We start from the raw sequence: 288,358 nt of genomic DNA on the forward strand, positions 1-288,358 counted from the left end.
CTATTTGTTCTACATTTGCATGGTGCTCAAATTACTTTGGCCAGTGTTACTTTCACACTTACACCAGACTCTATTTCATTAGCTACCGACATGCCTAATATTGGAGAGCCATGGAACAAGAGAAAAAAAGTTGACCGACAACATTATGAGCCATATGTTAAACCTAGTTTCTTGAGGTAGCTTAAGAGGGTGTTTCCCTTCCAATATCTTAAAGATGAATATGCCCCTCTAATGAATTTAATTATGAAGTATTTCAGTTGTGAAGGCCGTTTCTCCCAGTTAAATTCTTATCACATCAAGTTGCTCATGCATTTCACCCGGGTACGCATGATGAACATCCCATATTTCATATGACGAAACATAGAGAGGATGACCACCCTTGGCTACACAAGACCCCTGAGCAGTAGTTAAACAACATTTGTCATTTTGCTCTCATCAAGATTTTGGTGGTGCATCAGCTTGATTTACAGGGTATCACTTGGGATGATTTCATATCTCGTGACTTCTTCCAAGCTTCACAGGGACCTTCAGAGACTAGATTTGAGACAGGGGGACCTTCTCATCAGTATGAGCACCATGAGATTGCTAGTGTGCCGGTATTCGTCACATATCATAGGGGCCATAGACATTTGTTTGCAGCAGCAAAGCGAGTGTTATCTCCACCCAGGGTGGAAGGGGCCTCGCTTCTGACATCAAAATTACAAGTACAGGACAGAGGTAAGGAGTCAATGCATGATGAGGGGCCATCAGGTGAAAGAGAGACCGACTTCATTCTCCTTCATGATGATGATACAGATACGGATCCGCAAAGTGCACAGCTTAAAGAGATCATCCAAGAGTAGCAAACAAATATTCAAGCCTTGTCCCTTGACTTGGAGAGAGCCAAATGGAATATGAAATATCTGGAGCAAAGGAACAAACAATTTGAGGATCGGCAAGCTGAGATAGAGTTGCAACTGATCAAGGAAAACCGGCAACACATCATGGTAGCACAAGGTAGACCTATGGAGCAAAGAGATGAGGACCATGAGTATGTTTTAGAGAAAGTGAACGTTCACTTGGACCAGCTATTGGAGAAGGCTAATAGGGAAAAATCAATGCTGCAGCACATGACTCACCATTACATGGCCCGAAACATGAGCTCCAAAGCAAGAATTAGGAGCCTAAAGGCGAAATTGAGGAAGGTGACAAAAAGACAAAAGAGGCAAAAAGAGCAAGATTGGCTTCGAATCTTGGCCAAGTCTTCTTTGGTCCAACATGACATGTGACAGAGAAGGTACAGCCCAAATCATTTTTGCATTTCGAAATTTTTTGCACAAAAAACAAGTTTTTTCTCCCTGTACGCCGCGCCACCGGTGCACGCTTTCACTAGGGAGCTCCAAATGACAAAAAGTTTATATTTTTGGATTTTCCATGGAAAATTATGACTGTTGGTGCATGGCCAAGAAGTTTGGGCAAGTTTTGAGTCCTCAGGAGGTCAAAAACACCCAAAAAATGACCTCTCTGCCCCTATTTTGACACACAGGAAGCAGTCTTGGGAGATTGCAGTTTTCGAGGGGCAAATGACATCCAAATTCAAAAATTTCACTTGGGTTGGAAAATAGATAGGCAGGGCTTTCCAACAAGGACACTTGGGCTCAATTTGGACTTCAAGAAGTGACTCAAAACCACCTCCAAAGTGTCGCTATGCATACATATTTTGGCGTGGCGCACAGAGATCCAAAGGCCAAAATCACTTTCGCTCTGCAAGAATTCGATTTGTTTCAGTGCGATTTTCTCCAAGTAAGTTTTTCAAAGCCTGTTCAACAATTTTTTGCTATGGTACTGTGGTTTAGAAGCGAAGACAATTGAAAGTGAATATTGGCACTTGGGTGAGTTAAACGGAAATTACAGGTGGGCCCGCTCATTAACAAATATATGTTTTCTCTTCATTAAAGGCACATCTTATTTAAAAGACATGTATTAAAACTGATAGTTGGGATTCAAAAGGAAGGCAAACATTCGCCCCAGAAGATCTACGCTACATTTTTGTTTTTTTTATTGGTCATCAGCAAAATTAAATGTAACATTGCTCCTGTTACTGATGGCTAGCTTTTCATTTCCGCTTGTAATGATTAAACAGTCCCTCCACTTTGGGTCGATCCACTTTCTCATGGCAAAGCTTATTTATTGTATTGAAATTCATTTTGTAAAGGGTTGGAATTTCTGGGAATAGCGTGGAGAAAAACTTAGCATTTTCATTGTACAGTTTTGGCTTGAAGATTAATAGAATGATGCAGCTCTGATTCATGAGATCCCTGTGGTGTGAGTTTAGAAATTTGTTTCTTCTTTGTTTCATATGTATCTTGTTATATTTAGAGTTCATTCATGATCATTTCCAGTTGAATGTTTTTAGTGAGAAAGGTAGAATCCATTTTAATTGCTCTGCCTTAGAAAAGCGTTCATGTGTTGTGTATCTTCCTCTGTTTGAAAAGGATTCATCACATATGCCCTTTTCAGCTCCCCCAACAAAATTCCCACTCCATAATATTTAAATCTAATTGCTAAGCTTCCTGCCTATCTTGCCTCATGAACTATTCTGTGTCTTCAATTTAATTTCCTAGCTCATGTGGTCCTTTGGTCCCATGCAGCCCGAAAAATTCAAACGTTCAGAAATCGCCTTTTTCCATATCTATTTACTAGCCTAAAATCAGTATTCATTTTAAGTCATCTCAGACCATATTTTTTATTCTTCACTGAGCGTGACCCAGAGAGAGCCCTCTCTTATTCTTGTAGGGCTAGCTACCAGTCTGAGCGTGGTTTGTGGTTATCCTGAATTTTTCCTTCTTCAGCCTAAGGCAGATTTAGGCTCTAACATAGTGGCAACTCCACTGGGGACTGAAATTCATTGTTTGCTAGTCTTCTTCATTGCGTAAATGGCAGGCTTAACCTACAAACACCCCATGCTTCGGATAATTCTAAGTTTTTGGATGATAAGTTTAGGATTTGATAGGCTGAGTAAGTTGCTCATGTCCTTTTGATTTTTTTTGAAAATAGCACGATGGCTTCAAGAAGATATACCAGAGCTAATCGAGATCTAGATCCTCCTCATATCTACGAAAACCCCAATTTCATTCCAAGACTTCTTCGTTAAGAGAGCTCTATAACTCCCATGTTCAAATCCCATTCATGTCCTGACATTTTTGAGTATCTTGAAGAGCTTGATTTTGATGAGCAGTTTGAAATATCATTGTTCGAGACCAAATCCGAAAGGGTTGTTGACTCTACTGTCACCAATCCACAGTTTCTTGTAGACCTAGAAACTGAAAGGGCTAACCGGTTAATTGATAATTATATTGTGACATAGCTTCAAACTCCAATTGTTAATTCCCTACAAACTGCACAGTCTCCTCCAACACCTCCAAGACCAAACCCACCAAGAGTGATGGCTGCCCTTTTTACACCTCTTGTGTTGCCTCAAGTTTTAGATGATATGCCCGCAGATTATCAAAGAAAAATCCCTTTGTTTGATGGCGCTCTTAACAACATTACCGCTCAGCAACATGTGGACAGAATGGCAGATTTCTGTGACCTTCATGAGATCGATGCAGAGAATGTGACAATGAGACTCTTTGTACAAACATTTGCAGGTGAAGTTAGGAAATGGTTTAGAGGTTTTCCGGCCGCACATATCGCTACCTTGGCCGACATGCAAAGATAATTTTTAGTCCGCTGGGAAGTGAAAAAGAATCCTCTTCAAATCCTGGCCGAATATGAACAAATCAAATGAAACGCTGGTGAGTTGGTCCAAGAATACTACATTAGATTCAATTCTGTTTATAATGAAATTCCCAATCATCTAAGGCCACCTGTGGGACTAGTCATGATGAAGTTTCCGGATGGTTTTGATGTTGAAATGGCTTATCAACTAAGAGAGAGAGAGAGTCGGCCATAATGGAAGACATGCAGAAAATCACGGTCTACATTGAAGCAAATCTGCTAACCAAGAGGGCTAGAGAAAAAGTGGAAAAGAAGGTCACAGTAAAAGAAGAGTCTTCCTCGATGGATCAATTACTCAGAAAGGTAGAGCAGATGCTTGAAAGGGTGAAACTCGACAAACTTGAGCCACAAGTTAGAAATCCTAACTTCCGTGGCCAGCAGCAGCCACAATATAGAATAAGGCAGAGAGATTAGTGAGCCCAAGATCAGACGGCACAACAGCCAGTACAGCCACCTCTGTGAAAAATTTTGTGCATGGACCGGAGTCTGATGAGGAAGGGAAGGTAATAGGGGAAGAGAACCACTTCTTTACTCTTGATGATTTGCCTATTTACATTATCGAAGATGAGGAGCATGCAGAAAGTTCAGCTGCACACAAAGACGCAGATTTCATTCTAGAAAATGACATAGTTTTGGAAGAAGAACCAGATGAGTATCAAAGAGGCTATATGAATGCTCTATCCGCTCAGCAGTGGCAATATTCACTTAGAAACAGAGATGTGCCAGTTAACCCAATTCAGAAGAGGAAGGAAGTTTCAGCATCAAAGAATGATTCATCAGTTGCACAAAAGAAAGGCAAGGAGGCACTCGATCCTGATAGCAGCAAATCATCATCAGTAGAAAAATCAAATCAACAAACTGTATAGAGAGAAAAGGAAAAGAAAGAAGTCCTAGTCAAAGAGGTAGAAAAGACTTCCACTTTTAGTTTAGAGAATGAAATTTCTAAATTGAAGGTATCCATTCCCTTGACTGAAATAATGAAGAACAACAGTTATAGAGGGCAAGTTTCTAAAATTTTGAATTGTGATCCAATGTCTGATATGGTGAATGTCGAAGATGATCAACCTGAAATGATTTTTGGGCCAGCGTTGAATGGAGAGTCTCTAGATAGTGATGTGCCAACTTCTTATATTAGTTTAAGATTGAATGATTTTGTGTTACATAATGCCATGTTCGGTTCTGAAGCTTCTCATAATCTCATGCCCAAGGCTATCATGGATAAGATGGGTTTGGACGTCAACCGGGAATACCATGATCTCTATTCATTTGATTCCAGCAGAGTCAGATATATCGAACTCATCAAAGACTTGGTTGTGAGTCTGGATCAAATCCCAATGAAGAATGTTTTGATGGATATTGTTGTAGTGAATATTCCTCCCAGGTTCGGCATGCTCCTTTCCAGGTCTTGGGAAGAAAAATTGAAAGGGACACTACAACTAGATTTCTCCTATGCAATGATTCCTGAAAACAGCAAAACACCGTTGAGAAATCAGCTGAAGGTAATGGACAACAAACAGGAAAAACAGAGCCAGCAGAATTTCATCACTTGGAAGAAGAGGAAGAAGGTTTGTGGACCATGGATTTCGACGGTGCAGTGGGAAATGATGGTGCTGGAATTGGTATTTGGGTACGCAGTCCTTTCTCTGCCCTGAACAAGGTGCCTAGTAATGTGCGGGTATGCTCCTACAAATTAGCTTTTGATTGTTCAAACAATGAGGCTGAGTATGAAGCTCTGATTGCTGGCCTAAAAATTCTAAGAAATCTGAATGCTAAGAGGATTGCAGTATATGGTGACTTCGAATTGGTAATTAAGTAGGTTAGAGACGAATATCAAGAAAAACATCCTCAGATGCGGGCTTACCGGAATGGAGTTCTAGACATCCTGAAATTATTTTCAGAATATACCTTGACATGTGTGCCTCGTGTTCAAAATAGCATTTTTGATGCTCTTGCTAAGGCATCTAGTAGTTTGAAGATTCTAATGAACTCCAGTAATAAATTCGAAATCCATGTCAAGCATCGTCCGACTGTCCCCGACAATCAGAGGTATTGGCAAGTTTTCCAAGATGATGAGGACATTGATGATTTTCTGCAAAACAAAGGTAAGTTCAAAGAGACCTCAATCGATGTAGAAAATGATGGTGGTAAAGATGAGGTGCAGATCAATCAAATTGACGTGCTGCAGCTAAAGGATAACATTATTCCTAAAGGCTTGATACCTTTAGAAGAACTCTTTGATCAAGATGACGTAGCCCGCAAACCAACATTGCAGCCAACAGAGAAGGGTGTTGAAGAGGTTAATATCAGAACAACTTCTAATCCTAAAATGGTAAAATTGTCTAAAGCATTGCCACAAAAGATGAAAGCCAAATATATCAGTTTGCTATCTTCATTTGCTGATTTGTTTGCTTGGGATTATTCTGACTTGAAGACATATGATACCAATATAATTCAGCACACTATACCCATTAAGCCTAATCAAAAACATTTCAGACAGAAGTTGAGAAGGCTAAATCCAAAACCGTTGCCATCAATTGAAAAGGAGATAAACAGGTTGTAAAAATCAGGAATCATCATTCCCATCAGATTTTCGGACTGGATCTCTAATTTGGTGCCCATACGGAAGAAGACAGGTGAGATTCGCTTGTGCATTGATTTTAGGAATCTCAATAAAGTTTCATTGAAAGATAACTATCCACTGCCCAAAATGGATCATATACTTCAGCGAGTCGTTGGAGCATCTCGTATGTCACTACTCAATGGTTATTCTGGATATAACCAAATTTTTGTCCATGAAGATGACCGATACAAGACAGCATTCACCACTTCGTGGGGAAATTTTCATTATGCTAAAATGCCTTTCGGTTTGAAGAATGCCGGTGCCACATTTCAGCGGGCAATGGACTTGGCCTTCGCAAATGAGAAGGATGTCTTTTTGGTTGTGTACCTTGATGATCTGACAGTGTTTTCCAAATCAGATGAAGAACACATGTATCATCTGAAAACTATTTTTCAAAAGTGCAGAAAATATGGCCTGTCGCTGAATCCGAAAAAGAGCTTGTTTGCCATGGAGAAAGGAAAATTACTTGGGAATATTATCTCAAAATATGGCATTCATATTGATCCAGCACGTGTACAAGTGATTCAGCAAATCGATCTGCCCCGGAATAAGAAGGAGATTCAATCTTTCAATGGTAAAATTAATTTTTTACGCCGCTTTGTACCTAATCTTGCTGAACACCTAAGAGAGATTACAAACATGCTTAAGAAGGACAGCCAAGTGAAGTGGACGGAAGAGGCTGTAAAATCTTTCAATTTAGTCAAATTGGCTCTTTCTTCAGCTCCAGTTCTAATAAGCCTGGAATACACTCAGGATTTTATATTGTTTTCATTCGCTTCGGAGCATACTATGGCAGCCGTGTTGATGCAGAAAAGAGATGATCACGAGAGACCAATTGCTTTCTTCAGCTGAACTATAAGAGATGTAGCCTTAAAGTACAACATCATTGAGAAGCAAGCCCTCGCACTTGTGAAAGAATTGAAAGATTTTCGGGTATACATTCTTCATTCTCATATTTTGGCTTATGTTCCTAACGCTGCTCTCAAAGATGTTTTAGTGCAGACAGATCTGGAAGGAAGACGAGGAAAGTGGATTGCAGCTTTGTTGGAGTATGATGTGGAAATAAAGCCCACTAAGCTTGTTAAAGGACAGGGATTGGCAAAGTTAATGGCCAAATCAAACTTGCACGCCTTAGACATAAATCTGATCGCTGTTATGTCCGATGAGAATGAGGAAGGTTTGTCAATTCAGGTATCTGAAATGTTTTCTATTTCTACGTGGTATTTATATATCATATATGTGCTTCAAAGTTTGTCACCACGACCTGCAATGACTAGAAACAAAGCTAGAACTCTCAAATTAAAGGCTGCCAAGTTTTGCATTCTAAATTTTGCACTTCATTGGAAAGATCCCAGTGGCATTCTTTTGAATTGTTTGGTGGAAGAAGAAGCAAAGCAGGTCATGGAGGATTTCCACGAAGGATATTGTGGTGGTCACCTTTTTTGGAAAACAACCGCAAATAAAGTTCTGAGAGCGGGATACTATTGGCCGACATTGTTTGCTGATGTATATAAGGTTTTCAAGAGCTGTCATAAATGCCAGATTTTTTAAGGAAGGCAGAAATTAGAGCCTTTTCCGCTTAAGCCCATTGAGGTGAGTGCCCCTTTTCAGCAATGGGGGTTGGATTTCATTGGTGAAATTCATCCCGCTTCTTCCGGTCAGCATCGGTGGATTCTCACGGCAACAGATTACTTCACGAAATGGATCGAAGCAATTCCCACCAGACAAGCTATAGATGTGGTAATCATTTCATTCCTCGAAAATAACATCTTGTCTCGTTTTGGTTGCCTGAATAAGTTAATCACTGATAACGCAGCAGCTTTCAAATCAAAAAGGATGGTAGAGTTTTTTCATAAATATCACATCATTCTGGGTCACTCAACTGCCTATCATCCGCAAGGCAATGGGTTGGTGGAGTCTTATAACAAATATTTGGTCAACATCATTAAGAAGCTGCTGGAAATCAACAAGAAGAGCTGGCATAAGAAGTTGGTCAATGCACTTTGGGCAGATCGGGTCAGTCAGAAGAAATCCATTGGCCCCCTTTGAGCTTGTGTATGGAGTTGATACATTGTTTCCTACCTCTCTCACAGCCCCGGTAGTCAAACTTCTTCAAGAAGCCGGCAGTGAAGATGATCCTATGCAGAGAAGATTGAATCAAATGATTCATTTGCAGCTGACCAGAGAAGAAGTTTTTCAAAATACATCCAAGTTGCAGGAGAAGATTAAGAAAATTTATGACAGAAAAGCAAAGGTCGACAAATTTCAGTTGGATGATGTGGTGCTGAAGTGGGATGCAAAGAATGAGGAAAAGGGTAAGCACGGTAAATTCGAGAATCTCTGGAAAGGTCCCTTCAAGATTGCAGCATATCGGGGGAAGAATGCCTTTCTTCTGAAGGAAATGAATGGGGAGGATTTCCCAGGAGGGCCGATCAATGGTCGGCTGCTCAAGCAATACCATTTCTGAAAAGTCTTCTGCTGTTTCCATTGTCATTGTAAATACCATTTTATTTTTGTGTTGGTTTGAGTTCGTCAAGTCAGTCTTTGAGTCATTTTAAGTTCAAATTTGAGTCAAGTTTCATGTTAATAAATGAGTCAAGAGTTTTGTGTCATTTGTTGAAATAATGACTCCATAGCCCAATGGACGAAGGCAATGTCTAACTCCTCCAGAGATCTGATGTTCTTGGCACCTCTGAGGAGCTACCATCCCCCATTGGAGCCAATTTTAGAGTCGTTCTTATCAGTCCTCCATCAGAGATCAAAAATCTTTCTGCATTTCATTTTAGGTGTCTCACTCCATTCACTCAACTGCATTCTGCTAGGGGCATGCCATAATTTGACAAAAGGGTCTTGCCAGTCATTACCCCTCATGCTTTGTACCTGCTGGCTCAGGTCTGTTCATCAAAGTTCATTAAATGACAGTCAATATTTGGTATTTTTATGGGAAAAAAATCATGTCAGTCATAGGTCTAGGGTTTCATAAGTCGTGCTTTTAGAGTACCCAAATACGCCAGCAGGACAGAGGGAGGTTCAACAAGTTTCATCTCTAGATTTTCATCATCCATAATGCTCAAGGGTGATTCCTCTTCAAAACTCTATTTTGAAGAGGAAATCGTCAAATTAATGTTTATGATAAATATGTAAATTTCTCCAACATGAAGTACTTCAAAAGCTGGTTATGATCGTCCTTTTCCAAATGTCATGTCAGCTACCCCTGCAAAAAATTGCCAAAAATTTCATCATTTTAGTAAAAAACCCAAAAAGGAAATGTGAAATACAAAGTTGCATTAAATTGTGCGAAAAGTGCCAAAACAAAAGATTGCAAAAGTGTGTTTTGAAGAAACAAAAATCAAAACCATGACTCCATGTCTTTATATAGATTTTCTCATAAGGATCTAGGTCATTTCAAAAGCCAAGGTCGGAGAGAAGCATTTCAAAGGAATTCAGTGATCCAACGCGCGTTTTGGGTGAGGTTGAAGGTGTCTTGATAAGCACAGCTCATACAGTAGGTGGCACGTCGCACTGGGCCAGCACGGTGCATTGGGCGCGTTCCTCGAGTGCAAGTCTTGGACAATCATTCCAAGGTATTTGAGGCTCCCAAAGGCCTCCCACCTATTTGTGATCATGATTATGCTATTCATTTGATTCCAGGAAGAGTTCATCCAAACATCAGGCCTTACAGATATCCATTTTCCCAAAAGAGTGAAATTGAATGTATGGTTATAGAAATGCTAGAGGATGGTATAATTCAACCTAGTCAAAGTTCTTTCTCTGCTCTAGTACTATTGGTGCACAAGAAGGATGGATCATGGCATATGTGTCTAGATTATAGGGAGCTCAACAAGCTCACTATTAAAGATATATTTCCCATTCCCGTCATTAATGAATTGTTGGATGAATTACATGGATAAATTTACTTCACTATGTTGGATCTTCATTTAGGATATCATCAAATTAGAATGACGACTAAAGACATTCTGAAAACAGCATTCATAACTCATGAGGGTCATTATGAATTTTTTATCATGCCTTTTAGCCTTATTAATGCACCTTCCACATTTCAAGGTTTCAAGAATTCCATTTTCAAATCCTTCCTTAGAAAATTTTTGTTAGTATTGTTTGATGATATACTAATCTATAAGAAGTCTTGGAAGGATCTTGTTCAACAAGTTGACAGGTTGCTCAAACTATTGGAGGAGAAACAATTATATGTAAACATATCCAAATGTTTCTTTAGAGTATAGGAGGTGGAATATTTGGGTCATATTGTATCTCATGAGGGTGTTAAGGTATGCCCAAACAAAATTAGATCCATTAAGTAATGGAAAATCCCCACAGCTGTTACAGGGAAAAGTGTCTATTTAGAACTGCTCTATCCCACTAAGGTGTGACAGCTGCCTTAGAAACAAACAGAGAAAAACTACTTTTGTATTTCCTTTATGAACTATAGATAGAGAGGAATAGCAAGAACCAACATGTGTCTTGCGCTAATCCTTTGATCCAATCCCTCTCTTCTTTGATAGTCTCCAGCTACCTGCTCCCTTACTTGCCCAGCTTCACAAAGTAACTGTAAGATCAAAGAAGAAGAACACTATACAAAGACATGGATCTATATTCATAAACAACTTAGGATCAGATTTAAGTTAACCATACAAATGTAACAAGAATCAATGATACAAAAGCATGGAGGAAAACTCAAATAGCTTTTATTGATAAACAAGAAAAGATCCAGGAGGAGTTACAACCAGTGGTTCCTGACCCAGCATCAACCTCCCAGCAAAGAAGCCCCTCTTCACCTCAAACAAAGCATAGATCACCCAACAATCTGATGTTTGTCTCAAAAAACCAACAAAAATTCCTTACAATATGCAAAATTCCAGCCTCCGGATCTCTGGGATGAGGGATCCATATATAGATATCTGTAAGGAGGATGAGTCAGCTTGTGATTTGATTAGTTTCTTCTCTCTGTTAGTTCTTGCTTCCACTTGGAGACTGAAGGCCTCTTACTCATCCTTGGTCGAATTTAGTGAGGCAAGTGTCACAGGAGAAGATTTTGGAAGCTTCCATTGTCTCTCCACCTCGCGGAATGACACTGCCATTTGTCATTACTCATCCATCACACCCCACAGAAGGGACTTTTGAAATGCAACGCACCCTCACAGTGTATTTAGGTGCAATGCAACGCACCTAGCCAGTGGAGTAGCTAAAATGATCCTATTTTGACCTATTCTGAGCAGTTTCTGGTGGAGAACTTCTAGGAGAAGCTGTAATCTGCTGACCTTGTTCCTTTAGGGGTTAGAACAACACTTTTAGGGACTTAGGAGCCCTTGATTTATGGACATTTCATGCTTGGAGTTGTAGGGCACAAAAATGTCTATAACAGTTGCCCCCTAAAGTATGAGGCCGTTAACCTTTTGGTGTCGGGTGAAATGCTTTATTATGAGGATCCGAAGTTATTTCAATGTTGGGAGGAGACCTGTAATAAGATACAATACAATACATTATCTTCATACTGTTTTCATGATCTAGCTGAGGCGGGCATTGCCATGCTCAGCTTTATAAATTCATCTTCATGTACATAGGACAGACAATCGTCTGAGTGTAGACTGATGATTCTGGTAGAGCCATCATCCTTTTGAGTGGATGATTATCCGTGCAGCAATGATGTACATTTAACATCTTTATTTTCATGAATATGTATCGTAGCCCAGATGGATGAAACTAGATCCGAGTTCTTCAATCTCGTCCGATCTTCACTCGAAGTACAAGTCGATCCATGTGAGAAATGTTCTGAAGTTGAACATGGAAAGACATTGCTTGATTACCAGTCAATGATGTAAATTGTTAACAAGCGCGAGAGGAATCACCGATAATGATAATGATCCTCAAGGTACTGCAGTACAATTCACGTGGTGTGAATAAAGGACTTGGTGTCGAACACCACGCAAAATCTTTCAGTTGAAGGCCATTGATGTAAACCTATCGCCGGAAGTGAGAAACTTGCCATTGAGGCATGCAAGCTTCAAAGTACTGAATGGGGTGTTCCTAGATCAACTTCTTGGATAATGAGCTGATGTTGACAAGAAGTGATCCGTCACAGGATGGCTTGAATGAATCCCACATCAATGACACGGAACGGAGCAAATGATTTTGATGGAGGTGAAAATGATCTGGTGATATAAGGTTCAGGGTGGCGGTCATGAAAGAATGGAGTATAATGTATGGTAGTGGGTGAGACACAGGTGACTTCTCTGGATGACTTCTCTTGAACATATCGGTGAAACTGATGTGATGGATTGGTAGCATTAACCCCAAATGTGGATGGTATGGCGTGACCATGGTGATGTGACCGGTGAATGAAACAACCCAACCCGACTCAGACACGGAGTGGAAGTGTCATGTTCAAGAGCGACTTGCTACCAACAAAGTTTCTTTGAGTTTTCTTCCCAATTTTTCCCCAGTCATTGCTGACCAGTACCTCTTTATTTTTGTCAAGCTTGAGGAGGATAACATATGCTTGTTCTATAATTTTGCCTTCGGGCAAACCCATCGCTATGTTTTAACGAGCCTAGCGATAGTGAAACTCATTCTCGTCTATAGACAAGTTTGTCGCTATTAATCTTTTTAATGAGTTTAACGACAAAGATAACTCGGTCCTTTTCAATTTTAGAGAGTCTGAAAAGGAACGTAAAGGAAACTCCAAAGTTCCTTTTTCATCATCTAATCCCTTAAGTCCGAAAAAGTATAAAACAATATAGAAGGGATGAATTTTCGATACTTTTAACGAGCCGAATAAAACAAGCGCTCGATCTTTTTGTGTAATAATCCCTCAGGTCCAAAAAGATTAAAATCTAGGGGAGGGATAGCACTTCCTGTCCCTTTAACGAGTTGGAAAGGCCAAGGACTCGACAATATTTTCATATTTTACGAGTCAATTGAAAAGAGCTTAAAGGAGACTCGTCTTTTGAGGAACGAGTGATAACATGGGTAGCAGCTGATTCCAGGTAAGGTTTGGAATTTCCAATCACGGTAGTGTCACAAGGATGGCTAGTGAGATCACTCTTCGCAGCTATTCCTCAAAATGGGTAAACAATCAAATGGAGGTGAATGATCGGCCAATGAAAAAGTGGAGGTGACGGTGCAAACACGACCAAGGCTTTAATGGCTGAAGTACTACATTCACGATGGTTATTTACCGGGGAATAGTTCATTTTTTAACGAGCTTAAACGTGGGTAGAAACATTTGCTCATGTCTTATGTTTATTTTTTAACGAGCTTGAACTATGTGCTAAAACTGCTCGATTAATCCAGTCGTATGATAAGAATGTCTCATATAAAAACGACAACTTTTAGAGTTTTACCCCACATCCTTCCTTTATGCAAGTTAGGAGACGACCAATCCTACGAGTTTAAAGGGTTAGAGGTCCTATAAATTTAAAAAATAAATAGTCGCTCTTCACTTGCACTCCAAAAGGTTTGCATGCCCCCAGGTATAAAACAGAGTTTCAAGGTTACCCCTTCTTTAGTCCGTTAAAACATTCGTTTTACCGAGAGAGGCCTACCTCTTACACGTTACCCAAAGATTGCTCTATTCACAGCGCAAACAAAACACTTCTTTGGTGATGTCTACCGAAATAAACAAAGGTGAGAGGATGGTATGGCGTGACCGTCCCTAACATAACTTTGACAAGAGGATCTTGTTCTAGTCCAACTCCCCCTTCCAATCACGGATGGGAGTACGAATGTCATATTCTCTCGCGGAAACCTACCTTATACCCGAAGTTTTCCTGCCGAAGCAGACCAGGATGCATGCCCCCTGGGTTTCAGTCATGTCCCCCCGAATCACCCGCACTCATCGGGTGGACGGACTGGAGATTGAGACATTTCTTGCATGAAAAGACCATTCAGGGATGGTATATGACTATTTGCTATGCGTGATCCGGGAAATGAAAGCTGGTCTACGAGCTTGACCACTCTTCCTTCGTGCGGAAAACACATTACTCTAAAGAGTGAGGAGACAATTGCTCCCATGCAATAAATATAGTCTAGTCCAAGGAGTAGGTTGTAATCCAGGGGTCCTTGAACTACCATCACGTTCATGTGAACAGTTTTCCCTCTCAATGTTATGGGCACACTAGGAAGGATCCCTAACGGTCCACTGGTTCCTTTGTCAAAGCCTGTCAGATTTCTCATCTCAGGCAGAAGCGATGGTGAACCAAGCACTTTCCAAGCAGTCGAGGAAAGGATACTCACAGAAGCCCCCTCTTCTATGATGGTACCAGCCATAACCATTCTATATATTTGAACAATAATTCGGAATGGTATACTAGCTGGTAAACGGGGTCTGCCTAGTTGATTCCAGTCGAAGGAGACAACTAGGTTGCTTGGAGGTGGGACCGAATAGATGGCCGGGTACGACTTTGAAGAACTTCCTTCCTGCGGTAAAGGAACGGGTAAATTGCCCTCATGTTCGTTGGAGTCTGTGCTTATGAAGAGAATTTGGATGGTGTCATCCTTGTTCTCTTCAGTGAGTGTATCATCTGAAGATGAAACCTCTGAAGGCAAGACCGGGTCAACTACCGCCTATACCTTTTGAATTTCTTTTGGTATGGATTCATATGGTTTATCTTCAATGATAGGTGCTTCAGCCGACCACCTGAGCGGGCCAACCGGATTTTCAACTGGTGACGGACTCGGCAAGAGTTTTTTATATCCAGGAGGAAGTCGTGACGGTGAAACCGGACGATCGTCCCAAACTCTTTTAGCCTCATCTAAGAATGGACAACGGTGGATGACATGATCGCCTTCACACAGTTTACAAGGAAATCTATATTCTCCTTTTTGTCTTGGGGCTTCACTTTCACTAGTTGACGGTGTGTTTTCAACATGATCATCAGAGGTTGACGACATCGGGTTGTGCAAATGGGGAGACCAGTCCCTTAAGATCCGAGGGATGCAAGGACAATCTCTGTGATAGTGGTCTCCCTTCCAAATGACACATGGCGATTTAGGCCTGGTCGGTGCAGTGTGTGGATTTTCGTTAGACGACACTCGTTTTCCCCCATTCACTTTTGGCTCCTTCTTCTTCTTCTCTTTCTTCTTCTTTTCCTTCTTCTCCTCAGGCACTTGAATTTTGGCTTTAGTAGCCCCATCAAGCGAAGAGGAAGGAGGAGAGGAAGAATTAGAGGAAGTAGAAGGTTGGTGGGTAACTCTGGACTCGTCTAATTGCTGATTCGATTGTTCAGGAACAGTGGTGTTCTGAACGACAAAGGTTGAGAAGAGCCATATAGGAAAACCAATTGTCAGTCCTGGAAGCGACAATGTGGCCATATGGGGTGCACCAACATCTCCCCAAGAGGAGAAGGGACTAGGATTTCCTCCAAGGGGAATTCCTTGGTTGGTGGACTCCATTTTCTCAACCCAAGATCAACGTAGGAAAGGGGTAATGAATATTCCGTTTAAAATAAATTTTAGACGCTTTGACAAAACTTGTTTTTTCAGTTTTTAAGAGTCGAGAAAAAAAAAAGATGACTCTAGTCTCCTTCGATTTTTAATGAGCATGAAGTGACAAGTGCTCAGATGGACCTTTTCCGTTAAGGAGTCTGAAAAGGAACGAAAGGGACTGCTCTGGAAGTCTAGGTAGAGGGAGTACCAAACCAATCACAAAACTGCAAAATACTTTTTACGGTACGGCAGTCAATCTTCCCGAATGCTGTGTTCAGTGCATTGCGATCGATAGGGCGGCAGACACGGCTTCCTATGGATAAAGGATTTAAGCCTATAGGGGTCTCCCAAAATATACTCAATGGTACGTGGGAGCACAAGTCCGTACTGGCACTTATCGTCTCAAAGTGGAGGAATCACCCAACCAACAGTGAGAACAACAGTTACCAGGCTTTACGACGCCAGAATACGTCTCTAGCCTAGACCTCTAAATGTTGTGTGTTAAGTTCCAAAGTGTTGTTAGATTCATTGAATTTATTTTAAGTTGATCTTGCTTATGAAGTTTGCCTTTTGGGTTCACCACGAGATGTAGATGTAATTCCTAAAATGCAATCTAAAGATGATAAACAAACTTTTTATCTCTTTTATGCAATGAAAATCCTAGCTACTAGGGAAAAGAAAGACAGAATCTTTTCACAAAGAGCAAAGAGCACACTGTGAATGCACTTTCCTAAATCAAGCCAAACAGACTGTCTATATGCAAATGCACATGCATGTATTTGTTTTCGACTTTCTTAGTATATGGATGCTAAAAAGAAAGTTGATGCACAAATCTGAATTTGTTTTCAAGTGACAAACACAAACAAGCTTCTTTTCAAAATCAAAAGATAGAGACGATTACGACACCTTACGATTTTGAAATGAATACTCGTTTTTGACACTAGAAAATCACAAATTCAAACCAAAAGCAATAGTAACAGGATAATCAACCATCAACAGCAATCAAACTCTTTCCTACGATTGAAATCGACACTTACGACAGATTCAAATCAAAGGACGATAATACGATTACGCTACTTTCGCTAAGGAGAACTGTAAATGACTCAACAAACACACAAAAACATCTACAGTTCTTTTGTACAAAGGAGGCTGAATAACAGCAAGGAAAAGGGGTTTCAAACAGACATATACTGATCACAGGCAGCAAAATTCAGAGATAGAACTGGAAAGAATGAAGCACAAGAACCACAGCTGCACAGGGCTAGTCTGATCAGCGCACCTGTAACACAGATAATCTGAAATGCAGCGCAGGTTGCCCTTTCAGGAAGTGCACTGAAATTCAGGATCTCTTAACAGTACCTGTGCTGGGCCAGAAACGAGACTCTGTCCGGGTTTCGGGTCACAGTTTGCTGTTCAGTCTTTGGTTTTTGGCCGAGTAAAAAGCAATCAGTAATTCAACAATCAAGGGTAGATCTAAGGAGGATCTAAGAGCTATCACAAGGGTAATCAGATAGTTTGTGAATCAATTGTTTAAATCATAAAAAGATCCAGTGAATGGATTTAAGCAGCAGATGTCTACTTTGCATTTGTTATGGCAAATGCAGTTCGAATGCCACTTATAAGTTTATGAAACAAACAAACAAAGAATGATAAACAAACAAACTAATTAGCTCCCCAGCAGAGTCGCCATTTTGTTACAGGGAAAAGTGTCTATTTAGAACTGCTCTATCCCACTAAGGTGTGACAGCTACCTTAGAAACAAACAGAGAAAAACTACTTTTGTATTTCCTTTATGAACTATAAATAGAGAGGAATAGAAAGAACCAACCTGTGTCTTGCGCTAATCCTTTGATCCAATCCCTCTCTTCTTTGATAGTTTCCAGCTACCTGCTCCCTTACTTGCCCAGCTTCACAAAGTACCTGTAAGATCAAAGAAGAAGAACACTATACAAAGACATGGATCTATATTCATAAACAACTTAGGATCAGATTTAAGTTAACCATACAAATGTAACAAGCGTCAATGATACAAAAGCATGGAGGAAAACTCAAATAGCTTTTATTGATAAACAAGAAAAGATCCAGGAGGAGTTACAACCAGTGGTTCCTGACCCAGCATCAACCTCCCAGCAAAGAAGCCCCTCTTCACCTCAAACAAAGCATAGATCACCCAACAATCTGATGTTTGTCTCAAAAAACCAACAACAATTCCTTACAATATGCAAAATTCCAACCTCCGGATCTCTGGGATGAGGGATCCATATATAGATATCTGTAAGGAGGATGAGTCAGCTTGTGATTTGATTAGTGTCTTCTCTCTGTCAGTTCTTGCTTCCACTTGGAGACTGAAGGCCTCTTACTCATCCTTGGTCGAATTCAGTGAGGCAAGTGTCACAGGAGAATATTCTGGAAGCTTCCATTGTCTCTCCACCTCGCGAAATGACACTGCCATTTGTCATTTCTCATCCATCGCACCCCACAGAAGGGACTTTTGAAATGCAATGCACCCTCACATTGTATTTAGGTGCAATGCAACGCACCTAGCTAGTGGAGCAGCTGAAATGATCCTGTTTTGACCTATTCTGAGTAGTTTTTGGTGGAGAACTTCTGGGAGAAGCTGTAATCTGCTAACCTTGTTCCTTTAGGGGTTAGAAAAACACTTTTAGGGACTTAGGAGCCCTTGATTTATGGACATTTCATGCTTGGAGTTGTAGGGCACAAAAATGTCTATAACAACAACCATAAAGCATATTCGAGGATTTGTCAGGTTTACAGGGTATTATCGTAAGTTTGTTAATAATTATGGGAGAATAGAAAAACCTCTAACAACATTACTGAAGGAAGATGCATTTTATTGGAATCCAAAAGCAACTAATGCCTTTGAATATCTTACAGAAGAAATGTGCCAAGAACCGGTCTTAGCTATGCCAAACTTCACAAAAACCTTTATTGTGGAATGTGATGCCTTAGGAAATGGAATTGGTGCTATTTTAATGCAATATGGAAGACCCATTTCTTTTGAAAGTCATCCGATCAAAGGAAAGTATTTACACAAATATTTTTACGAGAAGGAAATGGTGGCAATACTAAATGCACTAAAGCAATGGAAACCTTACCTAATGAGAAAACACTTCAAGGTAAAAAAATATCATGATATTCTTAAATAATTTTGAGAACAAATATTATCTTCAGAGGAGCAGAACAAATGGGTGAAAAATATGTTGGTTTATGACTTTGAAATCATCTACAAAAAAGGGAAGCAAAATGTTGTTGCAGATGCACTCTCGAGAAAGGATTAGGATGTGGAAGCATTGCTCTGTGCCATTTCTATTATCCAACCTAATTGGATTACTAAAGTAAGGGATAAATGGAGAATGATGAAGAAGTGTGGACACTCATTCAAAATCCGTAGGAATATCCCAACACATCTAATACATTTAGCTAGAAAAATGATTCATTATGGTACATAGATCATTTATATCTTTGTAATCATTTATAACTAAAACAAAAGGTTATTTTTGAATTACACGCCTCCCCCTTAGGAGGGAAATTAGGATTTTAAAAATCTTACCAGAGGGTCAAGAATGATTTTTTTGGGGATGGCCTCAAATATGATTAATGAGCCTCATCATTGAGTAACTATATGGGCCCTAATTGACCTTAATTCACCTCCTAGCTTAGTCAAACCAACTATTCTCACAACTTGTTGCATACTTTTGATTATATTTTGTTTATGAGATGGGTAGAGTTGGATATTTTTCTTTGTGGTATAATTTGCATGTATTGCAGGAATAAAGGATAAAAGCAAGTAAAATACAAGGATAAAAGATAAAAGAAAGGAACTATGGTAAATACCTTGGTAAAAACTCGAATGGGACAAGGGAGCGGAATTATAGGAGTTAAATCCTCCTCATTTACTGCCCCTCCATTCGAATATCCCTCCATCAATTGAAAGTACAAACAACCAAGCAAGTGAAGGTACAAATAGTGAAATTAGGAGTACTAGAAGGCAGCCAAGCAAGTGATAGTGCAAATAGCCAAATCATGTGTACTAGAAGGCAACCAAGCAAGTGAAAATATGAGTTTATCTTGAGTTGGGAGCCAAGCCTCCCGACTAGAAGGTAGTTGAGCTAGTGAAAGGGAAAGCATGAGTTTATCATTGAATTGGGAGTTGTGCCTCCATAAGTTTGAGGAAGTCATTGGAGACTTAAGATGTATAAGTAGAGAGGCTTAGGACCTCGGTTTTCTTAGTCAGTTAGTTACGAGTAATCACCAAGAGTTAGCAAAAATTCAGACTTCTCACTATAGAACTCTACTTTGTTTTCAAGGTGCAAGTCTTGTAACAATTTTTGATTTATAATGAAGATGAGTTTTGTTTTGAGCCAACAATGAGTTAACTCAGAGGGCTGAAGATCTTGGGTTAGGGCTCAACCCTAACAACCAAGGCTCCTCTTTATTGTATTGTTAAGTAGCATAGATTCCTCTTTTATTTTAATTTACTTCAGTAGTTCATTTCCATTATAGAGGTTTATTGTTTAACTGTTCATTTTCTTAAATAGTTGCAGTCTCATTACAATAGTGTAGAGTAGATCATTTATGCTTTCCTTCAATTAGCAGGTTAGCAAAAAAAATATCCATAAGGTTGTCCACAGGTGTCTTGGCTTCACCTCCTCCGTCTGTGACCATTATGTGAGGAAGAAACCCTACAACAACCCCAAAAAGCATAGAGTTTCAGTTTTGCATAGAGTTTGTTGTTTAATGCAATTGCGTGGTTCATTACAATTTTACTTGGTTCATTTCATGGTCATTCAGTAATTTCATGGTCACCTGTTCCTCCACCCTCTTTCCCATATCTCACTCATATGCCCATTCATAAATGGATGGTTTAAACAGTTTTTACCTGTAGATTACCTTACACAACAAAACCTAACCAATCACCACCTAAGTAACTTTTAACATTGAATTTTCGCACTTTAAATCCCCATCATCGATCTTCCTCGTCAGATACGACAGCTATCGTGCACCCGCTCACCAACTAGCTCGGTCAAGTCTCCACTGTTGATTTGCCTAGCCAAATCTCATGGCTATCGTGCCATATTGCGTGGATTTCTATTCCATCATTATTCGCCAGAGGGCATGTGATAAGAGTGGTTTCCCCATGCTACGTGTCGCCCAGGGAGGCCAATCATGTAAAATTCTAGAAAACCACTTACATCTTTGAGGGCACGCGATAAACAACTTACCGCCCTCTAAATCCACTCTGTCATTTTCGCATGTTTTCTTCTCCCACTTTAATCTCCACCGTCTATTTGTCCCTTGATCTGACGGTTGTAACTTCACCCAATCGCCAACTAGCTTAGTCAATCACCACCGTTGATCAACCCCGCCTGATTCAATGGCTGTAGTGCCATATCGTGTGGACTTCTGTTCGACCGTTATCCACCCGAGGGCATGCAATAAGAGTGGTTTCCCCGTGTTATGTGTCACCTGGGGAGGCTAATCGTGTGAAATTTCAAAATACAGCTTATATTTTTTAGGGCACGTGAAATACAGCTTACCACCTCTGCCAACCCGCTACCATTTCCACACATTTCTTTTGCCCGAGATCTAATCTCTGACGTCCATCCTATTAGTTAACCCTGTTCACCCATCTACCTACGTACCCTCCTGCGATCCGATCTCAACCATTCGTTTTCCTTTCACCCACCTGATCCAATGGTCCTTATGCGCTATTGCTCCCTTACATCCTCTTTTAATCAATTTTGATCTCCAACTGCTCTTCCGCTTAAACATAGACTTAGCTTAGTTTCCTTTTCTTACCCCCTTAGTCTAGTTTGGATGCTTTTACTTTTGTAACTTAGAGAATTAGCATTATATTAGTGATTGATCTAGTAATTTTGCTAAGCATAGTTGTTTACTTCGTTAGCTAGAGTCTGGTGTGAGTTTAGAATTACATGATTGTGTTCCTCATTACTGCACTAGAGTAGCTCTCCCTTAGAATAGATTTGCTCTTCTTCCATCAAAATCAAGCTTCTTCTGACCCTATAAAAGTCTGGCTTGGAACCCCTGGGGTCTCTTGCCAGATGAGCAGTGACAACATGCAATACCTTCACTTCTACTTGTGCATATAGCACTGTCACCTCCAAGTTTGTATGAACCCCAGGTTGATAAGTAAACTTGGTAGCCCTAGGGGTTGCAGCATTCTTGCTGCAATACCTAGGCTCATCACTTTTTGGCACTGTTGACAGGGAGGAGTTAGAGTAGGATGTGAATTACTGCTCCTTCTTCTATTTCTAGTCCCTAACTCTCTTTTCTCCTACTTATAGTCTTCAATTTTCTTCCATTAGTTTATTTATGCAAAAGTAATCTAGTTTCTTTCTTTAATTTGTCATTTATCTATTTTCCTTTCCATTCTAGAATCATCAATTTCAATTCAGCAAGTAGTTTCCTTTTTGTTAGTAGTTTTTCATTCAATTCAAAAATTTCATTCTGCAATTAGTTTTCTTTCAATCAGAAGTATTTCCATTCAATCAGCAATTTCATTCTGCAAGTAGTTTCCATTCTGTTAGTAGCTTGTCATTTAATCAACAATTTCCTTTCTACAGAGTACTTTCCATATTGAAAGAAAATCTTACAAAAACCAACCCAAAAACATTTCCTTTCATGCCTCGTATGAATAGGGATAATTCAGGAAGATTCTTTCTAAATACCCCCACTACAACCAATAGTCAACCTTCTCTCTTCTTCGATGACTCTGAATTGGAAGAACCTTTAGGTGAGAACCCTGACATATTTGAAGAACCTATAGGAGAAGAAAAAGAGGAATAACCCATTCCTACTGAACCAATGGCTGAAAACCAAGATGACAGAGAAAATCAAAAGAGTATTGAGGGTGCCTTCCCCATTAGGGAAACCAATGGGGACACCAAAATGAAGAATATAAGCCCCTTTGCTCTACCTCATTTCCATGGCTTGACCATAGAGGACCCTGACACTTTCCTATTTGATTTTGTTGTTATATGTTGAACTTATTACTATATAGAGGATGAGCAAAAGTTAAAACTATTTCCATCTACCCTCAAGGATGTAGCATTGGTTGGTTCATGGGTTTACCTGGAGATAGCATCATAACTTGGGCTCAGATGCAACAAGCCTTTAAAAACAAATATATGGACTACTGTAGGTCAAAGGAGACTAAAGAAGTGATGTTTAAGATGACCATAGGCTAGGATGAATCCTTAGAAGACAATGAAGAAAGATTCCAGCTCAATTACAAAAGGGCCAGGTGCACACTTGACCCGAGTCACTAAAGCTGGTCCTACTTAGAGGAGTAAGGGAGGATATCTTAGATACCTTGCATTTGTTAGTAGGAGGAGATATCTACCAACTACCTTATGAGGCTATCAAGACTATCTTTAGAAACCATTCTAGGGCAACCAAGAAAAAGGGTAGCAATAGTCAACCTATGGCCAGTACATCATCTTCCAACTCATCCATCAACGGTGAAATTGGAAATATGCTAGAGGATTTAAAAATTGAGATGTTGCAAACCCTTGCCTTGCAATTGGATACCATGAATATCAAAAGGAAGAAAGAGGAAGCAAAGAGAGACTTGGCCATCTTTTTTCCTAGACGCAGGAGGAGGCATCCTAGGAATGAATGCCCATTGAATTGCATTGGTATTTTCTCAGTCTGTAAAGAAAACCACTCCACAAAAAAGTACCTTCTTTACCTGCACTCAAAGTTGTATATCAAGGAGCTGAAGGGGTCACTGAGAAGCGTTTCTACATCAACCAAAGGAGACCTCCTGGGACTAGACCATACTAGAAGGGTATGCAAGGATCATCCCATGCATATTACAAACCCAACCAAACCACAACTATACCTTCTTTGGGACCCCCTGCTCATCATTCCTTGTCTACACCCCCTCCTTGGTCCTATGCACCTTAGTATCATTCCTAGCCAGCAAGCCAGTCATTTCAACCTTACATTCAACCACAACATTAATGGAATACCCCACCCCAGGGGTGGAGGCCCCAATTCAACAATTTTCCAACCATATTGTCTCCACCACCTACCCAACCACAAATCCTGCAATTTGCTCCACCTAAGCAACCCCAGATGCCTACCCAGCTAAATCAAAACCCAAACAATAGGAAGGATCAACAAGTATAGAGTGGAGGGACATCATACCCAACTTATGTTGTAGAAATCCAGGATATCTACCTAAGATCTGGAATAATCCTCCTAGATAACCAACCTCCCTCTCCACGTAGAGAAGTTGAGGAAGAAAGAGAGGAAAGAAACCTTAAAGAAAATCCACCCTTTCTTGAAATATTAGCCCAACCACTCTAGCCTAGCCCAGAAGAAACTAAACTTCTAGGAGAATTGAAGAATCTATGTGTAAAGATCCCCCTTCTTCAGGAAATCAAAGATGTTCCTATCCACAATAAGTTGATTAAGGAGAAGTGCTTCAAGCATCTAGGAAGAAGAAAAAGGGATGCCCCTACCATTAATGTCATTGGCTAGTTATCTGACTTAATGTTGGGGCAGGTAATATGTCTAAAATACTTTGACCCTGGAAGCCCTGTAGTAGATGTCCACATCAATGGCACCATTGTCTGAAACACTCTGATTGATCTTGGGGCTGCCATTAATGTCATGAACAAGGACACCATGCTCAATATTAACCTACAAGGGTCATTAAGGAAGACCACAATAGTTTTGAAACTTGCAGACCATTCCACAATCACCCCTGAGGGAATTGTGGAGGATGTGATGGTCTCCGTTGACTCCTAGGAGTACCTTGCATATTTCCTAGTTCTCGAACCTAAGGCTAAGCTTACTAGTTGCCCTCTCATCCTTGGGAGGCCATGGTTGGCCACAAATTATGCCTACATTAGTTGCAGAGCTAGGAATGTCATGCAGAAAGAGTCAATTTTGTGGACAAAACCGACCTCCCTAGAAGCTAAGGCTTTCTAGTGACAAACAAGACAATTAAGCACTATCTTTCCCTAAATATGCATTTAGAATACAAGCAATCAGGTGTTTATAACATACCTTTAGTCCAACGCTTTGTAGCAGTCCAGCCTCTCCGATCCAGATGAGCTCCTCCTTCTCTTCGAAACCTGCATTCACTAACAAGAAAACGATTACATAGCACCTGAATAACTCATAAAATAAAACATATTCATCATAAAGACCAAGGAGTATATGAAACAAATTATGTATAACAACTTGTTGAGAAAAATGAACTTAATTGTATTAAGTGGAAACAAAAGAAACCATTACAACCAGTGCCTTGGTGTTGTGCAAGTCACTCCCAGGGTCCAGCAAGAGTTCTCCTTTACTTTGATCAACTCACCCACTTCCAAATGAAGCTAAGAAATGATGGGAATCTCTCCTCTCAAGCTCTATAAGGGAGTCCTAATTTCAGCAGCATCTACCCTTAGGAATGTTCAGCTTTCAACCTCCCCTCCCTCTGGTCCAATGCCTGTATTTATAATGCTTTGGAGGAAGTTAATCAGATCCACCATCAATGGGATAAGCCCCTCTTTGAATGGGATAGCTCCCGTCTTGATGGGATAAGTTCCTCTTTCATAGGGATACATGAACCATCTGGAGGCACTCAATACATGTCAAACCAACTTCTAGAATGCTCTAGAATCGACCACAAGTAACTTTTTTGAAGTAAAACTCGCGCCTTTTGACCTTTACAGGAGTACGCCCACCCCTTTACAGACAGAGCGTACAAGTACGCAGGTATTGTGAACTTGGGGTGCATACACGCAGGTAAGGTTAAGAGAAACTGTGTAACCAGAGTTAATTGACTTTTTAAGGACTTTCTCTCTTTCTTGGAGTTTGACATGAGGAGCAGAGGTATAAGACTTGCCAAGGAGGATAGTATGATAGTTGATGGAGCCATACTAACTGCAAATAGTCACGGTAACAAATTTTAGTGTAACAGATTGCCCCCTAAAGTGCGAAGCCTGTAGTAGATTAGGGTTTCATATCATCTAGGAAGGGTGAAGTACTTTATCATTTCAAGGGTTATCTTGTGGAGAGCCCAGTCGGAACCTGCAAATATTCAACACAAAATACATATGTAAGATCATAACATCACTGAGGTAGGCATTCCCATACTCAGATTGAAAACTTTAACTAACAAACTAACTACTGCTCTGATATAGGAATGATTTTGCAATACATCATAATCATAGACTCTTGTAGACACAGTATGGATGCAGCCATCTGTTTATGATTAGTCTACTATACAATGAATACAAAACTCCTCGCAGCCTGGATGGTTGAAACTAGATCCAAGGTCTTCATTTCTACTTCCCGAAAAGGTACGATTCTATCCATGCGAATAAATGAGTTGATGTCGAACATGGTAGAAACCACTTGATTACCAGTCAATGATGTAAACTGTTAACAAGTGTGAGAGAGACCACCAGTGATGTCAATGGTTCTCAAAGTACCCAGTACAATCCATGAGATGTGAATGAATGTGTTGATGTCGAACATGTCACGGAATCCTTCGATCGAAAGTCAATGATGTAAACTGTCGTCAAAGGCGAGAAACCTACCATTGGTGCATGCAGATTTCAAGGTATTGACGATTTCTAGGTCATCTTTCTAGATAATGTGCTGATGTCGATAGAAAGCGACCCGTTGCAGACAAGCCCACAACACGAAATCATAGATCAAGTTGAAGAAATGTAGCTGTAAGGACTAACTCAGGGATGGTCGAGATGGATGATAGGTATTTTGTAGATGAATGGTTTATTTGCAGTGACCTCTTGAACACATAACGACACGACAGATGGCTTGGTGAAAATTGACCCAAAGTTAATACCCGTAACTGGTTGAAGATTTTCAAAGTGGTTTGATCAACTATTAGGCAAAGGTTTTCCAAACCCAGGTGAATGAAAAGTGTCGTGTTCAAGAGTGGTGATAAGGTTTCTTCTGAGATAAAGGATAATAAATAGGCTCATTTTTCTCTCTTTTCCCCCACCATTTCTGGCAAGTACCTCTTTATTTTTTACAAGCTTGAGGAGGATAACATGTGCTTGATTATAAGCTCATCCTTCGGATGAGTCCAACTTAGTTTAGATTCGAACCCTAAGAAGGAGTGGTCCGTTTCTGTTTGTAATCGAACAGGTCCTTTACTGTGAAATTTTAACGAGTCCAGTATAGGAGAAACTCGGTGTTTTTCAATTTTAGAGAGTCTGAAAAACTTAAGAAGACTCCAGGGTTGACCTTTTTCGTAAATTTGTGTCTCCCAAGCCCGAAAAAGTATAAAATAATACTTGAGAGAACCACTTGATCTTTATGACCAAGGAGTAATTTCATGATTAGTGTCTTTGACCTGAAAAGTAAAAAGCGATCAAGGACACGTCGTTTTATTTCCAGTATCGAATTTGAAACGACAAAAATCCGACAATCTTTTCCTGTTTTTACGGTCAGAAAAGGGCTATAAGAGGACCGTCTTTTAATTCCATTTTAACGAGTGTAAAAGAAACACTCAGAAATATTTTCATGTTTTAGGAGTCAGAAAAGGGCTTAAAAGAGAACTTCAAGGTTTCACTTTTTCATAAGTTTTAACGAGTTCGAAAAAATGATAAAAATGTACTCATATGGCCGACTTTCAATTTAATTTACGAGTAGGAAAAGACGAAAAGAACTCGGCGTTTTCATTTATTTTACAAGAATGAAAGATAGAAAAATAATCTCGGGATTTTCATGAGTTTAACGAGTCTTGAAAATAACTGAAATTGACTCGAGATAGGTTTCATTTTTACAAAAGCTTGAAACAGAGAAAACTATGCTTCAAAGTAGTTTCATTTTTACGCAAGCTTGAAATAGAGAGGAAACTGTGCTTGATGCCCCCTAAGCATTACTGTTAGAGCGCATGCCCCCCAGCTTCATTTCATTCAACCAGTTGGATGAAATGAAGGTTGAGTTACAAGATCATTTGAAAGACTCGACCTAAACTGTAAGAAAATTATGCAAAAAACTGAAATAACTAACCTAAATATACAACTTAACATTTATGAGATATAGTCAAACTCTCGACTCAATTAGAGGAGGATTTGTTTCATTTTTTAACGAGATTGACACAGGAAAAGAACTATGCTCGGATTCGGTTTCATGTTTACGCAAGCTTGAAATGAAAAACTATGCTTGTTATAAGTTCGCATGCCCCCAGCATAATGAGGCAAATCAAGGTACATGCCCCCCAAGCTTCATTGCATTCAACCAGGTGGATGAAATGAAGGTTTACTTTCAAAATCTTGGAAAGACTCGTGGGAGTTGTTTCATTTTTTAGTGAGGTTGACACAGGAAAAGAACTATCCTCAAAACCCTTGTTTCATTTTTTAAACGAGCTTGACACAAGAGAAGGAACTATGCTCATAACTACTCTCTACAATCTACCTAACAAAAAACTATACTCTAAAAACCTTGATTCATTTTTTAACGAGCTTGACACAAGACAAGGAACTATGCTCAAAAATCCTTGATTCATTTTTTAACGAGCTTGACACAAGACAAGGAACTTTGCTCATGACTACTTGTTTCATTTTTTAACGAGGTTGAGACAGGAACAAACTATCCTCGTATCTCATTGATCATGGCTTCCAACTGGAAGAAAGACATGTCAATGGACACACCTTGATCATGGCTTCCAAGAGGTCTTCATCAGAAGGAAGAATAGTTCTCTGGAAGGAACACATGTCAAGGGACTCAAAAGGGATAAGAACATCGTGTTCAAGAAATCCCATAGAGTTTTCCATGTCAATTACCAGATCTAAATCAAAGGAATATGAGCAAACAGTGAGAGGCTCACTTACATCGGTAACTGAAAACATGGGACCAGTTGCTACATAATTAACCCGTGGCAGGGTAGATACCACTTTAGGATCAGGAACATTTAGGGGTGTCATATTATTGGTAGTTGAAACAAGACTAGGGAACGAAAGCTGGTCTACAGTCACAATACTACCATTGTGAGGGAAAGACATCACGCGAAAGAGTGTCGATACGACAACTTTCATTGCATAAACATAGTCTCGCCCAAGGAGTAAATTGAAATCCAAGGGACCTCGAACTACCATAAGATCAATACAGACAATTTTACCTTCCAAGGTAATAGAAAACTTAGGAAGGATCCCTAAAGGTTCACTAATGGTTCTGTTAAAAGCTTTCAGATTCTGCGTAATAGGCGCAAGCTGAGGGGAACCCAAAGCTTTCCAAACAGTTGAGGATAAAATACTAACAGAAGCACCTTCATCTATCTGAGTACGATGTATGTCCCTACCACCAGCCTTGACAATGATTTGGAAAGGGATGGAGGAAGGAAGACGAGGTTCTGTCAGTCTATTCCAATCAAAGGAAAAGACCTCAATACTGGGAGGGGGTTCTATATAAACAGGTGAAATTCCCCCCGACATAGAAGAGTCTGATGTAACCAGAAGAACCTAAGCGGTATGAAGTTCACTCTCTAAAGGGAAAATAGGATCGACCGAATGTGAAATTGAATCGACCACTTGATCAACTAACAGATCATCAACCTGAGTGACATGAGTTTCACTCTCCAATGGAAGAGTGTGATCGACTGTACTTGAAATTAGATCAATCACTCCGTCAGTTGACGGTAGGTTGGGAAAAAGTTTACGGTAACCAGTTGGAAATTCTTGCTGTGGAACAGTAAGGTTTTCCAACAATTTTGAGGTTTCATCCATGTGAGGGCAAATGTGAGTTTGATGACTCCCTTTGCATAACTTACAAGGAAACCTAACTTTACCCTTTTTCCCAGGAACCTGACTATCACTGGTTGATGGATCAATGGAGAGTTGATGAGATTTTTCTGACCATACTTCCAGGACCTTTGGAATACCAGGACAATGGACAAGGAAGTGGTCACCCTTACAAAGCCTGCAAGGGTATTTGGGTTTACGATGCATGTCAGAGTTTTCCTCAACACAACTAACACTTACAGTCGTGGTCGGTTGGTTGACCTCTTTCTTATCTTGCTTCTTCTTCTTCTTCTTCTTCTTCCCTTTCTTCTTCTTCTTAGCCACCTGGTTACTAGCATCGAGGCTTTTACCAAGCGAAGAGGAAGAAATGGAGGAATAAAAATTAGGCGAAGAAGGTAAAGGGCCAACAGAAGGTTGGTGATGTTGAGATGGTGAACTTTGTTGAGGTGAAGCATTCGGTTGAGGTGGAACAATTGGAGTATTTTGGGCCAACGAAGTTGAAAATAACAATATCGGTAAACCTATTGTAAATCCAGGTAATGACAAAGTAGCCATATAAGGAGGACCAACATTTCCAAAGTAAGGAAAAGTACTAGGATTCTCGTTAGGAGGGGTTCCTAGGTTGGTAAATTCTAGAACATTTGCCATTATATTCAACTTCAGTGAATTTTATTAACAATTTCAAACTAAAATTAACATTTCACAGTTCACACCTAACAATTAAAATTCACAATTCACACCTATGGTCTCTAAAAGTAAAAACAAACAAATTAACACGTGCTATCAAATCTAGGAGTGAAACTACACACAAACAGTAGCCTTCCGGACTGAAAACACTAGTTGGTGATGAAATCCAACATCGCAGATTTCAGTACGGAAGTGGCGGGTGGAACAGTCACCCCGGAAACCTGCTTAATGAATAGATTGGACCAAGTTCCTCCACTTTAACCGTCTCGAGTGAAGTGAACCCCCCAGAAAATCCAAGTGAGTGTAGCCGACGTCTGCTCCAGGTATAGTGGGATCTTCCCTCCACCGTCACCTTGGGTAGAATCCTAAAGAAAATAGTCACTAAGGTCACCAACAACAACAAATATACCTTGGGGAACAGTTTACGATCCGATAGCATGCAAGGGCAGAGTAACAAGCTCAATCCCCTTGCCGGCTCCTTGACAACAATCCAAGTTTTATCGACAAGTGACCCCAGGCTCCTTGACAATGGTTAATCCGAGGTTTACCATTTGTAGTACGTGCATATCTGGCGTCGTTCCCAATGAAGGAGGATTGATCCCCTCACTGGTTCGGACACGATCTCGTGCTTCTCCTTTAAGAGGAGCTTTCCCAGAGTACAAATGTAACAGTTGGATTTATCCTACTGCAAGATAAGCTACTTGTTTGGTTTTAGTGTCTTGGAGAGTTAATTACTCTCCTACTCCAAGACACTAGCCTAAGCTATGTTGGTTTATCAGAGCCCTAGAAATGTAAAAATATTACTAGATGAATTATAATTAAGCGCTGTGTTATTAAGGCTGTTATTACTCAAATAGGTAAATGGATATGAAACCAATGGTGTTATGACCCGACTCAGCTGAATGCAATCGAATATGATAATGTAATATTTTCAATTCGATGAATCCTAACTAAAGTAAGGAGAGAGTTTCCATTCACTTCCAACAATGCAAAAAATTGATCACTAAGAGAAAATATAACAAATTCTCTAATGCACTAATTTCATCAAGAAAAACTAATGCAAATCAATTCCAAACCATTTTTATTTTTTTCATTTTGTGTAAATTCAAATCAAAGAAAACTGATCTAAATCTATGATTTATTTTTCAGAATGTAAACTATGCAATTGTAATCTATGCACAATTCACTTGAAAAGTATGCAAATGTAATCTATGCACATTTTTCATTAATATTCTGAAAATGAGAATTCTAATTATGAAAATGTGATATATGCAAGAGAATTCTCAAACACAAGACGATTCTAATGTGATCTAAGAACCAATCAAGTGCAAGTCGAGAAAATTGGGTGAGAGTTCCAAAGATCAAAAAAATAAAAACACTCAAAGGCGATTAACACTCATACACAATTTAGCAAAATTGTGAAAAGACTGAGACAAACCTCCAAGTAATGACCAAAGGAAATCAAATTAAGAATTTCTCAAAAAGAGACTCAAAACACCCAATTGATGAAAGCTTAAAGTAGGAATGCCAATGAAATTAACCAAGGAAAGTGTTTGACAGGGAAAAAGCAGGGCTGTGCAGTGGCTAAAACTTATAAACAAATCCTAAACTGATTAAAAAGAGAAAAATTTAAAATTTCTCAAACTTTTGACAGGGTACGCAGGCAGCCTGTTTACACAGGTGCGTCTACGCTCTGTGCACAAAGCAAAAGTGTGTACAAGTATGCACTGTGCTTAACTCAGAGGGTGCGTACCTCTCTCAAAACTATGAAAAATAAAAACTAATTCAAAATCAATTAAAGCTACCCAATCCCACAATCATCAAGTCAAAAAAAGAAACAAAATCAACGTTTCTCAAATCAAAGTATCAATCAAAAGAGAAATCAATCAAATCCATGGATTCCCCAGTGGAGTCGCCATTTTGTCATGCGGAAAGAGTCAATTTTTCGGACAAAACCGACCTCCCTAGAAGCTAAGGCTTTCTAGTGACAAACAAGACAATTAAGCACTATCTTTCCCTAAATATGCATTTAGCATACAAGCAATCAGGTGTTTATAACATACCTTTAGTCCAACGCTTTGTAGCAGTCCAGCCTCTCTGATCCAGATGAGCTCCTCCTTCTCTTCGAAATCTGCATTCACTAACAAGCAAACGATTACATAGCACCTGAATAACTCATAAAATAAAACATATTCATCATAAAGACCAAGGAGTATATGAAACAAATTATGTATAACACCTTGTTGAGAAAAATGAACTTAATTGTATTAAGTGGAAACAAAAGAAACCATTACAACCAGTGCCTTGGTGTTGTGCAGGTCCCTCCTAGGGTCTAGCAAGAGTTCTCCTTTACTTTGATCAGCTCACCCACTTCCAAATGAAGCTAAGAAAGGATGGGAATCTCTCCTCTCAAGCTCTATAAGGGAGTCCTAATTTCAGCAGCATCTACCCTTAGGAATGTTCAGCTTTCAACCTCCCCTCCCTCTGGCCCAATGCCTGTATTTATAATGCTTTGGAGGAAGTTAATCAGGTCCACCATCAATGGGATAAGCCCCTCTTTGAATGGGATAGCTCCCCTCTTGATGGGATAAGTTCCTCTTTCATAGGGATACATGAACCATCTGGAGGCGCTCAATACACGTCAAACCAACTTCTAGAATGCTCTAGAATCGACCACAAGTAACTTTTTTGAAGTAAAACTCGCGCCTTTTGACCTTTACAGGAGTACGCACCCACCCCTTTACAGACAGAGCGTACAAGTACGCAGGTATTGTGAACTTGGGGTGCGTACACGCAGGTAAGGTTAAGAGAAACTGCGTAACCAGAGTTAATTGACTTTTTAAGGACTTTCTCTCTTTCTTGGAGTTTGACATGAGGAGCAGAGGTATAAGACTTGCCAAGGAGGATAGTATGACAGTTGATGGACCCATACTAACTGCAAATAGTCACGGTGACAAATTTTAGTGTAACAGGGAATATGACCATCAAGGATGGGCATATGTCCAAACAATTAGTATTATAACCTCCTGCTCAACCCTCCCTAGAACATGATTTACCATTATGGTTGGAGGAGGAGGAAGAAGATGAGCTTTATTCTACCCAACTTTATGTTTTGGAAGCAATCATAGGAGGAGGACAACAAGAGCAGGATGACATAATTGAACACCTGCTCCAAATTCCAACACCTAGTTCATTACCATTAGAAGAAGAAGTAAATGGAACATTGAACTATCATCAAATTGACTTATGCTTGGCCAATTCCAACCCACTTCAAGTGAAAACCATAGAATTTGGCCAAGAGAAAACTTTGAAAATGAAACCCATCTCTGTCTGCTCTTGAAGAGGAAAAGCTATGCAATATGTTGAAAGAAAACCTAGAAGCCTTCTCTTGGAGCTACAAGGAAATGAAGGGAGTACACCCCTCAGTGTGTACTCACCACATATACATCAAGGAAGGTTGTAAGCTAGTTAGGCAACCACAACGGAGAATGAATCTAGCCCTTAAAGACATAGTCAAAGAATAATTGCAAAAACTATTTGATGCAGGGTTCATTTACCCTATCTTTGATAGTGAGTGAGTCTTTCCTTTAGTGTTAGTTCCCAAGAAGAATGGTAAGTGGAGGATTTGTGTTAACTATAGGGAGTTGAAAAAATACACAAAGAAGGATCATTTTCCCCTACCCTTCATTGACCAAATGCTAGATGGCCTGGCAGGGAAGAAGTTATTTTCTTTCCTAGATGGATTCAGTGGGTACAACCAAATCCAAATATGCTAAGAAGACCAGGATAAAACCACATTCACTTGTCCTTAGGGTACTTTTTCCTATATGGTCCTTCCTTTTAGCTTATGTAATGCTCCTGCCACTTTCCAGAGAGAAGCTTGAGTGTTTTTGATGAATTAGTACATGATGTTGTAGAGATCTATATGGATGATTTTACACCTTATGGCTGTGATTTTCAAGAAGCCTTAACTAACCTAGGCAAAGTATTATGTAAATGCATTGAAATGAACCTGTCTCTCAATCCAGAAAAATGTGAATTCTTAATGACTAAAGGGACTATGCTAGGTCATTCCATATCTCAGCAAGGACTGCAGGTGGATGCAAACAAAATAGCCATCATCCAAAGGGTCCCACCTCCACAAAAGTAGAGAGATGTGAGGAGTTTCTTAGGGTTAGTTGGATACTACAGAAGGTTCATAAAGGACTTCAACAAATTGGCCTCTCCTTTGTTTGGGTTGTTGGCCAAAGATTATGAATTTATATGGTCAAAGAGTTGTCAAGAGGCTTAGACATTATAAGGGGAAGTTAACCACTACAACAATTCTCAGAGGCCCAAATTGGGCCCTTGCTTTTCATATTCATGTTGATGTCTCACACAAAGCCATAGGAGCAGCCTTAGGTCAGGTAGAGGAGAAATTTCCCTATGCCATCTATTTTACCAGTAAAAACTTGTCAAAGGTTGAGTTAAATTATACTATGACCCAAAAAGAACTCTTGGTTGTTGTGCATTCATTGAACAAGTTTAGGAATTACATTATAGGAAATCAGACATTTGTGCATACTGATCATGCTACAATTAAATATTTAATGAACAAACTAGATGTAAATGCTAGAATCATAAGATGGTTACATTTATTACAGTAGTTTGATCTAACTATTGTTGATAAGCCTGGTAAGGAGAATGTTGTTGCTAAATATCTATCTAGGATGAGTCTTCCTGCAAATGAAGAAGGAATGGTGGATGATCAGTTACCAGATGAACATTTGTTTTCTATTTCAGTGCTCTCCCCATGGTTTGCTGATATAGAAAACTATTTGGTATCATCACAGTTCCCACCAAACCTGCCCTCCAGAGAAAAGAGCAAGATAATTAGGAAAAGTGCCCCCTTCACCTAGGTTGGGGGAAATTTGTTCACACTTGGCCCAGATCAAATCTTGAGAAGGTGTGTTAGGGAAGAGGAATTTTTTGACATCCTTCTAACCTGTCATGATGGGCCTTGTGGAGGTCACTTTGCAAAAAAGAGGCTAACATTCAAAGCATTGCAAGCAAGCTATTATTGGCCTACTCTTCATCAAGAGGTGAAAAATTACATTAGTCAGTGTGATCGGTGCCAGAGGATGGGAAAGCCTACTCCAAGAGATGAAATGCCCCTACAACCTCAAGTGGCTTTTGAGCCATTTGACAAGTGGGGCATGGACTTCATTGGGCCTATCAACCCTCCTTCTAAGAAAAAACAACACACCATTGTGTGCACTGATTATTTGACTAAGTGGGCTGAGACTAAGGCAATTAAGGCAGCAGCAAAAGAGAAGGTGGATGAGTTCCTAAAGGAGAATATATTCTACAAATTTGGGTACCCTAGAGAGTTAGTCACAGACCAAGGCAACCAATTTACCTCTAGTGTGATTGAAGAACTACTCAAGCATCACAAAATCAAGCATAGGACCTCCACTCCTTATCATCCACAAGCTAATGGGAAAGTGGAGGTGACCAACAGAGATCTGGAGAACATCCTAACCAAGGTAGTGAACAATAGCATAAAGGATTGGGCAAAAAGACTAGTTGAGGCCACCTGGGCCTATAATACGACATGGAACACCACCAATGGATTTACACCCTGTGAGTTGGTCTATGGGAAAAAGGATTTTCTTTGCATTGAATTTGAATATAATACATTGAGGATGGTAGACCAATTAGATTTGGATCTCAGTCATGCATAGAAAGAAAGATTGTTCCATTTGAATGGCTTGGATGAATTCAGAATGCAGGCCCTCCTCCATACAGAAATAGTTCAGCTTCAGAGGAAAATCTGGCATGACAAGCATATTAAGGAGAAGCAATTTCAAGGATACTAGGAATTTTTATATGACTCCAAGTATAAAGACTTCAATGGAAAGCTAAGGACAATATGGCTTGGACCTTATGTGGTGGAAAGATGCCATGACAATGGTTCAATGAAGATCAAAACTATATATGAAGAAGCCATTCCATTACTAGTTAATGGACACAGATTGAAAATGTACAAGAGGAATTTATCTAAACAAGAGTTCATTGACATTATCAATAAGACAGTGATGATGGTGGAGTAAGTTTCAGCTCCTCCCTCATCAAGCCACTAAAAAAGAAAGAAACAGAATAAGGATTCAGGTGAAAACCTCCATGAGGCACCTGAGTCCCATCTTTGGGTCGAAAACCTCCATGGGGTGGCCCAAGGATGAGAAAAATGGAAAGGAGAGAAGATCCCTGGGTTGAAACCTTCCTTGAGGTGCCTAGGGAAAATATCTAGGGTGAAAACCTCTTTGAGGCAGCCTAGGTGTTTTTAGTATATATATATATATATATATATATATATATATATATATATATATATATATATATATATATATATATATATATATAAAGCATGATTTTTATTTGCAGGAGGATGAGAAAGACAATCAGGGAGCAAAGAGAAAATCCAAAGAGAACCCTACCTCACATATGTTCATCTCCTCCACTCCTTACAATGCATCCCTCCATAAATTCCATTGTTTTCAACTTCATTGCTCCAATTCAGGTGAAAATTGTGTTTTGTATAGGATCCCCTAACTGGTAGATTGGCTAGATCCCCAAAATTCATTCTAGACATGATCTAACCCCTCACCTCATCCATTACCTCATCCCTACATCCACACATACTCCTACTCCCTCTGTACATTCAGAAACATCATATCTATAGTCAGAGACACCTTTAACAGATATCAGAGGAGGAAGAAAGATGACCATACAACAGCAGTAGCAACATCAGATCTGTAGTCAAGAAACCATCAGCAGATAGCAGAGGGGGAAGAAGAATGACCATCAGCATCACCTTTGATCTTTGAAAACTATAGCATGGAATTAAGGCCACATGTAAGTATCCTACTCACTCACTCATATTCATCATTTGATCAAAAGTCATAAAAGTTAAGAGGTAGTTGGTTTGTGAGTAAAAAGGTGTCTAGTTTCCTCTAAACCGCTAGTGGATTGCATACATAGGAAACTCTGTTTTTTTCAAAGAATTTGCTTATTTCCTCCTTAAGCCTCACAAGAAAGATGCTCATTGAGTATATCTCATGTAAGGGTAGAAACACCAACTCACCAAAGACTCAACCTACACTATTTTCTGATGCAAGCACTCATTGTCTCCAGCAGCAAATAAAAGATAGGAAATTCCCAATAGTTAGTTCACCATGCATTGACAAGAATCCTCATTGAGGATGCCCTCCAAAACCTCAAGATCCCTATAACATGGTCACTCTTCTGAGACTTACCAACATAGGATAACATTAAAACCCTCATCTATGATGTTAGTCCTTCTGTCAGGAAGAAGGAGGCAGAAAAAAAGGATGAAGATACAGAGCTAGATGGGGATGAGATGGATGAAGAAGGAAATAATACAGAGGATGATGCCGAAATGGAGAGGAAGAAGGAATTGAAACAGAAGGGGAAGAACAAAAGGAGGAGTCACCTAGGGTGTCTCCAAAGGTCCCTAAGTAGAAGGTAGTCGCTGCCATCACTACTCTCAGCACACCAGTCAAGAAAACAAAGGAAAAGGAGAAGGCAAACCCCTCTACATTTCATAACAAGAAAGAGCAACAAGAAACAAAAAGAGACAAGTGGCTTCAGGGATAGAGAAGCAACTGAAAAATCAAATTCCATGGCCCTAATCAACACCCATAATATAATTATAAATAATCCTTACACAACACCTCGATATCTTGCTGCTCAAGGGAAAGCAATTTCACATTTTGAGGACATGTTTAGGTTGCCAAGAAATCATAATATACATTCCTACATAAGGATATGGAAAACACTACCACACAACTTGAATATCAGAGAATATCAGTGGGAAGAAGTAGAAATGAAAGCAGGCTTCTATAAATAGGAAGTCGAGACCACAACAGAAGCATGAGATGTCAGAAAGGCTACCAAAGCCACTAAGTTGCTCAGAGGATGAGCAACACTTTCAGTAGGGGGTTGATGATGAGCCTCATCATTGAGTAATTATATATTCCTTAATTGACCTTAATTCACCTCCTAGCTTAGTCAGACCAACTATTCTCACAACTTATTGCATACTTTTGATTATATTTTGTTTATGAGATGAGTAGAGTTGGATACTTTGCTTTGTGGTCTAATGTGCATGTAATGAAGGAATAAAGGATAAAAACAAGGAAAATGCAGGGATAAAAGATAAAAGCAAGGAACTATGGTAAATACCTTGGTAAACACTCGAATGGAACAAGGGAGAGGAATTACAGGAGATAATTCCTCCTCATTTACTGCCCCTCCATTCGAATATCCCTCCATCAGCTGAAAGTACAAACAACCAAGCAAGTGAAGGTCCAAACAACTAAATCAATAGTACTAGAAGGCTACCAAGCAAGTGAGAGTTAAAATAGCCAAATCATGTGTACTAGAAGGCAACCAAGGAAGTGAAAGTATGAGTTTATCTTGAGTTGGGAGCCAAGCCTCCCTACTAGAAGGTAGTCGAGCTAGTGAAAGGGAAAGCACGAGTTTATCATTGAATTGGGAGTTGTGCATCCCTAATTTTGAGGAAGTCATTGGAGACTTAAAATATATAAGTAGAGAGGCTTAGTACCTCAATTATTTTAGTCAGTTAGTTACCGGTAGTCACCAAGAGTTAGCAAGAATTCAGACTTCTCACTGTAGAACACTACTTTGTTTTCAAGCTGCAAACCTTGTAAAAGGTTTTTATTTATAATGAAGATAAGTTTTGTTTTGATCTAGCACTGAGTTAACTTAGAGGGCTAAAGCTCTTGGGTTGGGGCCAAAACCTAAGAGCTAAATATCCTCCTTATTGTATTGTTAAGTAGCATAGCTTCCCGTTTTCTGTTCATTTACTTCAGTAGCTCATTTCCATTACAGAGGTTTATTGTTTAACTGCTCATTTGCTTAAATAGTTGCAGTCTTATTACAGTAGTGCAGAGTAGATCATTTATGCTTTCATTCAATTAGCACATTAGAAAAGAAAATATCCATGAGGTTGTCCATAGGTGTCTTGGCCTCACCTCCTCCCTCTGGGGCCATGACGTGAGGAAGAAACCCTGCAGCAACCCCAAAAACACACAGTTTCATTTTTGCATGGATTTTGTTGTTTAATGTTGTTACGTGGTTCATTACATTTTCCCTTGGTTCATTTCATGGTAATTTAGTCATTTCATGGTCATCTGTTCCTCCACCCTCTTTCCTAGATCTCACTCATACGCTCATTCTCCTTCAGCGTGAAAAACTTAGGCAGAAGTTGTTAATACATGGTTTAAATGGTTTTTACCCCTAGATTACCTTACACAACAAAACTTGACCAATCACCACTCGATTTACTTTTAACGCTGAATTTTTTCAGTTTAAATCCCCATTGTCGATCTGCCTCATCAGATCCAATGGCTATCGTGCACCTGCTCGCCAACTAGCTCGATCAAGTATCAACCGTTGATTTTCCTAGCTAGATCCAATGGCTATTGTGCCATATCGTGTGGATTTATATCCGATCATTATCCACCCGAGGGCATGTGATAAGAGTGGTTTCCCTGTGCTATGTGTCGTTCGGGGAGGCCAATCGCATAAAATTTTAGAAACCCACTTATAGCTTTGATGGCACGCAATAAACAGTTTACCGCCCTCTAAATCCACTCCTTCATTTCTGCACGTTTTCTTCTCCCGATTTAACCTCCACCATCGATCTGTCTTGACCCGACGGTTGTCACTTCACCCAATCGCCAGCTAGCTTGGCCGATCACCAGTGTTGATTAGCCCTGCTTGATCCAACATCTGTCACACCATATCGCGTGGATTTATGTTCAACCATTATCCGCCCGAGGGCGCACGATAAGAGCAGTTTCCCCATGCTACGTGTCTCCCAGGGAGGCTAGTCGCATGAAATTTCAAAATACATCTTATGGTTTTGAGGGCATGTGAAATACAACTTACCACCTCCACCAACCCACTACCATTTCCGCACGTTTCTTTTGCCCGCGATCTAATCTCCGCCATCCATCCTGTTAGTCAGCCCTGTTCACCCATCTACCTACGTACTCTCTTGTGATCTAATCTCATCTGTTTTTTTTCCTTTCACCTGCCTGATCCAACAGTCCTTATGTGCTATTGCTCCCTTACGTCCTCTTTTGACCAATTTTGATCTCCGACTGCTCTTCTGCTTAAACACGTACTTAGCTTAGTTTCCTTTGCTTACCCCCTTAGTCTAGTTTGGATCCTTTTACTTCTGTAACTTAGAGAATTAGCATTAGATTAGTGATTGATCTAGTAATTCTGATTATCATAGTAGTTTAATTGGTTAGCTAGGTTCTAGTGTGATTTTAGAATTACATGATTGTTTTCCTCATTACTACAGTAGAGTAGCTCTCCCTTAGAATATATTTTCTCTTCTTCCATCCAAATCAAGCTTCTTATGACCCTATAGAAGTCTGGTTTGGAACCCCTGGGGTCTCTTTCCAAATGAGAAGTGACAATAGGCAGTCCCTTCACTTCTACTTGTGCATATAGTACTATCACCTCCAAGTTTGTATGAACTTCAGGTTGATAAGTAAAGCTGGTAGCCTTGGGAGTTGCAACATTCTTGCTGCAATACCTAGGCTCATCAATGATATTTATAAGTTTGTGGAAGAATGTCTTGTCAATAAAATAAAGTTGAGATAATTAAGACTCTGGGTCTCTTACAACCTCTAGCCATTCCAAGTCAATGTTGGGAGGAGGTTTCAATAGATTTTATCATAGGTTTACCTATGTATGAAGGAAAGCACGTCATCATGGTGGTAGTTGATATACTTACCAGTTATGCATATTTTTTTGTATTATTTCATCCTTTTAAATCCAATACAGTTGCTACTGGATTTATGGAAACAATTAAAAAGCTACATGGAAACACAAAGATTATTATAAGTGACAGAGATCCCATTTTCAATGGAAAAAATTTGTGCAAAATTATTTTCTTATCTTTGTACTCAATTAGCTCATAGATCATCTTATCATAATCAATTTGAAAGGAAAACTGGGACATTGAACAAATTTTTGGAAGGATATCTTCGTTGCTTTGTATCTCATAAACAAACACAATGAGTCAAGTGGTTACCTCTACCTAAATGATGGTATAACACTTCCTTCCATAATGCAACAAAAATGACCCCATTTATGGCACTTTATGGATATCATCCACCATCCATCACATCATATTTAAGAGAAAATTCTAGGGTTCAAGGAGTGGAAGATCACATTGAGCATTAACAATAAGTTCTCCAACTCTTAAAGGATAACCTCACTATGGTGCAGAATCAAATGAAACAACATGCAAATCAACATCACAGTGAAAGAATTTTTGATGTAAGAATATGGGTATATTTATGGCTACAACCATAGAAAAGAATGTCCCTCTAGCAAGCTAAGAAGGATAATAAATTATCACCCAAGCACTATGGTCCTTACAAGGTGTTTCAAAAGAATGGTACCATGGCATACAAATTGGAGTTGCCTGCATCTTCTGGAGTACACCCAGTTTTCCATTCTTCATGCTTAAAGAAGGTTATCAAGGACAAGCTCCTAGTTCAAACATTGTTGCTAGAACTTGAAGAAGGAAAAATCATATTTGAGCTTGAAGAAATCATGTAAACAAGAAACTAAAAACTACAGAACCAATTAATTTCAGAGTATCTCATTAAGTGGAAGAACTGTTACACAATATTTTGTCACACCTAGTCTTGCACTTCCTTGTGACATACCCCGAGGTGCCCAAAACATGACCATCATGTAGTGTATTCATTCATATATGCAGCTCAGATCCTCTCTAAAACATTGATTGGAAATTTCCTTGAGCTTGCCCTGAAGGAAATAGCTCTAAAACCCTAATTTGAGAATCATCACTCTTATGAGACTGAAAACTGCGATGGTTTCCTGTTGCATTATACTTGACCCATGATGGCATCGCTCTATTTACTTGTATACCCATGATGATCCCAAAAAATAAATATTTCCAAAGAGGATGAGAAGCTTCATGGTCTAGAAGCTTCCAAAGCGACGAGTTGGAGGTTGTTCAGCATAGATGAGGTCGAGTTCTCTTAACTTGGCCTCTTGGCATTGTCCCTATGAGCAACCTCCTTGAGATGACAGCCTACTCCTATATTTGGAGAGATCCTAACTCCCTTTCCATGCCTATATATTCATCCTCTCCCATTCCCAAATGGTTGCTCTTTGTCTATTTGCACCCTTATGCTAAGATTGTTCCTATATTCTACTCATTTGGATTGGAGGAGTGCTTCGAGAGATTAGCTTGGACTTGGACATTCATTCAAGGAGAGCTTATTGACATCAAGGCTTGGTTGTATGACTCCTCCTTTATTCTATTAATATACAACTACTGGTTCATTTTCCCTAATTGTGTATGCTCATGTATCATTTAGCTTAACGCTCCTTAATATGTTAAGTAGGTTATTTTTTAATATGCTATTCGTATTTTCATTCCTTGTTATGTATTGATCTCTTTTGGAGGTTCATAAACATTGCGAGTAGTAGGAATGAGCCCATGATGAAATTGATTCAAGGTCTTCAACAAAGGAGAATGTGATAGCATCAAAACGAGGTAGGCCATCTTCTTCATCTCTCATTTCAATTGTAACTTAGGAAAGTGTGTAGGAGATTGTCACTTAGGTTGCTAGTCTCACTCATTGGGGTAGAGGGATCGCCTCTATCCACAGAGAGGATTTACCTAGACAACAAAATGGTGACTCCACTAGGGAAGCTATAATTCTTTCCATTCGATCCTTCACCTTGAATTTGTGATGAGTTTGACTAACCATCAATTTTCTAGCTTGTTTGCCTTTCTGTAACTATTTTCACTTGTTGGTGATTGCTTGAGGACATTGATTTTTGTCTGGCCTTGAAGATTTTATATGTTTTCTTCATTTTTGTTGCACATCATGGTTTTCCTCTCACAGTCATGATATCATCACAGATCTTTTAATTATGGTCGTGATTATCACGTTTTCATCATTGTTTGCCTTTAACAGGTGCGATGATCCCAGAGTATAAGAGAAAATATAGTTTTTTCTTCTTGTCCTCAGTCTTCTGTCCTTTATCAGTGATTTTCCAGAGTGTTTGTGGTGTCTTTTTCCTGATTATTTGTAAGCACAAGTATTGCAACAAGAATGATGCAACTCCTGGGGCTACTAACTTTACTTTATCAACTTACAGTTCATACAAACTTGGAGGTGACAGTGTTGTATACACAAGTAAATGTGATGGGTCTTCTCTTTGTCACTACTAAGCTAGGGATAGACCACTAAGGTTTTTCAAACCAGACTTCTAAGGATTCAAAAGAAGCTTGATTACCAATGAGGAAAAGAGAAATCTACACTAGGAGAAATCTTGTCTACTACAGTGAAAGGAAAGACTGAAATCAAATCCCAAAACACCATTTTTCTAACTAACTGCTAAGAGGTTTTACTTTGAAAGAATGCTAATTGAACATGCATGCAATCCTACTATCCTAAGCATGAAAATTGAAACAAAAAACATTCTACTGTTGTGCATGTAAATGACCAAAATAAGTCTGTTTTTCTTTTTGTATTTTTTGTGTGAAAGTGTTGGGAGCAGGATCCCCCAAGGGCAGTTTTGAGGCTAAAAGCCCATGTTTCAGAAAGGTTTTTGTAATATTATTGTAAATACTCCACATTTTGTGGTCACGAAGTGCAAAGGTATTGTGTGTCACAAAGGGTAGTCCGCCGTTATTTTTTTAATGTAAATTCAGTTGTAAGAGATCTACCCATGGTCTGCGGACCATGGGATTGTATAAAAAGAGCTAAGCTCTAAGTAGTTAATAGCATAGAACAAGGAAGAGAGTCATAGCTCTATAGAAATAAGTCTAAGTCTTATGTTGTAGCGTAGTTAGAGGCTCTATAGCTGAGTTCATAGAGGCTTATGGTGAAGTCCACAACTAAGTGCATAGACCCCTGCAACTGTGTGCGCAGGGTGAACAGGGTTTGTAACACTTGAAAGATATCAATAAAAGGAGTTATTCTGCAATTTTTGTGTATTTGTTTTGTTAATGGGTTTGGATATCTTATGTATGAATTTATTTTATTATGCTTATAAGATGCGCGAATGAATGCAATTACACTGAATAATTGAACACAATCATGAATATCTTCTTACGTGGTGATAACTTTAAGTATTTAACAGGATAAGAAAATCACGTAGGTAATTGAGGAATTTGCACGACACACTGCAATAGAAATGTGAAAGTACCTAAGCTATAGGTTAGAGCTGCACGAAGGTCAATCATGTCCTTTCGTGAAGGTATTTAAAGCCAGAACAGAGGGTTTGTCTTACAAGCCCTAGAGTGAGATCACCTGTGCGAAGGTAGGAATAGAACAGAGCAAACACAACCATCTCAAGGGTGTGGAAACTTGGTTCCAGTATCCCCCCATACTACTTTGGGTGAGACTTTGGTCCGTTATCTGCGGGCTGATGTAGAAAAGGCCAGTAGTGCAGGGATTTGTTTTTCTAAAAAATGATGAACCTGGGTCAGGCCCCTGCAAGCCAAAAAATGGTTCTGTTGTCGAGACCAGAATCTCCATAAGACATGTGTGATTTCGTATCATTGGAATCCAACTAAGAAGGAGATTGGAGACTGGTTGGATAGAAATATCCACAAATTTGTGGCACAGGAGAATAGAAACTCGTGACTGACAAAGGAATAGTGGTTGGAAAGATACCTATATACATAGATTCACGAGATCTTTTTTTGTTCCTTTCCATTTCAGCTATACGAGTGGATTGTGAAGCTAGTAGATAGCCAAGGAAAGTGGAAACTTGACGGTCCTATTGTGTCGACCTTGGAGCTAGTGCGAAGGTTGGAAGTATCGGAGGATAAGATCACCTATGCTATCAATCATTGGCTCGATCGTGTCATAGGAGGATTTGTGACTGAATTCGCGGTCGACACCTAAGTCAGCTATAGCGAGGCAGAGCAACACTTTTTTAAAGGTCCACGAGGTAAGTACATAAAATCTTTAAATACTTGGATTAAAATGTTGTTGTGTGAAAAATGGGTTATGTAGCTACCTTGATGTTTGGGACTACGTGAAGTGGAAAAACTTATACGAAGGAAGGAAATAAGGGTCCGGAGTATAGCCCCTTGATTTCACCTCCATGAAGAGACGAAGAAGGGATAGCGAAGGTTTCTCCATGAAGTTCTATCCAGTTAATAAGACAAGGATTCCCACGAATACCACCTCCACCCACACCACCTTCGACTTCACCACCATCGCTTTCGAATTCTCCCATACCACCTCCACCTCCACCGCGGTTCAGTATGGAAAACAAAGTGAAGTTTCCTTTGTTCAAAGGGCTTGGAAATGAGGACCTAGACCAATTCTAGTTCATTGTAATGGTTGTATGGGAAGCCCAGGGTGTTACAAATGATCATATAAAGAAGGCAACACTAGTTATTGCTCTGCAAGATCCCGCGCTAACTTGGTATATTAAGCACTCTAATGATAACCTAAATGTTGGAGTAGTGGACATCCAGGAAACACTAAATAGGGAATTTAGTAGGCCTATATCTAAAGTATATTTGATTGTGGGATTCAAAGAGATCGTGATGCAACCAGGCAAGATGCCTTGGGAACTAGATGAGAGGCTAAAATATACAAATCGTAAGGCTAACATGAATTTGACAGATGGACAACATCATGAGTGGTTTTTGGCTTCATTACTACCACACTTAAGGAGTGCGTTGTCACAATAGAAGATAACAACTTAGGCAGAGGCCTTAGAGATTGCCATGAGACTACATGAGACTCCAATGCAAGATCCTAATCTAGGAGTTCAACAAATCTATTAACAACTAAAGAATCCATACCTTGAGATGCAAAGTCTGAAGCAGGATAGGACAATTCAGTCAGAGGTGTGTGAGGAGGTATGGTGCTTGAAATGCAAGAATCAGGGTCATGACAAATACCATTGCTCGGTATTTACAAATTACATTGCAGGAGGAGGACCGATGCCTTTAAGGCTAGAAGCTCAAGTAGGACCTAGCACGAGGCCTACATTATGGTGCGCTATCTGTCAGGTAGCCAAAAAACATGCTATGGATAGTTGTCACTTGCTAAAGAAGTATGTACAAGAACCACAACAACTGTTCTGCAACTTTTGTAGGTGAGTAGGACATGATGAATGTACTTGCAGCAACTATGAATTGATGATGGATAGAACTCCCACCTACAGGTTTTAGGCTGAAACACGACCCCTTGACCAGAATGCAGGGATGGTGTGGACAGGATTTCAAGGGCACGAATGAGGGGGCAGTGAAGGAGGACCTAGTATAGGTTAAGGATAGTTTATTTGCTACAATTGTCAAGGACTAGGACATTATGCCCGTGATTTCACTAATCTAATGCATCCATCGTGAAAATATTGCACGTTTTTTGATCATGAAATGGAAGATTGTCCTATGATGATAGCTAGGATACATGACAAAGGGGCACTACCACCTCTGTCGACTCAGAACCAATAGATGATGATATCTGAGCCACATGAGGAAGATCTAAACGTAAATATAGTGCTGAGAAGTGGAATCATGACGGGAGATGACAAAGGGAAATAGCCAAAAGGCAGTACATGGGTTTGCAAAGCCCCAGTGAAAGAGGTTGAGTTCGATTTGGAGCGCATTTTTGAAGCCTTCATGGAAGCTAAAAAGAGCTTCACTGAGGCCTCTGCCTCAGGAAGCAAGGATAAGCCTGAGCCGGAAATGAATCCCTCTATGTTCACAACATTCCTGAAAACCTGTATGAAGTTACTACGTGACAGTAAGCATGTGAAAGGGTTACAAGAACTCATTAATAGATATGTTGGAACCACGTCAGGGAGCTGCGTGTAGTAAGAAAGATTGGCAAGCATAAAACTGTTAGGACTCAAAATTGACCAATTTTGACCTTATATTTTTGCCATAATATTATCCTTTTTAGTCATAAGTTGTAAGCTTTGATTACATAATGACTTAATCTCCCCAAGGTACGAAGTAACTTTCCGCATATCTATATGTTTAATTGTTCATTGCATATTCGTGAGTATCTTTATATTTATCTTTGAAAAGCTGACTAAGTTGCCAAGTAATTGTCTTAAGCCTGCAGGAATTATAATTTATAGTTGCTGTAACACCAAAAACAGCAACTACGCAGTTGCTGCAACACCAGAAGCAACAACTACGCAGTTGCTACAGTCAGCAACAACAACCATCTAAAGCAAGCCATTTTGCAACAGTTGGGAATAACAACCGGCAACTATCTGAAGAACGCTGACGCGGCACGATTTGCAGCTATCTAAAGCGGGTAGAACACAGTTACCATTGCTTAAATTAGGAAGAGCATGGGGAAACGGAAAAGGAATGCGAAGATCCCAAGAAGACGGTCGAAGACAGTTACCGGCTGTGTAACAGCCAGAACCTAAGAAAGAATATGTTGTTATACTGTTGTAACAGCGTTCTGTAATTCTTATTTTTGATAGAATGGGTTAATTGAATGAACTGTAATAATATATTGTAATAGATGTCTCCTCTATAAAGAGGAGACATCTACATTAGAAGGGGGGTTAATGTGTGATCTGTAAGTGAGATTTTGAAAGACATCAGCAAGTCTGAACTTTATTGTACTTGAATATTTTGGCATATGAATAGAAGATTGTTCTGAGCACTTAATCTAGCCTTTGTGTTCTGGGGAATCTTGTGAGAGGGACTGGGCCCACCTTCCTCACAAGATTCACCCATTTACTTTCCTGTTAAGTGTGTAAGTGTGTGATAGTTTCTTTCTACTGGTACTCTGTTTGGATTCTGTAGCATTACCTCTAGTATTTCCACTTTGCTAGTACTCTGTTTCATTCATTGCTTGAAGTTGTGCAAGGATATTTCACCGGTGAATTAGAGTGCAGTGTGTGTTAGCAATCTGGTTACAGGGGCAGGTGTTGAACGTCCTCACCTGGAGGATAGGGTCTCGATCCTCTGCCAACAGAGCATCCATCATTTTGCTTTTCAGATTTGTAATCTTAATTAATTACTTTGATTTTATCAGTACTGTGATAACTTAGCGTAAGGATTACGTATACTACAGCTTTTTAATGCTTTTAGGATTAAGTACATACAGTACGCAGTAGCCTTTGGAATAAAAAGACTTTCCCAGGTTGACAATTAATGTGGTACTTGATTGTTTAATCAATAAACAATTCAACTAGCCAAAATTTTGGCACCGTTGCCGGGGAAGGCAACTAGAGATTTCTAAAGGCATTAATGATTTCTTTTCGAGAATAACAGATGCATGAGAGGACGCAAGAAACCTAATTTCACAGGCGGCAAAGGAGGAAGAAAAACTTATATTGACGAAATCATCTCAAAGGCTAAAACATCACAGAGGACAAGTTACCGGAGACCTCAGATCTAGTATTCCTCACAAACAGATCGACAAACGGAGGAAGTAATAGGACCTGAAAGGAAGCTGGAAGTACCAGAATACATCGAGGAACCGGTAGAAGAACCTGAAGAAACAGAAGACACAGAAGATAAAGCAAGTGATTCAGGAAAAAGACCAATGGAGGATAACAGAACAGAAGGAAGAGGGGAAAATTCACTCTCTACCCTGGAATTCCCTATTGGGGAGCTCCCGAGAGGAACAACCCCCATGAAAAACATTCCACTCTCAGCATTACCCAACTTTCATGGGTTATCCTCTGAAGACCCGGATGAATTCCTCTTCGAATTCGACATACTATGTAGGAGTTATGATTATGTGAGTGCTAATCAGAAACTAAAACTATTTCCAGCAGCACTGAAAGGGAATGCGTTAAGATGGTTTATGAGCCTAGGAGCTCAGGAAATCACTACCTGGGATCAGATGAAAGAGAGCTTTCTGGCTAAATATCAAGACTACTGCCGGACGAGAGAAAGGAAGGAAGAATTGTTTAAAATGGTTCAGAAAGAGGACGAGAATTTGGAAGATTTTGTGGAAAGATTACAGTATAATCTGCAGCGGTCTGATCATCCTAATATGAGTAAAGATATTCTGAAGACTATATTGCTGAAAGGAGTATGAGATGACTGCCTGGACATGTTAAACATGCTGGGAAAAGGGGACATTTCCAAAGAACCCTTTGATGAAATTATCAATCTCTGCATGAGATGTTCAAGGGGAGCAGTAGGCAAATCAAAAAGCAGAGATAATGTATATTCAAGAGTTCAGAAGTCAGCAAGTGGAGGAGAAACAAGGGTTGAAATAGGTAATTTATTAGAAGAACTTAAAACTGAGATGTTAAGCTCTTTTGCTTCACAAATTGATGCTCTGCAGGTTAAGAAGAAACAGGCAGAAGCAGAAGCTGCTCTAGCTATTTTCTGTTCCAAATGCAGAGAAAAACACCCACTCAGGGAATACCCACTGGATAAGATACCTATCTGCATAATCTGCGAGAAGGACCATGAAACCCAGCAATGCCCCTCTCTGCCTGGAATCAAAGCAGCATTGCAGTCAACTGAAGAAGAGGCTGAAGCAGTGTACCTGATGACACAGAGGAGGCAATGGCCACAAAGACAAGGTATGAACTCTAACACAGCATTCAGTCATTGGAATAATAACTCTCATTTTCAAACAAACTACCCACCCATGAACCAAATGCAGTACCCACCCTTTAATACAATGAATTTTCCACTTATGCAGCAACCAAATCTTCCTTTTCCTGATCCTACTATATGGAATCCTTGGGCTCCCCAGCAACCGTATTTTAATCAATGGAATCCAAACTGGGCAGCCCAACAGATACCATTTCCTCAACAACAACAGTCTCTTTCCTTACCATCCAATACTCCTCCAAATAACCAGGCAATGAGACCACAGCTACCTGTGCAACCTAACCCCAATCCAAATAATAATAAAGCCCTGCAAGTTATTGACATTCAAAATCAGCCTGTCTCTCCCCTGCAATGTAATGATATTCATCTTCGCTCAGGGAGAATTGTTGAACCCATTATAGATGATATTACTGACTCTGACAAAGAAGAAGTTAGAAAAGAGAAACCAACTAACAATAATGCCGAAACAGCAGAATCAGCACCTAATAATAATGATCAAACAATAGATCCGCCATTCCCTGAACGGCTGGCTCTCACTAAAACACCTGAGCAACCTACCTTTAACCTTTTAGGAGAGCTACAGAACTTGTATGTTAAAATCCCATTATTGCAAGCATTAAGGGATGTTCCTATTTATGCTAGAACTATTAGAGACATTTGTATAAAAAAACCAGGAAGGAAGGCTAAGGATCCCCTCACAGTTCATGTGATGGGAGAATTAACTGCTTTAATGACCGAAAAAGATTATCCTGTAAAGTATGGTGACCCTGGTCACCCTACAGTAACAGTCCAGGTTGGAAAAACCTTTATCTCTAAAGTCCTAGTAGATTTAGGAGCTGCAATAAATATTATGACACTCGAAACAACACAATTGCTCCAGTTAAAAAACTTTATCAGGGAAACTCCAACTATCTTGGAGTTGGCTGACCGTTCTACGATTAAACCTGAAGGGGTCATTGAAGATCTTATAATCTCTGTAGAATCCTGGAATTACCCGGTTGACTTTGTGGTGTTACAAACTAAAACAAAGTTGGGGGGTCATCCGTTGATTCTTGGGAGACCTTGGCTGGCTACAGCAGATGCTTTCATCAGCTGTAGATCTGGATCAATGACCATCTCTAATGGGCAGGAAACCAAACAGCTTACCCTCTATCCTCATGCTACACCTATGATTAATAATGACAATTCTGTATGGGTAGACTATGAGGATGAAGAGACCAAACCTGTATTAACTATTAGACAAGCCTTGACTTTTAAGGACTCCACCGAAGATGAATTAATCAGCAGCTTTATTTCTGAACCCTCTTCGGTCAGCCCTGAAACATATAATCACTTCACTGCAATCTTAGAATCTGAATCCCAGCAGAACATGAAAGATGAAAACTTATTTCAGACAGCAGTAGGCAGCCCTTCCAAAAGTACAACAATTGAAATTGAACCTGGCAAAACATTAAATATAAATCCTGACTTGACTGATAATGAAAAACAACAATTAATAAAGTTACTCCAAGAAAATAAAGAGGCATTTGCATGGGACTACACAGACATGAAAGGGATCTCCCCTGAACTATGCACTCACCGTATTTATATTAAGGAGGGATCCCGGCCAGTCTGTCAACCCCAGCGAAGAATGAACCCCAACCTTAGAGAAATTGTGAAGGAGGAACTTCAAAAACTCTTGAATGCAGGATTTATATACCCTATATCTGATAGTGAGTGGGTTTCCCCACTTGTAATTGTACCCAAGAAAAATGGGAAATGGAGAGTATGTGTGGATTACAGAGCATTGAATAAAGCCACCCAAAAAGACCATTTCCCTTTACCATTTATTGATCAGGTATTGGATAATTTAGCAGGTAAGAAATTCTTTTCATTCTTGGATGGGTTTAGTGGATATAATCAGATTAAGATTGCACCCCAGGACCAGGACAAGACCACATTTACTAGCCCATGGGGGACCTTTGCTTACAGAGTACTTCCATTTGGGCTATGTAACGCTCCAGCAACATTCCAAAGAGCAGTGATAGGGATCTTTTCTGATATGTTAAATGATTCATTAGAAATATTTATGGATGACTTTACCCCTTATGGAGTGACTTTTGAGGATGCACTGCAGAATCTTGAAAAAGTACTTAAGCGGTGTATAGAAGCACACCTTGCTTTAAGCACTGAAAAGTGCCATATGATGATGAATCAAGGTATTGTATTGGGTCACTTTGTTTCATTTTTAGGAATTCAAGTCGATCCAGCTAAAATACAGGTAATTCAGAACCTTCCTATCCCCAAAACACAAACTGATGTAAGAAGCTTTTTAGGACATGCCGAATACTATAGAAGATTCATTTAGTATTTTTCCAAAATAGCTTCTCCTCTATTTGTGTTGTTAATGAAAAATGCTGAATTTAAGTGGACTGATGATTGTGAAAATGCATTCAATAAACTTAAACATCAGTTGTCCGCAGCCCCCATTTTGAGAGGACCTGATTGGGAATTACCCTTTCATATCCCCTCTGATGCCTCAGACACGACAATTGGAGCTGTCCTGGGTCAGGAAGAAAACAGTCTCCCCTATTCCATCTATTTTATTAGCAAGAACATGACACCAGCTGAGCTAAATTACACAGTCACTGAGAAGGAATTTCTAGCAGTTATTTATGCTATTAATAAATTTCGACATTATATTACTGGCTACACTACTTTTGTGCATACTGATCACTCAGCCATTAAGTATTTAATGAATAAATCAGTTACAAATGCCCGAGTCACCAGATGGTTATTGCTATTACAAGAATTTGATATCACAATTGTAGATAGGCCAGGAAAATAAAATGTAGTTGCTGATTTCCTTTCTCGTTTAAAAACTGATGAAAATACTCCAGTAGATGATTCTTTTCCTGATGAGTATTTATTTGTAGTCTCTGCTCACTCACCTTGGTATGCAGACATTGCCAATTATCTAGTTGCAGGAAAATTACCATCACACCTATCACACAGGGAAAGAAGAAAGATCATCCAGCAAAGTGCTAGGTACAGCTGGATAAGCGGGTGTCTGTTCCACACAGGAATAGATCAAGAAATCCGTAGATGCATTGGGGAAGACGAGATTTATGATATACTAAAAGCTTGTCACGATGGCCCTTGTGGAGGACATTTTGCAGACAAAAAGAACAACACACAAGGTACTTAGAATGGGTTATTATTGGCCATCACTTTTTAAAGACGCCAGAAAATATGTGAAGGCTTGTGACAGCTGTCAGAGAATGGGCCAGCCTAACCACAGGGATGAAATGCCACTTAATCCCCAAGTAACTCTTGAACCTTTTGAGAAATGGGCATTAGATTTTATAGGTCCCATTAATCCTCCATCTAATCAAAGAGTGTACATATTAGTATGCACGGATTATATGACTAAATGGGTAGAAGCCAAAGAACTCATTAAAGCTAATGAAGAAGCAGTACTAACATTCTTATTTGAAGAAATCTTTGTTATATTTGGACTACCCAGAGAATTAGTCACTGATGGAGGACCTCCCTTTAATTCTCATGGCTTCAAAAATACGCTCCAAAAATATCATATCAAGCACAAAATGACTACACCATACCACCCCCAAGTAAATGGGCAGGTGGAAAGTACCAACAAAGTCATAGAAGCCATCTTAACAAAAACGATAAAGGAGAATAGAAGGGACTAGTTTCAGAGGTTGCCCGAGGCTCTATGGGCCTATAGAACCACTTGGAGGAATACAACAGGCTTTTCACCCTATGAATTAGTTTTTGGAAAGAATGCTATTTTCCCTGTAGAGTTTGAGATTAAAACCTTAAGAACTGCCTTAGCTGTTAACCTTGATTTAACTGATGCACAGACAGTCAGGTTGCAGTAGCTTCAGGAATTGGATGAGAAAAGACTGGATGTCGTCCATCAAACAACTAAGATACAACAACAAAGAAGCAGATGGCATGACAGAACCATCAAGAAAAAACAGTTCCAGAAAGGTAACTAGGCTCTACTTTATGATTCCCGTTTCGGGAATTTCCAAGGGAAGCTAAGAACAAGGCGGTTAGGTCCGTATGAAGTGGATGCTATTTTTCCAAATGGAACAGTTAGACTTTTGACAATTGATGGAAGCAGAACACCACTGTTAGTGAATGGCTACCGACTTCAGTTATATCAGTGGCCGGTTTCCAAAGAAGATTTTAAAGCCACTTGCATGGCAATAAAACAATATTCTTTTCCAGGGGAACTTGTTGTCCCTCAAAGCACTTGAGAGTCTATTATTTATGTAATTTTTTTTTTTTTAAGTTAGATATTCTTTTTTTAAGAAACTAATAAATCCTGCGAAGGATTGCGATATTACATTTCAGTATTTTGCAGATTTTAGCCTGGGAAGTAGCTGAGAACAAAAGTTTCAAAGGAATTACTTTGCGGACTCGGATCTCCTGTTGCTGCAACACCATTTCCTTGTTGCTGCAACACCATTTCCCTGTTGCTGCAACACCATTTCCTGTTGCTGCAACACCATTCCCCGTTGATGCAACACCACTCCCGTTGCTGCAACACCATTTTCTGTTGCTGCAACACCATTCCTATTACTCCAGCACATTTCCCATTTTTACAAATGTCTAACATCATTCCCTGTTGCCGCAACAACAATTTTCCGTTGCTGCAACACCAATCCCGGTGCTACAACATCGCTTCCCGATCACAGAATATCCTTCCCAGCAAATTCCCTCACGTACGAAAACACCAGTCTTACCACTTCAGCCCCAAGGAACAAATTTTGATAAAATATACCACTTCTTGTGATGATTACAGCACCCTACTATCACTTCCCATCATTATCATTACAAATCACCGGTATTCCCATGCTTTTAGATCCGCGGTAATCATTATGATCCAGCACAAGACAAGACAAGACTTTTTGACGCTGCAATCAAAAAGGTAAAATATGAAGGTACGCATGATTATGTATGGACATTAAATAATAGATAATGTGGAGAAGTTGATAGGACTATCAAATAATTGTACTTCCAATCATATCATTTACACGTAGGAGGGGGGGGGATTACCAAAGCAACTCTCATAATGACATACTACGCCAACTACCGCCACCCTTAACTCTCCCGGTAATATGTAAAAGCCACCTTATCACGACATGTTACCATTTGCGACGTTTTACTCTGAACTGAAATTCGAAGCTCGGCTCTGAACAACAAAATTTACTGAAACAACAGCTATGGGAGGAACCCTCATTACACATGAGCCTGGCACGACAGCAGTCCTTGAACTCTTTCCGGAGATTTATCAAATTTTCTTGCAAGCGGGATGGATAGAGTACTTCAGGAGACTTCCGGACTTTGACGAGAAGCAAGTCCTTGAATGTGCATGCAATTTAACAGAAGGATTCTCTGTCATCCAGGGAGTTCAAGTTCCAGTCACGGAGGAAATCATAGCCGAAGTTACCAGGCTACCAGCTAATGGCACACGGTGGTTTAGCAGAAAGCACCTGATTCTTAATGCGCAGCAGGATTTTCTCCGACCAGGCGAGCAGGTAGAGCCCAAAGGCAGAGGCATATCACTTCGGTCGTTACCTCAACCATGGCTGAAAGTCGCTGAATTTGTCAAGCAATATCTGACGTGCGAAGGCCGCTACCAGGTAATTTACCAGCACGACTTCGTCCTATTAAATCATTTGAGAAATGATCAGTTAATAAAAATGCCATATTATCTATTGGGTTGTCTCCAAAATATGTCACGTTATGCTGTTAAAGCGAAGCATCCACTTCTTTCCTGAAAACACCACCGCTTAGCCCAATTGCTGATTAATAGAGCCCTCGCTCTAAATAACCCTCCACCCCCCATTAATCCCCATCAAGAGGCAGAAATTCCACAGCCGGAACATGAGATTCCTCATCAAGAAGAGGAAATTCTTCACCAGGCTGAGGACACACCTCAGCAAGATGAAGGACTTCCTCAGCAAATGGAGGACATGCCTGAAAAAATCCCTCTAGAAAACCCTCAGCAAGCAGAGCACATTCCTGAACAACTCCAGCAAACACCCCCGCAAGTTGCTGAGAATGAACAAGCAACAGAAGAAATAACCACGAGAACAACCCCATCTCCCAAAGGAACCAATCATTCCATTCCCATACTTGGTATTTCTACTGATGACTCCGATGACAATATCCCTATTACCCTGCTTAAACGAAAAAGGCAGCAGGAAAAGAAAATCCCATCGAAAAGAAGAAGAACTAGGGTTTCAGCTAAGGCACCTGCTACTCCGGCTACTGTCCCCATCCTAAAGAAAGCTAGCCTGAAGAGAAAAACACCTGAATTCCCTGCTTCTCTACCAAAACGAAGAACCCGGTCATCGGTAGCAGCTGAATCTCCTAATTCCCCCAGTTCACCGCCCATTACTATAAGGATCCGCACTCCCACCAGTCCTCAAAACTCCTCTCCCTCACCCTCGGAAGCTGAGATGCACAGTGTTCATAGCTTCGTGACATCATATTTTAAGGCAGCTGACACACAAGAACCAGCTGCCGACACCCAAGGCAATAGTGACCAAGTGGCTGAAACACAAGAAACAGCCACTACCCCAGGTGACACACAAGAACCACTTGTGGGGAATACTGATCAAAATGATGAAACACAACCTCTGCCCCCATTGGAATCTACTGCTCCACAGGACCATCCTACCATACCTGCCCTGCAGGAAGAAATTGAATTTCTGAAATCTCAGATTCAGGACTATCAGGAGGAAATAATAAGGGTTAAGGATGCATATCAGAATGAATTCAGCCTGCATTTTTTAGCACGAGTAGCGTCTACAGCAGAGAAAAGTAAGGATAATGAATATGTGTGTACCAATTGTGGTGAAATATATGCTCAAGCAGGATATAAGGTAGTGGCAGAACCAATGAAGGAAGCCTCTGCTATTGTAGATGAAACAAAAGAGCCCGCTGTTACACAGACGGAAATGCCACAATCCTCTGCTGAAATAAAAGAACCTGTTGACACACAAGAACCAACAGGCTCTCCAAAAAAGGTGCAGACAGAAGAACCTGTTCTTACACAAGAACCAACAGGCTCTCCAGAGAAGATGCAGGACCAAACTGAAGAGCTTACTGACACACAAGAACCAGTAAGTTCCCCAGAAACTGCACAGGTCCGTACAAAAGAGCTTACTGACACACAAGAACCAGTAAGTCCTCCAGAGATGGCGCAAGAACAAACCGAAGGGCTTGCTGACACACAAGAACCAGAAAGTTCCCCAGAAACTATGCTGGAAGAAACAAGGAATGAGAAAGAGGAGAATACAGATTCACCCCGGCCTACCCAAACTGTTATGGAGGAAAAAGAAATAGTTTCAGGAGGAAATGAAGAAAAATTGGACTCACCCAGCTCTATTCAAATTGCCAAGGAAGCAGAAGAAGAAGGAAATGAGGAAAAAGGCACAGACTCACCCTGGCCCACCCAAATCACCATGGAACAAAATGAATCAGTACAACAGGAAGAAGAGACACTAGCCACAAATGAAGAAAAAGATGTTGGATCATCCCAGCCTACTCCTACAGAGCAGGTTATCCTTGTGGATGCCTTTACACAAACAGAGCTTCCCTCCGTTAGTGATGTATGCACAGAAACAGATAGTTTTCAAGCATTAAAGGGAGAGTGGTGGAGAGAATATGAGCAGTCACAAGGCAAGGCATTCCAACAGCAAAAAGGGATCTGGTTTAGTCATGCATACAAGAACTGGGAAGCACTTGAGCAGTGCAGAGCCCAGTACAAAGAGATCAAGGAACTAAAAGCCAGATTGACCCAAATGTTTGAGTTGTTCCAAAGAATACTTGCTACAAGGAAACCCTCTTTTAATTATGCAACGTTTTTGAGGGAAAGACTCACATTTTTGCAGATAAAGGCTATCAAAGAAGGTAGACCTCATCAGGTAGTTACATTAGAGCAGTTTATGCAAACCTTTGCAGAGGCACCTAAAAATGATCAAAATTTTTTATGCGAGATCTATCTCCATAATGAATCCATGTCCGAAGAAAGAAATATGAATATGATACCTGTAGTTGGCGACATACAGCTGAGAGCCTTTATCTCCTTTTTAGCTAATCAACTTACATGGCAGAACGCCTTTGCTTCAGCTCAACATAATGAACAGAATTGTCTTCTGTGGATTAGAGCTGAACCGCAGAACGCAGCCACCTTTATTGCACAACACTGAGAATGGTAAGTGATCCTGAAATGAAGGAACATGTTAAGCAACTGCAAGCAATGGTCCTGAAAGACTGTCAGCATTATGTAAAGACTAAGGCATCCTTGGCTATCAAGGCAAACAAATTGTTTTGGGAGAACTGCCCCAAGGAGAGGCAGGAATATCACCCTTATAATCCACCTAATTTGCAGGTGGCACTCTCAAGGGTACCTCATTATGTTAATTGCATGCAGCACTGTGCTGAAAATTGGATGAGTTACAGATTTAGATTTCCACTTTTATGGCTATCTGGTGAACAATACAAAGGACAGTTTGGATTATCCAACAGGGAAGAAGCAGCAGCATGGAGGAAAATACAAATTGCCTGTGGATTCAGGAAGAAGTTTGATGCCACTTCCTATAACTATTGTCTCAGTAATCTACATTGTTCATCCCAGTACTCCGACTCAGACTCATAGTAGGCATTGCATAGGGACATGCAATCTCTTCAGTTGGGGGGGATGTTAGGACTCAGAATTGACCAATTTTGACCTTATATTTTTGCCATAATATTATCCTTTTCAGTCATAAGTTGTAAGCTTTGATTACATAATGACTTAATCTCCCCAAGGTACGAAGTAACTTTCCGCATAACTATATGTTTAATTGTTCATTGCATATTCGTGAGTATCTTTATATTTATCTTTGAAAAGCTGACTAAGTTGCCAAGTAATTGTCTTAAGCCTGCAGGAATTATAATTTATAGTTGTTGTAACACCAAAAACAGCAACTACGCAGTTGCTGCAACACCAGAAGCAACAACTACGCAGTTGCTACAGTCAACAACAGCAACCATCTAAAGCAGGCTATTTTGCAACAGCTGGGAATAACAACCGGCAACTATCTGAAGAACGCTGACGCGACACGATCTGCAGCTATCTAAAGTGGGTAGAACACAGTTACCATTGCTTAAATCAGGAACAGCATGGGGAAACGGCAAAGGAATGCGAAGATCCCAAGAAGACGGTCGAAGACAGTTACCAGCTGTGTAACAGCCAGAACCTAAGAAAGAATATGTTGTTATACTGTTGTAACAGCGGTCTGTAATTCTTATTTTTGATAGAATGGGTTAACTGAATGAACTGTAATAATCTATTGTAATAGATGTCTCCTCTATAAAGAGGAGAAATCTACATTAGAAGGGGGGTTAAAGTGTGATCTGTAAGTGAGATTTTGAAAGACATCAGCAAGTCTGAACTTTATTGTACTTGAATCTTTTGGCAGATGAATAGAAGATTGTTTTGAGCACTTAATCTAGCCTTTGTGTTCTGGGGAATCTTGTGAGAGGGACTGGGCCCACCTTCCTCACAAGATTCACCCATTTACTTTCTTGTTAAGTGTGTAAGTGTGTGATAGTTTCTTTCTGCTGGTACTCTGTTTGGATTCTGTAGCATTACCTCTAGTATTACCGCTTTGCTAGTACTCTGTTTCATTCATTGCTTGAAGTTGTGCAAGGATATTTCACCGGTGAATTAGAGTGCAGTGTGTGTTAGCAATCTGGTTACAGGGGCAGGTGTTGAACGTCCTCACCTGGAGGATAGGGTCCTGATCCTCTGCCAACAGAGCATCCATCATTTGCTTTTCAGATTTGTAATCTTAATTAATTACTTTCATTTTATCAGTACTGTGATAGCTTAGCGTAAGGATTACGTATACTACAGCTTTTTAATGCTTTTAGGATTAAGTACATATAATACGCGGTAGCCTTTGGAATAAAAATACTTTCCCAGGTTGACAATTAATGTGGTACTTGATTGTTTAATCAAAACAATTCAACTAGCCAACAAAAACAAGGACGGGATGGGAGATGAGACTAACCGCACAAATAGGAGAGTATGAAATGGATCAGGTCATTTTGGACCTGGGGTCAGATGTGAATGTCCTACCAAAGTAGACTTGGGAGCGAATGGGGAAACCTACACTGAAATGGTCCCCGATTCATCTATGGATGGAGAATTAGCAAAAAATCATCCCCATGGAGCAGCTGCAGGGGTTGACCATGGATATTGAGGGAGTAAGCGCAGTGGCGGATTTTGAAGTAATAGAGATAGTGGAAGACAACAATCCCTACCTTGCACTCTTGGGAATTGATTGGGCTACTAATATGAATGGGGTAATCAATATGAAGAAGTGAAAGATGATCTTTTAGAAGAAAGCATTGCGCGTAATAATACCCCACGATCCTGCTGAAGGCTCGTGCTATACGGAACCAGTGTGTGATTATGAGAGTGATGACTACATGGATTGTATCTATAAGATAAAAGCGCGAGAAAAAGATTGAATGAATCCCGCCATATATAGACGGATCAATTGGGATCATGAGAGTTCCTTCACTTCAAACTCTGATGAAGAAATATAACACTCACAAAATCAATTACATGAAGTAACTACATTGAATTGCAACATGATGACTCAATCACTGCATTGTGTGTCATCAGAGGTAAGAAATATTCCTACTTATGATGGTCTAAATGAGGTAGATATATTTTTGGATGCATTTGAAAGGGAGGTACCAGAAAAGCAATGCTTCTAGGCCTTGGATTGAGCACTACGCGCTACACCCGCAATATGATGGGGTATGCACAATGGAAGCTTTGATGATTGGCACGAATGTAGGAAGATGATGAGAACACGATTTTGGAAGCCTAAGATGCGACTGAAAATCAAGTACGATGGGCATAATGATTCGTGTGTGCATTTGTCCAAATGGACGTAGGCATATGGAGAAAATACCCAACCTGAGTGGGTGCACCTATTCTGTCATACCCTGGATGTTATCCCAATGAATTGGTATATAGAAATAGAGCTCTGCCATGGGATAGGCAAATGGGATATCCTACGTGAAGGATTCATGATGATATTCAGTTTTGAGGATGGGTTTGATAGTATTGATGAAACGCTACAAGAGGTAAAAGCAGCCATCTTTAGGATACCACAGGATCCTTTAGACTTGATTCAGCCTGAATGGGCTACTAAGCTAAGTCACACGCTTGAATGTTATAATGTAACTGCTGAAGCTAAAGATGAGGATCTGTGGAAGATTAACATTCCAGAAACAGAAGGACATCGCGAGGTTCAAGGACCGCAAATTGAGAACCTTAATATAACCACATTGGTGAAAACAAAACAAGTGAACATTGGTACGGATGCAGAACCCAAATTCACGAAGATTGGAGACTACTGGGACGACGCGATGATGTATAAGGTCATTGAATTTCTCTGCGAATACCAGGACTTACTCCTAACTAAGTTTATGGATCTGAAAAGAATAATCGAAGACCTAGGAGTGATGAAGATCACGTTAAATCTTGACACAAAGCTAGTTAAGCAGAGGTCTTACTACCTCAATCTGAAATACAAGGAGAAGGTCCACAGAACCAGATAAAATTCTAGTGGAAGGCATCATTGAGCCTATGGAAGAATCTGATTGGGTAAGCCTAATGGTGGTGCAAGAGAAGAAGCAGAAGGATGAAATAAGGATATGTGTGGATCTTAGAAAACTGAATGACGCTTGCATGCATGATCCTTTCCCGACTCCATTCACAGATTAAGTGTTGGACAATGTAGGTGGCCAAGAAGCATATTCCTTTACTGATGGGTTCTCTGGGTACCACCAAATCAAAATCACGCAGGAGGATAGGAGCAAGAGAACCTTCACCACTGAGTGGGGTTGCTTTCAATACACTGTAATGCCATTTGGATTGAAGAATGCACCTACAATCTTTTCACGCATGGTTGTTGCGACATTCAAGGAATTTATTCATAATCTCTTGGAGGTATATTTTGATGACTAGATTGTATTAGGGTTGGTTAAGCATGATGTAGTGAGCTTGCGCTTGATGCTAGATACTTGTCGAAGATACCAGATCATGCTCAACCTCAAGAAGTGTCTATTTTGTGTTCCTTTTGGGAACCTATTGGGGCATGTGGTTTGCTGACAAGGACTGATGGTAGACCCCACGAAGATCATGGTGATATTGAACTTGGAAGCATCAAGGAGTGTGAAATAGTTGTGCGCTACTCTGGGACATACAGGATAATACAAAAAGTTTATCAAAAGCTATGCCCAGATCACTACACTGATGGAAAAATTGTTGAAGAAGGATGTCACATTCTACTAGAATGATGACTGTAAGAGAAGCGTGGATATATTGAAAGAAAATATGGTTATCACACCAATTCTAGTCTTCTTGGACTAGAAGAAATAATTTCATGTACATGTCGATGCGTCATGTATAGCGCTAGGTGCAGTACTAATGAACGATGGTGGAGAAGGCTTGGACCATCCTATTGCATTCACAAGCCACATATTATCCAACACAGAGAAGAACTATTCTACCACTGAACGTGAGGGGCTAGCTATGGTGTATGCGCTCTAGAAGTACCAACACTACTTACTAGGAGGCCATTTTAAGATGTATACGGATCACTCCACGTTGAAGTACCTGGTCAATAATCTTGTGTTGGGGGGGGGAATTTGCAGATGTCTCTTATTGTTCTAAGAGTACGATTTTGAAGTTGTTGTGAAGCCTAGATGATTGAACGCAGGACCGAACCATCTGTCGTGCATCGAAACAGGGGAGGAACCAAGTAACTTGGAAGAAGGATTGCTTGACGTGCAAATATTTGCAATGCATGTCGTGAATGGTCATTTTGAGGATATAATACACTTCATATAACAAGAACTGCACTGGAAGGATACTCTGTCGAGCAAAAGAAGGAATTAGTGGTGCGTGCGGTAGATTTCTCTGTCATTGTTGGCAATCTATACAAGATGGGGACTGATGAGATATTATGATAGTATGTACTTGAGTTCGAAAGAAGTAGCATCCTTGCAGATGTTCATGGGGGCACCGCGGGAGGACATTATGCGAGGAGAGAAACCACGCAGAAGATTCTATGTGAAAGGTTGTGGTGGCCAACCCTTCATCAAGATTCAAAATCATATTGTAAGGCATGTGATGTATGTCAAAGAATAGTGAGGCCATCGCGGAGGGATGAAATGTCGTTGAATCCACAAATGACATTGCAACCCTTGGAGAAGTGGGAAATAGATTTTGTAGGACCCATTCAACCATAAGGAAAGATAGGAGAAAGATACATTATCACTGCGATGGAGTATTTGACTCGTTGGGCCGAAGCGCAACTAGTGAAGGATTACATAGGAGTGACGGCCATGAAGTTCTTATTTGAACATGTAATAACGTGATTTGGATGTCCAAGGATCTTGTGAGTAATCGTGGTACACACTTCCTGAATGAGATGATCAGCGCACTAACGGAGGAATTTCAGGTATATCAACAGAAGAGCACACCTTATCACCCACAGGCTAACGAGATAGTGGAGGCATTCAACAAAGTGCTTGAAAATGCATTGACCAAGGTTTGTAATGCTCTACGAAGTGATTGGAACCTACGCATACCTGAAATATTGTGGGCTTATTGAACGACATGAAAGAAGTTAGTGGACAAACCCCTTTTAGGCTTGTCTATAGTGTGGAAGCCATAATGCCTATGGAATACGTCGTGCCTAGTCTACGCATAGCGACACTCACAGGTATGATGGATCACAGAGCCCTGGAAGAGAGGCTCATGCAACTAGATGAGCTTGAATAAGAAAGATTTTTGGTTGGATTTAACCAGCAGGTCCAAAAGTAGCATGAGAAGGCATGGCATGATCGACACATCAAGTTGTGCACATTTAAGGTAAATGATCTAGTTTTGTTGTATGATAGTAAGTTTGATAAATTCCCTGAAAAATTCAGGATGCACTAGTTAGGGCTTTATGTTATTAAGGAGATTACCAATGGAGGAGCAGTAGAACTGGTCAAGTTAAATCGAGAACCCTTCCCAGGAAAGGTGAATAGTAGTCACTTGAAGCCATACGCCGGTGGTCCAGCCAGGTGACTAAATGAAAGTAGCACAGTCTTAGCACTCCAGGCAGCTGAAAGGAGGTGCAGGACTATAAACTACACTGCCCAAGTTGGGGAGTTGTGAAGTTGGAAGATGGTGTGAAGCAAGGACGTGTCATTGGGTCTGCGACAGCGTGGAGGGAGTTGTGGTACCCAGAGAGAAATCACATAGGTCAGCTGGGAAGTGACCATTAAGGCCATTGTTCATGAAAACATGGAAGAAGTGAGGCCAAATGGAGTGGGCGGCCGACATTTAAGATGAAATTTATGGCTTAGATCCTTGAAAATATGTTTTCAATCCAACATTAATGAACCGATTTCAAGGGGAATAGTCTGATTTGAATTCAAATTTCCCTATAAATTACAAGTGGCTATCCAGCAAGAAACACTTGGCATTTTTAGCATTCAGTTGTTGAGCTCTCAGACACCTATGGACCCAAAGTTTTTCGCAGCTCTCAAACAGACCCATGCATTTGTGAACATGCTTGGGACATCACGAGTACTAATATAGAGTGTTATGTCATCACCCCCAGAAGTTATCAATACATAGCAAGTGGTAGAAGACCTGACATAATAGATGGAGAAATAGGCCGAAGTATTTGTCATCGAAGTAGCCAAAGTACTGGTAGAGGTCCCTAAATCTTTGAGAACGTTGAGACCAAAGCCAACCCCAACCAAAGAGACCATGAAAGATAAGAAGGGCAAGCAGCCTGCCATCCCAGTGCGTACGTTTCCGAGACGAAACCAACAAATCCCATTGCCCAGGAGAAAGGCAAGGCTATAAACCTAGAGGTAGAGGAGGAGGACATCAAAGAAATCACCATGGATGATGTAGATGTCAGAGTGGAAATAGAAGAGGTTGAAGCCCACGGTGCAGACCGTATTACATGGTTGTCTGAGTATGTACCTCCCTACAAAACTAAGTCCAAGGTCACCAAGGAAATTAATGAGAGTAACAAGATCATACAGGTCATGGAGGAGACCTGTAGAATGGTCTCAGCATTGGCCATTCTAGAGGAGGAGCCAGTCGAGGTTCACATCTACAAATTGGCCACATGGGTGCATGAAACTCAGACAGAGATGGCGCGGGTTTAGTTGGAGCTAAAGATGCATATTACAAAGTTCCAGTTGAGGGATCAACCTTCAACACCACTAAAAGTAAAGGAACAGTGGATGGCTGCTATCATAGAAGAAGTCACGGCAGTGGAGAGTGCAGTATCAGACTACACACAATTTTTTGAACAATTGTTTGAGGTGCTAACTGGCTTGTAGGAGGACCCAAACATCTAGAGGCTCGAGGCGGAAGTGTGCGAATTCCAACAACGCTATGAAAAAGTTAAAAGCACAGTGTGAAATATCGCACTGACACAGAGGTTAGCCAAGCTGCACGAAGCCAAGTAGCTCCAGGAACAGGTGAATGCAGCGCTGCACAAAGAATCAGTGCTGAAGGCACAACTCAAAACCTAGCTAGAGGAAGATTATGAGGTTACAGGAAACATTGAAGGCAAGCTTGCGACTCTACAAGCGATGCAGCAACAACTTTAGGTGAATAGTGCAGGAGCAGTAACTGAGAAGACCGTCGAAGATGTGAAGCAGGCAACAACTCAATGCACAACCAAAATTGCTGTCATTAGGGTCAAGTTGGACGAGCTTCACACAAAGATCTTCGCGCCTACCGAGTGACTCAAGGATGAGTCATGATGTTTGTGTTGGGGACCTGTCGGGAGCAACATCCCCAAAGGGAAGTTTTGGGGCTAAAATCCCATGTTTTGGACAAGTTTTTGTAATATTATTGTAAAGCCTCCGCATTTTGGGGTCACGGAGCGTGAAGGTATTATGTGTCACAAAGGTTAGTCTTCCCTTAGTTTTATAAAGTAAAGTTGGCTCTAAGAGATCTACCTATGGTCTATAGACCATGGGATTTTATAAAAGGAGTTAAACCCCTGATCGTGTCCTTTCGTGAAGGTATTGAAAGCCGGAACAGAGGGTTTGTCTTACAAGCCCTAGAGTGAGATCACTTGCGCGAAGGCAGGAATAAAGGAGATCAATGGACATCACAACCATCTCAAGGGTGTAGAAACTTGGTTCTAGCATCCCCCCATATTACTTCGAGTGAGACTTTGGTCTACACTCCACGGGCTAATGCCAAAAGGGCGAGTAGTGTAGGGATTTTTTTGGCTAAATAACATTGAACCTAGGTCAGGCCCCTTCAAGCCAATAGAAAGTGTGAAATCTAACTTCTTTTGGTGATGTGGCAGGGGGCTTAAGGATGGTGTGAATGATTAGAAGGCTTGGGAGACAAGTAGGGGTCCTTTTCTAGATTCCTAGGTGATTTTTGCACAATTTGGCCTCAAAATAGGCCACTACAGATTAAGCTACATGATTTTCTAATGTGTTCTACAGGATGTACTGAATTCATACAGGATCCCCTATATTCCTACAGGATACCCTGTATTCTTACAAGATACAATCGAGAGAAAAAGGAGGGATTTTGAAGGTGATGGAAGGCTTAGGGAAGGTGGTTGGTGGATGGAATAAGGCTAGGGAGTGCTTAGGACCACTTCAAAACTCAAAACCAGAGTTGGGATATGGCTGGATTTGCTCAAAAATCTTGGACAAGTATTCTTGTGAAATGATGAAATTGGTGAGGGTTTTAGTGAAAGAAAGGAATGATCATGGATGGATGAATTTGGGAAGAGGTTGATGATCATGAAATATTTATGTACTTTTGAAACTCCTGCATTGCATCAACCATGGACATTTATCCATAAATCATGCAAACAAGAAGGATTTCAATTAAATAAGGAAAACAAAATTTCATGAGGTAGCTGCCTACTTCATGCATGAGGGAAAACTTGTAGAATAAGATGAAAACTTGATGAGATATGAAGTAAAATTGAAGATAGAAGAACTGATAACTAAATCCTATTCTTGAAAACTAATCAAATGCTGGTCGAAGTACAGAAAACCCTAAATTCCATGAGAAACTAGAATTTTGTATTTTTGGGGCTGCATAGGGGTTCTTTCCTCAAACCATGATCCATGAAGGAAGGAGTGAGGCCAACTCCACCTACTGATAGCTTTTTGATATTCCATTATCTATTTTAAGCTATTGCTGAAGTAAAGCACAAATGGAAGAAAACTAATCAAATCCACAACTACTTGCAATGAAATAATGCTAAAGACAATTCAACTATGAAATCAACTAAACATACAAATTCAAGAAGAGGAACCTTTGCTGCTAGGGTTGGGCCCTAACCCAAGAGCTTCAGCCCTCTAAGTCAACTCATTGCTGGATCAAGGAAATGTTCATTCTCATTATCGAAATAGAAAATTACATAACGATGTCTTCCACAAGTCTTGAACTCGAAAATAACTAGTGTTTTTAGAACAAAAATTTGAATCCTAATGAGGCTCTAGGCCTTCTTATTTAAACAACTGAATTCTACAATGACTTTGTTATATCTAGGGAGGCTAGGCTCCCAAACTTGAGATAAACTAGATCTTTGACTCTCACTTGCTCGGTTGCCTTTTGATCTCCATGACTTGGTTTCTTGTACTCCAAGCTAGTGTGATTGATGGAGGAATATTTGAATGAGTGAGGATTAAATGAGGAGGATCTGTTGGAAATAATATTGAGAGGGGGGGTGAATCAGTATTATCAAATTCTTTTAATAAATCTTCCTTATTTGTTCTTTGAATTATTTTTCATGTCAGTACCATAAAATAATGAGCATAAACTAAGAAAACAGATAGTCACACCAAAGAACACAAGATGTAAGGTGGAAACCCAATGTGGGTGAAAACCACCTGCTGCAATATGTCTTTATCTTCTTTCAAATTAGAAACTCCTTTTACAATGGTTTTGTACTGGTGCAGTCCTTTACCAGTATGCAGGCTGCAACCTGCAGATAGCTACAACTCTCTCTCTCGTTTTCCAGTCCCTCCTGGAAGGGAGCTACAACCCCCTACTTCTTTTCATAAAGCATCAAATGATCATCAAGTACATGTAAGTTACACAGTCCACTGCAGTAATTAGATTAGCAATAACAGAACTAACCCATAACACCTTATCAACAGAAAAATTCAATCAACAGAAGATCTTAAGACAGATACCCAATTTTTCCTTTTGTGGCCTGCGTTGCTACGCACTTCACCTTCTGCTTCCATGCGTATACCCGCAGAGATCCTTCTGCCGCACTGCGTGTCCATGCACTGTTTTTTCAACCGCTCTGCGTACTGTTAATGTAGGTACGCATCCATAGACACTATCGCGCCGCGTACTGTTACTGCAGGTACGCACCCAGAGATACTATCGCGTCGCGTACTTTTACTGTGTGTACGCACCTGAACCTTTGTCGCTCTGCGTACCCACGCAGTTCTCCTTCTTCTGCTCTGCGTACCCACGCAACTCTCCTATTTTTGCTCTGCGTACCCACGAAGCTCTCCTGTTTCTGCTCTACATACCCACGCAGCTCTCCTGTTAAACACCTGCGTACTTCTGATTAGGGCCGAATTGGTAGTCCACCAGAGTGGCACAGTTGCTCAGATCTGATCATGCGCTCGAGAGATCACCCTTCACAGATTCGCCTTCAACTTCTCTTACATATAGATCAAGCTTTTAAGACCATAACCCAATATTTCAGATCTTAAGATATTCAATTGCAAAAGATACTTAGCCAAGTGATCTCCTTTGCTTTATATAGGCAAGCTCCTCCTAAAATCATGGATCAATACCACGAGCCAAAACCATAATAACACAAATACCGTCGGCTAAAAACCAAGGGTTAAACACAAGAAACCCCATGTGTCCTTTTCTCTGCCTTGAAATGAGTGCACTGGGGGTACGCACCTCCTGAATAGCTGACCTGCGTGACTGGCCGCGGTCCCTTCACGTGTACCTGCGGGTACGCACCTTCTAAACTAATCTCCTGCGTACTTCTTAATTTTCAACATTTGAGAGCCTTGCCACGGGTGTTGCCATCAAGTACAACATAATGCCAACAATCTCCCCCTTTGGACTTGATGGCAACCTCAAAGACTTCAGCTTCATTCTCCCCCTTTAACATCAAGGGAAAAGGGTTATGCTCCCCCTTAGAACATGCTCCCCCTGAATATGAACCAGATCTGTAGAGAAGAACCATAATCCACCAGAAAGAGATAGAGACATATTGCAGCAGGTGGTTTTCACCCACATTGGGTTTCCACCTTACATCTTGTGTTCTTTGGTGTGACTATCTATTTTCTTAGTTCATGCTCATTATTTTATGGTACTGACATGCAAAATAATTCAAAGAAAATTCTACTTCATTTTCAAGAGCCGAAAAGTTGTTATAGGTCCTTTTTGTAATCCCGGTCATACTTCTTTGTTTTTGAGCTTCTCTAGTCATGATTGTTTTATATGCAACACATTGAGCTGCTTTGTGACCAAAGTTATGTCAAGAGAAACATTGTCCATTGAAGAAACTTCTGCGGTTATCAAATCTACCGGCCAAGTGATTGTAATCTCTATTGTCATTCATTCTTGAACCAAATTGAGAAGATTTTACCTGTGGCTGGTTGTAGCTTTTGTTCACTCTTAAAATGGATTGCCCCTGATAGTCTTTGTTTGCAATTCGTCCCTGCTTTACCTGATAGTCTCCATTGTGCTTTTGCTCATGCCTTTTTGCTGCATCAAGATAACTTTTTGAAGTGGATGCTTGAGAAGTTTCTCCATTATAGCCCAGACCTGTCTTGTTTAGAGGAGAACGCTGCACATTGATAATCTCATCCAGAGTTTCAGATCCTTTGACAAACTTAAGATTAATAGCTTTTGTTTTCTCAATCTCTTTTCTAAGAGCAACAATTTCACCTTCTAATTTTTCAAGATGTTTTTCTTTTTCATCAATTTGAAATTGTAGAGTATCAATGATCATATTCTTTTCTTCTATACATCTCTTCAATCTAGTAATTTCTTCAAAAAGGTTATCCACATCTATAGCATCCATATAATCATCATCTTCAAATGCCATTAACAGTTTATATTCATTACCTTGTTCATCTTCATCACTATTTGATAGACCATCACTATCTTCATGAGTGTAGTAGCTCTTCCTATTTGCACCCTGTTTCTTGTTCCATCTAGCAGGTTCCTTTCCTTTATCCTTATAAGGACATTTTGCAGCATAATGACCTACTCTTCCACAAGCAAAGCATTTAAAAGGCAACTTACCTCTGAACCTTCTAGAACCCCTTTGAAGATTTCTGACAAAATTTGATTCTTCTTCTTCTTCTTCTGGTACGTGACTTGCTTTATAATAATCTCCTTTGCCTGATGCCTTGAAAGCAGCTTCTCTTCTGTCTGATGGACCTCCCTTTCTCATTTCATAAGTGGTTAGAATTCCATGTAGCTGAGACATAGTAAGAATTCGTAGATTTTCCTTTTCTTCTATTGCAGATACTTTAGATTCAAACTTGGGGGACAATGATCTTAGAACCTTTTCAACCACAATAGCCTCTTTTATTTCTTCACCCAAATTTTTCATGCAATTAACAATCTCATCAACTCAAAGAAAATAGTTAGCCACACTTTCATCATTATACATCCTGACATTCTCATATTGAATCCTGAGAGTTTGAAGTTTCGCACGCTTTACCTGTTCATCTCCTTCGTAGCTCAAGACAATCTTGTCCCATATTTCTTTTGTGGATTTATATTGCATAACCTTTACGAATTCTGTTTGAGATAAGCATCCCAGCAAGGTATTGACTGCTTTAGCATTTGTTTCATATTTCTTCTTTTCGGCCACATCTGTAGGTGTAGTTGAAGGAAAAGCATAGCCTGTATCTATGATATCCCAAACTTTTGTACCAAGAGATTGAAGATAGACAGTAACTCTTACCTTCCAATAATTGAAGTTTGTCCCATCAAAAATTGGTGGCCTGATTGATGCTTCCCTCTCGTAGTTGCTCATGATGAATGATCTTCCTTCAAGCAATCAAGCTTCTCCGAAGGACCTGCTCTGATACCAGTTGTTGGAAATAATACTAAGAGGGGGGGGTGAATCAGTATTATCAAATTCTTTTAATAAATCTTCCTTATTTGTTCTTTGAATTATTTTTGCATGTCAGTACCATAAAATAATGAGCATGAACTAAGAAAACAGATAGTCACACCAAAGAACACAAGATGTAAGGTGGAAACCCAATGTGGGTGAAAACCACTTGCTGCAATATGTCTCTATCTTCTTTCAAATTAGAAACTCCTTTTACAATGGTTTTGTACTGGTGCAGTCCTTTACCAGTACGCGGACTGCAACCTGCAGAGAGCTACAACTCTCTCTCGTTTTCCAGTCTTTCCTGGAAGGGAGCTACAACCCCCTACTTCTTTTCATAAAGCATCAAGTGATCATCAAGTACATGTACGTTACACAATCCACTGCAGTAATCCAATCAACAATAACAGAACTAACCCAAAACACCTAATCAACAGAAAAATTCAATCAACAAAAGATCTTAAGACAGATACGCAGTTTTTCCTTCTGTGGCCTGCGTCGCTATGCACTTCACCTTCTGCTTCCCTCCGTATATCCACAGAGATCCTTCTGCCGCACTGCGTGCCCACGCACTGTTTCTTCAACCGCTCTACGTACTGTTACTGCAGGTACACACCCAGAGACACTATCGCGCCGTGTACTTTTACTGTGTGTACGCACCTGAACCTTTGTCGCTCTGCGTACCCACGAAGTTCTCCTTCTTTTGCTCTGCGTACCCACGCAGCTCTCCTGTTAAACACCTGCATACTTCTGATTAGGGCCGAATTGGCAATCCACCAGAGTGGCACAGTTGCTCAGATCTGATCATGCGCTCGAGAGATCACCCTTCACAGATTCGCCTTCAACTTCTCTTACATATAGATCAAGCTTTTAAGACCATAACCCAATATTTCAGATCTTAAGATATTCAATTGCAAAAGATACTTAGCCAAGTGATCTCCTTTGCTTTATATAGGCAAGCTCCTCCTAAAATCATGGATCAATACCACGAGCCAAAACCATAATAACACAAATACCGTCGGCTAAAAACCAAGGGTTAAACACAAGAAACCCCACGTGTGCTTTTCTCTGCCTTGAAATGAGTGCACTGGGGGTATGCACCTCCTGAATGGCTGACCTGCATGACTGGCCGCGGTCCCTTCACGGTGTACCTGCGGGTACGCACCTTCTAAATTGATCTCCTGCGTACTTCTTAATTTTCAACATTTGAGAGCCTTGCCACGGGTGTTGCCATCAAGTACAACATCATACCAGAAACATAATGCCAACAATCTCCCCCTTTGGACTTGATGGCAACCTCAAAGACTTCAGCTTCAGGATCTACCTCCTACAATCTCTACTCCTTGTCTCATTCAAGTTTCAGTACCTAATTAGCCAAAGTTTCCATGATTTTCTCTCAAAAACTGGCAATCAATGGATATTAGTCCACTAGGCATAATATCTCACTTTGACTCATCTCATTAAGCAAAATACAATCAAAATATGTAACAAATTATGAGAAGAGTTGATTTCAATAAGGTAGGAGGTGGATTAAGGTCCATATAGTTACCCAATGATGAGGCTCATCATCACCCCCCTACTAAATGTGTTTCTTATCCTCTGAGCAACTCAATAAATATCCATGTACTTCATTGCTCTAGTGGCCTCCATGACATCCCATGTTTCTCTTGTAGATTCCTCTTCCTGTGCATAGAATCCTACCTTCCTTTTTATCTCCTCCCAATGCTTTCTTTCTTCCTCTTCCTTCCTTACTTCTTCATCCCTTTCACTGGCAGTGGGGCTCTTGTCATATTCAAGGGATTTTATATCTTCCTCTCTCTGCATGTCTCTAAACGTTTCCCATGTGATAGGGAGTCTGAGGTTTTGGAGGGCATATTCCATGATAAGTCTAATTAATCCATGATGGTCTAGCTATTGATGGTTTCCTTCCTGTACCTTCATGCTCATATCTATCATTTATTGAAGAAGGAGGTAGGGTATGCTCAGTCTGTTTTGAGGAGGCGTGTCTGCTCCAAACCTCAACTCTTTGAGAAGCCTAAAATGGTATCCTTATACAACACTGTACCTACCCTCACATGAGATATACTTAATAAGGTTGTAGATAATTTCATTCCAAGGATATGGCAGGCTTGCTCTTCTGACTCCATTTTTGTCTTCCATGGCCTCCTCTCCTTCAAAAAAGAATTTCTTCTTTATAATTTGGCTACTTCCTTTATCCTCCTTTCTTCAAGTCATCCATAAAGGAAGGGTGGTGATTCTTCCTATGATTTCAGGAGTGATATCTATATAGAGGCCTTTCACCACAATAATGGGATGGGTCCTAGTTAGTGGAATGAGGGAGAGAGAAAAATCTTTGGCTCCTTCATCATCATATCCACTCAATTTTTGAAAGAAACGCATCCAACTGTGACTTGTGAATATCTCTAGTACATGACGGTGCTGATGAATCCTCACTATGTTGATGGTTTCCCTCTTATTAGATCCCCCTGTCATTTTCTCTGATGGATGGAGGGTTGTATATGTCTGATACCAAATTTAGAAAATGAGGAGTTTAAAATGAAAATTATCTGTATACAATTCCCCTAAAATGCAATCTTTTTTAACATAATAGAAGGCTTTTCTATATTATTTTCACTTCGAAATTGTGGGAAAGTATAGATACTACCTCCTTATCGCTGCTTGATGAAGCCAACCTCTATTTTTCCCTTGTAGAACTGCTCACTGCCAATCCTGTAGGTTTTATTATGTATCTTGTAGGATCCTGTAGGTGCTCCTTCATAGGGAAAAAATGAGTTATGCCTTTCCTATAGACTGCTTGAGGGCCGAGAGAGACTTTGATAGTTTGTAGCCTTAAATGCGAATGTGAATGCCTCTATGCATGGGGATCAATGTTTGTTTCCTCATATGGGTGATTTTAGTGGGGTCGTGTGCTGGAAGCCAAGGTACGAATATCTATTTTTGGACCGTTGGTCCCACTACGACATCATCATTCTCCTCAACTTGTAATCAACTCCCACTTTGTGCATCCGTAGCTTGACCACTTTCGACCTCATCTCTCTTGCTGCCACGTGTGTAAGGACTAACTATCTTCTCCTTGTTGACTAAGTGAAGGCGGCTAAGTTAACTGGACTCATTTCGCTTATAAACCAACTCTTTCAAACCTTTTCCATATGTTATCATATTATGCTAACGAGAGAGCGAAAGCGAGATACTTACTTCTAGTAATGTTGCCTTGATGATGTTTATTGAAGAATGATCTCCTTGTTGTTTACTAGATGCATGTGTTTTTCTCCTCTCTTTTTTTAATTATTTTCCTCTGATGTTTTTCTTTGATGTGCAAGTACTGGGTGTTCATGCTAATGATCTTGATGTTGTTGTTAAGATGTAGAAGAGCTTCTTTGACCTCTATATCTCCATGCTTGAAGATGATTACAACCTGTGATTTTTGTTTTTTGGGATAGGATGCTATAGGATTTCCTACAGGATGTCCTGTAGTTGCTTCTCCCTAAAAAAATTTAATCACTTTCCACTTCCAGAGCAGGAGGATGATTGGCATGGGTAGAGAAGGGGTCTAGGGATTTGTGAGTGAGGAAAATAGCCTTCAGGTGTTTTCCCCTTATTCTCTGTCTTCATCCTCTTTTCTCTGTTTTTTTCTTTGAAAACTATAATTTTTGAAACTGACTTTTTTGGATGAATGTGTTGGAAATAATACTGAGAGAGGGGGTGAATCAGTATTATCAAGCCAAATATTCCCTTTTTCAAATTCAAATAATATACGCTACTTCAGTTAATTAAACCCGCGTACATACGCAACTATGTCGAAAGAAAACCGCGTATACAATGCAAACTTATAATTTACTTTATCTGTCAGATGTTGATTGTTAATTTGTGTATCAGAGTCAAATAACTAGTAACCAGGAATAGTAAAATAGAGCAGAAGACAATCACACACAAGAACACAAGATATAAGGTGGAAACCCAATGTGGGTGAAAACCACCTGCTGCAATTCGTCTCTATCTTCTTTTAATTAGAAACTTCTTTTTACAATGTACTGGTGCAGTCCTCTACTAGTACGCAGGCTACAACTTGCAGAGAGCTACAACCCTCTCTCATTCTCCAGCTTCTCCTGGAAGGGAGTTGCAACCCCCTTAGCTCTTGCACTAGCCAAGATACTAGTATGTAGGTGCTGGCCTACAGAAGGCTACAACCTTCTCTTTCTTCCAGGGACCACGTTTCATAAATTTTCAGACTGGATCCATGAACATCAATAAATCGTAATCAAACAATCTCCTTTTCACCAATTAGAACTCAATCAAGTAGATACTTCTCTGACAGCTGTACCCAAAACACAGTAACAGTAACCACACACCAAATTCGGAACCCAGAACACTGCAGCAATAAATAGAAGCATCTAGATCCCAACTCAAAACATATATGCTACTTGAATACCCTAAAACATGCGTGCATACGCTTCTGCATTTGGAGAAACCTACGTATACACTGTTTTCATTCATTGAACCAGCATGTATATGCACCTTCGCTTCACTGAACCTGCGTACAGATCTATAAAAGATAATTCACTCTTTCAAATATTCAGACACTGATTAACCCAGATTATCAGATTTATATATCAAGCATGCACCACATATAACAGATCAAAATCATGCAAAGATATTATCATTCAAGCCAAAAGATTATGACCCATCAATAGAACTTATCCTTCTTTGCGCTAAGGTTTCTCCTTCATTCAGATCCAGATCTGTACCACAACCCCAATCACCAATATTTTAGATCTCGCACTTATTAGATATTCAATTAATTTCGATCATACTTTGCCAAATGATCTCCTTCCTCTTTTATAGTCTTAGGCATTTCACGATACCACGGTCCAAAACCATAATAAAAGAATACCTTGGACCCAATACTTGGGGTCAACACTTCTAACGAGATACCATGGTCCAAAACCATAGGTTCAAATACCAAGGACTAACTACCACGGACCAAAAGTAAGTTCTCCAACATATACGCACTTTTCCTTGCATGAAAGTGCGTGTATACGCATACGCGCCTTTGTAACGTCTAACCCGCGTGTATACGCATCTTTGTCTAGGTGAACCTGCATATATATCTTTTTCTTCATTCAGAAAGCCCGAACTGAGATCTGGACCTGAGATCTGTAACCAAAGAGAGTTGCCATCAAGGACAACACCTGTGACATAGCTCCAAACTTGTGCCATAATGCCAACAATCTCCCCCTTTGGACTTGATGGCAACCCCACAATCCTCAAAGTCATTCTCCCCCTTTTTCATCAAGGGAAAAGGGTTGTGCTCCCCCTGAGTAGTTGCTGAAATCTCTGTCCTGCTGTGCTGACCATGCTCCCCCTGACTGTAGGCAAGATCTGCAAAAATATGTTCTACAAGAAGAACATGACTCTATCTTAAATGACCTTTGTATCACCAAAAGACTCAATACATACATCCATCACCCAACCAAGTGGGGATCATCCACCCAACCAAGTGGGGATACATCAGAAATTTACATATGACAACCAAGTTCATTACATGTTCATCCCAGGCATAGAGGGGAAACCAAAATAGGTCGTTACATGACCTTAACACCATAAAAGAGATACCACAAAAGAGATACATAACATAGAGACGAAATATCTAGAACAAGACTTATGAAAGTCACCAATCACTGATAGCAGCAGCATCTGTCAATCACCATTCAGATCAGCAACCAAGATGTCCTTCTGTTCTTCCTCTGCCTTTGTTCCACCTAAACTCAACAACAGTTGTGAACTAGAACCAAAAGCTTCTAAGATAATGCCAACAATGCATCATTAGAAGTTTATCTGCTCCCCCTGAACCTGTGTCGGATGGTCTCTATCAAAACCATATCAGAATATCTTCAACCAAAGCCCGTCCCTACTGATATCCATCAAACCTCCATATACGCAACTATCTCTGCATAAACCGGAGTATGTACGCCAATCCTCCTCAGGCAACTCGCGTACACCTATTTTTCTCTGAAACAGACAATATTTAACAACAAGATGATGCATCAACTACTCCCAGCTTCTGTTTGAGGTATTCAAAAGTTTCCCTAGGCAATGGTTTAGTGAGAATATAAGCAACTTGTTCCTTAGAAGGAACATACTCCAATTTGACCTTTTGTTCCAACACTTGTTCCCGGAGAAAGTGATAATTGATCGGTATGTGCTTGGTATTTGAATGCATGACAGGGTTCTTTGAAATGATGATTTCACTTGTGTTATCACATAAGATGGAGATAGATGGTGTACAAGTGATTTGAAAATCCTGCAAGGTCTGCATCATCCAAAGGAGTTGAGTGCAGCAAGATGCAGCAGCCACATATTCCGCTTCAGCTGTGGATAAAGCAATCGAAATCTGTTTCTTGCTGAACCAAGATACTAATCTGGAACCCATAAAGAATGTGCCACCGCTTGTGCTCTTCCTATCATCCACGCTTCCGGCCCAATCTTCTGTGTATAAGCATGAAGTGTGAGATCTGTATCTCTAGGATACCATAAGCCATAGTTTTGAGTCCTTGAAGGTACTAGAAGATTCTCTTAACTGCCTGAAGATGAGTTTCCTTTGGATTTGCCTGAAATATTCCAACTATTCCTACTGCATGCATGATATCTGGTCGGGTACCTGTCAAATAAGGTAGAATTCCAATCATGGATCTATAGGTTGGTTGATGCACTGCTGCTGATTCATCATTTGCACTAAGGTTGCACCCTGTAACCATGGGGGTACATACTGGTTTTTCATCTTCCATGCCATATTTCTTCAAGATCTACTTGAGATACTTGGTTTGAGACAAAAATATACCACCTTCATTTTGTTGGATTTGTATACCAAGAAAATATGTTAGCTCTCCAAGTAATGACATTTCAAATTCTTTCTGCGTCACCAAGGCAAAGTTTTGACTCATAGTTTCTTCATTTCTGCCAAAGATAATATCATCTACATACACAACAAGTATTAGCAATTTGTCATTTTCAATTTTTATATTAATATTACTATCTGTTGATCCCTTTGAAAATCCTTGTTGATGAAGATATTTTTCCAAACGACAGTACCAAGCCCTTGGAGCCTGTTTAAGACCATAAAGAGCATTTTTTAGTCTGCATACAAGATTTGGATCATTCCCAAGAATGAGACCATCTGGTTGTTCAATGTAAACCTCTTATTCTAAGTCTCCATTTAGAAAGGCTGATTTCACGTCCATTTGAAATACTTTGAACTTCTGAAAGCTTGAGAGAGCAAGAAACATTCGGATGGCCTCAAGTCTAGCAACAGGAGAAAAAGTTTCTTCAAAGTCTATTCCTTCCTGTTGAGCATACCCTTTACAAACAAGTTTGGCCTTGTTTCTAATTACTTCCCCATTTTCATTCATCTTGTTTTTAAAGATCCATTTTGTCCTTATGACATTCTTATCTTTTGGTCTAGTTACTAGCTCCCAAGTGTTATTCTTTTCGATCTGCTCAAGTTCTTCATCCATTGCCTTGACCCATCATTCATCTTTGCATGCCTCTTTTACATTTTGTGGTTCAGTGGAGGAGAGCAATGCCAAACAACTTGATGCTTCTGCAATTGTTTTTCTTGTTTTTATACCTACCTCTTTCTGCCCCAAAATTTGAGATTCTGGATGATTCTTATGAATGTACCTGGATGGAGTCTTTTCTTCTATCCTTATCTATTCCTCTGGTGCCCCTTGAGGTTCTTATTCATCATCAGTTTGATTTGAAGGATGGTCTTCATCCTCTTCAATATTTTCAAAATTTACTTGCCTAGGAATGTTTCCTTTTTCATCAACCACTACATCAATGCTGTGAACTATTCTTCCAAGTCTTTTGTTGTAACACTTATATGCTTTGCTGTGAGGAGAATACCCAAGGAGAATGCCTTCATATGCTCTAGGTTCAAACTTTCCAAGATGTTATTCATTATTCTTAATATATCATTTACTTCCAAAGACTCTGAAATGTTTTACCGAAGGAGTCTCACCATACCAGAGCTCACGAGGAGTTTGAGTGTTTCTCACCTGGACATTTGTTTTGTTGAGAATAACAACCGCAGCAAATGCAGCTTCACCCCAGAAGGTTGCGGGAGTTCCAGACTCATCAAGCATAGCACGAGCCATTTTTTGAACCGTTTTGTTCATCCTTTCCACTACTCCATTTTCCTGAGGAGTCCTAGCTGTAGATAATTCCCTTCTTATTCCATGTTCTTCACAAAAATCGAAAAATTCATTTGAGGTAAACTCTCCACCTCTATCCGACCTGAGGCACTTAATTTTGTGATTTTATTTGTTTTCAACCAAGGCTTTGAAAGATTTGAATTTTTCGAAGGCTTCGTCTTTGTGCTTCATAAGTCCTATCCAAACCATCCTAGAGAAGTCGTCAATGAATAATATAAAGTATTCTTCTCCTCGAGGTGACCTTTTCCTAGATGATCCACATACATCAGTATGGACTAGTTCAAGAGGCCTGCTAGCTGATCCTTCCTTCTCAGGGAAGTTAGTTATGGTTTTCTTACCAAACTGACATGATTTGCATATTGTATTGTCTGCAATTCTAATGTCTAGAAGACCACGAACTGCCTGGTATTTGCATGCTTTCCTTATCTGTGAAAAGCTTAGATGCCCCAACCTCCGGTGCCATAACTAGTGTTCATCATTCTTGCTCAAATAGCATTGTTGTTGTCCTTCTTCAAATATGTATAAATTATTTGGAGTTCTTATGCCTTTGATCATTGTTTTTCCTGTATCAATATCACGAACACTACATCCATTTGATTGAAATATTACCTCAGTTCCTTGATCGCACATCTGACTGACACTCAGTAGATTATGCTTCAAGCCATCAACATACAAAACATTTCCAGCCTTGACTTTTTCTTTCAACTGAACAGTGCCTTTTCCTTTTATGACTGCAGGGGTATCATTTCCAAAAGAAACTTTCTTTCCTTTTTCTAAAGCACTATATGATTGAAGTTTTTCTTTATCACCTGTCATATGCTTCGAACATCCACTGTCGATGTACCATTGATTTTCCTGTCCTTCTGCATATAAAGCTATCCCACATCTTTCTGGTTGTGGTTCCTCATTCTCCATGTTCTGGCATTCAAGGTATGTTCCTTCTGAGTTGTCTTCTGAAACCTACTCCTACATTCAGAATCTTCATGACCGAAGTTATTACAAATAGAACATTCAATTTCACTTTCAAGGGTGGACAAGTTATTATAGGTCCTTTTTGTGATTCCAGTCATACTTCTTTGTTTTTGAGCTTCTCTAGTCATGATTGTCTTATAGGCAACACATTGAGCTGCTTTGTGACCAAATTTATGGCAAGAGAAACATTGGCCATTGAATAAACTCCTGCAATTATCTAATCTATCAACCAACTGATTGTAGTTTCTACTGACATCCATTCTTGAGGCAAATTGGGAATATTTTACCTGTGGCTGGTTGTGGCTTCTGTTTGTCCTTAAGGTAGATTGACCCCAATTTTCTTGATAGTATTTGTTCATTCTTGAGGTAAACTGTCCCTGATTTACCTGATGATTTCTATTAGGCCTTTGCTCGCTCCTCCTTGCTGCATCAAGATAACTTTTGGAGGTGGATGCTTGAGATGCTTCTCCATTATATCCCAGACCTATCTTGATTAGTGGAGAACGCTACACATTGATAATCTCATCTAGAGTTTCAGATCCTTTAACAAATTTAATATTAAGAGCTTTTGTTTTCTCAATCTCTTTTCTAAGACCAACAATTTCACATTCCAATTTTTCATGATGTTTTTCCCTTTCAGCCAGTTGACATTGCAGAGAATCAATAATCACATTTTTCTCTTCTAAACAAATTTTGAGATTAGAAATCTCTTCATAAAGACCTTCTTCATCTATAGCATCCATGTAATCATCATCTTCAAAAGCCATTAAAAGTTTATAATTATTACCTCGTTCACCTTCATCACTATTTGAAAGTCCATCACTATCTTCATGAGTGTAATAGCTTTTCTTATTTGCATTTTGTTTCTTGTTCCATCTAACAGGTTCCTTCCCCTTGTCAATCTTATCCTTATGAGGAAATTTGGTAGCATAGTGACCAACTCTTCCACAAGCAAAGCATTTGAAAGGTAACTTACCTCGGAATCGTTCAGCACCCCGTTGAAGGTTTTTGACAAAATTTGATTCTTCTTCTTCTTCGGACACGTGTCCTGACTCATAGTAATCTCCTTTTCCTGAAGCCTTGAAGGCAACTTCTCTCCTGTCTGATGGTCCTCCTTTCCTCATTTCATAAGCAGTCAGAATTCCGTGCAACTGTGACATGGTAAGGTTTCGTAGATTCTGTTTTTCTTCTATTGAAGAAACTTTAGATTCAAACCTAGGGGACAAAGATCTTAGAACCTTTTGAACCACAACAGCCTCTTTTATTTCTTCACCCAAATTTTTCATATAATTATCAATCTCATCTACATGAAGGAAATAGTTAGCCACACTTTCATCATTGTGCATTCTGAGATTTTCATACTGAATTTTGAGGGTTTGAAGTTTTGCTTGTTTTACTTGATCATCTCCTTAATAGCTCAGAACAATCTTGTCCCATATTTATTTTGCGGATTTATACTGCATAACCTTCACGAATTCTGATTGATATAGACATCCTAATATAGTATTGACAGCCTTTACATTTGTTTCATATTTCTTCTTCTCAGCCGGATCTGTAGGAGTTGCTGATGGAAAAGTGTACCCTGTATCTATGATATCCCAGACTTTTGTACCAAGAGATTGAAGATAGGTAGTAACTCTTACCTTCCAATATACGAAGTTTGTCCCGTTAAAGATTGGTGGCCTGATAGATGCTTCTCTCTCGTAATTTCTCATGATGATGGATCTTCCTTCAAGCAATCAAGCTTCTTCAGAAGGACCTACTCTGATACCAATTGTTGGAAATAATACTGAGAGGGGGGGTGAATCAGTATTATCAAGTCAAATATTCCCTTTTTCAAATTCATATAATATACGCTATTTCAGTTAATTAAACGCGCGTATATATGCAACTATGTCGAAAGAAAACCGCGTATACAATGCAAACTTATAATTTACTTTATTTGTCAGATGTTGATTGTTAATCTATGTATCATAATCAAATAACCAGTAACCAAGAATAGTAAAACATAGCAGAAGACAATCACACACAAGAACACAAGATATAAGGTGGAAACGCAATGTGGGTGAAAACCACCTGTTGTAATTCGTCTCTATCTTCTTTTCATTAGAAACTTCTTTTTACAATATACTGGTGTAGTCCTTTACCAGTACGTAGGCTGTAACCTGCAGAGAGCTACAACCGTCTCTCATTCTCTAGCTTCTCCTGGAAGGGAGCTGCAACCCCCTTAGCTCTTGCACTAGCCAAGATACTAGTATGTAGGTGCTGGCCTACAGAAGGCTACAACCTTCTCTTTCTTCCAGGGACCACGTTTCATAAATTTTCAGACTGGATCCATGAACATCAATAAATCATAATCAAACAATCTCCTTTTCACCAATTAGAACTGAATCAAGTAGATACTTCTCTGACAGGTGTACCCAAAACACAATAACAGTAACCACACACCAAATTCGAAACCCAAAACACTACAGCAATAAACAGAAGCAGCTAGATCACAACTCAAAACATATACACTACTTTAATACCCTGAAACCTGCGTGCATACGCTTCTGTGTTTGGAGAAACCTGTGTATACAGTGTTTTCATTCACTGAACCAGCGTGTATACGCACCTTCGCTTCACTCAACCTGTGCACTGATCTATAAAAGATAATTCACTCTTTCAAATATTCAGACACTGATTAACCCAGATTATCATATTTATAGATCAAGCATGCACCACATATAACAGATCAAAATCATGCAAAGATATTATCATTCAAGCCAAAAGATTATGACCCATCAATAGAACTTATCCTTCTTTGTGCTAAGGTTCCTCCTTCATTCAGATCCAGATCTGCACCACAACCCCAATCACCAATATTTTAGATCTTGCACTTATTAGATATTCAATTAATTCCGATCATACTTTGCCAAATGATCTCCTTCCTCTTTTCTAGTCTTAGGCCTTTCACAATACCACGGTCCAAAACCATAATAAAACAATACCTTGGACCCAATACTTGGGTTCAACACTTCTGACGAGATACCATGGTCCAAAACCATAGGTTCAAATACCAAGGACTAACTACTACGGACAAAAAGTAAGATCTCCAACATATACACGCTTTTCCTTGCATGAAAGTGCATGTATACGCATATGCGCCTTTGTAACATCTAACCCGCGTGTATACGCGTCTTTGTCTAGGTGAACCTGCGTATATATATTTTTCTTCATTCTGAAAGCCTAAACTGAGATCTAGACCTGAGATCTGTCACCAAAGAGAGTTGCCATCAAGGACAACACTTGTGCCATAGCTCCAAACTTGTGCCATAATGCCAATAGAATGCAGGGGTGATCATGGTGGAGATAGGTATGGTGATGAGATGGTGAAGTAGAAATTTATTTTTTGACATGGGTAGGTCATCCCCTTGCTCTACGGTTACTTCCTTTAGAATTCCTAAGTCACTGTAATTCCTACAGGATCATCCTGTAGGTTTTCAGGGAATCCTGTAGGTTTACAGGGAATCCTATAGAAATCATAGAACCCTTACAAACTAAGCTAAATGAGTAGAAAAATGGAGGGAATGATGGAATGATGAAGGATAATGAATGGGTAAATAAAAAAATGAATTGGATTGGTCCCTTTTGATACTCTCTTATTACTTTGATTGCCCTCCTGCTGACCTGCAAAAAATATTTTCACAATTTTTCTTTTCTCTTTTTTGTTGTTGTTGTTGTTGTTCTTTTTTCTTTTTCTTTAAAGAAACTAGTCTCCCTCCAAGATGTTTTCATCCTAGCTACTTGCCCTGGGATCCTCAAAAGAGGTTTTCACCCAGAGATCTCTCTTTTTTTTTTTTTTAACACCATTGGGCTGCACCAAGAGGTTTTCAACCCAACAGTGGGACTCAGGTGCTTGATGGAGGTTTTCACCTGAGTCTCCTTATTTTTTCTCTTTTTTTTCTTTTTTTCAGTGACTTGATGAGGTACAAGCTGAGACTTGATCCACCACCATCACTGTCTTGTTGATGCCATTAATGAACTCTTGATTTGACAATGGCTTCTTGTAAAAATTCAATTTGTACCCATTAACAAGTAAATGAATGGCCTCTTCATCAATGGTTCTAATCTGCACTAAACCATTATCATGAATTTTCTCTATGACATAAGGCCCTAACCTTCTAGTCCTTAATTTTCCCTTCAAATATTTATATCTGGAATCATATAACAAAGCCCAATCACCTCCTTGATATTGTTTGTCCTTGATTTTCATGTCATGCCAGATCTTTCTCTGGATTTGGGTCACCTTTGTGTGTAGGAGGGACTACATTCTCAACTCTTCTAACCCATTCAACTAGAGCAATCTCTCTTTTCATGCACTATTGAGATCTAGATCTAGTTGGGCTACCATCCTCAATGTGTTTTACTCAAATTTAGTCGACAACAAGGCCTTCCTCCCATAGACCAACTCATAGGGTGTGAATCCAGTGGTGGTCTTTGAGGTGGTATTGTAGGCCCACGTGGCCTCAACTAATCTATCTTCCCAATATTTTCTAATGTTGCTAACCACTTTCATTAGGATGCCCTCCATCACTCTGTTGGTCACCTCCACTTGCCCATTAGCTTGTGGCTGATAAGGATTGGGTGTTCTATGCTTGATCTTCTGCTAGCTTAACAAGTCTTCAATCATGTGAGATGTTAAATGGCTACCTTGATCAGTGACCAGTTCTCTAGGGTACACAAACTTATAAAATACATTTCTCCTTAAGAACTCATCCACTTTCTCCTTTGTTTTTGCCTTTATTTACTTTTTTTCTACCTACTTGGTCAAATAGTTAGTGCACACAATGATATACCACTTTTTCCTGTATGGAGGGCCCATAGGTCCAATGAAATCCATGCCCCACTTTTCAAATGGCTTGAAAGTCACTTGAGGTTGCATAGGCATTTCATCCCTTGGAGTAGGCTTTCCCATCCTTTGGCACCAATCACATTGACTAGTATACCTTCTCACATCTTGATGAAGAGTGGGCCAATAGTAACCAGCTCGTAACACCTTGAATGTTGTCCTCTTGGCTGTGAAGTGACCTCCACAAGGCCCATCATGGCGGGTCAGAAGGATGTCAACGACTTCCTCCTCCCTGATACATTTTCTCATAATTTGATCCAGGCCTAGTTTGAAGAGGTTTCCCCAATCCAAGTGAATGGGGCGCTCTTCCTCACAATCTTGCTTTTCTCTTTGGAGGAAAAATTCGGTGGGAGTCGTGCAGACACCAAATATTTTTCTATGTTAGAAAACCATGTAAAGAGAACTGAAATGGTGAATAAGTTTTCATCTGGAAACTGAAAATCAACCATTCCTTCTTCCTTCTCAGGAAAATTTAACTTGGATAAAAAACCTGCCACAAGGTTTTCCTTGCTAGGCTTATCAACAATAGTTATATTAAAATTCTATAATAAAAGTAACCACCTAATAATCCGGGCATTCACATCAAGTTTATTCATCAAGTATTTAATTGCAGTATGGTTATTATGTATAAATGTTTGGTAACATGTAATGTAATTCCTAAATTTGTTCAATGAATGCACAAAAACTAGGAACTCCTTTTCTATCACTGTGTAGTTCAGTTCGGCCTTTGATGGATTCCTACTGATGAAATAAATGGCATAAGGTAAATTGTCATCTATCTGGCCTAGAGCTGCTCCTATGGCTTTGTGTGAGGCATCATCATGTATGTGAAAAGGAAGGGCCCAATTCGGGCCTCAGAGAATAGGTGCAGTGGTCAACTTGTCCTTTAAGGTGTCCAAGGCCTCTTGACAACATTTTGACCATACAAATTCAGAGTCTTTGGCCACTAACCCAAATAAAGGAGAAGCTAACTTTTGAAGTCTTTTATAAACCTCTGATAGTATCCAACTAAACCTAGAAAAATTCTGACATCTCTCTATTTTTGCGGAGGTGGGACCCTTTGGATAATGGCTATTTTGTTTTAATCCACCTGCAGTCCTTGTTGGGATATTGAATGACCTAGAAAAGTCATTGCAGTCATCAAGAGCTCACATTTTTTGGGACTAATGGACAGGTTCATTTCAATGCATTTGTTCAACACCTTATCTAAGTTGGACAGAGCCTCTTGGAAATCACACGCATAGGGTGTAAAATCATCCGGATAAATCTCTACTGCATCACGGACTAGATCAGAAAAGATACTGAGGACTATTCTTTGCAAGGTGGCAGGGGCATTGCATAGGCCAAAAGGAAGGACCCCATAGGCGAAATTTTCCCAATGACAAGTGAAGGTGGTTTTATCCTGGTCTTCTGGGTTGATCTGGATTTGATTGTACCCACTGAACCCATCTAGGAAAGAGAAAAACTTTTTCCTTGCTAATCCATCTAGCACTTGGTCAATGAAAGGTAAATGAAAATGGTCCTTTTTTGTTACTTTGTTCAACACTCTGTAATCGACACCAGTCCTCCACTTCCCATTTTTCTTTGGAACCAACACCAAAGGAGAGACCCACTCATTGTTCAAGATAGGGTAATTGAGTTCTGTATCTAGCAGCTTTTGCAATTCTTCTTTGACTATATCCTTGAGAGTTGGATTAATTCTCCTTTGGGGTTGTCAAACTAGTTTGCAACCTTATTTGATATAAATGTGGTGAGTACACACCGAGGGGTTCACTCCATTCATTTCCTTGTAACTCCAAGTAAAGGCATCCAGATGTTCCTTTAGCATGTCACACAACTTTTCTTCTTAGTGTACAGAAAGAGATGGGTTGATTTTAAAAGTTCTCACAAGGCTAAGTTCTATGGTTTTGACATAGGTGGGGTTTGAATTAGCTAAGAATAGGTCAACCTGATGGTGTTTCTTGGTTTCCTTTACTACTTCCTCTAAGGACAATGTGTTGAGAATTGGACTATAGAGTATGCGTTTAATCAAATCATCTTCATCAGGTTGTCCTCCTCCCATGGTTGTTTCTAAGGTATAGAATTGGGCTGAATAAGATTCATCTTCTTCCTCCTCTTCCAGCCATAAAGGTAAGTCATGTTCTAGAGATGGCTAAGCAAGAGGGTACATGACTAACTGCTTTGAAATATGCCCATTTTTTACAGTCATATTTCCAGCCTTGCAGCTGATGTAGGCATCAACAATGGATAACCAGGGCCTCCCAAGGATGAGAGGGTAACTAGTAAGCTTGGTCTTAGGTTGGAGAACTATAATGTCTGCAGAGTACTACCAAGAGTTAATAGAGACAATCACATCCTCCACAATCCCCTTAGGGGTCAATGTGGAACAGTCGAAAAGTTGTAATATTGTTGTGATCTTTCTCAATGAACCCTATAGGTTGAGCTTGAGCATGGTGTCCTTAGTAATCACATTAATGACATCCATAAGATCAATTAAAGTGAGTGGGAAAATGGTGCCATTGATGTAAACATCTACTACAGGGCTTCCAATGTCCAAATACTTCAGACAAATTACCTACCCCAGCATTAAGTCGGACAGCTGTCCAATGACATTAATGGTAGGGGTGTCTCTTTTTCACCTCCCTGGATGTTTGATGCACTTCTCATTAATCAGCTTTTTGTAAATAGGTACATCCTTTATGGCTTGGAGAAGTGGAATTTTGACACATATTTTTCAATTCACGTAGAATTTCATTCTCTTCTAGGGTAGGCTGGAATTAATGAGTTAATCTCTCATGAAAAGGGTGGAGGATTTACTCTTGGCATGCTTTCCTCTCTTTCTTCCTTACTCTCCCTAGGTGGAGGTAGAGCTTGGTTGTCCAAGATTACTCCTAGATCTCAATTTGAGTTCCTGAATCTCCACAGCATAAGCAAGATAGGATGTCTCTCCATTGTATACTTGTTGCTCCTGTCTGTTGTTCAGGTTCGGATTTGGCTGGGCAAGAATCTGGGTTGTTTAGGTGGAGCAGGGTGTAAAAGTTGTGGTTGAGTAGGTGGTGAAGGCAATAAATCTGGATCATTATTGTATGGGGGCCTCCACCCCTGGGGCAATGCATTCCACTAAGGTTGAGGTGGGGCATATGGCCGAAATGACTAGTTGGTTGGCTAGGAATAGTACTGAGGTGCAAAGGACTAAGGAGGAGGTGTAGACTAGGAAGGATGATTAGGGGGGCCCAAGAGTGAATGGATGTGGTCTGGTTAGGGTTATAATAGGCATGGGATGACCCTTGCATGCCCTGCTGGTGTGGCAAATGCCCATGAGGTCTCCTTTGATTTATGTAGAAGAGTTGTTCAGTCACCCCTTCAGTCCCCTGATACACAACTTTTAGTCCAGGTAGAGAAGGCCACTTGTCTATGGACTAATTTTCTTCATAGACCAAGAAAACTTCAATTAGATTCAATGGAAATTCATTCCTAGGATGCCTCCTTGTGCATATAGGGTAGAAAATGGATAAGGCTATCTTTTCCTCCTCCTACTTTCTCTTGATTTGCATAGTGTCCATCTATAGGGAAAGGGTTTGCGGCATCTCACTCTTAAAATCTTCCAGCATATTTCCAATTTCACCTTTGATGGATGTATTGGAAGAGGATAGACTTACCATAGGTTGACTACCCCTACTCTTTTTCCTAGATTCCCTAGAATGGTTCCTAAAGACAGGCTTGATACCTTCATAGGGAAGTTGGTAGATGTCCCCTATTGCTAACAGTTTTAGGGTATCCAGAAGATCTTCCCTTATCCCTCTAAGCAGGTCTAGCTTTAGTGACTCAAGATCAAGTGTGCACATGGACCTTTTGTAGCTAAGCTGGAATCTTTCTTCATAATCCTCTAGAGACTCATCATGCCCTATGGTCATCCTAAAATTTCTTATTTAGTGTCTTTGGACCTGTAGTAGTATTGATACTTGTTGTTGAAGGCTTGCTGCATTTGAACCCCAATTCTGATGTTATCCCTAGGTAAACCCATAAACCAATGAAAACAGGCATCCTTGAGAGTGGATGGGAATAGTTTCAACTTCTGGTTATCATTGGTGTAATCATAAGTTCTGCATATGACAACAAACTCAAACAAGAAAGTCTTTGGATCTTCCGAGATCATGCCATGGAAATGAGGAAGAGTAGAGGTGCTTATATTCTTCATCTTGGTATACCCATTAGCTTCTCTGATGGGAAAGGTACCCTCAACTCTTTCTCTATTTCCTCTGTCATTTCTATTTTCAGCCATTGGGTCAGTTGGAATGGGTTCTTCTCCTTCTTCTCCACCTGTAGGCTCCTCAAATATCTCTGGTTGTTCACCTAAGGGTCCCTCCAATTCATAGCCACCAAAGAAGAGGGAAGGTTGGTTGTTTTAATCAGTGGGGGTATTTGGCAGAAATTTCCCTAAGTTCCATATTCCTATGAGAAATTAAAGAAGTGTTTTTGTTTTGTTTTTTAAATCTTTGAGAATAGTTGAAAAATTGAAATTGCAAACTAAATGGAAACTAATTAATTCAATGAAAACTAACTGCTTGAATGAAATCTCACATGTGGAATGGAAAAGAAGGCAAACTAAATTACTTTTGAAGAAATGAAACTAATAACAGAATGCTAGAGATAAGATATGCAAGAAAGAAAGCAGTAATCACATATTACTCAGACACCTCATCAACAATAGCACTAGAGAGTGATGAGCACCAGTGTTGCAGCAAGAATGCTGCAACTCTTGGGGCTACCAACTTTACTTTATCCTGGGGCTAGACAAGTAAATTTGATGGGTCTACTTTTTGTCATTGCTAAGCTGGTGATAAACCACTAAGTTTTTTCAAGCCAGACATCTATGGATTTAGAAGAAGCTTGATTACCAATGAGGAAAAGAGAAATCTACACTAAAAGAAATCTTGTCTACTGTAGTGAAGGAAAACATTGAAATCAAATGATAAAACACCATTTTTCTAACTAACTGATAAGAGGAATTTCTTCAAAATAATGCTAAGTTAACATGTATGCAATCCTACTATCCTAAGCATGCAAATTGAAACATCAAACATTCTACTGTTGTGCATGTAAATGACCAAAATAACTCTATTTTTCTTTTTTTCTTTTTTGTGTGAACGTGTGAAATCTAACTTCTTTTGGTGATGTGGTAAGGGGCTTAAGGATAATGATGAATGGTTAGAAGGCTTGGGAGACAAGTAGGGCTCCTTTTCTAGCTTCCTAGGGGATTCTTCCACAATTCGGCCTCAAAATAGGCCACTATAGGTGAACCTACAAGATGTTCTAACGCGTTCTACATGGTGTCCTATATTCCTACATGATCCTCTGTATTCCTATAGGATATAGTGAGAGAAAAAGGAGGGATGTTGAAGGTGATGGAAGGCTTAGGGAAGGTGGTTGGTGGATGGAATGAGTCCAGGGAGTGCCTAGGACCACTTTAGAACTCAAAACTAGAGTTGGGAGATGGCTGGATTTGCTCAACAAGCTTGGAGAACTATTGTTGTGAAATGATGAAATTGGTGAGGGTTTTAGTGAAAGAAAGGAATGATCATGGATGGATGAAGTTGGGAGGAGGTTGTTGATCACGAAATCTCTATGTATTGCTGAAACTCTTGCAGTACATTGACATTTATCCATAAATCATGGAAATAAGAAGGATTTCAATTAACTAAGGAAAATGGAATTTCATGCGGTAGCTACCTACTTCATGCATGAGGGAAAACTTACGGAATAATATGAAACCTTAATGAGATTTGAAGTAAAAATGAAGATAGAAGAACTGATAACTAAATCCTATTCTTGCAAACTAATCAAATGATGGCCTAAGTACAAAAAACCCTAAATTCCATGAAACTAGAATTTTATCTTTTTGGGGTTGCATAGGGGTTCTTTCCTCAAACCATGTTCCCTAAATAAAGGAGTGAGGCAAACTCCACCTACTCACAAATTGTTTATGTTCATTTATCTCTTCTAAGCTACTGCTGAATTAAAGCACAAATGGAAGCAAACTAATCAAATCCACAACTACTTGCAATGAAATAATGCTAAAGACAATTCAACTATGAAATCAACCAAACATAAAAATACAAGAAGAGGATCCTTTGCTTCTAGGGTTGGGCCCTAACCCAAGAGTTTCATCCCTCCAAGTTAACTCAGTGCTAGATCAAGGAAATGCTTATTCTCATTATCAAAACAGAAAATTACATAACAATGTCTTCCACAAGTCTTGAACTCGAAAATTACTAGTGCTTTTACAGCAAAAATTCGAATCCTAATGAGGCTCTAGGCCTTCTTATTTATAAAACAGAAGTCTCCAATGACTTCCATAAATCTATGCAAGCTCAGCTCCCAAACTTGAGATAAACTAGCTCTTTGACTGTTACTTGCTCGACTACCTTTTGATCTCCATGACTTGGCTGCTTGTACTCCGAGCTAGTGTGATTAATGGAGGGATATTTGAATGAGTGAGGAGTAAATGAGGAGGATCTACCTCCTACAATCTCTCCTCCTTGTCTGATTCTTGTTTAAGCCCTCAATTAGCCAAAATGTCCATTATTTTCTCTCAAAAACTGGCAATCAATGCATATTAGTCCACTAGGCATAATATCTCACTTTGACTCATCTCATTAAGCAAAATACAATCACAATATTTAATAAATTATGAGAAGAGTTGATTTGAATAAGCTAGGAGGTGGATTAAGTTCCACATAGTTACCCAATGATGAGGCTCATCATCACCCCCTACTGAAAGTGTTGCTTATCCTCTGAGAAACTCAATCAATATCCATGTTTTTGCCTTATGGGGGCCTAACACAGGTTCAAAGTTATTTAGCCAAACAAATTCCTACACTACTGGCCCTTTCAACATTAGCTCGTGGAGCGCGAACTGAAGTCTCACCCGTAGTAGTATGGGGGGATGCTGGAACCAAGTTTCCGCACCCTTGAGATGGTTGTGATGTTGGTTTATTCCAACTTTACCTGCGTTCATGCAGGCTGCTTCACACTCTGTTCTAACCTTTAGTGCCTTCGCACTCTGTTACAATCAGCTTTCACACAGCCCTAATTAGGGGCTGAAATCCTTTCGCACTGCTAAGGAAGCGAACTGTGATATCTCCTAAACTATGTGAAGTATCTTACTTATCTTATTATCAGATCTTAGTTATCTTCGTGTAAATAGATTTTGTTCCTTGCGTTCACTTAACCAATACAGTTATACACATTTACGCATCATATAAGCAGTAAAAGTGAAATTCATACCGAGATGCATAAATAGGAGATAAATATGCAGAAATGGTAGAAAACTTCTCTTTATTAATACTTCCAAATGATTATAGACTCGACTTTCCCTGCACACTCAACTGCAGGGGTTCGCGCACTCAACTACAGACTACTAGGCTTCTACGCACTCAACTGAAGAGCCCCTAGCTATGGTATGACCCAAAACTTAAACTTACACTTCAGATCTATCTCACATACATCTTCATTATTCCATCTATGAATTATGCTCTTAAACTACTTAGAGCTTAGCTCTATTTATATAATTCCATAGTCTGCATACGATGGGTAGATCTTCTACAACTGACATTACATTATCAAAATAAGGGTGGACAAAACTATGACTCTTTAATAACTATGGGCTCCACACCCACAAAATGCGAAGTCTTTACAATGGAATTACAAAATTGGACCAAAATATGGGCTCTAAGCCCCAGAACTGCCCTTGGGGGATCCCGCCCCCAGTAGGCCCCCATCACAAACATCGTGGCTCGCCCTCGAGTCACTCTGTAGGTGCGAAGATCTTAGTACAAAGACCTCCCAACTCTGATTCGATTGCAGCAAGTTCAGTAGTGCACTGAGCGACTACCTGCTAATCTTCCTCTACATGTTGTTCGGTGATTGTTGTTGCTGAACTGTTGCCTTGAATTCTCTCCTCAGTTTCTTGCAATTACATAAGCTTTACTTCAATGGATGTTGTAATTGTATATGGCTCATCGATCCATGAATATAGGTGCACTTTCAAGGCCGCTTCTTTCGGCTGAGCAGCATCCACCTGCTCCTTGAGCACCTTTGCCTGCTGCATCCTTACAAGCCTCTACGTAAGGGAAACTATCTACACAGTCCCTTTTACCTCATAATATTTTTGTTGTAGCTCACACACCTCTGTCTCTAGGTACTATATGTTTGGGTCCTCCTCTAGGGTGGTTAGGACCTCGAACGATTGTTCAAAAAGCTTCATACAATCTGTCACTGCACTATCAACTGCCATTGTTGTTGTTGTAACCATGGTGGTACACTATTCTCTGACCTTCGGCGGAGTTGAAGGCTGGGACTTCAACTACAGTTATGCTATTTGAAGGTTCAGCTCTAGCTGGACCCTAGCCATTTTTTCTCTCGTGTTGCACACCCATGTGGCTTACTTATATACGTGCACCTCCACTGATTCCTCTACTTGGATGGCCAACTCTAGGACCATTTGGTAGGCTTTGTCCACAACCTTCATGATCTATTTTTCTACTCCATAGCCTCATTGTGCTACAAGCTCAACTGCTCAATGTTGATGTGCTACTCGCTCGTTACCTATATAGAACAACTCTCCTTGGCCCAAAGTTCTGTAGTGACTCCATCCTACAAGAGATAGAGCGTCACTTGAGGGAGCACAGCCCTGTTTAACCCAACCTCTTTCAAGCTACTGACCATAGGCCTATCGTCCTCATTCTCTGTAATGAGTGCTCCATCTAGTAGCACTATTGTGTTGGTCACCCTGGCGCACAACATTTCCTTTTTAGCTAAAGTGTCGAATGCGAGGCTAGTGGACACTGTGCCAACCTATGGAGTGCACACCTAAAACTCCTGTATTTTTGTCTGGAGAGCCCTCAATACCAACTGGTGTTGTTCCTCAAACTACTGGAGGGCCTCCGTGGTGACATTCCTTACCATTTTGTCGACATCATGCAAATATCCTTCAGTAAGGATGATAGGGTTGAAAGATGTCTTTGAGGCCTTTATCTTCTTTCACAACCCTGCCTGCTCTCGTGGTCATAGATGTTTTAGCTAGGTGGACGTCATCTACGGGTCTGCCCCACCTTGTTCTGTATCTGTCTCTGATTCAGGTGAAGGTGACTTCTGTCTTTTGCCCTCTTCTTCTATTTTTTTTGCTGCTCCTCAGCCAACTGCACAGCATCGTGTGCTGCCCATGCCTTAGCTGCTGCTTCTTCTTTCTTGTGCTTTTCCGCTAGCCGTGCCGTCCAAATTTTTGTCTCTTCCTTCTTCTGCTATGCGGAAGACTTCTATGCTTCCACAATGGAGTCAGCTGGAGCATGCCACTCCGACAGCCAAGACTCAAGGACCATGAAAATTACATCGTCAGTCGCCAAGTATGGTAACTCATGCTGCGTCTTCATAGGGTCCTTCCGCACCCTAATGAAGACATGGTGGAAATCGGCTTTGAACTCCGCAAAGCTCTACAAATTATTGTAGATACTGGGCAATAATTGTGGCTTGTGATTTCTCCCCATTTGGATATTCATCTCCATTAGCACCCAAAATATCTCTCTCTCTGATCCGCTGTGTGTCCCTGGTCACCCATAGCGAAGCATACTTCGCTGCCTCTAGAAGGTCCTGCGCGACTGATGGGAACTGGCTATCTTCAGGAAACTCCCATGCCACCAGGACTATTGACAACAAGATCCATGTGTAATTGAATGTTTTGCCTTGCTCCTATGCCTCACAGCAATTCGAAAGGAGCTCACCACATCTCCTTCCCTACCAATATCTATGTCACGACCTTAACTACAGGGTTGTTGATGCTAGAAATGGCATATCCTCGCTTCTTCTTCTCCAACTTAAAGTTCTTTTTCATTACCTCCCAAATTGCTACCTTTTCCCTTTGAAATGTTTTCTAGGTCCTTCCCTATGTAATGTAGTCATGTAATCTAGTGAATTAGATGATCTATGATGGGGATGGGCTCCTCCAGCCACAAGCACCCATTGTGCACCAAGTAGAGCAGCTACTTGATGACAAAAATGGTCACTGAGGTGCGGTGGTAATGCGGCACCTAGAGCAGGTTTAGCAACCCTGCTTTCTCAACACCTCTGAACCATTTTCATGGCTCTAATTCAATCATTCCGGCTAGTGCATCTGTCTTCTAGCACATTAGCTTCACAGTCACTAAATGCGAGAAGTTATCGTGGTTTGTGAAGTCCCAATCTTCAAATTTCCAGATCGGAACCCGTCCCAAGTGCACTCCTTCAAACACAATATCATCTGGGAGCAGTGGAGCTTGCAGAGAGCTGTTGCTCTCATCTATATCCTTGGGCACCTTGGCTTTACCCTTTCATGGAGGAACATATGTAGGTAACCATGTGATAGGGTCCATGGCCTAGGTTTCGACTTCCATCTCTACATCCTCCTCCTCCACCAGGATTTCTTCAAATTCTTCTATCTCATTGGCCTCCAGATTAATGGCCTTCCCCTTTTCCTCCAAAGTGGGCTTCATCCTCAACATATTTTGGGGCGAGACATGCACCAGTATCATGGCCTACTTATCCTTCTTAGGTCTCGGCATGTGCGGTGATTTAGGGACCTTAACCATTATTCGGTGGTGTCTGGAGCTTCTACTTCAACGATTTCCTGTGCGGCTTCCTTGGCTGTCACTACTCCTGTGTCCATGGCTTATTTGGGTGCTAACATAGTGCTATTCCATAGTTCTCTAAGTGTCTTTGGTAATTGCTCAAACAAATATTTTACTTTCAGAGTATCGAATAAGTCTTGGTTCATAAATACCTGAGCGCGCAACAACTTAGTGCTCAAATTTCCAAGTGTTGTTTGTTGGGAAGCCACTTGTAATATATAGTGCCTTTTGAATTTGAATTCAACCATTTCCCCCAACCTCGGTCTGTTAATGCCATATTGGTAGTAGAATTTTAGGAATCTAACCCATAAATTTCATCTTATATTCTTGCCGCCCACTCCATTTGGCCTCAACCCAAGCATCACATTGTGAATAGTGACTTTAACGGTCACTTTCGAGCTGACCTACGTGCTAGCGCAACTATCCTCCCGCAGTCGCAGACCCTGTGACACCTCGCTACTGCATGTAGTCCTGACATTGTGAAATTCTTGGGCATAGTAGTTTATAGTCCAACACCTCCTTTCAGCTACCTGGAGCGATAAGACTGTGCTTCAATTGGCTAGTCAGGTGGCCAGGTCACCTGTGTATGACTTCGAATGACTGTCATTCACTTTTCCTAGGAAGATATCACCATTCAACTTTACCAACTGTACTATGCCACCATTTGTAATCTCCTTAATAATATACGACCCTAACTAGCGCATTCTGAACTTTCTAGGGAATTTATCAAGCTTACTATCATACAACAAAACCAGATCGTTTACCTTGAATGTGTAAAACTTGATGTGTCGGTCATGCCTTACCTTTTCACACTGATTTTGGACATGTTGGTGAAATCCAAACAAAAATAATTCTTCTTCGAGCTCATCCAGCTGTGCGAGTCTCTCCTCTAGGGCTCCGCGATCCATCATACCTATGAGTGTTGCTATGTGCAGACTGGCATGAAGTATTCCATAGGAATTATAGCTTCCACTGCATAGACTAGCCTAAAAGGTGTTTGTCCCGTTAGTTTCTTGCATGTCATTCGATAAGCCCATAACACTGTAGGTACGTGTAGGTCCCAATCACTTCGTTGCGCATTGCATACCTTAGTCGACACATTTTCACGAACTTTGTTGAACACTTCTACACGTAGAATCTTTTACGCATTTTCTCTTCCTACATAATGTCTTCCCAACATTAAGAGCCATCTGCAAGTTCACCCCTTCAACACATTCTTATTTAACATGTATTTTAGCATGGAGTACATGCGCCTCTACGCATGTTGGGGCTCTTCTCCATAGGCCTATGTCCACTTGGCCAGATGCACGCATGGATCATCCTACCCATCATACATTTCTATCAGTCACATCTTAGGCTTCCCAAATTGTGCGCGCATCATTCTCCTACATTTGGGAAAATCATTAAGGCTTCCTTTGTGCGTAGCCCACCATTGTGCGGGTGTAGCGCACAATACCCAGTCCAAGTCCTAGAAACGTTGTTTTTCCAGCACCTCTCTTTCAAATGAATCCAAGAAGGTATCAACCTCATTCAGTCCATCATAAGTAATAATATTTCTATCTTCTGTTGATACGCAGTGTAGCGACCTAGTCATTGTATTGCAATTCAGTGTAGTTACCTCATGTAATCGATTTTGCCATCATTCTATTTCTTCATCAGAATCCAAACTACAGGAGCTCTCACGCTCCCATGTAATCTTCCCATCCGCGGTGGGATTCACCCAGTCTTGGTCTCATGTTGTTATCTTAAAGATACAATCTAGATCATCATCACATTAATATTCGCGGATAGCACGATCCTTAAGCAGGTTCCACAGGTATAATTACGCACAGTGACTTCTTCTCAAAGACCATCTTCTGCTTCTTCAGATTGATTACCCCATTCATATTAGTAGCCCAATCAATTTCCAAGAGTGCAGGGTAGGGATTGTTGTCATCAACAATCTCTATGACTTCAAAGTCTGCCAGCATGCTCGCTCCTTCAATATCCATGGTTATTCCCTGCAATCACCCCTTGGGTATTATTTTCTACTGGTTCGCCATCCTTAGTTGAATTGGAGACCATTGTAGCACATGTCTCCCCATTCGATCCCATGTCTCTTTTGGCAGAACATTCGCATTCGATCCAAAATCTAGGATGAATTGATCCATTTCATATTCTCTGATCTACGCGGTGAGTCTCATTTCATGTCCTGTTCTTGTCTTATGTTTCCCAATATTCCAGACTATGCATGGTTCACCTGGCACAGTCCCAACACATTTGTTGATGAGCTCCTGTAGCCCTTTCATAGCCTTATTGTCACGTAGTAACGTCATACATGTTTCCAAGAAAGTTGTGAGCATGGATGGGTCCATCTCCAGCTCAGGCTTATCTTTACTTCCTGAAGTGCAGGCCTCAACGAAGCTCTTCTTAGCTACCACGAAGGTTACCGAGTGCGCTCCAAATCAAACTCAATTTTTTTTGTTGGGGCTTTGCGGACCCATGTATTGTCTTCCAGCTATTTTCCCTTATCATCTCCCATCGCGATTCCACTTCATAGCACAATGTTTACATTCAGGTCTTCCTCGCGTGGTTCAGACCTCATCATCTGTAAGTTCTGAGTCGAGGGAGATGGTAACACTGCTTTGTCGTGTATCCTATCTATTAGCGTAGGACAATCATCTGTCTCATGATCAAACAATGTGCAATACTTGCACGATGGGTGCGTTGGATTAGTGCAATTATGGGCATAGTGTCATGTTCCTCTGTAACTGTAGCAAATTAGTTGTCTGCGACCTCTACCAGGTCCTCCTCTGCCTCAACCTCGTCTGCGCCCCTAAAATCTTGTCCGCGTTGTCCTTGCATTCTGGTCAAGGGGCCGCATTTTGGCCTAAACCCTATAGGTGGGAGTTTTATCTTTCATCAATTCATAGCTTCTACAAGTATTCTCATCCTAACCCATCGACCTACAAAAGTTTTAGAACAACTGTTGCGAAGTTTGTGTATACTTCTGTAACATGTGGCAATTATCCGTGGCATGTTTTCTAGCTATTTGACAGATAGCGCACCACAAAACAGGCATCCCACTAGGTCCTGCTTCAGTTTCTGGCCTTAGAGGCATAGGTCCTCCTCCTGCAAGGTAATTTGTAAAGACTAGGCAGTAGTCTTTGTCATGATCCTGAATCTTGCATTTCATGCACCATAGTTCTTCGCGCACTTTTGGTTGAACCATTTTGTCCTATTTCAGACTCTGCATCTCAGGGCACAGATTCTTCAGCTACGTGTGGATCTGCTGAACTCCTAGATTAGTAGCTTGCATCAAGGTCTCATGTAGCCTCATGAAAATCTACAAGGCCTCTTTCTGACTTGTTATCTTCTACTGTGACAATGCAGTCCTTAAGTGTGGTAGTAGCGAGGCTAAAAACCACTCACGATGATTTACATATGTCATATTCATATTGGCTTCGCGGATCATACATTTGAACCTCTAATCTAGTTCCCTAGGAGTCTCGCCTGGTAGCGTCATGATCTTTTTGAGTCCCACAATTGACTATGCTTCAGATTTAGGCCTACTAAATTCTCTATTTAGCGTTCTTTGGATATTTGTGACTCACGCATTCAGGTTATCACTGAAGTACTTAATATACCATGTCAGCGCTTGATCCTGCAGGGCGCTAACCAATGTCGCTTTCTTTATAGGTAATTTATAACACCTTGCGCTTCCCATATAACCCTTACAATGAACTAGACCTAGTTCAGATTCTCATTTCCCAAGCCTTTGAACATAGGAAAATTTACTGCGTTTACCATACTGAATCGCAATGGTGGTGGAATTGGTACGGGTGAAGATGGAGGTGATGGCGGTGAATCTAGTGGTGTTCTGGGTGAGGGTGGTATTTGCGGGATTCTTCGTTTATCAGATGAATAACACTTCATGGAGAGACCTTCGTGAGCTATTCCATGTCCCCTCACAGAGGTGAAATCAAGGGGCTATTTTTTGGACCCTTATTTCCTTTGTCCCTGTAAACCTTTCCACCTCACATAGCCCCAAACATCAAGGTAACTACATAACCCGATATTTTCACAACAACATTTTAATCCAAGTATTCAAATATTTTACGTACTTACCTCGTGGTCCTTTGAGAAAGTGTCTCTCTACCTCACTGTAGCTAACTGAGTTGTCTACTGTGAAATCAGTAACAAATCCTCCTATAATGCAATCAAGCCAATGATCGACAACGCGCATGATCTTATCCTCTGATGCTTCAAACCTTCGCACCAGCTCTGAGGTCCACACAATAAGACCACCAAGCTTCCACCTTCCTTGGCTATCTGCTCATTTTGCGATCCACTCATATAGCTTAGTAGGGAAGGATGAAAAAAAGGTTTCGTGGATCTCTGTATATAGGTAGTTGTTTAGCCACTCTTCTTTTCATAGTCGCGGGTTTCTGTTCTCCTACACCGTGAACTCATGAATTCTTCTCTCCAATGAGCCTTCGATTTCTTTCTTAGTAGGGTTCCAGTGATACGACATCACACATCTCTTATGTAGAATCCGGTCCTGGCAACAAAACCATTTGTTGGCTTATGGGGGCTTGACATAGGTTCAAAGTTATTTAGCCAAACAAATCCCTACACTATTGGCCCTTTTGCCTCACCTGAAGCAGTATGGGGGGATCTTGGAACCAAGTTTTCACACCCTTGAGATGGATGTGATGTCGGTTTATTCCAACTATACATGCCTTCGTGCATGTTGCTTCGCGCTCTATTCTAACCTTTAGCACCTTCGCGATCTGTTACAATCGGCTTTCGCGTAGCCCTAACCAGGGGCTGAAGTCCCTTCGCGTTGCTAAGGCAGTGAACTGTGATATCTCCTGAACTACGCAAGTATCTTAATTATCTTATTATTAGATCTTAGTTATCTTTGTGTAAACAAATACTCTTCCTTGCATTCACTTAACCAATATAGTTATACACTTTCACGCACCATATAAGCAGTAAAAGTGAAATTCATACTGAATATAACAGATGCATAAACAAGAGATAAATATGTAGAAATGATAGAAAACTTCTCTTTATTAATACTTCTAAACGATTATAGACTCAACTTGCCCTGCACGCTCAATAGCAGGGGTCCGCACAATTAACTGCAGATTACTAGGCCTCTGCGCACTGAGCTGCAGAGCCTCTACCTACGCTACGACACAAAACTTAGACTTACACTTCAGATATCTCTCACATACATCTTCATTATTCCATCTGTGAATTATGCTCTCAAACTACTTAGAGCTTCGCTCTATTTATACAATCCCATGGTCCACAGACCATGGGTAGATCTTCTACAACTGACATTACATTATCAAAATAAGGGTGGACAACCCTATGACATTTTAATAACTACACGCTCCGCGCCCACAAAATGTCGAGTATTTACATTGGAATTAAAAAATTGGACCAAAATCTGGGCTCTAAGCCCCAAAACTGCGCTTGGGAGATCCCGCGCCCAACACATGTCCTTCATTTCTCTAGTTGGCTCCCTGACATCCCATGCTTCTGATGTAATTTCCTCTTCCTATGCATAGAATCCTACCATCCTTTCTATCTCCTCCCACTTCTTTATTTCTTCATCTTCCTTCCTTCTTCATCCCTTTCACTAGAAGTGGGGCTCTTGTCATATTCAACGGCCTTTATATCTTCCTTTGTCTACATGTCTCTGAAAGTTTCCCATGTGATATGGAGTCTGAGGTTTTGGAGGGAATATTCTATGATAATTCTAATTAACCCATGATGGGCTAGTTATTCATGGTTTCCTTCCTGCACCTTCATGCTCATATCTACCATTGATTGAAGAAGGAAGCAGTTTATGCTCAGTCTTTTTTGGGGAGGTGTGTCTTCTCCAAACCTCAACTCTTGGAGAAGCCCAAAATGGTATCCATACACCATACAGTACCTACCTTCGCATGAGATATACTTAATAAGGTGGTAGCTAATTTCAATCCAAGGATATTTCAGGCTTGCTCTTCTGACTCCATTTTTATCTTCCATGGCCTCCTCTCATACACAAAAGAATTTCTTCTTTGCAATTTGGCTATTTCCCTTATCCTCTTTTCTCCAAGGCATCTCTAAAGGAAGGGTGGTGATTCTTCCTATGATCTTATGCGTGAGTTCTATAGAGAGGCCTTTCACCACAATAGTGTCATGGGTCAAAGTCAGTGGAATGAGGAAGAGAGAAAAATCTCTGGCTATTTCATTATCATATCCCCTCAATTTATCAAAGAAACCCATCCAATTGTTCCTTGTGAATATCTCTAATACAGGAGGGTGTCAATGAATCCTCATTGTGTTGATGGGTTCTCTCTTATTAAATCCCCCTGTCATTTTCTCTTATGGATGGAGAGTTGTATATGTCACATAAAAAATTTAACGAATGAGGAGTTTTAAATGAAAATTATGTGTATAAAATTCCCCTAACTACAATCTTTTTCAACATAATAGAAGGCTTTTCTGTATTCTTTTCACTTGGAAATTGTGGGAAAGTATAGAGCCTACCTCCTTATCACTACTTGATGAAGCCAACCTCTACTTTTACCTTGTAGAACTACTCACTACCAATCTTGTAGGTGTTGTTCTGTATCCTATAGGATCCTGTAGGATTTCCTGTAGGATCTTGTAGGTGCTCCTGTGCAGGGAAAAAATGAATTATGCCTTTCTTGTAGACTGCTTTAGGACCGAGAGTGACTTTGATAATGTTTAGCCTCGAATTCGAATGTGAATGCCTCTATGCATGGGGATCAACATTTATTTCCTCATATGGGTGATTTGAGTGGAGTGGTGTGCTGACAGCCATGGTGCGAATATCTATTTTGGGTCATTGGTCCCACTACCACATCATCATTCTCCTCACCTCGTAATAAACTCCCACTTTGGGCATCTGTACCTTAACCACTTTCAACCTCATCTCTCCTGTTGCCACGTGTGTAAGAACTAACTATCTTCTCCTCGTTCACTGAGCGAAGGCAGCCAAGTTAACTGGCCACATTTCGCTTATAAACCATATCATTTAGAAATTTTACATATTTGATCATATTATGCTAAAGAGAGAGTAGTTGTGAGATAATTACCTGTGGTAATGATTCCTTGATGTTGTTTGTTGACGAATGAAATCCTTGTTGTGTACTAGCTACATGTGTTTTTCTCCTCTCTTTTTTTTCATTATTTTCCTTTGATGTTTTTATTTGATGTGCAGGTACTGGTTGTTGATGTTGATGATCCTAATGTTACTACTAAGATCTAGAGGAGCTTCTTTAACTTCTAAATCTCCATCCTTGAAGATGACTACAAACTATGATTTTTTGTTTTGTGCGATAGGCTGCAACAGGATTTCCTACAGGATGTCATGTAGTTGTTTCTCCCTCAAATTTTTTTAACCATTTTCCACTTTTGGAGCATGAGGATGGTTGGCATGGGCAGAGGAGGGGTCTAGGTATTTGTGAATGAGGAAAATAGCCTTTAGGTTTTGTCTCATTGTTCTCTGTCTTCATCCTCTCTTCTCTATTTTTTTTCTTTGAAAACTATAATTTTTTAAACTCACTTTTTCGATGAATTTAGGGGTGATCATGGTGGAGAGAGGTATGGTGATGAGATGGTGAAGTAGAAGTTTATTTTTTGACATGGGTAGGTCATCCCCTAGCTCTAGGGTTACTTCCTTTAGAATTCACAAGCCACTATAATTCGTATAGGATCATCTTGTAGGTTCTTAGGGAATCCTATAGATTTACAGAGAATCCTGTAGAAAACACAAAACCATTGTAAATTGAGCTAAATGAGTAGAAAAATGGAGAGAATGATGGAATGATGAAGGATAATGAATGGATAAATAAAAACATGAACTAGATAAGTCCCTTTTGATTGTCTCTTGTTGCTCCATTTCCCTCCTGCTAACCTGCAAACAATATTTTCACAAATTTTCTTTTCTCTTTTTTGTTGTTGTTGTCGTTGTTTTTTAAAGCATCTAGTCTGCCTACAAGAGGTTTTCATCCTAGTTGCTTTCCCTGGGTGCCTCAAAAGAGGTTTTCACCCAGATATATTTTTATTCCTCTTTCATTTTTTTTTTTCTAACATCATTCGGCTACCCCAAGAGGTTTTCAACCCAACAGTGGGACTGAGGTGTTTGATGGAGGTTTTCACTTGAGTCTCCTTATTGTTAAACACACATGGGCAGCAAGAACAATATGAAAGATGAGAGTACAATTTTTATTAACAACTGATATACATTTATAGTACATATTGTGACCATTCGGTTGCACATCCCAAGGTCTCTTGGACTCCTTTTGTCCATTCGGCTTCCACACTAACCCATTGAGGATTAGGTGTCCAACACTTATTTTTTCTCCTTTTTTTCTTTTTTCAGTGACTTGATGAGGTAGAAGCTGAGACTTGGTCCACCATGATCACTGTCTTGCTGATGCCATTAATGAACTCTTGTGTTGGCTTGTTGGGGCCTGACCTAGGTTTGGAGTTAATTAGCCAAACAAATCCCTATACTACTGGCCCTTTCAGCAACAGTCCGTGGAGCGCAAACTGAGGTCTCACCCGAAGTAGTATGGGGGGGTGCTAGAACTAGGTTTCCACACCCTTGATATGTTTGAAAGGTTCAACTAGTCGCACTATTTGTCCCTGCGCACACTTCCCTATTCCTCACACCCTGATACACTGCCTTCACACAATGCTAACTAGGGATTGTGGAGCTTTTGCGCTGCTAGAGCCGCGCTCTATGCTATTACCCAAGATGTTACTTATCTTCCTATACCAATTAATTACCTTCGCGTGCTTAGATGTCTTATGTTATAATTAGTTATACAAAACATTCATATAAGTTTGCGCATTAAATAAACAGTATGCTTGCAAATTATATCCAATCATGCATTAAATTAGGAAAAGATTACACACAAATATAGTAAAACTTCTATTTATTGATTCTTTCAATGGTTACAGACTCGACCTTCCCTGTGCACTAAGCTGTAGGGGTCCACACACTCAGTTGTGGCCTGCTAGTCCTCTGCGCACTCCGCTGTAGAGCCTTTCCCTACTCTAAAACCCAAAGACACACTTTACACTTTCACTCAATCACTTAGACTTCTCATCCTCTCTTCTATGACATCTTAGCTATATGTTGTCTTATACACTGAGAGCCTCGCTCTATTATACAATCCCATGGTTTGCAGACCATGGGTAGGTCTATCCAGCTGACATTACATTAAAAAAACTAGGGCGGACAACCCTATGACTCTATTATGATTTCACATCCCGTGCCCGCAATTCACCGAGCTTCTACAAAAATATTTGGTCAAACTTGCGCTTTAAGTCCCAAAACCTGCCTTGGGGGGATTCCATACCCAACATGCCCCCAACACAAACATCGTGACTCACCCATCGTGATTCACCCTCGAGTCACTCTGTAAGAGCGGAAATCTTTGTGCAGAGTCCTTCCAACTCTGCTCGAACTACTGCAAGGTCAACATCCATTGTTTCGAGACCATTGTGTCAGAAGTGCTTCTCTGCATTTGTGCATGTATCCCTTACATGTGTGTGAGCTTGCCTTCAATTTCTGTTGTGATGGTGAAGGCCTTGTCAATACAAGGTTGAACGTGCGCCTTCAGGACTGCTTCCTTGTGTCGTGCCACATCCACCTATTCTTTCAGTGCTTTGGCCTATTGAATCCTTCCGAGCCTCTAACTGAGGGCAACCATCTACATAGTTCCTTTGATGCTATCATACTCTTGTTAGAGTTCTCGTGCATCTATCTCTAAGCGCTGGATGTTGGGGTCCTCCTACAAATTTGTGATGACCACAAATGATTCTTCCAACATGTTGGTGCAGCCTCGCACTGCACTACCAATCTCATCCAATCCTACTATAATAGCACTAGCACATTGTTCTATAATTTCTATAGGGGTGAATGGTTGTGCTTTTAACTACAACTCGACGATCTAGAAGTTCAGCTCCAACTAAACCTTTTTCATTTCCTCCTACACCTCACACACCCCTGCTGCTAACCTGTGGATGTGCACCTCTGCTAGAGTGTATGCTGGGATGGCCAGCTCCGGGATGCTTTAACAAGCTTCATCGATTACCTATACTAGTTGTTGATTCTGCGACACCACTTCGTCGCACTGCAAGATCAACTGTTCCATATTGATTTTCTGCTCACTAAGGACTTGCAAGGTGCGACTCTCCCTAGCTTGCAGCTCTGCAGTTATCCCATCCTGCAGAATGTATAAGGTCTCCCCCAAGAGTGTAGCCATTTTGATACGGAGACCCTTAAGTGTGCTAACTATAGGCATGTCAGCCTCATTTGTTGTCACTAGTGCCCATTCTGGTAGCACTATGGTATTCGTCACCTGAGCATGCAACATATGTTCTGTTGCCATTGTTATGACTGTGAGACTGGTTGAAAGGGTACCAGCCAGAGGAGGGCACACCTACAACTCCTGCAGTTGCTCTTTGAGGGCCCCCAACACTGTCTGGTTCTCCTACATGAAATTTTGGAGGGCCTCGGAGGTGACATCACGCACTGTCTTGCCGATGTCGTGCAGATCACCCTCAGTTAGGGTGATCAGGTCAATGGACAACTTTGATGCCTTGATCTTCTTGCATGGCCCTGTCCACTTGGTTGGGTGTTGGCACTTCAACTGTGTTGACACGGCTTGTGGGTCCATGCCTCCCTCTTCTTCCTCTACTTCCTACACATGCGAAGGTGACATTTGACCCTCTCGAACCTTCGTGGCTGCCTCCTGCACTGCTACTACTACTGTGGCCTTTTCCTGCTTAGCTTTTGTCTATGTAGCATCCCCCGCCACCCATGCTTTTGCTGTTGTTGCCTCCTTCCTTCTATTTTTTTCCAACTGTATGATGCGCAGTTTGGCCTCTTCTTTCTTTCTTTGTGCCACAGACTTTTCTATCTCTGCGATGTCTGGGGCATTCCACTCTGGCGGCCATGTCTCCAGGATGTTAAAAATGATATCGTCTGTGGCTACAAAGGGTATCTTCCTCCATTGCTTGGTCAGGTCCTTGAACGCTATGATGTATATGCTGTGGATGTCTACTTTAAATTCTATAAAAATCTGCAGGCTGTTGAAGACAGTGGGAGACAACCGCAGGTTGCGGTTGATCCCCATTCTGAGGTTCATCTCCATGAACACCAGGAATATTTTATGGTCACAGATCCTATTAGCATCCTTTGTGGCCCAGAGCGAAGCATACTTCGCAGCCTCCAACAAATCCCTATCAATTGTGGGGTATTGACCATCTCCTTGCAATTCCCCTTCCACAAGCACGATGGATAGCAAAATCCATGCATAGTGGAACATTCTTCCCTATTCCTGAGCTTCACCGAAATTATCCAAAAATTCCATGCATAGGAACTCGAACGAGTTAATCTAGACCCCCTCCACACACTATTAAGCCATTGCTACCACCAGCGTGGGTACCTCGTCTACGCGACACTTGCGCATAACCTTACCAACCAGTATTTGGGTCACCACTTTCACTACTTTGTCATTGATGTTGGATATGGCATAGCCCATTTTCTTCTTTTCCAGCTTGTACTTCTTCTTCATGGCCTCTGCGATGGCCAAGTCACTAATCTTCCCCTCTGAGATGTTTGCGGAGTCCTTTGCTTTGTGTAGCAGCTGGATAATGTGGTGAATCAAGTCTTCCTTTATGGGGATGGGCTCCTCCAGCCACAAACACCCATCATGCACTAGGAAGAGCAGCTTCCTAATGACGAAAATGGTTTTTGGGGTGCAATGGAAATGCGGCACCAAGAGCAAGTTAAGTAGCCTAAGCTTTTCCACTCTACGTAACCACTTTCGCGGCTCTAATTCTGTAACCCCCACCATGTTGTTTTGCTTTAGCTTCATGAGGTGCGAGGTCTTAAGGTGAGGGAAATTATCGTGGTCAGTGAAGTCCCAATCTTTAAATTTTAAGCTCGGCACCCATCCAAGGTGTGCGCCCTAAGAAATAATGTTTTCTGGGAGGAGCGGTGTCATGCCCCCAGGCCGATAGTAGTCTTTCAACCGCTCTTGGCGAGGTGCGGCACCACTGAACACTTTCTTTTCACCAATACTTATGTTCATGGACTACAACTAACCATATGTACTACTTAGTTTTTGTTTCTCAACCAAGTAATTATTATCTTTCCTTTACACCAATGAACACCCATACACATTCATTATCATCAGTAATTGCTTTTGAAGAACACAATTGCACAGTATAAAGGGAGGGGAAACTCCTTGAACAATGAGTTTGCCCAAATAATATATTATACAATCTTCAATGTTACAAAGCCTTACAAGTATACTTGGAAACACCAAGTTTCATACTTAGCCAAATTTACAACTTTGTCACACCTCGGTGTGATAACCAAGATCCTTTGCCCAAGTCGGGCAGGTGCACCCTCACACGAGCTACCTTCCATACTTCACAACCGAACCTTGTTTTTCTTGCACGACAGGTGGGGATCCTCACCCGAGTCACCCGTGCATGCCTTCACACAACCCGCAGTGACCTCACCCGAAAACACCTTTGAACGATGGGTGGACGTGCCCTCATATGAGTCGCCACCCATGCCCAACAACCGGTGCCTTCACTTGAGTTTCCACCGCACTGTTTGCTTCTACACGATGGGTGGGCACTCACCCGAGCCACCCGAGATACCCATGCCAACGTTCAGTCCCTTGACCCACAACCTTAACTGATAACTGGAACCCGTGCGAGATCACGTGTAAGCCTACCCAAGAAAGGGCGCATTACAACCTGCACCTTTCCTACGACCTGCTCCACCTTACTTCGCACTTTCGCTTGTCATCTGCTCCTCACTCGCATTACTCTATGAATGCTTGAGTTCAAATGATTCAAATGCCTCCACAACGTGTTCAATATATACTCTCATGGAACGGTCATGCCATCCCTTGGCCAACCCTTGTTTCAAGCTAACCAACGCCCTTTGTATGTCTTTGCGGTTGGTCAACCCATCGACCAATGCTCCAATTCATAACTTTCCACCTTTGGCTCGTCAAGGATGAACACCTACCTTCACCATATAAACCATCTTCTCTCCATCCTCTATGTGCATTAAACTTGTCCCTTCACGCATTCGGTCGTAGAGTTGCCTTCTCTTATGTTTTCCAACTCGCTCCTTTTCCAAACGAGTCGCACCTTGTGCCAGAGGTCATGGTAAGAACCGGAGGTCCTTACATCCTCCCCCAATTTAAATCATTATTGTCCTTGACAATATCTCATCCCGGAAACCATTTGTCACCAAGATCACGATACCAAGGTAAACACCCCATCGGTATGCCATGCATCGGGAATCATCTCAATCCATGATCATCAACCATCTCGTCACAATCTCCACATGCTGCTCCCCATCGTGGAAGGTTGGCCCTTCCATCTCAAGCTACATACTTCCTGCAACATATCGTGTCAACCCCATCATGTGTCGTCCTCATGTGAACTGCTGCCATGATACTCCAACACAATGCTAACACATCTCTGTACACTTCGCGACCCCATGTCTGAACTAGTTGGGTAGCTAATCCAACCGTCACACTCAAACCATGAGCATGAACATCCTCATGCCATCATCAGTTGTTTCTTTGAACATCCCTTCACATCCTCGACTCGATCAAGAATCCATCTCCATATAATTATAAGCCATGCTCAGGTCCATGAAGTAGTCTCCATCTCATCTGCAACATGTTGTCCATGATATTTGGTGTCAATGTGTTGCATGAAATTAGTCGCATCTATCCCAACATCATCATCCATATGTGTACCTCCTCAATATGAAGAAATCATCTCATCAAACTTCGACTCTCGATGTGCCACATCCAGGTCCATGAAGCAACCTCCATCATATATGTATGTGCCATCCCTCAAGTCTGCCATAGAAACAAGTAAACACCTGTCTCATCTCCCATGTACTGCCCATGATCATAGATCAATCAGCTCCCATGTGTCAAAGGTGGTTGAGTCTCAGCTCAACGCATGCCCAAGTGTTGCCACCAAGGCATCATCATCGTTGTAACTCTATTACTCCAAAGTCACAACAATCTCATGTCATCATGAGCTCCATGAGTCATCTCTAACTAGCACTCTAGCAAGCATACAAGTCTCAGCCCAAAGGTCTTTGCAAGATGCCTCAGCTCTCCATGTAGTATGAATGCTCCATAATCCACTCACAATTCCATCCAAGTTCATGGCCTTGTTGTACAAGAGTGCACAACCTCTCCATCGGCTCATAAGTAAAACACCTCCATGTTACAACAACAAATCCACCTGCACAACATCCTTGCCTTGGCACTCCTCATTGGATGCCCATAAGTGACATCTCTACAAGTGCTCCTGCCTAATGTCCCTGCATAAGGCTGCCATGCTCCATGTTTCCAACCTAATGTCCATGACTAAGTTTCCCATGTAGTCCAACTAAGTATACCCATCACAACAATCAGTCATCCTCATCCAAGTCTGCAATATCCAGTCTAGTGAACTCAGTCACCCAACCATATCATCATAACATGAGTCTCTCCATCATAGCTCCCCCACTAAAGGTTCCACCAAGACTATCTCTTGGTCTCCGGCCATGAGAAGTCCACCCAAGCATCATCATACCTCAAGTGTGTTCCCTCCTCCAATCTATCCATGAGTAATGCTGGGCACTTTAGCCAATTCTCCATGTGGCTAAAGCATGACCCATTCATCTGCAATGATCATCATGTTCCTCCCTTGTCATGGGCCTTTGTACCTTCTGCCACAAGGTCACAAACAACCCCAAAAAGTCCTACAACAATCAACAATCCTTGCTTCTCCATACAAGGTTTCATCATAGACATCCATGGTAAGATGCTCCCCTGCATCGACAAACAGGCTTTGCTCTTCTTTGCATATGGTTCATCTACCAAATGCTCAAGTGAAACACAAGTATCAATAGTACTTACATCATTATCATGAGACTCCTCCATGTGAGTATCCTCATCTATCCATGTCTGCAAACTACACGATCCTGGCCCAACTTGATCAACCTCGAGTTCATCCTCCATCGTTGTCATATCTACAACATCCTCAATCATCACGACTTCCTCTTTCTTGTTAGCACAATCTACAACTTCATCCTACTCCATTGTCCAACCAAATTGAAGAAGTTCATCTTCAACATTATTTTCCAAGACTTCAAGTTCCTTTCGAATATGGGGATTCTCTTCTTTCATCCGCTTCAACCTGTATAAGGTAAGCAAGAGCTTCCCTTCGCATTCTTCCAAACCTACCATGCCTTGTCATTCAACCTAGCCCAAGCACTAAGCATCACCTCTTCTAAACCTATGTCACCATTCACCAGCTTCACCAAGTTCCCTGCAATCATGAACCAACCCTTGTTCCACTTGTATGTGAAACTAGCTTCCTTCACTTGCAATTACTTGCTTCCACTGTCATCAACCGTCAAGTGTGTATGCACTTGCTTCACCTAGCTTCTTGCAAGACTTCTCCAAGTCTTCAGACTAGCTCTAATACCACCTGTCATGCCCCCAGGCTAGTGGTAGTCTTTCAACCGCTCTTGGTGAGGTGCGGCACCACTAAACACTTTCTTTTCACCAATACTTATGTTCATGGACTACGCCTAACCATATGTCCTACTTAGTTTGTGTTTCTCAACCAAGTAATTATTATGTTTCCTTTATACCAATGAACACCCATACACATTCATTATCATCAGCAATTACACATGAATAACACAATTGCACAGTATAAAGAGAGGGGCAACTCCCTGAACAATGAGTCTGCCCGAATAATATATTATACAATCTTCAATGTTACAAAGCTTTAAAAGTATACTTGGAAACACCAAGTTTCATACTTAGCCAAATTTACAACTTTGTCACACCTCCATGTGATAACCAAGATCCTTTGCCCAAGTCAGGCGAGCGCGCCCTCACACGAGCTGCCTTCCGCACTTCACAACCGAACCTTGTTTTTCTTGCACGACAGGTGGGAATCCTCACCCGAGTCACCCGTGCAGGGCTTCGCACAACCTGCATGTGACCTCACCCGAAAACACCTTTGAACGATGGGCGGGCATGCCCTCACACGAGTTGCCACCCACGCCCAACAACCGGTGCCTTCACCCGAGTTTCCACCGCACTGTTTGCTTCTACACGATGGGCGGGTGCTCACCCGAGCCACCCGAGATCCCCATGCCAATGTCTAGCGACTTCACCCACGCCTTTAACCGATAACTGGAACCCGTACGAGATCACCATGTAAGCTTGCCCAAGAACGGGCACATTACGACCTGTGCCTTTCCTACGACATGCTCCACCTTACTTCGCACTTTCCCTTGCCATATACTCCTCACTCGCATTACTCTATGAATGCTTGAGTTCGAATGATTCAGATGCCTCCACAACACGTTCAATATATATGCTCATGGAACAGTCATGCCATCCCTTGGCTGACCCTTGTTTCAAGCTAACTGACGCCCTTTGTATGTCTTTGCGGTTGGTCAGCCCATTGACCAACACTCCAATTCATAACTTTCCACTATTGGCTCATTAAGTATGAATGCCTACCTTCGTTCACGATATAAACCATCTTCGCTCCATCCTCTATGCACATTATAACTTGTCTCCTCGTGCATCTGGTCGTAGAGCTGCCTTCGCTTATGTTTTCCAACTCTCTCCTTTGCCAAATGAGTCGCACCTTGTGCCAGAAGTCATGGTAAGAACCGCAGGTCCTTACAAGTGGGGTCTAGAGTGAGCTCTTGGCCTCGTCAAGGTCCTTGGGAACTTTAGCTTTCCCCTTCCGTGGGGGGGCATAGGCGGGCAGCCTTTTCGGGGTGTGCGCAGGCTCAGTTTCCTCCTCCATGCCTTCGTCCTTGTTGTTATGGATCTAACCCAAACATATTATGATAATAGAAATAACCCAAGAATAACAAGATAGAAATAGATAGAAATGCTTCTTTATTGATCAAACCCTTATAGTAGGGCAACACCATACATTCACTCCTTAAGGAAGGAGAATACTTCACAAGCCATATGCCTTTTCATACAATAATCCTTGACTATCTCCATGTAGAGTCTCTAGCCTCTATATAGGCCTCATACATACAATACCATGGATCATTACCATGGTTTCCTCATACCATCGAACTAATGCCATGGGCCCATTACATTATTACTAACTACTTGTGGTCCCTTACATGATATGGGTTAACCACCTTATTTATTACTATGGCCCATCCCATTATTACATTATTACCTTGGGTACCTCCCTTTGTACCCCATATTATCCCCCCTAGGTATATAACATTCCACCCCCCTTAGCATGTTTCATCCCCGAAACATGGGAAGAACACAAATAATAAGATCTACTGAAAAGAGTAGTCCACTGGTACCATGTACGTGCATCTAGCTATCCAAGAGAAAGGTGAACCCTCGATCTCGTTGGTGCCTTGCTCGCTTGAGATGGAAGTTGACCGTGGCAACTCTTCTGTGTTGATGTGTAGTTGGTGGATCATCGCTCCTCGCTATCTGTCATACGGGGGTTGTTGTCCTTGTCGCTAATTGGTTGCCATCTTGTTGGTTGTTTTCTTGTGGGGTGATGTGGGTGATGATATGTTGAAGTTTTAGCCCACGGTGTCTTTTTCTTTAATTCACCCTACTGTGGTGCCTGTTGTGATGTATTCGTTTCCAATATGACTTCAACCACTGAACCCTCATCAGATGTGTCAGGACCTGTTATCTTTTTGGCTTCAGCCTCTGTTTGTGTTTGATTGTCGACCATAATCTACTCATCATCTAATATGTCAGTCCTTGGAACATCTTCTGCATCAACCTCCATGGACTCTACCTGTTTATTGATGGAAATATCCTGTAATGTAATTTTCTTCTTTTTATATCAGAGCTTCAGGAATTTCTTCTGCACATTAATATTTATAGTACCCACTGATTCCATCCAAGGGTATCCCAAAACAACATCCATGTTATCCATATCTGAAGCATAAAAATCACCATGAAACACATACTTATCCATAGAAAGCTTCAAATCCTTATAAATTTTGACATCCTTATCATCAACCTATGTATTTTCAATTTGTTTTGCTGAAACTTGCAATTTTTTTACCAAGTTGACATTTATGAGATTTTGCTTGCAACTCAGATTTATAGACACAATGACTTTCTCCTTCTGAATCAATCCCTGAACCTGCAATACGGAGATACCAACAAAAAATAACCCTTTTGGTTCCTTGGTTTCCTTCTTTCCTGTAAAAATAAAATCTTTTCTAGGCTGTGTGTTTGTTTGTGTGAGCTTATCCACAAGATTAGATTTACGGTCAAATCGCTCTATAAGAGATTTTTTGAAGGCATCTCAAGTCAAAAACCTTCCATTGGAACATTGATGCTCTTGCCACCATTGTCGTCTTTCATTGTCCAAGTACATGCTTCCCACCATAAGCTGAGTCCCATTATCATAGACGTAATCCAAATATTTCTCCATTTATGCTAGCCATCTAGCTCGATGAGAGCCATCAAATTTATACAAGTCCCTCAAATTCCGATCTAGGCTCGCCATCACAAAAAATATTGGCGAAAATTCTAAATGGTCACAATTCCGTCAATATTGCTCAGAATCCCTATTATAACCTATTTTTAGAAATGGAACAATCATTTTGCATCTGCCCATGTGATAGAAATCTTAATACAGGCACTAGAATTTTAGATTTGCGCTGCCACTCTCCCACCGTCACCAAAATTTATGCAAAAAGAGCTGATTTTAAATCAGCGATATCTCCCTCATCCGAACTCTGATTCGATTGATTTTTTTTGAGATTGAGTATTTTTCCACAAAGAATCTATATCTACAATTAGATTTTGCAAATCTTGCACCAAGACGTCCAGATCTGCGCCGCAAACTCGCTGCCCTGAAAAATTGTCTCCAACCCCACTGATTTTTAGATCAGCGATATCTCCTTCATCCAGACTCCGATTCAACCGATTTTTTTTTGAAATAAGCTATTTTCTCACAAAGAATCCTCATATACAATTATATTTTTCATATCTTGCACCAAAACATACAGATCTGATCTGCAAACTCGTCGGCCCCGAAATCCTGCAAAAAATAAATAAAAAAAATTTCTCCACTTTTGTGCCCAAGAAAGTGCTCTGATACCACTTGTTATGGATCTAATCCAAAGATATTATGATAATAGAAGTAACCCAAGAATAACAAGATAGAAATGCTTCTTTATTGATCAAACCCTTATGGTAGGGCAAAACCATCCACTCACTCCTTAAGGAAGGAGAATACTCCACAAGCCATATGCCTGTTCATACAATAATCCTTGACTATCTCCATGTAGAGTCTCTAGCCTCTATATAGGCCTCATACATACAATACCATGGATCATTACCATGGTTTCCTCATACCATTGAACTAATACCATGGGCCCATTACATTATTACTAACTACTTGTGGTCCCTTACATGATATGGGTTAACCACTTTATTTATTACTATGGCCCATCCCATTATTACATTATTACCTTGGGTACCTCCCTTTGTACCCCATATTATCCCCCCTAGGTATATAAAACTTGTCTTCCTCAATAATAAGATCCTCCAGGTCTTCTTACTTTTCATCACTGTCTATGGCGACGACTTTCCCCTTATCCTCCATTGACAACTTGGTGCGCAGCGGGTTTCGCAGGGACACACATATGAAAACCATCGCTTGTTTGTCCTTCTTTGGTCTTGGTGTGCATGGTGATTTCAGGATTTCTGCCACAATCCTGGTGCCTTCCGGAGCATCCCCCACAGTTAGGGCCTGTGCGCCCTCTTCACCATTCAACTCGATTATTTCCATAACTTCCTCTGTTGTTGTCATCGTGTCTGTACAGAAATCTATCACTCGTGAACTCAAGGGCTCAATCGACACTTGGCACAAAACAAACACAGCTCTATTCAATCACTCAATTTGCATGTGACCAAGTTTTTTTTGCTTAGCAGCCCCTTGTAATTTATAATTCTTTTAAAATTTGAATTCGACCGTTGCCCCCAAATCCGGTTCATTAATGCTCCCTTGGCGGTAGATTTTCCCAAATCTTTCCCATAAATCATGTCTTAAATACTTGCCACCCGCTCCATTTGGTCTCAAGTCAAGCATCCCATTATGAATAGTGACTTCAACGGTCACTTTCTGGCCAACCCGTGCAGCAGCACAGTCCCCCATGCATGGTCGCGGACCTTATGACTCTTTTCTTCTGTGCGCAGTCCAACATCGCGCAACTCTCGGGCACAATAGTTTATAGTCTCCCGCTTCCTTTCAACTGCCTAGAGTGCTAAGATTATACTCCCCTCAACTATTCAGGTGGTCATACCACCTGTTTAAAGGTTCATCCTGTCATCCATCACATTTCTTGGGAAATACCCACCTTTTATTGTGATTGGCTACATTGCGCACTTTATCATCAGCAATGTGCTACCCTAGACAACTCGCTTAGTAATGTGCGGTCCAATCGAAGGCATCAAACTGATCAATTCGTAGTGATAGGCCTCAAATTTCTCCTTGTGATCACACACCCCCTACCTTATCACCCTGGTCTTTTTATCGAGAAAATATTCCTTTATCTCATCCTCTAGCTTCTTGACTTTCGCGTCTACCAGAGCGCTTTTCTTCCTTAACCATGCCCTTTCTTCTTCAAGTTATTGGAGCCTAGAGTTTCCCTGTTGGATTTCTTCTTCCAAGGTTTCGTGAACCATCGTATCTACTAGTGCTATCATGCACAATCTAAGGTTTTCATGTACTATATGGCATACAATGTTTGCTTTATACTCCATCCTTGGCAATACCTGCACGGTTAGGTTCTTGCACATGGTCCTATAAGCCCATAGAACCATTGGTACGTGCAAGTCCCAGTCAGTCCACTTCGCATTGCGGACCTTGTTCAACACTTCACATACTTTGTTAAAGGCTTCTACGTGGATATCCTTCTATGCATTTGGTCTTTCCATACTTCGTGGTCCCAACCAGAGGGGTCATTTGTGCCATTGTCTTACCCACACCTATTTATTGATCATGTCTCCTACCGTAATGACTATGTGCATTTGTGTAGGTTTCGCACCATATGCCTATATCCACCCGGATAGGTGGGTGCATAGGTTGTTTTGTATGACCATCTTAACTATTAATCGCATCATTATTCGGCAGTCGCGCCAGTCCTCAAAACTTCTTTGGTGCCTACCCCACCACCTCGCGGGTGTAGCACACAGTACCCACATCAGAGTGTCGAAGCATTACTGTTATGACACTTCTCTCTCAAATCTCTTTAGAAAGTCATCCACCTTGCTTAACCCATCATACATAGGTATATCTCTTACCTCTATTGCTATGCAGTGCAGTGACATTTTCATTATGTTACAGTTGAGCGTGGTTACCTCTTGTAACTGGTAATTCCATCATTCTATCTCCTTGTTAGAATCTGATGTGAAGGAGCTTTCACGCTCCCATGAGATTCGACCATCCATGGTGGGATTTACCCAGTCTTTCTCCCACGTGGTTATCTTGTAAATACAATCCAGATCATCGTCCCTGTCGTAGTCATGCACTGGCTCCATGTAGCACGATCCTTTTGTAGGGTCTAAAGGTACCACTATGCGTAGAGACTTTTTCTCGAAGATCATCTTGTGCTTCTTTAGATTTATCACTCCATTCATGTCAGTGGCCCAATATATTCCCAATAGTACAGGGTAGGGATTGTTGTCATCAAAAATCTTTATCACTTCAAAATCTACTAGTGTACTTTCTCCTTCGATATCTACTGTGATTCCTTGCAATCTTCCCATAGGTAGGATTTTTTGCTAGTTCGTCATTTGTAGTTGGATAGGAGACCATTGCAACGCAAGCCTGCCCACGTGCTCCTATGTCTACTTTGGCAAGATGTTCATGTCCAATCCTAGATCCAGACTCACGTGGTCCATCTCATATTCCCCAATCTACGTGGTCAATTGCATCTCTCTTCCTGTTTGCATCATGTGCTTCTCAAGCTTTTGGTCTACACGCGGTTCTCCTGGCGGTCCTAACGCATCTAGTTATGAGTTTTTGCAGCCACTTTACAACCTTGTTGTCACGCAGCAGCTTCATGCATGTCTCTAAGAACGTAGTGAGCATCGATGGGTCCATTTTCGGCTCTAGTCTGCCTTTACTTCCTGAAGTGGAGGCATGAGCGAAGCTCCTGTTAGCTTCCATGAAAGTCTCCTTAGCGCGCTCCAAATCAAATTTTGGTTCCTTCGTTGGAGCCTTGCGAACCCAGGTACTTTCTTCAGGTTGCTTTCCTTTTTCATCCCCTATTGTAATTACACTCCTGAGCACAATGTTTATGTTAGGGTCTTCGTCACGCGGCTCAGACCTCATCATTTGCAGGTTTTGAGTCAGGGGAGGTTAGAGTGCTCCTTTATAACACAACCTCTCTATCAGTGTGGGGCAATCCTCCATATTATGATCAAACAACATATAATAAAAACATGATGGTCACATTGGATTCATACAATCACAGGCATAATTCCCTGGCCCTCCGCAATTGTAACATATCAGCTGTCCACAACCTCTTCCTGGTCCCCCTCTACCTCGGCCTCGTCTACGCCCCTGAAATCCAGTGCGTACCATTCCTGTGTTTTGATCGAGGGGCCGTGTTTCAGCTTGAACTGTGTAAGTAGGAATTCTATCCTCCATCAACACATAACTTATACAAGTGCTCTCATCATGTCCTAATGACCTACAAAAATTACAAAACAACTGTTGTGAATTCTATGTATACTTCTATAATAGATGGCAGTTATATGTAGCATGCTTTCCTCCTATCTAACAAATCACGCACCATAGTGCAGGCATCGTGCTTGGTCCTGCTTGTCCCTCCGGTCTTAGTGGCATTGGCCCTCATCCCGCAAGGTAATTCGCAAACACCAGGCAGTGGTCCTCATCGTGCGCCTGACCCTTGCATTTTACTCACCATACCTCATCACGCATCTTTGGGCAAGCTATCATATCTTGTTTCAAAATCTGCATCTCCAGGTACAAGTTTTTCAACTCCACATGAATCTACTGCACTCTTAGGTTAGGATCTTGTATCTAGGTCTCATGCAATCTCATCACGACTTACAAGGCCTCAACCTGAGTGCTTAGCCTCTATTGCGATAGCGTGTTCTATAGATGAAGTGTTAAGGATGCTACAAACCATTCGCAGTGTTTCCAATATGTCAACGTCATGTTTGCTTTGTGAATTATGCACTTCAGTCTTTGATCCAACTCCCATGGGGTCTCACCTGGTAGCATTGTGATTTCCTTGAATCCAATGATTGAATGTGCCTCTGACTTTGGCCTGCTAAATTCTTTGTTTAACGCCACTTCGATATCTTCAATTCCCGCATTCGGATTATCATTTGAATGCTTAATGTACCAGGTTAGTGTGCGATCCTATAGAGCGTTGACCAGCATTGCCTTATTTATATTGTCATCCATGACTCCCTGTGCTTCCCATACCACTTTTATCATGAACTAGAACTGATCTGAATCCTCATTCCCTACTCCCTTGAACACTGGTAGCTTTATTGTGCTTTCCATACTGCTTCGCAGTGGTGGCGAAGGTGGTATGGGAGAAGACAGGGGTGAAGACGATGAAACTGGTGGTGGTGTGGGTGGGGATGGTATGCACAAAATTCTCTGTATTATCAGATTGATCACACTTCTTGGCGAGACTTTTGCGAGCTCTTCTTCGTCCCCTCGTGGAGGTGGAATCAAGGGGCTAGTTTCTAGTTTTGTGCTACCTTCGTTTCTGTATATTCTCCCACTTCGCGTAGCCCCAAACATCAATTTATTTGCATAACCCAATTTTCACACAGTAGCATTTTAATCCAAGTATTTGAAGATTTAACGTACTTACCTCGTGGTCCTTTAATGAAGTGTCGTTCTACCTCACTATAACTGACTGAAGTATCTACTGCGAATTCAGTGATGAATCCTCCTATGATTCAATCAAGCAAGTGATCAACAGCATGCGCGATCTTATCTTCCAATGCTTCCAATCTGAACACCAATTCTAGAGCCCACACAATAGGTTTGTCGAGTTTACACCTTCCTTGGTTATCTGCTAGCTTCGCGATCCACTCGTACAATTCAGTGGGGAAGGTTGCAAAGAAAATTCTGTCGATATTTGTATATAAGTAGAAGTCTAACCGCTCTTCCTTTGATAGTCGTGGATTCTTTTTTTCCTGCACTGCGAACTCCTGAATCTTTCTATCCAACCAATCTTCAATTCCTTTCTTTGTTAGATTCCAGCGATACGACATCAGACATATCTATGGAGATCCCAATCCTAGCAGTGGAACCATTTGTTGGCTTGTTGGGGCCTGACCTAGGTTTAGAGTTAATTAGCCAAACAAATCCCTGTACTACTAGCCCTTTTGGCAATAGTCTATGGAGCAGAGACTGAGGTCTCACCTGAAGGAGTATGGGAGGGTGCTAGATCCAGGTTTCTGCACCCTTGAGATGTCTAAGAGGTTTGACTGGTCTCACTGTTTGTCCTTGCGCACAGGTCGCTTCACGCACTTCCCTGTTCCTCACGCCCTGATACACTGCCTTCACATAACCCTAACCAGGGATTGCAAAGATTCTACACTGCTAGATCCACAGTCTACTCTATTACCCTAGATCTTACTTATCTTCCTATACCAGTTAATTACCTTTGTGTCCTTGGATGTCTGATGTTATAATTAGTTATACACAACATTCATATAAGTTCACGGAGTAAATAAATAGTATACTTGCATATTATATCCAATCATGCATTAAATCAAGAAAAGGTTACACAAAAATATAGTAAAACTTCTCTTTATTTATTCTTTCAATGGTTACAGACTCGACCTGCCCTGTGCACTTAGCTGCAGGGGTCTGTGCACTCAGTTGTAGACTACTAGGCCTCTGCTCACTTCGCTGCAGAGCCTTTCCCTACTTTATGACCGAAAGACACAATTTACACTTTCACTCAATCATTTAGACTTCTCATCCTCTCTTCTATTCCATATTAGCTATATTTTATCTTATACACTTAGAGCCTCACTCTATTTATACAATTCCATGGTCCGCGGACCATGGGTAGGTCTATCCAGCCGACATTAAATTACAAAAACTAGGGCAAACACCCTTGTGACTCTATTATGATTTCACGTCGTGCGTCTACAATTCATAGATCTTTTACAAAAAGATTCGATCAAACTTGGGCTTTACGTCCCAAAACCTACCTTGGGGGGATTCCATGCCCAACATCTTGCTTTGACAATGGCTTCTTGTAATCCTTCAATCTGTGCCCATTAACAAGTAAAGGAATGGCCTCTTCGTAAATGGTTATAATATTCATTGAACCATTATCTTAACACTTCTCTATGACATAAGGCCCTAACCATCTTTTCCTTAACTTTCCCTTAAAATATTTATATCTTGAATCATATAACAAATCCCAATCACCTTCTTGAAATTACTTATCCTTGATGTTCTTGTCATGCTAGATCTTACACTGGTCACCTCTGTGTGTATTAGGGCCTGCATTCTCAACTCATCTAACCCATTTAGCTAGAGAAATCTCTCTTTTAATGCATTGTTGAGATCTAGATCTAGTTGGGCTACCATTCTCAATGTATTATACTCAAATTCAATGGACAACAGGGCCTTCTTCACATAGACCAACTCATAGGTTGTGAATCTAGTCATGGTCTTTGAGGTGGTATGTAGGCCCAGGTGGCCTCAACTAATCTATCTTCCCAACATTTTTAGTTGCTTCTAAACACTTTGGTCAGGATGCCCTCCATCACTATGTTGGTCACCTCCACATTCCCATTAGCTTGTAGGTGATAAGGAGTGGATGGTCTATGCTTGATCTTGTGTTGGCTTAACATGTCTTCAATCATATGAGATGTAAATTGGCTACCTTGATTAGTGACCAGTTATCTAGGGTAACCAAACTTATAAAATACATTTTCCCTTAAGAACGCAACCACTTCCTCCTCTATTTCTGCCTTGATTTCCTTGGTTTTAGCCCACTTGGTCAAATAGTTAGTGGACACAATGATATACTAATTTTTTTCTAGATAAAGGGTCAATATGTCCATGAAATCCATGCCCCACTTGTCAAATGGCTCGAAAGTCTTTTGAGGTTGCAGAGGCATTTCATCCCTTAGAGTAGGCTTTCCCATCCTTTGGCATCGATCACACTGACTAGTATACCTTCTCACTCCTGATGAAGAGTGGGCCAATAGTAACCAGCTTGTAACACCTTGAATGTTGTCCTCTTGGCTGCGAAGTGACCTCCACAAGGCCCATCATGGCAGGTCATAAGGATTTCAAAGACTTCTTCCTCCCTAGCTCATCTTCTCAGAATTTGATACGGGCCTAGTTTGAAGAGGTTTCCCCAATCTAAGTGAATGGGGTACTCTTCCTCACAATCTTTCTTTTCTATTTAGAGGAAAAATTCGGTGGGAACTGTGAATACACCAAATAGATTTCTATGTCATCAAACCACAGAGAGAGAACTGAAATGGTGAATAAGTGTTCATCTGGAAACTGATCAACAACCATTCCTTCCTCCCCCGGAGGAAAAGTTAACTTGGATAAAAATTCTGCAATAAGATTTTCCTTGCCAGGCTTATCAATAATAGTTAGATAAAATTGTTGTAATAAAAGTAATGATCTAATAATTTAGGCATTGAAATCAAGTATTTAGTTGCAACATGGTTAGTATGTGTAATTTTTTTTTGACTTGTAATGTACTGCCTAAATTTGTTCAATGAATGCACAACAGCTAGGAGCTCCTTTTTGGTCACTATGTAGTTCAGTTCAGCCTTTGACAAATTCTTACTGATTATGTAAATGGCATAAGGTAACTTTTCATCTATCTGGCCTAGAGCTACTCCTATGGCTTTGTGTGAGGAATTAGCATGTATATGAAAAGCAAGGGCCCAATTTGAGCCTCGGAGAATAGGTGCAGTGGTCAACTTTTCCTTTAGGGTGTCCAAGGCCTCTTGATAACTTTTTGACCATACAAATTTAGAGTCTTTGGACAATAACTCAAATAAAGGAGAAGCTAACTTGCTGAAGTCCTTTATAAACCTCTAATAGTATCCAGCTAAACCTAGAAAACTTCTGACATATCTCTGTTTTTGCAGAGGTGGAACCCTTTGGATGATGGCTATTTTGTTTGGATCCACCTGTAGTCCTTGTTGGGATATTGAATGACCTAGAAAAGTCCTTACAGTCATGAAGAAATAAAAATTTTCAGGACTAATGGACAGGTTCATTTCAATGCATTTGTTCAACACCTTAGCTAAGTTGGACAGAGCCTCCTCAAAATCACACCCATAGGGTGTAAAATCATCCATATAAATCTCTACTGCATCATGGACTAGATTAGAAAAGATACTCAGGATTGTTCTATGGAAAGTGGCAGGGCATTGCATAGGCAAAAAGGAAGGACCCTATAGGCGAAAGTACCCCAAGGACAAGTGAAGGTGGTTTTATCCTGGTCTTTCGGGTTGATCTGGATTTGATTGTACCCATTGAACCCATCTAGGAAAGAGAAAAACTTTTTCCCTGCTAATCCATCTAGCACTTGGTCAATGAAAGGTAGAGGGAAATGGTCATTCTTTGTTACTTTGTTTAACACTCTATAATCGACACTAGTCCTCCAATTCCTATTTTTCTTTAGAACCAACACCAAAGGAGAGACCCACTCATTGTTCGAGATAGGGTAAATGAGTCCTGCATCTAGCAGCTTTTGCAGATCTTGTTTGATTATAGCCTTGAGAGTTGGATTCATTCTCCTTTAGGGTTGTCAGACTGGTTTGCAACCTTCTTTGATATAAATGTGGTGAGTACACATCGAGGGGTGCACTCCCTTCATTTCCTTTTAACTCCAAGAAAAGGCATCTAGATGTTCCTTTAGCATGTTGCACAACTTTTCTTCTTAGTGTACATAAAGAGATGGGTTGATTTTAAAGGTTCTCTCAGGGATGAATTCTATGGTTTTGACACGGGTAGGAATTGAATCAGCTAAGCATACGTCAATCTGATGGTGTTCCTGGTTTCCTTTACTACTTCCTCTGAGGACAATGTGTTGGGAGTTGTACTTTGGAGTATCTGTTCAGTCAAATCATCTTCATCCAATTGTCCTCTTCCCATGGCACTTTCCAAGGCATAGAATTGGGTTGAATAAAATTCATCTTCTTCCTCCTCTTCCAGCCATAAAGGTAAGTCATGTTCTAGAGATGGTTGAGTCAGAGGGTACATGACTAACTTATTGGATATATGCCCATTTTTTATAGTCATATTTCCAGCCTTGCAACTGATGTAGGCATCAGCAATGGCTAACTAGGGCCTACCAAGGATGAGAGGGTAACTAGTAAGCTTGGCCTTAGGCTGGAGAACTGGGATTTTTGTAGGGTACTCCCAAGAGTCAATGGAGACCATCACATCCTCCAAGATCGCCTTAGGGTTCAGTGTGGAACGGTTTGTAAGTTGCAAGACTATTATGGTCTTTCTCAATGAACCCTGGAGGTTGAGCTTGAGCATGGTGTCCTTAGTCATCACATTAATGTAATCCTTAAGATTAATTAAAGTTTGTGGAAAAATGGTGCCATTGATTTTCACATCTACTACAGGGCTTCCAGGGTCCAAATACTTCAAACAAATTACCTGCCCTAGAATTAAGTCAGGTAACTGTCCAATGACATTAATGGTAAGGGTGTCTCTTTTTTGACTCCCTGGATGTTTGAAGCACTTATCCTTAATCAAATTGTTGTAAATAGGTACATCCTTTTGGCTTGGAGAAGTGGAATTTTGACACATAGATTTTTCACTTCACCCAAAAGTTCATTATATTCTAGGGTAGGCTGGACTAGATCAGTTAATCTCTCAGGAAAGGGTGGAGGATATACTCCAGGCATGCTTTTCTCTCTTTATTCCTCACTCTCCCTAGGTGGAGGTAGAGGTTGGTTGTCTGGGAGTACTCTCCCAGATCCCAGCTTGAGTTCCTAAATCTCCACAACATAAGTAGGATAGGATGTCTCTCCATTGTATACCTATTATGCTTGTCTATTGTTTGGGTTTGGATTTGGCTGGGTAGGCATCTAGGGTTGTTTAGGTGGAGTAGGGTGTAAAAGTTGTGGTTGAGTAGGTGGTGAAGGAAATAAAGCTGGAGCATTATTGTATGGGGCCTCCACCCTTGGGGCAGTGCATTCCACTGAGGTTGAGGTGGAGCATATAACTGAAATGACTCTCCAGTTGGATGGGAAAGGTACTGAGGTGCAAAGGACTAAGGAGGAGGTGTAGACCAGGAAGGATGATTAGGGGGGGCCTAAGAGGGAATGGATGTGGTATGGTTAGGGTTATAATAGGCATGGGACGACCATTACATGCCCTGCTAGTATGGCCAAGGGCCATGAGGTCTCCTTTGATTTATGTAGCAGAGTTATTCAGTCACCCGTTCAGTCCCATGATACACAACTTTTAGTCTAGGTAGAGAAGGGCACATGTATGTGGAGTGATTTTCTTCAAACACTTAGTAGACTTCAATCAGATTCAATGGTCATTCATTCCTAGGATGCCTCCTTATGCATATAGGGTAGAAAATGGCTAAGGCTCTCTCTACCTCCTCCTACTTTCTCTTGATGTGCATAGTGTCCATTTTTAGGGCAAGGGTTTGCAACATCACACTCTTGAAATCTTCTAGCATATTTCCAATTTCACCTTTGATGGATGTATTGGAAGAGGATGGACTTACCATAGCTTGACTACCCCTACCCTTTTTCCTAGCTACCCTAGTGTTATAGACATTTTTGGGCAATGCAACCCTGATCATAAATGTCCATAAACCAAGGGATCTTAAGTCCCTAAAAGTGTTGTTCTGACCTCTAAAAGAACAAGGTCAACTGATTACATCTTCTCCCAGAATTTCTCCATGAAAAACTACTCAGAGCTGGTCAAAACTAGACCATCTCACCTGCTCCATGGTCAAAGTGTGCTGCATCCCACCTAAATACACACGGGAGGTGCGATGCATCTTGAAAAGCCATTCTATGGGGTGTGATGGGTGAGAGTGGACAAATGGCAGGGTCAATCTACAAGGTGGAGGATCATGGAATCTTCCAGAAACTTCTCCTGTGACACTTGCCTCTTTGCATTCTCCCAGGGATGAGTAAGAGATCATCAATGTCCAAGTGGAATAAAGAACTATAAGAGAGAGGACACTAATCAAATCTTAAAAGCTGACTCGCCCCCCTTGCAAACATCTATATATGGATCCCTCATCCCAGAGATTCAGAGGCTAGAATTTTGTATCTTGTAAGTGCTACTAGTTTCTTGGTGTAACATCATAGTGTTGGGTGATCTAAGCTTTTCATGAGGTGAAGAAGGGCTTTATTGCTGAGAGGATGACGCTGGGTCAGAACAATTGGTTGTAATCCTATTTTCTATTCTTGATTATTAATAAAGCTATTCAATTTTTCCTCCACATTCTTCTATGATTGATGATATATGCATTTGTGTGGTCAATATATATCTGGTCGTATATTGTTTATGATAGTAGATCTCTGTTCTTGGATAGTGTTATGCTGCTTTGATTCTATAGCTGCCCTTTTCTTTCTCAATCATGTAGTCGCCAGATTCGGCATTCCACAGGCTATAGTCACAGATCATGGATCGCATTTTCGCAATCACATGATGGTCAAATTGGCTGCCAAATTGGGGTTGTCTCACGACAGCTCTACTCCATATTACCCGTAGGCCAATGGACAAGTTGAAGCAATCAACAAAGTCCTAAAGCGGATGCTTCAAAGGATGATTGGAGTCCACAAAAGGAGTTATCACCTAATCCTGTACTCAGCCTTGTGGGCATACCGAATATCGGTAAGGAATGCAACCAGATTCACACCTTTTCAATTGGTGTATGGCCTAGAAGCAATCTTACCAGTTCACTGTGAAATCTCGTCCCTCAAACTCGTAGTTGGCCTTCTCCCCGGAACTTCAGAAGAGGAGGCTCATTTCTTGGAACTAATCCAATTGGATGAAACCTGTCGTGATTCCGCTTTGGCTAACAAAGCCCATAAGAAACGAGTCAAGGCGCAGTTTGACAAAAATGTCAAACCCCGTGTCTTCTCAGAAGGTGACTTGGTCTTACTTTACGACCAGGGATCCGATAAATTGGGAGCAGGTAAATTCAAGTCTTTGTGGATGGGCCCCTATATTGTTAAACGAGTATTAGCAAAATGAGCCTACAAGTTAATGGATTATGATGGGATTCCACTGGCGCAACCCCGTAACAGGTTGTTCCTTAAGCGTTACTATACATGATTCAGTGTAGTAATCCGTACGCTTTTGTTACATTTTTGTTTTCGCTAAAGGGAATTGTTTTGGTCAAGTAATCCACTTTTTAAATTTGTCACAGATGTCGAACCTATTGGAATATTTTGTTGGATATGCCGACGGAGCGAATCGTAGTTTGTGGAACCTATCTTCTGCGGCCTGGGCCATTTTTGATCCAAGCAGCGAGTTAGTAAGTTTCAGAGGGGTATGTATTGGTCGGTCAACAAATAACATCGCTAAATATAGTGCGTTGATAGAACTTCTCTCTGATGCCATCACACATGGCATAAGCCGACTTGTCGTCAGGCTAGACTCACAGCTCATCATACTACAACTCACTGGTATCTACTCCGTCTGAAATCCAGCTATCTATCTCATATTCCTAAGGGTCAAGATTTTGGAAAGGCAATTTGATTTTATTCAATATCAGCATATTTCCATAAACTTAAAAACATTAATAGATTCATTGGCAAATTATGTGTTAGATAGACATTTGCAACATTTATGAAAAGAAGCATTTCATCAGTATTTGCATCAAGATCATGTAACTTAACCAAAATAAAACTTCGAAAATCAAAATATATATATATAACTGTTTATGGTTTACACATAATGTTCTGTAACCAAGACAAAATTGGTCAAATGACCCAAAACTCAAAATGCTAGGGGGCACCCTAGTCTAATGATGTTGGTGATAACAAGTCACCGCCTGTGCAATCATGCGTAAAAGCCTAGTCCATCGACTCGACATGCTGGTAGTATGTCGCTGCAACCTCAGAGGTAGCTCATCAGTCCTCACATCCGGAATACCAAGAGTGAGGCTTTTGACCTGATCCTGCAAAGCTGAAAGAGTCTCGGCCACATCAAGGTCGCAAAGGATAGCCCTTTCCACAGCCTCTCCCGCTGGAGCGGCGGCGGGCACTCTCAGGCGTACTACTGGCTGAACTGGTCCAAAATTTACATGAGCACGTGAGTTTTGATAATTCCTGATAGAAGAAAGCACAAGAACATTATAAAAAGAAACGATAAATAGAGATATGGTCAGAGAATTTACTGATGACACCCCACTACTCGCCAGGAGGCAGTACCAAATCCGGATCACCCCGGAAATCCATACTGGCATATGGATACTCGGAAAAAACCATCTCCTGACGGTTGAACCACTCAAAAAAGTGTCAGAAAAGGAAACCTGGGACTGACCAACATGTCTGTCCATAAGGTCGACCCATCTCTGCATCCGTGGCTCAGTCGGTGGAGGTAAACCAAGTGAAACATATTGCGGCTGCATCAGTGGGATCTTTTCCAAGGCAAAAGCTGTCAAGATAGAACCATATCAAAATTTCTTCAATATTCTGTTTTTCACCTTGGTTAGTTGTTCTTTCATCATAGAGAGTACTGCATCAGACCAATTGAACACCTTTGGTTCAAGGCATTCCAAGGCGTACTGCATATAAGACCTGTTGGCCACGTGAAGAGCCGCACTACTAGCTAGTCTAGCAAAAGTAAATAGAATGGTCCTCAGGGACGTGTCAGTGACATCTCGGATAGCGATCTTGCCATCCTTACTCAGCTGAGATCCCTCTCTGCAATACCTGCGAATGTAAACTCTCACAGATTCACCCCCACGGGTCGAACCTGATAATGAGATAAGGGCACCCCGCCTTGATAAGCCGATCAAAAAATAGATGTACACGACAGTCAAGGGGATGGACTTGCCGCTAATCTGGAACACCTGGGTGGTAGGATCCCATGCATCAAGAAAATATTGCAACAAGTTGATTTGTTGCATCATGCAAGAGATGCAGAAAAACTTGAACAGGCCACAGTTCCACAGTGCATTTACCGTAATCGGATCATGTAAAGCAAGCATGTCCTCTTCTTCATGCTCATGTTCGACAAAGCTCTGTATTTCGATATAGAAGAGGTGCGATGGAGCCAAGGCGAGTTTTTCAAACCCTAGAGGCTCAGAAAAACTAGAAAACATGCTCAGAATTCAAAAATGAAAGGATGAAACTGAAGAGATCAGGTTTAGCTCCTACCTGGTCCAGACGGCGCCGAGAATCGTCCACAGAATCTCCTGGAATCAGCTGGTGAAAATCAAGGGGGAAAGCACCTCCAAAGCTCCAACAAACCAAAGTTCAAATGAAATGGTAAAATGAGAGGTAAAAGCACTTTTAAATTACTTTTCACATAATTCAAGTAAAATATTATTGTTTTAACATATTTTTCAAACATATATTATTCGTTTCTAACTAGTTTGATGAAGCAATTGAGTAGGCATTACAACCTTTGAAAGAATAAAGTTGTTAATGGTAAAATCAAGATAATCAATGACCATTATATCGAGTAGTTTTAACGCGGAATTCAAGCTCGTTAAAAATAAACATAAGTAATGAGAAAATGTTCCCCCAGAGTTTAAGCTCATTAAAGATGAACCATTTTCCGGTAAATAACCATTGTGAATGTATTATCATCAACCTTTGAAGCCTTGGTCGTGTTCTCATCATCACCCCCACTCTGTATTGGCCGATCATTCACCTCCATTTGATTGTTTACCCCTTTTGAGGAACAGTTGCGAAGAGTGATCCTGTTAGCCATCCTTGTGACACTGTCGTGATTGGGAAATTCCAAACCTTACTTGGAATCAGCTGCTACCCGAATTTATCACTCATTCCTCAAAAAACGAGTCTCGTTTAAGCTCTTTTCAACTGACTCGTAAAAAATGAAAATATTGCTGAGCAATTGGCCTCTCCAGCTCGTTAAAGGACCGGAAGTGCTATCCCTCCTTTAGATTTTAATCTTTTTGGACTTGAGGGATCATTACACAAAAAGATCGAGCACTTGTTTTGTTCGGCTCGTTAAAAGTACCGAAAGTTCATCCCTTTTGTATTGTTTTATACTTTTTCGGACTCAAGGGATTATATGATGAAAAAGGATTATTGGAGTTTTCTTTACGTCCCTTTTCCAGACTCTCTAAAATTGAAAATGACCGAGTTATCCTTGTCGTTAAACTCATTAAAACCCAATAGCGACAAACTTGTCCATATAGACAAGAACGAGTTTCACTATCGCTAGGCTCATTAAAACATAGTGATGGGTTTTCCCGAAGGGAAAATTATAGAACAGGCATATGTTATCCTTCTCAAGCTTGACAAAAATAAAGAGGTACTAGTCAGCAATGACTTGGGAAAAATTGGGAAGAAAACTTGAAAAAACTTTATTGGCTGCAAGTCGCTCTTGAACATGAAACTTTCACTCCACATTCGAGCCGGGTTGGGTTGTTCCGTTCACTGGTCATATCACCATGGGCCCATCACACCATCCACATTTGGAGTTAACACTACCAATCCATCATGTCAGTGTCGCCGATATGTTTAAGAGAAGTCTCTCAGAGAATTCACCTGTGTCTCATCCATTACAATACATTTACGCCCCATTCTTTCATGACCGCCACCCTGAAGCTTATATCACCAAATCGTTTTCACCTCCATTAAAATCATTTGCTCTGTTCTATGTCATTGATGTGGGATTAACTAAGGCCCTCCTATAACAGATCGCTTCTTGTCGACATCAGCTGATTATCCAAGAAGTGGATCTACGAACAACCCTTTCAGTACTTTGAAGCTTGCATGCCCCAATGGCAAGTTTCTCACATCTGGCGACAGGTTTACATCAATGGCCTTTGACCGAAAGCTTTTGCGTGGTGTTCAATGCCAAGTCCCTTATTCACACCATGTGAATTGTACTATAGTACCTTGAGGGTCATCATCATTATTGGTGATTCCTCTCATGCCTATTAACATCTTACATCATTGGCTGGTAATCAGGTGATGTCTTTCCATGTTCGACTCCAGAACATCTCTCACATGGATCGACTTGTACTTTGAGTGAATATCAAACAAGATTAAAGACCCCGGATCTAGTTTCATCCATCCGGGCTGCGATATATATTTAGGAAAATAAAGACATCAAATGTACATCATTACTGCACAGATAATCATCCAACCTAAGGGATGATGGCTCTACCAGAATCATCAGTCTACACTCAGACGATTGTCTGTCTTATGTACATGAAAATGAATTTATAAAGCTGAGCATGGGAATGCCCGCCTCAGCTAGATCATGAAAATATTATGAAGATAATGTATTGTATTGTATCTTATTACAGGTCGCCTTCTAGCTTGAAAAAACTTCAGATCCTCATGATAAAGCATTTCACCCGACATCAATAGATTAATGACCTCATGCTTTAGGGGGCAACTGTTATAGACATTTTTGGTCACTGCAACCCCGATCATAAATGTCCATAAATCAAGGGCTCTTAAGTCCCTAAAAGTGTTGTTCCGACCTCTAAAAGAACAAGGTCAACTGATTACATCTTCTCCCAGAAGTTCTCCATGAAAAACTACTCAGAACTGGTCAAAACTGGACCATCTCACCTGCTCCATGGTCAAAGTGAGTTGCATCCCACCTAAATACACATGGGAGGTGCGATGCATTTTGAAAATCCCTTCTATGGGGTGCGATGGGCGAGAGTGGACAAATGGCAGGGTCAATCTGCAAGGTGGAGGATCATGGAATCTTCCAGAAAATTCTCCTGGGACACTTGCCTCTCTGCATTCGCCCAGGGATGAGTAAGAGATCATCAATCTCCAAGTGGAATCAAGAACTATCAGAGAGATGACACTAATCAAATCTCAAAAGCTGACTCACCCCCCTTGCAAACATCTATATATGGATCCCTCATCCCAGAGATCCAGAGGCTGGAATTTTGTATCTTGTAAGGAAGTGCTGCTGGTTTCTTCATGTAACATCATAGTGTTGGGTGATCTAAGCTTTCCATGAGGTGAAGAAGGGCTTTCTTGCTGAGAGGATGATGCTGGGTCAGAACAATTTGTTGTAATCATCTTTGCTATTCTTGATTATTAATAAAGCTATTCAAGTTTTCCTCCATATTCTTGTATGATTGATGATATATTCATTTGTGTGGTCAATATATATTTGGTCCTATATTGTTTATGATAGTAGATCTCTGTTCTTGGATAGTGTTATGCTGCTTTGATTCTACAGGTGCCCTTTGAAGCTGGGTAGACAAGGAAGCGAGTGGTAAAGATCTATCAGAAGGGAGAGGAATCAAGCAAGGAACCAAGCGCAAGACAGAGGTTGGTCTCCTTTATTCCCCTCTTATCTATTTCTCATAAAGGAAAATGAAAGTGGTTTTAGTTTATTTGTTTCTAAGGTAGCTACCAGCCTTAGTGGGACTAGCAGCTCTACATAGACACTAGATTTCCCGATAACACCTAGAATGGTTTCTAAAGATAGTATTGATATCTTCATAAGGTAGTTTCTAGATGTCCCCTGCTGCTAGCTGTTTTAGGGTATCTCGAAGATCTTCCCTTACCCCTCTTAGCAGGACTATGTTTAGTGACTGAGGATAAAGTGTGCACCTGGACCTTTTGTAGCTAAGATGGAATCTTTCTTCGTAATCATCTAGAGGTTCATCATGCCCTCAGGTCATCCTAAAAATTTCTCTTTTAGTGTCTTTAGACCTCTAGTAGTCGCGATACTTGCTCTTGAAGGTTTGCTACATCTGAGCCCAAGTTGTGATGTTATCCCTAGGTAAATCCATGAACCAGTGCAAAACTGCATCCTTGAGAGTGGATGGGAATAATTTCAACTTGCTCTCATCGTTGGTGTAATCATAAGTTCTGCATATGATAGAAAACTCAAACAAGAAAGTGTCTGGATCTTCTGAGGTTAGGCCATGGAAATGAGGAAGAATAGAGCGACTTATATTCTTCATCTTGGTATCCCCATTAGTTTCTCTGATGGGAAAGGTACCCTCAACTCTTTCTCCATTTCCTCTATCATTTATATTTTCAGCCATTGGATTAGTTGGAATGGGTTCTTCTTCCTCTTCTCCCCCTGTAGGCTCTTCAAATATCTCTGGTTGTTCACCAAAGGGTTCCTCCAATTTACAGCCACTGAGGAAGAGGGAAGGTTTTCTGTTTGAAGTGGTGGGGATTTGGTAGAAATTTCCCTAAGTTATCCCTATTCCTACGAGGCATGAAAGAATTTTTTTCTCTTTTTTAGCTTTGAGAATAATTGTAGAATTGAAATTGCAAATTGAATGGAAACTAATTAACTGAATGAAAACTAATTTCTTGAATGAAATCTCACATGAAAAATGGAAAAGAAGAAAAACTAAATTACTTTTGCAGAAATGAAACTAATAACACAATGCCAGATATAATAAATGTAAGAAAGAAATCAATAATCACATATTACTCAGACACCTCCCCGACAACGGTGCAAAAAAGTGATGAGCACTAGTTTTGCAGCAACAATGTTGCAACTCCTGGGGCTACCAAATTTATTTTATCCCTGGGCTACATAAGTAAATGTGATGGGTATTCTCTTTTTAACTGCTAATCTAGTGATAGACCACTAAGGTTTTTCAAACAAGACTTCTATGGATATATAAGAAGCTTGATTACCAATGAGGAAAAGAGAAATCTACACTAAGAGAAATCTTTTCTACTACAATGAAGGAAAAGAATGAAATCAAACACCATTTTTCTAACTAACTACTAAGAGGCTTTTCTTCAAAAGAATGCTAAGTTAACATGTATGCAATCTTGTTGTCCTAAGCATGCAAATTGAAACATCAAACATTCTACTGTTGTGCATGTAAATGAGAAAAATAACTTTGTTTTTCTTTTTGTCATTTTTGTGTGAAAGTTTGAAAGGTAACATCTTTTGGCGATGTGGTTGGGGGCTTAAGGATGATGTTAAATGGTTAAAAGGCTTGGGAGACAAGTAGGGGTCATTTTCTAGCTTCCTAGGGTCTTTTTCCACAATTCAACCTCAAAACAAGCCACTATAGGTCAATCTACAGGATGTCCTAATGTCTTCTATAAGATGTCTTGAATTCCTATAGGATCCCCTGTATTCCTACAGGATACAGCCGAGAGAAAAAGGAGGGATGTTGAAGGTCATGGAAGTCTTAGGGAAGGTGGTTGGTGGATGGAATGAGGCTAGGGAGTGCCTAGGACCACTTCAGAACTCAAAACCACAGTTGGGAGATGGTTGGATTTTCTCAACAAGCTTGGAGAAGTATTCTTGTGAAATGATGATATTGGTGAGGGTTTTCGTGAAAGAAAGGAATGATCATGGATGGGTTAATTTGGGATGAGGTTGCTAATCATGAAATATCTATGTACTACTGAAACTCCTACACTGCATCAACAATTGACATTTATCCATAAATCATGAAAACAATAAGGATTTCAATTAACTAAGGAAAACAAAATTTCATGAGGTAGCTGCCTACTTCATGCATGAGGGAAAACTTGCAAAATAAGATGAAACCTCGATGAGATCTGAAGTAAAACTAAGGATAGAAGAAATGATAACTAAATCATATTCTTGCAAACTAATCAAATGCTTGCCTAATTATAGAAAACCCTAAATTCCATGCAAAACTAGAATTCTTCCTTTTTGGGGCTACATAAGGGTTATTTCCTCAAACCATGATCCCTGAATAAAGGAGTGAGGCAAAATACACCTACTAACAAATTTTTGATGTTCATTTATCTATTCTAAGCTACTATTGAAGTAAAGCACAAATAAAAGAAAACTAATCAAATCCACAACTACTTGCAATGAAATAATGCTAAACACAATTCAACTATGAAATCAACTGAACATACAAATATAAGAAGAGGAGCGTTTTCTGCTAGGGTTGGGACCTAACCCAAGAGCTTCAACCCTCTGAGTCAACTCAATGTTGGATTAAGGAAATGTTCATTCTCATTATCAAAACAGAACATTACATAGCAATATCTTCCACAAGTCTTGAACTTGAAAATGACTAGTGTTTTTACAGCAAAAATTGGAATCCTAATGAGCCTCTAGGCCTTCCTATTTATACAACTGATGTCTCCAATGACTTCCTTAAATCTAGGGAGGATTAGCTCCTAAACTAAAGATATCCTGGCTCTTTGACTGTCACTTGCTCGGCTAGTGTGATTGATGGAGGAATATTCGAATGAGTCGGGAGTAAATGAGGAGGACCTACCTCCTACAATCTCTCCTCCTTGTCTCATTCGAGTTTCAACCCTTAATTAGCCAACATTTCCATGATGTTCTCTAAAAAACTAGCAATCAATGCATATTAGTCCACTAGGCATAATATCTCACTTGGACTCATTTCATTAAGAAAAACACAATCAAAATATGTAATAGATTATGATAAGAGTTGATTTGAATAAGCTAGGAGGTGGATTAAGGTCCATATAGTTACTCAATGATGAGGCTCATCATCAACCACCTACTGAAAGTGTTGCTGATCCTCTGAGCAACTAAATCAATATCCATGTCCTTCATTGCTCTAGTGGCCTCCCTGACATCCCATGCTTCTGCTGTAGTTTCCTCTTTCTATGCATAGAATCCTTCCTTCCTTTCTATCTCCTCCCACTGCTTTCTTTCTTCCTCTTTCTTCCTTCCTTATTCATCCCTTTCACTGGCCATGGGGTTCTTGTCATATTCGAGGGATTTTATATCTTCCTTTGTCTTCATGTCTCTAAAAGTTTCCCATGTGATAGGGAATTTGAGATTTTGGAGGGAATCTTCTATGATAAGTCTAATTAACCCATGATGGGCTAGATGTTGATCATTTCCTTCCTGCACCTTCATGCTCATATCTATCAATGTTTGAAGAAGGAAGTAGGGTATGCTCAGTCTATTTTGAGGAGGTGTGTCTGCTCCAAAACTCAACTCTTGGAGAAGCCTAAAATGGTATCAATATACAAACTGTACCTACCTTCACATGATATATAATTAATAAGGTGGTAGCTAATTTTATTCCAAGGATATGGTAGGCTTGCTCTTCTGACTCTAATTTTGTCTTCCATGGCCTCCTCTCCTTCAAAAAATAATTTCTTCTTTGCAATTTTGGCTATTTCCCTTATCCTCCTTTCTTCAAGGTGTTAGCACCTAAATCTACCTTAGGCTGAAGGAAGGAACAATTTAGGGTAACCACAAACCATGCTCAGTCTGGTAGCTAGCCCTACCAGAACAGGAGAGGGCTCTCTCCGAGTCACGCTCAACAAATAAGTAGACAAAATGGTCTGAGATGACTAACAGTGAAATATTTATCTTAGGCTAGTAAGTAAATATGGATACAAGAAGCAATTTTTTTATGAATGACTGAGTTTCTGGGATGGTATGGGACCAACGGACAGCAATGAGCAGAGAATTTAATACAAAGGCACAGATTACTTCGTGAGGCAAGATAGGCGGAAATTCTAGCAATTTAGTTTGAAATAACACGGAATGGAGGAATTGCTTAGGAGGGTGAAAAGGGCATAAGTACATGAATCCTTTTCAACAGAAGAAGAACAATGAACATGAAATTTTCCCACAGGAAGAGCAATAAAAATGAATTCTAACTTATCTAACTTAGAAAATTTCACTGGAAATGAATATGAAATGAATTGTGAAACATTACAAAATACATATGAAACATAAGAAACACATTTGCTACACTCACAACCACATGAATCTCATGAAACAGAGCCGCTGCCTTTCATTAATCCTCTGTCAAAATATAGAATGAAGAACTGAGTTTCTCTCCCACAGTCTCCCAGAAATTACAAGCGAAGCCTTTGCAAATGGTTTGCATACAATAAGTAGACTATGCCATGAGGAAATAGAAGGACCAAGAGTTGGGGAGTTTTTCGAATCATTACAAAGAGGAAGTGGAAAGCCAACCATTAGTTACAGGTGCAGCGTTACAAAAATGACAAATGGCTTGGGTGACTGCTCGCCTTCCTTTGCCACTTGGATAGAAGCCCACCTTTAGTGAAAATTCTTTTTAAACATTGCCTTAGTTGCCAAGAAAAATATAGTGTAAATGAGCTGGCCCACTTGGAGAAAGTTGCGAATCGAAATTTCGTGAAACGGGCTCGATTTTGGCCTTTTTCTCTATATGCGCCACGCCCAAATCTATATGCATTGCGCCACTTTGGAGGCGATGTTGAGGTACCTGTAGGAGTCACAATTGTTCCCAAGTGTGCTTGTTGGAAAGCATGGCCTGTCTACTTTCCAACCCAAGTGGAATTTCTGAATTTGGTGCTCATTTTCCCCTCCAAAACTTCATTCTCCCAAGACTGCTCCCTATGTGTCAAAATAGGGGCAGAGATGTCATTTTTTGAGTGTTTTTGACCTCCTGGGGACTCAAAACTTGCCCAAACTTCTTGTCCAAGCACCAAAAGTCATGATTTTTCATGATGAATCCAAAAATGCAAACCATTTTTGATTTGGAGCTCCCAATCCTAAGCGTCGTGCCAGTGGCACGATGCACAGGGAGGAAAAACTTGTGTTTTGCACAAAAATTTCCAAAAACACCAAAAATGCCCCAAATTTCTTGAAATTTGGGCTGGAGCTTCCTTATCAAGTGTTATGCTGGGCCAAAGAGGTTTTAGCCAATATCTAAATTCGATCGAGCTCCCTTTGCCTCTTTTTCTTCTTGATTGCCTTCCTCAATTTCGCCTTCAAATTCCTGATTCGGGCCTTGCACACTTTGTTTCATGCCATGTAGTGGAAAGCCATGTGTCTCAGAAATGCATGGTCCTTATTACTTTTTCCAACAACCTCTCCAAGTTCATGTTCACTTTCTCTAAAACATACTCCCAGTCCTCATCTCTTTGCTCCATAGGTGTACCTTGTGTTGCCATGATGTGTTGCCAGTTTTCCTTGATCTGTTGCAACTCTATCTCAGCTTGCCGGTCCTCAAGTCATTTGTTCCTCTGCTCCAGGTATGTTGTTATAGAAATTTTTGTGCCTTACAGCATGAATCATGAAATGTTAATAATCTGAGGGATCCAAAGTCCCTAAACATGTTGTTCCTACCCCTAGAGGAACAAGGTCAGCAAACCACAGCACTAAATATCAGTTCTCCACCTGAAAACACTCAAAAACAAGCTAATTCTGGATCATGTCAACTGCTCCACTGAGAATCTGCGCTGAATGTCAACTCCTTCACTCTGTACCTGCGCTGAAGGTCAAAATCAATGAAGGCTACCTGCGCTGGGCGAGTTTGGCCAAGTGGCACAATCATTCCTCAATGTGTCAAATGCCCAGGAAGCTTCCAAAATGACACTTGGATCAGGGAATTCGCCTTGTGATGAGTAAGAGGGTCTAGATCTCCAAGTGGAAGCAAGAACCTCCAAGTGGACTCAAGAACTGAAGAATAACTGAAGTGGGAGAGGACACTAGTCAGCTCCATGCCAAGCTCAAGCTGACTCATCCTTTCTCCAAAACTCCTATATATAGAGCTCTCTCATGAGGTCTAGAGAGGCTGGAATCTTGTGAATGTAAGGAAGTGCTGTTGGTTTGAGTATAGAACTATTGGGTGATTTGCTTGAAGGAGGTGAAGAGGAGATTTCCGTACCCATGAGGAGGCCGAAAAAGCCCTAAATGAGTGTCATTCAGGCGCGTGTGGGGGGCATCAGTCTGGATATGCAACAGCACAAAAAATCTTACGAGAAGGATACTTCTGGCCAACCATGTTCAAAGATTGCATAACCGTAGTCAGAAGTTGCCATGCTTGTCAAATTTTTGATAGCAAAACCAGACGACTGCCCGCACCTTTATAGCCGATTGTTGCTGTTGGGCCCTTCGCCAAGTGGGGCATCGATTTCATGCCATGTAACCCCACCTCGACTGGGGGGCATGGGTATATTATAGTCGTTGTTGACTATTTTACCAAATGGGCCGAGGCGATGCCTACATTGGATAACACTGGTGAAACAGCTGCCCTTTTCTTTTTCAATCATGTAGTTTCCAGGTTCAGCGTACCACAGGCTATAGTTACAGATCATGGGTCGCATTTTCGCAATCACATGATGGTCGAATTAGCTGCCAAGCTAGGGCTATCTCACGACAGCTCTACCCCATATTATCCGCAAGCCAACGGACAAGTTGAGGCAATCAACAAGGTCCTGAAACGTATGTTACAAAGGATGATTGGGGTTCATAAAAGAAGATGTCACCTAATCCTGTACTCAGCCTTGTGGGCTTACCGAACGTCGGTAAAGAACGCAACCGGGTTCACACCTTTTCAACTAGTGTATGGCCTGGAAGCAGCCTTGCCAATCCAGTGCGAAATTTCGTCGCTTAAACTCGCAATCGATCTTCTCCCCGGAACTTCAAAAGAAGAGGCTCATTTCTTAGAACTAATCCAATTGGATGAAACCCGTCGTGATGCCGCTTTGGCTAACGAAGCTCATAAGAAACGAGTCAAGGCGCAGTTTGACAAAAATGTCAAACCCCGTGTCTTCTCAGAAGGTGATTTGGTCTTGCTTTATGACCAAGAATCCGATAAATTGGGACCAGGTAAATTCAAGTCCTTATGGATGGGCCCCTATATTGTTAAAAGGGTGTTAGCAAAAGGAGCCTACGAGTTAATGGATTACGATGGAATTCCACTGGCGCAGCCCCGCAATGGGTTGTACCTCAAGCGTTACTATGCTTAAATAGTAACCTGCATGCTTTTGTCGTATTTTGTTTTCGCTAAGGTATTTGTTCTAGTGGAGTGATCCACCTTTTTCATTTGTTGCAGATGTCGAACCTTCTGGAGACATGTGTTGGATATGCAGACAGAGCGAGTCGTAGTTCGCGGAACCTATCCTTCGCAGCCTGGGCCATTTTTGATCCAAGCGGTGAGTTAGTAAGTTTCAGAGGTGTATGTATTGGGCAATCAACGAATAACATCGCTGAGTATAGCGCGTTGATATAACTACTCTCTGATGCCATCACACGTGGCATATGCCAACTAATTGTCAGGCTAGACTCACAGCTCGTAATACTACAACTCAATGGTATATATTCTGTTCGCAATCCAGCTATTTATCGCATGTTCCTAAGGGTTAAGATCTTGGAAAGACGATTTGATTCAATTCAATATCAACATATTTCAAGAAACTTAAACACATTAACTGACTCATTAGCAAACTATGTGTTAGATAGACATTTGCAACATTTATAAAAAAGACACATCATCAAAGATTGTACATATGGATCACATAAATCAACCAGAATAAAACTTGAAAATCAAAATATATATAAGCTGTTTATATAGTTCATACATAATGTTCTGTAACCAAGACAAAATTGGTCATATGACCTAAAAACTCAAAAAGATGCTAGGGGGCACCCTAGCCTAGTGGTGCTCATGATAGTACGTCACGGCCTGTGCAATCATGCGCAAGAGACGAGTCCATCGTCTAGGCACACCAATAGTATGCCGCTGTAGCTGTAAAGGTAACTCGTCAATCTGTACATCCGGAAGACCACGAGTAAGGCTCTCAACCTGCTCCTGCACAACTGTAAGGGTCTCAGTATTGTCAAGGTCGCGAATAACAGCTCTCCTAGCAGGCTCCACTTCCGGGGCAGCAACTGGCGGTCTCGGGCGAACTGCTGGACGAACAGGACCAATATCTGCATGCACCCAAGAGTACAATTATAAGTCTTGATAGAATAAAGCATAGCAACATTATAAATAAGAACAGTAAACAGTGATATGGTCAATGAGTTTACCAATGGCGCCCCACTGTTCGCCATCTGGTAGCACCAAATCCGGATCACCTCGGAAATCCATGCCCACATATGGATACTCAGAAAACGCCATCTCCTGGCGCTCGAACCACCTGAAGAAGGCCTCAGTAAAAGTAATCTGAGGTTGACCAGCATGCCTGGACATGTGGTCGACCCACCTCTGCATGCGTGGCTCGGTCGGAGAAGGCAAGTCGAGTATGATGTACTGAGGCTGCATCAGTGGGATTTTCTCCAAGGCGAAGGCAGTCAGAATAGAACCAAATCCAAAGTTCTTCAGCTTCCCGTCCTTTACCTTGGTCAATTGACTTTTCATCTAAACAGGTACTGCATCACACCAGTTGAATACCTTCCGTTGGAGACACTCCAAGGCGTGCTGCATATAAGATCTGTTGGCAACATGTAGAGCTGCGCTACCGGCCATCCTACCAATAGTGTACAGAATGGACCTGAGAGCCCGATCAATAATCTCACGGATAACAATCTTGCCGTCTCTGCTCGACTGAGAACCTTCCCTGCAATACTGGCGGACATAATCTCTGGTGGAATCAGTCCCCCGAACCGTACCTGACAAGGAAATGGGGGCACCTCGTCTTGACAACCCAGTCAAGAAGTACATGTCCTCCATGGTCAAGGGGATGGACTTTCCCCTAATCTGGAATACTTGGTTAACAGGATCCCAAGCATCAAGCATATACTGCAGTAAAGAAATCTGTGCTCTCATGCTAGCGATACGGAAGAACTTCAGCAGGCCACAGTTCTGCAGCACGTTCACCGTGACCGGGTCATGGAGGGCAATCATGTCCTCCTCTTCATGTTCTCGTTCTCGCCACGTAAGGGACATTTTGTTCAAAGTTCCCTGCAAAGAAAGCAAGAGAAAGAGTAAGTTCCTGATTTTGATGAAAAACTGGCGAAAAAATCATCAAAAAATGACCTAAAAACTCAGTTTTTGAGCCCAGCGCAGGCAGAGAGTCTCTCACCTGCGCTGAGGGTCAGGCTGCCTTAAGGCATCTTGACCTTCAGTGCAGGTTTCGAAAGGGGAACCTGCGCTGAAACTAGGGCGATTTTTCAAAACCCCTGGGGCTCAGAAATACTGGAAAACAGGCATGAAACTGGAAAAGAAAACCATGAAAAGAAAGAGCTAGGGTTTAGCTCCTACCTGGTCCAGACGGCGCCGAAAATCGTCCGCAGAATCTCCCGGAATCAGCTGATGAAAATCAAGGGGAAAGAGGCACCTCCAGAGCTCCAACAAACCAAATGCAAATGAAATGGTAAATGAGAGGTAAAAACACCTTCTAATGGCTTTTTACGTAGTTCAAAGTGAAATATTAGGGTTATTATCTCATTTTCATGCAAATATTATTCATTTCTAACAAAGTTTGTTGCAGCAATTGAAAATGCCGTACTATACTTGAAAAGAGAAAAGCTAGTAATGGTAAAAAATCAAAATTTGACCATATCATCGAGCAGTTTTACCGCGGAATTTATTCTCGTTAAAAAATAGAAAAGCGAAATTCGAGCAGTTTTACCGTGGAATTTATGCTCGTTAAAAAATAGAAAAGCGTGAGCAAGAGTTTCCTCCAGAGTTTAAGCTCATTAAAAAATGAACCTATTCCGGTAAATGACCATTGTGATCGTAAATTTATTAGCAATAAAAAGCCTTGGTCGTGTTTGTGCCCGCCACCTCCATTCCATTTGGCCAATCGTTCACCTCCATATGATTGTTTACCTATTTTGAGGAACAGCTGCGAAGAGTGATTTCACCTAGCCATCCTTGTGACACTGCCGTGATTGGAAAATTCCAACCTGTACCTGGAATCTGCTGCTATCCCTGTTTATCACTCGTTCCTCAAAAGAAGAGTCTTATTTGAGCTCTTTTCATCTGACTCGTAAAATATGAAAAGTTTGCCGAGTTTTGGCCTTCCAGCTCGTTAAAGTGACCGGAAGAGCTATCCCTCCTCTAGATTTTAATCTTTTTGGACCTGAGGGATTATTACACAAAAAGCTCGAGCGCTTTTTTTATTCGGCTCGTTAAGGTTATCGAAAACTCATCCCTTCTGTATTGTTTTATACTTTTTCGGACTTAAGGGATTAGATGACGAAAAAGGAATTTTGGAGTTAACTTTCTGTACCTTTTCAGACTCTCTAAAAATGAAAAGGACCGAGTTTTCTTTGTCGTTAGAGTCGTTAAAATGATTAAATAGCGACAAACTTGTCTTTAGACGAGAACGAGTTTCCCTATCGCTAGGCTCGTTAAAACATAGTGATAGGCTTGCCCGAAGGGCAGGTTATAGAACAAGCATATGTTATCCTCCTCAAGCTTGACAAAAATAAAGAGGTACTGGTCAGAAATGACTGGGGAAAAATTGGGAGAACCTCAAAGCTTTAATGGTAGCAAGTCGCTCTTGAACATGACACTTTGTCCTCCGTATCACATCGGGTTGGGTTGTTTCATTCACCGGTCTCATCACCATGGTCCTCGCCAAACCATCCACATTTGGGGTAATGCTACTGATCCATCGCATCAGTGTCGTTATATGTTCAAGAGATGTTGTTCAAAAAGAGTCAACCGTGTCCCATCCACTGCCATACATTATCCTTCATCCACCCATGTTCGCCACCCTGAATCATATCTCACAGATTGTTTTCACCTCCACTAAAATCATTAGCTCCGTTCTGTGTCACTGATGTGGGATTCATTAAGGCCCTCCTTTGACGGATCGCTTCTTGTCGACTTCAGCTCATTATCCAAGAAGTTGATCTAGGAACACCCCCCTCAGTACTTTGAAGCTTGCATGCCTCAATGGCAAGTTTCTCACTTCCGGCGACAGGTATACATCAATGACCTTCGACCAGAAGATTTTGCGTGGTGTTCGACGCCAAGTCTTTTATTCACACCACGTGAATTGTACTGCAGTACCTTGAGGGTCATTATCATTATTGGTGATTCCTCTCGCGCTTGTTAACGGTTTACATTATTGACCGGTAATCAAGCGATGTCTTTCCATGTTCGACTTCAGCGCAATTCTCACATGGATCGACTTGTACTTAGAGTGAAGATCGAACGAGTTTGAAGACCCCGGATCTAGTTTCATCCATCTGGGCTGCGATATATATTCAGGAAATATAAAGACATTTGATATGTACATTATTACAGCAGACGATCATCCTACTCAAAGGATGATAATTTCAGCAGATAATTATCAGTCTACCATTAGACAATCATTTGTTCTATGTACCAAAATGAATTTATAAAACTGAGCATGGGAATGCCCGCCTCAGCTAGATCATGAAAGCAGAATGAAAAATAATGTATTGTATTGTATTTATTACAGGTCACCTCTCAGTGATTGAATGAACTTCGGATCCTCCTGATAAAGCATTTCACCCGATAAACGACCTCATACTTTAGGGGGCAACTGTTATAGACATTTTTGTGCCTTACAGCATGAAGCATGAAATGTCAATAATCTGAGGGATCCAAAGTCCCTAAACATGTTGTTCCTACCCCTAGAGGAACAAGGTCAGCAAACCACAGCACTAAATATCAGTTCTCCACCTGAAAACACTCAAAAACAAGCTAATTCTGGATCATGTCAACTACTCCACTGAGCATCTGCGCTGAATGTCAACTGCTCCACTCTGTACCTACGCTGAAGGTCAAAAGAAATGAAGGCTACCTGCGCTGGGCGAGTTTGGCCAAGTGGCACAATCATTCCTCAATGTGTCAAATGCCCAGGAAGCTTCCAAAATGACACTTGGATCAGGGAATTCGCCTTGTGATGAGTAAGAGGGTCTAGATCTCCAAGTGGAAGCAAGAACCTCCAAGTGGACTCAAGAACTGAAGAATAACTGAAGTGGGAGAGGACACTAGTCAGCTCCATGCCAAGCTCAAGCTGACTCATCCTTTCTCCAAAACTCCTATATATAGAGCTCTCTCATGAGGTCTAGAGAGGCCGGAATCTTGTGAATGTAAGGAAGTGTTGTTGGTTTGAGTATAGAACTATTGGGTGATTTGCTTGAAGGAGGTGAAGAGGAGATTTCTTTCTGCTGGGAGGTGTTGCTGGATTGGGCCTCTTATGGTTGTAACACTCTCAGAACTTTACTTCTTCCATTAATAAAGCATTTGAGGTTCTTCTATATGCATGTGTCTCAATAGTGTATTGCTATACTTGTGTATTTGATTTATTCTAATCCTTGAATCAATTATGAATGTATGCTTCTTTTAGTTTCCCTCTCTTTCCATTTTGCAGGATCTTGGTGTAGCTGGGCCAGTGAAAGAGCAAGGAGCTGGGAGCAAGCATCAAAGAGAGAAGATTGGATCGATCATTAGCGGAAGACAACGGTTAGTGGATCTCTTTCTCCCCTCTCTTACATCTCATAAAGAAGTAATCTCAAATAGCTTTGCATTCGGTTGTTGCTGAGGTACTATCACCCTTAGAGTGGGATAGGGTCATTCCGTATTGGATACTTTTCCCAACAACATATGTCATATTCCATTTGGTTCTCCAATATTAGGCATGTCGGTTGCTAATGAGATAGTTTCAGGTGTCAGTGTGAAGGTGACACCGGCCAAGATAGAGTGATCTCCAAGTAGGTGAAGCACAAAAATACGGGCCAACTCATGATGAACTCGAACATTAGCCAACCTTTGAAAAAAATCAAAACATGATAGATGTTGGAAACATGATATAGCAAGAGGGCAGGCCTACAATTCAGTGAGGATGGTTGGCTCATCCCTAACATGTTTGCACTTTTGTGATGTCTCCAGGGAGCCTGCTCTTCTGAGGATGAATCACTTTGTGTTTCCATCTCATACTCTGATGAATTCTTAGATGCCATGACTGATGTACAAAATACCTTGAAGATAAGATGACTACTATGTATGAACTGTGCTTGAATTGCTCTTTTGGATGATGTATTCAAATTTTGCCACCAAGGGAAAAAAACAAAATGCAACAGGGACTGCTAGGTATTGTTAGGAAGGGGAAACAATATTGAGGGATGGGAATAATTGGGAGAAATTAAATAGGGAAATATGGGGTGGGGTTTGAGGGTTTGATGCATGGGAACAATGTTTAGGGTGTGGGATTTGTTGATAGGTTTTGTTGTGTGGGGTTGGAGGATTTAGGATAGAGTATGTAGTGGAAAGGGGTAATAAATTTAGGTATAGGGATTAGTGAAAATAAGAGAACAATGGGAGGGAGACAAAATTTTGGTGGCAAAAACAGTGAATTGTAAACCTGGTTGCAATTGGCTTGAGGATCCTTTAGAAGTAGGCTTTGAAATTTTTTATTGCAACCACTATCACCCATTAACCACCGTCTTTTACCATAAAATTTGATGCAATGGCAAGATAGCAAGCCTACCTAGAAAATCTAGGAAAATCATTAGCAATTTGGAGAAATTTCAATGAATTTCAGGCCTTTTAGCCCTGTGCACCGCGCCTCCGATGTGCGTCGCGCCAGTGTAAATTTACACTAGAAATTTTCTCCCAGTACGCCGCGCTCTCTATGTGCGTCGCGCCTTTTTCCAGGTGATTTTTGGAGGCCTTCCCGGTGTCCAAATTAGGTTCAGGATAGCTCGTTGGAAAGGTCTTCGAGTCTAATTTCCAATGCAACTAGAATTTTTCAATTTGGAATTCATTTTCCCTATCAAGAATCAAATCTACCAAGACTAGTCAAAATGTGCCAAATGAGGCTGCCTAAAGGCAGAGTACTGTTACAGTCAAATTCTGAATGCCTTCCTCAACTCCAAATTGAGCTTCTGATAAATCATCGGAAAGAGCTTTGAATCTAGTTATCATTTGACTCATCAAAAAAGTCATTTGACCAACCAAGCTAGGATAAAACTTGATTTTCCAAAGGTCACTTGAGAGGTGCATCAATTCTCCTGAGGCAATTGTATTTTTGACATTTGTCTAGAGCCATGACACCTGTGTAAAAAGTGAAGGAGATTTTTCTTCCTTGACATGTTGTGGACAAAAACCTCTGTCAGTTTTCCCAAATTCATCTTTTATTGCTCAGAAACATCATTGGAGTAAAACCTATCCCGATGTGTGGCACAAGAGATTTGTCGAAATGAAGCGAAATGAAGGGGATAAGTGGCTTCTAAATTCTTGGAAGTAGGGAGGGATGTTAAGAAGTAGGGGAAGGTGGAATTTCAAATATTGAGTGAGGGGAAGGGGTCCAAAAAGGGAAAACATAGGTCCAACCTAGAAAATTTCCAGGTTGTAGCAAGAAATTAGGGTTTGTGCGAAAATGAGGAATTTAGGGGATCTCAGTGATGGGAAGTGTTTGATAAGGTACTTTAAGGATAGGGGAAGGTGTATGAACATCAGGATACAAGTTTTGCCGATGATTTTACCGTACAAGAGAAATTGCCTTCAAAACCCTAGGAGATGGAAATGACCTTACCCAGGCGCAACTGAAGCATGAACAAAGTGTAAAATGACCCAGTGGAACTTGACATGATAATGAAAACCCTCTGAATGATGGTACACTCAGCTGAACGGTGACATGGACCGACATTTGGACAACCTTGACAGGAATAAAACCAAACCCTGGATCTAATGACTAAAATGAGTCTTGTCCATTAAAAGATCAAACATTGACTATCATGGATTTTAATAACTTTGATGAAAAGACCTAAGCCAGCAGGTACAAGACATGAGGGGAATGAATTAACAAGACCCTTTCGTCAGATTATGGCATGCCTCTAGCGGAATGCAGCTGAGTGAATGGATCGAGACACCTAAAAATGAGATGTAGAAAGAGTTTTGATCTCTAATGGAGGACTGACAAGACCGACTCTAACATTGCCTCCAATGGGGGATGGTAGCTCCTTGGAGGTGCCAAGAACAGTAGATCTCTGGAAGAGCTAGACAGTGCCTTCGTCCATTGGGCTATGGAGTCCATTATTCTGACAAACCAACAAGACTCAATTTATTGACTGAAACTTGACTCAAACTGACTCAATGCAAACTAGAATGACTGAAAAAAAAAACCGACTCAATGCAAAAGGAAATGACTCATGAGTGACTTAACTAAAACAAGAACTGACAAAACTTATTCAATGGCAGTAGTCCGTCAAGATTCGAGGGTTTCGAATCATGATGACAGCCACCTGCGTACTAATGCAATATGTACAATCATGTGTAATTTGTCTTCCAATGTAACCAATCAAGTAGATGCCTCCTTGATTGGTTCTCCGGATCAGATCTTCTGGTCAACAATAGATACTGGTAACTAGGCCTCCAAAAACATAATTGACCATGATCCCCTTCATCACTGAATACTGCAATAATCACCTTCACTGCTGACTGCAACAAATCTGCCATTGGATCCTGAAAAACATGAAGTCTTTCCTCCTACTGAAAAAACAAGGTATCTTTTTCTCTTGATTCTGGTCTTTCTTCATAAATAAGAGTATGCTCCCGGTCTTCAAAAAATTCTGAACAAATAGGTGAGCAGATTTCCTCTTCAAAGAACATTTCAAAACATGAGACATATGAGGAAGAGTCTGAAAGGGAATCCTGAATGGTCTGGTCTGCTGAAGTTTGAATATATTGTAGGTCATCTTCATATGATATGACAACAATATTGTCTTTGCATTCATCAATCATGAGAAAAGAAACCTCAAATGATTCTTGAAACCCAACACAATCATTTATATCATCTACTATAAATTCACCCAGAGCTTTTTCACTTACCTGAACAAAGATCTCATCTCGTTGTTCATAGAGGGAATGAGCTACCTCCTCATGAAGGTATAGTTCTGGTGAGATAAGGTCAGTTAGGTCTGTACCTCTATTTTCTCCATTTGAGGCAGCCTCAACCATGCAACTCTCTTTCTCCTCCTCACCATATGTCTCTTGATCTGATTTATCATCCCCATTATCTGAGATTGGAACATCATTTTCTTGCATATCATCTTTTATTTCCACTAGATCTGAAACATAACTTCTTCTTTCATCATTTCCAGCCATATGGAAATCTTCAGCCTACTGATCTATAAAGCTGCCCATAGGACTATCGTCCTTTTCAGAAGAGGAAAAATTTCCACCATCACCTTCTTGACCAGGTGCACACTGCAGATCTGTGTTAACTTGAGCTGGAACATGACTGTTCAAGAGTTGATCTATTTCATCTTCAGACAAAGGAGATATGGCTTTTCATTTTCTCTTGCACGAACAGTGATTTTCTTCAATATTTTCAAGTGGAGGAGTGTACAAATTTTCCTCAAACTGCTGATCCATTTCATGTAATTCTCGTTGACTGTAAAGATGCAAAATTCCTTCATCTTCCCCTGTACTACAATCTTGATTCAGCTGCAAATTTTCATGATCATCTTCATGCTGTTGAAATGGGTTTTCACACAGGGCTTCCATGATCTCTTCATCCATGAAATTATCATCTTCATAATATTTTTCAAGGCTTTCAATAAAACCATCAGCGTATTTGCAATACTTCTCAATGAACATGGCATGAAAATCCTTTAAACAGTAAATACAAGCAGACGTCAAACTTTCATACCAAGATTGGGCTTCACCTTCTAGAGTGGCCAGGAATATCTTCATCAAGCAATCTTTAGGAAAATCAACCTTCAACTTGCAAATATGCATGTGAAATCTAACCAGATGTAAAGCCACATCCTTCCTACCATCATCTTTAAATGTAGGCAAATTCCTTGACCAATCTACCTTCGGAATTTTATTTGGAAAGCCTGGAATGTGATCTTGGCTCATAGGAGCATACCTTCTTGCAACGCATTCCATCTTGAAAATTTTGAAGCTACTGATCTCTCTGCAGTGGAGTACCATGAAGCATCGATTGCTGGATTCTTCAGTGAATGGAGTCACCAGGTGAATTATTTCAGCCTTCTTATGTCTGATCGTTGTTCACCGTCAACAATCAGCTCTGAACTTGAGATATGTACTAGGGTAAAGCAATCTTCAAGCAAACCATTTTCTTCCCCAGTATGGTCGCCACTATGTTAGCACCTAAACCTGCCTTAGGCTGAAGGAAGGAAAAATTCAGGGTAACCACAAACCATGCTCAGTCTGGTAGCTAGCCCTACCAGAACAGGAGAGGGATATCTCTGAGTCATGCTCAGTGAATAAGTAAACGGAATGGTCTGAGATGACTACAGTGAAATATTGATCTTAGGCTAGTAAGTAAATATGGATACAAGAAGTAATTTTTTATGAATGACTGAGTTTCTGGGATGGTATGGGACCAACAGACAGCAATGAGCAGAGAATTTAATACAAAGGCACAGATTACTTCGTGAGGCAAGATAGGCGGAAAGTCTAGAAATTTAGTTTGAAATAATGCGGAATGGAGGAATTGCTTAGGAGAGTGAAAAGGGCATAAGTACATGAATTCTTTTCAACAGAAGAAGAACACTAAACATGAAATTTTCCCACAGGTAGAGCAATAAAAATGAATTCTACCTTATATAACTTAGAAAATTTCACTAGAAATGAATATGAAATGAACTGTGAAACATTACAAAATACATATGAAACATAAGAGACACATTTGCTACACTCACAACCACATGAATCTCATGAAACAGAGCCGCTGCCTTTCATTAATCCTCTGTCAAATATACAATGAAGAACTGAGTTTCTCTCCCACAGTCTCCTAAAAATTACAAGCCAACCCTTTGCAAATGGTTTGCATACAATAAATAGACTATTCCATGAGGAAATAGAACGACGAAGAGTTGGGGAGTTTTTTGAATCATTACAAAGACGAAGTGGAAAGCCAACCATTAGTTACAGGTGCAGCGTTACAAAAATGACAAATGGCTTGGGTGACTGCTCACCTTCCTTTGCCACTTGGATAGAAGCCCAACTTTAGCGAAAATGCTTTTTAAACATTGCCTTAGTTGCTTATAAAAATATAGTGTAAATGAGCGGGCCCACTTGGAGAAAGTCGCAAATCAAAATTTCGCGAAACCGGCACGATTTTGGCCTTTTTCTCTATATGCGCCGCACCCAAATCTATATCCATCGTGCCATTTTGAAGGTGATTTTGAGGTACCTGCAGGAGTCCAAATTGTGCCCAAGTGTGCTTTTTGGAAAGCCTGGCCTATCTACTTTCCAACCCAAGTGGAATTTCTGAATTTGGTGCTCAGTTTCCCCTCCAAAGCTTCATTCTCCCAAGATTGCTTCGTGTGTGTCAAAATAGGGGCAGAGAGGTCATTTTTTGAGTGTTTTTGACCTCCTAGGGACTCAAAACTTGCCCAAACTTCTTGTCCAAGCACCAATAGTCAATATTTTTCATGTTGAATCCAAAAATGCAAACAATTTGTGATTTGGAGCTCCCAATCCTAAGAGGAAAAACCTGTGTTTTGCACAAAAATTTCCAAAAACACCAAAAATGCCCCAAATTTATTGAAATTTGGGTTGGATATATCTTGTCAAGTGTTATGCTAGGCCAAAGAGGCTTCGACCAATATCTGAAGTCGATCGAGCTCCCTTTTCCTCTTTTGCTTCTTGATTGCCTTCCTCAATTTCGCCTTCAAATTCCTGATTCGGGCCTTGCACACTTTGTTTCGCACCATGTAGTGGAAAGCCATGTGTCTCAGCAATGCATGGTCCTTGTGACTTTCGCTAACAACCTCTCCAAGTGCATGTTCAATTTCTCTAAAACATACTCCTAGTCCTCATCTCTTTGCTCCATAGGTCTACCTTGTGCTGCCATGATGTGTTGTCGGTTTTCCTTGATTAGCTGCAACTCTATCTCAGCTTGCCGGTCCTCAAGTCATTTGTTCCTCTACTCCAGGTATGTCATATTCCATTTGGTTCTCCAATATTAGGCATGCCGGTTGCTAATGAGACAGTTTCAGGTGTCAGTGTGAAGGTGACACCGGCCAAGATAGAGTGATCTCCAAGTAGGTGAAGCACAAAAAGACGGGCCAACTCATGATGAACTCGAACATTATCCACCCTTTAACAAAACTCAAAACATGATAGATGCTGGAAACATGATATAGAAAGAGGGCAGGCCTGCATTTCAGTGAGGGTGGTTGGCTCATCCCTAACATGTTTGCCACTTTTGTGATGTCTCTGGGGAACCTGTTCTTCTATGGATGAATCACTTTGTGTTTCCATCTCATACTCTGATGAATGCTCAGATGGCATGACTGCTGTACAAAATACCTTGAAGACAAGATGACTGCTGTGTATGAAATGTGCTTGAACTGCTCTTTTGGATGATGTATTCAAATTCTGCCACCAAGGGAAAAAAAAAATGCAACAGGGACTACTAGGGATTGTTAGGAAGGGGAAACAATATTGAGGAATGGGAATAATTGGGAGAAATTAAATAGGAAAATATGGGATATGGTTTGAGGGTTTGATGCATGGGAATAGTGTTTAGGGTTTGGGATTTGTTGATAGGTTTTGTTGTGTGGGGTTGGAGGATTTACGATGGAGTATGTAGGGGAAAGGGGTAATGAATTTAGGTGATAGGGATTTAGGGATTAGTGAAAATAAGGGAACAATGGGAAGGAGAAAAAATTTTCGTGGCAAAAACTGTGAATTGTAAACATGGCTGCACTTGGCTTGAGGATCCTTTAGAAGTAGGTTTTGAATTTTTTTATTGCAACCACTATCACCCATTAACCACCGTCTTTTACCATAAAATTTCATGCATTGGCAAGATAGAAAGCCTACCTGGCAAATCTAGGCAAAGCATTAGAAATTTGGAGAAATTTCAATTAATTTCAGGCCTTTTAGCCCTGTGCGCTGCGCCTCCCATGTGTGTCGCGCCAGTGTAAATTTACACTAGAAATTTTCTCCCAGTGCATCGCTGTTACAGGGAAAAGTGTCTATGCAGAACTGCTAATCCCACTAAGGTGTGGTAGCTACCTTAGAAACAAACAAAGTAAAGCTACTTTCGTTTTTCCTTTATGAAAGATAGATGAGAGAAGAATAGAGGAGACCAACCTTTGTCTTGCACTTGGCTCCTAGTTCGATTCCTCTCTCTTCTGATAGTCCTTTGCTATTTGCTTCCTTGCATGCCCAGCTTCACAGAGTAACTGTAGAATCAGAGTAGCATAACACTATACAAGAACATGGATCTATAATCATAAACAATCTAGGATTAGATGTAAATTGACCATACAAATGCATAAAACATAAATGACACAAGAGTATGGAGGAAAACTTGAATAGCTTTTAATGATAATCAAGAAAGAGACAAGGGAGTTACAACCAGTTGTTCTGACCCAGCATCATTCTCTCAGCAAGTAAGCCCTTCTTCACCTCATACAAAGCTTAGATCACCCAAAACAATGATGTTGTCTCAAGAAACCAACAACAATTTCTTACAAGATGCAAAATTCCAGCCTCTGGATCTCTGGGATGAGGGATCCATTTATAGATATCTGTAAGGGAGATGAGTCAGCTTGTAATTTGATTAGTGTCTTCCCTCTGATAGTTCTTGCTTCCACTTGGAGATTGATGATCTCTTACTCATCCTTGGTCGAATTCAGAGAGGCAAGTGTCACAGGAGAAGTTCTGGAAGATTCCATGCCTCTCCACCTCGCGGATTGACACTGCCATTTGTCACTTCTCGCCCATCGCACCCCATAGAAGGGATTTTTGGAATGAAACGCACCCAGAGAGTGTACTTAGCTGAGATGCAACATGCTTTGCCTATGGAGCAGGTGAAATGATCCTGTTTTGACTAGTTTTGAGTAGTTTTTCGTGGAGAACTTCTGGGAGAAGCTATAATCAGTTGACCTTGTTCCTTTAGGGGTTAGAACAACAATTTTAGGGACTTAGGAGCCCTTGGTTTATGGACATTTTATGCTTGGGGTTGTAGTGCCCAAAAATGTCTATAACAGTTGCCCCCTAAAGCATGAGGTCGTTAATCTTTTTTGATGTCAGGTAAAATGCTTTATTATGAGGATCTGAAGTTCTTTCAAGCTGGGAGGAGACCTGTAATAAGATACAATACAATACATTATCTTCATAATTTTTTCACGATCTAGCTGAGGCAAGCATTCCCATGCTCAGATTCATAAATTCATTTTCATGTACATAGGATAGACAGTCGTCTGAGTGTAGACTGATGATTCTGGTAGAGCCATCATCCCTTTGATTGGATTATTATCTGTGCAGTAACGATGTACATTTGATGTCTTTATTTCCCTAAATATATATCGCAGCCCGGATGGATGAAACTAGATCCGGGGTCTTCAATCTCGTCTGATCTTCACTCGAAGTACAAGTCTATCCATGTGAGAGAGGTTCTGGAGTCGAACATGGAAAGACATCGCCTGATTACCAGCCAATGATGTAAGCTGTTAACAAGCGCAAGAGGAATCATCGATAATGATAATGACCCTCAAGGTACTGCAATACAATTCATGTGGTGTGAATAAAGGACTTAGCGTCGAACACCATGCAAAATCTTTTGGTCGAAGGTCATTGATGTAAACCTGTCGCCGAAAGTGAGAAACTTGCCATTGAGGCATGCAAGCTTCAAAGTACTGAACGGGGTGTTCCTAGATCGACTTCTTGGATAATGAGCTGATGTCGACAAGAAGCGATCCATCATAGGAGGGCCTTAATGAATCCCACATCAATGACACGGAATGGAGCAAATGATTTTAATGGAGGTGAACACGATCTGGTGATATAAGGTTCAGGGTGGCAGTCATGAAAGAATGGAACGTAAATGTATTGTAGCGGGTGAGACACAGGTGAATTCTTTGAATGACTTCTCTTGAACATATCGGCGACACTGACGTGATGGATTGGTAGCATTAACCCCAAATGTGGATGGTGTGATGGGACCATGGTGATGTGGCCGATGAATGAAACAACCCAACCCGACTTGGATGCGGAGTGAAAGTGTCATGTTCAAGAGCGACTTGCTACCAACAAAGTTTCTTCAAGTTTTCTTCCCAATTTTTCCCCAGTCATTGCTGACCAGTACCTCTTTATTTTTGTCAAGCTTGAGGACGATAACATATGCTTGTTCCATAATTTTCCCTTTGGGCAAACCCATCACTATGTTTTAACGAGCCTAACGATAGTGAAACTCGTTCTTGTCTGCTATGGACAAGTTTGTCGCTATTAGGTTTTAACGAGTTTAACGACAAAGATAACTCGATCCTTTTCAATTTTAGAGAGTCTGAAAAGGGACGTAAAGGAGACTCCAAAATTCCTTTTTCGTCATCTAATCCCTTAAGTCTGAAAAAGTATAAAACAATACAGAAGGGATGAATTTTCGATACTTTTAACGAGCTGAACAAAACAAGCGCTCGATCTTTTTGTGTAATAATCCCTCAGTACCAAAAAGATTAAAATCTAAAGGAGGGATAGCACTTCCGGTCCCTTTAACGACCTGGAGAGGCCAATGGCTCGGCAATATTTTCATATTTTACGAGTCAGTTGAAAAGAGCTTAAAGGAGACTTTTTTTTTTAGGAACGAGTGATAAAATTGGGTAGCAGCTGATTCCAGGTAAGGTTTGGAACTTTCCAATCACGGCAGTGTTACAAAGTTGGCTTGTGGGATCACTCTTCACAGCTGTTCCTCAAAAGGGGTAAACAATCAAATGGACGTGAATGATCGGCCAATACAGAGTGGAGGGGATGATGAGAACACAACCAAGGCTTTAAAGGCTGAAGTACTACATTCACGATGGTTATTTACCGGGAAATAGTTCATTTTTTAATGAGCTTAAATGCAGGGAGAAACATTTTCTCATGACTTATGTTTATCTTTTAACGAGCTTGAACTATGTGCTAAAACTGCTCGATTAATCCAGTCGTATGATAAGAATGTCTCATATATGGAAATGACAATTTTTAGAGTTTTGCCCCACATCCTTTCTTTATGCAAGTTAGGAAACGACCAATCCAAAAAAAACAAATAAATGACCGCTCTTCGCTTGCACGCCAAAAGGTTTGCATGCCCCCAGGTATAAAATAAAGCTTCAAGGTCACCTTTTCAATTTTACCGACAAAACATTTGTTTTACCAGGAAAGGTCTACCTCTTTCAGGTTACCAAAGGTTGTTCTATTCACACCGCAAACAAAACACTTCTTCGGCGATGTCTACCGAAATAGACAAAGGTGAGACAATCCACTCACATAACTTTGACGAGGAAATCTTGTTCCAGTCTAACCCCCTCTTCCAATCACAGACGGGAGTACAGACTAGTCATATATCTCTCGCGGAAACCTACCCTATACCCGAAGTTTTCCTGCCGAAGTAGACCAGAGTGCATGCCCCCTGGGTTTCAGTCATGTCCCCCAAATCACTCGTGCTCATCAGGTGGACGGACTGGGGATTGATGAGACATTCCTTGTGTGAAAAGACCATTCAGGGATGGTATATGACTATTTGCTATGTGTGATCCGGGAAATGAAAGCTGGTCTACGGGCTTCACCACTCTTCCTTCGTGTGGAAAACACATTACTCTAAAGAGTGATGAGACAATGGCTCCCATGCAATAAATATAGTCTCGTCCAAGGAGTAGATTATAATCCAAGGGTCCTTGGACCACCATTACGTTCATGTGAACGGTTTTCCCTCTCAATGTTATGGGCACATTGGGAAGGATCCCTAACGGTCGACTGGTTCCTTTGTCAAAGCCTATTAGATTTCTCATCTCAGGAAAAAGTGATAGCGAACCAAGCGCTTTCCAGGCAGTCGAGGAAAGGATACTCACAGAAGCCCCTTCATCTATGATGGTACCAGCCATAACCATTTTATATATTTGAGCAATAATTCGGAATGGTACACTAGCTGGTAAACGAGGTCTGCCTAGTTGATTCCAATCGAAGGAAACAACTAGGTTGCTTGGAGGTGGGACCGAATAGACGGTCGGGTACGACTTTGACGAACTTCCTTCCTGCGGTAAAGGAATGGGTAAATTTCCCCCATGTTCATCGGAGTCTGTGCTTATGAAAAGAATTTGGACGGTGTCATCCTTATTCTCTTCGGTGAATGTATCATCTAAAGATGGAACCTCTGAAGGCAAGACCAGGTCAACTGCCACCTCGACCTTTTGACTTTCGTCTGGTATGGGTTCAGATGGTTCGTCTTCAATGATAGATGCTTCGGCCGACCACCTGGGCGGGTCAACTAGATTTTCAACTAGTGACGGACTCGGCAAGAGTTTTTTATATCTAGGAGGAAGTCGTAACGGTGAAACCGGAAGATCGTCCAAAACTCTTTTAGCCTCGTCTAAGAAGGGACAACGGTGGACGACATGATCGCCTTCGCACAGTTTACAAGGAAATCTATATTTTCCTTTTTGTCCTGGGGCTTCACTTTCACTAGTCGACAGTGTGTTTTCAACATGATCATCAGAGGTTGACGACACCGGGTTGTGCAAACGAGGAGACCAATCCCTTAAGATCCGAGGGATGCAGGGACAATCTCTATGATAGTGGTCTCCTTTGCAAATGACACATGGCGATTTAGGCCTGGTCGGTGCAGTGTGTAGATTTTCGCTAGACGATGCTTGGTTGCCCCCTTTCGCTTTTGGCTCCTTCTTCTTCTTCTCTTTCTTCTTCTTTTCCTTATTCTTCTCAGATACTTGATTTTTGGCTTTACCAGCCCCATCAAGCGAAGAGGAAGGAGGAGAGGAAGAATTGGAGGAAGTAGAGGGTTGGGGGTAACTCTGGATTCGTCTAGTTGCTGACTCGATTGTTCAGGAATTACGGTGTTCTGAACGACATAGGTTGAGAAGAGCCATACGGGCAAGCCGATTGTCAATCCTGGAAGCAACAATGTGGCCATATGGGGTGCACCAACATCTCCCCAAGAGGAGAAGGGACTAGGATTTCCTCCAAGGGGAATTCCTTGGTTGGTGGATTCCATTTTCTCAACCTAAGATCAACGTAGGAAAGGGTGATGATTATTCCATTTAAAATAAAGTTTAGACGCTTTGACACAACTTGTTTTTTCAATTTTAAAGAGTCGAGAAAAATCAAAAGATGACTCTAGTCGCCTTCAATTTTTAATGAGCCTGAAGTGACAAGTGCTCAGATGGACCTTTTCTGTTAAGGAGTCTGAAAAGGAACAAAAGGGACTGCTCTAGAAATCTAGGTAGAGGGATTACCAAACCAATCGCAAAACTGCAGAATACTTTTTACGGTATGGCAGTATATCTTCCCGAATGCTGTGTTCAGTGCATTGCGATCGATAGGGCGGCAGACAAAGCTTCCTATGGATAAAGGATTAAGCCTATTGTGGTCTCCCAAAATATACTCGATGGTACGTGGGAGCACAAGTCCGTACTGGCACTTATCGTCTCAAAGTGGAGGAATCACCCAACCATCAGTGAGAACAACAGTTACTAGGCTTTACGATGTCGGAATACGTCTCTAGCCTTGACTTCTAGATGTTGTGCGTTAGGTTCCAAAGCGTTGCTAGATTCATTAAATTTATTTTATAGTTGATCTTGCTTAAGAAATTTTCCTTTCCGGTTCACCACGTGATGTAGATGTACAATTCCTAAAATGCAATCTAGATGATAAACAATCTTTTATCTTCTTTGTGCAATGAAAATCCTAGCTACTAAGGAAAGAAAGACAGAATTCTTTCAACAAAGAGCAAAGAGCACACACTATATGCATTGTCCTAAATCAAACCAATCAAACAGTCTAAATGAAAATGCACATGCATGTATTTGTTTTCAGCCTTCTTACTATGTGAATGATAAAAGGAAATCTAATGCGCAAATCTGAATTACTTTTCAAGCGACAATTACTAACAAGTTTCTTTCAAAATCAAAAATGAAGACAATCACAACATTTTGCGATTTGGAAATGAATACTTACTTTCGACACTAGAAAAACTACAAATCCAGATCAAATACACTAGTAACAGGGTAATCGACTATCAAGAGCAATCAGACTCTCTTCTATGACTGAAAACGACACTTGCGACACTTTCAAATTGGGAAACGACAGTACAACTACATTACTTTTTTGCAAAGGAGAACTGAAAATGACTCAACAAATACACAAAAACATTTACAGTTCTTTGCACAATGGAGGCGGAATAACAGCAAGGAAAAGGGGTTTCAAATAGAGGTATACTCACTACAGGCAGAAAAACTCATGAATAGAACAGAAAAGAATGAACAGAAACCAAAATTGAGGAACATTGCCTAGTCTGATCAGCGCACCTGTAACACAGTGAACTTGAAATGCAGCGCACCTACTACACTCGGGAAGTGCACTGAATTTTAGATTCACAGAACAGAGCCTGCGCTGGGCTAGAGACGAGACTTTGCTTGGGTTCCGGGTCACAGTTTGTAGTTCAGTTTAGGGGTTTTGGCCAAGCAAATGGTAATTAGTAAATCAACAATCAGGGGTAGATCTAAGGAGGTTACTAGAGCCACCATAAGGGCAATTAGAGAGTTTGTAAATTAGTTTTTTAATTCATAAACAAAACCCGGAGATTGACTGAAGCGGCATTTATCTACTTTGCATTTGCATAGCAAATGCAGTTCGAAAGCTACCTGGCTCAACTTCAGGCTCCGTCTGTAAGTTTATAAAGTAAACAACAAGGTAGATAAAAAAACAACCTAGTCGCTCCCTAGTGGAGTCGCCATTTTGTTACAGGGAAAAGTGTCTATGCAGAACTGCTAATCCCACTAAGGTGTGGTAGCTACCTTAGAAACAAACAAAGTAAAGCTACTTTCGTTTTTCCTTTATGAAAGATAGATGAGAGAAGAATAGAGGAGACCGACCTTTGTCTTTCACTTGGCTCCTAGTTCGATTCCTCTCTCTTCCGATAGTCCTTTGCTACTTGCTTCCTTGTACGCCCAGCTTCACAAAGTACCTATAGAATCAGAGTAGCATAACACTATACAAGAACATGGATCTATAATCATTAAAAATCTAGGATCAGAGGTAAATTGACCATACAAATGCATAAAACATAAATGACACAAGAGTATGGAGGAAAACTTGAATAGCTTTTATTGATAATCAAGAAAGAGCCAAGGGAGTTACAACTAGTTGTTTTGACCCAGCATCATCCTCTCAGCAAGTAAGCCCTTCTTCACCTCATACAAAGCTTAGATCACCCAACACAATGATGTTGTCTCAAGAAACCAACAACAATTCCTTACAAGATGCAAAATTCCAGCCTCTGGATCTCTGGGATGAGGGATCCATATATAGATATCTTTAAGGGAGATGAGTCAGCTTGTGATTTGATTAGTGTCTTCCCTCTGATATTTCTTGCTTCCACTTGGAGATTGATGATCTCTTACTCATCCTTGGTCGAATTCAGAGAGGCAAGTGTCACAGGAGAAGTTTCTAGAAGATTCCATGCCTCTCCACCTCGCGGATTAACACTGCCATTTGTCACTTCTCGCCCATCGCACCCCATAGAAGGACTTTTTGAAGTGCAACACACCCACAGAGTGTACTTAGGTGAGATGCAACACACTTTGCCTATGGAGCAGGCGAAATGATCCTGTTTTGACCAGTTCTGAGCAGTTTTTCATGGAGAACTTCTAGGAGAAGCTGTAATCAGTTGACCTTGTTCCTTTAGGGCTTAGAAGAACAATTTTAGGGACTTAGGAGCCCTTGGTTTATGGACATTTTATGCTTGGGGTTGCAGTGCCCAAAAATGTCTATAACAGTCGCGCTCTCTATCTGTGTCATGCCTTTTTCCAGGTGATGTTTGGAGGCTTTCCTGGTGTCCAAATTGGGCACATGATATCTCGTTGGAAAGGTCTTCGAGTATAATTTGCAACCCAACTAGAATTTTTCAATTTGGAGTTCAGTTGCCCTATAAAAAATCAAATCTCCCAAGACTGGTCAAAATGTGCCAAATGAGGCTGCCTAAAGGCAAAGTGCTATTACAGTCAACTTTTGAATGCCTTTCTCAACTCCAAATTGAGCTCATGATAGCTAATTAGAAATATATTTGAGTCTTGTTATCATTTGACTCATCAAGTAAGTCATTTGACCAACCAAGCTAGGAGAAAACTTGATTTTCCCAAGGTCACTTCAGAGGTGCATCAATTCTCTTGAGGCGATTGCATTTTTGACATTTATCTAGAGCCATGACACCTGTGTAAAAAGTGAAGGAGTTTTTTCTTCCTTGGCACGTTGTGGAAAAAAATCTCTCTCAGTTTTCCCAAATTCATCTTTTATTGCTCAGAAACATCATTGGAGTAAAACCTATCCCGATGTGTGGCACAAGAGATTGGTCGAAATGAAGCGAAACGAAGGGGATAAGTGGCTTCTAAATTCTTGGGAAAATTCTTGGAAGTAGGGAGGGATGTTAAGAAGTAGGGGAAAGTGGAATTTCAAAGATTGAGTGAGGGGAAGGGGTCCAAAAAGGCAAAACACAAGTCCAACCTAGAAAATTGCCAGGTTGTAGCAAGAAACTAGGGTTTGTGCTAAAATGAGGAATTTAGGGGATCTCAATGATGGGAAGTGTTTGATAAGGTACTTTAATGATAGGGGAAGGTGTATGAACATCACGATACAAGTTTTGCCAATGATTTGACCGTACAAGAGAAATTGCCTTCAAAACCCTAGGAGAGGGAAATGACCTTACCCAGGCGCAATTGAAGCATGAACAAAGTGTAAAATGACCCAGTGGAACTTGACATGATAATGAAAACCCTCTGAATGATGGTACACTTAGCTGAACGGTGACATGGACTGACATTTGGACAACTTTGACAGGAATAAAAGCAAACCCTATATCTAATGACTGAAATGAGTCTTGTCCATTAAAAGATCAAACATTGACTGTCATGGATTTTAATAACTTTGATGAAAAGACCTAAGCTAGTAGGTACAAGACATGAGGGGAATGAATTGACAAGACCCTTCCGTCAGATTATGGCATGCCTCTAGAGGAATGCAGTTGAGTGAATGGAGCGAGACACCTAAAAATGAGATGCAGAAAGAGTTTTGATCTCTGACGGAGGACTGACAAGACCGACTCTAACACAAGGCATCCCTAAAGGAAGGTGTTAGGACTCAGAATTGACCATTTTTGACCTTATATTTTTGCTATAATATCACCCTTTTTCAGTTCATAAGTTGAAATCTTTGATTACATAATGACCTAATTACCCCAAGGTATGAAGTAACTCTCCGCATGACTATGTGTTTAATTATTCATTACATATTCATGTTATCTTTATATTTATCTTTGGAAAATTTAACCAAGTTGCTAAGTTGAACTGTCTAAAGTCTGCAGGAATTATAATTCATAGTTGCTGTAACACTAGAAACAACAACTACGCAGTTGCTGCAACACCAGAAGCAGCAACTACGCAATTGCTACAGCCAGCAACAGCAACTATCTAAAGCAGGGAAATGTTATTTTGCAACAACTGGAATACCGGAAATAACAAACGACAAATATCAGAAGATCGCCAGAATTCCACGCTGATGCAGCATGATTAGCAACTGTCCAAAAAGGGTAAAACACAGTTATAGTAGCTAAAATATCAGGAACAGCATGGGTTTACTAAATCAGCAACCATGGGGAAGCGGAAAAGGATAGTGCGAGGATTCCAAGAAGATGGTCGAAGTTCAGTTACCAGCTGTGTAATAGTAAGAGACCCAAGAAAGAATACATTATCACACTGTTGTAACAGCATCCTGTAACAAGGATGGATTTCTTATTTTTGACAGAAAGGTTTAACTGAATGAACTATGACAGTCTATTGTAATAGATGTCTCCTCTATAAAGAGGAGACATCTACATTAGAGAAGGGGGGAGAAAAATAGTTTGTAAGGGAAATTTTGAAAGACAACAGCAAAGTCTGAACTTTTACTGTAACTGGATCTTTTGGTAGATGAATAGAAGATTGTTCTGAGCACCTAATCTAGCATTTGTGTTCTGGGGAATCTTGTGAGAGGGACCGGGCCCACCTTCCTCACAAGATTCACCCATTTACTTTTCTGTCAAGTGTGTAAGTGTGTTTGGTAATTTCTTTTTCCTGGTACTCTGTTTTGGATTCTGTATCATTATCTCTGATGATTTCCTTTTTGTTGGCACTCTGTTTTGTTAATTGCTTGAAGCTGTAAAAGGATATTTCACTAGTGAATTAGAGTTGCAGTGTGTATTAGCAATCTGGTTACAGGGGCAGGTGCTGAACATCCTTACTTAGAGGATAGGGTCCTAATCCTCTGCTAATAGAGCATCCATCACTTCTCTTTTTAGATTTGTATTCTTAGTTAACTGCTTTCATTTTATCTTTGCAATGCACTGTTATAACATAGAGTGAGAAACAGAATCATGTATACTACAGCTCTTTAATGCTTTTAAAAATTAAGTACATACAGTACGCGGTAGCCTTTGAAATAAAAGACTTTCCCAGGTTGACAAATTAATGTGGTACTTGACTGTTTAATTAATAAACAATTCAACTAGCCAACATTTTGGCGCCGTTGTTGGGGAAGGCGACTAGAGATTTCTAAAAGCATTAATGATTTCTTTTTGAGAATAACAGGTGCATGAGAGGACGCAGGAAACCTAATTTCACAGGCGGCAAAGGCAGAGGAGGAATAAAAACCTTTATTGACGAAATCATCTCAAAGGCCGAAACATCACAAAGGACAAGTTCCCAGAGACCTCAGATCCAGTATTCCTCACAAACAGATCGACAGACGGAGGAAGTACTGGGACCTGAAAGGAAGCTAGAAGTACCAGAATACACTGAGGAACTGGTAGAAGAACCTGAAGAAACAAAAGATACAGAAGATAAAGCAAGTGATTCAGGAAAAAGACCAATGGAGGATAACAGAACAGAAGGAAGAGGGGAAAATTCGCTCTCTACCCTGGAGTTCCCTATTGGGGAGCTCCCGAGAGGAGCAACCCCCATGAAGAGCATTCCACTCTCAGCATTACCCAACTTTCATGGGTTATCCTCTGAAGACCCGGATGAATTCCTCTTTGAATTCGATATACTATGTATAAGTTATGATTATGTGAGCCCTAATCGGAAACTAAAACTGTTTCCAGCAACACTGAAAGGGAATGTGTTAAGGTGGTTTATGAGCTTAGGAGCTCAGGTAATCACTACCTGGGATCAGATGAAAGAAAGCTTTCTCGCCAAATATTAGTATTACCGCCGGACAAGAGAAAGGAAGGAAGAATTGTTTAAAATGGTTCAGAAGGAGGACAAGAATCTGGAAGACTTTGTGGAAACACTGCAGTATAATCTGCAGCGGTCCGACCACCCTAACATGAGTAAATATATTTTGAAAACAATATTGCTGAAAGGGGTACGAGATGACTGCTTGGATATGTTGAATATGTTAGGAAAAGGGGACATTTCTAAAGAACCATTTGATGAAATTGTCAATCTCTGCATGAGATGTTCAAGAGGAGCAGTGAGCAGATCAAAAAGCAGGGACAATGTATATTCAAGAGTCCAGAAGTCAGCAAGTGGAGGAGCAACAAGGGCTGAAATAGGTAATTTGTTAGAAGAATTTAAAACTGAGATGTTAAGCTATTTTTCTTCACAAATTGATGCTCTGCAGGTAAAAAAGAAACTGGCAGAAGCAGAAGCTGCCCTAGCTATTTTTTGTTCCAAATGCAGAGAAAAACACCCACTCAGGCAATGCCCACTAGATAAAGTACCAATCTGCACGATCTGGGAAAAGGACCGTGAGACCCAGCAATGCCCCTCTCTGCCTGGAATTAAAGCAGCATTGCAGTCAACTGAAGAAGAGGCTGAAGCAGTGTACCTGATGACACGGAGGAGGTAATGGCCACAAAGACAAGGTATGAATTCTAACACAACATTTAGTCGTGGGAATAATAACTCTCCTTTTCAAACAAATTACCCACCCATGAACCAAATGCAGTACCCACCCTTTAACACAATGAATTTTCCACCTATGCAGCAACCAAATCTTCCTTTTCTTGATCCTACCATATGGAATCCTTGGGCTCCCCAGCAACTGTATTTTAATCAATGGAATCCAAACTAGGCAGCCCAACAGATGCCATTTCCTCAACATCAACAGTCTCTTTCCTTACCATCCAATACTCCTCCAAACAACCAGGAAATTAGACCGCAGCTGCCTGTGCAACCCAACCCCAACCCAAATAATAATAAAGCCTTGCAAGCAATTGATATTCAAATTCAGTCTGTCTCCCCCATGCAATGTAACGATATCCACCTTCGCTCAGGGGGAATTGTTGAACCAATCATTGATGACATTACTGACTCTGATAAAGAGGAAGTTACAAAAGAAAAACCAGCTAACAATAATGTTGAAATAGTGGAATCAGCATCTAACAACAATGATCAAACAACAGATCCGCCATTTCCTCAACGACTGGCTCTCACTAAAACACTTGAGCAACTTGCTTTTAACCTTTTAGGCGAACTACAGAATTTATACGTTAAAATTCCATTATTGCAAGCATGAAGAGATGTTCCCATTTATGCTAGGACTGTTAGAGATATTTGCATAAAAAGACCTGGAAGAAAAGCTAAGGACCCCCTCACAGTTCATGTGATGGGAGAACTGACTGCTTTAATGACAGAAAAAGATCATCCTGTGAAGTATGGTGACCCTGGTCACCCTACAGTAACAGTTCAGGTTGGAAAAACTTTTGTCTCTAAAGTTCTAGTAGATTTAGGTGCTGCAATAAATATTATGACACTTGAAACAACACGGTTGCTTCAGTTAAAAAACTTTATTAGGGAAACTCCAACCATCCTAGAATTGGTTGATCACTCTACAATTAAACCGGAAGGGGTCATTGAAGATTTAATAATTTCTGTAGAATCCTGAAATTACCCAGCTGACTTTGTGGTGTTACAAACTAAAACAAAGTTGGGGGGTCATCTGCTGATTCTAGGAAGACCTTGGCTGGCTACAGCAGATGCTTTCATCAGCTGTAGATCAGGATCAATGTCCATCTCTAATGGGCAGGAAACCAAACATCTTACCCTTTATCCTCATGCTACACCCATGATTAATAGTGACAATTCTGTATGGGTAGATTATGAGGATGAAGAAACCCAACCTATATTGACTATCGGACAAGCCTTAACTTTCAAAGACTCTACCGAAGATGAATTAATCACCAGCTTCATTTCTGAACCTTCTTCGGTCAACCCAGAAATGTACAATCGCTTCACTGCAATCTTGGAATCTGAATCTCAGCAGAACCTGAAAGATAAAAATTTATTTCAGACAACAGTAGGCAGCCCCTCCAAAAGTACAACAATAGAAATTGAGCCTGGCAAAACATTAAATATAAATCCTAACTTAACTGATAACGAAAAACAGCAGTTAATAAAGTTACTCTAGGAAAACAAAGAGGCATTTGCATGGGACTATACAGACATGAAAGGGATCTCCCCTTAGCTATTCACTCACCGTATTTATATTAAAGAGGGATCCCGGCCAGTCTGTCAACCCCAGTGGCGAATGAACCCCAACCTAAGGGAAATTGTGAAGGAGGAACTTCAAAAACTGTTGAATGCAGGATTTATATACCCTATATCTGATAGTGAGTGGGTTTCCCCACTTGTAATTGTACCCAAGAAAAATGGCAAATGGAGAGTATGTGTGTATTACAGAGCACTGAATAAAGCCACCCAGAAAGACCATTTCCCTTTACCATTCATTGATCAGGTATTAGATAATTTGGCAGGTAAGAAATTATTTTCATTTTTGGATGGATTTAGTGGATATAATCAGATTAAGATTGCACCCCAAGACCAGGACAAGACCACGTTTACTAGCCCATGGGGGACCTTTGCTTACAGGGTACTACCATTTGGGCTATGTAATGCTCCAGCAACATTTCAAAGAGCAATGGTAGGGATCTTTTCTGATATGCTAAATGATTCATTAGAAATATTTATGGATGACTTTACTCCTTATGGAGTGACTTTTGAGGATGCACTGCAGAATCTTGAAAAAGTACTTAAGCGATGTATAGAATCACACCTTACCTTAAGCACTGAAAAGTGTCATATTATGATGAATCAAGGTATTATATTGGGTCACTTCATCTCATTCCTAGGAATTCAAGTCGATCCAGCTAAAATACAGGTAATTCAGACCCTCACTATCCCCAAAACACAAACTAATGTAAGAAGCTTTTTAGGACATGGTGGATACTATAGAAGATTTATTAAGAATTTTTCCAAAATAGCTTCTCCTCTATTTGTGTTATTAACGAAAAATGCTGAATTTAAGTGGACTGATGATTGTGAAAAAGAATTTAATGAACTTAAACATCAGTTGTCTGCAGCTCCCATTTTGAGAGGACCTGATTGGGCACTACCCTTTCATATATCCTCTGATGCCTCAGACACTGCAATTGGAGCTGTCTTGGGCCAGGAAGAAAATAGTCTTCCCTATGCCATTTATTTTATCAGTAAGAATATGACACCAGCTGAATTGAATTATACAGTCACTGAGAAGGAATTCCTAGCAGTCATTTATGCTATCAATAAATTTCGACATTATATTACTGGCTACACTACTTTTGTGCATACTGATCACTCGGCCATTAAATATTTGATGAATAAATCAATTACAAATGCCCGAGTCACCAGATGGTTATTATTATTACAAGAATTTGACATCACAATTGTAGATAGGCCAGGAAAAGAAAATGTAGTTGTTGATTTCCTTTCTCGATTAAAAACTAATGAAAATACTCCAGTAGATGATTCTTTTCCTGACGAATATTTATTTGCAGTATCTGCTCACTCACCTTGGTATGTAGACATTGCCAATTATCTAGTTGCAGGAAAATTACCGTCACACCTATCACACAGGGAAAGAAGAAAGATCATCCAGCAAAGTGCTAGGTACAGCTGGATAAGCGGGTGTCTTTTCCATACAGGAATCGATCAGGAAATCCGAAGGTGCATTGGTGAAGACGAAATTTATGATGTACTAAAAGCTTGTCATGATGGCCCTTGTGGAGGGCATTTTGCAGATAAAAGAACAACACACAAGGTACTCAGAATGGGTTATTATTGGCCATCACTCTTCAAAGATGCCAGAAAATATGTGAAGGCTTGTGATAGCTGTCAAAGAATGGGCCAGCCTAATCACAGGGATGAAATGCCACTCAATCCCCAGGTAATTCTTGAACCTTTTGAGAAATGGGCATTAGATTTTATAGGTCCCATTAATCCTCCATCCAATCAAATAGTGTACATATTAGTATGCATAGATTATATGACTAAATGGGTAGAGGCTAAGGCACTCCTTAAAGCTAATGAAGAAGCAGTACTAACATTTTTATTTGAAGAAATATTTGTTAGATTTGGATTGCCCAGAGAATTAGTCACGGATGGAGGACCTCCTTTCAACTCTCATGGCTTCAAAAATACGCTTCAGAAATATCATATTAAGCACAAAATGACTACACCTTATCACCCCCAAGCAAATGGGCAGGTAGAAAGCACCAATAAAGTCCTAGAAGCCATTCTAACAAAAACAATAAAGGAGAATAGAAGGGACTGGTTTCAAAGGTTGCCCGAGGCATTATGGGCCTATAGAACTACTTGGAGGTATACTATGGGCTTTTCACCTTATGAATTAGTTTTTGGAAAGAATGTTATTTTCCCTGTAGAGTTTGAGATCAAAACTTTAAGAACTGCTTTAGCTGTTAACCTTGATTTGACTGATGCACAGACAGCCAGGTTGCAGCAACTTCAAGAATTGGACGAGAAAAGACTGGATGCCATCCATCAAAAAACCATAATACAGCAACAAAGAAGCAGGTGGCATGACAGAACCATCAAGCAAAAGCAGTTCCAGATGGGTAACTGGGCTCTACTTTATGATTCCCGTTTTGAGAATTTCCAAGGTAAGTTAAGAACAAGGTGGTTAGGGCCTTATGAAGTGGATGCTGTTTTTTCAAATGGGACAGTCAGACTTTTAACAATTGATGACAGCGGAACACCACTACTAGTGAATGGATATCGACTCCATTTATATCACCGGCCTGTTTCTAAAGAAGATTTTAAAGCCACTTGCATGGAAATTAAACAGTATTCTTTTCTAGGGGAGCTTGTTGTCCCTTAAGGCATTTAAATTTCTATTTATTTATGCATTTTTAGATTAGATATTCTTTTTAACTAATAATCCCTGCCAAGGGTTGCCATATTACATTTCAGTATTTTGCAGATTTGAGCTGTGGAAAATAGCTAAGAACAAAAGCTTCAAAGGAATCACTTTGTGGACTTGGAAGCCCTGTTGCTGCAACACTAATTCCTGTTGCTGCAACACCAAATTCTTGTTGTTGCAACACCATTTCCATTGCTACAACACCAATTCCCATTACTACAACATCTTTTCCCGTTGATGTAACATCATTTCCCATTGCTGCAACACCAATTCCCATTGCTGCAACACCAAATTCCTGTTGCTGCAACACCGCTTCCCGATCCCGTAATACCTTTTTCAACAATTCTCTCATTTATAAAAGCACCAGTCTCTCCACTTCAGCCCCAAGAAACGAATTTTTTATAAAATAAACCATTTCGTGTGATGATTACAATACTCCACTATCACTTCCCGTCATTATTATTAAAAATCGCCGGTATTCTCATGCTCTTAGACCCGCTGTAATCATTATGATCCAGCAAAAGATAAGACAAGACTTTTCAACGCAGCAACCAAAAAGGTAAAACATAAAGGTACGCATGATTATGTATGGACATTAAATAATAGTTAATGCGGAGATGATGATAGGACTACCGAATAATTGTACTTCCAATCATATCACTTACGCATAGGGGGGGATTACCAAAGCGCTCTCATAATTGCATACTACGCCAACTGCCGCCACCCTTAACTCTCCCGGTAATACGTAAAAGTCATCCCATCATGGCATGTTACCATTTGCAACGTTTACTCTGAACTGAACTCGGAAGCTCGGCTCTGAACTAAGAATTTCACTGAAACAACAGCTATGGGAGGAAATCTCATCACATATGAACCTGGCACAACAGCACTTCTTGAGCTCTATCCCGAGGTTTATCAAATCTTTCTGCAAGCGGGATGGCTAGATTATTTTAGGAGATTTCCAGACTTCGACGCGCAGCAAGTCCTCGAGTTTGCACGCAATTTAACAGAGGGATTTTCTGTCGTTCAGGGAGTTCAAATCCCAGTCACGGAGGAAGTCATAGCCCAAGTTACTGGGCTACCAGCTAATGGCATACGGTGGTTCAGTAGGAAGCACTTGATCCTTAATGCGCAGCACGATTTTCTTCAACCGGGCGAGCAGGTGGAACCCAAGGGCAGAGGCGTAGCACTTCAGTCATTGCCTCAACCGTGGCCGAAAGTTGCGGAATTTGTGAAGCAATACCTAACGTGTGAAGGCCGGTACCAGGTAATTTACTAGCACGATTTCGTCTTGTTGAATCATTTGAGGAATGGTCAGTTGATAAATATGCCATATTATTTATTGGGATGTCTTAAAAATATGTCACGTTACACTGTCAATGCAAAGCGTCTGCTTCTTTCCTTGAAACACCACCGTCTAGCTCAATTGTTGATAAATAGGGGCCTTGCCTTAAATAACCCTCCACCCCCCATTAATCCCCATCAAGAGGCAGAAATCCCCCAGCCGGAATAGGAAATTCCTCATCAAGAAGAGGAAATTCTTCACCAAGCTGAAGACATACCTCAAGAAGATGTAGAAATTCCTCAGCAAACAGAGGACATTCCTGAGAAAATACCTGAAGAAATCCCTCAGCAAGCAGATGACATTCCAGAACAAATGCCCAAAGAAGTCCTCCAGCAAACACCCCCACAAGTTGCTGAAAATGAAAAATCAGCAGTAGAAATACCCACGGAAACAACTCCATCCCCCAATAGAATCAATCCATCCATTCCCATACTTGGTATTTCTACCAATGAATCTGATGATAACATCCCTATTACCCTGCTCAAACGAAAAATGCAGCAGAAAAATGAAACCCCACCAAAAAGAAGAAGAACTAGGGCTTCAGCTAAAGCAGCTGCTATTTCTGCCACTGTCCCTATCTTAAAGAAAGCCAGCCTGAAAAGAAAAATGTTTGAATTCCCTGCTTCTTTACCCAAGCAAAGGACTCGGTCGTCTGTAATAGCTGAATCTCCTAGCCACACCCCCACCAACTCACCACCCATCACGTTAAAAACCCGCATTCCCACCAGCCCTGGAAACTCCTCTCCCTCACCCTCGGAGGTTGAGATAAAGAGTGTTCATAGTGTTGTGACATCATCTTTTAAGGCAGTTGTCACACAAGAACCAACTACCGACACCCAAGGTAATATTGGCCAAGGAGCTGCAACACAAGGAAAAACCACTACTCTAGGTGACACACAAGAACCACCTGTCGAGGGTGTAAGTGATCAAATCAATGTTGAAGCACAACCTCTGCCTCCACTGGAACCTGCCGCTCCACAAGCTCAACCTACCATATCTGCCCTGCAGGAAGAAATTGAATTTCTGAAGTCCCAAATCCAGGATTACCAGGAGGAAATAATAAGGATCAAGGAAGCCTATCAAAATGAATTTAGCCTGCACATTTTAGCACGAGTAGCATCTGTAGCAGAGAAAAGTAAGGAGAATGAATATATGTGTGCCAATTGTGGCGAGATATATACTCAAGCAGGATACAAAGTAGTGGCAGAACCAATGACTGAAGTCGCTGCTGTTGTGGTTGAAACAAAAGAACCTGTTGTTACACAGACGGAAACACCACAACCCTCTGCTAAAACAGAAGAACTTGTTGTCACACAAGAACCAGCAGGTTCTCCAGAAAAGGTGCAGGAGCAGACAGAAGAACCTGCTGTCACACAAGAACTAGCAGGCTCTCCAGAAAAGATGCAGGAGCAGACAGAAGAACCTGTTGTCACACAAGAACCAGTAGGCTCTCCAGAAAAGGTGCAGGGGCAAACAGAAGAACCTGCTGTCACACAAGAACCAGCGGGCTCTCCAGAAAAAGTGCAGGAGCAGACAAAAGAATCGGTTGTCACACAAGAACCAGCAGGTTCTCCAGAAACTGCACAAGAGCAAACATAAGAACTTGCTGAAACACAAGAACCAGCAAGTTCTCCAAAAATTATACAAGTGAAAACAGAACAACCTATTGTAACACAAGAACCAGCAGGATCTTTAAAAAGTGTCAAGAAAGAACTAGAAGGATTTGTTGTAATACAACAATCAGCAGGGAATGAAGAGGAAGATATAAAGTCACCTTGGCCTACCCAAATTGCTATGGAACAAGAGGAGGAAGCAGTTACAGAGGAAGTAACAGGGAATAAAGAAGAGGGAGATATAGACTCACCCCGGCCTACCCAAATTGCTATGGAACAAGAGGAGGAAGCAGTTACATAGGAAACAGGAGGAAATGAAGAAAAGGGCATAGACTCACCCAGGCCTATTCAAATTGCCATGGAACGAGAAGAAAAAGTAGTTACAGGAGGAAATGAAAAAGAAGACATAGACTCACCCCGGCCTACCCAAATTGCTATGGAACAAGAGGAGGAAGCAGTTACACAGGAAACAGGAGGAAATGAAGAAAAAGACATAGACTCACCCAAGCCTACCCAAATTGCCATGGAACGAGAAGAAGAAGCAATTACACAAGAATCAGTACAGAATATAGAACAAGAAGAAGAAATAGTAGCTAGAAATGGAAAGGAAGACATCGGATCATCCCGGCCTACTCCAATTATCATAGAGCAGATTATCCTTGTTGATGCCTTTACACAAACAGAACCTCCCTCTGTTAGTGATGCATGCACAGAAATCGATAGTTTTCAAGAATTAAAAGGAAAATGGTGGAGAGAATATGCACTGTCACAAGGCAAAGCATTCCAACAGCAAAAGGGGATCTGCTTCAATTATGCATATAAGAACTTGGAAGCACTTGAGCAGTATAGAGCTCAGTACAAAGAAATTAAGGAACTAAAAGCCAGATTGTCCCAGATGTTTGAGTTATTCCAAAGAATACTTGCCACAAGGAAACCCTCTTTCAATTATGCAACATTTGTGAGGGAACGACTGACATTCTTACAGATAAAGGCAGTTAGAGAAGGCAGACCTCATCAGGTAGTTACATCAGAACAATTTATGCAAACCTTTGCAGAGGCACCCAAAAATGATCAGAATTTGTTGTGAGAGCTTTATCTCCACAATGAAGCCATGTCCAAAGAGAGAAACATGAATATACTACCTGTTGTTGGCGACATACAGCTCAGAGCTTTCATTTCCTTTTTAGCCAACCAACTCACATGGAAAAACGCCTTTATCTCAGCACAACATAATGAACAGAACTGCCTTCTGTGGATCAGGGCTGAACCTCAAAATGCAGCCAATTTTGTTGCACGATATAAAAGAATGTTAAGTGACCTTGAAATGAAGGATCACGTCAGACAACTACAAGCAGTGGTCTTGAGAGACTGCCAACACTATGTGAGAACCAAGGCACCCTTGGCTGTCAAGGAAAACAACCTATTTTGGGAAAACTGTCCCAAGGAAAGGCAAGAGTATCATCCTTATAATCCACCCAATTTACAGGCAGCAATCTCAAGGGTACCTTACTATGTTAGATGCATGCAACAATGTGCTGAAAATTGGATTGACTACAGATTTAAATTTCCACTTCTATGGTTATCTGGTCAACAATACAAGGGCCAGTTTGGATTATCCAAAAAGGAAGAGGCGGCAACATGGAGGCAAATACAGACTGTCTGTGGGTTCAGAGACAAGTTTGATACCACTTCCTATAACTATTGTCTCAGTAATTTACATTGTTCATCCCAATACTCCGACTCAGATTCAGAGTAAGCATTGCATGAGGACATGCAATCTCTTCAGTTGGGGGGGATGTTAGGACTCAGAATTGACCATTTTTGACCTTATATTTTTGCTATAATATCACCCTTTTTCAATTCATAAGTTGAAAGCCTTGATTACATAATGACCTAATTACCCCAAGGTATGAAGTAACTCTCCGCATGACTATGTGTTTAATTATTCATTACATATTCATGTTATCTTTATATTTATCTTTGGAAAAGTTAACCAAGTTGCTAAGTTGAACTGTCTAAAGTCTGCAGGAATTATAATTCATAGTTGCTGTAACACTAGAAACAACAACTACGCAGTTGCTGCAACACCAGAAGCAGCAACTACGCAGTTGCTACAGCCAGCAACAACAACTATCTAAAGCAGGGAAATGTTATTTTGCAACAACTGGAACACCAGAAATAACAAACGGCAACTATCAGAAGATCGCCAGAATTCCACGCTGACGCAGCATGATCAGCAACTGTCCAAAAAGGGTAAAACACAGTTACAATAGCTAAAATATCAGGAACAGCATGGGTTTACTAAACCAACAACCATGGGGAAGTGGAAAAGGATAGTGCGAGGATTCCAAGAAGATGGTCGAAGTTCGGTTACCAGCTGTGTAACAGTAAGAGACACAAGAAAGAATAAATTGTCACACTATTGTAACAACATCCTGTAACAAGGATGGATTTCTTATTTTTGATAGAAAGGTTTAACTGAATGAACTATGACAGTCTATTGTAATAGATGTCTCCTCTATAAAGAGGAGACATCTACATTAGAGAAGGGGGGAGAAAAATAGTTTGTAAGGGAAATTTTGAAAGACAACAGCAAAATCTGAACTTTTATTGTAACTGGATCTTTTGGCAGATGAATAGAAGATTGTTCTGAGCACCTAATCTAGCATTTGTGTTATGGGGAATCTTGTGAGAGGGACCGGGCCCACCTTCCTCACAAGATTCACCCATTTACTTTTCTGTCAAGTGTGTAAGTGTGTTTGGTAATTTCTTTTTGCTGGTACTCTATTTTGGATTCTGTAGCATTACCTCTGATGATTTCCTTTTTGCTGGCACTATGTTTTGTTAATTGCTTGAAGCTGTAAAAGGATATTTCACCGGTGAATTAGAGTTGCAGTATGTATTAGAAATCTGGTTACAGGGGTAGGTGTTGAACGTCCTTACCTGGAGGATAGGGTCCTGATCCTCTGCTAACAGAGCATCCATCACTTCTCTTTTTAGATTTGCATTCTTAGTTAACTGCTTTCATTTTATCTTTGCAATGCACTGTTATAACATAGAGTGAGAAACAGAATCATGTATACTACAGCTCTTTAATGCTTTTAAAAATTAAGTACATACAGTACGCGGTAGCCTTTGAAATAAAAAACTTTCCCAGGTTGACAAATTAATGTGGTACTTGACTGTTTAATTAATAAACAATTCAACTAGCCAACAGAAGGGTGGTGATTCTTCCTATGATTTTAGGGGTGAGTTCTATAGAGAGGCCTTTCACCACAATAGTGGCATGGGTCCTAGTCAATGGAATGAGGGAGAGAACAAAATATCTGGCTACTCCATCATCATATCCCCTAAATTTCTCAAACAAACCAATCCAATTGTGCCTTGTGAATATCTATAGTACAAGAGGGTGTTGATGAATCCTCATTATGTTGATGGGTTCACTCTTATTAAATTCCCCTATCATTTTCTCTAATGGATGGAAGGTTTTATATGTCTCATACCAAATTTAACGAGTGAGGAGTTTTAAATGAAAATTATGTGTATACAATTCCCTTAGACTACAAACGTTTTCAACACATTAGAAGGATTTTCTATATTCTTTTCTCTTGGAAATTGTGGGAAAGTATAGATCCTACCTCCTTATCACTTCTTGATGAAGCCAACCTCTATTTTTCCCTTGTAGAATTGATCACAGCCAATCATGGAGGTGTTTTTTTGTATCTTATAGGATCTCCTGAGGATCCTGTAGGATTTACTGTAGGATCCAGTAGGTGCTCCTGCGCAGGGAAAAAATGAATTCCACTTTTCCTGTAGACTTCTTGAGGATCGAGAGTGACTTTGCTAGTGTGTAGCCTCGAATGTGAATGCAAATGCCTCTATGCATGGGGATCAATGTTTATTTCCTCATATGGGTGATTTGAGTGGGGTGGTGTGCTGGTAGCTGAGGTACAAATATCTATTTTTGGACCATTAATCCCACTACCACATCATCATTCTCATCATCTCGTAATCAACTCCCACTTCGGGCATCCATAGCTTAACCACTTTTGACCTTATCTCTCCTGCTTCCACGTGTATAAGGACTAGCTATCTTCTCCTAGTTGACTGAGCGAAGGCAACGAAGTTAACTAGCCACATTTCACTTATAAACCAACTCTTTCAGGACTTTTACATATTTGACCATATTATGCTAACGATAGAGTGGAAGTGAGATACTTACATGTGGTAATGATGCCTTGATTCTATTTGTTGAAGAATGAAGTCCTTGTTGTATACTAATTGCATGTTTTTTCCTCCTCTCTTTTTTATTATTATTTTGCTCTGATGTTTTTCTTTGATGTGCACTGGGTGTTGATGCTGATGATCTTGATGTTGTTTCTAAGATCTACAGGAGCTTCTTTGACCTTTGGATCTCCATGCTTGAAGCTAACTACAACCTGTGGTTTTTGCTTTGTGGGATAGGCTACTACAGGATTTCCTACAAGATGTCCTGTAGCTGCGTCTCCCCCAAACATGTTTAATCATTTTCCACTTATGAAGCATGAGGATGGTTGGCATGGGCAGAGAAGGGGTCTATGTATTTTCGAATGAGGAAAATAGCCTTCAGGTGTTGTCCCCTTGTTCTCTATCTTCATCCTCTTTTCTCTGTTTTGTTTCTTTGAAAACTATAATTTTTGAAACTGACTTTTTTGGATGAATGTAGGGGTAATCATAGTGGAAAGAGGTATGGCGATGTGAAGGTGAAGTAGAAATTTATTTTTTGACATGGGTAGGTCATCCACTTGCTCTAGGGTTACTTCCTTTAGCATTCCCAAGCCATTGTAATTCCTACAAAATCATCTATTAGGTTTTTAGGGAATCCTGTAGAAAACACAAAACCCTTGCAAACTGAGCTAAATAAGTAGAAAAATGGAGGGAATGATGGAATGATGAAGGATAATGAATGGATAAATAAAAGAAAGAATTAGATAGGTCCCTTTTGATCCTCTGTTGTTGCTCTGATTTCCCTCCTGTTGACCTGCAAACAATATTTTCACAATTTTTTTTCTCTTTTTGTTCTTGTTGTTGTTGTGTTTTTCTGAAAGCAACTTGTCTGCCTCCAAGAGGTTTTCATCCTAACTTCTTGCCCTGTGCACCTCAAAAGAGGTTTTCACCGAGAGATATTTGTATTCCTCTTTTTTTTTTAACACCATTAGGCCACCTCAAGAGGTTTTCAACCCAACAATGGGACTCAGGTGCTTGATGGAGGTTTTCACCTGAGTCTCCTTATTTTTTCTCTTTTTTTCTTCTTTCTTTTTCAGTGACTTGATGAGGTAGAATATGAGACTTGCTCCACCACCATCACTATCTTGCTGATGCCATTAATCAACTCTTGATTTAACAATGGCTTCTTTTAAACCTTTAATCTGTGCCCATTAACAAGTAAAGTAATGGCCTCTTCATCAATGGTTCTAATTTGCATTGAACCATTATCATGAAATTTCTCTATGACATAAGGCCCTAACTACATAGTCCTTAGCTTGCCCTTAAAATCTTTATATCTTGAATCATATAACAAATCCCAATCACCTTCTTGAAATTACTTCTCCTTGATGTTATTATCATGCCAGATCTTCCTCTGAATTTGAGTCACCTCTGTGTGTAGGAGGGCCTACATTATCAACTCATCTAACCCATTCAGCTAGAGAATTCTCTCTTTTTGTGCACTACTGAGATCTAGATCTAGTTGGGCTACCATCACCAATGTATTATGCTCAAATTCAGTGGACAACATGGCCTTCTTCCCATAGAGCAACTCATAAGGTGTGTATCCAGTGATGGTCTTCCAGGTGGTATTGTAGGCCCATGTGGCATCAACTAATCTATCTTCCCAATATTTTATGTTGCTTCTAACTACTTTGGTCAGAAAGAAACTTGTTTGCCTCCAAGAGGTTTTCATCCTAAATTATTGCCCTGTGCACCTCAAAAGAGGTTTCATATATATATATATATATATATATATATATATATTTTAAACACCATTGGGCCGCCTCAAGAGGTTTTCAACCCAACAATGGGACTCAGGTGTTTGATGGAGGTTTTCACCTGAGTCTCCTTATTTTTTCTCTTTTTTTTTTCCTTTTCAATGACTTGATGAGCTAGAATCTAAGACTTGCTCCACCACCATCACTGTCTTGTTGATGCCATTAATCAACTCTTGATTTAAAAATGGCTTCTTTTAAATATTTAATATGTGCCCATTAACAAGTAAAGGAATGGCCTCTTCATCTATGGTTCCAATTTTCATTGAACCATTATCATGAAATTTCTCTATGACATAAGGCCCTAACCATATAGTCCTTAGCTTGCCCTTAAAATATTTATATCTCGAATCATATAACAAATCCCAATCACCTTCTTGAAATTACTTCTCCTTGATGTTCTTGTCATGCCAGATCTTTCTCTGAATTTGAGTCACCTCTGTGTGTAGGAGGGCCTACATTATCAACTCATCTAACCCATTCAGTTGGAGAAATCTCTCTTTTTGTGCACTACTGAAATCTAAATCTAGTTGGGCTACCATCATCAATGTATTGTGCTCAAATTCAATGGAAAACAAGGCCTTCTTCCCACAGAGCAACTCATAAGGTGTGTATCCAGTGGTGGTCTTCCAGGTGGTATTGTAGGCCCATGTGGCATCAACTAATCTATCTTCCCAATCCTTTCTGTTGCTTCTAACTAATTTGGTCAGGATGCCCTCCATCACTCTGTTGGTCAGTTCCACTTGCCCATTATCTTGTCGGTGATAAGGAATGGATGTTCATTGCTTGATCATGTGCTGGCTTAACAAGTCTTCAATCATGTGAGATGTACAGAGGCTGCCTTGATCAATGACCAGTTCTCTAGGGTACCCAGATTTATAAAATACATTTTCCCTTAAGAAATCAACCACTTCTCCTCTGTTGTTACCTTGATTTCTTTGGTTTCAGTCCACTTGGTCAAATATTCAGTGCACATAATGATATACAGCTTTTGCCTGGATGGAGGGTCAAGATGTCCAATGAAATCCACGCCCAAATTGTCAAATGGCTCGAAAGTCACTTGAGGTTGCGGAGGTATTTCATCCCTTGGAGTAGGCTTTCCAATCCATTGGCACTGATCACACCGACTAGTATAGCTTCTCACATCCTCATGAAGAGTGGGTCAATAGTAACCAACTTGTAACATCTTGAATGTTGTCCTCTTGGCTACAAAGTGACCTCCACAAGGCCCATCACGACAGGTCAGAAGGATGTCAAAGGCTTCCTCCTCCCTGACACATCTTCTTAGAATTTGATCCCAACCTATTTTGAAGAGGTCTTCCCAATCCAAGTGAATGGGGTGTTCTTCTTCACAATCTTTCTTTTCTCTTTGGAGGAGAAATTCAGCGGGAACTTTGTAGAAACCAAATAGTTTTCTATGTCAAAAAACCATGGAGAGAGAATTGAAATGGCAAATAAATTTTCATTTGGCAATTGATCATCAACCATTCCTTCCTGTCTTGTAGGCAAAGTTAACCCGAATAAAAAATCTGCAACAATATTTTCCTTAACAGGCTTATCAACAATAGTTAGATCAAACTACTATAATAAAAGTAACCATATAATAATCCGGGCATTCACATCAGGTTTATTCATCAAGTATTTAATTGCAGCATGGTTAGTATGTACAAATGTTTGATAACCTTTAATGTAATGCCTAAATTTGTTCAATGAATGCACAACAACTAGGAGCTCCTTTTCAATCACTGTGCAATTTAGTTCTGCCTTTGACATATTCTTACTGATGAAGTAAATGGAATAATGTAACCTGTCATCTATTTGGCCTAGAGCTGCTCCTATGGCTTTGTGTGAGGCATCAACATGTATATGAAATGGAAGGGCCCAATTCGGGCCTCAGAGAATAGGTGCAATGACCAACTTGTCCTTTAGGGTGTCCAAGGCCTCTTGGCAACTTTTTGACCATAAAAATTTAGAGTCTTTGGCCATTAACCCAAATAAAGGAGAAGCTAACTTGCTAAATTATTTTATAAACCTCCGATAGTATCCAAATAAGCCTAGAAAACTTCTGACATCTCTCTATTTTTGTGGAGGTGGGACCCTTTGGATGATGGGTATTTTGTTTAGATCCACTTGCAGTCCTTGTTGGGATATTGAATGACCTAGAATAGTCCTTGCACTCATCAAGAACTCACATTTTTCAGGACTAAGGGATAGGTTCATTTCAATATATTTTTTTAGCACCTTACCTAAGTTGGACAGAGCCTCTTATACATCACACCCATAGGGTGTAAAATCATACATATAAATCTCTACTGCATCATCGACTAGATTGGCAAAGCTACTCGAGCCTTCTCTCTGGAAAGTGGTAGGGGCATTGCATAGACCAAAAGGAAGGACCTTATAGGTGAAACTACACCAAGGACAAGTGAAAGTGGTTTTATCCTGGTCATCTAGGCTGATATGGATTTGATTGTACCCGCTGAACCCATATACGAAAGAGAAAAAACTTTTTCCTTGCTAGTTCATCAAGCAATTGGTCAATGAAAGGTAGAGGGAAATGGTCCTTCTTTGTTGCTTTGTTTAACACTCTGTAATCGACACAAGTCCTCCACTTCCCATTTTTCTTTGGAACCAACACTAAAGGAGAGACCCACTCACTATTTGAGATAGGGTAAATGAATCCTGCATCTAGCACCTTTTGCAGTTATTATTTGATTATATCCTTGAGAGTTGGATTCATTCATCTTTGGGTTTGTCAAACTGGTTTGCAACCTTCCTTGATATAAATGTGGTGAGTACACACTAAGGGGTGCACTCCCTTAATTTCCTTGTAACTCCAAGAAAAGGCATCCAAATGTTCCTTTACCATGTTGCACAACTTTTCTTCTTAGTGTACAAAAAGAGATGGGTTGATTTTCAAATTTCTCTCAGGGCTGAATTCTATGGTTTTGACACAGGTAGGGTTTGAATCAGCTAAGCATATTGTCATGCGGAAAGAGTCGATAGTGCGAACACAACCGACCTCCCTAGAAGCAAAAGCTTTCTAGTGACAAACAAGACAAATAAACACTACCTTTCTCTAAACATGCATTGAGAATACAAGTAATCAGGTAATTTTAACATACCTTTAGTCCAACACTTTGTAGTAGTCCAGCCTCGCCGATCTGGATGAGCTCTTCCTTCTCTTCGAAACCTGCATTCACTAACAAGCCAAAAGATTAAATAGCACCTGATAAACTCATAAAACAATACATATCTATCATACAGACCAAGGAGTATATGAAACAAATCATGAATAACAATCTGTTGAGAAAAATGAGTTCATTTGCATTAAGTGGAAACAAAAGGAACCATTACAACCTAAGCCTTGGTGTTGTGAAAGTCCCTCCTAGGGTCCAACAAGAGTTTTCCTTTACTTTGATCAGCTCACCCACTCTCAAATAAGGCTAGGAAAGGATGGGAATCTCTCCTCTCAAGCTTTACTAGGGAGTCCTAATTCCAGCAGCATCTACCCTTAGGAATGTTCAACTTTCAACCTCTCCTCCCTCTGGCCCAATGCCTGTATTTATAGTGCTCTAGAGGAAGTTATTCAGGTCCACCATCAATGGGATAAGTCCCTCTTTGGATGGGATAGCTCCCCTCTTGGTGGGATAAGTTCCTCTTTGATAAGGATACATGAACCATCTGGAGGCGCTTCATACACGTCAAACAAGCTTCTAGAATGCTATAGAAATGACCACAAGTAACTTTTTTGGAGTGAAACTTGCGCCTTTTGACCTTTACAAGAGTACGCACCCACTTCTTTATAGACAGAGCGTAGAAGTACGCAGGTATTGTGAACTTGGGGTGCGCACACGCATGTAAGGCTAAGAGAAACTGCGTACCTAGAGATATATAAATTTTTAATGACTTTCTCTCTTTCTTGGAGTTTGACATGGAGAGCAGAGGTATGAGGCTTGCCAAGGAGGATAGTATGACATTTGATGGAGCCATACTAACTGCAAATAGTCATGGTGACAAATTTTAGTGTAACAGATTGCCCCCTAAAGTGCAAAGCCTGTAGTAGATAAGGGTTTCATATCATCTAAGAAGGGTGAAGCACTTTATCATTTCAAGGATTATCTTGTGGAGAGCCCAGTCGGAACCTGCAAGTATTCAACACAAAATACATATATAAGATCATATCATCGCTGAGGTAGGCATTCCCATACTCAGATTGAAAACTTTAACTAATTGACTATCTACTGCTCTGATACAAGAATGATTTTGTAGTACATCATAATCATAGACTTTTTTGTAGACACAGTATGGACGCAGCCATCTGTTTATAGTTGGTCTACTATATAATGAATACAAAACTCCTCGCAGCCTGGATGGTGGAAACTAGATCCAGGGTCTTCATTTCTACTTCCCGAACATGTACGATTCTATCCATGCGAATAAATGAGTTGATGTCGAACATGGTAGAAACCACTTGATTACCAGTCAATGATGTGAACTGTTAACAAGCATGAGAGAGACCACCAGTGATGTCAATGGTTCTCAAAGTACCCAGTACAATCCATGAGATGTGAATGAATGAGTTGATGTCGAACATTTCACAGAATCCTTCGATCGAAAGTCAATGATGTAAACCGTTGTCAAAGGCGAGAAACCTGCCATTGATGCATGCAGACTTCAAGGTACTGACGATTCCTAGGTAATCTTTCTAGATAATGTGCTGATGTTGATAGAAAGCGACCCATTGCAGGCAAGCCCACAACACGAAATCATAGATCAAGTTGAAGAAATGTAGCTGTAAGGACCGACTCAGGGATGGTCAAGATGGATGACGGGTATTTTGCAGATGAATGGTTTATATGCAGAGACCTCTTGAACACATAACGACATGACAGATGGCTTGGTGACATTTGACCCAAAGTTAATACCCGGCTAAAGACTTTCACTGTGGTTTGATCAACTGTGAGGCAAAGGATTTCCCAACCCAGGTGAATGCAAAGTGTCGTGTTCAAGAGTGATAATAAGGCTTCTTCTGAGACAAAGGGTAACAAATGGGCTCATTTACAATCTTGAGGAGGATAACATATGCTTGATTATAAGCTCATCCTTCGGATGAGTCCAACTTAGTTTTGATTCGAACCCTAAGAAGGAGTGGTCTGTTCCTATTTGTAATCGAACAGGTCCTTTACTGTGAAATTTTAACGAGTCCAGTATAGGAGAAACTCAGTGTTTTTCAATTTTAGAGAGTCTGAAAAAACTTAAGAAGACTCCAGGTTGAACTTTTTCGTAAAGTTGTGTCTCCCAAGCCCGAAAAAGTATAAAATAATACTTGAGAGAACCGCTTGATCTTGCGACCAAGGAGTACTTTCATGATTAGTGCCTCTGACCTAAAAAGTAAAAAGCGATCAAGGACACGTCGTTTTATTTCCAGTATCGAGTTTGAAACGACAAAAACTCGGCAATCTTTTCCTGTTTTTACGGTCAGAAAAGAGCTATAAGGGGACCGTCTTTTAATTCCGTTTTAACGAGTGTAAAAGAAACGCTCGGCAATCTTTTCATGTTTTAGGAGTCAGAAAAGGGCTTAAAGGTGACTCTAAGGTTTCACTTTTTCATAAGTTTTAATGAGTTCGAAAAAGGGATAAAAATGTACTCATATGGCCGACTTTCAATTTAATTTACGAGCAGGAAAAGACGGAAAGAACTCGGCATTTTCATTTGTTTTACGAGAATGAAAGATAGAAAAATAATCTCGGGATTTTCATGAGTTTAACGAGTCTTGAAAATAACTGAAATTGACTCGAGATAGGTTTCATTTTTACAAAAGCTTGAAACAGAGAAAAACTATGCTTCAAAGTAGTTTCATTTTTACACAAGCTTGAAACAGAGAGAAAACTGTGCTTGATGCCCCCTAAGCATAACTGCTATTTCATGCAACTAAGTAAAAGCTGGATGGAATGAAGGTTCATGTACGAGATCATTTGAAAGACTCGACCTAAAACTGTAAGAAAATTATGCAAAAACACTGAAATAACTAACCTAAATATACAACTTAACATTATGAGATCTAGTCAAACTCTCGATTCAAGTAGAGGAGGATTTGTTTCATTTTTTAACAAGCTTGACACAAGAAAAGAACTATGCTCGAATTCAGTTTCATGTTTACACAAGCTTGAAACGAAAAACTATGCTTGTTATAAGTTCACATGCCCCCAGCATAATGACGCAAAATGAGGTACATGCCCCCCAAGCTTCATTACATTCAATGAGGTGGATGGAATGAAGCTTTACTTTCAAGATCTTGGAAAGACTTGTGGGAGTTGTTTCATTATTTAGTGAGGTTGACACAGGAAAAGAACTATCCTCAAAACCCTTGTTTCATTTTTCAAACAAGCTTGACACAAGATAAGGAACTATGCTCATAACTACTCTACAATCTACCTAACAAAAAACTCTACTCTAAAAACCTTCATTCATTTTTTAAAGAGCTTGACACAAGACAAGGAACTATGCTCTAAAAACCTTGATTCATTTTTTAACGAGATTGACACAAGACAAGGAACTATGCTCTAAAAACCTTGATTCATTTTTTAATGAGCTTGACACAAGACAAGGAACTATGCTCATAAAGTTCGCATGCCCCCAGTATAATGATGCAAAGCGAGGTACATGCCCCCCAGGCTTCATTGCATTCAACCAAATGGATGGAATGAAGGTTTACTTTCAATATTTAACTTGAAAAGGGAGTTGTTTCATTTTTAAGGAGGTTGACACAAGAAAAGAACTATCCTCATACCTGATTCATTTTTTAACGAGGTTGACTCAGGAAAAGGAACTATCCTCAAACCCTACTTTCTACAATCTACCTACATATCCTAAAATCTACCTGATTCATTTTTTAATGAGGTTGACTCAGTAAAAGAACTATCCTCATAGCATCCAGTTTCATTTTTTAACGAGGTTGAGACGGGAACAAACTATCCTCACCAACTGATTCATTTTTTAACGAGGTTGACACAGGAAAAGAACTGTCCTCATACTCACTGATTCATTTTTTAACGAGGTTGACACAGTAAAAGGAACTTTCCTCGAACTCACTAATTCATTTTTTAACGAGGTTGACTCAGTAACAGGAAAAGAACTGTCCTCAAACCTGATTTATTTTTTTAACGAGGTTGACTCAGTAACAGGAACTATACTCAAACCTGATTCATTTTTTAACGAGGTTGACTCAATAACAGGAACTATCCTCAAACCTGATTCATTTTTTAACGAGGTTGACTCAGTAACAGGAACTATCCTCATGCTAGCCTGTTTCATTTTTTAACGAGGTTGATACAGGAAAAAACTATCCTCGTACACACTGATTCATTTTTTAACGAGGTTGACACAGTAAAAGGAACTTTCCTCACTACAACTGATTCATTTTTTAATGAGGTTGACATAGGAAAAGAACTGTCCTCGCACTCACTGATTCATTTTTTAACGAGGTTGACACAGTAAAAGGAACTTTCCTCATTGCATTGATCATGGCTTCCAACTGGAAGAAAGACATGTCAATGGACACACCTTGATCATGGCTTCCAAGAGGTCTTCATCAGAAGGAAGAATAGTTCTCTGGAAGGAACACATGTCAAGGGACTCAAAAGGGATAAGAACATCGTGTTCAAGTAATCCCATAGAGTTTTCCATGTCAATTACCGGATCTAAATCAAAGGAAGATGAGCAAATAGTGAGAGGCTCACTTACATCGGTAACTGAAAACATGGGACCAATTGCCACATAATTAACCCGTAGCAGGGTAGATACCACTTTAGAATCAGGAACATTTAGGGGTGTCATATTATTGGTAGTTGAAAAAAGACTAGGAAACGAAAGCTGGTCTACAGTCACAATACTGCCATTGTGAGGGAAAGACATCACGCAAAAGAGTGTCGATACGACAACTTTCATTGCATAAACATAGTCTCGCCCAAGGAGTAAATTGAAATCCAAGGGACCTCGAACTACCATAAGATCAATACAGACAGTTTTACCTTCTAAGGTAATAGAAAACTTAGGAAGGATCACTAAAGGTTCACTAATGGTTCTGTTAAAAGCTTTCAGATTCTGCGTAATAGGCGCAAACTGAGGGGAACCCAAAGCTTTCCAAACAGTTGAGGATAAAATACTAACAGAAGCACCTTCATCTACCTGAGTACGATGTATGTCCCTACCACCAGCCTTGATAATGATTTGGAAAGGGATGGAGGAAGGAAGACGAGGTTCTGTCAGTCTATTCCAATCAAAGGAAAAGACCTCAGTACTTGGAGGGGGTTCTGTAGAAACAGGTGAAATGCCCCCCGACATAGAAGAATCTGATGTAACAAGAAGAACCTGAGCGGTATGAAATTCACTCTCTAAATGGAAAGTGGGATCAACTGAATGTGAAATTGAACCGACCACTTGATCAACTAATGGATCATCAACCTGAGTGACATGAGTTTCACTCTCCAATGGGAGAGTGTGATCGATTGTACTTGAATTTAGATCAATCACTCCGTCAGTTGATGGTAGGTTGGGAGAAAGTTTACGGTAACCAGTTGGAAATTCTTGTTGTGGAACAGTAAGGTTTTCCAACAATGTTGAGGCTTCATCCATGTGAGGGCAAATGTGAGTTTGATGACTCCCTTTGCATAACTTACAAGGAAACCTAACTTTACCCTTTTTCCCAGGAACCTGACTATCATTGGTTGATGGATCGACGGAAAGTTGATGAGATTTTTCTGACCATACTTCCAAGACCTTTGGAATACCAGGACAATTGACAAGGAAGTGGTCACCCTTACAAAGCCTGCAAGGGTATTTGGGTTTACGATGCATGTCGGAGTTTTCCTCAACACAACTAACACTTACAGCCATGGTTGGTTGGTTGACTTCTTTCTTATCTTGCTTCTTCTTCTTCTTCTTCTTCTTCTTCTTCCCTTTCTTCTTCTTCTTAGACACCTGGTTACTAGCATCAAGGCTTTTACCAAGCAAAGAGGAAGAAATGGAGGAAGAAGAATTAGGTGAAGAAGGTAAAGGGTCAACAGAAGGTTGGTGATGTTGAGATGGTGAACTCTGTTGAGGTGAAGCATTTGATTGAGATGGAACAATTGGAGCATTTGGGGTCAACGAAGTTGAAAATAACCATATCGGTAAACCTATTGTAAATCCAGGTAATGACAAAGTAGCCATATAAGGAGGACCAACATTTCCAAAGTAAGGAAAAGTACTAGGATTCTCGTTAGGAGGGGTTCCTAGGTTGGTAAATTCCAGAACATTTGCCATTATATTCAACTTCAGTGAATTTTATTAACAATTTTTAAAACTAAAATTAACAATTCACAATTCACACCTAATAGTTAAAATTCACAATTCACACCTATGTTCTCTAAAAGTAAAAACAAACAAATTAACACGCGCTATCAAATCTAGGAGTCAAACCACACACAAACAGTAGCCTTCCGGACCAAAAACACTAGTTGGTGATGAAATCCAACATCGCAGAATTCAGTAGAGAAGTGGCGGGTGGAACAGTTACCCCGGCAACCTGCTTAATGAATAGACTGGACCAAGTTCCTCCACTTTAACCGTCTCGAGTGAAGTGAACCCCCCAGAAAATCCAAGTGAGTCTAGCCGACGTCTGCTCCAAGTACAGTGGGATCTTCCCTCCACCGTCACCTCGGGTAGAATCCTAAAGATAATGGTCACTAAGGTTACCAACAGCAACAAATATACCTGGGGGAACAGTCTACGACCCGATAGCACGCAAGGGCAGAGTAACAAGCTCAATCCCCTTGCCGGCTCCTTGACAATAATCCAAGGTTTACCGACAAGTGACCCTAGGCTCCTCGACAATAATCCGAGGTTTACCATTTGTAGTACGTGCATATCTAGCGTCTTTCCCAATGAAGGAGGATTGATCCCCTCACTGGTTCGGACACGGTCTCGTGCTTCTCCTTTAAGAGGAGCTTTCCCAGAGCATAAATGTAACAGTTGGATTTATCCTACCACAAGATGAGCTACTTGTTTGGTTTTGCTGTCTTGGAGAGTTAATTACTCTCCTACTCCAAGACACTAGCCTAAGCTATATTGGTGTATCAGAGCCCTAGAAATGTAAAAATTACTAGATGAATTTTAATTAAGCGTTGTGTTATTAAGGCTATTATTACTCAAATGGGTAAATGGATACGAAACCAATGGTGTTATGACCCGACTCAACTGAATGCAATCGAATATGATAATGTAATCTTTTCAATTCGATGAATCCTGCCTAAAGTAAGGAGAGAGTTTCCATTCACTTCCAACAATGCAAAAAATTGATCACTAAGAGAAAATATAACAAATTCTCTAATGCACTAATCTCATCAAGAAAAACTAATGCAAATCAATTCCAAACCATTTTTTTTATTTTTATTTTTGTGTAAATTCAAATCAAAGAAAAATGATCTAAATCTACGATTGATTTTTCAGAATGTAAACTATGCAATTGTAATCTATGCACAATTCACTTGAAAAGTATGCAAATGTAATCTATGCACATTTTTCATTCATATTCTGAAAATGAGAATTCTAATTATGCAAATGTGATCTATGCAAGAGAATTCTCAAACACAAGATGATTCTAATGTAATCTAAGAACCAATCAAGTGCAAGTCGAGAAAATTGGGTGAGAGTTCCAAAGATCAAAAAATAAAAACACTCAAATGCGATTAACACTCATACACAAAAGCAAAAGGATGCAAAATTGTGAAAGGACTGAGAGAAACCTCCAAGTAATGACCAAAGGAAATCAAATTAAGAATTTCTCAAAAAAGAGACTCAAAACACCCAATTGATAAAAGCTTAAATCAGGAATGCCAATGAAATTAACCAAGATGAAAGCTTCTGACAGGTGAACAATGGATCTGGGCAGCAAAAACAAGCTATAAACAAAATCTAAAAGACAAAAAAGAAGAAATTGAAATTTTCTAGGCTTTTGACAGGGGTACGCAGGCATCCTGTTTGCACAGGTGCGTGTACACTTTGTGTACAAAGCTGCAGTGCGTACAGGTACACACTGTGCTCAACGCAGAGGCTGCGTACTTCTAGCAAAACCAAGAAAAACTAAAATCTAATTTAACCCTAAGCTATCCCACCAAAATGCACAGTCAAACAGCCAAAAACCAGAAAACAAACGACTTTTCTCAAATCAAAGTTTCACACAAAGGAAAAATCATTCACATCAATGGATTCCCCAATGGAGTCGCCATTTTGTCATGCGGAAAGAGTCGATAATGCGGACAAAACCGACCTCCCTAGAAGCAAAGGCTTTCTAGTGACAAACAAGACAAATAAACACTACCTTTCTCTAAACATGCATTGAGAATATAAGTAATCAGGTGATTTTAACATACCTTTAGTCCAACGCTTTGTAGTAGTCCAGTCTCGCCGATCCGGATGAGCTCCTCCTTCTCTTCAAAACCTGAATTCACTAACAAGCCAAAAGATTAAATAGCACCTGATAAACTCATAAAAAAATACATATCCATCATACAGACCAAGGAGTATATGAAACAAATCATGAATAACAATCTGTTGAGAAAAATGAGTTCATTTGTTTTAAGTGGAAACAAAAGAAACCATTACAACCTGAGCCTTGGTGTTGTGCAGGTCCCTCCTAGGGTCTAGCAAGAGTTTTCCTTTACTTTGATCAGCTCACCCACTCTCCAATAAGGCTAGGAAAGGATGGGAATCTCTCCTCTCAAGCTTTACAAGGGAGTCCTAATTCCAGCAGCATCTACCCTTAGGAATGTTCAGCTTTCAACCCCCCCTCCCTCTGGCCCAATGCCTATATTTATAGTGCTCTAGAGGAATTTATTCAGGTCCACCATCAATGGGATAAGCCCCTCTTTGGATGGGATAGCTCCCCTCTTGATGGGATAAGTTCCTCTTTGATAGGGATACATGAACCATCTGGAGGCGCTCCATACACGTCAAACAAGCTTCTAGAATGCTCTAGAAATGACCACAAGTAACTTTTTTGGAGTGAAACTTGCTCCTTTTGACCTTTACAGGAGTACGCACCCTCCCCTTTACAGACAGAGCGTACAAGTACGCAGATATTGCGAACTTGGGGTGCGTACACGCAGGTAGGGCTAAGAGAAACTGCGTACCCAGAGATATATAGATTTTTAATGACTTTCTCTCTTTCTTGGAGTTTGACATGGAGATCAGAGGTATAAGACTTGCCAAGGAGGATAGTATGACAGTTGATGGAGCCATACTAACTGCAAATAGTCATGGTGACAAATTTTAGTGTAACACATATGTCAATCTAATGGTTGTTTTGGGTTTCCTTTACTACTTCCTCTAAGGATAATGTGTTGGAAGTTTGACTTTGGAGTATGTGTTCAATCAAATCATCGTCATTTTGTTGTCCTCCTCCCATGGTTGTTTCTAAGGTATAGAGTTGGGTTGAATAAACTTCATCTTCTTCCTCCTCTTCCAGCCATAAAGGTAAGTCATGTTCTAGAGATGGGTGAGAAGGAGGGTGCATGACTAACTGCTTAGACATATGCCCATTTTTTATAGTCATATTTCTAGCCCTGCAACTGATGTAGGCATCAACATTGGCTAACCAAGGCCTCCCAAGGGTGAGAGGGTAACTAGTAATCTTAGCCTTAGGCTGGAGAACTAGGAAGTCTACAGTGTACTCCCAAGAGTCAAGGGAGAGAATCACATCCTACAAAATCCCCTTAGGCATCACTGTGGAATGGTCTGCAAGTTGCAAGACTATTGTGGTCTTTCTCAATGAACCCTGGAGGTTGAGCTTGAGCATGGTGTCATTAGTCATTACATTAATGGTAGCCCCAAGATCAATCAAAGTGTGTGGGAAAATGGTGCCATTGATGTGTACATCTACTACAGGGCTCCAAGGTCCAAATACTTTAGAAAAATTATCTTCCCCAACATTAAGTTGGACAGTTGTCCAATGACATTAATGGTAGGGGTGTCTCTTTTTCACCTCCCTGGATGTTTGAAGCACTTCTGCTTAATCAACTTGTTGTAAATAGGTACATCCTTTGTGGCTTGGAGAAGTGGAATTTTGACACATATATTTTTCAATTCACTAAGAAGTTCATTCTCTTCTGGGGTAGGCTGGATTGGATGAGTTAATCTCTCAGGAAAGGGTGGAGGATTTACTCTAGGCATTATTTCCTCTCTTTCTTCCTCACTCTCCCTAGGTGGAGTTAGAGATTGGTTGTCTGGGAGTACTCTCCTAGATCTCAGCTTGAGTTCTTGAATCTTGATGCAGGAGCATTTAGCCCAGCAATTTTGTTATATTCTAGTTAACTTAGGGGTTCTTGTGTTTTCAAGGAAGTTGAATTCCTATGTATGTAAAGATTAATGTTTTAAGATACTGGAATAGGAATTAATTAGATATTGTGAGGATATTTGTAAATGCTCTCAAATGTAGGAGAACATGAGTAATGATGAGTGATTAGTGGGGATCGACAGAGTTGGAAATCCATTATAAGTCTTAGACTAGAAAGTGGTGTCATGATTCGTGGAATTAGAGAGGATTCTTAGGGATTACTGGAGTTAAAAGTGGACTTAGAGGATATTTAGGATTTAGTTCAATAGATTAAGGATCTGAACTAGAATTGGTTAAATAGAAACTTTTGTATAAATGTAAGCCTAAAAGGCATAGTAGTTAGGTAGAGATTCAGCCAACCAGTTAGGAGTCAGAGAGTCAGTCATTTAGGCCTATGGGCAGGAAAGGAAAGGCAACTGATATTGAAAATTGGGCCGAGGAAGAAATTCCTGTGTAAATGGTTGTTTAATATAGATAACTCGATTCTGAGTTTGTGTGATGTGTATTTGAATTATAAGTTGTGTGTGAAATTGAGTAATTCTACATAACATAGTTTGTAGGTCTGCAAAATCAGAGAATTAGTGCAGAGACGAATGTTATTTTTTTACACACAGAGAGTATTGGAGGAAGCCTTTAATGGTACAACAAAGGTGAGAGAAGCATAAAGGTGCGAGTGGAGATTGAGACCAGAACAAGTGAATATCGTGAGGCGAAGACGAATACATAGGCAGGAAGCCGAATGGGTGATTATACAGTAAGAACCAAAAGAATGTAATGGTGCACAGGAACTATTGGATCCGTCAGATCAATGGCCGAGTTTGTGTGCGATAGATGACTAAGATTAAGTCATGCAAAATAAAGTTAAGAAGATGAATGGCGGAGATTAAACCCACATGTTAGAAGAAGGATGAAGTGGTATTTTAAGGGGTAACAAGTTTCTTGCGTGCCCTAAAGGTAGTAAATGGTATTTCTAAACTCTACGCAATTAGCTTTAGCGGTTGACACGTAGCAAATGATGGAGAGAGAAAACAACTTTTCTCACGTGTTCCAATCTGATATCAGTCGTGCAAATATGATGCAAGAGCATGAGACTTGGAGGGAAAAACCTTCAAACTTATTCCAAAAATACAAAAAAATCTACAAGCAAAGGAGTGGGATCATTTAGCCATAAATTTCCATGTTTTTCTAATTTAGGATAGAGATAGAATCTAGGAATAAATCATGATGTAATAAATATTAAATAGTTAAGATGTAGTGGAGGTTCTCAAGTAGAATACCTTGCTGAATAGATAGGATTAGTTAAGCATAGTGGAGATTCTCGAGGAGGATGTCTCGTAGAAATGATAGTTGCAATAAATTAAGACTTTGTTTTAGGATCTGGTTGTTAACACGAACCAATATATATATGTAAGTTTGATGTTATTGTAAAAGGATTTGGACCGCATGCATTTATCGGATATTTCTCAAAGGAAGAAGAGAATTTCTCTGTGTATTGGTCGATCCTGGAGGAATTGAGACCTTCGAAACCCTTTTGTGCATCTAAACTTATGCTTTTCTATTAAACTTCTGTTTATGCATGTATTCGGCTTCATTTTTCTTCTGAGTATTTATAACAGTGATTCGGCCTTATTTTCCAACAAATACTTTGATTGAAGCCTATTGGCATGTGTTTCCTTTATATCAGCATGCCCTGTTTCCTTTTATGCATTTTTGAGTTCTGTAGGTGAAACTCTGGTTTACATTGGAAAACCATGAGAAACTTAGTCAGAACGGAGTTCCGGACTTGAAATTCTATTAAATATGGCTGATACCCTTATCGGGTCTGCAACCAATATCGCATCACAGTATTTGAGCAGAAAGGGACTAGCCCTTTGAAGTGCCGAAGTCTGAAGTGCAAGTTTTGGATCCAAAACACTATAAGGGAGGTTTCATAACATATCGGGTCTGCGGACTTGTCACATCGCAATCCTTTAACGAGAAGAGCTTAGCAAGTGTGTATTTGAATCACCAATTGCGATTGCCAATAAATCCACATGTTATCACATCAGAAAGGGTTGTTTTGTTATGTTTTGTTCCATAGGAACTACTGATAGTGATTGCAATAGTGTTATTCCATTTTATGGAGTAAAGACTCGCCGATAGTGTATTTGGGTATTAATTCTTTCGTTAAAAAAAAACCCGCTGATAGTGTATTTTCATGTGAAATAGCATTACCATAATTAAACCCCACCGATAGTGTATTTTCATGAATAATCGCATTATGGCCATTTGAAGCCGTCAATAGTGTATTTCATGCACAATTGCGTTAATTCCATTCAAAAGCCCCACCGATAGTGTAATTTGTAATTCCTATGGAATTACAGTTTCGATAGTGGAAAAGAGGCTCTGTTGTGTAAATTGTTCCGATAACGAGGGTTGGGGCGATTAAGGAGAAAAGAGTGGTGATATTGATAAAAAATGGGAATTTATGAACAGCCAATATAGAAATAGATGGCTGACACAACAGTTAGGATTAAAGAAGGGTTTCAACCAGAATTAGAGGAGATTATATCAAGATTAGGGCATTTTTCTATATAGCCTACACCCAGGCCACCATTAGTGGTATCAGAGCATCCCGTTGACACTGAATTGAATCTCAGAAGCAAAAGAAGGAAAGTTAATATGGCTTTCAGAGTTGGAAGAGGAAGAGGACGTGGTAGAAGAGGATGGCCAGTTGCAAATGCTGAAGTGATGGAAGTTGTGCAACAGATGTAGGCTAGAATGGAAGCATTAATAGCAGGGAGAAATATAGATGATGGGGATGTTAGTGAGCATGAGGTTGAAGCTGAAGGAGAGGAGGAAGCTGTAGCAATTACTCCTGAGATGAGATTCTTCCAGTCAGTGTTAAGATCCATAGCTAGGCCAAAGACTGAGGTTTCAATATATGAAGGAGGAATGAATCCAGAGGAATTGATAGACTGGATTAATGGCATGGAGAAATTATTTGACTCTGAAGAAACAAAACATGAGAAGAAAGTAAATTTTTTTGTCACCAGGCTAAACAGACATGTAGCACTTTGGTCGGATGGAATGTAGGTAGAAAGAAAGTGACTTGTCAAGAAACCTATCAAAAATTGGAGTAGGATGGTAGCAAAGCTAAGAGGTAAGTTCCTACCAAGTAATTATCAGCAAACCTTTTTTAGACAGATGCAGAATCATAGACAGAGGTCTATGAAAGTGAAAGAATACATAGAGGAATTCTATAAGGTAAGCAAAAGAGCTGGACAAACTCAGGATGAGAAGGTGGCTAGATATGTGAATGGTCTTAGGATGGACATTCAAGACAAGATAAGTATACTGTCTCCTAAAAAAGTAGAAGAAGCTTATCAGATGGTACTGAGAGCTGAAGAAAAACTCATAAGGAAGCATTCTGCCAGAGGGAGAGGTACTTTCTGAGGAAAGGGAAGTCAAGGTCGTAAAGGAAGATCTACAACACCTAAATATGGGGCTAGAAGCAGCTCAAACTAGCATACACCCACAGGGGGTGATGTAAGTGGTAGAGGGAGTTTTTCTAGAGGAAGAGGAGGCAGAGGAAGAGGAATAGAAGTAAGATGTTACAAATGCAACAAACTGGGACACAGAGCTTTTAAGTGCCCAGAGAATGCAGGAACAAGTTAGAGGAATGCAATTGTTGCTCAAGTTGAGGGAGAAGCAACAGAAATAGAAGTGACAGAGGAAGAAAATATAATAGAGAGAGGAGAATCTTTGGTAGTCAATAAGGTTTTGCTCAAACTAGCAAAGGAGATAGTTGAACCATCACAAAGAAAGACTTTGTTCAGGATAGTGTCTAAGGTTCAAGGGAAATGCTATCAGATGATCATCGATAGTGGCAACACCAATAATTTGGTCTCTACAGAAGTGGTGGAGAAATTGAAGTTGAAGATGATGAAACATCCAACACCTTACAAGGTGTCATGGTTACAAAAGGGACATCAGCTGTTAGTAAATGAACAATGTGAAGTGGAGTTGCATTGGGAAAATATAAAGACAAAATTGTATGTGATGTGATGCCAATGGATGTGTGTCACATATTTCTTGGAAGACCTTGGCAATATGACAGAGGAGCTATGCATGATGGGAGAATAAACACCTACAAGTTTGGTAAAGAGGGTATCAATCATATGTTGCTGCCTATGAACGAAGAAGATGCATTAGGAAAGAAGACTGATCCAAAAACTCTATTACTGGGAGGAAAGGAATACTTGCAGCAGGTTGAAGAGAATGAGGTAAATTTTGCTGTAATTTGCAAGCCCAACGTAATAATGACTTCCACTAAAGTTTTTGATTTACCCATTGAACTTCAAGAAATGTTGGACAACTCTTGTGATATTGTTGTTGATGATTTGCCTAATGAGTTGCCACCCATTAGAAGAATCAACCATCATATAGATTTGATTCCTGGAGAAAATATTCCTAACAAAGAAGCTTATATAATGACTCCCACAGAAAATAAAGAAGTTAGGAAGCAGGTTCAGGAACTCCTTAACAAAAGGCTGATCAGAGAAAGCTTGAGTCCTTGTGCAGTACCAAAAATGTTGAGTCCAAAGAAGGATGGAGGTTGGAGAATGTGTATTGATTCAAGAGACATCAATAATCACAATCAGGTACAGATTTACTTTACCTAGAATTGAATATTTAATGGATTGTTTGAGTGGAGCAAAGTATTTTACAAAACTATATCTTAAGAGTGGGTATCATCAGATAAGGATAAGAGAAGGGGATGAGTGGAAAACTGCCTTTAAGACAAATGAGGGATTGTATGAGTGGAGAGTAATGCCTTTCGGGTAGTCAAATGCACCAAGTACATTTATGGGACTCATGAATGAATTTCTTCAAGAATTTATTGGTAAATTTGTAATAGTATATCAGGACGATATATTAGTTTACAATAGGTCTAATGAGGAGCACATGAGACATCTGAATTATGTCTTACAAAGGTTACAGCAAGAGAAATTACTGCTGAATTTGAATAAGTGTTCATTCATGAAAGAGGAGTTAGTGTATTTGGGTTTTGTCATTTCTGCTGAAGGGTTGAAGATGGATCCAAAAAAGATCAAGGCAATCATGGAGTGGCCTTCACGTAAATGTGTTTTTGAAGTAAGAAATTTCCATGGTCTTGCTAGTTTTTATAGGAAATTCATAAATAATTTTAGTAAGATCAATGCTCCTATTATTGAGACCATAAAAAAGGATAAACAACCATTTATATGGACTGCTAAAGCAGAAAATAATTTTTAGCTATTAAAGAAGATGATCATTAAAAAACCTATTTTGGTTCTACTGGATTTTAGTAAACAAGTGAAGTGTGATGCCAATGGAGAAGCTATTGGAGGTGTTTTAAGTCAGGAAGATAGGCCTATAGCTTATTTTAGAGAAAAGCTAAATGATTCAAAGAAGAATTTTTTTCTGAATAAGTCTACTCCTATATTGATACAAAATATTTTTACATAGAGGCAGCGGCATCAAGAAGTCTGTTGGTCACTTTAATTGTTTAATGATAAAACAGATGAGTGCCACATTAATTATCAACCCGGGAAAGTCTGATTATTCCAAAGGTGACTACGTACTGTATGTGCTCAATCTTAATGGTATTAAAAGCTGTAGTATAAACAGTCTACTATCTTATGAAATCCCCACTCTCTGTTACAGCAGTTACAGTAGTTACAGCCTATTGCAGAAAATGAAGTAAGAACAAATAACTTAAAAGAAACAAGTCTGCAAAAGGAAGTGATGGCTATCCTAAGAGTAAGGAATTTCAACACCTGCCTCTGTTGTCCAGTTCACACATACACTCTGTGAATCCTAATCACCGGTGAGGTACTCATATGCAACATCAATCAGCTAAAAGGAAAACAGAGTTTCAGCAAAAGTAAATATCATTAGAAGCAGTAACTGTAATATAAATAGAAATCACACACACACACCACACAACAGAAAGAAGATGGGTGAATCTTGTGATGAAGGTGGGCCCTGTCCTTCTCACAAGATTCCCTAGAACACAGGAATTAAAATAAAATACTTAGAACAGAATTGTATTCATCTGCCAATAAACCATGTTACAGAAAGAGATTCAGTCTCATCCCTTCACTACCAGTTCCGTGTTACCAGTTATTACCCCCCTCTCTAATGTAGATGTCTCCTATTTATAGAGGAGACATCTATTACAACAGATTTTCATACATTCAGTTTCAACCCTTTTGTACCAAAAATAAGAAAGTCAGTTCTTGATAACAAAATATTGTTACAGCCATGAGGATCATGATCATTATGACCAATATAGTAATCGGTGAGACTCTTTTGCCGATGCAGATTTGTTACACAAATCCCAACTGTTCCTCAAAGTGCGCATGCTGTTCGTGGTGTTTCAACATCAAGGTTCATGATGTTCTTGCTGTTTCAGCTTCACAGTTTGCGCTGTTTCCGCTATTTCAGCAATGGCAAAATGTGATCCTGCTAGTTAGGCAGTTTCAGCAATTAGTCAACACTTTAATCAACTTCAAGAAATAATTATAAAGATAGCATGATTACGTGTTAAATAATTAAACATGTAGTAATGAGGAAAGTTATTCTGTACCTTTTGGAGTGATTAAGCCAAAACACTTAGCAAAGTCTTTCACTTAAGGGTTGAAGAGGGTAATACAATGGAAAAATATACAATCAAAAATAGACAAAATGGGAACCTAACATCCCCCCCAACTGAAAATGTTGCATGTCCACATGCAACGCCTAATCTGAATCGGAATCAGAATATTGGGCTGAAAAGTGTAGATTGCTTATACAGTAAGTGTAGAAAGTGTTGTCAGCCATGTCTCTGAACCCTTGGGCATTCTGGATGCTTTTCCATGCTGCCAATTCTTCCTTTTTAGTCAATGAAAATTGAGCCTTGTATTGTTCTCCAGGAAGCCATAAGAGAGGGAAATGAAAACGGTACCCAATCCACCGTTCAGCACATTGTCTCATGCATTTTACATAAGCAGGTATCCTTGAGATTGTTGCCTGCAGATTGAGGGGATTGTAGGGATGGTATTCCCTTCTTTCTTTGGGACATTGTTCCCAGAAAAATTCATTTGCTTTTATGGCCAAAGGTCCTTTAGCTTTGACATAATGCTGGCAGTCTTCCAAGACTGCTGCTTGCAGATTCCTAATGTGATCGGTCATGCCTGTCTCTCGTAGATTCCATTGATGTTCCATGAGGAAGATGGCTGCATTCTGTGGTTCCGGGCGAATCCAGAGAAGACAGTTCTCCTCATTGTGTTGTGCAGACATGAAAGCATTCTACCAAGTGAATTGGTTGGCCAAAAAGGAAATAAAAGCTCTTATTTGAATATCACCACAAATAGGAAGTAAATTAATCTTTCTATCTTCAGGCATAGCCTCGTTATGAAGATAGAGTTCACACAACAAATTCTGATCATTGTTTGGTGCTTCTGCAAAAGTTTCAATGAATTGCTATGGTGTAGAGGCCTGGTGTGGTTTGCCTTCCTTTATTGCTTTCAATTGGAGGAACGCCAAGCATTCTCTCAAGAATACAGAGTAATTAAAAGAAGGCTTTCTTGAAGCCAGTAAGCGCTGGACCAGATCAAGGATAAGGGATAGTCTGGCTTTTAATTGCTTATTTTCTTTGTGCTGTGCACGAGACTGTTCCATTGCTTCCGAATTCCTATAGGCATAGTTAAACCATAATGATTTCTGCTGTTGAAATGCCTTTCCTTGGGAAAGCTCATATTCTGCTTTCCATGTGTAGCTTAATTCTTGAAAAGTAGAAGTATGTGCATGAGCATCACTAACACAGGGAGGTTCAGTTTGTATATGCACAGTTGTAAAAGATTTTGATTCTGGTTCCTGCTCATCAAAAACTTGGGTAGGCCGGGGTGGTTCCATTTCTTCCTCTGATTTCTGCTCATCAATAACTTGGGTAGGCCGGAGTGGTTCTGTTTCTTCTTCAGATTTCTGCTCATCACTAACTTGGGTAGGCCAGAGTGGTTCTATTTCTTCTTCAGATTTCTGCTCATCACTAACTTGGGTAGGCCGGAGTGGTTCTGCTTCCTCTCGCTCATCAATAATTTGGGCAGGCCGGAGTGGTTCTGCTTCTTCCTCTGATTTCTACTCATCAATAACTTGGGTAGGCCGAAGTGGTTCTGCTTCTTCCTCTGAAATCCTTGAAGACCCTGCTTGTTCTTGTGGAATAGTAGGGTGTTCCTTTTTAAATATAACAGGGCTGGCCCCAATCAATGGGACTGCAATTATTTTATATCCTGCCTAAGTATAGATATCCCCACATTCACTGCACATGTATTCACTGTATTGTTCTTTCTCTACACTCTTTTCAGCTTGAGATGCTACTTGAGCTAACATGTACAGGTTGAGTTCTTCTTTATAGGCTTCCCTAGCCATTGCTAATTGTTTTTGATAGGCCTTAATTTCTGATTTTAAGAACTCATTTTCTTCTTGTAGGGAGGCTAGAGTAACTGGGGCTTCTACAGTTACAGATTCCAAAGGAAAAGAAAATTGTTGTTCAGCATTATCTTCCTCATGTGCATCCCCAACAGGTGGTTCTTGTGTTTCACCTATTGGGTCTGTTTGTGTATCAGTTTCACCTAGGGCATCTTCTTCTTGCTCCCCAACAGGTGGTTCTTGTGTTTCACCTATTGGGTCTGTGGCTGGTTCTTGTGTAACAGCCACATGCAGGTCGTCTTCTTTTTGCTCCCCAATAGGTGGTTCTTGTGTTTCACCTATTGGGTCTGTGGCTGGTTCTTGTGTAACAACCACATGCAGGTCGTCTTCTTTTTGCTCCCCAATAGTTGGTTCCTGTGTTTCACCTATTGGGTCTGTGGCTGGTTCTTGTGTAACAGCCAAATACAGGTCGTCTTCTTTTTTCTCCCCAATAGGTGGTTCTTGTGTTTCACCTATTGGGTCTGTGGCTGGTTCTTATGTAACAGCCACATGTCTTATATCAGCTTGGATGTCTGGTTTGAATTTGTCGGTAGCTGGTTCTTGTGGAGCAGCTGCCTCTGTTGAGAAAAATGATGTTACAAAATCGTGAACACTTTGAATTTCGGCATCTGAGGGTGAAGGAGGTGAAGGTTCAGGGCTATGGGAAATACGGGGTTTTAAAATAATAAGAGGAACGACCTCGGCTGCTGCAAACAACCTTGTTCGTTGTCAAGGTAGGGAACCAGGACAGACAGTAGTTTTCCTCTTCCGAGGGCTTTTACTCAGGGAATCATCATGACTAGTGGCTTCCTTTACTGAGGCCCTGGTTCTTCTTTTTGACGGGGTTGCAGTTTTCTGTTGCCTTTTCCTTTTTATGAAAGTGATGAGGGTATCCTCGTCTGAATCATCGGTAGGGATGTGAACTATGGGAGTGGATGGTTCAGCTTCATCATGGGGTGAGGAGTGCAGCGGATTTTCAGTGCTTAATTGGGGTGTTCCTGCTGCTGGTTGCTGAGTTTCAGCTTCTTGCTGGGAATTTTCTTCATTTTGCTAAGGATTTTCCTCAGCTTGCTGGGGAGGGTTAATGGGGGGAGGCGGGTTATGCAGAGTGAAGCCTCTATTTATCAGGAGTTGGACCAAATGATGGTGTGTGAGACAGAGGAGTTGATGCCTAGCGTTCGCAGTGTAATGTGCCATATTTTTCAGACATCCAAGGAGATAATAAGGCATATTTACTAGACGACCATGCCACAAATGATTTAATAAGACAAAGTCATGTTGATAGACTACCTGGTAGCGGCCCTCGCAAGTGAAGTAGTGCTTGACGAATTCTGCAACTTTTGGCCAAGGCGGTGGTAATGACCGAAGCGCAACACCCCTGCCTTTTGCTTCCACCTGCTCCCCAAGTAGCAGGAAATCTTGCTGCGCATTGAGGATAAGATGCTTCCTGCTGAACCAGCGAATGCCGTTGGTTGGAAGCCCCGAAACTTGTGCTATGTCTTCGTCCATTATTGGGATTCTGACCCCTTGGACAGTGGAATACCCCTCCCTCAAGTTGCATGCAAATTCGAGAACTTGCTGCAAATCAAATTCCGGACGTCTTCTAAAATAGTCCACCCATCCTGCCTGAAGGAAGATTTGGTATGCATCTGGATAAAGTCCAGTAATTCCATCGAGCCCAGTTCATGTCTAACATCATCTCCACCCATGGTTACTATTTTAGGCAGAATACAGAGTGCAGAGCCGAGTTGCCGAAGTCGAAACAAAGCAGAACGTTGCAAAATAAAATTATGACGTGGTCAAGCATAAGCAAGGTGGATTAGACACAACCGGGAGGAATAGGGATGGTGGTGATAGGCATGTCCTATAATGATTACAATATTTCGGTAATCCCCCCAACTGTAGTTGAATGATATGGTTGGCAGTACGACACTTTTAGCGGTCATGTCAACTATCTCCTCATTATCTACAATTTAATATTCACACATAACATGCATACCTTTACAATTACCTTTGGTTGCTGGGCCGAAAAGTGTTACCTCGTCCTTAATAGGTTAATGATCAAAAGGATTTGTAAGGTGTGAGGGTTTTTATCCACGAGGTTTTTATTATTCATGAGAAGCAGTAGTGAAGGGATATTATTAAAGGGATAAATAACTGATTCCTTTGAATCAAGAATGATATATTTCTTTTTGAAATAATAGTTCATTCTCGGGAGTAAGAATGGGGATATTTAGGAAAAATAGAAAAGATTGGTGTTTAAGCAGTGGGATTTGGTGTATCAGCAACGGAAAATGATGTATCAGTAACAGGAAAATGGTGTATCAGCAACAGGAAATGGTGTATCAGCAACGAGAAAGGGTATATCAGCAACGGGAAATGATGTATCAGTAACATGAAAATGGTGTATCAGCAACGGGAAATGGTATATCAGCAACGGGAAATGATGTATCAGTAACAGGAAAATGGTGTATCAGCAACAGGAAATGGTGTATCAGCAACGGGAAATGATGTATCAGTAACAGGAAATGGATTATGATCTGGAATGAAAATGCTTTTCCAATCTGCAGATTAATTCCTCCTATACTGGAATCTTTCTTTTTCAGCCACCATCCAAAGCTAAGATCTGCAAAATAATTAATTGTAACATGGCAACCCTTGACAGGGATTATTAATTAAGAAATCTAATCTAAAAATAAATACATAAACAGGAAATTAAGTGCATTGAGGGATAGCAGATTCCCCCAAAAAGGTATAGTGTATGTATGTCATGCAAGTAGCTTTGAAATCCTCTTTAGAAATAGGCCGTTGATACAAACGAAGTCGATACCCATTCACTAATAATGGTGTTCTGCCATCATCAATCGTTAGGAGTTTGACTATTCCATTTGGAAAAACAACATCTACTTCATAAGGTCCTAGCCACCTTGTTCTTAATTTCCCCTGAAAATTTTCAAAACGGGAGTCATATAGTAAGGCCCAATTACCTTTCTGGAACTACTTGTGCTTAATAGTTTTGTCATGCCACCTGGTTCTTTGCTGTTGTATCATGGTTGTTTGATGGATGGCATCCAACCTTTTTTCATCCAATTCCTGAAGCTGCTGCAACCTAGCTGTCTGTGCATCAGTCAAATCAAGGTTAACAGCTAAAGCAGTCCTTAAGGTTTTGATCTCAAATTCCACAAGAAAAACAACATTTTTACCATAGACTAATTCATAAGGTGAAAAACCCGTAGTGTTCCTCCAAGTAGTTCTGTAAGCCCATAATGCTTCAGGCAACCTTTGAAACCAGTCCCTTCTATTCTCCTTGACTGTCTTTGTTAAAATGGCTTCTATGACTTTATTTGTACTTTCCACTTGCCCATTTGCTTGGGGGTGATAAGGTGTAGTCATCTTATGCTTAATGTGATATTTTTGGAGTATATCTTTGAAGCCATGAGAATTAAAAGGAGGTCCTCCATCTGTGACTAGTTCTCTAGGCAAACCAAACCTAACAAATATTTCTTCAAATAGAAAAGTTAACACTGATTCTTCATTAGCTTTGATGAGTGCCTTAGCTTCTACCCACTTAGTCATATAATCTGTGCAAACCAGTATATAAACTCTTTGATTGGATGGAGGATTGATGGGACCTATAAAATCTAGTGCCCATCGTTCAAAAGGTTCAAGTATTACCTAGGGGTTAAGTGGCATTTCATCCCTGTGATTAGGCTGGCCCATTCTCTGACAGCTATCACAGGCCCTAACATATTTATTTGCATTCTTAAAAAGTGAGGGCCAATAGTAACCCATTCTGAGAACCTTGTGTGCTGTTCTTTTATCTGCAAAATGCCCTCCACAACGGCCATTGTGGCAAGCCTTCAATATATCATAAACTTCATCTTCTCTGATGCATCTTCGAATTTCTCGATCGAGTCCTGTGTGAAAGAGACACCCACTTATCCACCTGTACCTAGCACTTTGCTGAACGATCTTTCTTTTCTCTCTGTGCGATAGGTGTGATGGTAGTTTCCCTGCAACTAGGTAATTGGCAATGTCTGCATACCAAGGTGAGTGAGCAGATACTGCAAATAAATATTCATCAGGAAAAGAATCATCTACTGGAATATTTTCATCAGTCTTTAACCGAGAAAGAAAATCAGCAACTACATTTTCTTTACCTGGTCGATCTACAATTGTGATATCAAATTCTTGTAATAATGATAACCATCTAGTAACTCGAGCATTTGTAACTGATTTGTTCATTAAATATTTAATGGCCGAGTGATCAGTATGCACAAAAGTAGTGTAACCAGTAATATAATGTCGAAACTTGTTAATAGCATAAATAACTACTAAGAATTCTTTCTCGGTGACTGTATAATTAAGTTCAGCAGGGGTCATATTTTTACTAATAAAATAGATAGCATAGGGAGGATTGTTTTCTTCTTGACCCAAGATAGCTCATATTGCAGTGCCTGAAGCATCAGAGGATATATGAAAGGGGAGTGCCCAATCAGGTCCTCTTAAAATGGGAGCTGTAGACAATTGATGTTTAAGTTCATTAAATGATTTTTGACAACCATCAGTCCACTTAAATTCAACATTTTTCATAAGTAACACAAACAAAGGAGAAGCTATTTTAGAAAAATCCTTGATAAATATTCTATAATATCCAGCATGTCCTAAAAAACTTCTTACATCAGTTTGTGTTTTCGGGATAGGCAGAGTCTGAATTACTTGTACCTTAGCTGGATCAACTTGAATTCCTAGGAATGAAATGAAGTGTCTCAAAACAATACCTTGATTCATCATCATATGAAATTTTTCAGTACTTAAGGCAAGATGTGCTTCTATACACTGTTTAAGTACTTTTTCAAGATTTTGTAAAGCATCTTCAAAAGTCACACCATAAGGAGTAAATTCATCCATAAATATTTCTAAGGAATCATTAAGCATATCAGAAAAAATTCCTATCACCGCCCTTTGAAATGTTGCTGGGGCATTACATAGTCCAAATGGAAGAACTTTATAGGCAAAAGTCCCCCATGGACTAGTAAAAGTGGTCTTGTCTTGATCTTGGGGTGCAACCTTGATCTGATTATAACCACTAAATCCATCCAAAAAGGAAAAGAATCTCTTACCTGCCAAATTATCTAGCACTTGATCAATAAATGGTAAGGGAAAATGATCTTTCTGAGTAGCCTTATTCAGAGCTCTATAATCCACACACACTCTCCATTTTCCATTTTTCTTAGCTACTATTACTAATGGTGAAACCCATTCACTATCAGATATAGGATATATGAATCCTGCATTCAACGGTTTTTGAAGTTCTTCTTTCACAATTTCCCCTAAATTTGGATTCATTCGTCGTTGGGGTTGGCAGACTGGGCGGGATCCTTCTTTAATATAAATTCGGTGAGTACATAATTCAGAAGAAATTCCCTTCATATCTGTGTAATCCCATGTGAATGCTTGTTTATTCTCGTGGAGTAACTTCATTAACTGTTGTGTTTCAACATATGTTAAGTTAGGGTTTATATTTAATGTTTTGCCAGGCTCGATTTCAACTGCTATACTTTTGGAGGGGGTGTCAGCTGATGTCTGAGATAAGTCTTCAGTTTTAAGATTCTTCTGTGATTCAGATTCCAAGATTGAAGTCAAGTGATCATGTATTTCAGAGTTAACCGAAGAAGGTTCAGAAATAAAGCTACTAATTAATTCATCTTCGGTTGAATCTTTAAAAGTTAGGGCTTGTCCGACGGTCAAAATGGGTTCAGTCTCATCATCCTCATAATCTAACCACACTGAATTATCATTGTTAATCATAGGTGTGGCATGAGGGTACAGAGTAAGCTATTTGGTTTCACATCCATTAGAAATTGTCATTGAACCTGACCTATAGCTAATGAAGGCATCTGCTGTAGCCAGCCAAGGTCTCCCTAAAATCAATGGATGACCCCCCAACTTATTTTTGGTCTGTAATACCACAAAATCAGCTGGGTAGTTCCAAGATTCGACTGAAATTATCAGGTCTTCAATGAATCCTTCAGGTTTGATTGTGGAGCGGTCAGCCAGCTCTAGAATGGTTGGGGTTTCCCTAATAAAAAATTTTAACTGCAGTAACTGTGCTATTTCAAGTTTCATGATGTTTATTGCAGCACCCAGATCTACCAGAACTCTAGAAACAAAGGTTTTACCAACCTGAACTGTGACTGTAGGGTGACCAGGGTCACCATATTTCACAGGGGGATTTTTTTTCTGACATTAGAGCAGCTAGATCACCCATCACATGAACTGTGAGGGGGTCTTTAGCTTTTCTCCCAAGTTTCTTAATACAAATATCTCTAACAGTTCTGGCATAAATCGGTACATCCCTTAGTGCTTGTAAGAGTGGAATTTTAACATATAAATTCTGCAGCTCTCCTAACAGATTAAAAGTAGGTGGCTCAAGTGTTTTGGTAAGAGCCAAACCTTCATGGAATGGTGGCTTTGCTGCTTCAGCAGTCTTTTTAGAGGATGTTTCAACTGTTTCAACATTGTTATTAGAGGATGATCCAACTGTTTCAGCATTAGATGACTTTTCTTTTCCGATTTCTTCTTTATCAGAATCAGAAGTGATGTCATCAATAATGGGTTCAAGTATTCTTCGAGAGCGTAAATGAATTTCATTGCATTGCATAGGGGAAACTAGTTGGTTTTGAACATCAATTACTTGTAAAGCTTTATTATTATTCGGGTTGGGGTTAGGTTGTACAGGCAGCTGAGGTCTTATTGTCTGATTATTAGGTGGGGCATTTGATGGTAAGGAGAGAGATTGCTGATACTGAGGTAATTGGTTTGGAATTGGGATCTGTGCAGCTGTCCAATTCGGGTTCCATTGATTGAAATAGGTTTGTTGTAAAGCCCAGGGATTCCACATCGTAGGATCAACAAAAGGAGGGCTTGGTTGCTGCATGGGTGGAAAATTCATTTGATTAAGGTGTGGGTACTGCATTTGGTTGAAGTGTGGGTAATTTGTTTGAAAAGGAGGATGATTATTCCAACGATTAAACGACATGTTAGAATTCGTACCTGGTCCTCGTGGTTGCCATTGTCTTCTTTGTGTGAAGAGGTACACTTCTTCAGCTTCTTCTTCAGTTGGTTGCAGTGCTGCCTTTATTCCTGGCAAAGAAGGGCATTGTTGAGTCTCATGGTCCTTTTCACAGATAGTGCAGATTGGTACCTTATCCAGGGGGCATTCCCTTAGTGGGTGTTTTTCCCTGCATTTAGAGCAGAAAATAGCCAGAGCAGCTTTTGCTTCTGCCTGCTTCTTTTTAGCCTGCAAGGTATCAATTTGTGAAGCAAAAGAGCTTAACATTTCAGTTTTAAATTCTTCAAGTAAGTTACCTATTTCGGCCCGTGTTGCTCCTCCACTTGCTGATTTCTGGACTCTTGAGTATGTACTGTCTTTGCTCTTTGGTCTGCCTGCTGCTCCTCTCGAACATCTTTTACAGAGATTGATAATCTCATCATAGTATTCCTTAGATATGTCTCCTTTTCCAAGAATATTTAACATATCTAAACAATCATCTCGTACCCCTCTTAGCAGTATTGACTTGAGAATATCCTTACTCATATCAGGATGATCAAATCGCTGTAAGTTATATTGTAGCCTTTCCACGAAGTCTTCTAGACTTTCGTCCTCCTTCTGATTCATCTTGAATAATTCCCCCTTCCTTTCTCTTGTTCGAAAATAATCTTGGTATTTAGCCAAAAACTTCTCCTTCATCTGGTCCCATGTTGTAATCACATGAGCTCCCAAGCTCATGAACCATCTTAATGCGTTCCCTTTTAATGTGGCTGGAAACAATTTTAATTTCTGAGCAGAATTAACATAGTCATAGCTTCTACACAGTATATCAAATTCAAAAAGAAATTCATCAGGATCTTCTGTGGATAACCCATGGAAATTGGGTAATGCCGAAAGTGGGATATTCTTCATAGGAGTTTCTCCTCTGGGGAGATCTCCAATGGGGAATTCTAGGGTGGAGAGAGAATTTTCTCCCCTTCCCTCTATTCTGCGACCTCCACCGAAAAGTCCTTCATTGTTATCCTCCATTGGTTGTTTTCCTGATGCGCTTGCCCGGTCTTCAGAATTTTCTGTTGGAATTTCAATGTCCTACACTGGTTCCTCCACCTTAACTTCCTTTATTGGTTCTTCCACTGATCGTTCGTCTTCTTCCACTAGTTCCTCAGTATATTCTGATGATCCTATAACCCTCTCTGGCCCCACTACTTCCTCTGTATGAAAATCTGTCTGGGAAGAGTGTTGGATCTGTGGCCGCCGAGAGATTAACCTCTGGGATGTCTCAGCTTTTGAAATAATATCATCAATAAAAGTTTTTCTTCCTCCTCCCTTGCCTTTGCCGCCTGAATGGTTAACCTTCTTGCGTCCTCTCATGCATCCTGCATTTCTAAAGAAAAATGTTAATACCCTTAAAATATTCAGCCGCCTTCCCCGCAACGGCATGAAAATGTTGGTCACTTTAATTGTTTAATGATAAAACAGACGAGTGCCACATTAATTATCAACCCGGGAAAGTCTGATTATTCCAAAGGTGACTACGTATTGTATGTACTCAATCTTAATGGTATTAAAAGTTGTAGTATAAACATTCTACTATCTTATGAAATCCTTACTCTGTGTTACAGCAGTTACAGTAGTTACAGCCCATTGCAGAAAATGAAGTAAGAACAAATAACTTAAAAGAAACAAGTCTGCAAAAGGAAGTGATGGTTGTCCTGCAACAAAGGATCAGGACCCTATCCTCAGAGTAAGAACTTTCAGCACCTGCCTCTATTGTCTAGTTCACACATACACTCTGTGAATCCTAATCACCGGTGAGGTACTCATATGCAACATCAATCAGCTAAAAGGAAAACAGAGTTTCAGCAAAAGTAAATATCATTAGAAGTAGTAACTGTAATATAAATAGAAATCACACACACAAACCACACAACAGAAAGAAGATGGGTGAATCTTGTGATGAAGGTGGGCCCTGTCCTTCTCACAAGATTCCCCAGAACACAGGAATTAAAATAAAATACTCAGAACAGAATTGTATTCATCTGCTGATAAACCATGTTACAGAAAGAGATTCAGTCTCATCCCTTCACTACCAGTTTTGTGTTACCAGTTATTACCCCCCTCTTTAATGTAGATGTCTCCTCTTTATAGAGGAGACATCTATTACAACAGATTTTCATACATTCGGTTTCAACCCTTTTGTACCAAAAATAAGAAAGTCAGTTCTTGATAAAAAAATATTGTTACAGCCATGAGGATCATGATCATTACAACCAATATAGTAATCGGTGAGACTCTTTTGCCGATGCAGATTTGTTACACAAATCCCAACTGTTCCTCAAAGTGCGCATGCTGTTCGTGGTGTTTCAGCATCGAGGTTCATGCTGTTCTTGTTGTTTCAGCTTCACAGTTTGCGTTGCTTCCGCTGTTTCAGCAACGACAAAATGTGATCTTGCCAGTTAGGTAGTTTCAGAAATTAGTTAACGCTTTAATCAACTTCAGGAAATAATTATAAAGATGTCATGATTACGTGTTAAATAATTAAACATGTAGTAATGAGGAAAGTTATTCTGTACCTTTTGGAGTGATTAAGCCAAAACACTTAGCAAAGGCTTTCACTTAAGGGTTTAAGAGGGTAATACAATGGCAAAATATACAGTCAAAAATAGACAAAATGGGAACCTAACAAAGTCTAGCCTAGAGAGGCGGCATACTCACACAACATAGCTGAAAATTGACCTAAAAAGACTTGCTGATGACTAACTAGAAGAGCTACTAGGACCAGAATCAAGACTAGTGCATAGAGACAGAGTTCAACATTGTCAAAACTATAGACTGACCAGAGGACCAAAAAGGATTGGCTGGGCTTATACATATGAACAGGGGAGTGCTGCCCAGGTCAAAGCTATCATCTGATTTATAAAGCAAAGATACCCTTGACTTTGAACAACAGGGAAACAACAACCAAAGAACAAAGACCTGTTTAAGCATCATGAGCACTAGAAGGCGATTCTTCCACGATTCGACATTCATAATTGAAGGGATCATCATCATCGGAGGGATGGCCCTCTTTGCTTGAAGAATCGCCTCCAATTGGGACACTTGGACCCACTTGAGTTTGCATATCCTAGATAGAATTACCGCCTGGAACCTTATTCTGCTTGCTGAAGAGCCGAGAAGTACCAGGCAGCTCTTTCGCCTTCGTCTCTAAAGTCGTTCCTGGAGTTGCATCCACCAGACCGACCGTACCCTCTCACAGCTCAATAGTGATAGAAGAAATGAATGAGTGATTACTGAGAGTGCAGGGGATTTGAAAATGGGCAGTATGAGCGTGAGTACCATGAGAGCTCGACGTTAAATCATGCTGCCCCCGACCTTGTCCACAACCGCTCCTGGTAGCGGGATAGCGATTAGAGCCGAAGCCCGAAGAGAAAGAAGAGGTATCTGTGGTTGAGGAGGATGGCTGGCGAATGGATCACCCACGGGAGCTTCCCCTTCTGTAGCCCATTATTTGGTGCAGTTTGGGCATGTTGAACAAAGAAAAAGGAACAGAACAGGAAGCAAATTTGTGCAGGCCGGGATAGATTGAAAGGGGCAGAGCAACCGCACGCGAAGGAGCGCTGAGAGTGACGGAGGACAAGCAACACTTAAAGTTGCAGGAAGGACTTTGGAAAGCCAGATATCCCAACTGAGAATCACCACCGTATTCTTGAGCACAGCGATTTCCTGGATTGACCCGAGAGCAGAGTGCTGTGGCAACGAGGAAGCAAAACATGCACTGGGGAGAAGCAGTGAGGAATTGGAGGAGCGCCATAACAAAAGAACAAGAAGGCCGGTATGGGATGTCGAGCTGCATTAACGCATCATTGATGGAGCATTTAGAGAGAATAAAAGCAGGCAGCCAGTGATGCTAGATGACATTGGAGTGAACCACGTGCCAGCCCACCCAGCCGCCTTCGTACCATAATTAGTACTACACACCCGCATCTGGGAGATTCAAAGAAGAATTATTCTTCTTATGATAAGGAGTTTTATGCAGTTGTGCAGTCATTGAAGAAGTGGAGACATTATCTAATGTCAAAAGAGTTCATACTTTATTTAGATAACCATGCATTGTAGTATATTATGCAGCAGCCAAAGCTTAGCCAGAAACATGCTAAATGGGTAGAGTATCTTCAAGGTTTCCATTTTGTCTTGAAGCACATAAATGGCCAATCAAACAAAGTTGCAGATGCCTTAAGTAGGAGAAATGTATTACTTCAAGAGAGTCAAATTCAAGTATTAGGTTTTGATTTTCTTAAAGAATTGTATGAGACAGATTGATATTTTAAAGAGGCATTTGAAGCTTGTAAGAATCATATTTTGATGGATAGGAGTAAATGGTTGGATTATTTCTTACAAGATGGACTGTTGTTTAAAAGAAATCAGCTATGCATACCAAACTTTTCTATGAGGGATAACCTAATCAAAGAGAAAAATAGTGGTGGACTTGCAGGACATTTTGATATAGAGAAGACTTATGAATAGTTGAACATATTTGTTTTTTTAGCCGAAAATGAGATCTGAAGTGGAAAAGTATGTGAAAACTTGCAAAATATGTCAATATGCAAAGGGAAGAAGCCAAAACATAGGTTTTATGTACCATTACTAATTCCAGATATGCCTTGGGATATGGTAAGTATGGGTTTTTTTTTGGGCTTACCAAAGACTCAAAGAGGAAATGATTCACTTTTTGTTGTAGTGGACAAATTTTCAAAAATGACACATTTTATTCCATGTTATAAAACTAGTGATGCTACTCACATTGCTAATTTGTCTTTCAAGGAGATTGTAAGATTGCATGGGTTTCCTAAAAGTATTGTCTCAGACAGGGATTCCAAATTTGTTGGACATTTCTGGAGGACACTTTGGAAGAAGTTGGGAACTAAAATGAGTTTCAGTTCTACCTATCATCCACAGACTGATGGATAGACTGAAGTATTGAACAGGAGTTTGGGCAATCATTTAAGGATTCTTACTACATAAAATCCAAAATAGTGGGATCAAGTGTTGGCACAAGTTGAATATGCATATAATGACTCACCTAACACGAGTACAGGATAGAGTCCATTCCATATTGTTTATGGAATGCATCCAAGAGGAGTATCTGAGTTAAGGAACTTGGGAAAAGATGAGATGAGAAGTGCAGAGGGAGAATATTTTGCATCAGAAATGCAAGAAATACATGAACAAGTGAAACAAAAGCTACAGGAACACAACATCAAGTACAAAACCAGAGCAGGCATGAGAAGAAGAGAGGTGAACTTTGAAGTTGGAGATTTGGTTTTAGCACACCTCAGAAAGGAAAGATTTCCAAAGAGAGAGTATAACAAATTGAAGTTCAAGAAAATTGGACCATGCAGAGTATTAAGGAAGTTTTATGCAAATGCATATGAAATTGAACTACCCCATGATGTTGGAATATCTCCAATTTTCAATGTTGCTAACTTGTACAAGTATGAAGGTGAAACTGTAGATGATATAGAAGAAGATCAGGAGACACACGAAATTGACTGGGTAAAATAGTTAACTACAGCAAAAGCATTATAGCCAGAAAGGATTTTGGACAAGAAAGTGTTCAAGAAAACTAGAGGACAGGAATACTTTCAGTATTTGGTCAAATGGAGGGATCATCCAACTACTGAAGCTACTTGGGTAACAGAAAACATGCTACAGAAGTTGGGCAGTTCTGTAGAAGAACTCATGGAAAGGAGCCCATGAAGAATTTTTTCCTGAGGAGTCTGATGCAAGAGCATGAGACTTTGAGGGAAAAATCTTCAAAATTATTCCAAAAATACAAAAAATTCTACAAGCAAAGGAGTGGGATCCTTTATCCATCAATTTCCATGTTTTTCTAGTTTAGCATAGAGATAAAATCTAGAAATAAATCATGATGTAATAAATGTTAAATAGTTAAGTTGTAGTGGAGGTTCTCGGGGAGAATACCTCGCTGAACAGATAGGATTAGTTAAGCATAATGGAGGTTCTCGAGGAGGATGTCTCGAAGAACTAATAGTTGCAATAAATTAAGCCTTTGTTTTAGGATCCGGTTGTTAGCACGAACCAGTATATATGTAAGTTTGATGTTATTGTAAAAGGATTTTGACCGCATGATTTTATCGCATATTTCTCAAAGGAAGAAGAGAATTTCTCTATGTATTGGTCAATCCTGGAGGCATTGAGACCTTCAAAACCCTTATGTGCATCTGAACTTATGTTTGTCTGTTAAACTGGTATTTATGCATGTATTCGGCTTCATTTTTCTTCTAAGTCTTAATAACAGTGATTCAGCCTTGTTTTCCAACGAATACTTTGATTGAAGCCTATTGGCATGCATTTCCTTTATATCGGCGTGCCCTATTTCCTTTATATGCATTGTTGAGTTCTATAGGTGAAACTCTGGTTTACATTGGAAAACCATGAAAAACTTAGTCGGAATGGAGTTCCAGACTTGAAATTCTATTAAATATGGCCAATACCCTTATCGGGTCCACAACCAATATCGCATTGTAGTGTTTGATTGGAGAGGGACTAACCCTTTGAAGTGCCGAAGTCCGAAGTGAGTTTTAGATCTGAAACATTATAAGGGAGGTTTCATAAGAAATTGGGTATACGGGCTTGTCATATTGCAAGCCTTTAATGGGAAGATCTTAGCAAGTGTGTATTGGAATCACTGATTGCGATTGCCGATAACTCTCACGTGTTATCGCATCGGAAAGGGTCGTTATGTTATGTTTCGTTCCATAGGAACTGTCGATAGTGATTGTGATAGTGTTATTCCATTTTATGGAGTAAAGATTCATCGATAGTGTATTTGGGTATTAATGCTTTCCTTTGGGAAAAATCTTGTTGATAGTGTATTTTCATGTGAAATAGCACTATGGCAATTAAACCCTGCCAATAGTGTATTTCCATGAATAATCGTATTATGGCCATTTGAAGCTACCGATAGTGTATTTCATGCAAGGTTGCGTTAATTCCATTCAAAAGCCACATCGATAATGTAATTCATAATTCCTATGGAATTACAGTTCCAATAGTGGAAAAGAGGATTTGTTGTGTAAATTGTTCCAATAACAAGGTTGGAGTGATTAAGGAGAAAAGAGTGGTGATAGTGATAAAAAAGGGGAATTTATGAACAATCAGTCTAGAAATCAATGACTGACACTCCATTTAGGATTGAAGAAGGTTTCAGCCAGAATTAGAGGAGATTATATCAGGATTAGGGAATTTGTCTATATCGCCTACATCTAAGCCACCAAAATATTTGCACGAGATTGCACGATAAATATTGGATCGAGTGGGATTGATCAACAATGGTGATCAGCCAAGATTGTTGGTGAGCGGATGACGCAATAGCCATTAGATCGGATGAGACAAATCAATGGTGAAGATCTACTAAGCTAGTTAGCAATCGGATGACGCGATAACCGTTGGATCAAGGAATGAGATCGATGACATGCACTATGGAGAGCATCGATGTGTGTGAAAAGGTTTGTGGGATGGCGAAAAGGTAAGGTTTAAGTGTGGCTTATGAGATATTTGTATTATATGGAAATTATAATAGAAATAAGCGGATTAATGTTTTATGGGTTAAGTTTGGGTTTGACCAATGTCTAAAGACTAGGGTATGGTTGATAAGCACCGGAGGTGAAAAGTAACCCAAAGTTATAACCTGTGGATAGTTAAATGAATGTTTCCACATAGAATTTAATTAAGGAGCCTTAAACCTTGACTTGTGAAGGTTTTACTAAGACAAAGGAATATTTGAAATTCCTGGGACATGTACACACATAGTGTGACATGAAATTTATTTTCATATTGTGGGTATATGCGACTTAGGCTGCATCATTGGGGTATATGTAGCTTAGGCTAGCATCATTTGGTATTAGAGCAGAACAAGGAAATTCTACATGTAAGAATTCTTTGAGAAAACTTAGAACATAGTTATGTTTTGAAGGTATGTATGTAGGCAAGAGGAGATCAGATTTTAAATCTGACAAATGGTAGGCACACAGAGATAAAGTGTAGCAGAATTTGTAGATGCCAAGGAGATACAGAACAATCCACTCAAAGTGCATGTGAATGGTAGAATAGGATCATGCAGAGGTCTTGAAGGTAGTGGCATAAGAAGGTGAGAAGATTGCAGCAACCTAGAGCAAGGAGTGCTCAATTGGTTCCAGAGAAGAGAACTGGAGAGACGCCAAAAGATTGAGCTCAGAGGAGAGAAGCTTAGTGAGGCATGTGTAGCAAGAAGGAGACTTGTTACTGAAAAGGTATTGTTGCAGCTCACTGAAAGATCATAAAGGAAATTCCACAGAGGATGTGGGTAGAATTGCTAAGGGATGAAGGAAGCTGGTAAGATTTTCTGAATGAAAGCAGAATGTGGAAAAACATTGAAGAATTCTAACAGAGGCTAGATAAAGAGTATAGTTGTGTTCTTAAAAGGTGCAGATGAGTTGAAGCCTAAAAGGTACATAGAGAAGTGCTCAAAGAGGTTCGAGAGAATAGAGTACCAAGTGATTGCCAAAAGACCGAGTATAGAGGAAACCTTGGTGAGGTAAGTAGCAACAGGGAGGACTTGCTATTGTGGAGGCTTTAATACGGCTCATAGTAAGTGAGTGAGGAACTCATGAAGATAGAGGAGAAGATGACTTATACTGATAGTCATGATAGAGATAACAGAAGTTCTGAGGAAGACCACAACAGAACAAAAGTGAAAAAGGAGGATGCCAAGGCAAATGGAAAGAGAATGAGTCAAGAGGAGCATGACAAAGAGATTGTGGAGTTAAAAGAAAAACTAAATGTATTAAGGATGATACTAGAGGAAAACAAAAGACAAGGTTCGGTCTTGAGGAAAAAGGTAGTGAAATGGTCTAAGTTACAGAGAAGGCTACAACAGAAGGAAGTGAAGTGGTTGGTGGAAAAACTCAGAGAAGCTGAGTTGGAAATGGAAGTTTTCATTTGTGAAACAGAATAGGGTGAAGTTCTGGTTAAAGATGAATACTGGAGATCTATGGAAGATCTTATGAATTATCATGATAATTCAATACAACAAGGAGATATGATGATTGACGCATCAAGTGAGACCACAAGGTCTTATGTTTTTAAAACTGATAATTTTTGTATGATTGCAGGTATTGCAGGAGGAAAACAACTTTGTGAATATGTCTTCAGAATGGATGAAGATCTTGAAGTGAAAGGTGACAGAGAAAATTTCTTAGAAGAGGAAGAATTTGACTAGTTACAACAGAAAGAGTCTATGGATGAGTTACTTATTGAGAGAATAAAGTGATTTAAAGCGATCATAGAGATGGAAGACCAGGATCTTATTCTGATGAAGAATGAAGGAATATTGTCTCAGAGAGGTAATCTAATGAATTCTATTAATGTTATTGGTGAATAACAAATGAAGGAGAATATTAATGCAAATGATGGGGCAAGTATAGCTCTGGAAGAAGGTTTACAGAGAGAAAACAAGGCAAATTGTATTGAAGAAGAAGGGGAGGAAGATTTGTCTCAAGACAAAGAAAATACAATCACTGAATTGAAAAAAGAAGAAGACTATGCAAAATATTTAGAAAATGGAGAAAGGACATCTGATGATTTGTCAATAACAAGGGAAGGTATGGAAAATTGTGTAAAATTTCCAAATTCTACTCCAATTGAAATTATTGAGTTATATGGAAAATTAGACTTTCAAAGAAGGGAGATGGAAAAGTAGAGGATATATACTCAGGATAAATTGTTGAAAAATGAAGACAAAGAAATTGTCATGAATGAAAATCATAAGGAAAAGGAAATGGTAATAAAAGTTCAACAAATTGACATTACAGAAGGAATAGTTCATTATTGTGAACCAAAGCAGAGAGATATAATTGAAACAAGTGATATGAAGGAGAGTTTAAATCAACATACTGATATGTTGCCAGAGAAGGAAAAGGTAATGAGGCATTATATTTTTAATTCTGATAATTGTTTTATGATTACAGGATTTGATGAAAATGAGACAGACATAGTTGAAGAGTTAGTTTTAGAGTTGAAGAAGACTGGAAGTTGTCAGGTCAGACATGCTGATGAGGAAGATGAAAAGCATGAAAATAATGTGCTTGAAGAAGTTAAACTGATTGTCAAAATTAGTCAAGGAAGTGGAGGACAATTACTGAGGGTTGTCAAAGAAGATGAAATAAAATATGCTAGAATGATTGAACAACATAGTGATGTATTTGAGGGAATCGAGTACAAAGGAAATTGGAGGACACTTTACCTTTTAAAAGTAAATTTACAGATATTGAATAGAGGTTGTTTGGAAAGAAAAAAGAGTGTAAGGATGAAAGGGCAGTAGTAATAATCCAACAACTTCAAGGAGAAGACATCAAACAACAATTTGAAGATTAGTGGATAGAGTACAACAAAAAATGGCAAAGTAATTTTCAGTTACAAGATAAATTGAACATAGAGATTGAAAGAATAATAATATTGATGATGATGGCGCCTCAAAATAAAACAACAGTAAGAAGTCCAAGAAGTAGTAGCAAGAGAAAGACAGTAGTAGACTATGAAAACATAGCTAGTGGAGCAAAGCAACATCAAGTGTGGAAACCTGGAGAACAACAACCAACAACAGCAGCAGCCAAAGGCAAATTACAGAACAAAGTATGGGATCTAGGAAGACAAAGGTCAGAAGCACATGATTAGGAGATCATGATTATTTTAACCTTGGGAGTCTGATGGATGAGCATTTAGCTCAACAATTTCTTTATATTCTGTTTAACTTAGAGGGTCTTGTGTTTTCAAGGAACTTAGATTCCTATGTATGTAATTATTAATGTTTTAAGTGATTGGAATAGGAATTAATTAGATATTGTGAGGATATTTGTAAATGCTCTCGAACGTAGGAGAACATGAGTAATGATGGGTGATTAGTGGGGATCGAGAGAGTTGAAAATAAATTATAAGTCTTAGACTAGAAAGTGGTGTCATGATTCATGGAACTAGAGAGGATTCTTAAGGATTACTGGAGTTAGAAGTGGACTTAAAGGATATTCAGGATTTAGTTCAGTAGATTAAGGATCTGAACTAGAATTGGTTAAACAAAAAATTTTGTATAAATGTAAGCCTAGAAGGCATAGTAGTTATGTAGAGAGTTATCCAATCAGTCAGGAGTCACAGAGTAAGTCATTTAGGCCTACGGGCAGGAAAGGAAAGGCTAATGATATTGAAAATCAAGCCGAGGAAGAAATTCCTATGTAAATGCTTGTTTATTAATATAGATAACTTGATTTTGAGTTTGTGTGATGTGCATTTGAATTATAAGTTGTGTGTGAACTTGAGTAATTCTGCGTAACATAGATTGCAGGTGTGCAGAATTAGAGAAGTGAAGAGAGGAGTGTTATGGCTTCACACACATACAGTATTGGGGGAATCCTTTAATGTTATAGTGAAGGTGAGAGAAGCATAAAGGCACAAGCAGAGATCGAGATTAGAACAAGTGAATATCATGAGGCGAAGGCAAATATACAAGCAAGAAGCTAAATGGACAATTATACAGTAAGAACCAAAAGAACATAACAATGCACAGGAACCGTTGGATCCATCAAATCAATGACGGCCGGAACAGTCAAATACTTTAGGTGCATTCTCCGTTGTTGCACTTCATTATTAATAGGTCCTGAAAGGCGATGGCGGCCCAGTGGTTCTTCAAGTTCCTCTCCTTATCAGTCGAGCCCCTGACCGTGGGTGAGGGATGGGCCGGTTAGCAGAGCACCCCACCGAGCAGAGAAAACTTTCCTTTCACCAGCCAATCAGGGTTCCAATGAGAAAGGTAGCATTAGCCCTTCACCCCGCGATGAAGATTAAACCCACGTGCTAGAAGAAGGATGAAGTGGTCTCGCAAGGGGTAAGTAGTTTCTCCCGTGCCCTAAAGGTAGTAAATGGTATTTCTAAATTCTACGCAATTATCTTTAGCGGCTGACACATAGCAAATGATGGAGAGAGAAATCCACTTTTCTCGCATGCTACCAATCTAATATCGGTCATGCAAATATTTGTGTGAGATTGTGTGATAACCATTGGATCGAGTGGGATTGATCAACGGTGGTGATCAGCCAAGTTTGTTTGCGAGCAGATGATGCGATAGTCGTTGGATCGGATGAGATAGATCAACGATGGACATCGACTCAGCTAGTTAGCGATCGATTGACGCGATAGCCATCAGATCAAGGAATGAGATCGACTGCGGAGATTTAACGTGCTAAGGATAGCATCGATGTATGTGTAAAGGTTTTTGGAATGGCAGAAAGGTAAGGTTTAAGTGTTGTTTATGAGATATTTCTATTATACAAAAATTATAATAGAAATAAGATGATTAATGTTTTATGGGTTAAGTTTGAGTTTTAACAAAGTCTAAAGACTAAGGTATGGTTGATAAGTGTTGGAGGTGAAAAGTAACCCAAACTTATAACCTGTGTATAGTTAAATGAATGTTTTCACGTAGAGTCTAATTAAGGAGCCTTAAACCTTGATTTGTGAAGCTTTTACTAAGACAAAGGAATATTTGAAATTCCTAGGACATGTACACACATAGTGTGACATGCAATTTATTTGCATACTGTGGGTATATTCAGCTTATGCTACATCATTGTGGTATATGCAGATTAGGCTAGCAAATCTCCACAGCATAAGCAGGATAGGATGTCTCTCCATTGTATACTTGTTGTGCCTGTCTATTGTTCAGGTTTGGATTTGGTTGGGCAGGCATCTGGTGTTGTTTAGGTGGAGTAGGGTGTAAAATTTGTGGTTCAGTAGGTGGTGAAGGAAATAAAGCTAGAGCATTATTGTACGAGGGTCTCCATCCCTGGGGCGGTGCATTCCACTAAGGCTAAGGTGGAGCATATGGCTAAAATGACTATCTAGTTGGCTAGGAATGGTAGTGAGGTGCAAAGGACTAAGGAGGAGGTGTAGACTAGGAGGGATGAGCAGGGGACCCCCAAGAGGGAATGGATGTGGTATGTTTATAATTATAATAGGCATGGGACGACCCTTGCATGCCCTATTGGTATGGCCAAGGCCCATGAGGTCTCTTTCGATTTATGTAGCAGAGTTATTCAGTCACCCCTTCAGTCCCCTGATACACAACTTTTAGTCTAGGTAGAGAAGGGCACTTGTCTGTGGAGTGATTTTCTTCATGGACAAAGAAAACTTCAATTAGATTCAATGCACATTCATTCCTAGGATGCCTCTTTGTGCATCTAGGGCAGAAAATGGCTAAGCCTTTCTCTACCTCCTCCTGCTTTCTCTTGATATGCATAGTGTCCATCTGTAGGGCAAGGGTTTGCAGCATCTCACTCTTGAAATCTTCTAGAATATTTTCAATTTCATCTTTGATGGATGTATTGGAAGAGGATGGACTTACCATAGGTTGAATACCCCTACCCTTTTTCCTAGCTTCCTTAGAATGATTCCTAAAGATAGTCTTGATATCTTCATAGGGTAGTTGGTAGATATCCCCTCCTGCTAGCACTTTTAGGGTATCCAAAAGATCTTCCCTTATCCCTCTAAGCAAGACTAGCTTAAGTGTCTCAGGATCAAGTGTGAACCTAGATATTTTATAGCTAAGCTAGAATCTTTCTTCATAATCCTCTAGAGATTCATCATGCCCTAAGGTCATTCTAAAAATTTATTCTTTAGTTTCTTTGGACCTGCAGTAGTCTCAATACTTGTTGTTTAAGTCTTGTTGCATCTGAGCATAAGTTGTGATGTTATCCGTAGGCAAACCCATGAACCAGCACAAAGATGCATCCTTGAGAGTGGATGTGAATAGTTTCAACTTCTGCTCATCATTGGTGTAATAATAAGTTCTGCATATGAAAACAAACTCAAACAAGAAATTTTCTAGATCTTCTGAAGTCAAGCCATGGAAATGAGGAAGAGCAGAGGGGCTTATATTATTCATCTTGGTATTCCAATTAGTTTCTCTGATGGGAAAGGTATCCTCAAATCTTTCTCTATTTCCTCTATCATTTCTATTTCAGCCATTGGGTCAGTTGGAATGGGTTCTTCTTCTTCTTCTCCCCTTGTAGGCTCTTCATATATCTTTGGTTGTTCACCCAAGGGTTCCTCCAATTCACAACCACCAAAGAAGAGGGAAGGTTGGCTGTTTGAAGTGGTGGGGGTATTTGGCATAAATTTCCCTAAGTTATCCCTATTCCTACAAGGCATGAAAGAAGTTGTTTTTAGATATCATTTTTGGGATTCAACTGCGTTAAGTAAGTCATTCAAAGTATGACCATTTCCATGAGAGGTAGTCGTAAAGTGACTAATTTCTCATGATTTTTGAATAGTTCACTTAGCACTCATTGCATCGGGTGATGCTCACAGGGGTGAAGAAGTGGGAATGAAACTAGTGAAATGTGGAGAACGAATCACATAGCATCAATCATCACTTCCGGGGCTTGCACCCGGTAACCAGGACTTCCCAGGAGGTCACCCATCCCAGAACTCCTCTGGCTCAAGCGCGCTTAACTGTGGAGTTTTTCCCCACAATCAAGCCCACTTAGCTTGCTACCCCATTTGCAAAACCTTAGCAAGTATTGTGCCTCATGAACCATTCAAGTAGAGATCCCTTGACTCTTTTTGAATTTAAGTGTGGGGGATTTACGCAGTGCATTATATTAGATATCATTTTTGGGATTCAACTACGTTAAGTAAGTCATTCAAAGTATGACCATTTCCATGAGAGGTAGTCGTAAAGTGACTAATTTCTCATGATTTTTGAATAGTTCACTTAGCACTCATTGCATCGGGTGATGCTCACAGGGGTGAAGAAGTGGGAATGAAACTAGTGAAATGTGGAGAACGAATCACATAGCATCAATCATCACTTCCGGGGCTTGCACCCGGTAACCAGGACTTCCCAGGAGGTCACCCATCCCAGAACTCCTCTGGCTCAAGCGCGCTTAACTGTGGAGTTTTTCCCCACAATCAAGCCCACTTAGCTTGCTACCCCATTTGCAAAACCTTAGCAAGTATTGTGCCTCATGAACCATTCAAGTAGAGATCCCTTGACTCTTTTTGAATTTAAGTGTGGGGGATTTACGCAGTGCATATTAGATATCATTTTTGGGATTCAACTGCGTTAAGTAAGTCATTCAAAGTATGACCATTTCCATGAGAGGTAGTCGTAAAGTGACTAATTTCTCATGATTTTTGAATAGTTCACTTAGCACTCATTGCATCGGGTGATGCTCACAGGGGTGAAGAAGTGGGAATGAAACTAGTGAAATGTGGAGAACGAATCACATAGCATCAATCATCACTTCCGGGGCTTGCACCCGGTAACCAGGACTTCCCAGGAGGTCACCCATCCCAGAACTCCTCTGGCTCAAGCGCGCTTAACTGTGGAGTTTTTCCCCACAATCAAGCCCACTTAGCTTGCTACCCCATTTGCAAAACCTTAGCGAGTATTGTGCCTCATGAACCATTCAAGTAGAGATCCCTTGACTCTTTTTGAATTTAAGTGTGGGGGATTTACGCAGTGCATATTAGATATCATTTTTGTTTTTTTTGTTCTTTAACTTTGAGAATAATTGAAAAACTGAAATTGCAAACTGAATGGAAACTAATTAACTGGATGAAAACTAATTTCTTGAATGAAATATCACATGTCGAATGGAAAAGAAGGCACACTAAATTACTTTTGCATAAATGAAACTAATAACAAAATGCTAGAGATAAGAAATGCAAGAAAGAAATCATTAATCACATATTACTCAGACACCTCCCCAACAATGGGGCCAAAAAGTGATGAGCACCAGTATTGTAGCAAGAATGTTGCAACTCCTGGGGCTACCAACTTTACTTTATCTTGGGGCTACACAAGTAAATGTGAAGGGTCTTCTCTTTTTCACTGCTAAGCTGGCGATAGACCACTAAGGTTTTTCAAACCAGACCTCTATGGATTCAGAAGAAACTTGATTACCAATGAGGAAAAGAGAAATATACACTATGAGAAATCTTGTCCACTGCAGTGAAAGAAAAGACTGAAATCAAATGACAAAACACCATTTTTCTAACTAACCGCTAAGAGGCTTTTATTCAAAATAATGCTAAGTTAACATGTATGCAATCCTACTGTCCTAATCATGCAAATTGAAACACCAAATATTCTACTACTGTGCATGTAAATGACCAAAATAACTCTATTTTTCTTTTTGTCTTTTTTGTGTGAAAGTGTGAAAGCTAACTTGTTTTCGTGATGTGGTAGGGGGATTAAGGATGATGGTCAATGGTTAGAAGGCTTGGGAGACAAGTAGGGGTCCTTTTCTAGATTCTTAGGGGATTTTTCCATAATTTCGCCTCAAAACATGCCACTATAGGTCAATGTACAAGATGTCCTAATGCGTTCTACATGATGTCCTGAATTCGTACATGATCTCCTGTATTCCTATAGGATACAACCGAGAGAAAAAGGAGGGATATTTAAGGTGATGGAAGGCTTAGCGAAGGTGGTTGGTGGATGGAATGAGGTGAGGGAGTGCCTAGGACCACTTCAGAACTCAAAACTAGAGTTGGGAGATGGTTGGATTTGCTCAACAAGATTGGAGAAGTATTCTTGTGAAATGATGAAATTGGTGAGGGTTTTAGTGAAATAAAGGAATGATCATGGATGGATGAAGTTTGGATGAGGTTGCTGATCATGATATCTCTATGTACTACTGAAACTCCTGCGCTACATCAACCATTGATATTTATCCATAAATCGTGCAAACAATAAGGATTTCAATTAACTAAGGAAAACAAAATTTCATGAGGTAGTTTCCTACTTCATGCATGAGGTAAAACTTGCAGAATAAGATGAAACCTTGATGAGATCTGAAGTAAAACTCAAGATAGAAGAACTAATAACTAAATCCTATTCTTGCAAACTAATCAAATGTTGGCCTACATACAAAAAACCCAAAGTTCCATGAGAAACTAGAATTCTGTCTTTTTGGGGCTGCATAGGGGTTCTTTCCTTAAACCATGATATCTAAAGGAAGGAGTGAGGCCAAATCCACCTACTAACAGCTATTTGATGTTCCTTTATCTCTTCTAATCTACTGTTGAAGTAAATCACAAATGGAAGCAAACTAAACATACAAATACAAGAAGAGGAGCCTTTGGTGCTAGGTTTGGGCCCTAACCCAAGAGCTTCAACCCTCTGATTCAACTCAGTGCTCGATCAAGGAAATACTCATTCTCATTATCAAAATAGAAAAATACATAACAATGTCTTCCACAAGTCTTGAACTCGAAAATGACTAGTGCTTTTACATTAAAAATTTGAATCCTAATGAGGCTCCAAGCCTTTTTATTTATACAACTGAAGCCTCCAATGACTTCCTTAAATCTAGGGAGGATCTACTCCCAAAATTGAGATAAACTAGCTCTTTGACTGTCACTTGTTCAACTGCCTTTTGATCTCCAGGACTTGGCCGCTTGTACTTCGAGCTAGTGTGATTTGTTGACGAATATTGAAATGAGTGAGGAGTAAATGTGGAGGATATACCTCCTACAATCTCTCCTCCTTGTCTCATTCAAGTTTCAACCCTTAATTATCCAAAAGTTCCATGATTTTCTCTCAAAAACCTACAATCAATGCATATTAGTCCACTAGGCATAATATCTCACTTTGACTCATCTCATTAAGCAAAATACAATCAAAATATGTAATAAATTATGAGAAGAGTTGATTTGAATAAGGTAGGCGGTGGATTAAGGTCCATATAGTTACCCAATGATGAGGCTCATCAATTATCATGCTTGATTGATTGCAATTGTCTCTTGATTTGGTTTTTGTTTGTTTGAGATTTGTTTACTTCTTTAGGATTTCTAGGGTTTCTAGTTCACCCTTCACTCATTGATTGATCTACTTCTCAGGGATTCATCACTCCTATTCAAGAGTCTTCAGTATTAGGACCTATTTTGCAAGTGATTTTGGTTCTCTAGTGTGAAATTGTTCTCGTTGGTGTCAAATCATATTGATGCTTTGAAGATCATTTTACTTCCATTGTGAAGCATAGATCACAAATTGTCCACCTCAGTTGAATTGGAAGAAAGTGCTTGTTCTCATTCTTATGTTTCAGAAAGTGAAAGTTTGTATTATTTGAGTATTTTCAAAACATTTATTGCGTTCAAATTGGAAATTGAAAGAGATTTTCATGATTAGTGAATTGTTTTCATTTCCTCTACTTTTTGCATTCATTTGCATTCATTGAATTGAATTGAAAGGAAAATCATTATTGCATCTTTAGTGAAAAGAAAAAGATTTTCATTTCTATGGCATTGCATTTGTGAGTAGAATGAAAGATTAGATTTCATTTTTACATATTGAATTGAAAAGATTGCATTGATGCTTTTTTTATTGTTTGATGCATTTATTGGTTGTTTATCTTCCTTTGTTAGAATAGCCTTCATCGAATGAAAAGTTTCATTTTCATCATTTAGTTGCATTCTAGAAACATGTGACATCAATAAGCCCTCAAAACTGAAACTTAATTCAATATTAACTTGAATTTACCTCAATTAACCTAAGGAGCATTTTTCACTTAACACAAATAATTATAGGTCTAGGTTAGAGATGTGTTACAACGTCTTAGAATATAGAAGCTATCGTTAACTGCTTGTAGTGTATCCCGAGGGTGAAATTACGTCCCAATATGGAAGTATATAGAAGGTTTTCTAGTACTTTCAGGTATATCAGAGGCACTTCAGTACAAAAAGTATATAGGGACGCTCTCATCGAATGGTTCTGCATTAGACGGTGCTAACATGGACTTGTGCTACCCCTATCGTCGTGTATATATTGGGAGACCCCATTAGGTTGCTATCCTTTATCCATAGGTAACCAAGTCATCCTCCTTGTAAACGTGATACATGGAACACAGCACTCAGGGAGATTGGTCGCCGTACGTTAAGTCCTTAGCTTCAGCTGGGGTGTATATTATTGTTCACGAATACTTGGTAAACTTTATTGCCTAGATTTTACCCATTTGGATTTATTTTTTATTTCATGTCAATAAAATTAACTTCCAACAATAACATGTCGAACCCATGCAGTTGCTTCTTGGCACAATATAGTGTAAATCATTGTAAATTTTAATTTTAATCAACCCTCAACAAATCTCCTCTATTTCTTCTACTCCTGAGAGAAATTCATCATGGATGAACCATTGAGTTCACCCCAAAGTTACCCTTCGTTGTCTGATAATGAAGGGTCTTCACCAGGAGTTCATCTGGAACTTCCTCGGTCACTTGAAGCTTAAGGTTTTGAACTTGGGGATTGTCCAGAGCGTTCAATCTGTTTCTTCTCATCCACCACCTTTGGATTCTTTTTCCGCTCAAGAATTTGATCCAAAAACCCCTGAGAGTCCACAAAGGTTTGTCTTATATCCATTGAATCTATTATTTGATTCTGTTGTGATATCTCCTCAACGTCCTTAATGTCCTTACGATCAACCTAGTATTCCTTTGGATTTATCTCCTCGCACATCTTAGATTCCTCCTCGCCAGTTGTTTCCACCCATGGATTCAGAAGGTGAGATCCCAACCTCTTCTCCAGGTTATTTAGAAGTTTCTGCTACTCATACTCCTCATGTCGATGATGAACAAGGGTATGAATTTCCTCCATAAGGCTTTCCTTTTATAGTAAGAGTCCCATCTCACACACTTCCTGAAACTAGTGCGCCAATTTTTCCACCTGGTCATACAACCTTAGCCTAAATAGTTTTAGGAACTCCTAGTGCTTCATCTTTGTACCAAAATCCTATTTGGTCTTCAAATGCCATGCCTACTACTAGTCCATTTATTCCAAACACAAACTCTCAAATCTCTGTACAAACTCATATCACATTAGTTCCCATTCAACCTACGATTCTATCGTAACTTGTACCATCATTTCATTCATCCATTCTAGTACAACCGATTATTTTAGGTCACATTTTAGTCTGTTCTTCTACCCCTCGATCAAGTGGACATAATGTACCACCACCTGTGGGGTAAAAATCAAACATTCCTCTTGTGTCAGGTGAAACCCATGTGAGTGGATTACAAACTCACATGGTTGGAGTCAATCAACCTTACTCGGGTAGTATCCCTAACCCTGTTGGTCCATCCGGGTCAGCTAATATCCAGTATCAACACCCTCACATGGATAAAATTCCTCTCCAATAGGCTTATGTCCCATATGGTTCGCAAGCTTTGGTCAATCCACCTTACATTCCATAAGCAGGAGCCTATGTTCAGCCTGGTCAATCCACTATTATTGGTGGTTATGGTCAGATCCAATTCGGAAATTACCAATACCCATAGGGTATCTCTCAAGGAACTATCCAAAAACCCTTGAAATAACAAGGGAAATCTTTGTAGCAGTAGGGGCAACCTTTGCAGCAATATCAACGGCCTTTAGCAAACTTAGTTTGTTCAGTAGCCTACTCAACCTTTGTGTCTGCAAGATCAACATGTATATCAACAAGGTAAGCCCTTGCAAACACAAGGTCAGCCCCTATAGCAGTAGGGCCAATCTCTTCAGGTCCAAGGTCAACATGTCCAACAACCTTACAATCTATATGCCACGTAAACTTCTTATCAGTGGCCTATGGTAGGTCAATATCAAACTTACCCTAGAAAAAATCCGCCTTATGGTCAAGGTACATTTTAGTGGGGGATAAATCAAGTCCCCTATGGTCAAAATCCTCCGCTGTGGGGGTAGAATCCTTACCAACAAGGTTGGAACCCGCAGTATGGGCCTCCTCAAAGGCCCTGCATGCCATTCAATCCACAATTTCCATTTTTTGCCACGTCGGAACTGCTTCACATCTCAAGGCTAAAAAATGATCCTATTCTTCATTTGCCTTACTAGCCTCCATCTCCATCTAAAATTCCAAATGATTTCCCTAAATTCGAAGGAAAACCTAAAGAGGAGCCGCAAGCCCATTTGCTGACATATCAATTATCGTTGTCTTCAAATTATTATGTCGATGATTCTATCCGTTGCTGCCTCTTTTAGAGAACCTTAACAGGTGCTTCTACAAAATGGTATGTTGAGTTACCTTGAGGTACCTATGTTGAGTTTAACTCTTTAGTTATGGATTTCCTCACCCACTTCTAGTTTCCAATTTGTTATGAAACTAGTACTGCTAACATCTCTTAATCAAGATACCACGACACACATTTCCGATCATATCCACCAATGGAGATGTAGGTGTCACCTCATCAAATTCAAGATTCTTGATGAGTTCTTAATCGAATGGTTGACAAAATCATTCATAGACAAGATTGCTAAAGATATAGCAATGGGTGGCTGTGTTATAGAGGACCAAGCTATTTCTCGTGCCTAGTATCTAGACTTAGTCTATTCCCAATATGGCATGCTATATGAGATGTTTCTTGATGCTCCAAGACCATCTTTGGATCTGGAAGCTTCATAGTCTCTTGATGCACCACCTGTTGACGGTATAATTGGATCAGTGTCCCAAACCTCCACTAAGACTTCTTCGAAGGAAAATTCTATTTCAGATACTTGTTCCAACCATCCTTCGAAAAATTCGTCAAACCCTGGTAAAACCTCTAAGGTCCATGTTGTTTAGTCTACTGCAACAAATAAGGTGTTAAAAGGTAATAAAAAGGGTAAAGGTGAAGCCAAAACTGATACCCCGAAATAGGATCCACCAAAATCATCTGTTGATGATGCTTCCAAGAGAAACCTGAAATATCCTTGCCTCATTTGTGAGGAAGACCATTATACCAAGGATTGTCCTTGACGTGTTAAAGTTAACATTCTTTTGAAAGTGACTCCGGCTGTTTTGAAAGAAATTTCCATCTCAGCAGACATAGTTGGTAGACCAACTGCAATCCTCTACCTCTTCTGGTTCCCAAGTTTTCATGACGCAAGTTTCATCACCTATTTTGATTGCTACTCAATCAAAGGACTATCAAACCCTGTAAAAGAAGATGGTAGAGAAAGAACTCATTGATATACCTTCTAATTCCACTCCATCAATTTCTGGTCCACTCCATATTGAGTGACCTAACAATGAATCCATAATCCTACCACCTCCCAAAAGGTGTGCTTTGGAAATAATCTTATAATATGAATGTTAGAGCTGCACAACATTATAATATAGTCAAATATTTAGCTCAAGAGCCTTCAGCGATGTCCACTTTTGAAGTTCTCCAAACATGTCCAACGCAATGGAAATCATTGTTGTCTACTATAGGCGCAATTGATCCTGTCGATTCAAGTTTAATTACCTTTGATCTTGACAACCATGTTCCTCGTCTTCCTCATCTTATTTCTTTTATGATTCAAGTTAGCATTAAAGGAAAGACAATCCATTAGGTTGTTATTGATGAAGGTGATTACACCTGCGTCATGTCTATTTCTTGTTGGAAAGCCATTAGCTCTCCTCCCCTCATTTATTCCCCGAACACTTTGGAGGCCTTTGATGGCAGAGGCTCTCGTCGATATGGTATTCTCACAATTTTTCCTATCACATTGGAAGGAAAGAAAGTTGAGCAAGAAGTAGAAGTTGTAGATGTGAATCTCAATTACAACCTTCTTCTCGGGCGAAGTTGGACCCATGCTATGTTTTGTGTGGTTTCTTCTTTGTTGCGGGTGCGTCATTTTCCTCACAAAGGAAAAATTGCCACCATCGACCAACTATCTTTTTTCTCTTCTAGTACATCAAACGACAATGTCCCATATGTGGGAGATACCGATATTCCTTATGAGAGTGTGGGGGTAAGTATTTTTAAAGATTTGTTTTAATGGTTAATTTTTCTCTCCCACCTCCAAATGTCACTTTGATCAATATGATCTCTGCTTCTACGGATCCTTGGATTATGGTTACTCTAGGTCAGATTGATTCATTTGGTGATTCTATGTCATTAAGTTCATTAGAAAAAGCTTATCAAGAAATTTTCTTGGCTTCAATGGCTACTTTAGAATTTCATGTTGTTTTCAGTATGAACCTGGATACTTATGTGCGATCTCCTTCGCTTGGTTCTTGGGATTCTTCAGATCCTTTGAATGAGACATTCCCCACCGACGAGATTATTGTTGAGGTTATGTCTCTAGAAAAAACTCCTTGGAATGATATCCATCATCATTCTTCATTTCGTCCCAACCTGAGTGAGATGCCTTCGTGTCATGTTATGAGCCTCATTATTGCAACAAGAATGTTGCAACTCCTATGGATACTGACTTTAATTATCACCCCGGGGTTCATACAAACTTTAGAGGTGTCAGCACTATATGTGTGGCATACAATGTGTCCTTCCTTTGCTATCATGATGTAATGGAGTGCATGTACTAAAGTCAATTCCTAATCTAATTGCAGAAAATGAAATGTTTGAAATGGAACCTTAACCTATTGCAAGAAAGAAAGTACAAGGAAAGAGACAGAAATTCAATGCTAAATCACACCATTTCCTAAATAACTGCCAAGAAGCTATGCTTTGCAATAATGCTAAATTATCATGAATGAAATGCTACTATCTAAGCATGGAACTAAGAAGCATCAAACATCACTAATGTGCAAGTAAGGGGACTGAAATATCTTTTCATGCAAAATCAAGTATGCAAACAAATTTCCTCTAGTGATGTGGCACGTGAATTAAGGATGTTAGAGGTTGGATGGAAGGGTTAGGAGATGCTTGGATGGTGTGGGAAACCCTTTGGAGGCTTTTTTTAACTTCCTAGAAGTTTTCTCTCAATTCAGCCTCAAAACAGGCCATTTCAGGGAAACCTACAGGATGTACTAGAAACCTACAAGATGATCCTATAGTAATTACAGTGAACCTATAGGATATAGCTGAGAGAAAAATTTGAGGTGTTAGAGGTGATGAAAGGCATAGGAAAGGTGGTAGATGGGTGGATTGGAGTGATAAAATGTCTAGGATCACTTAGAACTCAAAACAAAGCTTAGGAGATGGATGGATTTGATCAAAAAGCTTGGAGAAGTTTCCCTGTGAAAAGATGAAAGTGGCGAGGGTTTAATGACCAAGAAAAGCAAATTGAAAGTGGAAGGGACAAATTTTGCTATCAAATATGATATCTTAGGTCCCTATTCCAAGTGGAATCACTCAAAAATACCTCTGTTAACCTATGCAAAAAAAAAGTAAAAAAAACATTACTAGTCGAACATCTAGAAATTCGAGAATTGTGAGCTAGTAAATCTAAAAAATGCCTAACCAAATCAAGTGAAAATTAAATGGGGTAATTGTTTTTATGAACTATAATGTTTTTATGATCTAATTCAAGTGAAATCAATTCGATTGAAGCTTGTTAACATGTTCTAAAAAATAGCAGAAATTTATTGTTAGTTGCTAAAAAGGAGGTCCAACAATCTAGATTTGGGAATAAGAAGACTAATCCAAGAAACTCAATGATTCCTATGAACTTCCAATGATTTTATAAGGATGAAATAATTCTTGTGATCCTTTGAAAGAACTTACATCAACCAATTCAATCAATCCTACAACAAGAAAACATTAATTATAATGCAGAAATAGAAAGAAATAAAAACAAGATATTCATGTGAATAAGCAATTAAAAGAGGGAAATAAAATGATACAAAAGTGATTTGAGGTTCTTGGGATGGTCAAACCCAATAAAAGTCAGAGACATATGGAGGAGAATAATATTTAAAAGTTGAACATGACACCAATCTTCATTATTTTCATCAATATAATTACATCCATGCAAGAAAATGTAATGGAGCTGCAAAAATACAAGCTCTCTCCACAATAACACTAACGAAAAAGCTCCCCCTAGAGGAAAATTTGACTTGGTACTTATAAAAAATGAATATGAGTCATTCCCCATGAATGAAGGAAGCTTTCCCCACCAAAATCCCTTGATTAGTGGATCTAGTCCCCAATACTAGGAATTTGCATTAAATGGTAGGAACACATTCCTAGATTTTCTCAATCATTCTATAGAGGAAAATTCGACTTTGTACTTATATAAAATGATTAAGAATCATTCCCCATGAATGGAGGAAGCTTCCCAACTGAAATCCCTTGATTAGTAGATCTGGTCCCTTGATTAGTGGATTTGCTCCCTTGATTAGTGGAACACATTCCTAGGTTTCTCAATCATTGGAGTTCACAATTTGTGCCATAATTCCATAATATCTTGTTGACTTATTATTTATTATTGATCCTTGAGTAGTAGGGAACAAGTCCCTGAATTATCTCCTCCTCCAACTCTTCATAATCTGCCCAATATTCTCATAATATTCCAAAAACAATAACTAATATTAGGCGCAAATATTCAATTATTCATAAACCTTCCTAATGAATATATTAAAGTTAAAATTAAACTATCTAATGAAAAATAGAGGTTTAATGTGCTGAAGGATGGTCATAGGCCTTAATTTATGTTTTAAATTAAAGGCATGGGCCTTAATTTATGTCTAATTTAGAGGCCCATCATACCCCCTGCTGAAAGTGTTGCTCATCCTCTGAGAAACTTAGTGACTTCATTGTGTCTCATCCATGGTCCTGGTGGCCTCTCTCTTGTGCATTAAGAATCATGGCTGTAAGCTCTGCAAGGACAAGCCAAAAAACATATTTGTTCAAAGAAAAATCATTGTTTCTTGAGACCATTAGCTTTCCTTCTTTCCCTTATTCAAGACGAGTTCTTGAATATTTTCCATATCCTTATCAACCTTCTTCTACCTTGTTCCACCATATATTTGCCTTAGGACTGCCTCCTGTAGGATTTCTAGGTCACTGTAATTCCTACAGGACCATCCTGTAGAAAACACAGTCCCTTTGTAAACTAAAGTAAAGGAGTGGAAAAATTGATAGAAATGGTGGAGGAATGAATGGTAATGAGTGGTAAAATAAAAATGTGAGTGACAGAGGTCTCTTTGTGATCCTCGTTTTCTCTTTGACCGTCCTTCTTGCTGACCCGCAAATGGAAATTTCATGAAAATGGAGAGGATGCTCTCTTTGTTTTTTTTTTTCCAAGAATGAAATGGGATGGATGAATGATGAATAAATAGTGAATATGAAGTGGATGGAGGGATTGGAATGATCTTGTGACCTTGGCCTTTGCATAAATTTCTTCTTTTCACTATTGTCCTCATTCCTTCAAACCACCACCCTTCATAATTTGAATTTTCAACATTGCATGAGTGGAAAAGTGAGTTGCAATCAACTAGTTGAAAGCAGCTGAGACTACTGACCCATCCATAGCTTATAAAACCTCATCTCTCATGCATTGACAACAAATTTCTAAATATAATATGCTCAAGAGAAGAGGTCAAGAATACTCCATACATGTACCTACCTGATGGTTGTTGGAGAGACATGCATTATGTTGCTGAGTTGATGTTGATGTGCAAGTGTTGGATGGTGATGTTGATGATCTTGATGATGTTTCTAGGCTCTAGATGAGCTTCTTTAACCTCTGGTTTTATTGAAAAATTCTCACTGCCAATCCTTTAGGTGTTGTTCTATATCCTGTAGGTTTACAGGACAACGACTTGATTTATCCATATCTCCGAAACGTTGGACTAAATTGAGTTGAAACTTTTTGGTCATGTTGGCATCATCATTACGCACCTTCCCATAGAAAACTTTTGGTCAATGGATGCACCAATCTAGAAAAAAACTAAAAATAGTTGAAGGTGATGGAGGTTGATTTCTTGGAAACAGTGCACTGGAATTTGCTGAAATTTCTTGGACATGTTAGCATCACCCATACACATATCCCCATGAAACAACATTTTAAATGGATGCACGGATATTGAGAAAATGCAAAAATAGCTGAAGGTGATGGAGGCCAATTTCATGGAAACTTTGCACTAGAATTTGTTGAAATTTCTTGAGAATGTTACCATCATCCATATCCATCTCCCCGTGAAACAACTTGGAAAATGGAAGCATGGTTTTTCAAGTTATGGCAAAAACAAATTTCTACTCTAGGTATTTTTGTATCCTATACTAAAATAGAGCATCCTGTAGTTTTTTAGGATATCAAGGAAAATGAGTGGTAGATTCTTGAGAATGATGGGTGGATGGTGAAACTAGATCAGGGTGATGGATTGGCATGGCCTTGAGCTTGTTGGAGAATTTAAGCGAAGTAGGGGAAAGTCAAAATTTGACTTCTTTTGACTAGGCTTCACCAATTTTCCTTTTGGTACCAACTTGTTCTTGTTGCTTGTCGATGTTGGACAATACATGCATGCATGGAGCAATAATTCTTTTTTTTTCTCTCCTTTTTTATGTGTACTAGCCACCTCAATGATGTTTTCAACTAGTAGGTCTGCCTAGGCGCCTCAAAGGAGGTTTTCACCTAGGATCTTCTTATTTTTTGTCTTTTTTTCTCTTTTTTTTTCAACCCATTGACCTCTTCATGGATGTTTTCAATCAATGAGCCAATTTGAGGCGCCTCCAAGGAGGTTTTCACCTTATAATTTTTCTCTTATTTTTCATTTTGTTTTTTTTTTTGTTTTTTTTTTTTACCCTACCCTAATTTGAAAAACAAAATCACTTTCAAGTATAATAATAATTCCAATGGAGCCATGTGCACATCAAAATGACAGACAAAATGATGTGGAGGCTTGAGATGTATGCTTTGATATGTACCTCAATTTCAGATACCAAATGGTTTGACATTGAAAGGATCAAGCATAGTTGAGGAAGAGAGTGATGTTGCAACTTAGTGACTGTCTGGAACTATATTTCAATATAGTTGTGATATCCTTGGTCCTTTTTCTGATCTAGATCATTCTTCATGTCTTCTTCTACCATTCCCTTCCAATATTCATCTTTTTGCTAATTGTTCTCTTGAATACATGGAGGATCTTTCTCAATCTATAATTTTGATGTTTGTTCTTCATCAAGTGCAGCCCATGATTCTGTGGTCTTCTCATTTGAATATTCTTCTTCTAGATGTGGTCCTTCAATGATATCAAGGTAATATCTCTTTTGGAATACTATTCCTGAGCTATGGTGAATACCATTTATCTCAAGAGGAGATGTTTGGAAGTGTTGTACCTCAACATTGTAAGTGGGCTGAGCTACTTCAATGTGTGGGTTTGGAAATGGTGGTACAGGTAGTTGCATAGGAGTGGATATTTGAGATGGATGTGGTTGGGGTTGTGGTTGTGGTGGAGGTGAATGGTAAGGATAACATGGAGTTTGGTATGGAAGATATTGAGGAAAATACTGAGGATATTGTGGATGGCTCCCCTAAGTTCCTTTCCAACCTTGTTGCCAGGATTGGTTTTGGGGTTGAGATGGCCAATGTTGCCAAGGAAAGGGTGTGTTCCAATTACTTTGAGGTGGATGTGCATAAGCTTGAAATTGTGAATTATGCTCTTGCATCATATCAAGCTGAATAGGTTGCCATTGTCCTCTTGGAGCTACATAACATTGTTGCATTTACAATTGACTTTTTCCATTGTCCTCCTGCTGAACTTCCTTCAACCTTCATAATGAGGAGCAACATTTAGCATCATGTGCTTCTGCATGGGCAACACAAACATATCATTTTTTCTCATTTTGTATTCTTAACATTTCTACTTGTTTGGTTAGATTGCTAAGAATTTCTTTTTAAAATTCATCAAACAAATTTCCAAGTTTAACTTGACTTACCGATCTTGATGCTGATTTACCTACTCTTTCTTTTCCTCTTGATATGTTTTTTCATGTTTCACAAATTTCCTCAAATGATAATTGATATACATCACCATTACTCATGAGATTAAGGATATCAATCCACTCATCCCTAATTGTTCTAAGTAAGAGGTTTTTTAGTCTGTCGAATCCTAAATGATGTAGTTTTTCCCTCTTAACATTATACATGAACCTCTCTATTAGAATCCTCGAGACTATCATCTTCTCTTTGATTCATTATAAATATTTCTTCTTTATGATCATGATCTTTATATTTTTCTAGAAATATCTTTTGCATATCATTCCATGATCTTATTAAATTAGTCTCTAAACTCATGAACAATCTAAGAGCTCTATCCTTCAATGTTGTTGGAAACAATCTCAGTTTTTGAGTTTTAATAAGTAACCATAAGATCTACAAACAATCTTAGATTCAAAAAGAAAGGTTTCCGGATCCTATGACCTTTGACCATGAAATTTTGGAAGAAAAGACAGAGGGATGTTCTTCATGTGCACACTACCATCAGTATCTTGAATGGGAAATTTGAGAGGATATTCCTCATTGTCATCATCTCCATCCACTTCTTCTACATTATTTGTCATATTATTTTTCTACCTGCAAAAGTGAATGGTGATATGGCTCTTACTGCACCATGTGATCAAATGGGGGGGTGGTTTGGTATTGGAGTTTTTTGTTTTGTTTTTATGATTGAATGAAAACACTAATGCAATGCACTTTTGAAATGAAATATTCCTAATGCAATTAATTTTTGTTTTTTCAAAAAGTAAAAATAAATGAATCAACTAGGGAAGAAAACATTGAATACTTTGACACCTCCCAAGCAACGGTGCCAAAAAGTGATGAGCCTCGGTATTGCAACAAGAATGTTGCAACTCCCAAGGCTACCGACTTTAATTATCAACTCGAGGTTTGTACAAACTTAAAAGGTGTCGGCAGTATATGTGCGGCATACAATGTGTCCTTCCTTTGCTATCATGATGTAATGGAGTGCATGTATTGAAGTCAAATCCTAAACTAATTGCAGAAAATGAAATGTTCAAAATGGAACCTTAACCTATTTCAAGAAATAAAGTACAAGGAAAGAGACGAAAATTCAATGTGAAATCACACCATTTCCTAATTAACTGCCAAAAAACAATGCTTTACAATAATGCTAAATTATCATGAACCAAATGCTACTATCTATGCATGGAATTAAGAAGAATCAAACATCACTAATGTGCAAATAAAGGGATTGAAATAAATTTGTTTTTGTCTTTTTGTCTTTCCATGCAAAATCAAGTATGCAAATTAATTTTCTTTGGTGATGTGGCAGGTGAATTAAGGATTTTGGAGGTTGGATGGAAGGGTTAGGATATGGTTGGATGGTGTGGGAGACCCTTGAGAGGCTTTTGGTGACTTCCTAGAGGTTTTCTCTCAATTCGGCCTCAAAATAATCCATTTCAGGAAAACCTACAGGATGTTCTAGAAACCTACACGATGATCCTATAATAATTACAGTGAACCTATAGGATAGAGCCGAGAGAAAAATGTGAGGTGTTGGAGGCAATGAAAGGCATATGAAAGGTCGTAGATGGGTGGAATGGAGTGATAAAATGTCTAGGATCACTCAGAACTCAAAACCAAAGTTAGGAGATGGATGTATTTACTCAAAAAGCTTGGAGAAGTTTCTTTATGAAATGATGAAATTGATGAGCGTTTAATGACCAATAAAATCAAATCCAAAGTGGAAGGTGTTACAGGGAAAAGTGTCTATACAGAACTGCTTATCCCACTAAGGTGTGGTAGCTACCTTAGAAACAAACAGATTAAAGCTACTTTCGTTTTTCCTTTATGAAATATAGATGAGAGAAGAACAAGAGAGACCAACCTCTGTCTTGCGCTTAGCTCCTAGTTCGATTCCTCTCTCTTGTGATAGTCCTTTGCTACTTGCTTCCTTGTACGCCCAGCTTCATAGGGTACTTGTAGAATCAGAGTAGCAGAACACTATATGAGAACATGGATCTATAATCATAAACAATCTAGGATCAGATGTAAATTGACCATACAAATGCATAAAACATAAATGACACAAGAGTATGGAGGAAAACTTGAATAGCTTTTATTGATAATCAAGAAAGAGCCAAGGGAGTTACAACCAGTTGTTTTGACCCAGCATCATCCTCTCAGCATATAAGCCCTTCTTCACCTCATACAAAGCTTAGATCACCCGACACTATGATGTTGTCTCAAGAAACCAATAACAATTCCTTACAAGATGCAAAATTTCAGCCTCCGGATCTCTGGGATGAGGGATCCATATATAGATATCTGTAAGGGAGATGAGCCAGCTTGTGATTTGATTAGTGTCTTCCCTCTGATAGTTCTTGCTTCCACTTAGAGATTGATGATCTCTTACTCATCCTTGGTCGAATTCAGAGAGGCAAGTGTCACAGGAGAAGTTTATGGAAGATTCCATGCCTCTCCACCTCGCGGATTGACACTGCCATTTGTCACTTCTCGCCCATCGCACCACATAGAAGGGATTTTTGAAATGCAACGCACCCACAAAGTGTACTTAGGTGAGATGCAACGCACTTTGCCTATGGAGAAGCTGAAATGATCCTGTTTTGACCAGTTCTGAGCAGTTTTTCATGGAGAACTTCTCGGAGAAGCTGTAATCAGTTGACCTTGTTCCTTTAGGGGTTAGAACAACACTTTTAGGGACTTAGGAGCCCTTGGTTTATGGATATTTTATGCTTGGGGTTGCAGTGCCCAAAAATGTCTATAACAGTTGCCCCCTAAAGCATGAGGTCGTTAATCTTTTTTTTGATGTCGGGTGAAATGCTTTATTATGAGGATCCAAAGTTATTTCAAGCTGGGAGGAGACCTATAATAAGATACAATACAATACATTATCTTCATAATTTTTTCATGATCTAGCCGAGGCGGGCATTCCCATGCTTAGCTTTATAAATTCATTTTCATGTACATAGGACAGACAATCGTCTGAGTGTAGACCGATGATTCTGGTAGAGCCATCATCCCTTTGATTGGATGATTATCTGTGCAGCAACGATGTACATTTGATGTCTTTATTTCCCTGAATATATATCACAACCCGAATGGATGAAACTAGATCCAGGGTCTTCAATCTCGTTCGATCTTCACTCGAAGTACAAGTCTATCCATGTGAAAGATGTTCTGGAGTCAAACATGGAAAGACATCGCTTGATTACCAACCAATGATGTAAGTTGTTAACAGGCGCGAGAGGAATCACCGATAATGATATTGACCCTCAAGGTACTACATTACAATTCACATGGTGTGAATAAAGGACTTGGCATCGAACACCACGTAAAATCGTTCGGTCGAAGGCCATTGATGTAAACCTATCGTCGGAAGTGAGAAACTTGCCATTGAGGCATGCAAGCTTCAAAGTACTGAATGGGGTGTCCCTAGATCGACTTCTTCGATAATGAGTTGATGTCGACAAGAAGCGATCCCTCATAGGAGGGCCTTAATGAATCCCACATCAATGACACGGAACGGAGCAAATGATTTTAATGGAGGTGAAAAAAATCTGGTGATATAAGGTTCAGGGTGGTGGTCATGAAAGAATGGAGCGTAAATGTATTGTAGCGGGTGAGACACGGGTGAATTCTCTGAATGACTTCTCTTGAACATATCGGCGACACTGACATGATGGATTGGTAGCATTAACCCCAAATGTGGATGGTGTGATGGGACCATGGTGATGTGACTGGTGAATAAAACAACCCAACCCGACTTGGATGCGGAGTGAAAGTGTCATGTTCAAGAGCGACTTGCTACCAAAACAGTTTCTTCAAGTTTTCTTCCCAATTTTTCCCCAGTCATTGCTGACCAGTACCTCTTTATTTTTGTCAAGCTTGAGGAGGATAACATATGCTTGTTCTATAATTTTCCCTTCGGGCAAACCCATCGCTATGTTTTAACGAGCCTAGCAATAGTGAAACTCGTTCTTGTCTGCTATGGACAAGTTTGTCGCTATTAGGTTTTAACGAGTTTAGTGACAAAGATAACTCAGTCCTTTTCAATTTTAGAGAGTCTGAAAGGGACGTAAAGGAAACTCCAAAATTCCTTTTTCGTCATCTAATCCCTCAAGTCCGAAAAAGTATAAAACAATACAGAAGGGATGAATTTTCGATACTTTTAACGAGCCGAACAAAACAAGCGCTCGATCTTTTTGTGTAATAATCCCTCAGGTCTAGAAAGATTAAAATCTGAAGGAGGGATAGCACTTCTGGTCCCTTTAACGAGCTGGAGAGGCCAATGGCTCAGCAACCTTTTCATATTTTACTAGTCAGTTGAAAAGAGCTTAAAGAAGACTCGTTTTTTGAGGAATGAGTGATAAAATTGGGTAGCAGCTAATTCCAGGTAAGGTTTGGAATTTTCCAATCACGGCAGTGTTACAAGGATGGCTAGCCATATCACTCTTCGCAGTTGTTCCTCAAAAGGGGTAAACAATCAAATGGAGGTGAATGATCGGCCAATACAGAGTGGAGGTGATGATGAGAACACGACCAAGGCTTTAAAGGCTAAAGTACTACATTCACGACGGTTATTTACCGGAAATTGGTTCATTTTCTAATGAGCTTAAATGCTGGGGGAAACATTTGCTCATTGCTTATGTTTATTTTTTAACGAGCATGAAGTCCGCGTTAAAACTGCTCGATGCGGGTTTATTTTTTGACGAGCTTGAACCCTGCAGTAACACTGCTCATGGCGGGTTTATTTTTTAACGAGCTTGAACCCTGTAGTAACACTGCTCGTGATAAGTTTGCATGCCCCCAACATAATAACGCAAATCAAGGTGCATGCCCCCCAAGCTTCATTGCATTCAACTCGGTGGTTGGAATGAAGGTTTACCTTTGAGATTTGGAAAGGGTATTTGTTTCATTTTTTAATGAGGTTGACATAGTAAAAGAACTATCCTCATGACTCCTTGTTTCATTTTTTAACGAGGTCGACACGAGATAAGAACCATCCTCGAAATCCACTGTAATTACAGTATTTGATAGAAAATCAAAAACTGATGGATGATTAATGTTGCTGGAATAATCTTCGTGGTAATCCAGAAGATGGGAGCACTGATGGTAATCTTCCCATGGTGCCTCTCCTATCATCATTGATTGAATGATTCCTTCGTCTGTAGAATGTACATGCGACCAAGGATATGAAGAGGTGCCATATTCCTTAGACCTATCTATCCAAACACTCGATGAGCGTTGATTTGGGATTGCCCCCCAGGCCAAGAAAATTGATTGCTACAATATTTCTATTAGGGCGATGATCCATGCTGACAAAATGTTTAGGAATCTTCCGAATCCATTAGATATAGAAGATTTCATATTGCAGGTTTCCACTGTGGCCACTTCCGCCAGATTACTCGGAAGCAGTAGGGAAAAAGTACCCATTAAGGCAGGGTCTTTTAGGAGACCTACTCCGATATTTTGAAGCGAATGATTGCTTCCATGGATCATTGGAATTATTCCCGTAACTTGTGAACTGTTGGGGAGAAATGTTTATTGGTCGACGATTGTAATTCTTCCTTGAAAGGGAAATGCAATCTTCCTGAAGTAGGTCGACACAACTACAGCCATGGCATATATCCAAGGCCTTCCTAGTAGGATGTTGTAATCGAGGTTTCCGTCGATTACTTCAACATCAATTTCTACTATTTTCCCCCTAGTTCAACTTGAAAATTACTTAAAATCCCATATGGGGTGTATGATCGTCCATCAAATGCTTTTAACGTCGTTGACGATGTCGATAAAGGATATGACCCTCAGTTACCAGCTCAACTAGCTTTCCTTATTCAAGTGAAAGCCCTCAACAAAATTGTTCATCAAATAATTATTGATGAGGGGGCATCTACATGTATTATGTCGATGAGTTGCTTCGGATCGCCAGTGGAGTCGCCATTTTGTTACAGGGAAAAGTGTCTATACAGAACTGCTTATCCCACTAAGGTGTGGTAGCTACCTTGGAAACAAACAGAGTAAAGCTACTTTCATTTTTCCTTTATGAAATATAGATGAGAGAAGAACAAGAGAGACCAACCTCTGTCTTGTGCTTAGCTCCTAGTTCGATTCCTCTCTCTTCTGATAGTCCTTTGCTACTTGCTTCTTTGTACGCCCAACTTCATAGAGTACCTGTAGAATCAGAGTAGCAGAACACTATACAAGAACATGGATATATAATCATAAACAATCTAAGATCAGATGTAAATTGACCATACAAATGCATAAAACATAAATGACACAAGAGTATGGAGGAAAGCTTGAATAGCTTTTATTGATAATCAAGAAAGAGCCAAGGGAGTTACAACCAGTTGTTTTGACCCAGCATCATCCTATCAGAAAATAAGCCCTTCTTCACCTCATACAAAGATTAGATCACCCGACACTATGATGTTGTCTCAAGAAACCAACAACAATTCCTTACAAGATGCAAAATTCCAGCCTCCGGATCTCTGGGATGAGGGATCCATATATAGATATCTGTAAGGGAGATGAGTCAGCTTGTGATTTGATTAGTGTCTTCCCTCTGATAGTTCTTGCTTCCACTTGGAGATTGATGATCTCTTACTCATCCTTCGTCGAATTCAAAGAGGCAAGTGTCACAGGAGAAGTTTCTGGAAGATTCCATGCCTCTCCACCTCACGGATTGACACTGCCATTTGTCACTTCTCGCCCATCGCACCCCATAGAAGGGCTTTTTGAAATGCAACGCACCCACAGAGTGTACTTAGGTGAGATGCAATGCACTTTGCCTATGGAGCAGCTGAAATGATCCTGTTTTGACCAGTTCTGAGCAGTTTTTCATGGAGAACTTCTGGGAGAAGCTATAATCAGTTGAGCTTGTTCCTTTAGGGGTTAGAACAACACTTTTAGGGACTTAGGAGCCCTTGGTTTATGGACATTTTATGCTTGGGGTTGCAGTTCCCAAAAATGTCTATAATAGAAGGGATTTTTTTTTAATAACTAGGATGCCTTAGGTCCCTATTCTAAGTGGAATCACTCAAAAATACCTTTGTTAACCCATGCAAAAAAAAAAAAAAAACATTACTAGTCGAAAATCTAGAAATTCGAGAACTAGTGAGCTAGTAAATCTAAAAATTTCCTAACCAAGTCAAGTGAAAATTCAATGCGGTAATTTTTGTTATGATATAGAATGTTTTTTTTATGTAATGCAAGCGGAATCAATTTTATTGAAGTTCATTAGCATGCTCTAAAAAATAGCAGAAATCTATTGTTATTTCCTAAGAAGGAGGTCCAACAATCTAGATTTGGAATAAGAAGACTAATCCATGAAACTCAATGATTTCTACAAACTTCCAAAGCTTTTAAAAGGATTGAATAGTTCTTGTGATCTTGCAAAAGAACTTACATCAACCAACTAACTCAATCCTACAACAAGAAATCATTAATTCTAAATGAAACAAAAGAAAGAAATAAAAATAAGAGATGCATGTGAATAAGCAACGAAAATAAGGGAAGAAAATGATACCAAAAGGGCTCTAAGGTTCCTGGGATGGCCAAACCTAAATAAACTCAAGGACCTATGGAAGAGAAAAAGATTTAGAAGCTGAACATGACACCAATCTTCATTATTTTCATTAATGGAATTACATCCCTGCAAGAAAATACAATGGAGCTACAAAAATACAAGCTCTCTCCACAATAATATTAATGAAAAATCTCCCCCTAGAGGAAAATTCAACTTGGTAATTATAGAAAATAATTATGAATCATTCCCCATGAATGGAGGAATATTTCCCCACCAAAATCCCTTAATTAGTGGATCTAGTCCCCAATACTAGGAATTTGCATTAAATGGAAGGGAACACATTTCTTGATTTTCTTAATCATTCCCTAGAGAAAAATTTGATTTGGTACCTATATAAAATGATTAAGAATCATTCCCTATGAATGGAGGATGTTTCCCCACTGAAATCCCTTAATTAGTGGATCTTCTCCCTCGACTAGTGGAACACATTCCTAGAATTTCTCAATCATTGGAGTTCCACAATTTGTGCCATAATTCCATAATATCTTGTTGACTTATTATTTATTATTGATCCTCTAGTAGTAGGGAACAAGTCCCTAAATTATCTCCTCCTCCAACTCTTCATAATCTTCCTAATATTCTTATAATATTGCACAAAAAATAAATAATATTAGGCACAAATATTCAATTATTCATAAACCTTCCTAATGAATATATTAAAGTTAAAAATAAATTATTTAATGCAAAAAGATAGGTTTAATGTGTTGAAGGATGGTCATAGGCCTTAATTTATGTTTTAAACTAAAGGCATGGGCATTAATTTATGTCTAATTTAGAGCCCATCATAACCCCCTACTGAAATTGTTACTCATCATCTGAGCAACTTAGTGACCTCATTGTGCCTCATCCATGGCCCTGGTGGCCTCTCTCTTGTGAATTAAGAATCTTGGTTATAAGCTCTGCAAGGACAAGCCCAAAAACATATTTATTCAAAGAAAAATCATTGTTTCTTGAGACCATTAGCTTTCTTTCTTTCCCTTATTCAAGGTGAGTTCTTGAATACTTTCCATATCCTTATCAACCTTCTACTACCTTGTTCCACCATTTATTTTCCTTAGGACTTTCTCTTGTAGGATTTCTGGATCACTGCAATTCCTATAGGATCATACTGTAGAAAACACACTCCCTTTGTAAACTAAACTAAAGGAGTGGAAAAAATGACAGAAATGGTGGAGGAATGAATTGTAATGTGTGGTAGAAAAAAAATGTGAATGACAGGGGTCTCTTTGTTATCCTCCTTTGCTATTTGACTTTCCTTCTTGCTGACTTGCAAATGGAAATTTCATGAAAATGGAGAGCATGCTCTATTTTTTTCTTTTTTTTTCCAAGAATGAAATGGGATGGATGAATGATGAATATATAGTGAATATTAAGTGGATGGAAGGCTTCTAGTGTTGTGTTGACCTGGGCATTTGCAAAAATTTCTTCTTTTAACTGTTGTCCTCATTCCTTGAAACCATCACCCTTCATAATCTGACTTTTAAAAATTGCATGAGTGGAGGAGTGAGCTGCAATCAACTAATTGAAGGCGGCTCATACTGTTGACCCATCCTTAGCTTATAAAACCTCATCTCTCATGCCTTGACAACAAATTTCTATAATATGCTCAAGAGAAGAGGTCAAGAATATTACATACATGTACCTACCTGATGGTTTTTGGAGAGACATGCATGCTGCTACTGAGTTGATGTTGATGTGCAGGTGTTGGATGGTGATGTTGATGATCCTGACGCTACTGCTAAGCTTTGGAGGATCTTCTTTGACCTCTAGATCTCCTTTAAAATTGCTCACTACCAATCCTATAGGTGTTGTTCTGTATCCTGTAGGTTTACAGGACAACGACTTGCTTTGTCTATATCTCCCAAATGATAGACTGAATTGAGCTGAAAATTTTTGAGCATGTTGGCATCATCATTATGCACCTCCCTATAGAAAAATTTAGGTCAATGGATGCACCGATCTTGAGAAAAACTAAAAATGGTTGAAGGTGATGGAGGCTAATTTCTTGGAAACGTGCACTGGAATTCGCTGAAATTTCTTGGGTATGTTACCATCATCCATCTGCAACTTCTCATGAAACAACTTTTTAAATGGATGCACAAATATTGAGAAAATGAAAAAATGGCTGAAGGTGATGGAGGCCAATTTTTTGGAAACCATGCACTGGAATTTGTTGAAATTTCTTGAGCATGTTACCATCATCCATATGCACCTCCCCCTAAAACAACATGGCGAATGGATGAATGGTTTTCAAGTTATGGCAAAAACAAATTTATGCTCTATGTATTTTTGTATCCTATAGTAAAATAGAGCAGCCTGTAGTTTTTTAGGACAACAAGGAAATTAGTGGTAGAAGCTTGAGAATGATGGGTGGATGGTGAAAATAGATTAGGGTGATGGATTGGCATGGCCTTGGTCTTGTTGGAGCATTTAAGTGAAGTAGTTGAAAGTCAAAATTTGACCTCTTTTGACTAGGCTTGAACAATTTTCCTTTTGGTACCAACTTGTTCTTGTTTCTTGCAGATGTTGGAGAGTACATGCATGCATGGAGCAAGGATTCCTTTTTCTTCTCCTTTTTTTTAGGCCTACTAGCTACCTCAATGAGGTTTTCAACTAGTAGGTTTGCGTAGGTACCTCAAATGAGGTTTTCACCTAGGATCTTCTTCTTTTCTCTCTTTTTTTCTCTTTTTTTTTTCAACCCATTGATCACCACATGGAGGTTTTCGATCAATGAGCCAATCTGAGGCACTTCCAAGGAGGTTTTCACCTTAGATTTTTTTTTCTTCTTATTTTTCATTTTTTCTACCCTACCTTTGAAAAACAAAAGCACTTTCAATTATAATAATACTTCCAATGGAGCCATGTGCACATCAAGATTGTTATAGACATTTTTGGGCACTGCAACCCCAAGAATAAATGTCCATAAACCAAGGGCTCCTAAGTCCCTAAAGGTGTTGTTCCAACCCCTAAAAGAACAAGGTCAACTGATTACAGCATCTCCCAGAAGTTCTCCATGAAAAACTACTCAGAACTGGTCAAAACTGGACCATTTCACCTGCTCCATAGTCAAAATGTGTTTCATCCCACCTGAATACACACAGTAGGTGAGATGCATGTTGAAAAGCCCTTCTATGGGGTGCGATGGGCGAGAGTGGACAAATGGTAGGGTTAATCCACAAGGTGGAGGAGCATGAAATCTTCCAGAAACTTCTCCTGTGACACTTGCCTCTCTGTATTCGACCAAGGATGAGTAAGAGATCATCAATCTCCAAGTGGAATCAAGAACTATCAGAGAGAGGACACTAATAAAATCTCAAAAGCTGACTCATTCCCCTTGCAAACATCTATATATGGATCCCTCATCCCAAAGATCCAGAGGCTGGAATTTTGTATCTTGTAAGGAAGTGCTATTTGTTTCTTGGTGCAACATCATAGTGTTGGGTGATCTAAGCTTTTCACGAGGTGAAGAAGGGCTTTCTTGCTGAGAGGATGATGCTGGGTCAGAACAATTGGTTGTAATCCTCTTTGCTCTTTCTTGATTATCAATAAATCTATTCAAGTTTCCATCAACATTATTGTATGATTGATGGTTTATGCATTTGTGTGGTCAATATACATCTGGTCCTATATTGTTTATGATAATAGATCTATGTTCTTGGATAGTGTTATGCTGCTTTGATTCTATAGGTACTCTTTGAAGCTAGGTAGACAAGGAAACGAGTGGCAAAGACCTACCAGAAGAGGGAGGAATCGAGCAAGGAACCAAGTGCAAGACAGAGGTTGGTCTCCTTATTCTTCTCTTATCTGTTTCTCATAAAGGAAAACGAAAGTAGTTTTTTGTTTGTTTGTTTCTAAGGTAGCTACCAGCCTTAGTGGGACTAACAGCTCTGCATACACACTAGTTTTCCTGACAACAAAATGGCAACTCAGCTGGGGAGAGAATAGATTGTTTGTTTATCTACATTTTTTTATTTTATAAACTTATAGACGGAGCCTGAAGTCAAGCCAGCTAGCCTTCGAACTGCATTTGCTATGCAAGTGCAAAGTAGATCAATGCTGCTCTAATCTATCTCCGAGTTTTGTTTATGAATTAAACGATTGATTTACAAGCTCTCTAATTGCCCTTGTGGTGGCTCTAGTAACCTCCTTAGATCTACCCCTGTGATTGATTTACTGATTACTAATTGCTCAGCCTAAATCCCTGAACTGAACTGCAAACTGTGACCTAGAACCCAGTCAAAGTCTTGTCCCTGGTCCAGTGCACTGTCTGTTCTATGAACTTCAAATGCATCACACTGTTGGCATTATGTTTCTGGTATGGATATATGTTACAGATGTTGTACTTGATGGCAACACCCGTGGCAAGGCTCTCAATATGTTGAAAATTAAGAAGTACGCAGGAGATCAGTTCAGAAGGTGCGTACCCGCAGGTACACCGTGAAGGGACCGCGGACAGACATGCAGGTCAGCCGTTCAGGAGGAGCGTACCCCCAGTGCACTCATTTCAAGGAAGAGAAAAGCACATGTGGGGTTTCTTATGTTTAACCCTTGGTGTTTAGCGGATGGTATTTGTGTTATTATGGTTTTGGCTCGTGGTATTGATCCATGATTCTAGGAGGAGCTTGCCTATCTAAAGCAAAGGAGATCACTTGGCTAAGTATCTTTTGCAATTAAATATCTTAAGATCTGAAATATTGGGTTATGGTCTTAAAATCTTGATCTATATGTAAGAGAAGTTGAAAGCGAATCTGTGAAGGGTGATCTCTCGAGCACATGATTAGATCTGAGCAACTGTGCCACTCTGGTGGATTGTCAATTCAGCCCTAATCAGAAGTACGCAGGTGTTTAACAGGAGAGCTACGTGGGTACGCAGAGCAGAAACAGGAGATCTGCGTGGGTACGCAGAGCAGAAACAGGAGATCTGCGTGGGTACACAGAGCAGAAACAGGAGATCTGCGTGGGTATGCAGCGCAGAAGAAGGAGAACTGCGTGGGTACGCAGAGCGACAAAGGTTCAGGTGAGTACGCACAGTAAAAGTACGCGACGCTATAGTGTCTCTGGGTGTGTACCTGCAGTAACAGTACGCGGCGCGATAGTGTCTCTGGGTGCGTACCTGCAGTAACAGTACGCAGTGCGGTTGAAGAAACAGTGCGTGGACACGCAGTGCGGTAGAAGGATCTCTGCGGGTATACGCAGGGAAGCAGAAGGTGAAGTGCGTAGCGACGCAGGCCACAGAAGGAAAAACTGCGTATCTGTCTTAAGATCTTCTGTTGATTGAATTTTTCTGTTGATAAGGTGTTTTGGGTTAGTTCTGTTATTACTGATCTGATTACTGCAGTAGACTGTGTAACTTACATGTACTTGATGATCATTTGATGCTTTATGAAAAGAAGTAGGGGGTTGTAGCTCCCTTCCAGGAAAGACTGGAAAACGAGAGAAAGTTGTAGCTCTCTGCAGGTTGCAGCCTGTGTACTGGTAAAGGACTGCACCAGTATAAAATCATTGTAAAAGGAGTTTCTAATTTGAAAGAAGATAGAGACATATTGCAGCAGGTGGTTTTCACCCACATTGGGTTTCCACCTTACATCTGGTGTTCTTTGGTGTTTTTCTTGTTCATGCTCATTATTTTATGGTACTGATATGCAAAATAATTCAAAGTATAAATAAGGAAGATTTGTTAAAAAGAATTTGATAATACTGATTCACCCCCCCCCCTCTCAGTATTATTTCCAACAATTGGTATCGGAGCCAGGTCCTTCGGAGAAGCTTGATCGCTTGAAGGAAGATCATTCATCATGAGCAACTACGAGAGGGAAGCATCAATCATGCCACCAATTTTTGATGGGACAAACTTCAATTATTGGAAGGTAAGAGTTACTGCCTATCTTCAATCTCTTGGTACATAAGTATGGGATATCATAGATACAGGCTACGCTTTTCCTTCAACTACTCCTACAGATGCGTCCGAAAAGAAGAAATATGAACAAATGCTAAAGCAGTCAATACTTTGCTAGGATGCTTATCTCAAACAGAATTCGTAAAGGTTATGCAATATAAATCCGCAAAAGAAATATGGGACAAGATTGTCTTGAGCTACGAAGGAGATGAACAGGTAAATCATGCTAAACTTCAAACTCTCAGGATTTAGTATGAGAATCTCAGGATGTATAATGATGAAAGTGTGGCTAACTATTTTCTTCGGGTAGATGAGATTGTTAATTGCATGAAAAATTTGGGTGAAGAAATAAAAGAGGCTATTTTGATTGAAAAAGTTCTAAGATCATTGTCCCCCAAGTTTGAATCTAAGGTGTCAGCAATAGAAGAAAATGAAAATCTACGAATTCTTACTATGTCTCAGCTTCACGGAATTCTAACTGCTTATGAAATGAGAAAGGGTCATTGATACTCTACAATTTCAAATTGATGAAAAGGAAAAACATCTTGAAAAATTAGAAGGTGAAATTGTTGGTCTTAGAAAAGAGATTGAGAAAACAAAAGCTATTAATCTTAAGTTTGTCAAAGGATCTGAAACTTTGGATGAGATTATCAATGTACAACGGTCTCCACTAAACAAGACAGGTCTGGGCTATAATGGAGAAACTTCTCAAGCATCCACCTCAAAAAGTTATCTTGATGCAGCAAGAAGAAATGAGCAAAAGCACAATTGAGACCATCACGTAAAGCAGGGACGAACTACAAACAGATACTATCTGGGGCAATCCGTCTTAAGGGTGAACAAAAGCTACAACCAGCCACAGGTAAAATCTTCTCAATTTGGTTCAAGAATGGATGACAATAGAAATTACAATCAATTGGCTGGTAGATTTGATAACCGCAGAAGTTTCTTCAATGGACAATGCTTTTCTTTCCATAACTTTGGTCACAAAGTAGCTCAATGTGTTGCATATAAAACGATCATGACTAGAGAAGCTCAAAAACAAAGAAGTATGACCGGGATTACAAAAAGGACCTATAAAAACTTTTCGGTTCTTGAAAATGAAGTTGAATGTTCTATTTGCAATAACTTTGGTCATGAAGATTCTGAATGCAGGAGCAGGTTTCAGCAGAAAAAGGAACAAGCCTCAAGCACCAAAACATGGAGAATAAAGGAATCACAAACAGAAAGATGTGGGATAGCATTTTATGCAGAGGGACAGGAAAATCTATGGTACATTGACAGTGGATGTTCGAAGCATATGACAGGTGATAAAGAAAAACTTGAGTCATATTCTGCTCTAGAAAAAGGAAAGAAAGTTTCTTTTGGAAATGACACTCCTGCAACTATAAAAGGAAAAGGCATTGCCCAGTTAAAAGAAAAGGTCAAGGCTGGAAATGTTTTGTATGTTGATGGATTGAAGCATAATCTTCTAAGTGTCAGCCAAATGTGTGATCAAAGAACCGAGGTGATATTCAGATCAAATGGATGTCTTGTTCGTGATCTTGATACAGGTAAAACAGTGATCAAAGGTAAAAGAACTCCAAATAATCTGTACATATTTGAAGAAGGACAACAACAATGCTATCTGAGCAAGGATGATGAGCACTGGTTATGGCATCGGAGGTTTGGGCATCTAAGCTTTTCACAAATAAGGAAAGCATGCAAATATCAGGCAGTTCGTGATCTTCCAGATATCAAAATTCCTGACAACACCATATGCAAATCATGTCAGTTTGGAAAACAAACCAGAACTAAATTTCCAGAGAAGGAAGGATCAGCTAGCATGCCTCTTGAGCTAGTACATACAGATACATGCGGTCCATTCAGGAAAAGAACACCTCAAGGAGAAGAATACTTGATATTATTCATTGACGATTTCTCCAGGTTTGTCTGGTTAGGACTTATGAAGCACAAAGATGAAGCATTCAAAAAATTCAAATCCTTCAAAGCCTTGGTTGAAAATGAATCAGGTCACAAAATTAAGTGCCTCAGATCTGACAGAGGTGGGGAGTTTACCTCAAATGATTTTTTCGATTTTTGTGAAGAACATGGGATAAGAAGAGAATTCTCTACAGCTAGAACTCCTCAGCAAAATGGAGTTGTGGAAAGAATGAACAGAACAGTCCAACAAATGGCTCGTGCTATGCTTGATGAATCAGGAACTCTCGCAACTTTCTGGGGTGAAGCTTCACATGCTGCGATTGTTATTCTCAACAAAACAAATGTCCGTGTGAACAGCACTCAAACTCCTCATGAGATCTGGAGTGGTAAGACTCCTTCGGTAAAGCACTTCAAAATATTTGGGAGCAAATGCTATATCAAGAATACTGATGAGCAGCTTGGCAAACTTGAACCTAGAGCAGATGAAGGCATTCTTCTTGGTTACTCTCCACATAGCAAAGCATACAAATGCTACAATAAAAGACTTGGCAGAATTGTTGACAGCATTGATGTAGTGGTTGATGAGAAGGGATACATTCCTAGGCAAGTACATCATGAAGACATCGAAGAAGATGAAGGCTACCCTCAAAGACAGAATGATGAAGAAGAAGAACCTCAAGATGAACCTCAAGAAGAACCAGAGGAGCAGACAAGAATAGAAGAGAAAACTCCATCCAGATATGTTCAGAAGAATCATCCAGAATCTCAGATTGTGGGGCAGAAAGAAGCAGGTGTACAAACAAGAAGAACAGTTGCAGAAGCTTCAAGCTAATTGGCATTACTCTCCTCCACTGAACCACAAAATGTGAAAGAGGCATGCAAAGATGAATGTTGGGTGAAAGCAATGGATGAAGAACTTGAGCAGATCAAAAAGAACAACACTTGGGAGCTGGTTCCTAGACCAAAGGATAAGAATGTTATCGGAACAAAATGGGTCTTCAAAAATAAATTGAATGAAAATGGAGAAGTAATTAGAAACAAGGCCAGACTTGTTTGTAAAGGGTATGCGCAGCAAGAAGGAATAGAATTTGAAGAAACCTTTGCTCCTGTTGCAAAACTTGAGGCCATCCGAATGTTCCTTGCTCTCTCAAGTTTTCAAAACTTCAAAGTATTTCAAATGGACGTGAAATCAGCTTTTCTAAATGGAGACTTGGAAGAAGAAGTATACATTGAGCAGCCAGATGGGTTCATTCTTGGAAATGATCCAAATCTTGTATGCAGATTGAAAAAGGCTCTCTATGGTCTCAAACAGGCCCCAAGGGCTTGGTACTACCATTTGGACAAATATCTTCATCAACAAGGTTTTTCAAAAGGATCAGCAGATAACAATCTTTATATAAAAGTTGAAAATAACAAATTGCTAATACTTGTTGTGTATGTAGATGACATTATTTTTGGCAGCAATGAAGAAGCTATGAGTCAAAGCTTTGCCTTGGTCATGCAGAAAGAATTTGAAATGTCCTTGCTGGGAGAACTGACATATTTCCTTGGTTTGCAAATCCAACAAAAAGAAGGAGGAATCTTTTTATCTCAAACCAAGTATCTCAAACAAATTTTGAAGAAATATGGCATGGAAGATGCAAAACCAGTATGTACACCCATGGTCACAGGATGTAGCCTCAGTGCAATGATGAATCTGCAGCAGTACATCAACCAACCTACAGATCTATGATTGGAAGTTTACTTTATTTGACAGGTACCCGACCGGACATCATGCATGCAGTTGGAATAGTTGGAAGATTTCAGGAAAATCAGAAGGAGACTCATCTTCAGGCAGTGAAGAGAATTTTCAAATATCTTCAAGGGACTCAAAATTATGGCTTATGGTATCCTAGAGATACAGATCTCACACTTCATGCTTATACAGATGCAGATTGGGCCGGAAGCGTGGATGACAGGAAAAGCACAAGTGGTGGTGCATTCTTTATGGTTTCCAGACTGGTATCTTGGTTCAGCAAGAAACAGAGTTTGATTGCCTTGTCTACAGCTGAAGCAGAATATGTTGCTGCTACATCTTGTTGCACTCAACTCCTTTGGATGATGCAGACTTTGCAGGATTTTCAAATCACTTGTACACCACTTATCCCCATCTTATGTGATAACACAAGTGCAATCATCACCTCAAAGAATCCTGTCATGCATTCAAAAACCAAGCACATACCAATCAAGTATCATTTTCTTCGAGAACAAGTGCTTGAACAGAAGGTCAAGTTGGAGTATGTTCCTTCTATGGAACAAGTTGCTGATATACTCACCAAACCATTGCCCAGGGACACTTTTGAATACCTCAGGCAAAAGCTGGGGGTTGTTGATGCATCATCTTATTGTTGAAACTTTTCTGTTCAATGGTTGTACGCATGGTTCATCTGGGGTATATGCGTACATGTTCTGGGTGGCTGATTGGTTGAAGATTGATGGCACAGGTTCAGGGGGAGCATATAATGCATTGTTGGCATTATGGAGGATGTACAGAAGGAGATCATGGAAGTAGCTGCAATATGTCTCTATCTCTTTCATGGTGGATTATGGTTCTTCATTGCAGATCTGGTTCATATTCAGGGGGAGCATGTTCTTAGGGGGAGCATAACCCTTTGCCCTTGATGTCAAAGGGGGAGAATAAAGCTGAAGTTTTTGAGGTTGCCATCAAGTCCAAAGGGGGAGATTGTTGGCATTATGTTTCTGGTATGGCTATATGTTACAGATGTTGTACTTGATGGCAACACCCGTGGCAAGGCTCTCAATATGTTGAAAATTAAGAAGTATGCAGGAGATCAGTTCAGAAGGTGCGTACCCGCAGGTACACCGTGAAGGGACCGCGGACAGACACGCAGGTCAGCCGTTCAGGAGGTGCGTACCCCAAGTGCACTCATTTCAAGGAAGAGAAAAACACACGTGGGGTTTCTTATGTTTAACCCTTGGTGTTTAGCCTACGGTATTTGTGTTATTATGGTTTTGGCTCGTGGTATTGATCCATGATTCTAGGAGGATCTTGCCTATATAAAGCAAAGGAGATCACTTGGCTAAGTATCTTTTGCAATTGAATATCTTAAGATCTGAAATATTGGGTTATGGTCTTAAAAGCTTGATCTATATGTAAGAGAAGTTGAAAGTGAATCTGTGAAGGGTGATCTCTCGAGCGCATGATTAGATCTGAGCAACTGTGCCACTCTAGTGGACTGTCAATTCGGCCCTAATCAGAAGTACGCAGGTGTTTAACAAGAGAGCTACGTGGGTACGCAGAGCAGAAACAGGAGATCTGCGTAGGTACACAGAGCAGAAACAGGAGATCTGCATGGGTACGCAAAGCAGAAACAGGAGAGCTGCGTGGGTACGCAGAGCAGAAGAAGGAGAACTGTGTGGGTACGCAGAGCGACAAAGGTTCAGGTGCGTACGCACAGTAAAAGTACACGGCGCTATAGTGTCTCTGGGTGCATACCTGCAGTAACAGTACGCGGTGTGATAGTGTCTCTGGGTGCGTACTTGCAGTAACAGTACGCAGTGCGGTTGAAGAAACAGTGCGTGGACACGTAGTGCGGCAGAAGGATCTCTGCGGGTATACGCAGGGAAGCAGAAGGTGAAGTGCGTAGCGATGCAGGCCACAGAAGGAAAAACTGTGTATCTGTCTTAAGATCTTCTGTTGATTGAATTTTTCTGTTGATAAGGTGTTCTGGGTTAGTTCTGTTATTACTGATCTGATTACTACAGTAGACTGTGTAACTTACATGTACTTGATGATCATTTGATGCTTTATGAAAAGAAGTAGGGGGTTGTAGCTCCCTTCCAGGAAAGACTGGAAAATGAGAGAGAGTTGTAGCTCTCTGCAGTTTGCAGCCTGTGTACTGGTAAAGGACTGCACCAGTACAAAATCATTGTAAAAGGAGTTTCTAATTTGAAAGAAGATAGAGACATATTGCAGCATGTGGTTTTCACCCACATTGGGTTTCCACCTTACATCTGGTGTTCTTTGGTGTTTTTCTTGTTCATGCTCATTATTTTATGGTACTGATATGCAAAATAATTCAAAGTATAAATAAGGAAGATTTGTTAAAAAGAATTTGATAATACTGATTCACCCCCCCCTCTCAGTATTATTTCCAACACACACTTCCCGAGTGTAGTAGGTGCGTTGCATTTCAGTTTCACTATGTTACAGGTGCGCTGATCAGACAAGGCCTTGTTCCTAAATTTTGGTTTCTGTGTTCACTCTTTTCAGCTCTATTCAGGAGTTTTGCTGCCTGTAGTCAGTACACCTCTATTTGAAACCCCTTTCCTTGCTGTTATTCTGCCTCCCTTGTGAAAATAACTGTAAATGTTTTTATGTATTTTTGAGTCATTTTCAGTTCTCTTTTACAAATAAGTAGACTAATTGTACTATCATTTCTTGATTTCAAAGTGTCGCAAGTGTCGTTTTCAGTCATAGAAGAGAATCTGATTGTTCTTGATAGTCGATTGCAATGTTACTCTTGTATTTGATTTGAATTAGTAGTTTTTCAAGTGTCGAAAGCAAGTTTTCAATTCAAAATAACAAAGTGTCGTCATTGTCCTCATTTTGTTTTGAAAAGAAGCTTGTTAGTAATTGTCGCTTTGAAAAATAATTCAGATTTGCGCTTAGCTTTCTTTTTATTATTCACACATTAAGAAGGCTAAAAACAAATACATGCATTTGCATTTGCATTTAGGCTGTTTGTTGGTTTGATTTAGGACAGTGAATATAGTGTGTGTTCTCTGCTCTTTGTTGAAAGAACGCCATCTCTCTTTCCTTAGTAGCTAGGATTTTCATTGCAAAAATAAGATTAAATGACTGTTTATCATCTTAGATTGCATTTTAGGAATTGTACATCTAAATCACGCCGTGAACCTGAAAGGAAAATTTCTTAAGCAAGATCAACCATAAAATAAATTTAATGAATCTAAAAACGCTTTGGAAACTAACGCACAACATGTAGAAGTCTAGGCTAGAGATGTATTCCGGCGTTGTAAAGCCTGGTAACTGTTGTTTTCACTGTTGGTTGGGTGATTCCTCCACTTTGATATGATAAGTGCCAATACGGGCTTGTGCTCCCACGTACCGTCGAGTATATTTTCGGAGACCACGATAGGCTTTATCCTTTATCCATAGGAAGCTGTGTCTGCTGCCCTATCGATCGCAATGCACTGAACACAGCATTCGGGAAGATTGACTGCCATACCGTAAAAAGTATTCTGCAGTTTTGCGATTGGTTTGGTAATCCCTCTGTCTAGATTTCCAGAGTAGTCCCTTTCGTTCCTTTTCAGACTCCTTAACGGAAAAGGTCCATCTGAGCACTTGTCAATTCAGGCTCATTAAAAATCGAAGGCAACTAGAGTCATCTTTTGTTTTTTCTCGACTCTTTAAAACTGAAAAAACAAGTTGTATCAAAGCGTCTAAAATTTATTTTAAATGGAATAAACATCACCTTTCCTGCATTGGTCTTAGGTTGAGAAAAATGGAGTCCACCAACCAAGGAGTTCCCCTTGGAGGAAATCCTAGTCCCTTCTCTTCTTAGGGAGATGTTGGTGCACCCCATATGGCCACATTGTCTCTTCCAGGATTGACAATCGACTTGCCCGTATGGCTCTTCTCAACTTCTGTCGTTCAGAATACCATGATTCCTGAACAATTGAGTCAACAACTAAACGATACCAGAGTTACCCCCCAACCCTCTACTTCATCCAATTCTTCCTCTCCTCCTTCCTCTTTGCTTGATGAAGCTGGTAAAGCCCAAAATCAAGTAACTGAGAAGAAGAAGGAAAAGAAGAAGAAGGAAAAGAAGAAGAAGGAGCCAAAGGCAAAAAAGGGCAACCAAGCATCGTCTAGCGAAAATCCACACACTGCACTGACCAGGCCTAAATCGCCATGTGTCATTTGCAAAGGAGACCACTATCATCGAGATTGTCCTTGCATCCCTCAAATCTTAAGGGACTGGTCTCCTCGTTTTCACAATCCGGTGTCATCAACCTCTAACGATCATGTTGAGAATACACCATCAACTAGTGAAAGTGAAGCCCCTGGACAAAAAGAAAAATATAAATTTCCTTGTAAATTGTGTGAAGGCGATCATGCTGTCCATCGTTGTCCCTTCTTAGACGAAGCTAAAAGAGTTTTGGACGACCGTCCGGTTTCACTGTTACGGCTTCCTCCTGGATACAAGAAACTCTTGCTGAGTCTGTCACTAGTTGAAAATCCGGCTGACATGCCCTTGTGGTCGGCCGAAGCGTCTATCATTGAAGATAAACCATCTGAATCCATACCAAATGAAAGTCAAAAGGTTGAGGCGGCAGTTGACCCGGTCTTGCCTTCAGAAGGTCCATCTTCAGATGATACAACCATCGAAGAGAACAAGAATGACACCGTTCAAGTTCTCTTCGTAAGCACAGACTTCGATGAACATGGCGGCAGTCTACCCATTCCTTTACTGCAGGAAGGAAGTTCGTCAGAGTCATATTCGGCCATCTATTCGGTCCCACCTCCAAGCAACCTGATTGTTTCCTTTGACTAGAATCTACTAGGTAGACCCCGTTTACTGGCTAGTGTACCATTCCGAATCATTTCTCAAATATATAGAATGGTCATGGTCAGTACCATCATAGATGAAGAGGCTTCTATGAGTATCCTTTACTCAACTGCTTGGAAAGCGCTTGGTTCGCCATCGCTTTTGCCTGAGGTGAGAAATCTAACAGGCTTTGACAAAGGAACCAGTCGACCATTAGGGATCCTTCCCGATGTGCCGATAACATTGAGAAGGAAAACCGTTCACATGAACGTAATGGTAGCCCAAGGACCCCCAGATTATAATCTACTCCTTGGACGAGACTATATTTATTACATGGGAGCCGTTGTCTCCCCACTCTTTAGAGTAATGTGTTTTCGGCACAAAGGAAGAGTGGTCAAGCTCGTAGACTAGCTTTCATTTCCCAGTTCACACATAGCAAATAGTCATATACCAACCCTGAATGGTCTTTTCACACAAGGAATGTCTCATCAAACCCCAGTCCGTCCTCCTGATGAGCGCGAGTGATTCAGAGGGAATGACTGAAACCCAAGGGGCATGCACCCTGGTCTGCTTCGGTAGGAAAACCTTGGGTATAGTGTAGGTTTCCGTGGAGGATATATGACTAGTCTGACACACCCGTCCATTTAGGAAAATGGGATTAGGCTAGAATAAGATTGCCTCGTCAATGTTATGTGAGTGGAGGCGTCTGCGCCACTCACCTTTGTCTATTTCGGTAGACATCGACAAGGAAGTGTTTTGTCTGTGACACGGATGGAACAATCTTTGGTAACCTGGAAATTTTTCGCTATACCTGGGGGCATGCAAACCTTTTGGCATGCAAGCAAAGAGCGAACATTTATTTTTTAAATTTGTAGGTCCTCTAACCCTTTAAACTCGTAGGATTGGTCGTTTCCTAACTTGCATAAAGAAAGGATGCGGAGCAAAGGTTTGTAAGGTGCAAGCTTCTTAAAAATGGCATCTTAGATGAGACATCCTTATTATACGACTGGATCAAGCAGTTTTAACGCAGAATTCAAGCTCGTTAAAAAATAAGCATAAGCAATGAGAAAGTGTTTCCCCCAGCTTTTAAGCTCATTAAAAAATGAACCAATTTGCGGTAAATAACCATCGTGAATGTATTACTTCAGCCTTTGAAGCCTTGGTCGTGTTCTCATCATCACCTTCACTCTGCATTGGCCGATCATTCACCTCCACTTGATTGTTTACCCCTTTTGGGGAATGGCTGCGAAGAGTGATCTTGTTAGCCATCCTTGTGACACTGCCACGATTGGAAAACTCCAAACCTTACCTGGAATCAGCTGCTACCTGAGTCTATCGCTCATTCCTCAGAAACGAGTCTCCTTTAAGCTCTTTTCAATCGACTCGTAAAATATGAAAAGATTGCCGAGCCATTGGCCTCTCAATCTCGTTAAGGTGACCGGAAGTGTTATCCCTCCTTTAGATTTTAATCTTTTTGGACCTGAGGGATTATTACAAAAAAAGATCGAGCGCTTGTTTTGTTCGGCTCGTTAAAATTACCTAAAATTCATCCCTTTTCTATTATTTTATACTTTTTCGGACTTAAGGGATTAGATGATGAAAAAGGATTTTTGGAGTTTCCTTTACGTCCCTTTTCAGACTCTCTAAAATTGAAAAGCACCGAGTTATCTTTGTCGTTAAACTCGTTAAAACCTAATAGCGACAAACTTGTCCATAACAGACAAGAACGAGTTTCACTATCGCTAGGCTCGTTAAAACATAGCAATGGGTTTGCCCGAAGAGAAAATTATAGAACAAGCATATGTTATCCTCCTCAAGCGTGACAAAAATAAAGAGGTACTGGTCAGCAATGACTGGGGAAAAATTGGGAAGAAAACTTGAAGAAACTTTGTTGGTAGCAAGTCGCTCTTGAACATGACACTTTCACTCCACATCCGAGTCGGATTGGGTTGTTCCATTCACTGGTCACATCACCATGGTTCCATCACACCATCCACATTTGGGGTTAATGATACCAATCCAACATGTCAGTGTCGCCGATATGTTCAAGAGAAGTCGCTTAGAGAATTCACCTGTGTCTCACCCACTATAATACATTTTCGCTCCATTCTTTCATGACCACCACCCTGAACCTTATATCACCAGATCGTTTTCACCTCCATTAAAATCATTTTCTCCATTCCGTTTCATTGATGTGGAATTCACTAAGGCCCTCCTATGACGGATCGCTTCTTTCCGACATCAGCTCATTATCCAAGAAGTCAATCTAGGAATAACCCTTTCAGTACTTTGAACCTTGCATGCCTCAATGGCAAGTTTCTCACTTCTGGCGCCATTTTTACATCAATGGCCTTCGACCGAAAGATTTTGCATGGTGTTCGACGCCAAGTCTCTTATTCACACCACATGAATTGTACTGCGGTACCTTGAGGGTCATCATCATTATCGGTGATTCCTCTCACGCCCGTTAACAACTTACATCATTGGCTGGTAATCAGGCGATGTCTTTCCATGTTCGACTCCAGAACATCTCTCACGTGGATCGACTTATACTTTGAGTGAAGATTGAACGAGATTGAAGACCCCGGATCTAGTTTCATCCATCCGGGCTGCGATATATATTCAGGAAAATAAATACATCAAATGTACATCATTACTGCACAGATAATTATCCAATCTAAGGGATGATGGCTCTACGAGAATCATCAGTATACACTCAAACTATTTTATGTCCTATGTACATAAAAATGAATTTATAAAGCTGAGCATGGGAATGCCCGCCTCAGCTAGATCATGAAAATATTATGAAGATAATGTATTTTATTGTATCTTATTACAGGTTTCCTTCCAGCTTGAAAAAACTTTGGATCCTCATGATAAATCATTTCACCCGACATCAAAAGATTAATGACCTCATGCTTTAGGGGGCAACTGTTATAGACATTTTTGGGCACTGCAACCCCAAGCATAAATGTCCATAAACCAAGGGTTCCTAAGTCCCTAAAGGTGTTGTTACAACCCCTAAAATAACAAGGTCAACTGATTACAGCATCTCCCAGAAGTTCTCCATGAAAAACTACTCAGAACTGGTCAAAACTGGACCATTTCACCTACTCCATAGTCAAAGTGCATTGCATCCCACCTGAATACACACAGTAGGTGCGATGCATGTTGAAAATCCCTTCTATGGGGTGCGATGGGCGAGAGTGGACAAATGGCAGGGTCAATCCGCAAGGTGGAGGAGCATGAAATCTTCCAGAAACTTCTCCTGTGACACTTGCCTCTCTGCATTCGACTAGGGATGAGTAAGAGATCATCAATCTCCAAGTGGAATCAAGAACTATCAAAGAGAGGACACTAATCAAATCTCAAAAGCTGACTCATTCCCCTTGCAAACATCTATATATGGATCCCTCATCCAAGAGATCCAGAGGCTGGAATTTTGTATCTTGTAAGGAAGTTTTGTTGGTTTCTTGGTGCAACATCATAGTGTTGGGTGATCTAAGATTTTCATGAGGTGAAAAAAGGCTTTCTTGCTGAGAGGATGATGCTGGGTCAGAACAATTGGTTGTAATCCTCCTTGCTCTTTCTTGATTATCAATAAAGCTATTCAAGTTTTCCTCCACATTCTTGTATGATTGATGATTTATGCATTTGTGTGGTCAATATACATCTGGTCCTATATTGTTTATGATAATAGATCTATGTTCTTGGATAGTGTTATGTTGCTTTGTTTCTACAGGTACTCTTTGAAGCTGGGTAAACAAGGAAGCGAGTGGCAAAGACCTACCAGAAGAGAGAGGAATCGAGCAAGGAACCAAGCGCAAGATAGAGGTTGGTTTCCTTATTCTTCTCTTATCTATTTCTCATAAAGGAAAACGAATGTAGTTTTTTTTTTTTTTTTTCTAAGGTAGCTACCAGCCTTAGTGGGACTAGCAGCTCTGCATAGACACTAGTTTTCCTAATAACAAAGATGACAGACAAAATGATGTGGAGGCTTGAAATGTATGTTTTGACATGTGCTTAGATTTCAGAGACCAAATGATATGACTTTGAAATTATCAGGCATGGTTGAGGAAGAGAGTGATGTTGCAACTTAGTGACTATCTGGAATCATATTTCAATATAGTTTTGATGTCCTTGGTCCTTTTTCTGATCTAGATCATTCTTCATGTCTTCTTCTACCATGGACTTCGAATCTTCCCTGTTTGGTGATTGTTCTCCTGAATACATGGAGGAGCTCTCTTGATCTCTGATTTTGATGTCTGCTCTTCATCAAGTGGAGCCAATGATTCTATGGTCTTCTCATTTGACTATTTTTCTTCTAGATGTGGTCCTTCAATAATATCAAGATAATCTCTCTTTTGCAATACTCTTCCTAAGCTATGGTGAATACCATTGATCTCGAGAGGAGATGTATGGAAGTGTTGTACCTCAACATTGTAAGTGGAATGAGCTACTTCAATGTGTGGGTATGGAAATGGTGGTACAAGTAGTTGAGTGGGAGTGGATATTTGAGATGGATTTGGTTGGGGTTGTGGTTGTGGTGGAGGTGAATGGTAAGGATAACATGGAGTTTGGTATGGAGGATATTGAGGAAAATACTAAGGATATTGTGGATGACTCCCATAAGTTCCTTACCAACAATGTTGCCAAGATTGGTTTTGGGGTTGAGATGGCCAATGTTGCCAAGGAAAGGGTGTGTTCCAATTACTTTGAGGTGGATGCGCATAAGCTTGAAATTTTGAATTAGGCTCTTGCATCATATCAGGCTGAATAGGTTGTCATGGTCATCTTGGAGCTACATAACATTGCTGCATTAGCAATTGACATGGTCCATTATCCTCTTGGTGAACTTCCTTCAACCTTGCTAATGAGGAGAAATATTTAGCATCATGTGATTCTGCATGGACAACACAAACAATTTCTTTTTCTCATTTTGTATTCTTGCCATTTCTATTTGTTTGTTTAGATTGCTAAGAGTTTATGTTTTAAAGTCATCAAACAAATTTCCAAGTTTAAATTGACTTACCAATCTTGATGTTGATTTACCTACTCTTGCTTTTCCTCTTGATATGTGTTTGTATGTTTCACAAATTTCCTTAAATTATAATTGATATACATCACCTCTACTCATGAGATTAAGGAGATCAATCCACCCATCCCTAATTGTTCTAAGTAAGAGAGTTTCTAGTGTGTCGAATCCTAAATGATGTAGTTTTTCCCTCTTAACATTGTACATGAACCTCTCTATTAGATCCTCAAAACTTTCATATTCTCTTTGACTCATTCTAAATATTTCTTCTTTATGATCATGATCTTTATATTTGTTTAGAAATATCTTTTGCATATCATTCCATGTTCTTATTGAATTAGTCCCTAACCTCATGAACCATCTAAGAGCTTTATCCTTCAATGTTGCTAGAAACAATCTCAGTTTTTGAGTTTTTAATAAGTAACCATAAGATCAACAAACAATCTCAAATTCAAAGAGAACAATTTCTGGATCATCCAACCTTAGACCGTGAATTCTTGGAAGAAAAGAGGGAGGGATGTTCTTCATGTGCACACTACCACCAGTATCTTGAATGGGAAATATGATAGGATCTTCCTCATTGTCATCATCTCCATCCACTTCTTCTACATTCTTTGTCATCTTCTTCTTCTACCTGCAAAAGTGAATGGTGATATGGCTCTTACTGCACCATGTGATCAAATATTGGGTTGGGTTGGTGTTGGAGTTTTTTATTTTGTTTTTATGATTGAATGAAAACACTAATGCAATGCACTTTTGAAATGAAATATGCCTAATTCAATTAATTTTCTATTTTTTCAAAAGTTAAAAGAAATGAATCAACTAGGGAAGAAAACAATGCATACTTTGACACCTCCCTAGCAACGGTGCCAAAAAGTGATGAGCCTCGGTATTGCAACAAGAATCCTGCAACTCCCAAGGCTACCGACTTTAATTATCAACTCGGGGTTCGTACAAACTTAAGAGGTGTGGGCACTATATGTGTGGCATACAATGTGTCTTTCCTTTCTTGTCATGATGTAATGGAGAGCATGTACTGAGGTCAAATTCTAAACTAAATGTAGAAAACAAAATGTTTGAAATGGAACCTTAACCTATTGCAAGAAAGAAAGTACAAGTAAATAGACGAAAATTCAACACTAAATCACACCATTTCCTAATTAGCTGCCAAGAAACTATGCTTTGCAATAATGCTAAATTATCATGAACCAAATGATACTGTCTAAGAATGGAATTTAGAAGCATCAAATATCACTAATGTGCAAGTAATGAGACTGAAATAAATCTGTTTTTATCTTTTTGTCTTTTCATGCAAAATCAAGTATGCAAACTAATTTCCTTTGGTGTTGTGGCAGGTGAATTAAGGATGTTGGAGGTTGGATGGAAGTGTTAGGAGATGGTCGGATGGTGTGGGAGACCCTTGGGAGGAATTTGGTTACTTATTAGAGGTTTTCTCTCAATTTGGCCTCAAAACAGGTGATTTTAGGAAAACCTACAGGATGTACTAGAAACCTACAGGATGATCATGTAGGAATTATAGTGAACCTATAGGGTACAGCCAATAGAAAAATGTGAGGTTTTGGAGGTGATGAAATGCATATTAAAGGTGGTATATGGGTGGAATGGAGTAAGAAAATTTCTAGGATCACTTAGAACTCAAAACTAAAGTCGGGAGATGGATGGATTTACTCAAAAATCTTGGAGAAGTTTCCTTGTGAAATGATGAAATTGGCGAGCATTTAATAACCAAGAAAATCAAATCCAAAATGGAAGGGACAAATTTTTTTATTAACTAGGATATCTTAGGTCCCTATTCCAAGTGGAATCACTCAAAAATACCTCTGTTAACCCATGAAAAAAAAAAAAAAAAAACAACATTACTAGTCGAAAATCTAGAAATTCGAGAACTAGTGAGCTAGTAAATCTAAACAATGCCTAACCAAATCAAGTGAAAATTAAATGGGGTAGTTTTGGTCATAAACTAGAATGATTTTTTGATCTAATTCAAGTCGAAACAATTTGATTGAAGCTCGTTATCATGCTCTAAAAAATAGCAGCAATTTATTGTTCTTTGCTAAAAAAGAGGTCCAACAATCTAGATTTTGGAATAAGAAGACTAATCCATGAAACTCAATAATTCCTATGAACTTACAAAGATTTTCCAAGGATGAAATAATTCTTATGATCCAGCAATATAACTTACATCAACCAATTAACTCAATCCTACAACAAGAAATCATTAATTATAAATACATAAATAGAAAAAAATAAAAGCAAGAGATGCATGTGAATAAGCAATGAAAAGAGGGAAAGAAAATAATACAAAAGGGCTGTAAGGTCTTGGGATGGCCAAACCCAAGGAAACTTAGAGACCTATGGAGGAGAACAAGATTTAGAAGATGAACATGACACCAATCTTGATTGTTATCATCAATAAAATTACATCCCTGCAAGAAAATACAATGGAGCTGCAAAACTACAAGCTCTGTCCACAATAACACTAATGAAAAATCTCCCCCTAGAGGAAAATTCAACTTGGTACTTATAAAAAATGATTATGAATCATTCACCATGAATGGAGGAAGCTTTCCCCACCAAAATCCCTTGATTAGTGGATCTAGTCCCCAATACTAGGAATTTACATTAAATAGCAGGGAACACATTCCTAGATTTTCTCAATCATTGGAGTTCCACAATTTGTGCCATAATTCCATAATATCTTGTCAACTTATTATTTATTATTGATTCTCCAGTAGTAGAGAACAAGTCCCTAAATTATCTCCTCATCCAACACGTCATAATATGCTCAATATTCTCATAATATTCCACAAACAATAAATAATATTAGGCACAAATATTCAGTTATTCATAAACCTTCCTAATGAATATATTAAAGTTAAAAATAATTTATCTAATGCAAAAGGAGAGGTTTAATATGCTAAAGGATGGTCATAGGCCTTAATTTATGTTTTAAATTAGAGGCATGGACCTTAATTTATGTCTAATTTAGAGGCCCATCATCGTGAAGGTTTCGTTTCTCATAATCCAATGTATCCACTTCAAACACCTGTTTTGGTGCACGATGTCCTATCTGAGGGTAACATGGGAAACATTCTGAAACCTTTCCCATTGGAATTTTAGTCCAACTTGAAATCGTCAAACTCTTTCAACTAAAGGTGTGTTTTCCTCATCATGAGGTTAATTTTTTCGTGCCTCTTCTCATGAGATTTTTTCACCGAGTCTCTATTGTTTGCCCATTATCGCAATGGGGTTTTCATATTTTGACTCCTAACCTTCGCTCACCCAAGGGGCATGGGGGCATAGCCTTTTATGACTTCTACTCTATTATTTGTTCGAGTAAATGCTTACATATGATGTCAACGATGAAACTTTGGTTTTATTCTCTGTTGATCAATTACCCGAGTCTGAAAATGGGCTCCATCTGACCTTTTTAAGTGTGGTAATCCGTGTAAATATACTTTTTGTACATTAGTGTGTGAATTCATTAGTGTGCGCTTATTGATTTTTGGTGTGTTTGTTTGCTTTGCAGACATGTATTTTTCTGCTTACCTTTTGTTCGACTCGGTTTGCAAATGTCGTCAAATCATTATGTTGGTTTTGCTAATGGTGCTTGTTGTAGCACATGGAATTTGTCTTCCACAACTTGGAAACTCTTCACCCCTGATGGCGAGTTTGTTGAATTACAAGGTATATGTCTAGCTTGAACAACTAAGAATATTGTTGAATATAGTGTAGTCATTGAACTATTGTCAGAAGTAGTTTCTCTTAGCATTAGAGATTTAGTTTTCAAGCTAAATTCACAACTCATTGTGTTATAGTTAAACAATCATTACTCAATAATAAATCCACATATATTGCGAATGTATCTACGTGTTCAATTAATGGAAATAAATTTTGATTTTATTACATATCAACATATTCCACACAATTTGAATACATTAACATATGCATTAGAAAATTATGTTCTTGATAGATATTTGTGTAATTTATAATCCAATCACATTATCATGATACATGGCCACATAAGTAGAAAATAAAACACATAGATATATATATATATATATATATATATATATATATATATATATATATATATATATATATATATCAGAGTGTTTAAACATCAAAATCTAAAAAATAAAGTGTTCCGAGACAGTTGGCTTTCAACAACCTACAAAATGTGTAAAAGAAACTAAACTCCTATCAGACCACATGATTCTCATGGTAGCATGAGACTACTCTAATCACTTGGCCTAACAACTGACAGAGTCTCACTGACACTCCCATAGTGTGCCTCTTCCATCGCAGTGGCACCTCATCTATGGTGGCATACTCTGGTATCCCCCGGGTAATCACGTCCAGGTTGCACTCAATCTCTACTAAGGGGTTCGCCCCTTCCTCATAATTAGCACCTACTATCTGATGGGCTACTCATCATGTTAATGGCAACATTCCAGGTAGTCTTTCCAGTCCAACTTGTACACATTTGTCACAAGTTAAATCTTAGTTACACATTTACAAAAAAAAAAAATTCATAAAACTTCAAAAATCTAAAAACAAGTTTTTACCTACATCAATCCATTGTTCACCTGGTGGCAAGGGTAGATCTAGGTCTTGTTAGTCCCTTACAATTTCTTAGGCTTTTGAAAATGAGATCGCGAAGGGTGACCTCAAACCACTTCAGCTTAGTAGCTAACCCTACTGAGCATCAGGGGGATCTCTCACAGTGTCTTATAAGTGAAATAACTTTAGAGAAAATAGGTTTTATGCTAGATATGTATAATTGTTTGTGTATTGGTGAAAATTTAGATTTTAAGGTTTCTTGGACTAGGGTTTGGAGCCACAAATAGGTCTAGGCTTTAGGAGTGCAGAAGAAAATATGGAAACGAGCTAAATGTTAGAATACCATGGTGTATTTAGAATATTTTCAATGTAGTATAGAAGAGAGAGTGCAGAAGGAACTAATGAGCATAAGTAAACATGATTTCATTAGCTTAGGAAGACATAAACATAACTATGAAAACCAGATAAACAGAGCTTGAAAACAAGTATTTTGCATATTTCACGGTAAGGCATCCATAGAAAGAAGAGATATCATGTAGATAAATATGTTTTAACCATTGGAAAACAAATAAAATGAACTCATTAGGCTAGAGTTCCTTAAAAATAGTTGCAACTATCTCTGTATTAGCTGAAAAGATGATTACATGCAAGCCTCCTCCACAAAAAGTCCAACAATTCTCTCTAAAAGAGAAATGATACATATAGGATCTCTTAGACAACTTTCCCACCTTCAGCAGTCGAATTCCTTGGTGGAGGAATTGACTCCAAGATTCTCTCAACCAACAAGTGAGAGTGAGAAGGTGAAACTCAAACACTTCTTGGAGAGTTTGTTTAGGAGTTTGTTTCCTTTATGAGGCCTAATAAACATAAAAAAAAACATATCATGTACATTTATTCATGCCTACATCATCTAGCCTTGGAACAAGTGCCATTTAATAAAGAGTCTTGACTTTGACTAAGTCAAACTGGAAACTAGAAATTTTACAGAGTGAAATTTACAATTTAAAACACAGAAAAATGCAGAAGCACAGTGCCGACTTTGAGCTAATTTTCAGGTGTCTTCCTGAGGCCCAAATGCATATCTAAGAGAACTGTCAACTAGCCCTTCAAGTCAAGTTTACAAAATATTTTGAATTTTTGAACATGACCCAAGGGAAGGCCTTAAAAAATCCATTCTCCCACGGTCACTCCAGGAGCGCAATGTCTGTCGAAAAAGGATCCAGAAAGCTATTTTTTGCCACTTCTCTCCACTTTTCTCAAAATCGGAGCCACCTTTGGAAAATATGAGCAAATGGGTTTTTAGAGGATGGCATGATATTTCCAAAAAATGTACAATTTTCCTAAAATATATGGCTGAGGAACTACTGGAACTGCTAAATTTCTGAATTTGGCTTCAAAATTCACAAAAAACGAAAATTTCTCAGAATTTGCTCAAAATTGGCCAAGCGCTATAAAATGATAGATGTTAAACCTTCATAGATGCTTCAAAAAGCATATCAAAGTTTCCTTCATATTTTGGATCATTTTTGGCTTCTTTGAGCTTGTTTTCAAGCTGCTTGACCTTGACATTGAAAATCATGTTTTGAGCCTTGTAGTGGTGCACCATGTGCCTTAGCAGTTGATTATCTCTATTTGCCTTCTCTAGAAGCTTCTCTAAGTGATCATTCACCCCGTTGAGCCAATACTCCTTTTCTTGGTTGACCTCAAGAGAAATTATGTCCTTTAGGTATAGCTCTTCATTCAGCAAAATGTGTTCCTCTTCTTCTTGCAATGCCTTCTTTATCCATTTTGTTCTTGGCCTTTTCCTCTTACCCTTCCCTTGTGTCCTTTCAGTCTCACTTGAATCTATGACTACATTTCCCTTGACAACTTGCTACAATAATTTGGTTTTCTCTTTTTCCATGATCAATTGCTTCACTTTGAGCTGATTGTTCTCCTGTTCAAGGAATGAAATGGTGTACCCTGCTCTCTCCATGCTTACTGTGAGCTCTTTGATCTGATAGTATTTATCTCTGATCATCTGTTGCATGCTTGAAGTCTGATCCTTTGCCTCTAAATCAACCAACTCAAATTCATGTTCAACCATGACTTTATCCCACGCTGTTGATCCATGTATTTTTTATGTAGAAGGCTTGGCCCCTTTCTCACCATCAAAAGAAAACACAAGCCTCTTCCCTCTCTTGTACATTCTAGTCACCTCAAGTTTAGGTTCTTTTGTTCTTTCAACTGATTTGCTAGAGGACCCCACTTCCATTTGCTATGTTAGCATGTTAGAGGGTTGAGCTGCTACACTAGCTTCATGCCATTTCAGGGTTGTTTCCAAAAAGTTTCCTAAGTCATACATTTCTCTGCAAATTGATGAAGGACTATAACGTTGATCAGACTATGACAAAACCCACTTCTGTCAATTGTTCAGAGACGAAAGATCAGAGAAGCGCTTGAAATTATCAAACATCCTCATAATCTAAACAGAGATAATGGCGTGGAGATTAGCGGCAGCTGGCTTCCCTTGATCAAGGAAATAAAAATCGCAAGCGCACCCCCTGGTAAGGGCCTCAGCAGGTAAGTTATCCCCCTCCTTTCTTGTGTCTTCAATCTTTGTTTTCTTTTAGATCTAGGTATAGAATTTCGGTTAATTTCTAGAATATATTAACCCTAGTTATTAAATTAATCTCCTTCTAGTATTAATTTTCCCTAGGTTAATATCAATTTCTCTTTAGGATTAATATTTCCCTAGGTATAATATTAATCTCATATTAGAATTAATATTATATATTAAATCAAAATAATATTAATCTCATATTAGAATTAATATTATATATTAAATCAAATTAATATTAATAATATAATTAATATAATTAAATAATTAATTAATAATAATAATTAATATAATTAATATAATTAATTTTATTAATATCAATATTAATTAATATATTAATAATAATAATTATATATTAATAATATATACTATTAATATTAATAATATATTGCCCACGGGGCTTTGGATTGACGGTGAATGGGTGCGCTGTTAAGGCACTCCTTGCGATAGGTCACTGGTTCAATTCCCCGTGGGTACTTAGTTTAGTCTTAACCTAGAAAAAAAAAATTATTAATAATATATTAATAATATAATTAATGTAATTAATTAATTAGTAATTAATTAATTAATTAATTAATATTTAATATTAATAATTTAAATATTCCCTAGGTTAATATCAAATTTCATATTAATTAATATAATAATAATATAATTAATATTAATAATTTAATTAAATTATTTAGAATTAATATTTCCCTAGTTTCAAAATTAATTCCATTTTAGTTTTAATTTTCCTTAGGTAATAATCATTTTCATTTTAGGTTAATATTAATTTCATGTTAGAATTAATTATATTATATATCAAAACAAAATAAAAATTTAAAAGCACATTAATATTATATTTTAAAACAAATTAATTTTTAAAAATTAATATTAAATTATATAAAAATAAAAATTAAATAAAATAAAAATTATTATTTCAGCCGACAGTTGGTTATTCCAAATGTTTCATCCTCATCACTATTTATTATTATTTCTCCGTTGCTCTTCTGTCATCATCATTCTCGTATCCTGAAGATGGATCCCATTTGGGATTTGAAACGTTGGTACAAAAATGCAAAAACTATGGACTCTCCGGTCAATAATTCAAAAGAGAGATGAGTTGATTTAACTGCAATTTGATGGCTCATATCTGAGGATTTTCCCTCTCTTGTGATGTCTCTTCCTCTATGGTGAATATTTTTCTTCCATGATGATAGAAACCCTAGCAGCAAGAAAATGAGAAAAATTGTGAGGTATGAGTGGAAAGTGGAATGATGGGTAGGTGAAGTTTGATGAAATGGTAAAGGAGGTTTAAAAGAGGTCAAAATGAGCTATGGATAAATAATGAAAATGAATGAAAAAGCAATTGAGGAATGATATGCTTATAAGAAGGAAAAAATAGAGTTTTTAGTGAAAGTGCCCAAAATCCCTAGGAATGAACTAGGGTTTCACTTTTAGTGAGGTAAATTTATGTTCTTAGGTTGATTGAGTGGTTTAAATATCTATCTAGCATGTATAAAGGTGTAGGGAAATATTTTACATGTTAAAAATCAAGAAATGAAAATAGGGATCACTAGCCCTATCATTTTTCATGAAAAATTCACTACAAAACCCTAATTGGAAAAATCATTGGCATGAACGATTTTGAAAAACAAAGAAGGAAGTGCAATGATGTACTTACTTGTTTCTCGGCTTAGGAAGCAATGAAATGAGGTTAACGAGCTTAAAAATCGACTTTTGGAGAGATTTGGATGTTTTCTGGACACTTTGGCTCGGGCGCAACACAGTTAGCCTGAGCACAACGCAACGCCCCTGAGTGCAATGCTAGGCCTCCAAGTGAAGTGCAATCTTCCTGAGCATAACACATTGAGATTTTTTCCATTTTTTCCTATGGAAACAAGTTTTTCTCTCTTTTGGGTAGCAGATCTCGATAAACAAGAGTGAAGGAGAGCTAAAGAAGACAAGTTTGGGGCTTTTGAATTTATATAGGCAAATTTATTTCTCCTTTTAAAAATAAATGGGACCCACAAACCTTTGAAAACTGATTTTTTTCACTTTTGAAAATAGAGTCACCTTTAATGTTGAAACTTGAGTTGTCTTTTCACTTTCCTGAGCACTGGAATTTCTTCTTCTGGAGATTTTCAAACTGAGAACATGATGAATGTGTGATAACTCAACAAATCAATGTCAAAGAGCAACTTGTCATGCTCTATTCACTGCTGGATTTATACATGCTAATGGTGGACCTTAGAAACCCTAATGACCTAATGGAGGACCTGAAACTGAATGGAATGATGATGATGACTATCTTGCCTTCTTTATGACACATTCATAGAAATGTGATAGGTGACCAAAATGAGTGGATTCTCAAAAGACTGAACTTACTCCTAGACCGACCAAACAGTGATAAAATTTAACCGTGTAAACCTAGTGACATGAAAAAATTTGATTTTGAAAATCCTGACAAGCTTAGTAAAAGCACATTTGATCTAGGTGATAGGAAAACAAGACTAACACTAACAGGTCCCATCTAAAATATGTGCCTACATAGGCATAGTCATCCACAATGATCAATTGGTGGCACAACCAAATGAAAAACTGTGGCGAGAAATGCATTTGCTAACCCCCTCCTCCTCGAGGCATATGTTCACTCCATTTGACTAGCCTCGGATCTTGTGGCTTAGGATCTGTTATCTTTGTTCACTGATACCAAAATAGGGGCATGCACTCTAGCAAGAAAGTAACCAAAATCGAACCAAAGCCAAACTGTTTCAAGTTTCCACAATTTACCTTGGTTAGCTGCCTCTTCATGTTGGCTATTAGCCTTTAACACCAGTTGAATATTGTTGGAGTGAGGGATTCGACTGCATACTGGAATTAGGATTTTGAAGTCTCATGCGAAGCTTGCATCCCATCTATGCGATCTATGGTGAATAGGATCGTCCTCATGGGAAGATCCCAACTGTAGCTATCTTCACCTTCCCGCCCATTGTCATCTTAGCAACTGGGAAATGTCTCGCGACTAGAGTATTGGTACTCTCACCTCTTAGACGAGACCCAAAGAGTTGAACTCTTTCTCCTCTTCTCGATAATGTAGTGATGAAATAAATATCGATTTCCTCCAACTCCAACTCCTGGTCTCCAATGATAAACATTTCTCGATCAATGTCCCATAGGTTGATCAAGTAGTGTAGCAGTTCATTCTAAGCTCTTAGTCCTGTAGTCCTAAAGAACTTCAGCAACCCACAGTTCCTCAAATCATTGATACATTCCAGATCTTGGCCTGCCTCGTGGTCTTCCACCTCATGGCATCTTCCTTTCCATTCTAGAATCATGGTTGACCACAATCTCCTGCAAAAATTATTACACAACAATTAGATCCCTTTTCGTAGAGTTAAATCCAAAAAAAATTCTTTAAAGAGGGTTTTTCCTTCAAAAAATTCTACCCTGGAATCATTGTGCCTATTTTTATTAACAGAGAAATGCCATCACAAGGGTCTTTTGGCTCGGGGGAAATCATCGCAAGTCCGATGAGCAAACCCATGATGATCACCCACGTGGTTTAAAAATAAAAATCCTCCTACTGACAAGCAAAAACCCATTCAAAATGCATCAAAAAGTAATCAAATAAAAGGTCAAAGACATAGCTCTTACTTTCTACTAACGGCTCAAGAAATAATTCCCTAGATCTCCCACACCATTCACCTGAAAATTGAAGGAAAAAGGGTAAAATTCACTTTCAAAATTTCTTGCATTGAAATGGTAAAAATATTTTAACTTGTGGTCTATTTAGAAGTTATAATTTCATTTTTAACAATTATTTTATTATTATTTTTCTCAATACCAGTGATCGGTTTTTTTTCCCTGTGTAGTTACAGTTACTTTCTGGTGAACATGTAATTATTAACTTATTCAAACAAGTTTTGTTTTATCTCTTTTTTAGACTTGTTAAAAATAAATGAAAAAGGAACCCCCCTGAATTCATCTTTAAGCTTTTTTCTGAATCTCTAAACATGAAAAGATCGTCAAGTACTTGTCTTTTTGAACTCATTAAATGAAATGAATTGACATTGTCTCTATACAAGTTTATCCCTTCTTCAGGCTGAGATTGACTATTTACAAAAAATGTACACCTTGGTTGATATGGTCAAGAGGTTCTCTCAAATATCTTTTTCTACCTTTCTGGGTTCGAGGGACAAATTACAAAAAGAGACATGATGGAGTTTTCATTTCTGTGTCTTTTCTAAACTCTCCAAATATGAAAAAGATACCGAGTTATGCTTACGTCGGACTCGTTAAAATTTTACCACAAAAGACTCATCACCATGATGAGACTGAGTTTATCCTTCCTAGGACTTGTAAAACTTACTAGGATGGATTCATTCGAAGAATGAACTTATATGACAAGCATATGATATCCCCTTAAAGCTTGTGATAAAAATAATTGGGGTACTTGCTAGAAATAGTAGGGAAAAATGAAAGTGAAACATCCTTTGTATAGGCAGCATGTCGCTCTTGAACATGACACTCTTCTGCTTCTCGTGTCAGGTTTGGGATATGCTCACTCAGTCACTTGTCCTCTCAGGTTTGGGTGATCCATTTTTTCCTCTCATCTGACTTTTCCATTTTGTCATCATGACCTTTAGTCCTATGTTGATTCAAATGTTACCACACTCTGGATTTGTGTCGCCAATGTTCAAGAGAAGTCTTATCTATAGTTATTTACCTATACATTGTTTGACCCATTGTTACAGTCTTGGATGTTAATCATTTCATTCCACTTTATTTTTTGTTTCAAGTTGATGATGGGGGATTCATCATGGCCCTCCTTTAATGGGTCACTTCCTATTGACTTCAATTCATTATCTAGGAAGATGACTTAGAAACTCCGTCTCAGTACCTTAGAGCTTGCATGCATTAATGGAAATTTCTTCGCATCTGACGACAAGTTTTCATCATTGGCCTTCGATCAGATGATTCCACAAGTGTTTGACTTCAGATTAATTATCACATTCATATATTGTACTATCGTACGTTGAAATCCATTGTCATTATTGGTGGTTTCTCTCGTGCCTATTAACAATCCACATCAGTTTCCGATAATCAAGTGGTTTTCTAGCATGTTCGACTTTGACACATTCATTCACATGTTAGAATTCATACTTTGATCAGGTTGGGATGGAGCGCAAGACCCTGAGTATTTTATGATATGACTAAAGCTAGGTGGAGTTATGTTTTTTTCATGATTGTACACATGTTTCTGTTATGAAGATGGTTGTGACCATACTGTGGAACTTTACATTTATGATGATCCTTTTGTTGAGTCCCAAACTTGCATCTTCCCTATACACCTTTTTAGCCTTTTTTCCTAGCTACCTGAACTTCCAAGCTGTCAAATCATTGCATATTAGTTTAAAAATAGCATATAAAATGGTTTCCTAACTATGTCTTGTGACTACTGTTTGATCTAGATTTTTGCTCAGTCAGCTCCGGAATCTTGTCACTTCCGCAGCCAACTCAACTTTCCGCAACCTTTTTGTTGAATTCTATGTTACATGTGTCTACTGGAGAATCCAGCCACATGGGCAAGCTGCAAATGATGTGGACATGGAACGTGTCCCCTTGGAGCTGAATCCCTCACAAAAGGCCATGGTCAAAGACAGTCAAAGCAATGGTCAACCTAAGAGTTTTACGGTGGCAGAACTCTGGTTTTCACCACGTGAAGACTTGCGTGGAAAATTCCTCAATCTCAGGAGGCATGCTAACACCTGTGGACTGCTCCATGAACGAAATCTAACAACCACCCTCCTTGGATTTAATTTTCGCAGCTACCATATTGCTAGATTTCCGGATGTGGTTATTCATGTGTCTGTTTGTCAGTGCAGACTTTAGGAAGTAGTTGTATCATCCTTATTTATAAATAACGCGTTCTCATACACATATTAGCTAGCTTTGTGTATGTAATTTTGATTGTTTTACAAACCCACTGTGCCGTGACTTAATCCTTATGTTATGGCTGCATTTTAATACATGAGAAGACAATGTTTTTAAGTTCAATTTGTGGTTAATTGCTGATTGGATGAGGTTGCAGAGGGCCCCTGTACACCAAGGTTCTGTAATTATTGTATAGTTTCATGCTTTCTTCCTTTATGTTACTGATGCCATAATCGTTTGCTTGTATATATTACACTGCTTATGGTATTCATGTTGATTGTTGTCCATAGTTTCTTTTATGCTTTCTAATGACTGTTAACTGATCAGTGTTTTTCTTTCAGGTTCTAATAGACAGCATGGGCAATTGCACATAGCTTTTTAATGACTAATGACATGAAATTATCTTGTCCTTCTGCTAATTTATTTTCTTATTTCTAATTCCAGCACTGTTTATTTCTTTCAGTTTTGTTTTGTTCATTTACTTTTCTGCAAGATAAATATTAGACTACTCATGTCATTTTCAGTTACCTCCTATAGCCAGAGCGAGTCGAATGGTGACAGATTGGAGTATGAATGCGTAGTTTCATATTATTTTATTTTTCTACAAGTTAGTGATTAGATTACTCATGTCATTTTCGGTTACCTCCTATAGTCAGAGCGAGTCGAATGGTGAGGGATTGAAGTATGAATGCGTAGTTTGATCTTAGTTTCATTTTATGTAATTTAGATATTAGATTACTCAATTTGTTTATGATTACCTCCTATAGCCAGAGCGAGTCGAATGGTGAGGGGTCAGAATATGAGTTGATGTAATATGATTTAGTTTACTTTGCTTACAGTTTTTGAATTGCTTTGAGTTCAGTTTTCTTTTTAAACAACAACAAGGATACTGGGTTTCATAGTCACTAGCTCACTGTTTGGTTTAATTAGAATTTAGGTACATTTTTATTTTCTCTTAGGAATTGATTTCATCATTGCAAGTTTTAAAACCTTTTTGAGAACTTTGAAGTTTGGAAATCATTGTAGAGGTCACCATTGCCTTGAACGCTTATATCCATACTTGACTTTTATTTTTCCATCTGACATTAGGGAATCAACAAAAGATAAACCCAAAAACAAACCAAAAATAAAAAACGACAAAGAAGTAAGAAATCGGTTATCTTGCATATATAGTGCACTTCACTTCAGCAGTTTACGAATCCCGAATTGACAATTTATATAGCAATTTAGGACACACTAAATTGACCAAACATTTTGGCACCGTTGCCGGGGAAGTGAAACTAGGTAGCCAATTTCTTAAAAAAAAACAAGAAAATTTCAAGGAAGGTAAAAATTGATAACTTCTCAAAGTATGCTCTCCTCTTGCACCTACTGTGACCTGGAGGATCAGAAAAGAGAGTTATTGGTTCAATAATTTCTTTAGTATGCTCTCTTCTTGCACCTAGAGTGATCTGGAAGATCAAAAAGATAATTATTAGCCTGAATTGAAGAAAAAAAAATGACATGCATAGAGCAAGAGATTCTAGGGGAAGGTTTATAGCTAGGGCCAAGAGTTCGATTTTTACAACTCCATCTACTTCAAGATATAGACAATATACACCTCCATGATCTCCAACTCACACTCCTAGCGTTAGAATTCCTGGAATTCAAGAGGCAGTAGCTGAATTAGGAGACTCTCCCACACTATCCATGAAATCCGAGTTAGGAAAAGACCCTTTCTTTAGTTCTACAGGAAAACACATTGTAATTGAGGAAGTAGAATCACCTGGAGAAGAAGAGCGAGAAATTCCTCCTCATTCGCGATTAGTAGAAGAACCAGATGACTCTGAAATCTCTGAGGAAACTATCATGACAGAGGAAGTAGTAAACAGATTTGGAGGAGGTAGAGGTAGAGGTAGAGGAGGAGGAAACAATGGAGGAGGTAGAGGTAACAATGGAGGAAATAGGGATGGAGATAACTCATTTGGATTTCCTATAGTTGATGAGGAATCTTGAACAACAATGAAAAACATCTCACCATCTGTCCTCCCAAACTTTTATGGGTTGCGAAGTGAGGATCCTGAGACATTTCTATTTGAGTTTGAAGTCGTGTGCCGAACTTATGATTATATGGAAGACTCTCAAAAACTCAAATTGTTTCCTTCAACATTGAAGGGAGCTGCTCTAAAATGGTTCATGGGATTAGTCACTCAATCTATTAGGACTTGGAATGGTATGAAACAAACATTTTTGGATAGATACCTGGACTATTGTATGCCCACCAATCATAAGGATGAGGTATTCAAAATGGTGCAAAAAGAAGATGAAAACTTGGAGGATTTACTTGAAATATTTCAATACAACTTGAAAAGAGCAAAACTGAATAACCTAGATGAGGAAACCTTGAAAGCCCTTCTATTAAAAGCCATTAGAGATGAATGTATAGATATTTTGAACATGATGGGAAAAGGAGATATATTTCAACTTCCACTTCATGATATAGCAGAGCTATGTGTCCATCTCTCAAGGGGAAAATCTAAAACTGGAAAAGGTCCTAGAGATCCTTCTCTCATTAGAGTAAACAAATCTGCAACTTGATCAGTAAGTAGGGCTGAGATTGGCAACATGCTTGACGAGTTTAAAAACTAATATTTTAGGGAGTCTTGGTGAGCAACTAGACACCCTTAAGATACGAAACAAATAGAAAGTAGAAGCTGAAGCTTTAGCCATCTTTTGTCCAAAATGTAGGAAGAAACATGCTCTAAGGGAATGCCCCTTGGATGCAAAAGTTGTAGAAACATGTGTGATTTGTTCAGAAAGCCATGAGACCAAGGATTGTCCTTCAATTCCTGGGCTCAAAGCTGTCCTTCAAGAAGACCCAAATTCAATTGAGTCTCTCTGTTTTGTTTCAAGGAGATCTTGTCAGGGGCAACAAAATCAAGGGTTTAACAACCCCATGAACTTTCAACCCCCACCAAATTGGAATCCTTGGCAACATCCTTGGTCCCAACCTCAAAATCCATTTCAATCATGGGTACAAGGTATGCAAAATCCTTCAAATTAGTTTCAAATAAGTGATCTTGGCATTTCGAGAGCAGGGAGCGATGGCTGGTGTATGGCATAGGGTTTCAGCAGGTAAGATAGCCGTCGTTGCCGCCCCCACGGTTACGCTTGATGCAGGATCGGCGTGGAGTCGGGCCGCAACACCAACAGAGTCCAAGGATGGCTTCAGGACGTGGCACTCGAATCAAAACAAACAGGTATCGGGCCTTTCACCCCCTTTTACGCCACGGTGTTTTTTCAGGAGGGCGCCGCTGGGTACCCATCTCCAGTGTACAGGGTTTTATACTAAAAATCTCTCGACCCTCACTGCGTCTGAGGCCGAAACGGCATCCCTCGTGAGCGATGTTCCCTGGTTTGTTTGCTCTGTCGGCGTTATTGGGCAACAGATCTGGCTGCGGTTTCATATGCCTAATTTTGGTATACTGCCGATCCAATTTACCTCTCAGTTGTCGCCTATAATAAGGATCCGAGCTGCCGATCCAGGGCCGATCCCAGATCCAGTATGGGTAGGGACCATGGACCTGGCCCCCCAGGGTTTTGGTCTTCATTCGCTTTCTGCAGAGCAGATCAGGGCTCCGCATGGTAGATTAAGGATGGATCTACTAGGTTTGGACAGAGATAGGTAGAATCAAAATGATACCCCGTCAGATCCAGACTACAAATCTGTAAAATGGGATTTGAGCAAGGCAGATACAGCAGATCTGAAACAAATCTTCATCAAAACCACAGAAGGCAAACACATTTGCGTTCAGATATGGGAACGGATGAGCATTTGGGAGCTAAAAAACGAGATTCAGGACAGATTGGGGATTCCAGTGGCACTCCAAATCCTAATATTTTCTGGGGTATGCTTGCAGGAACAATACACACTCCAGCATTACAAGATTGCTAAAGATTCAACAATCATCCTCACTCACCGATTGCGAGGTGGATCTAAGGGATCTACATCGAAACCCACAGGATCCTACCGCGACGCAACAAAAGGGAAAGAACCAACAAAGGGGCAAGAACATGCAGCTGTTAATACTCCTCCAGGGCAATATATCGTGGATGAAGTACCAGAGAGCCCCTCCATTCCGCTGGATATCCCAGAGGTAGAGTGCATTTACTCAGATCTACAAAAAAAAGCTGTTATTTGTAGATTTAACGGCTTCTTGCCTAGAACAGATACCCTGTATCAATGGATCCATACGGCTTGGACAACAAACTGCCAGATCCACCTATGCTCGAAGGGTTTCTTCATAGTAATTTTTCGAGCTGAATAAGATAGGGAAAAAGTACTCACTGAAGGACCATGGTTTTGGAGCAGTGCGGGATTATTCGTTACCCCTTGGTTCCCGGAATTTGATCCAAATACCATGGTGGTATCAAGGATGCCAGTGTGGGTAAGGTTGCATAACCTTCCGATACATTTCTGGCATTTCAAGACATTATCAGTTATAGGGAATACTCTTGGGAAAATGCTAAAGATCGATACAGAAAGACACTTAAAAGGAATTTTTACCTTTGCTAGAATATGTGTCGAGGTAGATCTCAGCCAAGGGTTACCGGAAAGCATCATCCTGAATTTCAACAATACACAGTGGAAACAACCTCTGGACTATGAGAATACAGCATTCAGATGCAGGGGATGACAACAAACAGGTCATCTGTTCAATGCATGCAAAAGTCTAAACAAGAGCAAACCACAACAAAGGAAGCACAAAGGATGGCAGAACATAGACTCTGTCTTGAAGAAGAGAACTGCGGAAAAGAAAGCCCCCTTAGTATCAGAAGACGAAGAAACAGAAGCAGAGGAGGATGATACCACCATTGAGGAGGCAGAAACAGAGAACCAGAAGGAAAATATAGCAGTCAACAAGGAATCACAATCATACTCAAATCAGGCAGAGACCCAGCAAAATCAGGCAGAGAAGACAAGCGTGGATCAAGGCATGGGAGGTAACAAACGGCAGCATCACTCAGATACTTCAGATTCAGAAAAAGAAACAGGGGTCCCAAATGTATCAACCCAGTTAGTCATTGCCTCGACCGAGCCCATTGTGGGAGAATGGCGCAAGGTCGAAAAGAAAAAGGGGAGGAAATCCTGAAGTCCCTCCCCTCTTCTTCCTCTCTTTTCTATTGTTTCTTATTCTTTGTGCACGTTAGTCCTCTAACGGTGCGTGGGGTGCAAAAGCACTCGAGCCCCCGTGGCAGCTTACGGAAGCTTCTATGCTTCTGGAAATGCTCAGCATATGCAATGTAACTTTTTATTTTTTCTTAATAAAAAGTTCGCTTTTTCTTCGGAAAAAAGGTATGCAAAATCCTTATGGGAGATTTTCTCAATTTTATCAATATCCTCCATCTTTTGAAAACCAACAAGCTCCACAACTTCCAAATCAAAATCCATAACTTTCATTGCCATTTCCACAACAACAACCACTTTCTCAAAAAAATCCAAATTCCAAACTCTTGCTTCCATTCCAACAAAATAAAAATCAACTACCTTCCTAGCCATTTCCAAATCCCAATAATAAAAACCCTCAAAATGCTTACATGGTAGAAGGACAACAATTTCCTACCTATATGATTGTTCCTCTCAATGATGTACAACTCAGATCTGGTAGAGTTTTAGAAAATCCTTCTATAGATGCTCAAAAGCAAAGCATTTCTGAGGAAGATTCTCTTGAAGCCAATAAAGGTTCTGAAGCACTTCAAAACTCAAGGACTCAAAAAGAAAAAGAAAAAGAATCAACTCCCACAAATCCTATAGTTGAGCAACTTGCATCTTCATCCACACCTCATTTTCCTGAAATATTACAAATTGACAAAGGGGTGGAAAAGAAAATCTTGTTGCCTGACTATGATTTTCTAGATGAATTAAAGAATGTTTGTATCAAGATTCCCTTGTTACAAGCCATTAGAGAGATTCCTATTCTAGAAAAAACAATAAAGGAGTTGAGTCTCAAAAGACCAGGAAGGAAACCAAGAGATACAAGAAGAATCCACCTGGTAGGAAAGATTGCAGATATCGTGATGGGAAAAATTACCATGCAAAAGTATGTAGATCCTGGTAGTCCAGTTGTCAAAAAACATATCAATAAGGTAGAAATTCCAAATACTTTGATTGATTTAGGGGCTGCTATCAACATTATGAGTAGACAAACTATGGAACAACTAAACTTCTTTTTCGGTCTCCTTCGATTCTTGGGAATATCTAGTAGATTTCATGATTTTAACTCCTAAGAGTAATCTAGGAGGGCACCCACTCATCTTAGGAAGACCTTGGCTAGCCACAGCTGATGCTTTTATCAGTTGTAGATCTAGGGATATGTATATTTCTGATGGTAATTCAACAAAGAAATTCAATCTATATCCTCCAGCAAAAGCAATTACAAAAGTAGGAGATAATGAATGGGTCGATGATGAGGACACTATACAACCTATCTTTACCATTTCTAAAATCAGTGAAGATAGTCAAATTCTAGACACATTAGAAAACTTTGAAACATCTTCAGAATATGACCACACACAATTTCAGTTAGATTTTGACATTAAGTATCTATCATATAGAAAAATGTCTCTTTTCTCTATGGAAGAGTTTGGTAGTTCCGCCATTGATATCTTTCCAGGTAAAACATTCAATATCAACAAAAACTTGGAAAAATCACAACAGGAAGAGCTAACAAAAGTCTTGCAAAAACATTCTACTGCATTTGTGTGGGAGTATACTGATATGAAAGGTATTGACCCTAAGACTTGCATTCATCACATCTACATCGAGGAAAACAGTAGACCAATCAGACAACCTCAGAGAAGGATGAATCCAAACCTTAGGGAGATAGTGAAAGAAGAGCTCCAAAAACTACTCAATGTAAACTTCATTTATCCAATTTCATATAGCCGATGGGTTTCTCCTTTGGTTATAGTACCTAAAAAGAATGGTAAATGGAGGGTATGCATTGATTACAGGGAATTGAATAAAGAAACTTTGAAGGATCACTTTCCTTTACCCTTTATCGATCAGGTATTAGATACTCTAGTAGGTAAAAAGTGCTTTTCGTTTTTGGATGGTTTTAGTGGCTATAATCAAATTCAGGTAGCACCTGAAGATCAAGCTAAGACCACATTTACCTATCCATGGGGAACTTTTGCTTACCGAGTGCTTCCTTTTGGATTATGTAATGCACCTGCAACGTTTCGAAAGGCAGTACTAAGAATCTTTTCTGATCTAATCCATGATTGTGTAGAGGTTTATATGGATGATTTAACAGTTTATGGTGATTCATTTAAAGAGGAATTAGAGAATTTGGAAAAATTCCTTATAAGATGTAAAGAAACAAACCTTTCATTGAGTCATGAAAAATGCTTTATGATGTTTACTGAAGGTATTGTTTTGGGACATCACATTTCAGGGGATGGGATTAAAGTTGATAGATCAAAAGTTGAAGTCATCTCCAAGTTTCCTATTCCAAATTTTCAAAAAGATGTTAGAAGTTTTCTGGATTTACTGGGTACTATAGAAGATTTATAGAAAACTTCACCAAAATAGCATCTCCACTATTCAAATTGCTTACAAAAGACTGTGAATTCAAATGGGATCCTGATTGTCAATCAGCATTTGAAACTTTGAAAACAAGAATATCTGAAGCACCCATTTTGAGAGGGCCAAATTGGAAACTTCCTTTCCATATTTCTATAGATGCTTAAGATACAGCTCTAGGAGTTGTGTTGGGTCAAAAGGATTTAGTTCCTTATGCCATTTACTATACCAATAAAAATTTGACTCCCACTGAGTTGAACTATATTGTGACTGAAAAAAGAGTTCTTAGCTTTTGTTCATGCAATCAATAAGTTTAGACATTATATAACAGGCTATGAATCTTTTGTCCATACTGATCATTTTGCGATTTGATATCTAATGAACAAACCTATTACTAATGGCAGAGTTACAAGATGGCTCTTACTTTTACAGGAATTCAATATTACTGTGTTGGATAGACCAGGGAAACAAAATACAGTAGCTGATTTCTTATCTAGGATCCAAAATACTAACGAAGATTCTCCTGTAGAGGATAAGTTTCCGGATGAATATTTATTTGCAGTAACTACTAAGACTCCTTGGTATGCAGATATTGCTAACTATTTGGTTACAGGGAAGCTACCTCTACATCTATTTCCTAGTGAAAAACAAGCATTATTCAGGAGAGTTCAAAATATTCATGGATTTCTAACGAGTTGTTTAAAACATGGCCAGATTGTGTGATCAGAAGATGTGTTAGGGAAGATGAAATGCCTGACATCCTCAAGGCATGTCATGATGAACCATGCGATGGACACTTTGCTGACAAAAGGACGGCCTATAAAATCCTTTCTTTAGGATATTATTGGCATTCTCTCTTCAAAGATACATAAGAATATGTCAAAAGGTGTGACAGCTACCAAAGAATAGGGAAATTAACTCTTTCAAATGAAATGCCATTACAACCACAGGTACTCATCGAACCCTTTGAAAAATGGGCTTTAGATTTCATTGGACCCATTAATCCACCATCTAAACAGAAGAAGTATATATTGGTATGCACTGATTATGTCACTAAATGGGTAGAAGCCAAAGCATTACTTTCTGCTACTGAAAATTCAGTTGTTAGTTTTCTTTATGAGGATATTTTTACTCGCTTTGGTGTCCCAAGAGAAATTGTGACAGATCAGGGAAGTCAATTTACATCCAACATGTTGGAGAAGCTGATGGAAGAATACAAAATCAAGCACAGAAAATCTACTCCTTACCATCCGTAAGCAAATGGCCAAGTGGAGTCTACGAACAAAGTTATTGAAAGTATCATCACCAAAATTGTTCATCTACACAGAAGAGATTGGGCAGAAAGGATTCCTGAAGCCTTATGGGCCTACAGAACTACATGGAGGAATACAACAGGACATTCTCCCTATAAACTTGTTTATGGGAAAGAAGTCATGCTCCCCATTGAGTTTCAAGTCAAAACTTTCAAGATGGCAGTTCAGTTGGGGATGGATCTATCAGAAGCCCAAAAGCACAGAATGGAGCAACTGAATGAGCTAGATGAGATCAGACAAGAAGCAATCCTAAGAACTGATCTAGTTCAACATCAAAGATCTAATTGGCATGACAGATACATAAAAGAGAAAAAGTTTCAAGAGGGAGATTGGGCATTGCTATTTGATTCCAAGTTTAAAGACTTCAAAGTTAAATTTCAGACCAATTGGCTTGGCCCATATGAGATTGACAAAGTCTTTAGCAATGGAGCAGTAAGAATCAAGACCATTGATGAATTTCAGACTCCTCTTATTGTGAATGGCCATAGATTAAAGATTTATCGTAAGCCACTCTCAAAAGAGGAATTTGTCAAAATGTTTCAAGAGAATTCTGCAATAAGGCTGGTGAAGAAGAATCCTTCTTCCCCACCAGCCTAGCCTTTGTTCCTTTCTGTTAAAAAAAAAATTGTATAAGCTTGAAAACCAATTATTGGTTGGCAGTCTTATACAGAAAATGTAGAGTGAAAATCAGGGACACCTGACACTCTATATTTTCCAAAAAAAAAATCTCTCTTTCTTTCCCATTTTCACTTCACTTCATTTCCATCCCACTCCATTTCATTTTCATTTCACTCCACTCCACTTCATCTCACTCCATTTCATCCATTTCATCAATAAAAGTCTCTTTCATGACCATTTCTATTCAGTTAGTTGTTATCTAACTATCTTTATTCAGCCAAGTGGGTATTGTGTTAGTTTCCACAGCCAGAAACCGTTTTCGCAGCCACCACTCTGTTTTTCAAATTTACAGTCAAGATGTTAGTACAATAATCATGAAAATGTAGGTATGACTGAGCATATGCTATGAAGACATAGAGAATCTACAGACATCAATAAGGAGCAGTTGATTAAAGGTTAATGGACAACAAATGACAAAGATTCCAAGGTATGAGTAAAAATTTCTTTCAAATAGCAATCAAAGGCACAATTTTGCGTAGTTATTAAACCTTAAAGCTCCACTATATGCAATGATTATCACGATAGATCCATTAACATTCCACAACATTATTCCATGAACCATGTGTTTATTCCCTAAATGGTCTCATGATTAATTCTCAGGTTTAACTCGTAGTTGACTACACTTTCATACTCCACTTGTAATCATGAGATGTGACCTATTTCATTACGGCTCCTCTCCACTACATTTTTCGCAGTTATTTCATAAACGTGTAACATCTCTCATACGCAGCCATTCAATTCAAAAATTCCGACTTCACTTCACTACCCTGCCATTTTGTTAAAGCCATGGCTACATTACCTCCTCGTTCACATACATCTCCCTCCATTTTGTGAACTCACCTCGGCTGCTCATCCTCTGTTTCCGCTTATAATTCCTGAACACTCCCGTTACCTGTTATCCATCTTCCAATTGCAGCCACTGTTTTTTTGCCATAAACCCTGCAACCTAGCCATCTTACCTCTGCTAAACCCTCACACACACCTGAATTTTAGTTGAATTTCAAACAGAGGAAAGGATGGGACAGTTATTGAGGGCAGAACCGGAAGGGCCTAAGTTCTTAGAAGGATACCCTCAAGTAAAAGATTTGCTGAAGAAGGTAAAATGGCTATGCTTCATTCAAAAATTTAAGGGCCACAATAAGGAGGTAACAAAAGCCTTTGCAAGGTCTTTCAACAGCCAGATGGTGGAAATTGGAGACCTAAAGTTCACGGTCATTGAAGCATCAATAGCAGCTGCCACAGAGCTGCCCCAGGAAGGTGAGCGTTGGTTTAAAAAAAAATTTGGATGAGCAGGCATGGAGAATTATATTATGTAACCCAGGTATGGACGTTACTGTATTTACAAAAGGAATTCCTGTTCATGCATTAAACTAAGAGTGGGCCATCTTACTGTTAATCATTCAAAAGTTCATCACTTGTGAAGGCCGCTTTTGAGCAATGTACATGTATCATACTAGGTTATTGATGAAGTTCTTAGAGAATCAAACCCTTAATCTGACCTATTTCTTATTGCTGAGCTTGAAAAAAATGAGCACCACAGTCCAAAATAACATAGGAGACATAGAACCTCATCTATATCATCATGGGCTTGTAAGGATTTTAATTGAAGTCCAATTGAAGAAAAACAAAGATACCTGGGAACGGTTCTTAGTAAGAAATTACTTTCAAGAGTCATCTGAGGCACCTGAAAGCATTACACCAAAGACACCAAGAAGGAGTAGGAGAAAAGAAAAAAGTTCCATAATCTTAGACTCTCCTATTAGCAAAACTAAAGAAGTTGGTCAAAAAGAGAAGGAGGAAAGAACTAAGGATAGAAAACAGAGGAAATTGAAAGGAAAAAGGAACATAGAAGATGTCTAACAATCACCAGAGCCATCTATAGAGGAAGACTATCAAGTGTTGTCTGAGAGACTAGTGCATCTTCGAAAACAAGCCGCTACAGCCAAGAAGAAAGAGAAAGGAAAACAGAGCATGGAAGAAGAGAGTACTAGCCCACAATATTTAAGAAGAAGCAGCATGCTTAGAGGAAAGTGGAGGAAAACACAAGTAAAAGGACCCCACTTCATCGACTTGGGTGGGGAAACACCCGAGAAACCTCCAACTAGCCGTAGTCCACCTCATCCTCAGCCAAATATTGAAACCAGTCCTCCAGATGTTGATGTAAGTCCTTCTCGGCTAGAATTAGAAATAAGTCCTCCTCCTCAACAAGACTTTGAAGTCAGCCCAAGGAAAACACCTGAAATAGATCCAAGTCAGCAAGAGGTGTATGATTACCTCGAATCCTTAGAGAATAAAGCTGCAGTCCCAAGCACATCAACCACTCTGCCTCACATAACACAAGATGCACAAGTCCAATCCTTGAAACAAGAAGTGTTTGAATTGGAGGTTTTAAATAGGCACATTAAACAAGAAAATGAAGCATTAAAGGAGCAAAGCAAAGTGGACAAAGTCATTCATGATAATACTATGCTACGTTTGGGACTATGGCAGAAAAAGAACAAGAAATTAAAGAAAAAGTGCAGAAAGTTGAGCAGGGAATTAATTAATCTCAAAGTCAAATGTTTGATAAGGAAACCCAGGATGGTGGTAGCACCAAGAAAGAAGAGAAGAGGATTGGATGTACTAGCAGAGGCTTCAGAACACATGGAATAAAGGGGGATGACTAAAATTTTGGTTGCATGAGGACATGCAACACCTTCACAGTGGGGGTATGTTGAGTCCCAAACATGCATCTTCCATATACACCTTTTTAGCCCTTTTTCCCAGTTACCTGAACTTCCAAGCTATCAAATCATTGCATATTAGTTTAAAAAGAGCATATAAAATGGTTTCCTAACTATGTCTTGTGACTGCTGTTTGATCTAGGTTTTTCTCAGTCAGCTGCGGAATCTTGTCACTTTCCGCAGCCAGCTCAACTTTTCACAGCCTTTTTCTTGAATTCTATGTTACAAGTGTCTACTAGAGAATCCAGCCACATGGGCAAGCTGAAAATGATGTGGACATGGAACGTGTCCCCTTGGTTCAGCCGAATCCCTCACAAA

The sequence above is a fragment of the Pinus tabuliformis genome, chromosome Q, assembly GCF_031772625.1.
Source record: "Pinus tabuliformis cultivar Carrire ecotype Pingquan chromosome Q, CPIR1, whole genome shotgun sequence".
NCBI classification, from domain to species: domain Eukaryota; kingdom Viridiplantae; phylum Streptophyta; class Pinopsida; order Pinales; family Pinaceae; genus Pinus; species Pinus tabuliformis.